This window comes from Podarcis bocagei, assembly GCF_964188305.1.
Source record: "Podarcis bocagei genome assembly, chromosome: 10".
NCBI lineage: Eukaryota > Metazoa > Chordata > Lepidosauria > Squamata > Lacertidae > Podarcis > Podarcis bocagei.
This window is the reverse complement of record NC_138135.1, coordinates 46,130,180-46,418,537: the sequence shown is the minus strand read 5'-3', so window position 1 is coordinate 46,418,537 and position 288,358 is coordinate 46,130,180. Positions and strand designations below refer to the sequence as shown.

The window sequence follows — 288,358 nt, the reverse complement described above, 5'->3', positions numbered from 1 at the left end:
TAGGTTTTTCCCTAAGACTTTAGTTTTTTGCTTATTCAACTTAAATCCAGCCACCTGGCCAAATTGTTGAATTATTTCTAAAACCCTTTTCGTACTAGTGTTTGGCTCTTGCAAAGTCAATACTAGGTCATCTGCATACGCTCTTAACTTGTAGTGTTTAGCTCCGACCTGCACACCTTTGACCTGCTGGTCATTTCTTATCATATTCAGCAGCACCTCCAGAACCGAAATGAAAAGTAATGGGGAAATTGGGCACCCCTGCCGAGTTCCTTTTTCTATCTTAAGTTCCTCAGTCACAACATTATTTACAATCAGCTTAGCTTTTTGTTCGGAATATATTGCAGCCATACCATTCTCAAAACCCTGGCCTACCCCCATCCCATGAAGATTCTTCCTCATAAAACTCCAAGAGATATTATCAAAGGCTTTCTCCGCGTCCACAAAGATCAATACTGCTTTAGTGTTTATATTCACCTCCAGCTTTTCCAAAATGTCTATTACATTCCTTACATTGTCCGCTAGGTGTCTTTTAGGGAGAAAGCCTGCTTGGTCTTTATGAATCTTCTCCATCAAAACTCTTTTAAATCTTTTTGCCAAAATGTCTGCAAAAATTTTGTAATCCACATTAAGGAGTGATATCGGGCGGTAGTTCTTGAGTTGGGTCTTTTCAGTCTCTGACTTTGGTATGAGTGAGATATATGCCTCTTTCCACGATTCAGGTGCCCTTTTTCCTTCAAGGATCTCATTACAAACTTCTCTTAATGGTTGAATCAACCATTCCTTCAACGATTTGTAGTATCTAGAAGTCAGTCCATCTGGTCCCGGAGATTTGCCCAATTGCATATTCTGAATGGCAGCCTCTATCTCTTGTTCTGAGATTCTCTGGTTCAAGTCCATCTTACTTTGCTGAGAGATATTTTGTAATCCATATCTTCCAAGGAATTTGTCTATATTTTCTTCATTTTGCGGGCCTTGGGTGTAAAGTTTTTTGAAGTAACTTAGAAAGCAATTTCTAATTTCATTAGGTTTAGATATACTCTTTCCATCAACCTCTAGGCTTGTAACTGTATTTAGTTTCTGCCTTTTCTTCAATTGCGATGCCAAAAGTTTACCGCATTTATTTGCTGATTCAAAAGTCTTTTGTTTCATTTGCTTTATCTTCCATTCAATCTCTTGGTTCATCAATTCCATATATTGAGTTTGATATAACTTAATCTCTCTTAAAATGTCCTGAGACTTTGGTTTTGTTCTTAGTTTCCTCTCTCCTTCCTTTATCATTTCCAAGATCTTCTCTTTTTTCTCATTTTGTTTTTTCCTCTTTATTGAATTTTGTTGAATCAAAAATCCTCTCATAACAGCTTTACTTGCGTCCCAGATCACTCTTTTCTCCACGTCAGTCCTCAAATTTATTTCAAAATAGTCTTTTAAAGTCTTTTGGGCCTTCGTGAGAATCTCCTTATCTCGAAAGAGGGTGTCATTCATTCTCCATCTAAATTGACCGGTTATTGTGAGTTTCATCTCCATCTTCACGGCGTTATGGTCGGAGCAAGTTTTTGGGCAGATTTCCACTTTCTTAATCTTTGGAGCCAATCCACTAGTAACCCAGATTTGGTCAATTCTGGTCCAGGTCATCATTGCTTGGGAGAAGAAGGTTCCCTCTCTCTCCAGAGGGTTCCTTGTTCTCCAAATGTCTATCAAGTCCATATTTTCTGTCATTTCGAAAAAAGTCTTGGGGAGTCTCCCTTCTTTAGTGACTGTTAGTCTTTGTGCCTTGTCCATATTAGTGGAGACCACGCCATTCATGTCTCCCATGATTATCATATTATAATCCAGATAGTCCGTCAAAGTTTCATGAAGTCCCTTAAAGAAGTCAGATTTGCCTTCATTTGGTGCATAAATTCCAACAACTAAAAGTTTTTCTCCTTGTACTTGTATCTCCACAGCCAGATATCTCCCTTGTTCATCTTTAAATATCATTTTTGGAGCCCATTTCTCCTTCACATATATTACCACTCCCCTCTTCTTAACTTTGTCTGATGAGACAAATTCTTGTCCTAACCTTTTATTTGTGAGTAATCTCCTGTGGGCTCTAGTTATGTGAGTTTCTTGTAAACATATCAAATCCAATTGTTCTCTGTTCAAAATATGAAATACTTGTCTTCTCTTCAAAGGCCCATTCAGTCCATTACAATTCCAACTAAGGAATTGCAGAGCCATCTTGTTATTTTCTTAAGGCTCCTCCAACAGCTCCAAGTTGTTGCTCTTCTTCTGACGGTGGTGGTTTTTGTCCAAACGAGAGATTCAGGATATCCAGTGCTCTCCTCTGTTCTGCAAGTACGTCCACAGTCCCCTTCTGTAGGTCCTCCTGATATCTTGCCAGAAATTTGTCTTTATCTTGAATTGTCTTTATTTTCACTTTCTTTGCCTTGTAGTCGAATGACAGTCCTTGTGGGAATTCCCACCTGAAGCGGATCTGATTTTTCTTTAACAAAAGCACCAAATCCTTGTAGAAGTTTCTTAAGTCCAAGATATATTTTGGTATGTCTTTAAAGATCTGTACTGCTGAATTTCCAATTTGGAGGGCTTTTCCAAAGTGTAGTCCTAAAATTTTATCTCTTTCCTCCTTAGATCTGAGTGTGATCAAACAATCTCTTGGTGTCTTTCTATCTTGCTTTTTGCCGAGTCTAAAGGCAGTTGTGATTTTGAAATCGTCTTCCTCCAGGTCCCAGCAATCCGCAAACTCCCGTGTCAAATATTCCACAAGGTTGTCACTTTCATTCTCCGGAATCAGTCTTAATTTTAAGTTTCTCTCTTTCCTCTGTAACTCCCACAAGGCCAAGGTTGCATCATGCTCATAGACCTTCTTGGCAAGTGGCTCTAATTTCTCCTGCGTCTCTCCAGCTGTGGCTTTGGCCTCTTCGGCAATTTGACGCGTGGTGGCATTTTCCTCGACCAATTTATTTATAGATTCTGTATTCTGGTTTAATCTTGTTGATATTTCTGTTAATTTTTGTGTGTTCTCTGAAGTCTGTTTTGTCAAAGACTCCAGAGTCTGGTTTATCTTAAGCAAAGCTTCTGTCACAGCTTCCATAGAAACGGCTGCTCCTTTGTCCTGTCCTGTTGTTCCAGCTAGTCCGGCTGTTACGCCTAAGATCGAACCTCTTCTCTTTGCTTGTTGCAGCTGCAGCTGTTGCTGTTGTTGTTGCTTGGTCTTGGCTCTTGTAGTTATCTCTTCTTGTGGCCCACTCATGTCAAGGTCAATTCCCACGGGATTTATTCTCCCTTGGAAAATTCCCCTGTCTTAGGCCGTGCTGGACTTCACTTTATCCTCCAGAGGGAGCAAATCAAAATGGCCATAGAAGGAAATTTCAAAATACATGAACAAAGGAGACCATCCAAGATGTAGAAAGAAAGGAGATTAACCCAGTCAAAATCAATGTTACTAAAGTCTGATTTTTGAGTCCTGCTAACTCCTCTTGCTATTGCAGTTCCATGATGCTGCCTCTGCTTATGTCTCCTGTGGGGAAATGAGTAGAGAGCGTTGTCTGTGAAGGTGCACAAGGACTCTGTTTGCTAATGAAATATGAACAATTCAGATGTTAACATCAAAATGTGCTCTTTCAGCTAGATATTTGCCCAGCTATCCCAAGATCTGGGGGGCTTTCTGAATGGGGGCACTGCTATAGGTGCAGAAACTTTATCACTAACGACTACTGGATTCTACATTAAACATTTACCATATTGTGTACTTGAAGTCACAGAGAAGCACTGTTTAGAACAGGGGTATCCAACATAGAATCATAGAATCATAGAGTTGGAAGAGACCACAAGGGCCATCGAGTCCAACCCCCTGCCAAGCGGGAAACACCATCAGAGCACTCCTGACATATGGTTGTCAAGCCTCTGCTTAAAGACCTCCAAAGAAGGAGACTCCACCACACTCCTTAACCACATGGTTCCCTCCAGATGTTCTTGGTCTCCAGCCAGTATGGATGATAGTCAGGGATGACAGGAGCTGTAGTCCAGCAGCAAATGAAGGGTACCACATTGGCCACCGCTGATTTACAACAGTTGCTTATGCTGCCTCCTATTCTCATAGGCAGAGTTGAGGAACCAGTGCACTCCAGATGTTGTAGGATTATGATTCCCATCTTTCCTGACCATTGGCTATGCTGGCTGCATCTAATGGAAGTTGGAGTTCAACATTTTGGAGAGCCACAGTTTTCCCATCCTTGTGCTAGGGCTAGAATGGGAACCTGTCACTCTCCAAATATTGTTGAACTCCAGCTCCTACCATCCAGTGGCCAGGAATGCTGGCAGTTGTTGTGCAATATCTGAGGTCCCATAGCCCTGTGCTAGGGCATTGGCAATATGCTTCCCAACCTTGAACAGAAAGACAAGTACCAGCTCAGAAAATTATGGAACATGGTGTATATCTCTAAGTAATCTCCAGTGATTAAGTTCTAACTCAAGTTAAAACGATGACTATATTTAGAGAACACTGGGAGAGGGGGCAGGAACAAAAAGTGTCCTAGATGTTTATTCTTCTAAAAATACCGTCAATGCTGTTAATTTGAAGTTATATCTTGCATAGCCCACTGAATCATATTGCTTGTAACATTTATGATTCTTGTTTCGTATTCATATGAATAAAGCTTGGCTATTTACCCCTCTGTTTTTAATTTAAATATATTGTTATATAGGAGATTTTTAACAATCAGCCCTAGCTGCCTCCCCCATCCTTAGTTGTGCAAATGAGATGTCGGTCAAGAATCTTATTTTTTATTGCCAGCTTGCCTTTTCTCTTCCTGATCTGTAAAATCTATAGCCAGTATCTCCTCTGCATACTTTTTAAATAGCAAAGTCGTGACAAACTCTGACTCATTATAGATATTGTTCTTTTGTGAATATGTAGCATGCAGCTGAATAATAAAATGCCACTAGTAAAATTAAATGTTTCCTTTGTTTTGCTCCTGTTTAGTGAAAAAGCTTCTTGAATTAAAAAGAAATACATGTTGATACACACACACACTCATACATGCACACATATATATTGAGTTAGATAGAAAAACTTTCAATTGATAGTAGAGTAGCAATAATATTTGAATTTCTCCCACTTTAGTTTGCAGTTCTTGTCCCCTTAGTGGATTATTGCCCTCATAAAAGTCCATTAAGTGGTATAAACACCGCTTTCCAATTACTTCATTTAACAGCCTAATCAAGTATATTTTAGCTAGAAAGGAACAGTGTTCAAAACTTAAATATGTAAAATATTTAAATATTGTTGTTTAGTCGTTTAGTCGTGTCCATGGACCAGAGCACGCCAGGCACTCCTGTCTTCCACTGCCTCCCGCAGTTTGGTCAGACTCATGTTTGTAGTTTCGAGAACACTGTCCAACCATCTGTCGTCCCCTTCTCCTTGTGCCCTCTATCTTTCCCAACATCAGGGTCTTTTCCAGGGAGTCTTCTCTTCTCATGAGGTGGCCAAAGTATTGGAGCCTCAGCTTCATGATCTGTCCTTCCAGTGAGCACTCAGGGCTGATTTCCTTAAGAATGGATACGTTTGATCTTCTTGCAGCCCATGGGACTCTGAAGAATCTCCTCCAACACCATAATTCAAAAGCATCAATTCTTCGGCGATCAGCCTTCTTTATGGTCCAGCTCGCACTTCCATACATCACTACTGGGAAGACCATGGCTTTAACTATACGGACCTTTGTTGGCAAGGTGATCTCTCTGCTTTTTAAGACACTGTCCAGGTTTGCCATTGCCTTTCTCCCAAGGAGCAGGCGTCTTTTAATTTCGTGACTGCTGTCACCATCTGCAGTGATCATGGAGCCCAAGAAAGTAAAATCTCTCACTGCCTCCATTTCTTCCCCTTCTATTTGCCAGGAGGTGATGGGCCCAGTGGCCATGATCTTCATTTTTTTGATGTTGAGCTTCAGACCATATTTTGCGCTCTCCTCTTTCACCCTCATTAAAAGGTTCTTTAATTCCTCCTCACTTCCTGCCATCAAGGTTGTGTCATCTGCATATCTGAGGTTATTGATATTTCTTCCGGCGATCTTAATTCCGGCTTGGGATTCATCCAGCCCAGCCTTTCATATGATGAATTCTGCATATAAGTTAAATAAGCAGGGAGACAATATACAGCCTTGCCGCACTCCTTTCCCAATTTTGAACCAATCAGTTGTTCCATATCCAGTTCTAACTGTAGCTTCTTGTCCCACATAGAGATTTCTCAGCAGACAGATGAGGTGATCAGGAACTCCCATTTCTTTAATAACTTGCCATAGTTTGCTGTGGTTGACACAGTCAAAGGTTTTTGGATAGTCAATGAAGCAGAAGTAGATGTCTTTCTGGAGCTCTCTAGCTTTCTCCATAATCCAGCGCATGTTTGCAATTTGGTCTCTGGTTCCTCTGCCCCTTCGAATCCAGCTTGCACTTCTGGGAGTTCTCGGTCCGGATACTGCTTAAGCCTGCCTTGTAGAATTTTAAGCATAACCTTGCTAGCATGTGAAATGAGTGCAATTGTGCGGTAGTTGGAGCATTCTTTGGCACTGCCCTTCTTTGGGATTGGGATGTAGACTGATCTCCAATCCCCTGGCCACTGCTGAGTTTTCCAAATTTGTTGGCATATTGAGTGTAGCACCTTAAATATACAGGATATCTAATCAATGGGTCTTGGGTGTCACAAACAGATGGATCTGTCTTGTAGCAAAACTTCAGTTATCCTTGGTATATTTGCATGATCACTTACTTTTTCCAACCATTCTCCAGTCTCTTTCTGAAAGTCCAGTTATTTTGTACATGTATTTCATCTGCTGAATCCTGAAGTTGCATTTCATCCGGTCTAAGGAATAAAGTTGTATTGCCTCTTCCTGGTTGGTGGCAGTAAGCTGAATTCACCCTTTCATTACTATGAGCCTAAAAGGGAAACCCCAGCGATATTTGATTTTCGCTTCCTGTTGTTTCAGGGTACAAGAATGTAGCTTCCTCCATATATATATATATTTTAAAGTTGCTTGTGAAAATCCTGCGTCACCTTAATATTGATGCCCTCATATTGTATAAAAGTGTGGTCCTTTATCCTGGACTATACTTCCTCTTTCTTTTTGTAGTGAGCAAAGTACACTACAGTGTTCTGAGGAGGGGTTCCAGGAAGCAATGCACTCCATGCACACACACCAAATCTGTTTTACAAATCCGTTAGTTCATTTCTCATTTTCAGCTGTCAGACGGGGAAGTTCTTCCTCACGTGCCTGGGTCTCTAAATTTGTCATTGTTGTAGATTCCGTCAGGGCTTCAAGCTTTGTATTACCGGTAAATCCCCAAAGTTGTTTCTCCATAGGGCACAGCGGGGTTTTAATTAAGTCCTTAAGAGTTTCCTGTTGAGTTGCTAATAGAGTTGTAAATTCTGCCTTTGTCATGTCCGCTACAGAGTCTCTTACTAATGTCTGCTATTGTCTTTCAATTGTCTCTGTATTCTGCGGAATCTCCATTTTAGGTTCCTCTCATCATGTTAGGCTTTGACTTTGTTACTGATTCTGAAAAAAGACTGTAAGATCATTTTGGGGATTATTATTTTTTTAAAATCCCTCATTAATTTGCAAATTTGGAGATGTTTTTGCTAGCCTGGGTTTATACCAAAGCCAGCCTTGCAGGTGACTATATTCCAAGCAGCCATCTTGAATCTATGGCCACGCTGTAAGGAATCCCATTGTTGTTGGATTCCAGCCCCCATCAGCCTCAGCTAGCATAGCCAATGGCTGGGAGTGATGGGAGCCTACAACATCTGGAAAGCTGCATGTTCCCCATTGCTGACCTGCAGTTGCTGGCCTAAATTTAACAAAGAGCTTAGACTTGTTTAAGCAATATTAAGTCTGCCTTGGGTTTAGGTCTTTAAAGACTACAATCTTTTATACTGAACTCAGTGATGTATACATGGATAAGACTGCTTTTCAAAATGGCTACAGTGGTACCTCGGGTTACATACGCTTCAGGTTACAGAGGCTTCAGGTTAGACTCCACTAACCCAGAAATAGTACCTCGGGTTAAGGACTTTGCTTCAGGATGAAAACAGAAATTGGGCAGCGGCGGCGTGGTGGCAGCGGGAGGCCCCATTCGCTAAAGTGATACCGCAGGCTAAGAACAGACCTCCGGAATGAATTAAGTTCTTAACCCGAGGTACCACTGTATTTACATCAGAACATAAGAAGAGCTTGCTTGATTAGGCCAATGGTCCATCTAGTCCAGCATCTTGTTTTCACGGATGCCTTTGAGGAGCCCGTATGCAGGACCTGAACACCAGAGCATTCTCTCCTCCAGCAGTTTCCATCAACTAGGATAGAATGTACAGAAGCATACTGCCTCCAGCAGATGGAAACATTGGCAGGATTTTGATTTCACTTGTAGTGTGCTAATTACTATGGATAATATGGTCTGATATAAAAATTGGAGTATGGAAGAATATGCAGTAGTAAATGTTTAAAATGGGATCCCATGGAGGCGATGGGGGGAGGGAGTCCTGAGATTTGGAAGAAATCTCTTTATAGGATATACTTTTTGATTCTCTGTTTATAACTTTGTATTTGTAAAACTAATAAGAATGATTTCAAAAAAGAAAGAAAGAAGCATACTACCTCCAAAAGTGGAGAAATAGTAGTTTGGAAGTAATGTATGTGTTCAAACAGACGAGTTGGGATTTTGTGGTACAAACAAGAGAATCTGAACCCAATTTGTAATGAAGTGAATGAATTTATTTTAAATGTCAAAGATGATCTCAACTTCTCCCACCCTGAATTGTCTATTGTCCATTGAAAGAAACTCATTGAAAGGTGTCTCCTTGAATTATTTTGAAACTGTCCAATGCCTTCCAAGTCTCCGGGTTATTGTGAGTCTCTTTTTTCATGAAGAATGCATTCTCTGCGAGAGATTCATTGTAGAAAAGCATTAGTAACCATATATTACAGAGTTAACAACATCTGATTGCACTGAGTTAGAAATCAGAGGGTATTATCAAAGACACTTCAAAAATATTAGCAATCAGTCAGTGTAAAGAAAAAAGACTTAAGATTATTCAGGTCCCATGCTTTAATTTTAGCCAGACTTCACCAGGGCTCCAGAACCTACTTCAGATATGGGGAACATGTGGTTCTCCTGATGTTGTGGGACTCCAGCTATCAACAGCACCAGCCAGCAATATCTGGAGCTATTTGAATGTCAGGTGCTTTAAGTACTTAAGCAAAGCATTACATTGACTTCATGTCATGAAGTCAAGGTAAAAAGGGAAATGCAACAGTGTTCAAAATATGAAAACCAACGCTGCTCATAATGGGAAGAGCATAATATAAATCCAGGCATACAACACTGAGCTTCTTCTGCTGTTGTTTATAAACCATATGACAAGAACAAGGCTTACACATCCTCCTCCTAGGAAGGACATCAACACACATGAATTGAGTCACCTGTTTTGTAGTAAAGTACATTTCATCATTGGTATTCAATACAGAGTAAATTGCAAATAATATAAATGCAAAAAATAATACACAGCACATTGCATGTAGAATATTTAAGAGGTTTAAGTGGGATAATTTATCTTTTCCTAATTACACAAGATTTTATAAGCAGATCTATGTCTCATCCTAGGGGAATATTAATGTGTTTTAGTGAAAGAAGTAGACAAATAAAAAAAGTAGACAGAGAAGTCTTTGAGAAGAATTGCTTTACTGTACTGCAATCATCAAAGCAATGGAAATGTTTTACAAAGTACTACAGTGGTACCTCGGGTTACATACGCTTCAGGTTACACACTCTGCTAACCTAGAAATAGTGCTTCAGGTTAAGAACTTTGCTTCAGGATAAGAACAGAAATTGGGCTCCGGCGGCGCGGTGGCAGCAGGAGGCCCCATTCACTAAAGTGGTGCTTCAGGTTAAGAACAGTTTCAGGTTAAGTATGGACCTCCAGAACGAATTAAGTACTTAACCCGAGGTACCACTGTATAGTAAATGTTCTTATTATGTGAACATTTCTGGTGCATAAAGGGGGCTTTGTGGAGAAGCCAAAGTGTTTCCTTAAGGGCTGAAAAACAAAAAAGGCTGTTATCAGTGCTTTGGGGGGGGGAGGTGTGGGAACTCATCATTGAAGTTTGTTTGTTTGTTTGTTTCTTACAGTTACTGTATTTTTTGCTCTATAAGACTCACTTTTTCCCTCCTAAAAAGTAAGGGGAAATGTGTGTGCGTCTTAGGGAGTGAATGCAGGCTGCGCAGCTATCCCAGAAGCCAGAACAGCAAGAGGAATTGCTGCTTTCACTGCGCAGCGATCCCTCTTGCTGTTCTGGCTTCTGAGATTCAGAATGTTTTTTTCTTGTTTTCCTCCTCCAAAAACTAGGTGCGTCTTGTGGTCTGGTGCGTCTTATAGAGCGAAAAATACGGTAGTTACAGTGCTACACACACACCCCAGGCAGTAGCTAAATGTAAGATGTGATTAATGAACTCAAGGAGGCAACGATCCGGATTAGAAATGGCCACAACTTTATTGATTACAGATATAGGCAGATTTTTAGCTCTGGCATTGGGTGTATATGCATTTCAGTTCCTTCAGAGAGAGAGAGAAACTATTTAATTTAAAACAATGTAAGGGAACTCAGTTCCCCTGAGTTCCTGCTAAAAAAAAACCCCAAACCCTGGCTTGTTATTGTTTACAAATTACTGTTGTTCACTGCTGGGCTGAGCAGGTGGTGCGTCTTTTTTAAAACTGGGACTTTGTCTTTTCCACAATATGACCCCAGCCAATTAGAGACTGTGTTGTGACCAAGCTGGCATCACAGTGCCAAATACCCAGTTTAACTTGGCATTGTGATAATGTCAGTAAGAACATATGAAGCCACTTCAGAGTGAGCTCAGTGCTTCCTATATATCACATAACCCTCATTCTGGACACCTAGGGAAAGACCCGCTTGCCCTGAATACATGCTTATTTGCGTTTGTTCGATATCTCCAAGTGGAGTACACCAAACTAAAACAGCCAAATGCATCCTAAGTTGCATCCTAAGATGATACAGTATCTACAGCTGCTGGGTGTTACAGAAATCTGGGTCCTGGCCCCAAACAAACAATCCCATCAATATATTTATTTAAGTCTCCCTGATGCATTGCTTTGATGTTATGTGATAAAGAAAGCGCCATAAAGTTCTTAGTGATGAGGGAATAGAGTAAATCCATTTTCAACTCAGATAATTGTTCTACAGCAGCAGCTTTCATCCCACTATATAAAATACATAGGCCAATAGCCTATTTGGTCCTGGAAAGAAAGGCTTATCTGAGTCCATATGTGTGCCTCAACCTCTTCCATATTTCATCTGGCCATGGTGGAGTCCTCTACATCTTAAGTCTTATGTTCTGCTGAATACACTTCAGCAAGATGCTAAATCCTGGTTTAACTTCCCAGATTACACAATATATATAGAATCCTGGACATTGCTGATCACATAAAACAGCCGACAAGATATTCAGATATCTAAATGTATCCCTGTGTGAATACTCACCCCTCCCATCAGATTCTTTCTAACTTATTTTTACATTCTGTGTTGAAATCCAAAGGCAAATGCTCAAGGTACTAGGTATATTTAAATAATCTTGCCCCAAGAGATGAAACACGTTTTCAACAGTAGTGCATGTTCCAGAACTACTTTGTTTGAATTTTATATACAGAAAATATCACTCAAGAAAATTACTTCAGGCTGAATAGATCTGCCAGTTATAATGTCACAATGTTTCTTCTACAAGACTCTTAAGATTAATTGAACTCTTCAAGTAAAGTTACTTTAACAGCTCTTATCATTAGAATTTTGTGTCAGTCTGACTTATGTAACTTGCTTCCATTTGATGGCCTACTTGAATTCTTGAATATCTTTCTCTCTCCTCAATAGAAGCTTCCATGTATCCACATAAAGCTAACAAGATGGCAGCATGGCCCTACAAAACAATGGAAAGGATTCCAAAGGATTTGCACATCACACTAAATCATGGTTTGGAGTGGCATGCGCAAGGTGCGATGAACCCGAATGAGCTCCAAACTTCTCTTTCCCCTATCCTCCTCCAGCAGAGGATAAGCACAACCAGGAGAATGGACCATGGGCTTGAAGAGGTTGGCAAACCTTATGTTCTAATGCTTTTAATCCTGTGGTAAGCAAGCACCTGAATCTGTGATACCTACTTGTATGAGCTTCACTAATCCAAATGAGAAAGGATTTTGATGTGTGACGCTATGGACAGCTGGTTCATTGAGTTATATATGGATGTCAAACTTTAGCACAGGTGCCAAATGGCTCGTATGTATCTATGCCAGCCATGCCTCAGATAAAGAGGTTTGCATCCAATGTGTTCCATTGTACCACAGAAAGGACCATTTTTCAGGGCATTTCACTTTGGAGCAAATAAGGATTTCCAAGATTCTGGTTGAGTCTTGTGCCAAAATGGAGTCAAAAGTGATCTTTGTGTCTGCCACTGTTATTGGCAGAAGGTCCAGACGTTTATTCACTCTCAGAACTTCATAAACCAGTCCAAAGTCACTTTTACTTGCAAAATATGACCTTCATGTCACAAATCTGGCTGTTTGTTGAAACGCCTGCCCCCCCCCTCTCTCTCTCTCTCTCTCTGAATTTATCCTGGGCCCTGCAAAAATAACACCTAGAAGAAGATAAGGAGTGCTTCACTGATGAGCTTTCTGCTAGCTCTGTAACCACTCCAAAATTCCTACCATGGGGAAGGCAGATTAGTGAGTCTGGAACAAACAGAGCAAATTAGTTGCCTTTCATCATGCTTTCAGAGCAGGAAGCATTTCCGTTCTATTGATTTTCATCCTTCATTCTGCCCAAGCCTTCATTTCAGGGAGAGAAAATGCTAAGCTGTTTGCGTGTTCCTTTCAAATTAGGTATGGAATTTGATTACAAACTATATCAAAGCTGCCCCAAGAATACAGTGTCTATCTAGGAGGACGGGAGAAAATGACAAATGCAGATTACAATCAATCTTTAACTGCTGCCTGCATTTAGTGGGAGGAGAAAGACTTGTGTTTTTGTGGGGGGTTTTTAAGCGGCAGCTGTGTCACAAGCATCAATGCAAGGAAAGTTCTGCACCAAGAAAGTGGTATGGTACCCCCAAGCAAGGGGATAGATTGTATCTTCAAAAAGGTTTTCATACAAAAAACCTCCCACCAATTATTGCAAACACTATACCCTCACCTGAGCAGCCTCCCTTCCACTGACACATACTCCTCTGCCTCTGATGCTTGGAAATTTCCCCAACACTGGGAGGGAAAAGTGGTTTCCATCTAAAGGAAGCTGCTTCCGGCTCCTTGAACAAGGTGGGAACACACCTTGTCCCAGCAAATAACAACTGGGAGCTCACTTTAAGATCTTAATTATTCATTTGAAGCCCCGCCCTTACCCAACCCACACTTCCTGTCATGCATGACAGCAGATATGGGGTGGGTGGGCATAGCTTCCCCAGAAAAGACTCGGGTGGCCTGACAACAAGCCATGTTTGCCCCCTTGGGATGGAGGTTCCTCACCCCTGCCTTTGGTAATAGAGTACCATATTTTTCGCCCTATAGGACGCACCGGCCCATAGGACGCACCTAGATTGGGGGGGGGTGGAAATAAAGGGAAAAAAATTATTCCCCCCCCCCCAGGCGCAGGGCTGGGGAAGCTCGGGCTTTGGCAGCTTTGGCATCGCTCTGGGATCTTGTGGGGCTGGGGGCGGGGAAAGCGGAGCTTCCCCCTCCCCCAGCCCCCAGAACAGGACCCAGAGCGATGCTGAAGCTGCGTGCAGTTTTGGCATCGCTCTGGGAGCTTGCGGGGCTGGAGCAGGCTCCCCCCCCCCCGCCAGCCTTCTAGCCAAGTCGGGGGACAGTGGGAAAGGCGCGCTGCACCTCTCCCGCTGTCCCCCGAGTTTGTGGGGCTGGCGACGGGGAGGAGCAGGCTTCTCCCCCCCGCCAGCCTTCTAGCCAAGTCGGGGGACAGTGGGAAAGGCGCGCTGCGCCTCTCCCGCTGTCCCCCGAGTTTGCGGGGCTGGCGGCGGGGCTCTCCTGAAGCCTGGAGAGCAAGAGGGGTCAGTGCGCACCGACCCCTCTTGCTCTCCAGGCTTCAGCGAAAGCCTGCATTCGCCCCATAGGACGCACACACATTTCCCCTTCATTTTTGGAGGGGAAAAAGTGCGTCCTATAGGGCGAAAAAAACGGTAATTGAATTTCAGGCAGTTTAGCCTCATTAATGTCAATGGTGAAAATCTTCTCTGGTTTGACAGATTTGGGGATCTGGCCAGTGTGGTTTAGCGGTTAAGAGTGGTGGACTCGTAATCTGGTGAATCGGGTTCGCTTTCCCGCTCCTTCACATGCAGCTGCTGGGTGACCTTGGGCCAGTCACACTTCTCTGAAGTCTCTCAGCTTCACTCACCTCACAGAGTGTTTGTTGTGGGGGAGGAAGGGAAAGGAGATTGTTAGCTGCTTTGAGACTCCTTCGGGTAGTGATAAAGTGGGATATCAAATCCAAACTACTACTCCTCTTCCCCTTCTCCTTCTCCTTCTTCTTTTTCAAGTGACTTCTGCAACAATAGATTTACAATAAATGTCAGGGATTAGGTTCATGTTTAAGCACTGAAGTGGTGCTAGACACAAAAATTGTTCCTACCCTTTACATTTTATTCTAGTTCTTTACAACTGCTAATCACAACTTAAAGCTCATGTTTAACATTTGCTTGAAAATGATGATACCTACCGTAGCCAGACTGTAGATATGCAAGCTTCAAAAGTATGATTTTCATTAGATAATTATGCTTTTAAATGTGTCCTGCAGAGAGTGAGAAAGCTCTAACAATATGTCTGAAGCTTAACAAATTTAATCTTATGGATGAAAATGCTCAGTTTATCAGTGGCAAATGAGAATCCTTTGGGCTCCTTTGGAAAGAAGGAAGGGATAATTCCAATAAAGAAACAGATAAATCAGACTCAGTGAAGTCTTTAAAATTATGACAATAACAACAACAACAACAACAACAACAACAACAACAACTATTTTCAAAGAGGATGTTTTAACTGTTTTTCAGAGGGGCATAGTCGTCATAACCTTGTGCATAGCTTGAATCAGCACAGGCTTAAATTGTTCACCACTGGAGTGTAAATGGAAACACGAGCATATTTTAGATGAATGCTTAAAACAGCAATTTTATTACTACCTCCCAACAGCATTATCAACTAAAGTGTGATAGAAAGCAGTACTCTATAATAAAAGGTAGCATGTGAGCTAGCAGACTTTATGTGGAGATTACTAACATCCAATACTTCTTTTTCTGGGGGTACTCAAGGGTCTGCAAGACCGGCACCCTTATTTCTAGAAGAAAAGTCCTGCTAACATCTGAGGTTCTGCTAGGCATTTTAGAGACAAAAGCAGAAACCTGAGGTCAAGGATATTTAACACAGGATGAGACAATGTCTTGAATCCCATTGTGAGAAAAGTAATTCTCTGGTGGACCATGTGAAAAGTTTATCGAATGTGGTCTTTAAAAACTGAAATGATATTTTCCTCATTTTAATGTCTTTCCTCTGCATTCTTACACAGCATGGGCATCGCCAGGGCAGCAGGTGTGGTGGTGGCTGCTCTCTCCCCCCCCCCCCATCAAGTAAATAAATAAGAACACTTAATTAAGAATAGAAATGATTGAAATATTTGAAACTGAAATGTTCGCTGAGGTCACCTGGATGATGTTGTGGCGCATTCTAGCGACGCAACTGGCAACCCGATGGAGACTTCTGTGGCTTCTGTGAACTGACGAAGTGTGTCACAGGTAGCTTGGACAGAGCCAGACAGAGGATGATGACGGGTGGGTGTCTTGCTCTCCCCCAAAAAACATATATCCTGTCTACGCCCATGTCACACAGGGATGCTTGCCTTCACCCAGCTGTCTGCCTTCACCCATTCACTGTCACGAGGATGTGAATCTGGGTATTAAAACCTTCTTCTTGGCTTCTTTTTTGGATAAATTGACATGAAAGAGGTCATTTATTTCCATACCAGTGGATGACAAAACAGAAGAAAGGCTCGTGCAACATAACAACAGGCCTCACCTTCTGAGTGTGCAGCTTGCTAGTGAAAGGGTCAGTATCCTCTGGCATGGCTATTGGCTCCTTCTAGGATCAGTGCCTGCAGGGACTGACTTTTTGAAATATGGTGCCCTGTGTGAGGCCAAAATTTGGTGCCTCCAAGTAGATCTTCTCAATTGTGGATCTTGTGAATTCTTCACTCCTTCAGCTCAGCTCCCTGTGTAGAGACTTGATCCATGAAGGCTCAGCAAGGCTTTATAAATCCTTGTGGTAATCAGTAGTCCACAGTCAAAGGTACATCACCAAGTTTTGGAGTGCTAGTTGTGGGATATAATGCCAGTGGGCCTACTCAGGCTGAGCCAGGAAGTGGGTCCATCTCCCACTGCTACTACTGCTGAAGGACCCAGGCACTTGACTGCAATGGTTCAACTTTTGCACCACTTGTTATCAGCCTTGCTACCAAATGAGTTTTACAGAAATTCCAAAAACGGTAGGGAAAAAACAGTTCCTGAACATGATAAATTACTCTCCCGAACTGGGTATGGTTATGTAAATTAACTTAGGCCAGAAAAAAAAAATGGAAAAGAACAATCACTTCTTTTCTGGCCTTTCCATTTTTGAAAGAGGTTGATTTATTTGCTACTCTAAATAAATAGAGAGCTATTAGCCCTGCATTATTTTTTTTATAAACTCAGCCAAAATAATCTAGACTATCAACTCTTGGGTGCATTGTGACTTATGATAAATGCTGTTATGCATTTGTCAGGTGATGCATTGGGGCAGCATTATCATACTGCAAATTCTCCTTCCACAGAAAACTCAAAACATAAGTTGTACTGAATTGCAGTTTAATTGTCCATGGTTTTTGACAGCAATTTAAATTAGGAAACACCAGAATCATACTGACTATCACTACTTATAAAATAGTATTTATTTCATAGCCTCAAGTAATGAGAAGGGCATCATTGCTGTACTTGGACCATTTACTATCTTTAACTATAAAATGTTAAAACTATGTAAAAACTAGAAAAATGAATCTGCCAAAACTAACCAGCCATGTTATTTATTACTTAAATATAATATAAAGTACTTCATCAATAAAATCTCTTTTGAATATTTAGGAGTTCAAAATTTGAAGTGAACTGCTTGTTTGAAATACAAAAAAAATTATTTGAGCATTTCATAGTGGATCTATTTCCCATTGATCTGCTGTTGTCAAGATCTCACTCCAAAGTCATGGGCTAAAGTTTCTGTTTCAAAAAATAAAAAAGTAATTATTTGACAATGGATTGAACTTAGAGCTTTCCTTCTGCTTGAGGAAGAAGTATTTCCATGACTAGGATGTTCCTTTCATAAAGTAGACTTGTTGGTATAACTGTTTTCTATCCTCATCAATCCTGGATTACAGAAATTCACTACATGGACTATTTTGTCAACACAAGCCATGAACAGCATATACCAGCACAAGCATTCTTACTAACATTGTTCCCTATCCTCCATCTTCCTTTTTTTGCTGGCCATTCTATAGCAAGATGCAATATTCCTGCTGCAAACCTGTGAATGGGGTTTAATTTGTTAAAATGATTTATAACTGAACTGAATAAATAGATGAGAGTGAGGCATCTGATCAAGATCTGTATTATGAGGCATCTGATCAAGATCTGCATTTTAAAATGAGCTTAAAAATATATATTTGTAAATGTTTTGTATCTCTCATGCCAGGCAGAAACCAGTTGGGTGCTTTGGCAGATGTTTATCTTCCTAAACAGGGCCCCACTGATCTATAAGCAGGAGACGAGCGCCTCAGGGTTGTAAAAGGAAATTACAGGCTGGGAGCAAAAGGTCACACTGACCATACAAATTACAGAATACAATCAAACTGCAAAAACCCAAATTAAGAGTTGGTAAATAGTAAGTTTTATTGTTTAACAGAAGACTCGAGTCATATTTTCATAAGGTTAAAAAGGGCAAGAGCTAATAGAAGCAGCAGCTGGCTAGGGAAAGAAGGTCTGTAAACCGAAAGTGTTTTTATTAAGTTCCTTTTCTTTTAAAAATCTATATATGTTGTGTATGAAATATATTGGCTTAAATGTAATTATGCAAAGGATTTAGAAAGTAAGAAATGTTAGATTCTTATGTTAGATTCTTATTTCATTGATGGTGTGTGAGAAGGTGAACCCAAGATCTTTGTTTAAGATAAAAATTAAAAACCATGCACCATCTGTTTTAGCCATCTGTTTTGCAGTGAATAGGGCAATAGGGCAAATATGATCTGATAATTAAGGTGCCTGGTCGAGGCAAATGTAAGATATATGGCTACTTGTCTGCCATTTATAGATAGAAGGAAATATAGCTCTTTGTCTCCCATAAAAGGTAATAGGAAATGGGTGTATCTTTTATGATTGGTTCTAGCAAACAGCCAATAGGAATTTCAACCAGGCTGATTGGACAGAGGCAGCCAAAGGAGGAGCAAGGGGGCTAGGCTGAGGAAATATAAGCGCTGGCCATCAGGGCTGGAGTGGGCAGAGCTTTGGTATCCATATACCACTGTGTCTCTCATTTATTTGTCTGACAAATAAATTATTATTTTAATTTCTCTATTGCTGCGTTGAATATTTCATTCCAGCTAAGCGTTAACCACAAGCAGGGTGCTACAAGAGTATTTCACCCCCATATAGAATTCTACTGCAAAAGCAGAGGGCATTGGGATATATGAATCATCTGCTATCTTCAGAATATCCCAGAGTGTAGAATTTATGAATACAGAGCCTTTTATTTATACTGTAGGTGCCTATTATAGATAGCAGCTTACAATGTACAAAAATAGGTAACCATCTGCAACAGGTTGCAATAATTAACGCTAGCTTTTTTATAGTTTATTTTGGAGAATATGATTGGACACCAAAGCACTCAAAAAGACCAAGGCATTGTAAATATGTGACATATGTTACCCAGCACAATTAATATCGTCTGGATTACTCTAATTTTCTAGTCCCTTGGCAAAATATGGTGTTTAGAATGGCTACTTTAGTTCAATAATGTGTAGTCACCTTGTTTACACCATGGTTTGGGGAAGGGCAAAACATTTTGCTGCCTGAGGCAGAACCACATTCACTTCTTTGTGTAGTGCCCATATGCTTCTTCCTTTGTTTTCACAGCACAGATGTGCTGAGGCTCTCCGGGCCCGACCATTTGACAATGCCTTTCTTATTGTGGCAAAGTATGCCAAGGGAAATAGGATGTCATTGTGAGCAAAGGGGTCCTGTTAGTCACCCACTGCCATTTATCGTTCTAGGAGCACCACTGCAACTTTGCTGCTGTAGTAAAGCAATTGGTGGTGTTCCTTGCTATCTCTCCAGCAACAGCAAGGCCAGGCCAGGCTCCAGGACCCAGAGACCCCTGGTGGCAGGCAGGGCAGGATGGGGGATTCCTGTGGGGGGGCACCTGGTTCACCCCCTCCACACACACACCTGCTTTCCAGTGGTGTCCACACTGGAATGAGTCACTCTGAGGACAGGCTTTTCCCCAGAGTGAGGCATTGTGGGTGAGATGGCTCCCAAGAGGACTGTGTTGCTTTCAGCCGGCTTCAGTATGTGCAAATACTATTTAAAGTTTAAGAGTAAAGATAAAGGTAAAGGTACCCCTGACTGTTAGGTCCAGTCGTGGGCGACTCTGGGGTTGCGCGCTCATCTCACTCTATAGGCTGAGGGAGCTGGCATTTGTCTGCAGACAACTTCCAGGTCACGTGGCCAGCATGACTAAGCCACTTCTGGTGAACCAGAGCAGCGCACAGAAACGCCGTTTTACCTTCCCGCCGGAGCGGTACCTATTTATCAACTTGCACTTGACGTGCTTTTGAACTGCTAGGTGGGCAGGAGCAGGGACCGAGCAACGGGAGCTCACCCCGTCGTGGGGATTCAAACCGCCAACCTTCTGATCAGCAAGTCCTAGGCTCTGTGGTTTAATCCACAGCACCACCCGTGTTTAAGAGTAGCAAGTTTAAACAGTTTACTACTGTTAAATGTAAACAGTAGTCGCTGTGGCAAAGCAGCAGCACAGGTGATCAACATGACCACCGTTCCCATAATGCCTCACTCCAAGGAAGGATGCTTCATCACAGTGAGGCGGTCTGCCATGAGCCCTGCTGGAGAGCCCTACAGGAGCTCAACTTTGGCTGCAACAACACTGTTCCTGGAGCAGTAAATGTTAGCAGGTGGGTGGCTGGGCAAGGGTGTGTAAACTCACTGCCCTCTCCCTTGTACCGCATAAGATGTGACTAAGAGGCACACCAGCCTTGCTCCTGCATCTTGAGCAGCAGCGTGACATGCAGAACATTAGTAGGTTTCACTTTTTGTACCACTTATGTTCCTGCTAGGATGTAGCTTCTTCTGCTACATTTCTGTGCGCAGAGCTGATTCTACAGGCAAAGGATCACGGTCAATGAAAAGGCAGCTACTCTAAAAGGGTGGTAAAGAAAGCTTATGATTATTAAAAACAAAGGCCACAGTCCAGCACTGACTAATGCATGTTTAAGCCTATTGATTTCAATTTACTTAAGTATGCTTAACTCTGAGCTATATGCGGCCAATGCATTTTGGATTTTGGCCAGAACTGAACGAAGACGCTTTTCAAACAAATACTTGAATATCCATTATATAAGAATAACACAGAAGGGACAATAGGTTTGTACTCCATTAAGTATTCTGAAGGCCACTTTACAATGGGCATTTGAGCCGATTAATCGCGTCACTAATTATTTGGATGAAAGCTGTTGCATACAAATATGAATACGCCTGATAGACCTCACTGTTGACTATGTGAACTGAAACGGCTTCCCAGAAGCATATGTGTAGATAAAAAGGTAAAGGGACCCCTGACCGTTAGGTCCAGTCGTGACCGACTCTGGGGTTGCGGCACTCATCTTGCTTTATTGGCCAAGGAGCCGGCGTACAGCTTCCGGGTCGTGTGGCCAGCATGACTAAGCTTCTGGCAAACCAGAGCAGCGCACGGAAATGCCGTTTACCTTCCCACTGGAGTGGTACCTATTTATCTACTTGCACTTTGGCGTGCTTTCAAACTGCTAGGTTGGCAGGAGGTGGGACTGAGCAATGGAAGCTCACCCCATTGCGGGGATTCGAACCACCGACCTTCTGATCGGCAAGTCCAAGGCTCAGTGGTTTAACCCACAGCGCCACCCACGTCCCTATATGTGTAGATAGGGCCATTATAATGTTTAGTCACCAGGTGGCATTTGAATTAATTGTATTTGGGTGGAGTCAGGTGTTACCAGTTGCTCCTCTGCTATTGCCCTTTGAGCTGCCCATAACAACTCCTCACTTTCCTTTGTAGCTGGAAGAAGACTGGGACTGTTGCCTATGCATTTTCTTCCATTTATGCCCAGACCTTCCCTTCAGCCTATGTCCACTCTTCCTCTTTATACAGAGTAATCTTGTAAAAAAAAAAAAACCCAACCCTGAACCTTTGGGGAAGTACAGATTTCAGAAGGCGCCATTTAGGTGCAGTTCAGCAGACATTTGGTGTGTGCATTCCAATATTTTCTCTAGAATCATGGTCAGAAACATTTTAAATACATATTAGGAGTAATAAAAAAGGCCCTCTCTTTTGATCAGCAGAAAGGCAGTTACTCAGCAGCATTTGATTTATACTACCAGCAATCACAGAACTTCACCATCTGCCTGTTTGTCATAACCCTTCACGGAGAATGATTTTGTCCATCTGAAAAAGGAGTAGGCTAATCTGGCCTAATCACCATCATCACTCACTGGCATTGTTACGTCATAAAGCAGCTGTAATCAATTTTCTTTATCTTCAACCCTGGAACTACAAAAAGGCTTTCAGCTACTGGAAACCTTTTTGTCTTATGCATTAAATGGAGGAAAAAATATAATGTTGTAATCTAGGGTGACCAGTTATGTATGTCCGGGAAAAAGAGGATTTGATTCACCAAAGAAGAGAGCCCCAGACTGCGTAAAATATGCTTACATATGCAGAGGCATGATTTTTTTAAAAATATTAGAATTTAAATGGAAATACAATAACCTCACCAGAGTGGAGAAGGCATCAGGTTACTTGCAGGGCTTTTTTCCAGCCAGAGCTCACCGGAGCTTAGGTCCATCATCTTTCAGGTGGTTGCCATTGCTTTTCTAAGAAAACAAGGTAGACGTTCATGGTGAACTCTGGCATCTCTTTTTCTAGAAAAATAGCATTGGTTATTGGGGTGACTACTCAGTCTGCTATGTGTAGAGGTTCCTGCCTGCATCTTTTGACTGCCATGAACGCATCTGGTGACAGACTAGCCCAGGCAGCCCCAACCTGTGACCCTCCAGATGTCTGGGCCTACAACTCCCATGATCCCTAGCTAACAGGACCAGTGGTCAGGGATGATGGGAATTTAGGTCCAAAAAATCTGGAGGGCTGAAGGTTGGATGCCTGGACTAGCCACTCTTTCCAATCTTAGACTTCCATCCTCAATATATAGATATAATCCATACATACATGAGAAGTGCTTTGAGCCCACTCAACTTCTAAGGGTAGGTGGTATGATTCATTTCATAATTTATTTTCATAGAATTTATATACTGCTTAATAAAATAGAAGTGATATGATGCTGTTATATTGTGAAATCTAATCAGGTTTGATAGCCTAGTTAGTCCCTGGCTTTAATAATAATAATAATAATAATAATAATAATAATAATAATTTATTATTTGTACCCCGCCCATCTGGCTGGGCCTCCCCAGCCACTCTGGGCGGCTTCCACAGAAACCAAAAAACACTAAAATATCATACATTAAAAGCTTCCCTGAATAGGGCCGCCTTAAGATGTTTTCTGAATGTCAGGTAGTTGTCCATCACCTTGACATCCGATGGGAGGGCATTCCACAGGGCGGGCGCCACCACCGAAAAGGCCCTCTGCCTGGTTCCCTGTAGCTTCGCTTCTCGCAATGAGGGAACCGCCAGAAGGCCCTCGGCGCTGGACCTCAGTGTCCGGGCAGAACGATGGGGGTGGAGACGCTCCTTCAGGTATACTGGGCCGAAGCCGTTTAAGATTGAGAACTTTTTGTAAGTTGCTCAGATCTTTCCCAAAGAAGAGTGGAACATAAGCATTTCTTCCCCTCCCAAGCCATGAAATGAGCAGCAAGTCATTTTACTGGCAGATTTCCGCCCAGCCTATCTTTAGACATTTACATATTTCAGTACCTTATCTCTCAATATTACTCACCCTGAGCCTTTTGGGATGGGGGAAAGGAAATGCACAGATAAAGGAGCCAACGAAAATGCAATGGGGAATTCATAGTTTGTGTTGTTGTGTGATATCTTTTCCCAGTGCTTTTTTTCTGGGGGTACACAGGGGTATGCATACCCCTAAACATTTTGTGAATCTAAGTTTGGCCTCATTGAGGGGCAGTGTTTCAATATAAGCAGGGAAATGTGAGTACCCCTAAACATTTTTTAAAGAAAAAAAGCACTGTATTTTCCCTACCAAAGGGCATATTATGTTATGTAACATAGAGCTCAATGTAGAACATAAAGCACATTTCATGAAAGCCTATTTAAAAATCTCTTACGACGTGTTTCTCTCCTAAAGCTTTACAGACCAAGAGTATCGTTTTAAAAGAAGAAGAAAAAGTCCATGCTCAATAACGCACCTTGTAAATTACCTATTTTGCAAATGCTAATATATAGCATTTCTCTAATGGTACCTCATTAGGCTAGGACTGATTAGGTCCAACAGTGACTCATCAGTGATTTAAAACACAAAGGTAAAGAAATGCAGTATAAGCACAGAGAACAAAACATATAAAACTGTGGATATGCAGGTATGTGTTCACTTTAAATAAAATAATGCCAGCAAGAAACAAATCAACTGTACTACTGGGGGAGCTGCACACTTGTAGCAAATAACACAAGTACTGTACTGGAGTCTTTTCAAGTAGAGAAAAGGTGAGTAAGAAGCAACATGACTGACATTTAATGACAGGACTCGGATGATGCTTTCGTAGAGCAGATGACTAAACATTCAAAAAGGAGAGATATTGCAGTCATGGGAGACTTCAGCTACCTTGATATCTGTTGGAACTCACTGTGCCACGAATGTAATGGCCTTTCTGACCATTTTGTTTCTCAGGTAGAAGCAGCAACAAGAGGGAATGTCTCTCTTGGACCTGGTTCTCACCAACAGGGAGGAACTGATCAATGAAGTGAACATACAAGGGACCTTGGGATGATGCGATCCTGTCCTCTTAGGTCCTCAGCTCAGGAACTCAATACATTAAGTACTGTCTCTTTCCATATGAACCAACCCAGACCCTGCACTTGTCATCCTAGGCCCTTCTCTAGGCCCCCCTCTCCCAGAGAGGTTCAGGGGGTGACAACATGAGAACGAGCCTTTTCTGTGGTGCTCCCTGTCTGTGGAATGTTCTCTCCTGGTGTCACTATTACACATCTTTAGGTTCTAGGAGAAAACATTTCTCTTTTCAAAGGCCTTCAGCCATTAAATAATCTATAGTCTGTTAAAGGGGATGGGCTGTTATTATGATTAGTGGTCCAGTTTTCCTAAGCTTACGTTATGCTGGGCTATTTGTTGTTTGTGTTTATTACAAGGTAGGTATTTTGAATTATTTTAGATTATTGTTTACGGGTTGTGTTTGATGTGTATTGTGCAAGTAATTTCATGGAGAAAGTCTCTTAACATTGCTCTCATTTTGAGAACTTGTTCAGCTTGGATAGAAAATAAAACTCGGGCACGTTACACAAAGGAAAGATAAAGCAGAAAAGTTTTCATTCAACCCTTGTGTTTCTCTCTATCAGAGCATCTTTGTCTTGGAAATCAGTTTTCTTACCCAGAGTGTGTGTGTGATCTTCTTCAGATCAAAACTTGAACTTTTAAGCCAATTCACTTTCACATAAGGCATAAACTCGCTGTGTGAACCACTGCATTGTGTACCGAGGAAAAAATGACTCTTCCTTCATTTTCCTTATGTTTAATTCAGCTGCTGGATCTAAACAGAAATTTAAGAATGTGATTATACTTATGATTGCTCCTTGAACAGATAAGATTTAATATTGCCTTTGATTATATAGTCTTAACTTAATCAATATTCATTTCATACATTCACTTTGGAAACTAAGGCTCATTTGTCATTCACCAAAATATTTAATTCATTCTTAACTGTGTGTCTTGTAGAATTAACACATGAACAGAAACTTATTTAAACTGATACTATCATATTTCAGTGTTTTGTCATTACGAAGGCTCTTTCTCTTTCATCACCCGTCTTACTTCTGATGGTAATTACAAGTTAATTAAAGTGAGGGACCATACCCAGGAGGACTGATTTTCAATAAATGTATCATATCTCCTATATTATCTTTGCCTAACACTTTTCCAATATGTGCCATGCAGGAGCATCCCTCTAGAGATTTGCAGAGGGCCAACAGCTATTACTTACATCACTACTGAGAAAATGTGGTCAGTGCCTTGCCAATACAGCCATACCTTGGTTGACAAATGCCTTGCAACTCGAACGTTTTGGCTCCTGAATGCCGCAAACCCGGAAGTGAGTGTTCCAGTTTGCGAACGTTCTTTGGAACCCGAACTCCAATGCAGCTTCCATGGCTTCCATTGGCTACAGGAGCTTCCTGCAGCCAATCGGAAGCCACGCCTTGGTTTCCGAATGTTTTGGAAGTCGAACAGACTTTCGGAATGGATTCCATTCGACTTCCAAGGTACTACTGTATAGGTCTACGATTACCAGGTTTTTCAGGTCAGTAGGCATAGCATCAAGACAGATTCGAACTGATATTTTTCCTTTCACAGGTTCACCTGAAAGAAGCTGAAACCTTCGTATATATACACATACTTCCTTGAGGTTATCTATATTGTGCACCATAATGAAGATAATGTTATTGAAGTCCTCCCCTTCTACCATAAGGACAACCAAGACATGGAAACTGCTTACACACTAATGTCCTCAGACTCGGTTGTGCATGAACTGAAAGTAGAAGTTTCCTAATTCTATGCAATTTCTGGGCTTGTCATGGTCACAATAGTTTTTTTTTGTTTTTAGACACCACAGTTGTAGAGGATGCACAGCATTCATATCGATTGAGTTTGTTCAATTCTTCCTTTGTACAAATGTAGTCCAAGACAAGTGCAACTCTAAGGAAGTCTTCAAGGAGGAAATTTGGCAGCACCTCTGCTACCCTGCCCTAGAACTTCAGTTAAAGCAAGGTTAATAGGTAGGATGGTTACATTAGTGTTCTGTCAACTGTGCAAATCAAGACCTACCTGTACTCAGTTGAGAGCGATCCAGCTCTGCAATGTGCTTGCAAAATTTTACTGATTACTGAGAGAAGAATTAGGGCTGTCCCAGCTCCTATAGCATCTGCAAAGATGATCAGATAAATTAAGCTTGTAACAGATGTATGTGTGTGATCAATAACCATAGGCTCAACTTGGCATGAGTGTTTCCCCTATACATCACATTCTTCTCCCAGCATTCACTAATATTTTAAATGACTGTGGCATTATTTCACGCTAGAAAGAAACCATTAATTTCCATACCATTTATGCTACCCTTTGCACCAGCAGCTAAGCTAATGAGCTCTGAGCTGATGTTAACCGTGGCTGTGCCCTATATTAAGATAGTAAGTAGCATTTCAGTTACTCCCAACCAAAAAGCACAGTAAACTGCCTGAACTTATTTCCAGTACAAATCACTGCCCTGAAAGACAAATTATTTGGCTATATAGTAAACGAGGGCCATATATCTTGTTTTGGATTTAACAACTAAAATATGTTGAAACAACACTGTAATAAGGAAAAATAGTAAAATATATTACAGTATTCCATAGGCATGTGTGTAAGTCCCAAGATTTACTTTCTATCTGGATCGGGGTGTGCGTGTTTGTTTTAATTTAAAAACCCAAAGCCTTTTAAAGCTTTTGAGCACATGACCATTTTTAGCCTACAGATGTAAAAGTATAGTTCTCTACACAAAAGGAATCCAAAAGCAACATATTTTCCTTTGTAGGAGGAACCTTTGGGAAGTGTAGGCAAGCTTTCTCCTGCATTTCTGAACAATAAGGTGATTCCTTAGATAACAAACTGATGTGCTCTGTTGTACAGTAATTTGGTATCAGAAGAACCCCAACAGCGAATATTAATAGCCTTGAAAAGTCTTCACTTTTTTGTGGCAAGACAGGTCTGAATTATCATGTCAAAGATTTAAAATAATGGCTGTCTAGAAAGTTAGGAATCATAGTAATTAACCACCTGCTAGTGCTGCCTTTTAGACTGTCATTTGAAATAGGCATGTATAGGAACTCCTAAGTTTTGCATTGTTGTTATTGTTTTTAAATAAAAAAACGACATCGAGTTTTGGAGCATCATTAATCCACAACATCTGTTCATCTCTGCCTAAATTTAGGGCATAATTAGGAATTATGTTCTGGGCAGAACTGTTCTAACCTAAAATGCCTTCCAGGTGGCCAAGCCATTCACATTACACTATATTATGCTACCAGGCCCCAATTTAAGGTTTCGTTATTTGTATCTAAAGTTCTCAACATGTTTGGATTGGATTACGTCCAGGAATACCTCACCTTGTATTCCCCTCTCTAGTCACTTCAATCCTCAGGAAAGACACTTTGAATGGTGTTCCATGCTGTTGAGGTTCGTCTTATGTTCCCTAGAATCAGGGCCTTTAGTATGGTGGCACCTGCCTGTTGGAATGCCCTGCGAATGAACCAAGCAGACACCTACAGCACTGGCACTTAAAACTTACCTTTTCCAGTTGTGTTTATGTATTAAGCTAATCTACTAATTTGTGGTGCATTTTGTGCTTATTTATGAATGTGTTTTTTATTGTTAATGTTAAGCTATTTACAATCATAGTACAAATGTAAATTTTTGCAAATAAGTAATATTAGGGACAAGGTAATCAATGAATTGGGTTGCATGGTATTTTTGTGAACACAGAATCTCCTTGGCCATCAAGTTTAACTGCTTCAGTTGGCTGTTGACTGTTTCCTAAAACAGGTTGTGTTGTTAGGGTCATCCCTGTCCAATACACATAATACTGCCTATTACTTTGCCCTCACGGTGAAAGAAAAGCAATGGCCTAAGTCCCATTCTATTTCAATAACTGTCTACAAAACAGGTCTTTTACCAAATATCTATTGAACTTCAACCACATGCAAGCACCAAACAAATGGATGGCCATGGTGTGGCCAACCCAAACAGGGGGGGGGGGGGAGCTATTTTACATACATCAATTTGAAGGTCAAAAGTGAAATATCAGAGTCCACCATGTTTATTTTTAGCTTTCCAGTACAGTTTGAATTAGTAAGACTTTTTTTACACAGATATTTCACAGAGCCCCAAAACTCACAATTAGCTCAGCTTGGTGGTTAATAGACTTCTAGTTTTGGGATTTTACTGCATTAACTAGAAATGAACATCAGATTTGAACGAATCCTAAATCCCAGGGTGAGGCGGGATGCCTCAGAGGTACTGAGGGATTATCAGAAGCAAAGCAGAATCCCTATCATGTGGTGAGAATCCAAGCAGAGACCCCTGAAGCTCTTCATGGCACTTTGGCAATCCAGACACTTAAGAAAAGCGGTAGACAAGTGTCTGCTGAAAGTGAAAGCAATGTCTCTCAGCCGAAGTTGGATGATCAGGGAAGGGAGAGCAATCATCAGGGTGGAGATAGGGCACAGAAGAAGACCTCTGTTGTAACTGGCAGGTCTAGCTTTTGGAATGAGTTTTTCAGCGCTCTTCAATCCCAGTGCTTCAGAGGAGGGAACAGCATGAAGGAAAAACTGTATGTCTCTAAGATGCCAACATGGATTGAGGGTGCTCCTTCATGACTGACAGATTTAGCTTGGAATTAGAGGGAATGGTTTCACCTAGGAAAATGAATCCCATGTAGTTCTTTCCATTCCAAAAGCAACTTCAGATGTGCCTAATAAAAAAAACCCTTGAACCTATTTGTCTGAATCCATAAAAGAGGCATCTGTTGACATGGGCCCTCAGTTTTCAGACCAATTGCCCACACCATACAAGCAGAAATTAAGTGATTCGTTTTTCATCCGCTCCAAAACTATAACTGCTGCCTTTAAAATGGCAGCTATACTTCTGAAATTCGGTGCAATTCATGAAATATAAGGGTGGCCTTACATTTAAATTTTCTCCAAAAGAATGTAACATATTATATGTGGTTCCTTTTAGAGGGGATCACATTTAAAAGTATCCCAGACATACTTGCCTACAATTTGGAAGTCTTTAGGCATTCTGGACTGTTATTCCCACTTCTGTCAAAAGGGGGAAGGATTATAGCCAGAGATGGGGGAAACAAAATGGGATTAGACCCCTGAGCTCTATTCATCAGCCTCCAAATTGGTCTGTGCCAAAATGGGCTGTTTTACAAAGTGGTGAATTGGGATGTGGTTCATCTCAACAAAATCTTATGGTCTTTTAACACATACCAGAGTAATGTTGTGACTATTACTACTGTTGACTTACCTTCAGGTATCTATCTAATTGCATAAATCATTGGATTGAGTAACAATTACATACAATTCAAGCAAAATTCAAGCAAACTGCATTCATAGAAGCAAACCAGTGCTTGAACCATTTTGCCAATAAATCCGCCTGTTATAGCAGATTTCATTCTAACGCACAGTTTAATATATAGCCCTTTATCTAGAAATGGTATACACTGTAATAATCTGTGGTTTGCCTGCCCCCCCCAAAAAAAAGCTTGTTTACTTTTGCTGCTTCATCCTTACAAGCTTTAAGCATTTCAGTATCAATTTGGAAATTGGCCATGTTACAGAGTCTCAACATGGGCTCAAACCCAAAGGGCAAAGGAAGAGAGGTTAAATTATGCTATCAGCACTGTCCAGTAGTATATTTCCCCTTATTATAAGCCATCCCACAGGATAGAACATTATGTCTCCAATTTATTTACAGTGTTTCCAAGGGAACTGCTGTGTATTTGATCTTCCAACAAATGTTCGTTCTGGACCAGAGTTTTTTTCTTTTGGGCAGCTGTGCAATACTGTAAATCATCTGCAGAAACAGATCAATTAGGGGCTTCAATTTTCAATTATAATACTGTTCTGAATTATGCCACATCAAACCCTGGGCTCTGTCCGGCAAAATGAAAAGGAACAATTGGAAATGGGAACAGTGAACAGGAACTGTCCCCCCCAAAATGCTTATTCCAGTCATTCGGCACTCCAGAACGTCAATCCAGGGTTATTATAAAATTGCAAATGTATATATCACTGAAAAATGAAGTTAGAATTCAGATAGCTGAAGCTTGGGCAGCCTGTTTTTAGGATCCCACTATGCCACCAGCAGCTATGCCACATCATGCCAGTGTTATGCCAGAGTAACACACTGTAGCTACAAATCTATGGTCGCTATAAGGGTTGCCACCACATAAAAGAGCACTTTAGTATTCTACATGGAGAAACAAGTGTTTACATTATCACTTATACTAAACATAGTATAAGCGTCTGATTCATCCATTATGAGCATATTTCTGTGTTTCCATAATGCATTGTGCAAAGTTTGTATTTCTGCTCCCGCAACATGGATATGCTATGCGCCAGTTTCCACCCTCCAAATCTGGAGAGTTCTCTGCTTGCATAGAATAAATATCTTACCAACTTTATACATATGACTCAGCAGCAAATGTTAGTCATGGATAATGCCTGGAAGTGGCGTTCGCTTTCATTTGTTTTACAAATCTTGTTTGAATTTCATCTCATTCTTGCCCTGCCATTGTGGTCAAAAATCCACTTCAATCAAAGCTTGCTGATGTTTACCCACATAGAATCGTAGAATTGCAGAGCTGGAAGGGATCCTGAGGATTATCTAGTCCAACTTCCTGCAATGCCTTCTCGGTAGTGGTGCCCACTCTGTGGAACGCCCTCCCATCAGATGTCAAGCATATAACTATATAACAGTTAGAAGACATCTGAAGGCAGCCCTGTATAGAGAAGCTTTTTAATGTTTTACTATGTTTTTATATATGTTGGAAGCTGCCCAGAGTGGCAATGCAGTGAGATGGGTGGGGCACAAATAAATTGTTGTTGTTGTTGTTGTTGTTCAGGAATATACAGGGATCAAACCTGCAACCTTAGCATTATCAGCACCATGCTCTAACACAGGGGTCAGCAAACCTTTTCAGCAGGGGCCGGTCCACTGTCCCTCAGACCTTGTGGAGGGCCAGACTATATTTTGGAAAAAAATAATAAACAAATTCCTATGTCCCACAAATAACCCAGAGATGCATTTTAATAAAAGCATACATTCTACTCCTGTAAAAACACCAGGCAGGCCCCACAAATAACCCAGAAATGCATTTTAAATAAAAGGACACATTCTACTCATGTGAAAACACACTGGTTCCCAGACTGTCCACAGGCCGGATTTAGAAGACGATTGGGCCAGATCCGGCCCCCGGGCCTTAGTTTGCCTACCCATGCTCTAACCAACTGAGCTATCCACACAGTTCATGATTTCACTTGTGCTTACCTGTGTAGTTTGTAGTTATTATCATGAACAGGTTATGTTGGTATGACAACACCAATAACATCTGGAGAGCCACAAAGCCACCTCTGGATTACAACTCAAGTCTGCTATCCCTGCTCCCTTTGCACACAGCGGGACTTAATTCTGAGTAAACATGCATAGGAAATATCTAGAAAATATTCAGAACTGGAACTTATGCTCATTAGTTGTTGCAGACCTCTTTGTTTCATTCCTAAAGATTTAAGAAGCATTCCTGACATCTTATTCCCCAGTCATCCATATTAATAGCATCATTATCTCCCGGAAACATTAGTGCTATATCCTGCATTGTGTCAGCCATAATGTCATGGTTTGCAACACTGAACCGGGGCAGGAATTGGCAGGCATCGTCTAAGCACTTTATTTGCTGCCAAAGCAAATCTCAGCCTCAGACTAAAGATGTTATAAACTGTGTAAAGATCTGCTAGTGCCGCTTGTGCATACGAAAACGGTAGAATAGCCGTCCTAGGAGACTTTGCAGGTGAAGGAAACCTACAAAAAGCTTTGCAATGCCATTACTTGAAATTGCCTCTCTTCCATATTCCATCATAGAATTAAGCAGGTGTTTGGTTTCCAACGTACCTGAGATGCTTTCTGCTGTCGTCGTCGTTCTTAACGTGGCAGCCTGTAGAGCTGAAGTGTTTCCAAGAGTTCATTTACATGCTCCTCTTTGAAAAGAGAAGTGGGATATTTCTGGTGCTTCGTTCTCTCTTCAGCATTGCATCACAAAGTGAGGAATGCCCATGCTGACATTTATTTGTCATGGCCTGAACAGATTTCCTTCCACTGCAGTTCAGCATCCAATGCTATTCATCTTGCTGTCCACTGTGGCAGAATTATTTGTATTTCTGGTCACTGTTCAGACATTTTAATGTGATTCACTCTATTTCAGTGCATTCATGTGTGTGTTTTTAATTGCAGTGGAATTATATGTAATTTTGTTGTACAGTAATTGCTGTTGTGGTCTACAGCTACACCCCTTTCTATGTGATTTTACAGTATTTCAGTGGATTCGTCTCCATGGACCCTTCCCCCATCCAAGTAACTAATTCCATTTAGGCTACTGCAATGCATTAAGGCCTCTGCTGTCTTTGGAAGTAATTTGTGCTTTTGGAAGTTGCTTTGTCAGTATGTGCGTGCGTGTTTAATTTGGATTAGAGCAACTCACAGTCTTACGTACAGTGAGGTCCAATTAACAACGGTGTTGCTAATAATGATTAAATGCAGGTGGCAATACACGAGTCGAAAAGCAAAAGGGTACTTGTTGTCATACTAGTCCAGGCTCAAAGGCCAGAGGATGGGGGAAATCACTGTAGTTCACAAAAGTTTTAAGCAGGCAAAACAGGTGAGAGAGGAGGACCTGAGACCCCCCTGGTGATCTCCAGCCAACCATTTAAGAAATATTGGTGAATACCAAAGTAGATAGACCAATGGTATGACTTGGTATAAAACAGCACCTTATGTTCCTGCAATATATTGTGTTCAATTACTCTTTATCTTTTGATATTCTTGTTAGAGATTCCCCCCCCCCCCCATTATTGTACTGGAGTAGCAGTAAACACACACCCCTAGCATCTTCTCTTGGACACAACCCAACTTTTCCAATAAAGAATTCCTATCAGATGCTGAAGGTGAATACGTAATTTATAAAGGCTTCTACATTCAGCTGTTGGAGAATGCAAATCCTCATCACCGGATGAAGATTTCCGAGTTAGGCCATAAAAATTGCCAAAGTGTTATCAAATAATGAAAATGCCAGAAATGAAGGATGTTTCGTGATTATAAACCAAAAATTTAATTAAGGAAACTCTGTTAGCATGCATGTTAACTCAATCAGACCAAAGGAAGTCATTGTAAAACGATTCCCATAAACAGATACATCTTACATCTGGCCTTTACAATGAATTTAAAGCATAGCATCTATTTGGAAAGACTATTTGTTTCTGTCATTGGCAAGAGATAGCACATTCTCTCTTGCCTCTGCTCACTTTATCCTTACTCAGATGATTTACAAGAGGAGCTCTTAGCCTCACTTGTATTATATCATATCTCTTTACAGAAAGATCTACAATTCCAAAAAAAAAATGCCTGCATACTCAAAACTTAACTGCTAGAGAGAGAGCTATTTTATTTCAGTAAATAGCTCAGCTTAAAAGGAACTACTCCATATAACTTGTTTTCTCTGTCACCTCTCTAGTATTCATTTGATAGAAAAACATCTTGATATACATTGGGGAGTGGGCCTGTAGCCAATCATGCTTACCTTTCAGGTCAGACACAATTTGCAGGATAGCAGCAATGCCAGCCCAGGATCCAGCAATCGCCCCAGAGGCAAGGAGTTTTTCTGGGCCTGGGTAAACCCTCTTTGGTTTCACCCAGGGACAAGAAGTGGATAGCAGCCTGCTTGCCCTATTGGCTAATGGCAGGCCAGCTACAGAGCGGGCCCCGCCCCAGGGATGGATCAGATCAGGCCAGCAGGCTTTGCTCTGGTCCGCCCCAAGGGGATTTAAAGCTGGGGTCTAGTCTACCTCTTCATCCAATTCTGGGGCACATATGGCTGATGTAATTTGTGTGGTTGGTTCTGTATCACATTCACTATTTACCAATCTTTCAAAACACATCTGTGTTACCAAAGAGCAAGTGTAATGCTTCATGGGTCAGGCAAGAAGATGTTCAGCAAAAACATTGATTCCAGGCTTTATAAATTCATTGCAGCTCCTTGGAAAGTCTTTACAGCCAAGCTTTTAGTATAGCAGCAGATTTGAATATCCAAAGATGAATGAAAACAAGGCACTGTGGTTGAGGAGTGTGAACAGTTCCAGGAATTTATTTTTTTAAAAAAAATGTTCTCTCATACACACTTCCATTGTTGCCTAGGATACATCATCCAAAGAGCAGCTTGTATGATTGACCCTATTTCTTCAAATACTTTTCTGAGAGGATTAATTTTTTTTTAAAAAAAAAGCAAATCTGTACTGCATTCATTCATATGACCCCTGGTATTCTTCCACAACAGCTGCAATGTGAATTGGTGGGTTGTACTATATCAAAAGAACGAGTCACAGGCTGTTGTAAGTTTCCATTACAGTGGTACCTCAGGTTAAGAACTTAATTCATTCTGGAGGTCTGTTCTTAACCTGAAACTGTTCTTAACCTGAGATACCACATTAGCTAATGAGGCCTCCCGCTGCTGCTGCTGCTGCCGCCGCCGCCACCGCGCCACACCACGGTGTCGCTGCCGCCACTGTGCAATTTCTGTTCTCATCCTGAAGTAAAGTTATTAACCCGAGGTACTATTTCTGGGTTAGCAGAGTCTGTAACCTGAAGCATCTGTGACCTGAAGCATCTGTAACCCAAGGTACCGCTGTATATTTTTCCTTAATTGCAAAAAAAAAAAATGTCCTTGCTGTCTGTTCAAGACTTTAACTTTCATAATCCTATCAAGCTGTTTTTGAAGTTCATAATTCTCTGGAGACTCCCCCCCCCCCCAAGTTTTATTATGACTGTTCGGCAGCTAATGGTTTCTCATCACTTTTGATGTTCCTGCGTTGGTTCACTGCACTCGGCACAATTGACCAAACGAAGCTTGTATACTGCTGGGCTGTATTTGCTGCCTGGAGATTCATGGTCGAATCTATGTTCCCTGCATGAGGCTAAAGTAAATATATATAGACTCTTTGAAGGTCAGATCTTTGTCATCAGGGAAGGGAAGGTAAACTTCTCAGAACAGCAGCTGGGAGCTAAAAACCTCTCTGCTTCTATCCTGGCAACTGATGCCCCAGCACTGCAGAAAACTTGCACTTCTTTACTATCAATGAAGCAGGCGTCCTTGACTGTGGGAGCAGCCCTCATCAAACTACTGCAAGCATAACTGACGGGCAGAAGCCCACAGCCAGCAGGCCCTCTGCCTCCATTCCACATGTATCCAAAACACCATACTATGTGCCTACTCTTTCTCATGGGTTAAAAAAAAGAACAATCCCCTAAATTTGGGGAAGGTAATGAGGTACAGTGGTACCTCAGGTTAAGTATTTAATTCGTTCCGGAGGTCCGTTCTTAACCTGAAACTGTTGTTAACCTGAAGCACCACTTTAGCTAATGGGGCCTCCTTCTGCCGCCACGCTGCCGGAGCACGATTTCTGTTCTTATCCTGAAGCAAAGTTCCTAACCTGAAGCACTATTACTGGGTTAGCGGAGTCTGTAACCTGAAGCGCATGTAACCTGAAGCGTATGTAATCCGAGGTACCACTGTACTTGGCTGGAGAGACCAGATTAAATGGAGGGGGGGATAGAGTCTTTTATTCTGGTGCCAATGACATAATGTGAAAAACATACATGCATAAGAAGCACCTATCCCACAATAGTCACTGGGAAGCACACCAGCTGCAACAAGAAAGCTTATTAATACCCAGTTGGTGAAGGTGAGGCAAGTTCTCTCATCACTCATAATGTGTAAATTGATGCAAAATAGATCCTGCTACCTTCAGAATCCTTTCTTTATCTTCCATTATGCTGTACACTTCTGTATCTCCCTGCCTGAGTTTTATCTCTTTCACTTCTGAGAGGATTATCATTTATCTCCTGAGTTAGGTAAAGCCTGACAGTTGTGTACTTAGGAAATGCCATCTTTGCAGATCCTTTGCAGATCTATTGCCCTGCTTCCATTTCCAACAAGCATGGCATGGCTATTCTTCTTCAGACAGAAGGACGCATTCAGACACAGCTGCACCCTTCTTTATAAATAAACCCTGATACCTCTTACAAGATCTAACCAATAAGGTGACAGTGTGTATAAAGAGGAGTGCTGGCAGGGTGATTTGTATTGAAAGAGGGGTTTATTTCATTATCAACAAGTCATCTGACTAAATATCAGCACAAAAGGAATGCAATGGGGATGAGGGACTTCAAGCCTGTGCACAAGATTTGGTAAAGGACCAAGGCAAATCAGGTCTATATGGAGGGCTTTAGGCCTAAGATGAGTGGGGTACCACAGCCCCCCCCATCACTGTGAACCAGGTTGGTTTGGCCCAGACCAATCCATGGCTGTTGGGGGGGGGGGAATCAGGCAGTGAGCAAAAAGGCTGAGACCTACCAGACAGGCAGCTACATCTTCCCAGGGGAAGGCAGACTCGAGCCAGGGCTCTCCTCTCTTCCTAACACCACACAGGATCAACACATGCACTCAACAGCTGTTAAGCAGAAGGATCTGGTCCCGTGCAGTGCTGCGCATGCCCCCCAACCTATTTAAAGGGTTCTTAAGGGTTTAAAAACACTTTTTAAAAAACCTTAGCTCCCTCCCCCCAATCTGCAAATTGTTTCAGAGATGGCTCTGAGGCTGAGCAGGTGGCCCTCTGGGCAAGATAGGTTGAATCACCCAGATGTGGGGGCCACAGATGTGGGGGCTATAGAGTAGATTAAGGGGTCCACGAATAGCCCCACCAAATATACCACTTCAGGCCTCTTGCTCCTAGGATTCCCCCAGGCCACACACCTCTCAAGCCATAGCTCTCACCAGCCCTGCTTTGTACCCTATTTGAATGTTCCTGCTGGGCTAGAATGTGTCCTTGAACTCTTGCTTGCCTGGACATAGAGATCGGTTTCTGCTAGCCTATCATACAAAGGTACAGTTCACATATTTCACCCACCAGTGACATGTGGCTCCCATAAGGTTGTTTCAAGAGAAATGTAGCCCTTGGGCCAGAAAACTTTCCCCACTCCTGAAATGAAACATTAGAATAGATGAGCATTTCCTCTCTGTGGCTGATTGCTTCTCAAAGGGTTCAAAGCAAGTCACATAGAACAGCAATTGCTAACCTAAAAGGACTGTTTATCTGGTGAATCAGGCCAAACCAATGGAGCAGGAAGAGCAGGTATGGATCATACTCATAAATAGTATTTACAAGATTTTTAGACCAAAAGTTTTACGAAGAATGATTGAGTTTGCTTAAGAACACCCATCTTTGGCCAAGTCACAGGCTTCCCATTGAGTGAAAAGTTATAAACAGCTGCATATGCCTGTGTAGTTGGTGTTTGGCTGCCTGACACAAATTCATTTGCTTAAGAATAGGGGTGAATGTTTGGTCTGTGTTGATGACATTCCCACAGTTATGAACCATTAGCAGATCAATGAACTTTGCTAGGAATGTCTTCCCCTTCTTGCCCCTAAGATGTAATCTCAAATGGCAACCTCTGCTTGGATTCCTAGACTTTGAGAGCACTGTGAAATATTAGCAAACAAGATGATTTCCAATTATTTTTGTGTTGCATTTCTATGACACATGAATGCACCACTAATTGTTTCTGGAGACTGGAGTAATGTTTCCTAGTTTAAATTTCATTTGAACAAAAGCAAATCTCTGGCTACGTACTTAATAGGTTACAGGGCCTCAAGTCATAATTTAGTTTGTTCCTGGTTTTTTAAAAAATTAGGTTAAAAATGAATTAGGGAGGCTAATTCAGTTAACAGCCTCCTGAGAAGTTACTTGTATTTTGACCTTTGTATAACAGACTGGTCATGGACTATTGACCTACAAGGGACTCCTTTTTCTTTGAAAAAATAGATTTCAACCAATGTTTGGACAATACTACATTTTTATATTGCCCCATAGACGACAGTCTGGTGGGTTTGTCTTTCAGTCTCATGAGGCTTTCAGGTTCAAGTATGCAATGGCTTGAGAAGGATGGGGGTGGGGGAGAGATTCTGGCAGGTCACCTTTAGATGCACAAGCCAAATGTACTTTATGTCTGTGTTGCTGCATTAATGCAGATGAAAGTCAGCATAAACTGTTACCAGAATCCATCCCTTTATCAGCAGAATAAACTGGTGCAACATATTCCATATGTGGTCATTTCAGAAGGAGTATAGTAAGAGAATACAATCTAAGGAAAAATATTATTGAATTTAGGCTTATTTTGCTAAACTCACAAGGTGGCAGCATTTCAGCACAGTCTTTGAAGCCTTATAGCCCGCCTTTAGTATTAGAAAACTAGCAGTGATAAGGCAAAAACAATTCCTTGCTCCAAAAAGTAAGGATCCTTTGGCTACTGAAATTGCTGCCTGTATTCCTAGCAAATTCCAAATTCCCCAAATATTCCTATTTAGAACCCAAGAATACTGTTGGGACCTGCCAACCTATTCCATCGCAAACGTAGGGAGCTTGTCAGGCACAGTCTCTCCACTATCTACAGATGCCACTGTAGAAACAGGAGAGCAACAATCACATACAATGTCATCAGCATCAATTGTTAGTAGTGCATACATTCTTCAGTTTCTTTGTGGGTTTTTCCAAGGAAGCACACAGAAAGAGTATTGAGAGAAGCATTATCAGGAACAGCTCGTTCTAGTCCTTCTTGAGGAGGAGAAGAAAAGCATACTAGCCTCACAACTGGTGGTGGAATCCATAGTCACCACACATTTAAATTGGCCTAAGAAGCCCAGCTTGCTAGATTGCTGCAGAGACCACAGTGGACTAGATGCCTTCAGAGAACTTGCCTCATTGTGCAGAAATGCTATCAAAAAGGGGGCAGGGAGTGCTGGCAATTATGTTCTCAGAAAAGTGTTGAGAATACTGAGCATCATCTGCTATGGACTAATTGGGTGTCTGTATGAAAGGAACAAGGGATGTGGGTGGTGCTGTGGGCTAAACCACAGAGCCTAGGACTTGCCGATCAGAAGGTCGGCGGTTTGAATCCCCGCAACGGGGTGAGCTCCCGTTGCTCGGTCCCTGCTCCTGCCAACCTAGCAGTTCAAAAGCACATCAAATGCAAGTAGATAAATAGGTACCGCTCCGGTGGGAAGGTAAACGGCATTTCCGTGCACTGCTCTGGTTTGCCAGAAGTGGCTTAGTCATGCTGGCCACATGACCCAGAAGCTGTATGCTGGCTCCCTTGGCCAGTAAAGCAAGATGAGTGCCACAACCCCAGAGTCGTTTGTGACTGGACCTACCTTGACCTTATGAAAGAAACATAGGATTCCTCCTAAAAATGTGCCATGTTGTGGCATTACCCAAGATTCACCCTGTGCGCACGTCTGCAAAAATATAGGAGGGTGCTTTCCTATGATGAAATCCCACATTGGTGGCAAGCATCTGTGAATGCGATGGACAAATGGCCTGATTGGGAGAACACTGTGATTGGCTCCCTGATGGATGTTCATGCTTCCTTCCATATAGTGCAGGATCATCCTGTAGGACTGAAGCCGAAAGAATTTGTAAATGTCATACTATAAAAAATACAACACTAAAATTAACTACAATACAATACAGTTGTACCTTGGTTGCCAAACGCCTTGGAACTCATACATTTCGGCTCCCAAACAATCAAAAACTGGAAGTGAGTGTCCCACTTTCTGAATGATTCTCAGAGGCCGAACGTCCAGCATGACTTCCGCGGCTTCTGATTGCAGTGTCTTGGTTTTTGAACAGTTCCGGAAGTCGAACGGACTCCCAGAACGCATTCTGTTCGAGAACCAAGGTATGACTGTACAATGCAATGCAATGCAATGCAATGCAATGCAATGCAATACTATAGGGCTGTGCCCCATCCAATCTGACCTAACCTGGATCCGGGCCCCAAATCAATTCAGAGACCAATCCTAATGTTTAATTAGGGTTTTAAATCCTAATTAAACTTGTAGTGAAGAAGGGGGAAGACGGAGACACTGCACTTCCTTTCCCCTCCTCCCAAATGCATGCTTAATAGGGGTTTTAAATCCTAATTAAATCTGCAGTCAGGAGCAGGAGGGGGAAGAAGTAAATGTTCCATCTCCCCACCCCCACCTTACATTTAATCAGGGTTTTAAAACTGTTTTAAACCACATGTTTAGACTCTCTTTAAAACTGCATGTTTAATCAGTGTTTGCAGCCGGGAGCAGGGGGAGGAGAAGGAAAGATGTTGCTTTTAGATCTTAGGCACTAATATAGAAACCCTTCTGGATCAAGTTGTGCATTGTTTCCCTTTGGATGTAGTGTAAACTTTTGAGTTCAGTACCATGGACAGCAGTGGTACACCCCTCACCCTCACCGTGTGTGATCAAACCTGCTTTGTATATAGTAAAAGTCCATGCCTTTGCAAGTTGTATTGCCATTTCCTTCCCTTTCAGTGTGCTTTGCCAATGCAAGAGGGTAGGATCTGAAAACTGAGGAGGAGATAATGAGCTATACTTAAGGAGTGTGTTGCAGTTCTCCTTGAAGAAAGCTTTCCCAATGCCCCTTTGCCTAGAAAATGCTTATGGGATAGCCAGATAGAATATGGGATATCTGTGGATTATCCCTATCCCTACGTAAAGGTGTAAGGAACTTTTTTTGGTAGGCTGATCAACAGTTGCAGTTGCTGCATATCATAGGGAGCAGTTCAGTCTTGTCCCCTCTGACTGGAAATAACTCTACAGTTTTCAGACTAGAATCTTTTGCCAGCTGAACCTGGAGATGTCAGAAACTGAACCCGGGACCTTCTGCATGTGAAGCATGTTCTCTACCATTGACACCACATGTCTTCCTTTCTTCTGTTGTATAGTAACCCTTGGACTGCTTTCACAGATTTGATCTTCACTTGACCTTGATTTTCTGCATATATGAGTTATGAGTTCAGGTGGCCAATTATGGCACACTTCCACATACTCATTTCCACAGCTGGTAGACCATTTGGTGACCATTCTGCTGCTTAAATACAATTTCATTGTTCAGCGTAAGCATCACTTCTATCTGAGAGGCATGCATCTTTTCATCACAGCGTAATATTATACAGGTAACAAAAATCTGAGTGGCATCCCACCATGTGTTTCTCCTAAATGCACCTTAATTTATATTTGTAACGTTCTTCATCTTGATCCTGCAAATGAAATGCTATATCTCATCCATTACCCCTGTTAAAGCCAACTCCAATGCCTTGCATAGTTCTACGATTTATGAAAGCCTCTTTGACAAATGGCTCTGCTTTGATAAACCTTGGGGAATGCTAATTAAAAAGCAATAACTTCTTACAGCTCTCAGCCAGCAGGGGTACGTACAGTAATAGCGAACTCCATGTTTGCTCAAATAATTGTAGCCATCTCATCTAGTAATTTTCCTAATCAAAGCACAATGTATGTTAAATAGTATGGAGTCTGCTTCCTGGGAAAGGGCACAGTGCTTCAGACACATCCATCATAAAAAACATTTTGATCTTCTTGAGCATAGTAAACAGCTTGAATTCAGCAGGAAGCTCAGTGTGCTCCTTTCCTTCCTTAAAAAATGCATGAAGTGCTTGATTAATGGTTCTGTTTCACAGATGAGCAGGAAGCAAGTTTTTCTTTGGGATCAATGTTGCAAAGATGTTGACAATCCTGTAACACTCTTAGCCCTGCTTACTAAAATATAACTGTATCAAATAGGCATTCTACAGTATAGTAACTACAGTGGAACCTCGGTTTTCGAACATAGTCCGTTCTGGAAGACCGTTCGACTTCCGAAATGCTTGAAAACCAAGGCGCAATGGGTGGTCAGCAAAATCAATTGAGAAAAATGAGAAGCTGTTTGACTTCTAAGGCACGTTTGAAAATGGAAGCATTTCCTTCTGGTTTTTCAGCATTCAGCTTCCGAAACATTCGGCAACCAAGATGTTTGAAAACCGAGGTTCTACTGTATTAACATTTGTACAACATTCTATGTATGAGAATTATAACTTACCTGGTTTAAGGCTGAAACAAGTTGAAAACATTATATCTGTCAGGGGTTCAGAAGCAGAGACGCAGAGAAGGGAGGAGACAGAGAGCGAGGGGGAGGAATACGAAGGAAAGATGAGTGGGGATGACGAACCGAGATCGCCGAGCTTATCCAGTGAGTCCGAGGATTCCCAGAAGGGAGCGCCAGCAGTCAGAGCAAGGGGGGAAAGCAGGGGGACACCCCAGGAAGAAGGGTCCAGAGAGGAATCAGAGAGCAGCAGTTGGAGATCGGGACCCACGTACCCAGACGGGAACAGCGGGGAGAAAGGGGACCAGATATCGGGTTCCGGAGGCTTTCAGAAGGAGGGAGGGCATGAGTCAGGAGTAGTCACGCCCACCTCGGGGAGCGACGAAACGATCAAGAGGAAGGTTGAGAGTTGGGCGCGCGCGCCAAGTTCAAATGTAGCGGAAGCTGGCGCAGTAAGCAGCCCAGAGAGTGAACCAGGTCCCAAAGCCCGCCGCAAGGAGGCGGAAGGGTCAGGGGGGTCCGCGTCAGAAGAGAGTAGGAAAAAGGAGACCCCGGGGGGCAGAAAGACCCAGAGACGGAGGGAAAGGCGCAGGAGGTGGAGCAAGGCTAGGGTATTAAGCTGGTGTGCTAGAGGCGGAGACTCAGACGGGTCTTCGCCGGTCTGACCTAGAAGAAGTAGGGCTGCATATTGCAGTTTGGAAATGGAAGCTGTAATCCAATAAAGACTCTTTTAACCTGAACGCTGGCTAACGTGGTCCTATGTGAGCTGGGACTGAGTGGCAGCCCTGACAGTAAGACCCGTCTCATTTAAGCTTCGGACACCTGATACCTCGCAGCGGAGGCAGAAGCAGCGAGAGGAGGAAATTGGTGTTTGGGAGCGAGCTCACAACGGTTGGCGGAGATGACGGAAGCAGAGAAAATTTCAGCGCTGCAACAGGCAGTGACCCAATTGAACGCGGAGGTACAGGCATCCAAGAAAAGGGAGGAGGATGCGGCAGCCGCCTACAGAGATCTCCACGCCAGGTTTGAAGCATTGGTTAAGCATGGGCAGCCAGGACCCAGACCGGAGGGGGTTGGGTTGGCACGGAGAGCAGGAGGGCTTGTGGCTCACTTCGATGGGAATTTACAACAGTACCCCAATTTTCGAGCAGACGTAATGTGCGCACTGCAACTGCTGGCGAAAGACTTTAGGGATGAGGAAGAGAAAGTGGGGTTTATACTATCCCATTTGCATGGGGATGCTAAAGCGTGGCTACGCAATTTGTGGAGGGATAAAGATCCGGCACTTCAGAATGCAGATGCCTTTATCAAAGCGATGGATGCGTGCTTTTTATCTACCATTGACGTGGATCTTGCCCGACGGGAGATTCATGGACTGAAACAAGGGAGGGCGAGCGTACGCCAGTATCACGCCCGCTTTTTTGCGCTGGTCAGTGCCTTGGAATGGGACCGGGATTCGCCCCCAGTCAGAGACCTATTCTGGGAGGGTTTAAGCAGTGCTGTTAAAGACGAAATTGCGAGGGGGGAGAGGCCCCAGAGCACGCAGGAGGTGGTCCAAAGGGCGCTGACTGTGGGGGTGAGGCTGGAAGAACGTCCGTGGTGCAGAGACGAAGGACGTGGAGGGCGCGAAGCAGCGAGAAGTTTCTCTTTCGTTCCCAGGGACGCTACGCGTGCGCAATCTACACCTCCGCCAGGAGGGGGAGTGGAACCTATGGAGGTGGGAGGAGCCAGGGCTCAGTCAGCTACCAGAGCCCCTGCACCGGCGGCAGTCAAGACTAAACCTCCTAGAGGGACCAGGAAGTGTTATATATGCGACAGCTCTCAACACTTGGCGAAAGAGTGTCCCCAGAGGAGCTCCAAGCACACTGCAGCCTCCGCAACGGTGAAAGCGGCCACGCAACACAGCGAACACCAGCAGGGAAACGACGATGTCTGGCTGGAGACAGAGGCACTGGGGCCCAGCCAGACGCATCACTGAAGCAGTCCCCAGCGATCTTGCAACCCACAGACCCCCTCCCACCCAAACCAGTAGTGCAACTCACAGCATCTCTCCAGCTGCCCGATGGCGTCACTATCGAAGTCCCGCTTTCTGTGGATTCTGGAAGCAACACAGACTTTATAGCACAGGATTTTGTGGAGCAGCACGCTATACAGCTATTACCGGCCACTCTGCCCCTGCAAGTCGTCACAGTGGATGGCAGAGAGTTGCTGGGGGGGCAGGTGGTGAAGCAAACGCCGCCAATGGTGATGCGCCTTGGCAACCACAGGGAAGTCATCAGTTTTAACGTCACACGACTGTCGGACACACCCATTGTGTTGGGCATGAGTTGGCTGGACAGGCACAGTCCGACACTGGCTTGGTACCAGCGACAGCTGATCTTCGGCTCCTCTTACTGCGCAGAACACTGCATCCTGCCCGGACAGGAGGGAGAGGAGGAGGAATCACAACTGCAGTTGGGAACGTTGCAAGCAGTCCCCCACAAATACGCAGACTTTCTGGAGGTCTTCTGCGAGAAGGAGGCAGACAAGTTACCACCGCACAGGCAATATGACTGCAAGATTGACCTCCTACCAGGGGCGACGCTACCGAAGGGGAAGCTGTATTCCATGTCTGAGGATGAACTACAGGAACTCAAACAGTTCATAGATCACAATTTGGAGCGCGGTTTCATCCGGGAGTCCAGGGCAGTAGGGGGCAGTCCTGTTTTCTTTGTGAAGAAGAAGGACACGCCCCAAAAGAGGCTGGTGGTGGATTTTCGCCTCTTGAACAAGATGACCAAGCCCTCTGATTTCCCCATGCCCAGGATTGACGACCTACTGGCGACGGTGCGCAAGGGACGCGTGTTTACCAAGTTGGACCTGCGAGGGGCGTACAATCTCATCCGCATGAGGGAGGGCGATGAGTGGAAGACAGCCATGTTCACGCCTCTGGGCACCTACGAGTACAGAGTGATGCCGTTTGGATTGCAAAACGGTTCTCACTGTTTTCAAGCTTTCATGCATCATGTGTTGGCGGGACTCCTCTACAAGAAGTGCGTCTGCTTTCTGGATGACATCCTGATATTCTCCGAGTCGCAGCAAGCGCATGACCAAGACGTTCGGGAGGTGCTGGAGAGGTTGCAGCAGCATAGACTGTACGCCAAACTGGAGAAGTGCCAGTTCGACACGACGGAGGTGGATTTCTTGGGTTACAAGTTGTCGGACAAGGGGCTAGCCATGGACAGCGCCAAGGTGCGAGCGGTGTTGGATTGGAAGAGCCCGCGCAACCGGAAGGAGGTCCAGCGGTTTGTCGGCTTCGCCAACTTCTATCGCAAGTTTATCAAAGGGTTCGCGATGCAGACGGCGGCTATTACGGACACGCTAAGCTCCAAGAAAAAGAAATTCATCTGGACGGAGCAGGCAGAGCAGTCCTTTCAGGCACTCAAGCGTCTCTTCGCGTCGGAAGAGCAACTGCTGCATATCGACCCCAGCAGACCGATGCGGGTAGAGACAGACGCGTCCGATAGAGCAGTGGGAGCTGTCCTGCTGCAGAGGGACCCACAGGGGGTCTGGAGACCGGGAGCGTTCTACTCCAGAAAGCTCAGCAAGTCGGAGCAGAACTACACCATCTGGGACAGGGAGTTGCTTGCCATTCATGCAGCATTCAAAGCATGGAGGCACTTCCTGATCGGCGCCAAGCACACGGTGCAGGTCTGCACGGACCACAAGAATCTGGAGCACTGGCGCACGGCGAAGTTCCTGAACCAGAGGCAGATACGTTGGGCGGAGTTCTTTGCTGACTTCGATTTCCGAATAGAGTACGTCCCAGGCGACACCAACATCATGGCGGATGCACTGTCCCGAAAACCGCAATACCTCGAAGAGGCGACGCCAGCGGCAGCCATGCACATCTTCGCGCCAACAGCGTGGGCGTGCGCTTCAGCCACAGTAGACCTGGATGCGGTGCGGCGGGCGTTGCAGGACGACTCATTCGCGCAGGCGAAGATGGCCGAGGTGCACAAGGGCACGGCGAAGAGCGACGAGTTCCAGATACGGGACGGCTTGCTCTTACGTAAAGGGGCCATCTACGTGCCGGGAGATGAACTTCGCGCCAAGGTACTGCAGCAGTTGCACGACGCACCCACGGCCGGGCACTTTGGCACGGAAAAAACGGTGGAATTAGTCGCAAGGGACTTTTGGTGGCCCAGACTGAGAGGGGAAGTCGCGGACTACGTCGCGAGGTGCGACACCTGCCAGAGGGCCAAGCCGGTGCACAAACCACCGGCGGGACTGCTCGAACCGCTGCAAACGCCGTTTGAACCGTGGGAGAGGGTGGCCCTGGACTTTGTCACGGATCTACCCAGCTCGAGAGGCAAGACGGCTGTACTAGTGGTGGTGGACTTGTTCACCAAGATGGCACACTTCATACCGTGTGCGAAGGTGGCCACGGCAGAACAAACAGCCAAACTGTTCATAGATCACGTGTTCAAAGTGCACGGGCTGCCGCGGTCTATACTGTCCGACCGCGGTCGCCAGTTCATCTCGAATTTCTGGCAGAAGCTGATGGGCTTCCTGAACGTCAAAATCAACCTGACATCAGCGAGACACCCGCAGACCAACGGGCAAGCGGAGAGGGTCAATGCCATCATGCAGCAGTACCTGAGATGCTATGCCAATCAACAGCCTGCGACGTGGGTGGATTACCTGCCGCTCGCCGAGTTCGCCTACAACAACACGAAGCACGTGTCCACAGGGGTGACACCGTTCTTCGCCAACAATGGGAGGAATCCCAGAACCTTCCCGGGACTGGACAGAGTGGGGGAAGGGGAACCGCAGACGGCGGACGCTTTCGCGTCTGAGTTGCAGGAGGTCCACGATCAACTCCGACGGCAGCTGGAGCTAGCGAAGCACGCATACAAGGTGCAAGCGGACAAGCACAGGCGGGTTGGCGAAGAGATCCAAGTGGGAGACTGGGTCTGGTTGGCAGCCCACGCAGTGCCGACCAGATCGTTAGCCAAAAAGAAGTTGGGGCACAAGCAACTCGGTCCATACCAAGTCGAAGCGCAGATCAACCCAGTAGCTTTCAGGCTGGTGCTCCCGGAGGGTTCCAGGATGCATCCGGTGTTCCACAGGTCGGTGCTCACTCCCTACAGGACACCTCACAGGTTCCAGGAACCAGGAACAGCACCGAGTCCGTCTCAGGAGCGGTCGGAGGCGGGAAGATTGCCACAGCAGGACCCCATCAACGAAGTCACGGAGATTTTGGACTCCAGATGGGGGGAAGACGGAGTGGAATACCTCCTAGCCAGAGAGGGCACCCGGGCTAGTGCTAATAGCTGGGTGCCAGACTACGCTTTGGAGGAACCCCTGCTCAAGGACGAGTTTCATGCCCTTTTCCCACACAGACCCATGCCAGCAGGCTTCTTCGACGACTGGTTGTTCACGCCCACACTTTCCTCCAGCACGTTCCATGGCTTCGACTCGGACGGGGAGCCCGCACAGCGCACACATTCCCCAGAGGGGTCACCGGAGGGTTCGGCGTCCGACACCTCGTATTGGTGGGACGATCGGCCAGAGGAGCAGTGGCGCCAGAGGTGGCTGGAGATGCCAGGTCAAGCGACCGACGCAGAGACTGACATGGACGTGTGCGGGGAGGATCTCGGTTTCGAGCACGGCGGCACTGAAATGGAGGCAGAGCAGCTCACCGTTGACGAACGCGAGGAGGAAGACTCGGAGGTCTTCAGTTGGCGGCCAGCAACGAGGAGCGAACTGTATCCGGCATTCACTCCTGTGATGATGGAGCACCCTGCAACCACCCTTGAAAGTGGGGAGGGGGGAAGGGGGGGCTTCGAGGGGGGGATGGATGTCAGGGGTTCAGAAGCAGAGACGCAGAGAAGGGAGGAGACAGAGAGCGAGGGGGAGGAATACGAAGGAAAGATGAGTGGGGATGACGAACCGAGATCGCCGAGCTTATCCAGTGAGTCCGAGGATTCCCAGAAGGGAGCGCCAGCAGTCAGAGCAAGGGGGGAAAGCAGGGGGACACCCCAGGAAGAAGGGTCCAGAGAGGAATCAGAGAGCAGCAGTTGGAGATCGGGACCCACGTACCCAGACGGGAACAGCGGGGAGAAAGGGGACCAGATATCGGGTTCCGGAGGCTTTCAGAAGGAGGGAGGGCATGAGTCAGGAGTAGTCACGCCCACCTCGGGGAGCGACGAAACGATCAAGAGGAAGGTTGAGAGTTGGGCGCGCGCGCCAAGTTCAAATGTAGCGGAAGCTGGCGCAGTAAGCAGCCCAGAGAGTGAACCAGGTCCCAAAGCCCGCCGCAAGGAGGCGGAAGGGTCAGGGGGGTCCGCGTCAGAAGAGAGTAGGAAAAAGGAGACCCCGGGGGGCAGAAGGACCCAGAGACGGAGGGAAAGGCGCAGGAGGTGGAGCAAGGCTAGGGTATTAAGCTGGTGTGCTAGAGGCGGAGACTCAGACGGGTCTTCGCCGGTCTGACCTAGAAGAAGTAGGGCTGCATATTGCAGTTTGGAAATGGAAGCTGTAATCCAATAAAGACTCTTTTAACCTGAACGCTGGCTAACGTGGTCCTATGTGAGCTGGGACTGAGTGGCAGCCCTGACAATATCGTACTGTATTACATCTATATTCTGAAAATATATTCTGCTGACTAAGATAAAATATAAAAACCCTCAAACTTAAGGCTGATTAAAGCATAGCTGCTGAGATGGTATAGTCCTCACACACAATTGTGCTAAGTTAAATGTTACCGATTGGGAGAATGCACAATTTTAATGTGAGCTTGAAAAAAAAGAAACTGGCCCACAAGAAATCTGACGTCGCAGAGCCATGTGCCAGAAGTGTATCACCTCAGAAGCTGCATGTTTGGCTTGGCCATCAGTTGGGAAGAAAGCCATTGTGTGGATTCAGAATTAATATATTAGTGAAAGCATCATATAAAACGTATGATATTAGGAACAACTGCAAAAAAAATGAGTACAATTCGTCAAACTGCCAACAAAAATACGTTCAGTAGAAGAAATTGGCACCCAAATGTCGGTGGATTTTCATGAGCTTTTAAAATATGCAAATTACTGTAGAAATCTGGAAAACTGAATTTAAGATTGGAAAAATGAAAAATTGAGAGAACCAAAATCACAGTTCCTGCCACCCCTATCACATGACAGCTTTCTCAGTTCAAATGCCCATGCCAGCAGATGGGCACCCAGAGGTGGAGGGTAGAGGTGGGGCCAGTAGCATGCCTGACACTCGGGGCAGAGACAGAAGCACAACTCACCTTTCCTGTGGCGCCTTTTTCATAAGAAGCTACTTTATATTGAGTCAGACCTTTGCTCCGTCTTGTTCAGTATTTTCTATGCTGCTTGGCAGTGGCCCCCCAGGGTTTCACACAGGGGAGATTCCCAGTCTTAGCTGGAGATTCTTGGGGACAGAACCTTGGACCTTCACATGCAAAGCAGATGCTCTACCATTGAACTACAACTCTTCCCCTTCATGCAGCTCGTATGTAAAAGGGGCACACGTGTCAGTACTCAGCAGGGTCTCTTCTAGGCAGCTAACTGGGGGAAGAGGGCAGAGAGAAGGGTGTGGTCCATTGCAGGTGAAGTGAAGAGTAAGTCCCAACGAGGCTGCAGGTCATGCTCCTAAGCAGGCAGACATCAGAAGGGTCAGAGGCAGGAGAAAAGTTTTACAGGAGTCATGATCTTCTAAACATCAAGAACCAAGAGCAGGTGTGTAAGCAGAGGCTTCATGTAATGACTATAGGGGTTGCTCGTGCGTAAGTTGCCGCCACTCCTGGCTATGTTGCCTTGTTAAACCTTTTCTGTCTGGACAGCCCTTCACTTCGTGGCTGCCTCAGTCGCTAGAAGAATCCGTCAGTGGGCGTTTCTTAAACCTTTTCCAGCACAAAAGCTGTTTGACGCCAAGTCTCCTCCTACTCTCCCTGCGTGGAAGTCTTCTGCGCAGGGAGGGTGTGGGTAGCAGAGGACCCGTGCTCTCCCCGCTGGTCTCCAGAGAAGAGTCCTGGAGCCCTCTCGCCGATTCCCCCATCTGCCCCCCTTTATCCTTGGTGTTACGCTGATTTCCTTCCCCAGGTGATGAGCTGCCTCTCTCCCTGCAGGGCCCCTCTCCAGGATCACGGCGGAGCCTTGCCTCCGCCTCTGGCTCCGATGTCAGTTCCCTGACACCTCATATTCAAACCACAGAGAGAAGAGGAAGCAATTAGGATCAGGAGCCCAATGTATAAGGTTTTAACCCTGCACCAAGGTAGCAACAAAAATTCCTTCCCAAAGCTGTGATTCCTCAAGAAGAGAAGCTCCCTTGATGACACTAGATACAGCAATTCTACTTCATGGCAGCATACAAATCATGATGTTGGGAGTGGCTGACGGGCACTGTTTCACCAGTTTTGGGTTTTTTAAGGTTTTCATGCATTTGCTTTTTGCTCGACATTTGACAAGTTGATTTTTTGAATATATAATACAATTGCTGACGACAGGCTACAGTGTTCTCATTGCAAATGATTTAAGCATCAGAGCTGTAAGTCTTGCCATATGCCACCAGGTAGCCTCAACAAGTTACACTACTTTATTCTTAGAGGTGATTACCGTGTCAACAACACAGCAGTTTGTATCAGCCCATGTGGCTGTGAACAATAGCCTCCTACTGCTCCCAGTAGGGAAGTCCTTGTAAGTTTCATAGCACTTAAACCATTCTGTACACATACAGTTGACTTCACTTGTCTCCATTTCCCTTTCATTTACTTCCCTTGTGTAGTTCCCACAGAGCTGGAAGGCTTTAACTATACTCAAATAGATTCATGAATGATCACTTACATTAGCTTACTGCCCATGAATGAATAGACTTACAGTGGAGATCCAAATCATAAAAACCAAGAAAGCCTGGAAATGTTTGTTACAAACTACTCTTTAAATGCAAAACAAACAATGGGTACTTAGCAATATGTTATATGGTATGGAAGAAGGATGGAAACTGTCCAAACTGTTCAGTTCTGAGCAGATAATGCTACAAGTTCAGCTGAAGTGAGAGAGTGCAAGACCAAGTAGGTCCAGAAACTGGGAGTGGTTCCACAATCACGGAAAGGGGATAGGAAGAAAGGGGGCAGGATATGACAAATATGGCTATTAAAAAAAAACTCCTAAAGAGTCAGAGGTAGAAGTACAGGAAAGGCCCCTCTTTCTAGGCAGGTGGCAAGCAAAACATATATGGATGTGTTTGAAGATCATGCTGCAGACTGTGGGTATAACACAGCCTGTGTTCTTCCCAAGGTCATGGAGCCTTCTTAAGCCAGCTAAGGAGGTTGAGGCCTTAGGACTTACAGGTGGCAAGAGGATACCACATATGGCATGGATACTTTACTGAAAAGAGAACAATCCACACTGAAATATATTTATTATTATAGGTTTGTGGGGTTGGGGTTCAGTGTGTGAGCCCGTTCCAAGCCTGTGATCCTGTAACTATGAGTTAGAATCATCAAATAGAAACCAGGGGAACTATTCATACTAGTTTTTTTAGTATGGCCTTGGTTTGCCAGTTAAGTACTGGCATTTACATTAGAAAGATGTTGTCCTGTTGCCATAGAGACAAATGGGAGTATCCCCTCCCTCGTATAGTTGGAAGCAACATCACTTTGTAAGGAAGAACAGTAGCCAGAGGTTTTTGTGTGTGTGAAGGTTTTTGGCTGATTCTGGAAGCTGGAGACACAGGGGCATGTCTTAGCATCAAAGAATTGTAGAATTGGGACCATAAGGGTCATCTAGTCCAAGTCCTCACAATACAGAATTTTTTTGCCCAGCGTGGGTCTCAAACCCCCAACCCTGAGATTAAAAGTCTCGTGCTCCACCCAACTGAGCTGTGGCTAGATCATTCCATTTGTTTTGTGTTTATGCTGTTGGGAGGGGAGCAAAATGTGTGGGTTCCGCATTTTACTAGGTTAGCCCAACTGTGATGTGAGCACAACTGACACACTGGGTCACTGCTTCTCTTCAAAAAGGACCAAAAAAATTGAAACCAGGACCTATTTAAGCCACCGTTCATTTTACCTTTCAAATATCCTCTTTTCCTGCCTGACATCTTCTCTGTATGAACGTAGCCTTTGGCCTAGTACCATCTGCAGGGAAGACTGATATTATTAGACAGCTCAGCAGGGGATGGCAACACTTTCTACAGGGGCATTTGCTGTGAAATTTGTTCCACCAACAAAATGATGCATTTATTTTCCCTGGCATCGGTCTTATTTTCTTTTGTGTTCTGGGGAATATTCCCAGGGAACGTTCCCTTTAAGGGAAGTCATTGACTTTTACTGAGAGGCCATACGTGTGATTGTGTTTAAGCATGCCAATTCTCCAATATCTGCCTTATGGTCTGGATTATCATTTATCTCTGCTTCCGCCCTCCAGCACAACGATCTCTCAAAATACCATAATGTTAAGGACAGCAGCAATGCCTGTGGTTTCAAATGGCTGACACATTCTCAAGATATTTGCAGGGTTAGCCAAAGTGGTACATTGCAAGTGTTTCCAGGCTCTCCGCAGCCCAACCAGCACAGCCAATGGTCAGGGATGATTGACATTATAGTCATGTAACATCTGAAGGGCCTTGTGCTAGATCTGCTTTTAGGGAATCCACTGGTGCCCTAATGAATTTTTCATCTACCCTAGAAGCATATAGTAGATGCTCTGAGCAGCTTTTCAGTGTTAAAGCAAGGAGTGGGAAGGGAGCTGTGTGCCTGTTTGCTTTTTGGTAACAGTTTTTTGGTGGATTTTGGTGGAGTCCTTTAAATACTGCACAAGAATGTGGCAGGACATAAAGAGCTGCAGATTGAAGCAGGATGGGGTGGAGTAGGGTAGATTCATTCATCCCTACCCACCACTGAAGTCCTGTGGAAAATCACTCTTCTGAAGCAGCTATTTGCATTGGTGCCAATGGAGGATGTCCTCCCCATACCTCAGGACCGCAGGTGGAGTTAAATCATATTCCATGACTGCTGAAGTAGCCATAATAATCAGCCCCCACTGCCAGTAGCTGGTGCTATTTGTCTTTGGAAAAACTGATATATTAAATGCAAAAAATAAGTTGACCCTGACTAAGTTGACCCTGAATTTGACTGCTTAATGATGCATCTTTGCACTTGCATTAAACAGATGTACAACAAATGGTGTCTGTTCAACTTCATCCCTGAGATATTAGATAATTTAAGTGTTGTTGTTGTTTAGTCGTTTAGTCGTGTCCAACTCTTCATGACCCCATGGACCAGAGCACGCCAGGTACTCCTGTTTTCCACTGCCTCCCGCAGTTTGGTGAAACTCATGCTGGTAGCTTCGAGAACACTGTCCAACCATCCTCTGTCTTCCCCTTCTCCTTGTGCCCTCCATCTTTCCCAACATCAGGGTCTTTTCCAGGGAGTCTTCTCTTCTCATGAGGTGGCCAAAGTATTGGAGCCCCAGCTTCAGGATTTGTCCTTTCAGTGAGCACTCAGGGCTGATTTCTAAAAGAATGTATCGGTTTGATCTTCTTGCAGTCGTAATTTAAGTATGGGGCCTAAATTAATGCAATGGCTCTTTAATGAATGATACAGTGACGGGCTAATCTAAAGATGATATTGCAGGATCAGGCCTAGAGCTATGACTATCCATATTAGAACTCTAGTATCAAAACAGAATTACCTTTCTAATTCAAGCTAGTAAACTCTTTTAAATGGAAAGATCACGGCGCTAAAGTTTGCTAATGATAACGTCTTTCATTTATCGTATATCATCTGCCCTTTGGTTTAACAAGCCTAGATGGTATCTGTCAGTCACAAGCATGACCTCAGTAAGGACAGGTTTCTAAATCTAGTAATGTCAGATAGCGATGGCAGTTAGCTAGAGGCGCTTCACTCTGAAGAAGCAAATGCACTTTCTCCACATCAGGGACTTCTAAAGCTGTCTCTGTATAATTAATTTTAAAAGCAATGCCAGTCATCAGCAAAGCTGTAACAATATTTTTAAAGGCCTAGTTTCTGGTTGACAAGAAGAAATTAAATGAAATCACCGTCTTGCCGCAGCTGCACTAATTTGGTCGCAGTGGCTACATATGCACCTTACAAACACACTAATTTGGAAACAGAATTATTGCGAGGTAATACTTGAGCTAGAGTCATTGAAATCAATGAACTTAAGTTAGCACATGATATCATCTGCTACAAAATGTTTTACTTCTTACATTTTTTCAATCAAGCCACAAACCAGCAAAAGACCTAAAATTATGACACCACTGAAACCCCAAAGTAGACACTGTTTTAAAATTTTCTTACTCGCTTTTCAAGACAGTAAGCATTATCAGTTATGAATTCCCTGAAATTAAATAAAATTATATATTTATCTACAAAGGCAGCCACACTTCAGTATGCATTTTTGATAAATACATTCATTTGGATTGGATTGCATCGAGACTGTTGTGTAAACCATCTCAGGAGAGCTTTATTGAAGGGTGGAATATAAATCAAATAGACAGAAGCCAAAAATAAAAACCCCAAAGTTCAAATCGGTTATTTAATGTAGGAACCTTTCAGTGAATAAGAGATAAATCTACCTGTGGCAGCAGGTAGGTCACCAGGACTTTAGGTCACCAGGACTACAGCTCTCATCCTCCCTATTCATTGGCCATGCTGGTTGGGGCTGATAGAAATTCAACACTATCCAGAGGGACACAGGTTAGACACTCCTGGTCTATGAGATATGGGCCAAGTGTTAAGGCTGTAATTCTATACCTAGTAACCTGGGAGAATCTCACTGAAACTCATGTGAGAAGACCTGCACAGGATCAGTGGCAGCTTCACCTGCGCTAGGTGTCCTCACCAGGCAGTCTTCTGTGGCTGCTGGCCAACCCACATGCCCAGAGGTAAGGTAAGTTTGGATAACTGCTCATTTCCCTTGTTCCCAACACTGCTTACTTGGAGACAAACAAGCAAAACTTAGGAGGTTGGCAGTGGGGACCCTGCTAATACTTGAGTCTTGAGGCTTGTCATTGCAGTCTTTGAATTGCAATTGAATGTGATGGATTTCATTTTACATTATTGCCAGCTGATGAAGAATTATCATTGAAACAGTTCATTATGCTGGAAGAACCGTTCTGATGGCTGCTGTGCTTGGAGCACCCTATTGCTACATTTGGAGCACTCATCATCTCATGTTTGCAGGATATTGACTCTGGAAAGGCTCCATTTCAGTGATCTTTAACAGTGACTTACCATTCTTACTATCTCTGTTCATGGAACATTTATTTGTTGTTTATTAGGTTGTGACTCCATGCACATATTGTATACCTTCTGTTTATGATTTTTGACACAATATAGTGTTATAAAAATATTGTGAGTATATTATTAGCCGACGTGTTGCTTCTTGTTGTTTAGAATGTTCTGTTTTGCAACACAGGGGGTTTCCTTGTTGTGTAATACTTGAGTCTTCGCAAGTACCTGGTGATACCAACCCATGGTGCCAGCACTGGATTGTGCTGTGAATGGACTAACGTCTAAATGCAGTTTTTAATGTCACTGAGGCAACTGACACATTGTGGGAAATCATTGTAAAGGGTTAAAGAAGAAAATGTTTGTGAAGTACAAACATATACTCTATTGGCCCGAATATAAGCCGCACCCGCAAATAAGCCACACCTTTAAAATTCAAGGAGGTGGGGGAGACAATACCCAAATAGAAGCCACTTCCTTAAAATTGGGTTACAGGCTGAAAATCGCTGCAGTTGGTAGACTTTTAACTCTGAGCCATTTTAAGCCTTTGATCTTGCAAGCCCGCAAAAGTTACCATACATTTGCTAAAATCGCAAATCACCATTCAATTGCTACAATTCCGCAGGCACTCAAGCTCGCAAATCAGCAATAAAACATTTTTTTGTTCTGTATGTAAAAGTGTGGCTTTTATTCGGGCCAATGTGGTACTTCCTACACTAAACTAGCCAATGACCACAGTAAATTGCCATATTTTTCCGTCTATAAGATGCCCCCATGTATAAGACACCCCTATTTTGGGAGACTCAGATTTAAGAAAATGGGGGATGTATCCATGTAGCCCACCAATTTTTGACATTATTTTTAGGGGGGAAACCTAGTCTTATACACGGAAAAATACGGTAATTAATTCCTTCGTTTGTTAGTTCACTCATCCTACCTGCAGTTCCTACAATGAGAATTTAACTGTTCATTCTTTGAATGCTTTGATTCCCTTGCCTTTCCCTTCCACCTCTGTCTTGTCCTTGCTCAATGATCTGTCAAAATCTAGAAATTGTAGGGATCTATATTTGTTCTACTCAGTCAAGTGTCACATACAATGATGGCACTGTATTAAAAATATATTATTCTATTTGTGTTTACTCAGTACTGTGGAATGGCTTATTTAGGTGACTCTGGAATGATCAGAAACCACAAGTGACAACCTACCAAGAGAAAAGTAATAATCATAAATATGCATGTGTATCACTGAATTTGCCTCCGACTAAAGAATACATATGTTTGCTCTCCAAATTACTCAGCAAAATAGTCAGCCATTTGGGGATTTTGCAAGGTAAGAGAAAAAATATATTGTCCTTTTAAAATAAAATAAAAAGTCCCTAGTGCCTCAAAGCAATAACTTGTTTGAGCCAAAATATAAGAAGAATGTTTTAGAATGTGACTATAGACCCCATGCATAGCAGGCAGATTGAAATGACAGATTAGAGTAGCTCCGAAGGGTTATTATTGCACATAATCTCAGTGATCCATGAAATGAAAGGCATTTATACAAAAAGACCCATCAATCCCATAGGAAATAATGTAGCTCCGTAGCAGGTCAGTTATCAGCTACACAGAAAAGGCTAGAAAACCCTAATTAACTGAAGGTCAGAGGGGATATTCCAAATCTTATTGATAAGATGGGGTTGTGGAGGAACTGCACATTATACACTGATGTGTATAACCTTCTCCCCCATTTGTACTAAGGAGAGTCAACTTTGAGAGATGCCAATTTGGGGGAGAAAAGCAATGAGCTGCTTCATCCTTTCCTGGAATGACAATCTTCCCCTGTAATTTTGTCCCCCTGTAGCTTTCCTTCTGTGGGGTTCTAGATACATGTTTATCCTTGGTAGCACACAATGGAAAATTTTTGAAAGGGTAGTTGCCAAAAAATGGCAAGTAGGGAAAGGGTTAAGCAGCCCTTGGTCAACCATTGCCACCTCTATTGCAAATTCCCCTCCCCAAAATACTTTTGCCATAGGTCAATGATGGAGAACCTCAGGTCCTCCAGATGCTGTTGTTCTCCAGTTCCCACCAACCCCAGATTGCAAGGCCAGGGGTGACAGAAACAACATCTGGAAGGCCACAGGTACCCCACCCCTGCCAGAGGAGGAGCAGTCTTGAGGGAGTTTGGCCCACACATACAACCCATACTCACTTACTTTCTCTCACACACTTCAGGCATTCAGCATTAGGTTAAGGCAGGAATGTGGAACTAGTGGAATCCTCCAAATGCTGGACTACAACTCCCTTAGTCCATGACCACTGGCTATGCTAACTGGGGGTGATGGGAGTTGTAGTCCAACATCATCTGGAGGGCCGTGGGTCCCTCATCCTTGGGTTAAAATATGCAGGCAAGGGACAGCAGTGATGATATGCAAGCTAGCTGTAAATTCCCACTATTTTACATACTTCTTTTCAGTTAACAGCTTTCACCCTTTGGCCCAAAGTATGAAGTTTGAAGGTACTGTTAGGTAAGAACACTCTGCTGTTGGAGACATGTGGTGATATTATCCTCTAGGGGAAGAACTAGGGCTATTCCAAGACTCATGGTAACATCTCAGCTGTCAAATAAACAAGCTACTCAGGCTTCTTCTACCATGAAGTTCCATCTTATTTTGTGGCACTGATAACTATTTGGCTAAGGAATTTATATTAATGGTCCACATGTTGCCTTTGCCTTTCCTATTCTAGGGTGACTTTTTAAAACCTGCAGACTTGACCAGCCTGATTAGTTGCTGGAACATAACTCTAGCTCAGAGCTTTCCCAACTGTGTGTCATGACACGTTAGTGTGTCAGCTGCAGTGTGTAGGTGTGTCACGCAAATGCTCCCCACACTCCTCCTGGGGCTAGAAACCTAACCTCTGGTTTGCTAGTAAAACTGAATTACTGTGTCACGAAATCATGCATGTCTAAAAAGTGTGTCACCAGCATCGGAAGTTTGGAAAGCTCTGCTCTAGCTCCTACCACAACCCCACCCTTAGCATACCATAAGCCCATTTACACATTTGTACATGTGCTCCAAGGGACACGGGTGGTGCTGTGGTCTAAACCACTGAGCCTAGGGCTTGCCAATTGGAAGGTCGGCAGTTCGAATCCCCGCAATGGGGGTGAGCTCCCGTTGTTCAGTCCTAGCTCCTGCCCACCTAGCAGTTCAAAAGCACGCCAAAAAGTGCAAGTAGTTAAATAGGTACCGCTCTGGTGGGAAGGTAAACAGCGTTTCCGTGAGCTGCTCTGGTTCACCAGAAGCGGCTTAGTCATGCTGGCCACATGACCCAGAAGCTATCTGCGGACAAATGCTGGCTCCCTTGGCCTATAGAGCGAGATGAGTGCGCAACCCCAGAGTTGTTCGGGACTGGACCTAATAGTCAGGGATAACTTTGCCTTTACATGTGCTCCAGGTTCTCCAATTTGCCCTCTGTTTGATATGATGGGTGGGGTGTTCGTTTTCTCAATATCCACTCCCTCTCTCTCATACACACCAAAAATCAGAGAGATGTAATTAACATGGCTCCTTTTATACATGTTCTGAGAGGTATGCTTCTGTGGTGGGTATGGATGGGCTCACAGTTTTAAAATGTAAGGAAGAAGGGATTTGTGAAGCAGCTCAGCTATTGATGCAGTGTGCACATAGCATTTGCAAATGTGTCACCCCTCCACCTTAATGGAAGTATTCATCAGATGACAACTTTCATGTCTGAGTGGATGTGCTCAGCCTCTAAAGATCGAAAGATTTAGAAACCTGAAGGTACCGAAAATGTTGCAAATCATGAACGATCCCTCTTCACAGAAGCATGTGGCTGTCATCTGTAACATGCCTCGTTAATCATTTTTCAGAAGGGAATCACTAGCTGGGAGGAAAGAAGAAGATCCTTATGTTTTCCCAGACACCAAACATTGCTGTTTCGCTAGAGAAAGGGGTTGCCCCTCACCCACTCAATATAATAGGAGTTCTACCTTCAAGGAAGGTATCTAGAGAGATCCCTTCTCAAGTTATCGCCTGTTCTCTTGGAATACGTGGGTGAATGTCCCTATTTCCAGTGCCCAGGTAAGTTATATAATGCTTAAAGAAAAACAAGCTCTCCTGTCATTCGCTGTGCTACTTCAAGCACACTAGATATCTCAGCTTTGCCTCTAGTTTATCACTCCATTTCCAAGAAAAGGAATTTTGACTTATTTCTTTGTTCTTTCATTTCAGGGGCATTAATTAAAAATGATTGATTGATTTGTTTACCATTCTTTGAAGTTTTTACTTTAGTCGGGCCTAATCCATTAGCATTTTCATACTTTGTACTTTAACTTCTTTCTTTTTTATTATCTATTTATCACAATGCATAACTTTAAAGGTGTCCCCCCCCCCAAGCCTCATTGCAGCTTTATCAATTTATTATTAAGCATCACAAGATCACCACAGTTCTTCAGGTATGTTTTATATTGTTCCAGAAGCTTCCTGGAGGATTCCACTGAACCTTAAGGCTGGGCATGCATATTTTGTTGTTGTTGGCCTGAGGGTGGCATGGCCTCATTGTGGATGCACGCCAGTGCTGGGCATGTCATCCAAGTGGGCATGAACTCCCACCCATGCATGCACATCATTTTTTTAAAAAAAGATATTTATTAAAAGTTTAATAATTACAGAAAAAAGAAGAAAGAAACAATAAACAGTTCACAATACATCAAAAATAAAGAGAAAAAACAAAAACAAAACAACAAAACAACAACAACAAAAAACATTTTAAAAACACATCCAATATCTCTATATCTCTACCTTTCATTTACTTGTATCATCGACCACCTCACACCTCTCTTTTTTGTATTCTTGTTCAATTAGTAATCCTTTCCATCTTTCTTAATTTTTGTTCTATAATTTATCTTAACACAATCTAACCTTAAATTTCCACTTTAACCCATTAACAATCTATTTTTACATATTCCTTTATAACATTTCTGCTAAGGCCATATAACTTCATTCCAGCATCCTTCTAACATTCATTAATTTTACAATATTTCTGTAAATAAACTTTAAATTTTTTCCAATCTTCTTCCACCGACTCTTCTCCCTGGTCTCGGATTCTGCCAGTCATTTCCGCCAACTCCATGTAGTCCATCATCTTCATCTGCCATTCTTCCCGGGTGGGTAGATCTTGTGTCTTCCAGTACTTTGCAATGAGTATTCTTGCTGCTGTTGTAGCATACATAAAGAAAGTTCTATCCTTCTTTGGCACCAATTGGCCAACCATGCCCAGGAGAAAGGCCTCTGGTTTCTTCAGGAAGGTATATTTAAATACCTTTTTCATTTCATTATATATCATCTCCCAGAATGTCTTAATCCTTGGGCGCGTCCACCAAAGGTGAAAGAATGTACCTTCAGTCTCATTACATTTCCAGCATTTATTATCAGGCAAATGATAGATTTTTGCAAGCTTGACTGGTGTTATGTACCACCTATAAATCATTTTCATTAAATTCTCTCTTAAGGCATTGCATGCCGTAAACTTAATGCCTGTGGTCCATAACTGTTCCCAGTCAGCCATCATAATGTTATGTCCAACATCTTGTGCCCATTTAATCACAGCAGATTTCACCGTTTCATCCTGAGTATTCCATTTCAACAGCAAGTTATACATTCTTGACAGATTCTTAACTTTAGAATCTAGCAATTCTGTTTCCACTTTTGATTTTTCCACCTGGAAGCCTAGTTTTTTATCCAAATTATATGCCTCCATTATTTGATAATAGTGGAGCCAATCTCGCACTCTGTTTTTTAAATTTTCGAAACTCTGCAGTTTTAATCTATCTCCCTCTTGTTCCAAAATTTCCCAATACTTCGGCCATTTGGCCTCCATATTGAGTTTTTTCTGAGCCTTTGCTTCCATTGGTGACAGCCATCTCAGGGTTTTATTTTCTAACAAGTCTTTATATCTTATCCAGACATTAAACAGTGCTTTCCTGACAATATGGTTTTTAAACGCTTTGTGTGCTTTAACCTTATCATACCACAGATATGCATGCCAACCAAATACATTGTTAAAACCTTCTAAATCCAACACATCAGTATTTTCCAGAAGCATCCATTCTCTCAGCCAACAAAAAGCGGCTGATTCATAATAAAGTTTGAGGTCTGGCAGGGCAAATCCACCTCTTTCTTTAGCATCAGTTAGTATCTTAAATTTTATACGAGGCTTCTTGCCCTGCCAGACAAATCTAGAGATATCTCTCTGCCACTTCTTGAAGCATTCCATTTTGTCCAAAATTTGCAATGTTTGAAACAAAAACAGCATTCTTGGCAATACATTCATTTTTATCACAGCAATTCGGCCTAACAACGATAACTTCAAATTTGACCATATTTCTAAGTCCTTTTTCACTTCAGTCCAACATTTTTCATAGTTATCCTTAAATAAATTCACGTTCTTAGCAGTCATGTTAATCCCTAAATATTTCACTTTCTTAACCAGTGTTAATCCTGTCTCCTTCTGAAACTTATCTCTCTCAATCTCAGTTAGATTTTTCTCTGAAACCTTAGTTTTCGTCTTGTTCAACTTGAAACCTGCTACCTGACCAAATTCTTGAATCAGTTCCAGTACTCTTTTAGTTCTAGATTCTGGCTCCTGTTGAGTCAATACCAAATCGTCAGCAAATGCTTTCAATTTATACTGTTTGGCTCCCACTTGTATATCTTTTACCAATTGGTCCCTTCTAATCATATTTAACAAAACCTCCAGGACCGATATAAAAAGCAATGGAGAGATTGGGCAACCTTGTCATGTTCCTTTCTCAATCTTAAATTCTTCCGTCACTACGTTATTCACAATTAATTTAGCCTTCTGTTCTGAATAAATTGCACCTATACCATTTCCAAAACCTTGACCAACCCCCATCCCCAGTAAATTCTTCTTCATAAAACTCCAGGAAATGTTGTCAAAGGCTTTCTCTGCGTCCACAAATATCAAAACTGCTTTAGTATTGATCTTCACTTGTAGTTTTTCTAAGATATTAATTATATTCCTCGTATTGTCAGACAAGTGTCTGATGCATGCACATCAGAGCATACACAAACAATCTCTCACACAGTGCAGAGCCACCCTGCTCCTCAGCTGATCCACACACATCACAAGAAGAACAGGAAGGGCATTTTCCTCTCTATCATAGCATTGGACAGGGCACCTGAACTCAGAGGAAGCCAATGAAACTGAAAAACTTCACACAGACCCTCCAAGTGTCCCTATTTTCCAGGGGCAGTCCCGGATTTACAAAAGCCCTCCCAGTTTCTTATTTGATCCCAAAATGTCCCGCTTTTCCTTAGCACCTTCCTATTTTCATCGGAGAAATGTTGGAGGGTTGGGAGCTTTGTGACACCCCGAGCCAAGGAGATAAGTAACTATACAACTTTGGAAGATATCTGAAGGTAGTCCTGTACAGGGAAGTTTTTTTAAAAAATAATAATACGTTTTTATATATGTTGGAAGCTGCCCAGAATGGCTGGGGCAACCCAGTCAGATGGACAAGGTATTATTATTATTATTATTATTATTATTATTATTATTATTATTAAGGACATCCCTATTTTCATCGGTGAAATGTCGGAGGGTGTGAAGTTATGGAATTCACTCCCACAAGAGGCAGTGATTGCCACCATCTTGGATGGCTTTAAAGGAGGATTAGACAAATTCATGGAGGAAAGGGCTATCAGTGGCTACTAACTCTGATGACGATGCTGTGCCTCCGCTGTCAGAGGCAGCATGCTTCTGAATGCCAGTTGCCAGGATGCTACAGGAGAGGAGAGCTGTTGGATTCAGGTCCTGCTTGTGGGCTTCACCCATAACCTACGGCTTGGTTGCTGTGAGAACAGGATGCTGGACTCGATGGGCCACTGGCTTGATCCATCTTGATCTGGGGGTGGGGGTGTTGCCATTTACTGTTCCACCTCTGCGAAATGTCTTGGGTCATCCTCGACACAAGGAGTGTTTTAGCGATGGCCTACTTTATTATCTCAGCCTTGGTCATCAAGCCAGTCACATGGATTCTTTCTACTTTTTTCTTTCTTTCATCCAGCAGCCCTTTCATTTGCTTATTATACAAACAGCATTGTTCATTTGTACCCTGAACTTGCCTGATAAGCTATTTTAAGGAGCCCAATCTGTTAGGGTATCTGCTGGCCTCCATATGTGAATAGCTGAATGGATTATATCCAAGATAAGCGGGAGAAATACACAAAGCTGCAATCACGACATAATTATATTTAATCAGCTTAAACAGCAGGCTAGAGGGGATTCTCGGAGTTGGAAACCATTGCTTATTGGCACAGAAGGTGCCTGGCCAAGAAAGTGTTTGAAGGGCAGTGAATCTTTGTGATCACAGTGTCTGTGCTTTGAAGCTGTTGCCATGGTACATCTTACCTACGTGGAAAAGCATCAGTCCTCAAGATAGTCAGTCACAAATGATGATGCTGTGTCCTGTGCTTCACCTGGAAATTAGATAAAGCAACTGAAGGAAGAATTTCCAGATATAGTTTCATATAGTGCTTCTGGCAGGCTGCCTAGTTCAACCACAAAACCTTTCCACTGCCATTTTTGCCAGTATTCTGAGCAAGGGGGCTGGAGAGGCAGCAATAGGTGCTTCCCAACGCTATCTGACCACCCTCAAGCCTCACATCACACATGAATGTCTCAAAGGTGAGATAAAGGGGGGGAGTGCACAAACATTTTCAGAAGATGGGATACTGCTTTCCTTTTAAGGGTAAGATTTATTGACCGAAATCACTTTATTGACCCACACTCACCCCAAAATAGGCACCAATGGAGGGTAGTGGTTAAAAGTGTCAAATGAGAAGCTCCTCCTTCAGACCACACCTAGTTAGGAATGTTATGCTTGTATTTATTTATTTTCATATGATACATTTAGTTCTTCCATTGTGGAACTCAAGGAGGCATGCACAGGGTACTCATGTGGTCTCCCATCCCATACCCAGACTGACCATACCCAGACTTGCTTAGCAAGGTGACCGGCCTCATCTGTCTTCAAAGGCCATGGCCTGCAACCTTTTTTCATGCAGTGCAGTTTGGGACTGATTTTTCCACAGTGCAACAATAAGGCTTGGGGCTGGGATACTTCTTACTGCTTAATAGCATTCTGCCTTAGGTTAGATCTAAGTGGCAAATCTGAAGCATGAGAACTGGTCTTGCTTTGCAGTTAAAAGTATAAGCTCTGAGCTGGAAAGTTACTGATTTAAATTTCCTAACAGGTCAGGCTTTAGAAATCATGTTCTAAGGGAAGAGGCTCTGCTTGGCAGGAACATCTCACTCCCAAACTGTTGTAAAAACACCCTATTTTGCTGAACTACCCATGACCTGGCAGAGGAGAAGCCTTTCCTCTGTGTAACTAATATCCCAAGGAAGAAGATTACTACTGTAGGTCCTTGCCTCTATATATGGATGGACTGCAACTGCCATCATTCATGACCATCGGCCATGCTGGCTGGGGCTGATGGGAGCCGGAGTTCAACATCATCTGGAAGGCCTCTGAGGCCTCTGGCTCTCTATATCCCAGCAGAGGAATCCTGTCATCTAAGTCTCCTCTGGGCTATCTCCTCTACCTCTAGCCTAGCCTCCCCACACCATGATAAAGGGGCTCTTCTTCCCTTCATTCAGAGTAGATAGGGGTCACATGAAGGACTTCTAACATGCATGTATTCTTGACAATCTGCTTGTCTGAAAAAAAAGCTCACCTACTTAAGCCAATTCAGGAATAGATGAGGTAGCCATGCTACCTAACCTGAGAAGGGGTTAGTGGACCACTTAACAGAATCTCATAGGTATCAATTTCATGCCTGTTTGCCTATTCTCCATCCTAAAAAAAGAGAGATCCCTATCAGAGTTTACTCTCCTTGCAGATGTAAGTAGCAGCTTCAAGAGAGCAATTTTCATCAGGACAAAATCAGAGCAAAAAGGCGTAAACTGCCCCTTTCGAGATGCTGTGATTCTGATAGTTATCAGCCAGCCTCCATAGTGGCTACTAACATCTTTTTAAAATGTACATTAAATGCAAAGATGCATTTAAAATCCCACCTTGTTTGGCCCTTTGACTATAGTTCAGGCATTTTGTAACACTGAAAGTTGCCTGGTAGTTTCCAGTTTCAACAACCACATCCCTTGGACCTAAATGCAAATAGCTACATGTGATGCCTGGACCAATTCCAAGGATCCATTCCAATTCAGCTCCATCTCCACTTAATTATCTGAGTTGCTTTAACAATAATATATCTTGGCCAGGAGAACACAAGAGGAATTGAAAACCAGAGTTTTGATGCTTCTCAGAAAATATTATAAGACCTTGGGAATTGCAGCTACTGCAGAAGACCCCTTACCGGGTAAATGGGGGGAGGGGGGAACCAGCACAATTCTTCAGAAATAAAGGGGGTGCTGGTGGAGCTGAGAAGAAAGTATTCAACTCCCCAAACCCCATTTTTGATTGGCAAAAGAAATGTCCAGGTACCAGTTGAAGATTCTACAGTGGTACCTCGGGTAACATATGCTTCAGGTTACATACGCTTCAGGTTATGGACTCCACTAACCCAGAAATAGTACCTCGGGTTAAGAACTTTGCTTCAGGATAAGAACAGAAATCGTGCTCCGGCAGCGCAGCAGCAGCAGGAGGCCCCATTAGCTAAAGTGGTGCTTCAGGTTAAGAACAGTTTCAGGTGAAGAACAGACCTCTGGAAAGAATTAAATACTTAACCCGAGGTACCACTGTATATGTAAAGACTTAGCAGCGGAGCTGGTGTTTGCTGAACAGAAACTTCCCTCAGAATGAGGGCAGCCAGCTGTAGATGATAAAATTAAGAAAACCAAACAATTAAATGATGCAATCCTTAGGGATCTCCATGGTTGCTTTTCTGAGGAAGAAAAAGACAATGGGCACTCCAAAGACTGAACTTCCACATCACATCCACTTTGACCCTCAGAAAGAAGAGGCTTGAACATGCAAATGAGAGCTATGTATGCTTGAGAGTGTTTGTGGGCAAAAATGAGCAACAAGGCGCCCAGCTAGGCCAGCCAAGCTATAGGGATGGCCACACTGATTGGGAATGATGGGAGCTGGAGTCCAGGAGCACCTGAAGGACTGCATTCCTACTGCAGCATGTGAATGATAGTGGAATTGCCTTCTCGAGAGCTTTAACCCTCAAATGTGTTGCTTCAGGAAAAATGGACTAAACTATGGATATATTGTGACCTGTTCAGTGTTTTCTTTTCCTTTTTCCCCTTCACTGGTGACAAACCAGGAAACAAAAAGCAAATCTGGCAGAGTGACCAAAGGCAGGAGAGGTCCAAGCTTTCATCTTTATCAGCTGTATAGAAGACATTTAGATGCTCCTCTTCCTCTGGCACTAAAACACAGTAAATGGCACTTACTGCAATTGCAGGATACACAGACCCCTAATGTGCCGTGGTGACATCTAGCATCAACAGCTGAGGTCAGTGGAGGAGCAATGGCTTTTCCTTCAGAAGAGTGGGCTCTGATTGTGCTCTATAAAGGAACAATACCCTTAAAATGTTCTACCCATTCTAAAAATAGCAATGCTTTTATCTCAGAGTTGCTATCTAATATACACTGAACGCTCACTGCTCCTTCTTGAATCAGCCAGACAACGCCCTATGTTCCCCAGTGAGATCTCAGGCTTTCTCACATCCAGTAAGGGACTGGCCATTTTTCTTTCTTCACGCATTGTGCCCTTCTGATTATTATTTTTCTGGAAACTGATTGCCAGCTATTCTCTGAGTATGGATGAGTGAGGGCTGTTCCAGACTTTTGGAAAAGGTATCTGTACTTTCTGTTCACATGAATCCACCCACATATCATTTAAAAGCAGGAATTCCCGTTGGGTGGGGGATATGAATATGCTTGCATTTGGCATTCTTTCAAGGAGAACAACAGCAAGAAAACCTTGCTATTACATCAGTGACACACACACACCTGCCCCAAATCTCCACTTTGTGACTTGGGCAACAATGGCAATAAACAATGTTACAAAGAAGCATTCTCGAGGGTTTTCCCCTTTGTGTTTTCACTTTACATTTAGTGTAAGGGAGAGAGTCCACGAGCCATTACTTAACTTATTCAGAAACTACTGATATGAATTCTAAGTACAATTAAAATCCAGTCCCCTGCTTTTCATAGAGCGGCCGCTGCCACCCACCAAGGAGGGAGGGAGGAAGAGGAAGGTGGGAAAGCACCGCCAGAGCCATGTGCATTGTCCAGAGTGCCTCACTGCAAGGACAGGAGGGCGAGGTGACACAGCGGAGTTTCCGAAGGAAAGGTGGCCGCAATGTTGGTAATTACGGTAAGGGCAGTGGGACGACCTCCCATTCATGAAAAACTGTGGTTGAAATGTCACAAATGTGCAAATGTCAAAATGGCTTTGCTGGGAGATTATCTTCTCTTGCTTGTCTTTCCCAGAAATCGTGTCCTCCATCATGGAGGGCACGTGTTGCGGTGAGATCACCATAAACTGCCTCCCTGTGGTGGGGTGGGACTGTTTGGATGGCCACAACACCCTATTGGTTGCCCCTCAGTTGCTAGGGCAGAGATTTGGCTAATTGGGATGGCTATTGGCTGCTGAGGGGCTATATGTTGCTGAAGAGTTTCACTTTCTTGCGACGTGCAGCGGATCACCCACCCTCCCCTCCCTTTAGTTAGGTTTGTTCTTTGGACCTTGCTATGCCTGTCTAGGGGTCATCTGTTTTTGGAGCAGGGTCCCGGTAGGAATTTTGCCATTTGGCCAATTGGCTGGTGCTGCTTGGTTTTTGCCTACTATGCAGCAAATCATCACAACTTTGTAATGTTGGTGGTTAGGCATTGGTTCAATGTTGTTCGGAGGGGACGAGGTTGGCTGTGCCTGCCCCTCCATTGCTGCTGCTAAGGAATTCTGTTAAAGGAATCCAGGGGCTCATCTTGCTTTTGTCCGAACCCTATCAAAGGGCTAGGGCCACGCCAGAGCCCCTGGGAACATGTGGGGTGAGCTGTGAGATCGAAGGAGTTCTCACTCCCCCAGGATGCTTTCCCTTACTGACATACTGTGGTGCCCAGTGTCAGTCCTGTTCCTGCCACCGTGCAGGTTCAAGTAGTCTGGAACCAATGCCTAAGCAACCACTCACATGCTGTAATCAATAAAGTTGTGGCCTAAATTAATGCCAAAAACCTTAAAACTAAATTCTGTGTCTATTGTCTTTAGTGGGGGGTTGGGGGGTCTTCACACACAACAATTTCTTTCTGTGCAAAACCTGGACAGTTTCTTGCAAACAGCCCCTGCAGCTGCAAATCCTTCCAGGCTCAATTCCTTCCTTCCTTCCTTCCTTCCTTCCTTCCTTCCTTCCTTCCTTCCTTCCTTCCCCCTGCCTTGAATGCCCTTTCCCCTTCTCTGCCTTATCTCTGCTCCCAGGTTTGGGCTAGTTTGCAAGGAGGAACTCCCTTGATTTAGATGCTGACTGGTGAAGGGACTGACCACTGCCCAGTCTACTAGGGCAGCACAACACTTGCCTCACTGGGCACCGGAAACCCATGCTACGTCCCGGCTTAGTAGTATTGCATTCAAAATCTGTCCAAATTCTTGTAATCAAATTATATCTTAATGAAGTTTTTATCTAAATTAAGAACCCATAAATAGGTAGATACTAAACAGTCCCTGAACTAGAGCACCTGTAAGTAATATAGATGTCACTGTTCGGTTGTTTTGTACTTTTGAACTACCCCTTACATACTTGTACCAACCCCCGACTAGCTTGACTCTAAATTGCCTGGGATAGAGGCAGCCAATGGGAATATGCAGCCACATTTGCCTCAGACAGTGCTTTATAGACTGCCAGAAAAGATACATGGTCATCTCTCGACACATAGTAAGTGTTCTCCTTCATCACTGTCACCATGGTATTTTCAAGCCATGGACAAAACAATGTAAGAGGCAGAAACAACACAGTTCATTTTGAAGGCACCAGTTTTAAGTACTGCATTCCAAATCCAGTGCTTATAACATATGCAAGAAGGTTACAATGCATTCACAGATCCTCATAAAAGCAAAGGTTGCCCACTGACATCAATGACAATGCTAAGCTTTTCCTTGTTTCATGTTACCTGGGTAACTTGCAAAGCAGATCACACATTTCCCTCCTAAATCAATGGATAACTTTCACACAAATATGATATGTTCACATCTCTCTGCAAGGCCGATGCATGAGTCTCCATTTTGTATGTTGCGCAAGGAGTGTTTGTGATTCAAGGACCCGCCACCCGCTTAAGGATAAGAAAGACACATGGACACGGTATATTAGGTTAATGGGCTAAAAAAGGTCACAACTTTATTGATTACAGCATGTGAGAGGTATTGGCTTAGGCACTGGATAAAACAACAGAGCGTGACTCCACCCCCTCAGGGACAGGTGAGTCTAACAAGGGTTAACCACCAGTGGGAGGAGCCTGTAGATGCAAATACAACTGAAAGCTCCCCCTGATGTCAGCGGGGGTCGTGCCATGGCCCTAGCCACCAGTAAGGGTGTTAGACAGGATCCACAACAGTCGGATTCCTTTACTGGAATACCCATAAAATGGAGGGGTAGGCAAAAACCAGCAGCACAATAAAAGGGAAGCACTGCCGCGGCCGCATTTGAGCAGCTAAACCCCGCCCCCAAGCCTCCACCTGATTAGTTGGCTCCCTGGGGGCGCAGCGTGGCAGCCAGGACAGCTGGGCTGGGGCCGGAATGCCACCTGCCAACGCGGGAAATGGCTCCCGCTCACAACTCCTCCGCTCTGTAAGGAGGAGAGGCTTTGTCGCATACATTTTCTAAGCCACTGTTTTTGCGTACTCTATGAAGCAGCCCTGCAGAAATCCCCCCAAACACCGTATATATTCTCTAGTCAAGAACAACTCAGCCCTGAGAGTTGGATATTCACAGTATAGGATGTCACCTACAGCTGAGTTGAAATCTTAACCTCAGTGTAGTTTTGTATAAACCAAATAAATGGCATGGGAATTTTACCACTCCAACCAAGGACAAAGCATAGTCCTTGAACTGCACCTTATGTAAAACTGGAAGCAGGGGGCATGCTAATAGAAAACGTTGAGTCTAAAATGCTGCCAATTTTTTTAAAAAAGAGCAGCTCAGGAAGCCCAGGGCTAGATCTGATTTCTACCAACAGGGAAAAACAACAACTATATTTTATTCTGGTTCATACTACTTAACTTTCCTTTTGGAGGAAGCAGGTGAGGTCCAAGGGAAAACCAACCCGGATTTCATTTTCATTTCATCTTTACATTTTGCCAGCATGTGCTGAATAGTTTCTAAGCTCTTGAGAGCAAAGGGAAAACATCACCACAGATCACTGATATATTTTTGCATGAATGATTTATCAACCCTGAAATTAAAACAACCTTTAATTCAAAGGAACACGTCAGGCAGCAGAATGGGGCGTATGGTTCGTGTAAAGTTTTATTTATTGTGAGAAGCCATAAATGAATTCAAAGCTTGGTGCCCTACTTATTTTCTAAGAGACATGGTATGCAGGAGCCCAGAATGGTTATTATTCAGCAACTTACCTTGGTAAGCTATGGGTATTGATTGCACTGTGTTCTGTATTGATCCTAACCATTGCAGAGGGTTGCTTTAGATGACCCTCAGGGTTCCTATGATTCTACAATTTACTTTTGGTCTGAGCTGAAACTGGAAGTCTGAAAACAGTGGCCATTTGTTTCACGTAGCTGTTAAATATGAGTGTTTTTATGATGGCACTGTTAGGATTCTCCTACTCATGTGTAGGACCCTGGCAGAGACACATGCCCAACTGGCATGTTCTCTCCCTCCTGGTCGATCGTTTGGGAGCTTCAAAAGCTTTCTCCAGCCCGAACATCACAGCGACTGATACCAAGTGGCGTTAGCACGCTTAGGATCCTGCAGAGTGTTAGCAGTTTGCGTAACAGAACTCAGTAGCACAGCATTTTGGCTAATCTACTTTATTTACATATAATACACTCGGAGCATTTTGAATTAGCTCTTTCCTCTTTCTCATCAGACAGCAAAGAGAAAGGACAAAGGACAATAGTCCCACAGCACAGAGCAAGAATCCTAGCAGGCACTAGTCCAATCCTATCCATGCTTACTTGACATTAGGTCCAGCTGAGTTCAAGGCAACCTTGAGTCCTTGTGCTTCAAATTGTAAGGCTCGGCCACTTAAAGTTACATAGCCTCAATTCATATATTCAGGGAGGGAGGGGTGCTGAAATGCTTGGGAAGTCGTTCAGAAAAGGAAGCAACAAACTGCTGTAACTCATATGTTTGTCAGAGGTCGGGAGCAGAAATCATGCAAGCAGTATTTTCTACCATTTCCCCCCCTCTTTAGTTTGAAAAAGCTGTGTAAATCACTACATTGCTTTCTGCACTTGACACTTGAATTCCGCAGATAGCAAGACAAACAGCATAGGTCTTAGTGGGAGCTGAAATGTAGTGTAATGGAAACAGTGTTGATTGTGATAAAAACAGGATGGAAGAGATATTGCTGCTTCTTTACATCCCAAGCAAGGACAGAGATCTAAAGCATCCAGCAAGTATATTAGTGACCTCAGATTTCAGCTAGGAACAAATTAGTTGCCATGTGTCTAAGTTAAGTCAGTAAGAATGCAATCCTTATGTAAATAATAATATTGTGGGGGTTATTGCATCTCTTTGCTACTATATTCTGTGTTTTGTGTTTTTATATTGTAAACTGCCATGTGATCCTTGGATTATGGGTGGTGGTAATAATAATAATAATAATAATAATAATAATAATAATAATAATAATAATTGCTTACCTGGGAGTAAGCTCCACTGAACCCAGTGGGGCTAACTTCTCAGGAGACATGTATACAGCTCATGGGGAATGAATTGTGAAAGCACACACCATTCTTCCAGTAAGCACAGAGTTTCTCCCTCAAACCACATGGTTCTCTTTGATCTTCCTCAGTGATTTCTCACTGCAAGAGCAAAACAGTCTGCAGTGGAGGACAGTCTTTCAGCTTTCAGTAGGGTGTAATTATTTTTGAAGTCATGGACAGCATTATGTTCTGCAGGGCTGAGATTATATGGCTAGCAATTCTGTTTCTCTTCCTGCTGCTAAAGACTAACGTGGCTATTCTTCTGGAAACACATGATTATTCTTCTGGAAAGAATTCAATAAACTGTGAATTCAGTGTGTGTGTGTGTGTGTGTGTGTGTGTGTGTGTGTGTGTGTGTAGTTGAAGCATCTCCTAAGTAGCTTTGAGAGGTGACAGAATCTATTTCCCCCCAGCACCTCCCAATATATTGAATCTTATGACCATGTGCTGTACAATATGTACACTGGCGTTATAAATTGAGAGGTAGCTTCTGAACATTGGGTTCTTTCAACTTATGCAATCGAATAGCATCAGGCACACAAGCAATCTGTATATAGCCCAATATCTAAAAAAAGAAAAATGAAAAAGGACCATGTTTCCATCTGAATGATTGATTTGCTCACCAAGAGGTGAGGCCAGCATAATGTCATACCTTAACATCTATAGGGAAATATGCTACAGTGATTTGTTTCTCTCTTTTTTTATCATGGAGAATTTAAGAAGGCTAGATCTGATGATGGCATCACAAAAAATGCTAGCTGTGTAAGAAGCTGTAATTCTCCCTTCTCATTCTCTGTTGGCTTCAATGAATTCATTTCAGATGATTGCAAAGGAAGCATTTTGCAGTATAATCCTATACATGTCTATTTAGAAGTTAGTCCCACTGCTAATTTTAAAAGTCTTCATAATTCAATATAAGAATACTGTACACGTAAAAAAACCCAAAACCAAAACCAGACCTATGACTCCAGTGAGTTTTCTGCATGTAAGGGAATCTGACCATTAATTAGAACAAAGTCCCATAAATTCCAATTTCAAGAGATAGTGAACATCCACTCATTTGATGACGTGACCACATTTTACTCTGTATCTTCTGCCTTACTGAGAATTGTTTGCTTTTGTTTGTATGTAAACAAGGTGTCAAGGTGCCAGAATCAAGCTGTTCATCATATCAGTACGATACTAAGAGTGGGATGTACAGAGAAGAACTTCAGAAATCGAAAGTGGAGATGCCACCAAGACCTCCATGTTCAAGCTCAAATCAAGTATGAGATGAGTATTACAGCTCCCAAATCCCTCTCTTCAGATGCTGGAATTCTAGAACAGCAGTGGGAAGCCTCCATTCCATGGGCCTATGGGGCCCACTAGGCCTCCAAGTTTGGCACATGAGGCTGTTTTGGCAAATCCGCAGCCTGCTTTGTGTGGCAGGTAAAGATGGGGCTTCACCAAAGATGACGCTTTCAGGCACCAACAACTAGGTGGCTGTCAGTAAAGTTCCTTTGCCAGCACAGTATGAAATTCAACTGTGATAGCAAAGGAAAAGCCTGTCAAAGTTGATCCATGAGATCAGGCCCACTGGAATGATCCAGTTCCCCACCATTGTGCTAAAAGATAACTAATGTTTGCCTAATGATATTGTTGCTGCTGTTAATAGTCAAAAAAATTCAATAATTGTATCCATATCTAACTTGACCACCCAGTATATCCAGATATAGGACCTAATGTCGACTTAAAAGAGAGCCCCCATTTTATTTTTTATTTTATATCAAAATGCTTTTAATAATGGGCACTTCCACCAGCTATGGAGGAAAGAAACAGAAGTTAATTTCAGATAATCCATCCCAGCTTTTAACTGCATGCTGGGGCGGAGAAATAAACACAGGGGACAATGCTATGCAACTCAAAATATAAAGCTATTCGAGATTTGCTATTGTCTATCTAAAGCCACTCATTTATTTTACATTAAAATTTAAAATTGTAATTAAGCCAGTTCCTTCTTGGCCATTGCTGCCAAACCCGCAGGGTTCATTTCTTATCTCACCTACAGAATATGGAATTCGTTTTTTCAATATAATTAAGTCTTTGGAACTGGCTTTTAGAGTGCACACTGATGCCGTTTCACATGGGCTTGAAAAGATCTCCTCAAATTATACATGACAGCTCAGTTGCATTCCCATCAAAATGTTCCAATCTTATGGATTAATTCAAAGAGAGGCATTGCTCAATCTTTCAACTGTTGGCTCCGGGCAGGTGTTTCTGTTCCTTCCAGCTGAAGCACAGATGAATGGAGTTTGACAGGGTTTCCCCTTCAGTGACATTCTAAGGAAAATGAGTTAGACTTGTCTTTTGGCTAAAGCAGAGGTGAGTGACAAACAACTGTCAGTCAACGGCTTCCCTCCACCTGCAACTCTATGGCACTTTCTTAGACAAGCCAGGTGATGAAGAAATAAGCTCTTCTTGGAGCATTATTATTTTAAAATCTGAATTTTTAATCTTAGTTCTTTTATAACTAGTTGGAAAAGTTTTCAGCACTATTGGTACCCAAGGAGATTGTAATAATGGGAAACTTCACAGGATCTTTCCAGAAGATTGTTTTTTATACTTTTCCAATGCTCAAAGTGGACATTGGGGGGAATCAGTTGCAGTTACATTAGTGACATTTTCACAAGGGTATAGCATTATGATGAACTGGAGTTACTAGTAAAAGCTCTTGGCATTCCTATGAAGCTTGCCAGAGTTAGGCCTAGAAATGAATTTCAGGATCTCTACAAGTCTTTTTTGTTGTTGTTGTTGTCTGTGTAAAACTGTTAGAACACTAATAATAATAATAATAATAATAATAATAATAATAATAATATTTATACCCCGCCCATCTGGCTGGGTTTCCGCAGCCACTCTGGGCGGCTTCCAACCGAATATTAAAAACAATACAGCGTCAGACAAAGAACAGGCAGGTATAATTTCTTCATGTCACATCTTATATTGCCTAATAAGTTTATAATCTGTGGTGGCAGGGTTTCCCAAGCTTGGGTCTCCAGCTGTTTTTGGACTACAACTCCCATCATCTCTAGCTAGCAGGACCAGTGGTCAGAGATGATGGGAACTGAAGTCCAAAAACAGGTGGAGACCCAAACTTGGGAAACACTGATCTAGGGTTACCTAACTACTGAGAGGATGAAACTCTCCTAAGAAGGGCAGAAACATGGCAAAATCTTCACTATTTTATGCCATTTTATTTGGTTCTAATTGTTGGGAAAGGCTGAGGGCACAAGGAGACGGGGACGACAGAGGACGGGATGGTTGGACAGTGTTCTCGAAGCTACTACGAACATGAGTTTGACCAAACTGCGGGAGGCAGTGGAAGACAAGCGTGCCTGGCGTGCTCTGGTCCATGGGGTCACGAAGAGTTGGACACGACTAAACCACTAAACAACAACAACAACAAAAAGGGCTACAACATTTAATTGATCGTTCAGTTACAATTATCAAATTAAAAACATTTTATTGACTAAAAAGGGCTTATTGATTCATCAGGCAACAGTTTAATGAATGAGTATATGAACACTGTTTTTAATATAAATACTTGGGGGGGGGATGCAGGTGGCATGCATAAACTTAGAAAAGGCATTCTCTCCTGTGAGCAGAGATAGAGTGCAACGGTGAACCTACCTTATTCATCCTTTCCAATACAATATGAGAACTAAAACACAGCTATCTGTTGAAATTTGCACCCATCCCACTTTTGCAATGCAATTCTCCAGCCAAGTAATGGGTACAAAATGCATATGCTGTGGTTAAGTCTGCACAATAATAAGTATATTAGTAAAAAAATAACACACCAAGGTGCATTATATTAGGGAAACTTGCTTTGCAAAATAATAATAATTGTTTTTTAAGGCAGAATTCAATACAGCAATGTGTGTATTTTGAGAAATTTGCACTTAACTGCTGGTGAATTTTCATAAGGACTTTCTTTTTTTCTTTTTTAATTGCAACCTGATGTGGAAATCTGGAGAAGTGAACTTAAGACTGGAAAAATGGGAAACAGAGAAAAACCAACATTTACAGATTCACCCATCCCTACCTGTAAGAGAGAGGGAGAGGGAGACTGACTCTTTTAATCTTATGCCAGATGCAACACACATGCATCAGTTAAAAGGCATCAAATAAAAAGTATGCTCTTTGCTTTGGAATTACTGCTTTTGCTCATGCGCAAACTAATAAATTAATTAATCAGATAAAATTAAATAGACAAATCAACTGAAAAAAATAATTGACTACAAACCTCTATTCTAAATAAAGGTGTTATGCTACTTTCTCCTCTGGGCTTTCTTTTTTAGTCTGACCAACACAGAGCTGCCTGCTATTTTTGTCTATATTACAAATGTGAATTTACTGCAAGAATGACTAACTTTCGCAGCACATGAAGGCCCAGGAATGCCTCAGGAATATTTCCTCCTACACTGATTCATCTGCTGGGGAAAAAATATCCTTCAGTAGAAAAGTATATTTTGCAGAAAATACTAAACTGAAATCAAATGCCAACCAGATTGAAAGCTGACCAGGTAAGAATATATATTTTTCTATTAGCAATAACATGCTCTGTGGTTTATCAGATAAATGCATAGAACCATGAGACACTTTTCCAAAGCCACATTAATTTACTTCCATTAGAAGTTCTGTCTTAGAAACAGGCATGTGCCTCTTTACATATGATACCAATGAGAAAAGGAATGACAGTCTTTCCCCTCAATGCGCTGAGCTGGAGTTTGTAATTGATATCAGTGGGTCCAAAACTGGCTTACATTCAACCAAAAAAGTAAAGGACCCCTGACAGTTAAGTCCAGGCACAGATGACTCTGGGGTTGCAGCGCTCATCTTGCTTTACAGGCCAAGGGAGCCGGCATTTGTCCACAGACAGTTTTTCCGGGTCATGTGGCCAGCATCACTAAGCCGCTTCTGGCGAAACTAGAGCAGCACACAGAAATGCTGTTTACCTTCCCGCCGGAGTGGTACCTATTTATCTACTTGCACTTTTTTGGCGTGCTTTTGAACTGCTAGGTTGACAGGAGCTGGGACAGAGCAACAGGAGCTCACTCCATCGTGTGGATTCAAACCTCCGACCTTCTGATCGGCAAGCCCAAGGCTCAGTGGTTTAGACCACAGTGCCACCCGCGTCCCTACATTCAACACTTCTAACTAATTTTGTATTCAGAGCAGGGCCAGCTCCAGTTTTAGGAGGTCCTTGGGCAAGATGCTCTCTATGCCCCTCCTCTGAGTGTCACATTTCACTTACACCTCTCTCTGGGCCCATTCTACACAACTACTCAGGGGGGGGGGAGATAAGGCAAGTGGAGAGGCCTGCTGCACCTTCTCACCCAGAGCTTGTCTGCTCCAAGAGCACAGGTGGCTATGCAGCAACAGCAAAGAGAAAGACGGGGAGCCCCCTTCCCTCACATCACTATCTCTCTCCAGAGATAGATGGTTCTGGAGATCAGTAGTGGTCCCAATGCAGTGTGAGAGCCCTGGCAAATGGCCAGCAATGCCAACCTCTGATACCAAACCTGCCTAGAGGGATCAAGGGTACCGAAATTAAGTTCACTGGAATAAGCAGTTAAAAACTGCTGAACTAGATAGAGACCTAGATAACCTTGTTTTCTAGGCAGGAAGATACAGTCAACCAACACAGCATTCCTGGCATCTCCAGAACAGGTGGATATTACATAGAATCATAGCGTTGGAAGGAACCCCAAGGGCAACCCCCTGCAGTGCAGGAATCCTGCCCACAACCGCCCCTGGATGGGCTCAAACCACCAATCTTCTGGTTAACAGCCAGACACACTGACCGATGGTGCAGTTCAGCCGGGCTTGTTCACAGTAGGTGGAGCTAGGGTTGCAGCCTTAATCATGCTTTGGATTGGAAAGCAGTCTGGAAGTTTGGGCAGCTTGTAAATTAAGATGGTTTCTTTCATTAGTGTGGTTCTGGACAACAGAAGCAGTTGCCAAATGCCCTAAGATGTGAGACACAATAAAAGAAGCATAATTTATTTACTGTATTTTTTTGCTCTATAAGACTCATTTTTTCCCTCCTAAAAAGTAAGGGGAAATGTGTGTGCGTCTTATGGAGCGAATGCAGGCTGCGCAGCTATTCCAGAAGCCAGAACAGCAAGAGGAATTGCTGCTTTCACTGCGCAGCGATCCCTCTTGCTGTTCTGGCTTCTGAGATTCAGAATATTTTTTTTCTTGTTTTCCTCCTCCAAAAACTAGGTGTGTCTTGTGGTCTGGTGTGTCTTATAGATGTTATAGATGTGGTCTGGTGCGTCTTATAGATGTTTGATCTGCAACACCCTTAGCTACTTAACTGCCACATCTCTCTAGTTCAGCACAGGTAGGCTTGCTGCCCAGATAATAGCAAATAACCATACTTTTCTGCCACCCACTGTGTTAAGACAACCCCACCCTACCCCCATGCATTGGATCAGTAACATAATTGTCTTTCCCTTCAGCACCTTACAAAGCATTGAAAGGCATTGGAAGTGACATTGGCCTCCCACTCAATGATCCTCTCTGCGGTTTGTTGCAAACAATGGTATTACCCTGCGTTCCAAACTGCTGGACGCTTTTATTCTGCTCAAAGAGCCGATCGTTACTGAAAGCGAAATGAGTCTTAGGGGTAGGTAAGTTCAAAATACGTTGTCATAGCTTGCAAAAATTGTCCTAGCGTGAGAGCCCAGATGCTGACGACGTGATGTATCAGAGCTGACATTTGCCAGGGCCACCCTTGCTGGGAAATTCCAGACTCTGCCCACACACTGTTCACACTTTTCTCCACAGCCATAAGGGCTAAAAAATCAGGCTGTCACATTTTGTAAGGAAGGCTGAGATTTCAGAGGACTCTTTCCGTGCCAGGTGCTGTGCCTATATAGGAAGCTCACAGCCACGTGCAATACACACTGGTGTCTGGCGAGGGTGATTGTGGGCTTGGAGACACCATCTCAGCACTCACCACTGTTCTGCTTTCATTAAGATACGACCACACAGCAGTTTTCCAATGCAGTAGCAGTTTAGGAATGCTTCTTAGGAAATAGGAAGCTGCCTTGTAACAAGTCAACTTAGCATTGTGGGTGCTGAATGACAGGCATGAGTTTTCTCCAGCACCACTTGGAAATGCCAGGGATTGAACCTTGTTGGGAAACTGTGTACATGCAGCTACTCACACAGAGTCAATTAAGGTTTGGCAGACAACCAGAAGGCAATCTGAAAAAGTAAGACTGCCTGGTGATAACAGAGACATGGAGACCGCTCCCTGATTGGTCAAGCTCTCTCAAGGGAGAGAGCCTACTAACTGGAATGTGTTAGTTCAGAGTTTGGGAGGTTCAGAGTTCTGTGTCAGTGTAGGAGTTGTGAGTCGTGTATGAGAGAGCTAGCTAAAGATCCGTGTTCTGTTCCTGTAAATAGTCCACTGTATATAATAAACACCTAACTACAAGTTCCTGGTTCCTGATTCGTCCATCCTGTCTGCAGCCAAGTTGCCAATTGCTTCCGTGGATTCTGCGTGTACTCTGCTAGGTCTGGCTAACGTCCTGCAACTAGTCAGAAGGTTGTGAAACACCAAATAGGTTTTACCAATAAACCTGGGACATTTTGCACGCAAACCGTGTGTTCTGCAACGGAGTTACAGTCCTTTCCCAAACTTCCAGATCTCTTGCAGTGCAGTAAATTCCAGTACATAAATAATACTGGCTGAGATTACCAGTGGCAACAGCATTTACTTTGAGGCTTCAGTCTATAACGCTGAAAGTTGGATTGCGACCCAGAGACCACATTCAGGGATCTCGCTGGTTGGTGGTAGTCTTGTTGTTAGCAGATTTTTGGCTTTATTTCAGAATTCTGCTCCTGCAGAGGCACCTGACTTTACGCTATATAAATCAGTGTTTCCCAACCACTGTTCCGCGGCACACTAGTGTGCCGCGAGATGTTGCCTGGTGTGCCGCGGGAAAAATTAAAAAATTCGATTTTTTTTTTAAAGTCAAATTTTCGATTGGGGCGCCGTCACTAGATGACCCCTGGGGTTCCCTCCCTCCCTCCCTGCGCCTCCCTCCTCCTCCTCCTCCTCCTCCGGGGAGGCCCTTCCTGGCTCTCGGCCAAGGCTTCGCGGCTGCCACTCACTCACTCGCTCGCCCACCCGTCCCTCCATCCCTGCACCCGGCCTCTCCCCCTCCGTCCCCGGCGCGGGGGCTGCCGGGATCCGTAGTCCCCTCGCCCGCGCGGGGTGCGCAAACTACGTTTCCCAGCGTGGCCTGGCGGGCCAGGCGTTTTGTTTGAAGCGCTCTTCTCCCGGCCATGGAATGAGCGCAGCGGCAGCGGCCGGGCGGGCAGGGGCTCTTCCGCGCAGACCCCGCGCAGCCTGCCTGCGCCCCCGCGGAGATCGGGCGGCAGGATGGAGCCCAGGGATCCCCGCGGAGGCGGAGCGGCGGAGGCGGAGGCTGCCCCCCAGGTAGGGCTGCGTCGGGGTTTTTTTATTTTTGCAATGCTGCATCCGCGCCGGAGGGGACGCATCGGACCGCGGGGAGACCCCTTGGCGGGCGTGCAAGGCAATGCATGCGTGCAGGCGTTGCATGGAGTGCAGTGCAATGCAATGGCAACGCGGCGCCCTGCATGCATGCATGCAACTTCCACCGGCGCTCCAGACTTGGCAGGTGAGGGGGGTCCCCAGTGGGCGGCAGAGAGAGCCGGGAGGGCGAAGGGGAGCCGGGGGGGAGCAGCGCTGCTCCCCGAGCCGAGCCCGGGGGGAAACTTCAGCGTCGTTGCGCCGGGTGTTGGAAGCGGAGGCTGGCGGGGGCCCCTCACCTGCAAAACCTGGTCGCCTCTCATATATTTCGTGCATTGCATTCATCGCCCGCTTTCTCCTCCAAGGAGCTCCCGGGGGCGCGCGTGGTTCTCCCCGTGTTATCCTCGCAACAACAGCCCTGCGAGGTGGGTCAGGCGAGTGGCCCAAGGGAGCACCCAGGGATTGTCCTGGCCAGGTGGGGTGATTTGAACCCTGCTCTCTGCCCGGTCTTCGTCCTCATTTAGCCCCCACATGTGCATGACTGTGCATGACTGAGGTTTTCCCCCCTCATCTTGGCTATGGTGTGAGTCTGTGCTATTAATTAATGGGGTTCTGCCTTCGGAGAAGATGAGCCAGCCCTCAAGGAGGTGATTATGTAATTTGCTAGCAATTCATGTCCCTCCCGGCGTGACGCTGCGCGCTGACGTCACGGGGCTGTAATGGTGGTGTGCCTCGAGATTTTTTTCATGAAACAAGTGTGCCTTTGCCCAAAAAAGGTTGGGAAACACTGATATAAATTATTTATTCTTATTTGCTCTTCAGCCCTTGTTTCACATCCATCTCTTCTCCTCTCCTCTCCCGGTTCCCAGGATTTAACTGATCTTTAAAATCATGTCTCTGTGAAAAGGTATTAGGAAGACCTTTGAAATCAGCCAGGAAGCTTTGTGGTGTTCACAAAAAGACAGATGGAAAGGTAGGCAACATCCTTCACTTCGCAGTTTTTGATGTTTGTGTCTTACCAGAAGCACAAAGCTAATGTAGTCATTGTCAATCTGCCAGGATGTGGCGGGGGGGCACTCTTCTGTTCTAAACATAATAATAAATAAAAATACTTGGGTTCTCTTCTGTGGGACTTATTAAAACAAAAATATTCAACTTTAAATGATTATTTAAATGTATTGGGCGTTTATTCCTCCCAGTCCCCCACCGAGGATCTGGGGAACATCAGGGTTTTCCAGAGTGGTGGGGTGGGGTGGGGATGGGCTGGCTCTGGAGAACATATGTTCAAGCAGAGAGTCCGCCCCCATTACACCGCCATCGCAGGGGAGAGCAATGACAACCGCTCGGCGTACAGCCAAAGCCTCCCCTCAAAACAACCCCTTTAACAGGGAACCCTGGTATCACCGCCGCAAAGAGAAGGGTGCGTCACCGCTACACACCCTCCCCCAATTTAGGGAAGATAGACTAAAGGATTCTGCCTAAGGCCTGATACCACCAAAGTTGTGACATTTTGCTACAGGGAAGGCAAACCTGCCAATGCAGGATAATTCCTTTCCGGCCCTTCAACAGTGACCTTGACATAGCAGCGCCTGCATACCTGTGAAGAAAAAGGTTAACCTGCAAAAGAAGTCTTAACTGAGAGTGGGTAGGGTGGGAGAAACTCTGGAGCCAACTGACGATTCCCAGGTAAGATCCTCCCCCTATTGTGTGGGCAGGGTGGTCCCTTCCCCTACCTGGCCTGATCACTTTGGCAACGCCTCCCCAGGTGGGATTGGCTGAGGTAGGCAGAGACCTCCAGGTATCCCACCTCGGGAAGGTGAAGCCAAGCCTGTGCTAATGGTGCTGCATAGGGTCCAGGGGGCTGCATGCAACCACATAAAGGGCCACCCCCCATTTCATGTGGGGAGCAGTCATTGCGTGTGGAGAAGATAGAACAGTGTTGGTTTCTTCACAGTGCTTCCATAAAGCTTGAAGTTATACAGAACAGGGTTGGTGTTGCTTCTTCAAATTTAGACATTCAGAGAAAAGGCCCCCTCCTAAGCCTACGTTGCAATGGCCGGCTTTTACGTTTACCTAATCTAATGCTTTGTTGCAATATTTCTGGAAGTGACTCCAAAAATACAATATTATCTTGCATTCTAGGCAAACAGCTGTGCTGTAAGTTTTTAAAAAAGCACACACCTAAACTGAAGAGGGAATATCAGATTATTCCATCATCATCTTTTTGACATAAACAACGGATCCATCTGTAAAAGTCCCCTTCTGGCTGTATCCCCTTTAGTATGTTCTGCATGATATGATTAGCTCGCACAGGAGACCAAGGAGATACCTTATGCTCTTTCCTCCTTTGAAGTAATATGGAAAGAAGGTTTAATCTAGGTTTAATTAACTACCATGAACAATGGGTACATTTCCTTTTAACCTACTGTAACAAGCTTTGAAGAAAAGTCCCTTTTTTAAAGAGCACTTTTTATTTGCACTCCCTCAATTTTCCACTAAAAAAAAGATGGCTATTTTTACCTGTCCTGTCTCGACCTTCCGTAGGAGCTCATTGGCACACCAGGTCACCTGAGGGCAATATACACAAGCAGGTAAGCTTGCTTGGCATGTTGCACATAGCTCTCCTCAATATGCCAGTTGTGGTTTGTCCCCCAGAGTAGCTCTGTGTGATGTGTCGCTTCCAGTTGTAAGAACACTACAGTGGTACCTCGGGTTAAGAACTTAATTTGTTCTGGAGGTCCGTTCTTTATCTGAAACTGTTCTTAACCTGAGGTACCACTTTAGCTAATGGGACCTCCCGCTGCTGCCGCGCCGCCACTGTGCGATTTCTGTTCTCATCCTGAAGCAAAGTTCTTAACCCAAGCTACTATTTCTGGGTTAGCGGAGTCTGTAACCTGAAGCGTCTGTAACCCAAGGTACCACTGTACCTTACTCTGTTGCTTGGTATCACAGAGTGCTTCCTAACCCTAGCTAAAGACAAATTACTGAATCAGCGCCGGACGTGTAAATGCTGGTGTAGCAGTTCACAGAATCAGTCTGTAAGTCGCATCAGCTGTACATACCTTCACCATTTTGTCCTCAGAATGAAGGAGGCTAGGGGAGAAATTTACTGGCCTAACGCTGCATGGTGAACTACATGGCTAGTAGAAAGGGGAGATTAAAAAGTATGAAATTAAAGAAATATGTAATGCCTGATTGTGCTTAGATATGCATTTTTAACATGATAGACACATTTTTTTTGCTATTTGTATCTAACTTTCTTATAAAATTCCTTTCTTGTTTTGTTTTAGTGACTTCTCTGCCTCTGTTTTGACAATGATCCTTATAGGACTTTTCCCTTCTTCAGAGGACAAGGTATGAAGTACAGTGGTGCCCCGCAAGACGAATGCCTCGCAAGACAGAAAACTCGCTAGACGAAAGGGTTTTCCGTTTTTTGAGCTGCTTCGCAAGACGAATTTCCCTATGGGCTTGCTTCGCAAGACGAAAAACGAAAACATCTTGCAAGTTTGTTTCCTTTTTCTTAACCCCGTTAATACAGTTGCGACTTGACTTCGAGGAGCAACTCATAGAACGCGGTGTGGTAGCCTTTTTTGAGGTTTTTGGTGATTTTTGAAGCTTTTCCAAAACTTCTTTTAAACTTTTAAAACTTTTTGGGGGGGTTGGGTTTTGGGTTGGGGTGTTTGGAATTCAAGGACTTGGTGTTGGGGAGGGGTTTGCAAGAATCTGGAAGCTTGTGTGTTTTTTTCTGCATTTTTATGATTTTCTGTGACCATTGGGCCACTCTGCTGTTTTTTTAAAAAAATTCTGGATTTGAATTTCTGTGTGGTGGGTGGCTGGGGGAACAGTTGAGGAGGGGTTTGCAAGAATCTGGAAGCTTGTGGTTGGGGGGGGGTTGATTTTTTATGATTTTCTGACTATTGGGCCATTCTGCTGTTTTTTAAAAAAAATTCTGGATTTGAATTTCTGTGTGGTGGGTGGCTGGGGGAACAGTTGAGGAGGGGTTTGCAAGAATCTGGGAGCTTGTGTGGGGTTTTTTGAATTTTTATGATTTTCTGTGACCATTGGGCCATGTTGTTGTTTTTTTAAAAAAAAAATCTGTCATGTTTAGAAACTTAATTTATTGTTCCTTCAGTTTTTGAAATGCTCTTTACAGTATGTGTGACTTTAAAGAGCACTTAATAAACTCTTGTTGTACCAAATCTGGCTTTGTTTGGACTTTTTTTGACCATAGGAATGCATTAATTGAATTTCAATGCATTCCTATGGGATTTCGTGCTTCGCAAGACGAAAAATTCGCTAGACGAAAAAACTCGCGGAACGAATTAATTTCATCTTGCGAGGCACCACTGTAGACATTTTTTGTTGGGGATGCTTATCATAAAGCTCGGGAGCCCGTGGCCCTCCAGATATTGCTGAGCTCCATTTCCCACCACCCCTGCCAGCATGGCCCATTGATATAAGAAGGTATAATCAGAATTGTGTTCCAACAACATCCAGAGGGCACCAGGCTTTCTGTCCCTGCTCTGTATGTTCTGATATGCACACCGAGCTTTGGACAAGTTGGGACAGTTCTGTGTTGTATAGTACCAGGGATTGCCCTGCATGCACTAGTGATTCAGATTTCCATGCACACTGAAGCCACCAGATCAAATGAGATATGCTTCATGTAGCCAACTAAGTCCCTGTTTAATTGGGTAATGGGTTCTTCCTAGCTCAGGTAGCTCAACTATGAATTATTTAGAAACAAAAAGCTCCCTCGTGCTCTTGTTTTTCTTACTTTACGAAGCAGTCTGCCGAATAAGTACCTCAGTAACTGAACTGCTTCTTCCCTTCCCTTCGCATAATCCTAAACCCAACAGGCTCATGTGATTAAAATTAAATGGAGCAAGAGACTCCTAAAATAGCAGCAGGAACAAGAAGCAATAATCTTAACAGTTTGCAGTGATCACTCAAAATCATTGTAGTGGCTAATGCGGCTGATTCTTCTGTAAAATAAAAGCAATGGAATTTGTTCACTTGAACTGATAAGACACCCAAAATACTATATCTGTTTTGCTCACCTACATGAAAGTGCCTTTCATTTAAAATCTGGCCAGTAATGTGGATCAGTTTCAAAACGAAGGAGGAACGCAGTAACTAATGCTGATGAAGAAACTAGGAAGCAAAGAAAGAACCACTTTCTCAGAGCTTAATTTCTGAAAATAGCCAACAAAATACACACAGTGTAGCATAGTGTAGTGGTTAGGGAGCTGCACTAAGAACAAAAGGGTTCAAATCCTCACTCAGCCATCAAGCTCAATGGGTGACCTTTGGCCAGTCACTGTCTCTCAAACTTACCAGTACCTAATTTGCAGGGTTGTTGTGAGGATAAAATGGAGGAAGGGAGAACGATGTAGGGGTTCCAGTAACATACCTTGATGTTCACTAATCTGAATCTGACTTCTGAGCAGAGATGTTGTTACCTGTTTTTTTCTCCTCTCCCTCTGGTATAGCTTTCACAGATCACAGAATGAAGGACTGAAATCCATCCATCTCTCTCTCTCTCTCTCTCTCTCTCTCTCTCTCTCTCTCTCTCTCTCTCTCTCTCTCTCTCTGCCTGAGGCTGGAGGATGAGATGCAATCCAAAGAGCCGTATTTTCAAGGCTGAGATGTGCTGGGCCTATTTCAAAGCCCCCCCAGATGTGTGGGATTTACCAGTTACTCAGCAGGAGGGAAATGTCACTCTGATACATGCTTCAAAACTTTTTGATTTATTTTTTTTTGTTAAATGTTCTGGTAAGCCAGATTCTGACAGCAAATAATGCTATATCCTGCCTTAAATTAATTTCAGGTATGTAAGTTTTACTGGTTAGTAAGCAGCGGGGCAGGGAATACTCTGCATATGCCTGAAAGGTCTTTTTTTTTTTGCCCTTTATTATTGCTCTGAATGTTCTAGTAAACATGTGCCATTGAAACCACATTCTTATAATAAATTAAGCTCTTTCTCAGACCAGCAAGGATTCTAATGAGAGGCTAGTCTGGTACGTAATGGGTGGAGAGAAAGGGAGTTCAATTTCTCCCAAACCTTTCTCTCATGGACTCAAGCAATGGATTGAACACTGCCTAAAGATGGCGTTATATTGCAGGAAGAGGTTTCGGATTTGGAACTCAAGTATGGAGACAGCTCTTCAAACAAGATTGCAAGGGAATGTCAGTTCTTTCTTTGATCTCAACTTTAACAAGCAATCTAAACACACACCACTTTGTTTTTCTTACAAGAAAGCTTTCAAAAGTTTGCATTCTCAAAAATATCAGTAAGTTGAAGACATACTTTTCCTTCTTTATTGTTTCTGAAATACACGTGCTCCTTTTTCTATAATGAACATGGCTGCACTTCTAAACACATCTGGGAATTAGTCCCATGGAACTAAATGAGGTTTACTTCCAAGTAGACATGTAGTGAACCATGCTGTAAATGTTCTATACTTGAAAATGCAAGCCTTACCATTCCATAAAAGCTATTCTCATCACAGTGGAAGGAAGAGGGTTTCCAGATTCATATCTATATTCATATGCTGTGCACCGGAACACTACAGCATTTCTCAAATGCCTCTAACAATCCATCTGTTTGCTCAGGGCTTCTGATCTGAGAGGCAATACAGAGATACAGAGCACTTAAAGAGATAGAAACCACAGATTGAGCCTCTTGTCCTCATTCTGTCCATGCACTTCAAAGAGAGTGAATTCTGAGGTGTCAAATTTAAACAGACTTTCATGTGAATTAGAGGTCATCAAAAGTTCTCCTTTGAGCCTCCCGAGTTTGCACATATTGTTTTATTGCTAGATTAAAGAATCCTGAAGCTGGGACCAGGACTCATTCTGAACTACTTCACTTCATGACTTGTTTTTCATTCCCCCTCACCAAATAATTAGGCCTATAAAAAGATGCCAGCAAAGGGGAACGTGTGATCAGCCCCAGCCAGCATAATAAGGGCTAATGTGAGTTGTAGGCCAGCAAAATCTGGAAAGTCACACCTTCCTCACCTCTTCTCCAAGCCTTCTTAGCTCCACAGAGAGCTATGCTGAATAAAGTTAGGAGAGCAGCCCAGTAGGAAAGTTTCCCAGTAGGAAAGCAACCAAAAGTCTGTGATAAGGACCACAAGGAATTCAAAACATTGACAAGCCAAAGTGATGTACATTGCTCTGCCTCAAGAGGTTGCTGTGCCGTGAAGATGGGAGTGTGGTTAAGAATTTATGAAGCCTGGATGCTCAATAGATGGGAAACCAAAGATATAAACAATGGTTTGCCTATTGTATGTTTGGCAATTTCAAAAGCGTTGTGCTAGAGTTTTCACTATACTTAGCACAGATCATGTTTTGGTATGATGTTCTGTGAGGTTCAATGTTCTGCATTGAGTTCATAACTTGTTACCTGTGCATAATGTACAATGCTCTCAAGTTAATAATAGATAGAAAGAGATGGGTCCTTTAAGAATTGAGTTTTTCCATTCAGCACTAGAACAAAAGTTATATGTATTGCAGCAAATGCTGCTTCAGAGGCTCAGGTTGAAGAGAGCTACCAGGCCCTGGTGTTCACTGTTCCCTCAGGTTTAGCCAAGGATGATGATGTAGATGATGATTTAAATTTGTATGCCGCCCTTCATCTGAAGATCATCCATGAAGTTATGCTAGCTGGGGCTGATGGGAGTTGAAGTCCACAACATCTGGAGGTCAGCATTAGCTACCCTTGAAACAGACTATGAGGACCTGTTCACTGAGACTCTGCAAGGGATAGCTTTCTTGATGCTATATCACACCTGATTTCCACAAGAGAGGGGACAACTTAAAAACATGCCTTCTACTGGAAGCCCTTGTCCTCTGTCCTCAGATGTGTAGCTTGAATTGTTGTTGATCACATGATCTGAGGCACTCTCTGTGTTATTCTTCCACAGCTCCATCAAGGAATAAGCCATCGGGTCATATATTAGGCTGTGATTGAGTCTACTGTCTCCAACAACCTATGTATAACAAGGCATGCTTAACTCGCATTGAAATCAGTGCTATTAGGGCCTGTCAGGATTGTGTACATATGGCACCCAAGCCTATGGCAGCACTGTTGTTTATCGATTTGAAATGTCTTGTTTTGCATGGTTTCTTCCAGTTCTATTAGCAAATTCCCTGTTGTTCTAAAACTGATTTGAGATGGCAATGCCTAGGCCATAAGAGATCTAGATGAAAGCATCACCTTTCACGCTTTAAACTATGGAGAAGGAAATTTAGCTATTGGTGTTGATTAAGCTTTTATCTGTCACCATGATGTTACTTTTCTATGAAAGAGAAATGTTTTTATGCTCCATCGGAGCACGTCAATGGAGCCTTCAACCACAATGCAGAATGCCCAGTCTGTTCAGAATGCAGCAATAGGAGAGAGAACACAAGCCTAGCCTCTAGCCACTGAAAAGGCAAAGTTCATGATGAAGCAGTTTCCAGAGGGGAGGCCATGTTTGATGTTTTTGTGGCAAGTCTAAGAGTCAGTGGCACCTTAAAGACTAAAGGAGTTGATCTGAAAAGTGCCACAAGATTCTTGGTTGTTTTTCTATTAAACAGGTTAGGCTAGACTCCTGCAGCAGATGTACTTGCTATCAGTATGTTGACATGTGGTGAGGATTCATTCATTACTGATATCATTATTATTAGTAGTAGTAGTAGTAGTAGTAGTAATTCAATTTCTTACCTATCCTTCAGCATAAGGTCCGATAGTGGGTTACAGAAATTTAAAAATACAATATTAAAAACAGTTCAGTACAAATCACAGTCACGTGGTTATAGTGTGGCTTAAAAATATACATCTCAAGAGGTGTGTCTTCAGCATATAATGGAAACTATATAATGAAGGTGTTCCATCTTATCAATGCATGAGCCATGCCTTTGCCCATGCAAACAAAGTTATATTATTTTCAAGTATTTCCTTAGTTGTGCATCACAATTGTTGTGGTCATTGACCATAAGCAGTGACTGGGCATTTCTAAACCTCATTTCCACGCTGTACATGCTAAGAATGGAATAGACATGTTGCAATCCTTATTGCATTCAAACAGTTTAAAAGCAATCCTGAAAATGACATGAAATTTTAAAGTTTTCCTGCCTACTAAGATATTAAGGGAAAGACAGCTAATGTATTACTGAAACATAATGGAAAAATCAAGCCACCACTGCTCATTTAATCTGAGTGATCAAAAGACTTGCACCTTGCCTTCAGTCTAATCAGTCCTCCTTGATTCCAGTTATTTTAAAACACTATTTACAAAAATAGCACCATAATTGAGTCTAATTATGGTTTTTAAGAATCTAGGCTTAGGATGATGTTCCCAAAGCTCTTTAGGTTTACTCTTGTTTGCCTTTTTTATTTCCTTCCCAAACTTCTAGAGTTAGCATGGGGTAACTGGAAAACTCATCTGATTCTTTTCACAGTATTTGCTTCTACACAAGGCAATAGACTGACTATTTAGCACAGATAAGATGATCTCAGAGAACTGAAAGTGTAGACAGGGCAATCTCAGAGAAGTGGACAAAGTGGAAAGGCAAATGCCAGGCAATTGAAAAATGGCAGTTTAAGTATCAGCAGACTAGGGAGAGAAAAAAGGTGTGATGAGACCTAAAAAGGCTTTTGCAATAGGTATAGAACATCACAAGCAAATTCCAGGAAGTGGTATGAAATGTGATGGGAGAAGCATGTTTCCTACTTCTGTGCTGTTGCCAAAGAAAAATCCAAGGGTCATAGCCAGTGTTGGTGCTATTCAAAATAAACCCATTGAAATTAATGGACATGACTAACTCAGGTCCATTAATTGCAATGGGTGTACTCTGAGTTGTTGACAACAACCCCAAATTCATCAGAAGAAGTTGTGGTCGTGTGTGTGTGTGTGTGTGTGTGTGTGTAATTTTCCATTTTTTTCCTTCAAAATTACATTATAACAGATATCAAAATTCACCAATCTCAATTATCCCCCCCCCCCGACTTCCCTCAACTTCATTTTGTGGTTTATTTTAACACAACGTCAATTCCTGCTTATTTCCTTTCCATTCATTTTTTCTATTCAATCTTATAAATTATATAAATTTTATTATTTGTAAATGTTTCCTCAAAACCTGCTAATGAGTCCAATTCCTTGCATTGTTTCTGTAAATAAGACGTAAATGGTTCCCAGTCTTCTTTAAAGGATTTTTTGTCCTTATTTCGTAATCTGTCAGTTAGTTTTGCCATTTCAGCATATTCTGTAAGTTTTTCTTGCCATTCTTCTTTCGTTGGTATTTTATCGATTTTCCATCTTTGTGCCAACAACATCATTACCGCCCTTGTAGAATACATAAAAAGTCTGTGTTTTCCCCTTAGTAAATCTTGACCTAATATTCCTAACAAAAAGGCTTCTGGGGTTTTTTACAAAAGTTATCTTAAACATTTTTTTCATTTCATTATATATCTTTTCCCAATAATTTTAACTACTTTACAATTCCACCATAAATGATCTCTTTACATTTCCAACACTTATTGGAGCTTGATCTGTACATTTTTGCTATTTTCACTGGTGTGATATACCACCAGTACATCATTTTCATATAATTCTCTTTTAATAGTATACAATCAGTAAATTTCAAATTTGCTCTCCATAATTTCATCCATAAGGTGTGGTCTTCATCAGCTTGAATAGCTTTAAAAGATATAAGGACAAATTCATGGAGGATCAGGCTGCCAGTGGCTCCTGGCCAAAATGGGTATGTTCACCTTCCACTGTGAGAGGCAAGTGCCCCACCAGTTGCACGGAATTGCAGATGGAGAGATCAAGAGGTCTTGCTTGTGGGTTTTCCATAAGCATCTGACTGGCAACTGTGGTAACTGGATTAGTTGGGGCTTTAGGCTGACCCAGCAAGACTCTTTCAAAGGACTATTTCCAAGAGTATTGCATGAGATTGTTGTTGTTGTCGTTCAGTCGTTTAGTCGTGTCCGACTCTTCATGACCCCATGGACCAGAGCACGCCAGGCACTCCTGTCTTCCACTGCCTCCCACAACTTGATCAAACTCATATTCGTAGCTTCAAGAACACTGTCCAACCATCTCGTCCTCTGTCGTCCCCTTCTCCTTGTGCCCTCCATCTTTCCCAACATCAGGGTCTTTTCCAGGGAGTCTTCTCTTCTCATGAGGTGGCCAAAGTATTGGAGCCTCAGCTTCAGGATCTGTCCTTCCAGTGAGCACTCAGGGCTGATTTCCGTAAGAATGGATAGGTTTGATCATCTTGCAGTCCATGGGACTCTCAAGAGTCTCTTATGCATGAGATAAGTGACCCCAAATCTAGGGAGGCCCCCCAATACATCATTGTTGTGCTGCAAAAATTTTCCACTAACACCTGCACAATAGTTAATGGAATAGCCTTAATGTGTTTTCTTCTCCCAGTCACAATTCTTTGGCTCTGAGCCAAAGTTTTGATTGTCTGCACCAAAGAATGATAGGGGGTGGGATATTCCTTAATTTTCACCACTTCAAACCAATTTTAATTGCATGGCTCTTATCTAATACCTGAGAGTCCTATAATCAAATTTTACAGAGTTATCTTTAGAACACATTTTTGCAACTTGGGCATTTGAACAAGTTTTCAAGTGCATAGATTCAGTACTAGAGGGACACACCATCTTGATTACTGACACGTCGGTATAAGCTTATCACCAAAAGCCTTTATGAATAATATGCAGCATTTCTACAAGATTTTGGAGTGTTTATTTTCTCAGTAATTGTGACAACAAACCTGTAGGGTGGGGCAGCACTACAGTGGTACCTCTGGTTACGTACTTAATTCGTTCCGGAGGTCCATTCTTAACCTGAAACTGTTCTTAACCTGAAGCACCGTTTTAGCTAATGGGGCCTCCCACTGCTGCCGCGCCGCCACCGTGCGATTTCTATTCTCATCCTGAAGCAAAGTTCTTAACCCGAGGTACTATTTCTGGGTTAGCGGAGTCTGTAACCTGAAGCGTATGTAACCTGAAGCGTATGTAACCCAAGGTACCACTGTATTATATCCAGATTGCAAACAGGGAGAGAGCTGAGAGAACAGTGACTTGCTTGATGATGAGACTGAACCCAGATTTTGGTTTACAGCTGAGAATGTCATCCACAATTTTATCGAAGCTCACATAACCTTATTGCATTACTATAAATCATAATGATGCAATTTTCTTGTCAGTAACACAATTTTTTTTAAAAAAAAATGTTTTCATTCCAGAGCATTCCTACCCATTGGAGAGTTCTAAGAGGTTTGTTGGGTTATGATGTTATAAGTAGACATGATTACTTATAATATGAAAGTCAGTCAAATGAAAAATGTGAGATTGAACACCACCATTTGTGGCGGGGGAGGAATCTCAGTCATCCAATGAAGCCAAATGGTGGGAAATTCAGGACAGACGAAAAGAAGTTCTTCTTCACATAGAACATGCTTCAACTATGGAACTCACTTGCACAAGATATGTTGGTAGTCACCAACTGCAACAGATAAAAAGGGGGCTTAGGCAAATTAATGACAGAGAAAGCTATCAATGGCTACTAGTCATGATATGTATATACTGCTTCCAGGATCAGAGGCAACATATTATTGGGGAACAGCAGCAGAAGATTACTATAGCCCTCAAGTTCTGCTTGAGGACTTATCACAGGCATCTTGCTGACCACTGTGGAAAAGAGGATGCTGAACTAGATAAGCCTTTGATCCAGCAGGGCTCTTGTTATGTTCTTACCGCCATCTCATTTATGTGCTGGTTGCCCATGACCCTTGCCCTCCTCTACTCCCACACAGACGCTAACTCATATTCATTCCTTCTCTTTGCCATGGTAACCATCTTCTTTCTGCAGGCTGTCATACACTCCGGTGATAGCTCGAAACAGCCCAAACTTTCCTTTCATGTCACCAAATATCATTTTGCCCGTGCTGCACTCTTGCTTTAATCATGTTATCTCTCTTCTAGTCTGCTCGGTGTGATGTCATTTCAAACGATTCTGCTCCTTTTCTCCTGTTTTGATGTGTGTGTGTGTGTGTTTTTCTGGTACAACCTTTAAAGCTATAAATAGGCCAACGTAACTCTTTCTTGGGGACTGATATTGGTCTTACTTGATGGGTGTTTTATATAGAAGGCAAAATATTCTTATGAACATTTTACCTGGGGAGACCTTTTCATTTAGTGGTAATGACCGCTCCCCACTTAAAACGGGGGGTGCCCTTTGCGTGGGCGCGTGCAGTCCCTAGATCTGGAGCGGCCCCATCAGCATAGGCTTGGCTTTGCCTTCCCTCAGGTGGGATACCTGGAGGTCTCCGCCTACCTCAGTCAGTTGTCCAATCCCACCTGGGGGAAGCGTTGCCAAGGAGACCAGGCCAGGTAGGGGAGGGATTACCTGCCCACACAATAGAGGGAGGATCTTACCTAGGAATCCTCACTTGGCTCCAGAGCTTCTCCCACCCTACCCACCCTCAGTTAAAGTCTTATTTTGCAGGTTAACTTTTCTTCACAGGTTTTGCAGGTTAACTTTTCTTCACAGGTATGCGGGCGCTGCTACGTTAAGGTCGCTGTTAAAGGGCCGGAAAGGAATTTCCCTGCATTGGCAGGTTTCGCCTTTCCCGTAGCAAAACGTCACAACTTTGGCGGTATCAGGCCTTGGGCGGAATCCTTTTGTCCATCTTCCTCTTGCGGCAGCAATACCAGGGTTCCCCGTTAAAGGGGTTTTCTGAAGGGAGGCTTTGGCCGTACACCGAAAGGTCGTCATTGTTCTCCCCTGCGGCGGCAGTGTTATGGGGGCGGCCATCTCTGCTTGAACATATGTTCTCCAGAGCCGGCCCATCCCCCCCACACACACTGGATAACCCTGATGCTCCATAGGTCCCCGGCTGGGGACCGGGGAGGGAGAACGGCCAATGCCTGAGCCAAGGTCTACCCACATTTGAAATTTAATAAAGTTGTGGCCAATTTAATCCCATAGCACATTGTCTTGAGTCGTTATTCCACATGACGGGGGGACCGTGCAGGATCTGGGGACTCCGCCTGTCCACGCAATAAAGCATTGCCAGGTTCTTTAGGGCACCATTCCTGCTATTGGCCTGAATAATGTGCAGGTCTATTAGAATACATGTAGAAGAAAAAAAAAGAGATCCCACTTCAACAGAGCTGAAATTTGGGAGGTAGCTATCCATCACAGACAACACTGATTTTTTAATTTTTCTAAAGACACTTTAGGGAAACTACTGAAGGGAAATACTTGAGCTCTCATTAAAGAAAGACAAATATCAGATTCACACAAAGGGTAGCACAGGTGGCTGGTTGCAATTGTAGCCAAATTGCCGTGTATGGAACAGTGTCATAATTCCCCAACCTAATGCCCTCCATATTGTGCTGGACACACACACACACCCAATCATTCCTTACCTTGGGCCTTGGTGGCTGCAGCTGAGGGGATTTGGAGTCCAACAACACCTGGAAGGCATCAGTCTGGGAAGGCTGTCATAAAACTTTTTTTAAAAAAAAAAAGAGTTGACATATTTGACAAGAACTGAATGTCACAGGAACCTACTTCTCATGTGATGCAGACCCCCCTCATGGATGTGCTAGAAGCAGCCGTGCATATGGGTCACTGTTGTTGTGACTCAGGCCACACAGCACGCATGAGGATGCCTTCAGAATGAAGATTTCTGGAGTGTCAGATTTGTTGTTGTAATAAATGCATACATATTTAATGAATAGTCATTGTTATGAGCAATGTATGTAATCCTGGAAATCATGGAATTGTAGAGTTGCAAGGGACCTCAAGAGTCATTAAAAAAACTTTATTGAATAAAACAATATATATATAATTACAAAGTTTCTTTAAAAAAAAATCTGCAGAGGGGTCAGTACTTCCCCTCTGTCACAATAAGAGAAGAGAAGAAACTACCCCAGGTTAGCTTACTTCACAACCCACAGCTACTATTCTGTCATTTGTGGAAATTTTCAAATCTAAATGAGTTGTTTGGGTTAGTTTTTAGGCCAGGGCTGACTAACCACTGGTCTAGAAGACTGGAATAGGCCCCAAGCGATTTCTGCACCCTCCTGTAACCCCAGGCAGGGTGGCAAAAGTAGATTGAAGGGCTGTAGGAGAAGCAACAGTCTTTCCCAATGTGAAATGACATATTTTGACAGTACACCAGTTCAGATCATCCAATGAAACATTTTTAAATTATAGTAGGTTTCTCTGGGGCACGCTCTTTTAAGACTCCACTTACATAAACTACTGTGCTCAATCAAAAATGATTTCTTTATTCCTAAACTTCAAGGCAAGGAGGATTTCTATATGTGCTGTCTCTGACCTGATTTTAGCTCTTCGTCTCCAGTTCCTTGCTCTTTCTTCCTCTGTCTCCTCCTGCATTATTCTGTCTGATTTTCCTCTGTGTCGCTTCCTAATTGTAAGACGCTTCGGGGTTTGCAATAGCACTTTTGTTTAGCACATGGAAGGCACTGACCTTTCTGCCTAGTGGTTTTTTTTGTGGGAAATCTCCACATGCATTTGCCACAAAAGCTTTAAAAGGGCAGAGACTCATTCACACGTTCAGTTTTCGTTTGTTGAAAAGCTGCAATCCACGACTTACATTTATCCACTACAGAGACCCATATAATATGAAAAGTTCTTATTCGTTGAGAATTTTCAGGGGTTAAGGGTTTGTCAAGAAGAAGAAGAAGAGTTTGGATTTGATATCCCGCCTTTCACTCCCCTTCAGGAGTCTCAAAGCGGCTAACAATCTCCTTTCCCTTCCTCCCCCACAACAAACACTCTGTGAGGTGAGTGAGGCTGAGAGACTTCAAAGAAGAGTGACTGGCCCAAGGTCACCCAGCAGCTGCATGTGGAGGAGCGGAGACGTGAACCCGGTTACCCAGATTACGTGACTACCACTCTTAACCACTACACCACACTGGTAGCAGACTTATTGTAGCAGACTTATTGAGGTGGGTTTAGCATTCCTTTCTAGAGACCTGGCGGAGGGGAGCTATGGAGGATGAAGAAAACCGTGCTTGAATGCCTTCCTCTCACTTTCACATTGAGCCTATGAAGCTGCTCTGTACTGAGTCAAATTATGGATCCATCTAGCAAAGCATTGTCTACAGAGCTGGCTCAATCATGATTCACACTGAGCCAGGTGGCTGAGGTGGTGGATTAGAGCTGGGGTGGACTTTTGGAGACACAAAATCTGTTCAACAAACTTCTTTGCAAATGAATTCAAGATATTGTGATTAATAGTTCCCCCCTCCACCCCCCAAAAACCCCCTATTTTCATTACACAATGTGTACTTAGCTCAATGTGTTAAAATACGCTTGGATTTCTTTCCTATATATTGCCTGTGTCTTGTTTTATTAGGCAACAGCTGCAAAGAGAAGGAAAGGTCTGTGGAAAGAGCCCTCCAACTCCCTGTCAATCTTTCCTCCCTGGAATGGAAAGCACCAACCACAGCTTGCTGACGAGCCAAATAACTGCTACATTAGAGACTGCCTTGCATCCTTGCAATTAGATTGATTGTGCGAAGTAGCAAGCATCTGAGCGCAATCCCAGGAAGGGAGATGAAACTAAAATCCGTTAATGTGAAGTTTTCTGATGTTGAAAACAGCAGCAGCTGCAAGAGTCTGGAGATAGTCGTGTCTGTATGAACCTTTATTCTCCCCCTTCCAACATTTGAAAGGAAGTCTAATGATGAATCATACACTGCTCTATAAATAAAACATGACGATGGATTGCCAGACTCAGAAACATTCTCATTAAAGCCTGTTGTTTTTAAATCCAAAGAGCCTCATTTATTATTTTAATCTCTGAATCATTTGGGGACAATTGCACCATAATGTCAAATACACTTCAGTTGTGCAGTGAAATTTAACTATGTTACATGCAATAGAAATTCATGTCCAGTTTAGAATTCTGTATAAGTAGCTGCCACTGTAGGATGACTCACTGATATGATATATATCCACAAATTTCCATCTACAGAGTCAGGAGCAAGAAGAAGGACCTGCCAGATTTCCATCTTCATTCCAAAAAAGCACTTGCTAAGTGGCTATTGAGTTTCCAATACTACTCTTAAAAGAGATCGCATTGCTCATTTTCTTCTTGAATTAAAAACAAAAACTAGCACATGGTGACGAGTGGGAAGCTCACAGTTAAGAAAATATTCTCTTCACTGTTAATGAGTTAGAATAGTCCACAGTGTCTCTCTAGATACATAAATAATAGAAAGCTGCATAAATTGTTAAGAGACACTTGGCCCCAGTAGTGATCATTCTTCTTCTTCTAAATAGGACCTGATTAATACTACGTACAAGCACCTGTGATTACCACTGAAGCAGTTCAGCAGATTGCAGTTGTTACATCATTGCCTCCAGAGCAGCTCTTCAGAACTCAGAGAGGATTATTCCAGCGTCAGAAGAGCAGAGCCTAAAAGGAAGATCCACAAATAATTTAAATGAGAGTGCTTCTTTGTATGTACAGACAACCCACAAAGAAGCCAATTCAGTCTTGAGTGTAAGCCTGAGGGTCCATGATGCATTGTCTCAATATTCATAAAATATATTTCTGTCAAGCGATATCTTGGCGAATAAAGAAAATAAAAAACCCAACAAAACATAGGTGTAAAGGTCAGGTCTTCAGCAACCTTGTACTCACTCAAATCTCCATTACCACCTTCAGCTAATGGGCTGTCAGTGGGATTGTTCCAACATAGGTATTAAATAGGTCTCTGTTTTATTCTCTATTACAAGTTTCCATTAGTTATTTTGGCATTAATTCCCTTGTTTTATTCATCCTGTTCAACTGATTCTACATTGGTTGCTTTGTCCATCATCCTTTCTCTTAAGTACAGAGTAACTCGAGCTGTTATTTCTTTATTTGCTTATTCATTTGTTGCCTTCTTTTTATGCTATCTTGCCTTCATTTTATGTAATGGGTCTGGTGCCAGAATAAAGTCTTAAATTCATTTCGGTTACATAACTGGTTCTGTGGTCACTTTTGTTGCTTAAGCTTTGTCCATGGAAGATTGATTATAGTTCACCCCCCCCCCCCCGGTGGAAATATGTGAGTTGCAATATGGCCACAACATTTATCCTTAGCCCCATTTATCACTGGGATCAAACCAGCCCAAGTGCATGTCTGCCAATAAGAATATGTTCCCAGGCACTGGTATATCTATTCCCACCAGAAATTTCCACCAGTGTGTATAATGTGTGGAGCTCCACCTTCCAACTAATTGCAGTCACTGTTCCTTGTAAGTATGAAGCATCTCTTCTCTCTCTTTTTCTTTATTCAGGCAGCTTTATATACAGTGGTGCCCCGCAAGACGAATGCCTCGCAAGACGGAAAACCCGCTAGACGAAAGGGTTTTCCGTTTTTGAGCTGCTTCGCAAGACGATTTTCCCTATGGGCTTGCTTTGCAAGACGAAAACGTCTTGCGAGTGTTCCGATTTTTTTTCGCTTTCCCCCCCTTTTTCTAAGCCACTAATAGCCTTTTAGCCGCTAAGCCTTTAATAGCCGCTAAGCCTTTAATAGCCGCTAAACCGCTAATAGCGCTAATCCGCTAATCCGCTAATAGGGTTGCTTCGCAAGATGAAAAAACCGCTAGACGAAGAGACTCGCGGAACGGATTAATTTCGTCTTGCGAGGCACCACTGTATTCATGTTTCATTACTTCTCTTCATTATGCTTTTTGAGTTGTCTTCTTGCTCAGTATTTGTATCAAATACTTATACCATTACCTCAAAGGACAAATAAATACCTTTTGAACTATGTGTTTGCAGTATGAGTTAAATTGTTCTGGTTTTCCTTTACTGGGAGCTCATATAGCATCCAGAAGTTTATCTAGTTGCTTGCCATATGGGTAACCCTGCTTAAAGAAGGGCCATCTGCCTTGCAGTTCCCTAACATGTGTTCCTATTTTCTATTTTGAGCAGTGTCTCCGGTTTATGAATGTTGTGTCTGTTTAGCTCTTTGGCTGGTCACCTGACATTACTATATTTATGAATTAGTCTCGCTCTCACATACACACACTACCAATTTTTCTGGTTTCGGATAATGGTGGAAATTCAGTCTTTATGGCATTGACCCTCTCTTTACAACAAGTGCTCATGAACATTCCAATTATTCTATGCTATGTGCATCCATGTGAAATCCTGGCAACTTTCTGCTTAAAAAAAGAATACTGTTGCTGAGTTTGCTGAGAGCTCGCAACTTCAAGTCACAACTATCTCCATTAAGATTTGACATCTTTTAGGCAGCAACCAGTGCTATTGTTCTCTTATAATGGCAATAGTATCCACCTTGGAGGTGCTGGAACTGAGTTCAGGTGACTTCCGGCTGAATAAAAGCCCTGGCAATAATACTCAGTCTTCCTATTAATGTATTTATTAAATGCATATTCTGCCATTCATCTGAGGATCATAGGGTAGTTTACAGTACAGGAATACTTCCATGAACGTCCGCCTTGTCTAGCGCCCATTCCGGCGAACATCCGTGGCAAACCCAGAAGTACTGGAACGGGTTACTTCCATGTTTGCCGCTCGTGCATGCGCAGAAGTGCAAACCACTCCATGCGCATGTGCAGATGCGGCGCTTTGCGCTACGTCCTTTTCGGCTAGCGGCCGGGGCTCCAGAACGTATCCCAGCTGCAAAATGAGGTACGACTGTATAAAAACAGAAACATGCAAAACAATACCACCACCACCCAGCTTAGAAGGGCAAAGATTGTTTAATTGAATTAAGGCCTAGGAAAAGAGGAATGTTTTAGAATGGCACCTAAAGATCTGTAACTAAGGCACCAGGCGGGCCTCCCTAGGAAGAATATTCCGCAAGTTCCACTGCAGAAAAGGTCCATTCTCATGAGCTTTCATGGAGGGGGCACATGAAGAAGGTCCTCAGATGATGATTTCAGGGTCTGTGGACCTGAGCCATTTAAGGCTTTATAGGTCAAAACTAGCACTTTGAATTGGGCCCAGAAACTAATTGGCAGCCAGTGCAGTCAGACCGGGATCAGTGTAACATGCTCAAAGCATCTTGCCCTGGCAAGCAACCTGGCTACGGAATTCTGCACCAGCTGAAGTTTCAGAACCGTCTTCAGAGACAGCCCCGTGTATAACGGGTTGCAGCAATCTAACCCAGAGGTTAGCACAGCATAGACAGCCCTCTGTCCTACTAGTGATTTCAGTTGTCAAAAAGCTTCTAAGGGCCAAACTGTATTCTATGCTTAAGGTGTAGCATGCAGCTACATCTCCACCCAAGTTCAAGAAATGTAGGAGGGAAGAGAGAAAGGGGAGGGGAGGGGATTGAGGAAACTCGAGTCACCTTACAGATAAAAACAAAAACCATTAAAAGCATAGGGGGGAGTAGCTGGTAGAATTAAACTATATGAAATTGATTAAAACCATACAAATAATGGCAATAAAAACAGCATGGGATTTAAGGCATCTTCTTTAAAAAAAATATAAAAATAATGAGTTGCAGTAGTTACGTACATAAATGTCTAAAAATGGGAGAAATACATGCAGAGTTTAAAGGTCCGCAAAGTTATTCTGGAAGTTACTTTGTCTCATCTCTGAGGCCTTTATATAATATTGATTTAAAATAGGGTTAGGGTTCTCATTGCAATATTACCCCAAATCATAGCCCCACGAACCGAACAAGCAGTTCCAAGATGTATGTGCATGACTGCTTCGCCTGCTTGAGTTCTTTGCCATTTCCATAGCAGTTTGGATTTCACGCATCAGTGATAACAAATCTCTTTAAAAACAACAGCATACAATCCCCTTATCCTGGATGAAGCAGAGGTGAATCAAGGCCTGATGTTCTTTCCCAGAGGTTATTCCCTGCCTTCCCGTCTGTGCTTCAACCCTGAAACTAACTCAGGGAAGATAATGAATCGAGGCGGATGTTATTCTGGAAGAACTGTGTGTAATTTATCCTGCTGGAAGATAGACACGTATCCTCTTCTCCATATTACATTTTAATGCGGCTTAAGTTATGGGCATGATTTCCAAGAGCACATCAGGGCCTTCTTACAATGACACCAATATGACTCTCTTTTTCTAACTTGGTAGTCTTTGCCTTTCATTAATACCCAGCATTGATTCCAGCAGCTGCATAAGAACAGGTCGCAACAACAGAATCCAGTATGTGCTTCATCTTTCTGAAGCAGAATGTAAAGTGCCCAAGTTCCTGATGAATGTATTACACAACTTCTTTGATATATGAATCAGCTAGATGTTATGCTCTCAAAATTCATTAAAAGTCCTCAGGCAGTTAAGCTTCACGCTTATTATAAATTATTCTGCCCAGCTGGGCTAATCATAACTTTTTACCCAGCCAAGTCATAATGTAATCAGTTACCTTTCTGAAATGTAACCGGCAGCACACAGTCTTCCGGATGTTCAGAATCTCCAGGTTAGCTAGGTGATAATCTTTCCTGGTATGTTCAAAAATGATACAGAAGGGGACTCCTAATAAATTATAAGCTTCAATACAAACAGTAAGATGACAATAACAGCATAATTCATATGCCTTACATCAAGCCTAACCTAATTCTCACCAATTCAGTTCTGTCCTAATCTGTCCCACATAACTTTTCTAAAGGCAGGGAATTCTTTCTCCAAACTGCAGTACACACACATGCACAAAGTTGTTTCCGTTTTCCCAGGTTAAACTTCATTGTGGGACTTGGTATCAAAACAAGGGACTTGTTAGTTTAAGTAACATATATTGTCATATCGTAAAAAGAAAGGGACTTTCTGTTTTTCCACAATTAAAGTCAATATTATTTAGTTTTTAAAGTGAGCTTAACGTTTGTGTATCCCGATATAATTTTAATTTTCATCAGGCTATTGTTTTAAAGAAAAACACTTTAAAATGATTAAATCAGATTTTTAGAAATCCAGTTGATAAAAAAATCTGCTATTTATTTAATCTACCCTGAATGCCATATTAAAACCAATGCTCACAATCATATATGAATGCAATGCAGTACATTAATATGCACTGATTCATGCATGTCCCACCCACTTGTCCACATACAGTATGTGTACATCTGCAATGGCTGTGAAGTATACATCTTGTTGGATCCTAAGCAGAGTGTGGAATGAAAGTGAAATGTATTTCTGGAGCTGAATTGGTCAGCCACAGTACTGATACGCTTTGGCTTGAAGTACTCATATAATTATTACATGTGTACATCAAGATGTCAAATCTACTGCGATACCTCAAGGACCTTCTTCATCACATATGAACCGACCTGGACCCTGTGATCATCACCTGAGGCCCTTCTTGTGCCTCCTCAAGAGGTCTGGAGGGTGGCAACACAAGAACCGGTCTTTTCTCTGGAGGCTTCTCCCTTGTGGAATGGGGAGACCCAATGAGCCTCATTTGGTGTCTTCATTACATACGTACCTTTAGGCACCAGGCAGAACCTTCCTCTTCTCCCAGACATTTGGCTAATTAAACAGTCCTGTTTAATTAACAATTAACAAACCTGTTGGGGTGCATTGGTTTTATTTGTTATTATGGTATGTATTTTGGTGTTTTTATATTGTAAACTGCCCTGTGATCTTCAGATGAAGGACTGTATAGAAGTTTTGATCATCATACATTCAACAGATTGAACAGTTGTGAACTTACCAGAACTTCACACCAAGAGCATCTATTTCTGTGGGTCTTGTCTGCTGAGAAGTCAAGACTGCTTAGACTTAGAATATGAGCTATTCACATTGATTCAAAGATGAATATTCTAATGACAGAGATAACCTCCTATCATGAAGGAGATGGAGATTAAGAAAGTGTTGACAGAGGCAATATCCTCTCTCTAGCTCCCTTGCATAGGATCCTATAAGCTTCTTTGGTCTTCTACTCTGTGGGTGGCAGTACAATTTGGCACACTCTCAATCAGAAACCAACACATATACAGAATGAATGTTCTATCACTTCCTGGATGTCTGAATGAGAAAAGCTTCCAGTAATCCTCAGCCAATATGCACCATTGCTGCCCAAAGTAGCTGAGCATGAGGGACGCACTCGGACAGGAACTATAGAATTTGCTGCCATGAGAAGATGGTGGGCCACCAGCTCAGATGATTTTAAAAGGGGATGAGACAGATTTCTGGAGAATAAAGTTGTCAATGGCTACTAATTGTGGTGGCTATATATCTCCAGGGTCAGAGGCAGCAAGTTTCTGAATATTTGTTGCTGAGGAACAACAGCAGGAGTGTCCTCTGGCACTCATGGGCTGCATGTGAGCTTCTCATAGGCATCCAGTTGGGGAAAAGGATGCTGGATGAGACAGGTGTTTTTTTAAATCTGAGCCAGCAGGACTCGCCTTATGTTTAGATAGATTAGATAGATAGATAGATAGATAGATAGATAGATAGATAGATGATAGCAATTGAAACTGTAAGTGCAGAATGTTTGGTGGTGGTGGCAGCAACCATGGAAGCAACCCAAACTGGATTTGTTCATAAATTTGGTGGAAAGGTTCCCCTTTAATAAAGCTAAGGAAGTTAGCCCTGCCACCCCAAAACTTTACCTACTGTTATGCATAAATATATACATTACGGTTACATCATTTTTTGAACAAAACCCATGATACGATACATCACCCCTTGGCATACTGGAGAAACTCATGTCATGTAGCATCGGAACCCCTGTCATAAACAGTCATGCTTCAGGGCTTTGTCAGACTTATTTGGTAGAATAGGCACCTTCTAAGTGACAGCTCTTAAAAAGACAGAACTTTGCTGATGCTTTTCGCATTAAAGCATCTGTAATGAATTGCAACATGTCTGCTTGTCAACAGGCTGGCTCCATTTTTGTGATAGCCAGGAGACTCCTATAACAAACACAGGCAGGGTGGAAAGTGTCTCTAACGTGTTTGTGTGTGTGTGTATAGATGATAGATAGATAGATAGATAGATAGATGATAGATAGATAGATAGATAGATAGATATAGATAGATGATAGATAGATAGATAGATAGATAGATAGATAGATAGATAGATGATAGATAGATAGATAGATAGATAGATAGATAGATAGATAGATAGATAGATGATAGATAGATAGATGATAGATGATAGATAGATAGATAGATAGATGATAGAGATAGATAGATAGATAGATAGATAGATAGATAGATAGATAGATGATAGATAGATAGATAGATAGATAGATAGATAGATAGATAGATAGATAGATGATAGATAGATAGAAACTGGGTATTGAATAATGCAACTGAGCATAATTTTGTTATGCAATTTAAACGGCATCTTTCAGAAGTCCTTTGGTATTGCCAAGGAGAGATTAATCAGCTTTAATCAGACTTAGTCTACCTATCTTCCACCCCAGAGTTCCACTTCAGATCATGCTCCTCCTGTGCCTGCAGTTTAATTTAATAGTCCATTCAGGCAATTGCTAATTGTGGAAATGGTGTCCTAGGTCAGGATATTTTCACAGGTATGATATAATGAAATTACAAAACATCAGACTGTAATGATGAGGGTTTTATTATTTTCTCCGATTCAAAGAATACCATTTCTTGTTTCTGAATTTAAACCATCTTCATGACCTGGCAATAAAGGGTACGTAGCCCCTCCCACCCAAAGAAAACCTCATCAACAAATGGTAGATATGTATATAGAAGGGAGCATTGCTGTTCACAAGAGGCTGGTTAAAGCAGGATACTTTCATTTCAACAAGTCACTGCAAGTTTAGGATTCCTTCAATATCTAGGTGTTTTTGTATTGTTTTGTTTTCTTACATGTAGGATCCTCCTAAATTGAGGGTCCTGCTTGCACTCAAGCCCCTTAAGCCACCCCCACAGGGTGAGTTGTTAATAGGCATGGCCCAAGCCTTGTCAGTTGGGCCCTGGGATCGTGCCTGGCTGTTTGGGCCAGTTGGGGCAGGTGGCATGATCCTGGGGTCCTTTAAGTGCGGCAGCATGACGTGGGTGGGGCACTTGCTTCGCAGTACCGAACACCTGCCCTCCCTCTCCCCCCCCCCCAATTTGGTGCTGCTGCTTTGGCCTTGCTTTGGATTGGGTCACCTGCTTTGGAGCAGGGGCTGGGTAGGAATTTTTTCCATTTGGCAGATTGGCTTTGGCCACTTGGTTTTCGCCTACCCCCTTAGCAATCCTCACAACTTTGTAAGGTTTGGCGGTTAGGCATTGGTTTATAGAAATGTGTGGGAGGGGAGGTGTGGCCATCACCTGCCCCTCCAGAATTAGGGTATTCCGGTAAAGTAATCTGGGGGTTCTGGATCTCGTCCGAAGTCCACTTGAGGGGCTAGGGCTATGCCAGGACCACAGGAACCCCGGGGTAAGCGTCAATCAATCTTCACCGATGTAGCTCCCTCGTTTGTTGTTTACCCTTTCAGACTGCCAGCCAGAGAGGCTGGAGTCAGTTATAGTCTCTGACCAATGCCTAGGCCAATTTGTTTTGTAATCAATAAAGTTGTGGCCAAATGTTGCCCAAAAACTTAAACTAAAATTATGTGTCTGTTTGAATTTATTTACTGTGGAAGGGCTTGGGGGCCTTGGGGCGCAAACTGCTAATGGTTTCAACATTTTACAAGTCAGCAATTGGCCATCCTTGGACAGTCTGGGGCAAAGCCTTTTCAAAAATGGAAAGTGGTTCAATATTAACAAACAGTATCACTCCTAAATAAATTTCTAGAATTACTTGAGAATAATATTAGAATTTCTAAGGGCTTTCTGTTCTCACTTCTAAGTCTGTCCAGAAGCAATGACCTCTTACATGTCCCAGTCAATATGTTGGAGAGCCACTGGTCTCCACAAAATCTTGCTGGAAAAGTTGATAGAACCTTTTCTCATTTTGTAGAATCCCCGGCCTCCAAACCGTTATCCTGTAATTGATCTGAGGGCTCTCAATTGCTTCCCTGCAGCTTGCCATACATTTACCACCCCTGAAAGCTTTTCCATGTTAAAAGTCTTACGCTGGTGTCTGAGTTTACAAGTTAAATTTAAGAAAAATGAAAAATGGTGTTCCAATTGCATAATGGGTGGTGAGAAGTATGAATGTACATAATATTAAACTCTATGCAGGGCATTCAGTTGCACTTTATGTTCCACTAGCTGACATAATGAGTGCATGTCCAATCTAATTTCTCTTAGTTGTAAAATACAAAGAGCTGTTATTTGAAACTAGGGTAAGATAGCAGGAGGTTTAATTTATACCAGGGCTGCTAGTATTATTCAATTTAATCATGAGCTTATTTAACTAAAGCTTTAGTTGCCGATTAAAATTTGCTCCAATTTTGTTAATTACTGAAATTTAAGGGCACAGAGCCACAAAGGCTACACCACCTCCCTTGCTCTGACAAACTTGTGAGAAAGAGATCTAAATATGGATTTTCCTTCTGTTTATTAATAAAATTGTAAAGTCATCAGGCAGACTCCAGTTTTTTAATGTGTTTAGTGCAAGATCTAGGCTTTTTCAGCTGTTTGCAAATAAATAAGTATTGCATATTATCAGATGTTTTTGCATTTCAGGGGGAAACCAATAGGAGTCTTCTTCTAGAACCGGGGTGAGAACCCATTTCAACCAAAATGGCCACGTGATGGTGGAGGGGAGGCCAGAGACAAAAATAGATGGAACAATGAATCCCAATTTTACCTTTCTACAGTAGTCTAGTTTCTATACCTGCAGGCCCCTCCTCTAGGAAAGCAAGAGGTATTATCGAGAACACATTCCTACTAGGCCAAAGCACTCAAGAAGGGTGGCTTGTCTGGAAACCATTGTTTAAGTAAGCATGGTTACCTCAGTTTGGCCATCACATGGAACTGTGGATTGTTTAAGACTGGATGTGTTCGGCACCAAAGTGAAAGCTTTCAATCTCCTAAATGATGCATATTCTGAAGTGGTTCAATTACTGTTACAGCAGGGAATGACTTTTATGTGTGTCGGTGATCACTGAGTGGTATCCATGCATTTGTGAACCAACCACTCACCAAACAAATCTTTCTGCCTTCTCCCCTTGTATTCTTCAACAATAAGATTCCATTTTATGACCACATTACCTGCATCATTTTCAGGTAACAAATGGTTACATTTTGCAATGGATACACAGAAAGAAGCTGCCCAGTTTCACAACTAGCTTCCATTGTAGAGAGACAAAGAACACCACATTCATTCCAGCCTACACTTAAATATTATTGAACTAAATCTGGTCATTGCTATTCTACATGAAATCTGAATGAAATATTTAAAAGTCCATTTTATAGAGGTCATGTTTTACTGAGAAGGCCATTGTTCAATGCCTCGTGCAAAAACTGCATAATTTGTGGTTACTGTGGAGATTTTTGAGGTGTAAAATATGGACTTCATTAGGAGAAGAAAAGTGAGCAAAGCTGAACTATTTTAACTTGTTTATTTTGAAGGTCAAATTTTGCACTGCATATCAAATCAAAACAAATGTGCTGAATTTAAAAGATTACACACATTTTTGTACTACAACAATAAAAATGGCTCCTCTTCTCTACCAAACTACTATGATTGTCAGGAGGTAATTATAACGGGAATAAAACTCATTAATGGATAAGTACCAATGGTACCAATGGTACTGTACCATTCCTTTCTAACAATCTGGATGGAAAACTCCACAAAAGTCCTGTTGATTGTGGTTGAAAAGTAGCAGTGTCTGGAAGATTGTGCTCAATATAAACTACTCACATTGCAATAGTTTTCTGAAAATTTTATCTTCTCCCAACAAATCAATCATCAGTAATTACTTTTTTTGTTTCTATCTCTTATGTGCTTTTGTTTTCCCTGTCTCTCTCTTTTTTTTCTTCTTCTTTTTTTTGGGAACAAGAAATGAAAAGGTCACAGAACTGACTGAATGGCAAGAACAATAAAACAAAAGGGCAACTTCTAAATATTGACTTGATTCTTCAAAATAGCAACCTGAATTCAACTGACAGCTTAAGGGGAAAATATGCTTGGCTAAATTTACTGTTTCACTTAAAAGTCTCTCTCATATTGTGTTTGTACAATTTCCCAAAACAACTTTGGTAAAAATGAAATTGACTTTTATTTTAAACTTTAACATAAATACAGTTCCCCAAAATTTGTTTAGATTTATGTTGATTAACTGCATAGAGATTTTACCAATGGAATCGGATTTTTTGACATTACTTTCAGGCCTGCTACTTTTAAGAAAACAATGCTAAGAACAGAAAAGTACTGCTGCTCTATTTTCTACTGCTCTGCTCTGCTTTCCTGAATTTTTCTCTCTTTGATTTCCTCGGCTCTCTTTGAAATTTTTTAGTTTGATCTCTGACTGTTCTTTTGATCTTTCATATTGATCGCCATAGCCTAGATCCTGTTTCTTCAGCTGAGAATGGAAATTTTGCTGTTATCTCAGTGAGTTCAAATTCAGGCTCATCTCTGTTTGAATATTTCCCCCTGTTTATCTCTTCCTTTTGTTTTTCCTCTGTGGCACAATTCAGCTCTGCTTCTGTTGGGGGAAGCCTTGTGCAATCAAAAGGACCTTACTGGTTTAGCAACTATTGGCACCTTTGGCATTGGGGGTGGGTTGGGAGGACTTTGGCTCAATTGTAATTCCCAGACTGGAGTACTTGGGAGTAAAAAGATTATAGAAATGTGATCACCTAAGCCTAAGGCCAGGAAGGTGCTGAAGATGAACTCTTCATGCACTGTGGCTTCTGTGGAAGTGGTTTCACTTGCAGTTGGGCTCCACACTCCTTATCACCAAATGACTGGGGCTTACTGTTAGTAGTTATCTATAACAGGCATGTCCAACTCCCAAGAGACTGTGAGCTACTCACAGAATAAAAAACTGGCAGTGTTGAGCTTTTTTAAGGAAGGAAAGTCAAAGTTGCTGACCTTTTTTTAGAGGGGCAGATCAAAAACGTCAAGCTTTCTTAAGGGGGAAAAGGAAAAACAAAGGAAACAAACAGCTTCACAGCAAAAACTCCGCCTTCCGTTCTAGTGATCATGCGCGAATGGAAGACAGGGCATGGGGCGGTTCCTCTTTTTTCCACACAAAGGAAAAAGAGCCCATGATCGACCCAAATCTCCTGGGGATCGATCGCGGTTGACAGGTTGGACACCCCGATCTATAGGATCTTTGTGGGATTCACCAATGCCTTCGGGGAACTGCAGAGCAGGACATGAAAGCAGCAGCCCTCCCCTTCTGTCCATCCACTGGTATCACTGGTCTTTTCATGTTCCTTATCAAGAGCAGTTGGTACCACTGAAGAACAAAATTCCCATCCATGTTCTCAGCTAATTCATGAACAATCAACACCATCAAAGACTGTTGGAAGGTCTTTGGGGGCGAATAAGTGACAGAACTGTTGGGGGGTTTTTAAGCCGCAGTTGAACTACAGTAGATCTGAAGCTATTCTGCACTCTGGTTTCCCTAATAGAAACATTTGTTGATCCATTCAGAAAAGGAGACTTAGGCTGCATTAGGATTACTGCATTATGTCTTCCTGGTTATGATGATAGCACTGCTGTCCTGGATTCTAACATTCCCCTTTACATGGCATTGGCTGCTACACTGTGGAACTGTAGCCTTCTGAGTGATATACCACCCCATGTCACACTAAATTTTATTTACACCAGTGGGTGTTGTGTGACATCATTGGAACATGCCACCACCCTTTACGCACGTGTTTCTGTTTCCCCATGATAACCAATGAAAATGGAAGGAAAGAACTGTACCCCCAAAATTTCATCACACACCATCATTCATGAAAACGGCAGGAAAATTGCGGTGCAAAACTCTTGTAATTGTCTAGGTTAAGAGTGTTGCAAACAGTTGTGTGTTGTTTTTTTCTGGAAGCAATTGACATGGAAATGAGTGCAAAACATCTGCTAGATTTGCAAAAGTGGCATTTACACCATGTGAAAGATTCCATAAAATGTGGAAATTATCAGGTAAGCAAACACTGGGGAAACAGAATAAAAGGGGGTCTGAATGCACCCTCAACTTCTCCCAGCTGGTATGTGACCAACAAGGCTTGACGCAAAAGCAGAGGACTGCTAGCAATAAATTGAATGGGTAATAATAATAATAATAATAATAATAATAATAATAATAATAATTTATTATTTATACCCCGCCCATCTGGCTGGGCTTCCCCAGCCACTCTGGACGGCTTCCAAAAAATATATTAAAATACTGTAATACATCAAACATTAAAAGCTTCCCTAAACAGGGCTGCCTTCAGATGTCTTCTAAAAGTCTGGTAATCTTTACCAAGGAAACAGCATGTGGAAGGATGGTCAAACACCCTATATTAAAATAACCACTCACTTTCCAATCAATAGTTCCAACTGGAATTTTATGGTGCGACATTTTTATTTCACTCTGAGGTAAGCATACACAATAATACAGTAGTGAACGGTAATGGATCACTTCAAATACTTAAAAGTGGACCAGGGAATTCAACATTGTGCTATGATAGTTTTATCAGAACAAGCATTTCTGCTTGCCAGATGGAACGATCTCCCTTCTTGGCCCCCCACCCCACCATTCTGGAGTGTCTCCCAAACCTCTAAAGTGGATTTAGGGGAGGCACAAGGGGGAGAGAAGAGGGAAAGCCAATTGCACTAGAGGGAGTCATTACTCTGGCTTATGCTAGCACACCGGGTTAGTTGAATCTGGCTGAAGGAGGCAGTAGTTCTCTCAAAATTGTAACAAACATTTGTACTTCATTTCTGGGTTGTACACAGCAAGCACTAACCTATCGGTTTTAGATCAAAAGTCTTCAGCAAGAATGTTTCAGCTAATTGCTATTCATTAATTTTGATACTGGCTGCTGATTAAAAACACGTCTTTTTAAGTGGTTGAACAATTCGAACTTAATTAAAGCAAAATAAGCTCATTAAATAGCGAGACTTTTGTAGAGAAATAATGCAAATTGTGCAATATCAAAGAAATGTAATGTGAATTTAAGTCTCTCTGTTCAACCACCAAGGGAAATATCAAAATACCTTAAGTATTTACACTCTCCTTTTAAATCATTGCTCTGATTTGAGATACAAAACCATTAGAGATTGCTGACTAAAGAACATTCATAGCTGCAAGAGGATTATTGATGCCCTCCACCCTGCTTTATTTATGGCACACTTCATGCTTATCCACTAATACTAAACAAAGAAGTAACAAGTCATGGAATCAGCGATTTGCTTCCTTTCTGCCTTTAATTCAAAGAGTGAATGGAGACTGCCAAGTAATTTTGCAATGGAAATCCAGTTGGAGTCCTGCTTTCAGTTATCTCCTTTTGTATCTTCTTTTAAAAATGCCCTAAAAGTTGATCTGCCCACGTAGCTAAATCACATGAGGCAGGTTTTTATGCCTATATGTATTTTATGTCTATATCTGAAGGCAGCCCTGTTTAGGGAAGTTTAATGACTGATGTTTTAATGTATTTTTAATCTCTTGTTGGAAGCCACCCAGAGTGGCTGGTGAAACCCAGCCGGATGGGCACGGTACAGTGGTACCTCGGGTTAAATACATAATTCGTTCCGGAGGTCCGTTCTTAACCTGAAACTGTTCTTAACCTGAAGCACCACTTTAGCTAATGGGGCCTCCTGCTGCCACCGCGCCGCCGGAGCCCGATTTCTGTTCTTATCCTGAAGCAAAGTTCTTAACCTGAAGTACTATTTCTGGGTTAGCGGAGTCTGTAACCTGAAGCGTACGTAACCTGAAGTGTATGTAGCCCGAGGTACCACTGTATACGTAAATAATAATAATAATAATAATAATAATAATAATAATAATAATAATAATAATAATATTGATTGTATGGATTTATTGAGTGAATGAGTCCACCATTAAAACAATTCCCTGCAAAATCGTATTTAATATTGAAATAAGGGTGTAGTATATCTTCTCATTAGTGTGCTAGTTTCCTGTGCCCTGGAGGTGTTTTTTTTGGGGGGGGCATTCAAACATTATACCCATCTACAGTAGAAAGTGAAACTGTCCAGGGAACATTATGCTATTAAGATGTTTGTGTTTATCACTGGTGGTCTAAAACATGATTCAATGGAAGTTGAAGCAACTGCAAGATAATAATAGGTGTGCCTAATAGGAGAGGATGTTTAGGTAACGGGATTACATAGTGGTCTCTGTAGAACCCTGATTTATTCCCATATTATTGTACAAGGCAATATCCTAGCTTCAAAACATCCTCGTTCTCACATCTTGAAAAGTTCTTGATAACATAGATTCTCTGTCCAACATGGACCTACTCACCAAACCATGGCTTCATGCCAACTGCATAAATTATACTACACCAAGGAAAATGATGGGTATATCAGGCACCATCATCCTAATCTGAGCACATGTGATGCAACTTGAACTCTCTTCTGCTTAACAATGAAATCAAGTACTAACCTTAGGAGGAAATCTTGAAAGGTCAAATGGCTGGAACATAAACATCAAAAGATTATTTCAGATAAATACTCCAAGCAGAAATAACTGCCGTGGAAAATTATTCCCACAGCTTCAAGCTTCAACCTCTAGGACAGTCAGGAGGGGAAAAAGCAGCATCTCTCAGACACTTGAAAATAATGGCCTCAGGCTTACACAAATGACTAGAAAATGTAAATGGAGATCTTTAAAGGACACCAGTGCCTGATGGGCATTTAACCTAACAAAACTGAATATTTCAGTGATAAAGACTGCCAGCAAATGAGAAATATTTATAGACCAGTCACATGAAATCCTGTCTGCTTTCTGAAGGGAACCCCCTTTCACATTCATCGTGCATAATAAGGAGTTTCCTGCAGAGAAACTGAAATGAAAATGCTGTATTCTAAACAAAAAATTGTGACAACAGTTTTATTAGTCTTAAACACCACTCATTAAGTGTTTCACATAGGTTTGATGTAAGAATATAATAGTGTAATGCTGAATTATGCCACTGACCAAAACATCTCGCTCTAAGGATGTCTAGGAAGCCTTATTCAGAATGCTATCTTTAGAATTGTAGGGATTGAAGAGATGGGCATTTTCAATAGACATCCCCACATCATAGAAATTGTCCCTCCGGGAAGCTTAAGGTTGTGGTTTTTAGTAACAGACTTTGGGGGGGGGGGACTTATGATAATTTTTAAATTGCTTTAATGGAATTTTTATACCTTTATGCTTTGTGCTGCTTTGTTGCTTTAAGGATGTGTGTATATGCATCTTCCTATATACATAAAATGTAATGCTGCCATCGCATAGCCCTCTTTCGAGGATTTGTCGTGCTACATCACTATCCTAGATTTGCATGAAGTCAAGGGAAATGAGAAAAAGAGAAGGATGGTTTTAAAATGCCACTTTTAAGCAACAAAAGTCTGTACAAAGAGGGGTGGGGGAACAGATGAGCTGTGAGAATATGAGGGATTAGAAGGAGCTATGGAGAGCCGAGGGGCTTAAAGGAGCTGAATGGGGCTTGGTTGAGGTATAAAGGGAGGGGGTAAGCAAGGGGGCAGGAGGCACGTTCGGTTGACAAGCAATGCAACAGGCATGGCAGCCCCTAATATATATACATTTTCATGTGATTGCTATTTTTAGTATATTCTATGTCATGGTGTGGGGACGCGGGTGGCGCTGTGGTCTAAACCACAGAGCCCAGGGCTTGCCGATCAGAAGGTCGGCTGTTCGAATCCCTGCGATGGGGTGAGCTCCTGTTGCTCGGTCCGTGCTCCTGCCCACCTAGCAGTTCGAAAGTACGTCAAGTGCAAGTAGATACATAGGTACCGCTCCGGCGGGAAGGTAAACAGCATTTACATGTGCTGCTCTGGTTCACCAGAAGTGGCTTAGTCATGCTGGCCACACGACCCGGAAGCTGTACGCCGGCACCCTCAGCCAGTAAAGCGAGATGAGCGCCGCAACCCCAGAGTCGGCCACGACTGGACCTAATGGTCAGGGGTACCTTTACCTTTACCTATGCCATGGTGTAGGCCTGTGGCAGGGTATAAATATTAAAATAAAGGAATAACAAATAAAGTAGTGGTCCTATGAAAACATTCTCTAGCAGGGATGTCCAACCGGTCGATTGTGGGGCGTTCCTGGTCTATCTCGCGATCCTGATTGATCGCCCCCCCAAAAAAGTGCTCAACAACTTTGCTGAAGCTCCCCCGAAGTAGATCAACAACTGTGACTGTTCCTCCCCAAAAGAAGCTCAACAACTTTGGTCTATCCAATGGGTAGATCACTGCCAGTTTTTATAGTGGGAGTAGATCGCAGTCTCTTGGAAGTTGGACATCCCTGTTCTCTAGCAATCTTAGGGGTGAATGACATGCATGAATTCTTACACTTTGGAAAATCAAACACTGCCAGCAGGAAGGCAGCATCAACAACACCATATGAGATTGTTTAGAGCTATGACAATCAAGCTCTGGAATCGCCCAATGGCAGAAGTCATAGGCAACTTCTGCTGGTGTTGTGCTACATTTCAAAAAATTATCAATTTAGCTTACCTTTTTCTCCCCTCCTTTTTTCTGCAAAGATGTTCTCGCTTCCAGTTTCCTTTTCCAGCAGAGCTGATGCCTTCTTCCAAATGTGTGTAACAAAGGAGACTAGCCCTCAGCGAGCATGAACATGTAGCTTGCTGCAATCATTTTAAACCTTTGGGAATGTCACTATTTTCTGAAGGCTCAAGAGAACTTGATGAATTATATTCCCGGCCTGATGATATTTCTAAAGCTCAATTTTAAGGACTGTTAGCTCTTCCAAATGTGTTTTATACTGCTCCATTCAGAGCTGCAGTTCAGTTCCAGCGTGTTCAAATGCATTAGTCTCCTTCATTTCACATTTTCCCATCTCTTAGCTTTATGAGACTTGGAGGTTTGATGCAATTTACACTCCAAGAGGGCAAGAAAGAAGGTGCTGATACACCATTTCCTAGAGGAACCAGGAAACCTAGGTAGAGAAATAGGGAAACGTCTCTTGGATACACAATGCTTCCAAAGCAGTGTGGCCTCCTTTCTTGTAATGTGTATAAAAATATACTGTATAGAGCATGAGACACAGAAACAGGCACATCACTAGTGAAGGAATAGGTAATGCGGTGACTTGAGAACCACAGAGGTAATTGGTGGTAGAGTTGACAGAAATAGGAACTGTTATTTGTCCCATGACAAATACTCCAAAACATTAAGTCCTAAATATTAGTTTTAAGTTTTCATATGGAATTCAATTATCTCCAAAACAACAAGGCTTCTCAAGGGTTTCTGTGCATAGCTGTCAACTTTTCCCTTTTCTTGCGAGGAATCCTATTCAGAATAATGGAATTTCCCTTAAAAAAAGGAAAACATTGACAGCTATGTTTCTGTGGCTTGTCTAGGCCAGTATGGTCAAAGGGGACACAAGCTTTTATTTCCATCCTCAAACTGCCCCCATGTGTTTCTAATATTTCCTAATTTTCATTTAGAAATCCTTGATGTTCTTCCCTTGGGGTCTGTTAGTATTAATGAAATCACTTGCACTACTGCTTTGTATTCAAGCATATTAAGCAACCCATTTTTCCTTCCCTAGTTTCCGTATTCTTTTTCTATTTTCATTATTGGAATCATTATTGAAAATAGGTGCTGCATGATTTATTTAGATAATAACATGCTTTCTCAATCTAATCCATTTGAGACTTGTAAATTCACATCTCTGCATTACAAAACAAAGCCAATTATTTTCAAATCTAATTGTTTTACCCAGCTTTCACTTTTAAAACCTCAGGAATATTATTTTATTTTTTAAAAAAACTTTAAAATAATATTTTTAAAAATATAATTTTAATTCCACCCATCTATTTTTGAACCTAAATTGATAGCTATACAATTAGAGTCCATTTTCACACTTGGAAAGGCACCTGCAGTTCAGCTGGACATTATTCTACAGTGTTTCTTGGTTATACCAGCTCTCCTACTTTTAGCCTAAGGCTTTTTAATTATATAGAAAATAAAAGTATTTTCTCCTCATTTTTCTTCCCTCCAAAGCCACCATTGTGTGTCAGGCCACTGGGCTTGTAGGATGTCTTTTGAAAGTCATCATAGGATCTCATAACTTTGGGGAAAATTATTTCAGGATTAATGATGTACATGACTTTTTCATGTTAAGATCCCTTAAGCAAGGCTTATGCAGAGTTCAAATTTCTCATAGGTTCAGCAGAGTGACATTTCACCAGAAGTAGAATACCAGCACTAGAGTAAAGGGATGAAACAGGCTTACGCAGCCAAGGGCCCAGTAGGTATGAGGAAGGAAATGATGGGAGCAATCAAGGACGTAAGGCTGAGGTTTGGAAGTGGCGGAACCATGTCTGAGAATGGCCAGCAAGAATTTGCTGAGGACTCTGAAACAGGAATGAGGCCGACCGAAATAGAATGTGAAGTGAGGAAATCAGTGATCTATAGAAAGGTTCTGCATCTTCCTTGCTCACTATGACTGCAGACGAGGTCAAAATGAGCCAGGCTACTACAACCTGGCATTAAAAGTGTACACAGCATTTATGTGGAGTTCCTCTTGCTTTTCTGTAAAACTGCTGCCACACGTCCATCTATTCAAAGTCCAAAAGCATATTTGTGGGAAAGTGAGCCTTAGGCTTTGGCCAGCTACAAATGAAGCCAAATCATTTCCACTGCAGTGGTAGTCCATGTCCCCATGCTTCACATAGACTTTAATCTAACATCCCAATCCTAAACACACTTCTATATGTTCTATGCGGACACCATGTTTGCATACAGATGCATGCATAGTGGTGGGCTATTCCTGGTCCCTCTGTCTCATCACACCTGAGTTTAAAGGAAAGTCCAAAGGGGCTTATTTTCAGGCAAGTGTGTACAAAATTTAGTCTGAGGAACACAGTTTGGGGAACAGAAGGTGAGACAGCTTCCAGAAGAATCATTTGCAAAGGCAGAATAGCTCAAAACTGAGTAGGAAAGGATATATGTTGTGAAACAGCATTCTGTTATAAAAATATAGTGTTCTCTTGTGGACATTTCAAAGTTTCAGTAAGAAGGCACTGTTCCCCCCCCCAAAAAAAGGATGTAATATAGCTTGGAACAAACTTTTTATCTTATGTTGTGACAGCAAGGGCATGCACAGAGATATCCTTGGTGTGAATGTGAGCGGTCCTACAAGAGTAAATGCTTATCACATGTCCACCTCCTGCTTAACAGCAGATGGGAAGCTCATTCTGCTTGATATGTTGCTACTTTATGCAGCTACTTGGAAAAGGGAATGTGGGAACCCATCCAAAAAAATTATGTGGGCCCAAAGAGTGTTGTCTAGAATGGGTAAGATTTGCTGTTGCATAAAGGGGGAGGTGTCTATGTATAATAGATGGTTGTAAGTAACTTCTAGACGTCTATGAATAACTTGAGTAACATCTTGGTTAATGTGTGGCAACTAATTACTAAACTGTTCAAGTAGGAAAAATGAATTATATTCCTTGCTTTTAAAGCATGAAAAATGCTGTCAAAAATGTACAGAACTTCTCACTAGCACTAACCTCCTAACCCCTCGCTTGTTTGACATCCAGTTTCAAATAACTGAGGAAGCCTTCAAGGTCCCATTCTGAAGAGCTGGGCTGCCTTGGACTTCCACAGCTAAGAATCTGAAAATGCTACATACAGTCGTACCTTGGAAGTTGAACAGAATCCGTTCCGGAAGTCCGTTTGACTTCCAAAATGTTCGGAAACCCAAGTGCAGCTTCTGATTGGCTGCAGGAAGCTCCTGCAGCCAAGCAGAAGCCGCAGAAACCCCATCAGATGTTCTTCTTCCAAACAGTCACTTCCAGGTTTGTGGCATTCAGGAGCTAAAATGTTTGAGAACTAAGCTGTTCAAAAACCAAGTATGATTGTATATATGGGAATTATACGTGAACAGTATAAAACAGGGCTAAAAGTTAGAGGTGGGCATTAATTTGTTTAAGGGGTAACAATTAGGAGAGGGATGAGCTTCACCCCTCTTCCCCCTTCCATCCGTCTCTCCCCTTTCATTAAACCAAGGGACATTGGTTTACTCCCAAAATAATTTGTGAGAAAGATGCAAGCAACAGTTAGAATGGCCAAGCACTCTTGAACTAGATAGAAGGAATGAGAAAACAGGAAACTAAAGAAAGATAATAAGCCACATTGTAAGGTATGTTCCAACCTCCTCCCTGGATCTTTTGAATTTTATTCTCCATTTCTGTTAGTTACATGACCATTGGCTTCTACCAGGCTTGTGCATGCACCTTGACATGTTCACAAAAATGTCTACAATACAGAATTTCAGAGGTGGGAAAGGTCCTTACATTCAAAATACCAGGGTGACACACAGTTTCTGGAGAAGGTCTTATTGAACAGGATGGAGAGAATGTAATTTATTACACAGTACCTGGCTACAAAGTATCATAGACATAGAATAGACTTGAACAATTTACCACAAAAATCACAAAAAGGTAAAGAATATCTCTCTTATGCAAAATATACATTTTTAGGATCTATTTTATATTTTATATTTACTGATGTTGTTTCTGTGATAGTTTCAATAAAAAACCTATAATATTTTTACTGCCAGTATTTTATTTCTCTCAATACCTAAAGTCTGAGGTAACAATGAACTAAAAAAACACACACGCTTCTATAGAACTCTAGACAAAGACTGTAGTCTCTCTCTCTCTCTCTCTCTCTCTCTCTCTCTTTCTCTATTTTTACTGTTTATGTCTGCAGTCACATATTTCTTATCCATTTCAAAAGTAAACCAAAACGTTGGCATGTTCACTAGTATTCATAAAAATATAGATATGGCGAACCGAGAGCATAAAGACTTGTAGCAAAATCCCATGCCAGTAACGTTCATGAGTTACAAACTTTGCAAAAATACAGTTGTTATGAGGAAACCTATGACAGACAGCGTTTACATCACTATTGTTAAACATGTGTGCCTCTGTATGATCCACAGCATAACCTACTGTAGGGACCAGGAAGAATACACAAAGAGGTGTGTCGGCCTTTTTATTTTTCCCGTGGAGTCTCAGAGATGATGTCTTTGAATTCAGCATCTCTTGGCATAGATGACTAAAGCTGATATTCCATGCACACACAACCTATGTACAGCTGATTCATCAATAGTGACTAATAATTGTGTCTGCTGGCGGCAGCAGCAGCAGTTGGAATTGGTCCTTAATCCCCATAACAAGCTCCACTTCCATAGGAAATTGGAAGGATCTCTTCAAGGCGGCAGGTGATTATCAGGACCCATTCAGGAGGAGCAGTCTCTTTCCAGTACAGTCCTTGGTATGGCTAAATTCCATTGTCCCTTTTTCAGCAGTCAAAAATCCATGATAAATTCTGTATAACACTGTAGCCAATAACAGCAGCACCAGATATTAATTCCTTTGCTAGAAGCTGTTTGCATATTAAGTATATACATTGCATTAATCTATATCTGCCAGCGCTCTTTACCAAAACTAAATCAATGTACATCTCTATGTATCAGAAAGGTAAGTACTGATAAATACATTCTTGTACAAGAAATTTTCACATGCAGTTCATGCTAGGCTATATACAGAATATTATGTTACATGGTCAAATAGACTTCTTTTCCTAACAAAAATAAACATACAAAAATCAGGGATTTTTCAACAATCTCAAGGATTTCTTATGACACTGTTTGATTTTCTTTCTCCCCCCCCCCCTTATATTTCTAAGGCTTTTACGTTGCTGGGTGTTTTCCTCACCAGCCCAAAACGTCGTAGTTGCGACTGCATTCATGATGCTGCATAAACAAGGCTGTCTTGTTTTATTGTAAAGAAAAAGCTGATGTAGGGGATAAAGTCTCAACACAAGAATGAATGCAGATTGCTAAGGGTGTGGGATTGAAGCAGGAACCCTATTGAAATGGCAGAACCGTTGCTAAATCCCACACTGGGGGGGAAATGTCAAAGAAGTGCTCACTGAAAGGATATCAGCTTACACTTGAGATATGCATAGATACATATATCAAAAAGTGGGGGGAAGAAGGAAATGCATTTAGCAGCTAATCTTATATGAAGGGAGCATTTTTGGAAAAGGCAACTGTGCTTTATGGAGACAGATGAAAAATACAGTCAGACAGTCAGCCAGACAGACAAACAGAAACAACATATAAGACAAAGCATCTTTAAAAAAATATATGACAGAAACAAAATTGTGAAAGCTTGGGAGTTAGAGGTTTAAGGCTGGTCAAAAAACCCTTTTGAAAACTATTGCCCTCCTAATACCTATAGCAAAAAAATTTAAAACTCCAGTATACTTCTTGCTTTTACATGGCACTCAGCCTCTGAAAATGTTGAAGAACCCTGCAGAAGAGAAATCACTATAGGGCCAAGCAGAACTTGCTATCTTAAAATTGCAAGTCTGGGTGGTGTTTACCTTTCTTTCATGTTTTGTGCCTTCCCCAAGCCATTAAGAAAGAGATCTGGCTTCTGCTTGCGTGTAACCAGTAATGACAACCTCTTTGCAGTTATCTGTGTGCAAACAACCGAAAACATTCAGAACTCTGATACATCAGTCCAGTACCAAAATCAATCAATCAAGAAATAGACATTATTGGGGGGGGAGTTATAAATAAATAAAAAGAACTAAAAAGCAGCACAATAAAAACAGCCCAATCCCACATGCGGACCTGTTGGTCGTGGTGTTTTTTTTTCTGATTTCAGCAAGATGGTACAATGAATAAAACAACAAACCCACACAACCCAGAGCCATCTGTGGTCTTGGTTAGTCTGCAAGACGGATTTCAAGTGATGGAGACAGTATGGTCCATGCAAATGATCAGACTGAAGTCACATTCTATGCAATCAAGACAAGATTCCAGACATCTTCGAGATGGGTTAGAGTCACAAGAAATGGTCCAATGGAATGGTTATCAATTGGAAGCACATTGGTTTTACTGTATCTCCCTGAAAATATGCTTATTTATTTGTACTGGCCAGTGAAGTCCACTAACTGTCCTTTTATTGCTGTGGTAAGATAGGACAAAATCAGGTACAAGGTGAGGGGGGAATCTACTTTAGAGGATCTTATAAGTAAAATTGGGGTCTTCAGCAACCCAAGTGGCATTGCTTGCTGCTGACAGTTATATCGCACAAGATTTATACTTGTATTAGTGGAAACCACAGCTAATGCTACACTTATTTCCATTGGGTGATAAACAGCACTTCAGTTAAAGCTATGTAGCCAGCTGATGCCATCTGGTTTACAAAATAGATGGGATGGGAGACCGAGAGCGTCTCAGAGGACAAGGTGAGCTGTAGGGTGATGTTACTGGAGACAGTCTCAGGGCAGTGCCTGCCATGCCAGCTATGTTGTTTAAACTTCGGGATTTTTCGTAGCCTTTCACGAGAAAATGCACAGAAATCAGTTGAGTTCAGCCAGAAAGTAGACAAACAATACAATGCAATGCAATGTAATCATTCTTGCTCATTGGGTTCTAAGAGAGTAGGGTGCTAAGACTGTTTACAACAACAGAGAAAAACATAAAATGGTGCTATTCTTACTAATGACATTAAATGAATTCAGACCAACTACATACTTAATTTTGTTAAGGCCAATGAACTGGGGGTGTATACTTAGTACAAGCCCAGTGGTTTCAGTAGAACTGCAGTGATAGCACATAGAGAATGTTGTAGTACAATTCAGGGTGATAAGCAAGACAGATGAAGAAAGCATTTGATATATACAGGTATATAGATATTTGGTGTCAATGCCAGTTCTTAATATTTTAAACCACAATCATTTCTTACCTAATTTTATGAAGTTATTTTGCAATCATAAATGCAGAGGAATAAATTATGTATTGTTAAAAAAGCTCCATCTCCAGAAGCACTTTGATTTAGCATCTGACGCTCTGTCTAATACTATTTAAAGTGTGTCTTGTTTGCAATATTTAACTGATTTGCAATTCATTAAAATGTGTTATTTATATGTAGGTTTTTAGTGATCTGTGCAGTACATACTATTTGCAATCCAACCGATATTATAGGAACAAAGCATTACTTCTTTTAAGCCTAAAATAACCAGAATTTACATATTATAGAACAACATTCACCACTAGCGTAGAATTCTGCACCCCAAGACATTTTCATTTCACAGATACTGTACTGTAAAAGCGTTTACTTTTAAAGCAAGATATGGGTGCTTTATTTAAGCAACAGAACGGCATTACTATTTAATGTCACAGAGTGTTGTGCATGGAAAGAGAACCACTGTTCTTACAGCACACTGAAAAACCAAAATTATGTATTGGCCTTAATCTAAACAAGTTTACCTGAGAGTGAAGTCCCATTTATCTTCATGGGGCTTCCCCATACACACAAATCTCTGCTTGACAGAAAAGAGATAGAAGCACATCTTGTTTAGGCTAGTCGTTCTCAAATGGGGGAGCCAACCCCATGTGGAAAGACATCCACAATTTAAGCACACAATTGCTGCAACCACCACCAGTGTTTCCCAAAACAAATACAAGAAAGATGACTGATAAAGCTATATTTTTAAAAACTCATGTATACACAGCTAGCCTGATTGGACTGAAACTCAATAATGCATGTATGCCATTGTTTCAATAGGCAAATATGCCATTGACCTTTCCATAGCTTGCCATGGGAAACAATTATTTAACACTGGCCTACCTGCAGCAATATTGTGCTGGGTAATTGGGTTCACCTTTAGCCTATTAGCCTTTGGCATCAAAGCCTCACATTTCTATGTCAATGTTTTCCAAAATACTAAGTGTATTGCACATCAGGGCTCTGGCATTTAGAACTACAGTGGTATCTTGGTTCTCAAACTTAATCCATTCCAGGAGTCTGTTCGACTCCCCAAACCGTTCAAAAACTAAGGCGCAGCTTCCAATTGGCTGCAGGAGTTTCCTGCATTCAAGCGGAAGCTGCGTCAGAAGTTTGGCTTCCGAAAAACGTTTGCAATCTGGTTTTAGAGGCCATGTTAAGGACTCCCAGACTTCTGGTTTTGGGGGATTTCAACATCCAAGCCAAGGCGACTGACTCTGGGGTAGATCGGGACTTCCAGGTTTGCAGCATTCGGGAGCCAATTTGTTCAGGAACCAAGCAATTAGAGTACTAAGGTACCACTGTACAATACATTCTTAACTGAACCAACCTTCTAAAATATTACTAAATTAAACTAGTAAGTCCTTAACTGGAATTTAAAATATCCCAAAGCAATTTCTAAAGAACTGTTATGAAAGTGATTTAATGAACATGACCTAAATTACATTTATCTATGCACAGGACAGACAAATGAAACCATGAATGATACACCTATCAGAAACAACACGGACATATCTTTGGATGGATTGATGAGCCAAGACCGTTATTTAAGAGGAAGCAAGAAAGGGACAACTGAAGAAGAAGTAGAAGAAGAAGAAATGCATTAGTCTGCATACAATGTTTCCTATATAGCATTTGTTCGCATCTCCTTCATTCCAGGTTTGCTTACTCAGAAGAACAGTGCTGGATGAACTTTTATAGTCTAATGAAAGAGTCCATACCTTTCCTGATCCCTCCATCAGTAGCACACGCGTAATCACCTGCTGTCAGTAGGAAACATGTTCCCCCTCTTCTGTTTTTGTCTCTGGTACTAGAGCGTCTGATTGGTGGGAGCCTTTCCACAGGTGACAGTGGCTGCTCACTTTCTGTACTGTCTTCACCTGATAACACTGGTTAAAGCACCATGCCCATTTACATATTATAGCCAGAGAGGAAACGAAACATCACAAACAACTTGCCTGACAACCTGTTACTTAAGTTATTATTATTATTATTTATTTATTTATTTATTTATTTATTTATTTATTTAAAAACTACTATTTCTTGAATTGGGGGATGGGGAGAGATGGCCCTTCATGGTCATTCATTAATATAGAAATAGAACAAAGTTGCACATCTGTATTATTTGGTTAAGGAAAAAAATATTTTGATGTTGATTTTTGGCTTTTTAAATGGTTGCCATCTTCAACATTATACTCATTGCTTCAGTGTCTTCAGTACTTAAAAACAAGTCAGATTTTGCTGCCAAATAATAATAGTAAGTACTAAATCTTGAAATACAGATGGCACACTCATATCCACTACTAAAATAAATTCACATATAACCATAGAATAGCTTATTCGGATCTATTGCTAACTAATATATTGGGCACTTACACAAGAGTAAGAGACCGTGCTTGAGTCATGACTTCACATTAGGCAAGCCCAACTTGAACGCAGTTGACAAACCATGTCCTATGGCCTGCTAAAAGCTCAATAAACCTCTTTTCTTCTGTCTTCCTGGGACTGTTTTGCAAACCATAGTACGCAGCTTGCTGGGTCACAAGTCATGCAGGTTTGCTGAACATTATTATATGAGTATCACATGACTACTGGGACGCGGGTGGCACTGTGGGTAAAACCTCAGCGCCTAGGGCTTGCCGATCGCATGGTCGGCGGTTCAAATCCCCACGGCGGGGTGAGCTCCCATCTTTCGGTCCCAGCTCCTGCCCACCTAGCAGTTCAATAGCACTCCTAAGTGCAAGTAGATAAATAGGTACCGCTTTCTAGCGGGAAGGTAAACGGCATTTCCGTGTGCTGCGCTGGTGCTGGCTCGCCAGAGCAGCTTCGTCACGCTGGCCACGTGACCCGGAAGTGTCTTCAGACAGCGCTGGCCCCCCGGCCTCTTAAGTGAGATGGGCGCACAACCCTAGAGTCGGACACGACTGGCCCGTACGGGCAGGGGTACCTTTACCTTTATCACATGACTAAGTGGTCCTTCACTAAGAAGCACACAGGGTGCCATGTTGAGTTAAGGGTAAAGACAAGGGCTCTCCCTTCCACATGGCACCAAGTTTAGGGAGGAATCTTCTTGCTTCTCTAATAGTGCGCGCACACACAGAGGTAGGCATGGATCAGTCTGTCAATTGTGGGTTCTCTCGGTTTCTCCTTTTTCCCGTTTTAAAGTTCTCCACATTTCTGCAGCCATTTGCATTTTTAAAAAACAAAATCCTCATGGAAATTCATCAGCATTTTAGCACACATTTCTACTAAAATGCACAAAATACTGCTTTGACCAAAGTGCAAATTTTTTGCAAGCAGATTCCCCTTATATAATCCTTTTAGGTATGCTGTTTTATGTGTGCAATTTTATGCACAATTACCCCTAATAAAAGCATGCTTGTACATTGTTTGGTAGGAGAACTGAGCTGCAAAGGTGGGAGAGGTGTGAGTGAGTCAGTGATTGATTGATTGATTGATTGATTGATTGATTGACTGACTGACTGACTGACTGACTGATTGATTGATTGATTGATTGACTGACTGACTGATTGATTGATTGATTGATTGATTGATTGATTGTCTGACTACTAAATTTATATCCCACTTTTCCTTCAAGGAGCTCAATATGGCATACATGCTTCCCACCCACCCCTCTGTTTTACCCTCATAATAGCCCTGTGAAGCAGAGAGGCAGTGACTGGCCCAAGGTCACCCAGCGAGCTTCATGGCTGAGTGGGGATTTTAACCCTGGCCTCTTCCAGGTCTTAGCCCACCACTACACCACACTGAATCTTTGGACGGGTAATTGTGCTTTGGGCTCTGTATTGGTTTGAGGGCGTATTGGTTTGAAGGTGATCTGAACAGCCCTAATCCCTTCATGTGGTCTGGCTGGCTGCAGCCTAGGCAAGGATTAGCAAACCAAACATGGTGTGTTTTACTTTCCCTTCAGTTACACTCATGGTGCTTAGGCACATCCCTGTGTCTGTCTTAAAAGCTAACTGTGGCAATACCTAATAAAGCTTGGGGAAAGGGAAGTAAAAGTCCCTGCTGTAGAGCAGTTAATAGTTATTAAAATGCCTAATCCCTCTTTAAACATCTGCAGTTTTTGATTAATAGGCTCTTTTATCATTATAATAGGGCTTTTAATATTTAAGAACAGTGATCTATTTTATTACTTTGAAAATGCTAACCATAATGATTCTAGAATTTAAAATGGGGATGGGAAACCTGTGGCCCTCCAGACACTTCTGTCATCTGTGGCCATTAGTTATGCAAACTGGGGCTGCTGGGAATTGGTCTGTCAACATCTGGAGAGCCAGATGTTAAAGGCACTGGAAAGGGAAAAGACACATTTTATTATCTTATTGTATATATATTTTTTCCTTCTCAAGATTTCTCTTTTTATAACCTTTCCCTACTACTGCCATGTAATTGAACACTGTGGACTTCATCTTGACCTGTAAACAGGGTGGCCCTTATCACTTTGGGGGTTGTTATGGTAAGTACCAATCAAGCACAGCATATTCCAACCACTGTATCTAATCTCTTCCAACATTTTTCCATACTTTCCCAAATGTTCAAATTTAGTATCCCCACCCCAAACCCCAGGGAAACCCCCAGTATAAACACTTTTGATTCATGATCTCCAAGGGAGCTTGAAATTAGCTGTGATAGCTGTGGAGTCATAAAAGCACCTATTTTCATCGATCCTTAAAAGACAAATCACTGGGACCATAAATCCAGAAAGCAGCAGTTTTCTCTCTCTCTACATCTCCATTATTACTTTGATTTATTTATTTTTAGGTGGGGGGAGAAGCATTGTGAATCATTATAGTAATTGATAATTTAAACGGCTGGCAACCAAAATGATCAAGGAGGCTGATGTAACTCTTCTATGGAGGGTTACAATATTTGAGGATCCTTAGTTTGGAAAAAATGCAGGTAAAAAAGGGGGAAACCACAGAGATATATACAATTATGCATCCTACAGAGAAAGTGGGAGAAGATGGATTTTTCTCTGTTTCATAATACTAGAATGTGGGGCCATCTAATGAGGCTGAATGCTGAAAGATTCGGGACAGAAAAAATGCATTTCTTCACAATGTGCATAGTTAAATTCTGGGATTCACTACCACAACCTGTAGTAATGGCTTTACAAGGAATTAAAACAGATTAATGGAAGGTACGTCTATCAATGGCAACCAACCATGATGGTAACATACTATGTCCAGGGTTGGAGGCAGTATACATCTCAACACTAGTTACAGTCGTACCTTGGAAGTTGAACGGAATCCGTTCCGGAAGTCCATTCGACATCCAAAACATTTGAAAACCAAATAGCAGCTTCTGATTGGCTGCAGGAAGCTCCTGCAGCCAATCAGAAGCCACGGTAGCCCCATCGGCCATTCGGGTTCCAAAAGATCATTCATAAACTGGAACAATCACTTCTGGGTTTGCGGCATTCAGGAGCCAAAACATCCGAGTTCCAGGGCGTTCAGGATCGAAGGTACGACCGTACTGGGAATCACAAGGGGAACGTTTCTGCTGTGTTCATGCCCTGCTTGCGGAAATCCCATTTGCATCTGGCTGAACAGGACACTGGATTAGAAGGGCCTTTGGTCTGATCCAGGAGAAATTTTATGCTTCTATATATTAAATATAATTATGAAAAGTCTCTAAGATTACAGCACCATGGCTGCAATGCTATACGTACTTACCTGGGAATAAGCTCCACTGAACTCAGTGGGACTTACTTCTTAGTAGGCATTTATAGAATTGCACGGTTAGTTAAAATCTTGTCCATGTTGTAACCTCTGCCTACAAGATGTGAGGTTCTAAGCATCCTAACGGGGGAAAGCTTCAAATGAAATTTAATGGACCTCTTGCTTCTAAGTAAGAAAATTTGAGTCTAAGCTTAAATGTAATTTCATGAGCATCACCTGTTCCCTTAGGTCGGGGGGGGGGTGTCATTCCAATCTATGAAAAAAGAAATGCTCTCCTTGAAATCTAGAGAACCCCTTCTGTGTTACTTGTTGCACTGAATGTAGGCCCAGATTAATCATCCATGTCTAAATGAATGTTTCTTTATACCACTTCTAGTATTTCATGCCACCAGTGTGGCACAGGCAAAGCAAACAAAAGAGACAAGCAGACAGAAGAGACAAACACCACGCAAAACGCCATGAAGTTCAACAAAATGGAGGCAGGAATAGGCATGCAGGAAACAAAACAAAACATTGTACAGTGCAACAGGCAAAAGAAACAGTAGATGCCGCCAGTAAAACAAAAGAATTATGAAGAAATAAGGAAAATTAAAGGTAGCTCAGCATTCACAATCAGTGCTTTTTTTTGAAATAAATAAATAAATAAAAATGAGGTGTTGGTACTTCTATCTTGATAAAAGTGCTGTGGGTGCCAGCACAAAATGGCTGCTATGGGCAGCAAAAAAAAGAGGTGATTGTACTCGGTACCATTGAGTACTGTCACAAAAAAGCACTGTTCACGAAACACCTAGCGAACACTACAGATCAGCAATGCACAGATCTGGGAACATCATTCTTATGCTGTAACTATTTTGCCACCTACAAGACTGACATATACAAACAGTGAGTGAAGGGAGAGGTGTGTCAACTACCTCCTCTAGCTGCAGAAAGATTCGATGCTTTCTGACGCCTTGTACTGCCAAACATACCAGACATGCGTTTCGGACGGTGTCCTACCTGATTTATTGTGTTCCATCAGCCGGTTGTCTCTGCCCAGACAGACTTCCCCCTGTGTGCTATTGCAGGCTGTGTTCAAGTCTGTCTTGCAAAATGTAGGGGAGCTTGCCTGAGGAGCAGGTGGGATGTGCTTCTTTCTCTTTCTCGGAAGCTTCTGTTTCGCCATGGCCAGAGAATAGTACATTCCAAAGTTGTTGACAATAACAGGCACAGGCATGGCTATGGTCAGCACCCCAGCTAAAGCACACAGAGCACCCACTAACATCCCTGACCATGTCTTTGGATACATGTCTCCATACCCAAGAGTGGTCATGGTGACCACAGCCCACCAGAAGCCAATGGGGATGTTTTTGAACTCTGTGTGTTCGCTAGCAGAAGGGTCATTGGGCCTGGCTCCTATTCGCTCAGCATAGTAGATCATGGTGGCAAATATCAATACTCCTAATGCCAAAAATATTATCAGCAGCAAAAACTCGTTGGTGCTTGCTCGGAGCGTGTGACCCAGCACCCTGAGGCCCACGAAATGTCGGGTGAGCTTGAAGATTCGCAGGATTCTCACAAACCTCACTACCCTGAGGAAACCAAGCACATCCTTAGCAGCTTTGGAGGACAGCCCACTGAGGCCCACCTCAAGATAGAAGGGCAAAATTGCCACAAAGTCAATGATATTCAAGAGGTTTTTGATGAATTCAAGTTTGTTGGGTGAAAAAACAACGCGGACTAAAAATTCAAATGTAAACCACACCACGCATACTCCTTCAACATACGTCAGAGCAGGGTCCGTCTCTATTTCATACTGCAGAACCACCTCGGAGCCATTGATGGTTGGCTCTGTTTTGTTTTTGATGGTGTTGAATGCTTCATGGGTTTCCAGGCAAAAGGTTGTGATTGAAAGTAGGATGAAGAATAAAGAGGCAAACGCAATGAACTGCGAAGAAAAATAAATTAGACACTTATCAGAATCAGAGAGTTAAAAAAAACACCAACATAATGAGAAGTATCATATAGCTTAACTTATAGCATGCTTGAGTGCAAAGACTCCCCATGGGGTTGCTTCCAATAAGATTGATATCAAGAAGTCACCTGCTGATCTCCCCAGCTGGAACTACAAAACAAGCATTGTGGGTAATGATCTGGACAAAAAGACTTTTTGGAAGTAGCTTTTATTGAGTAACTATAGTCAAGGCTTAAATTAAGCCAGAAGTACCGACTCCATTCATAAACTCACTAGGAAATAACTGAAAATTATTGCCAATGTCAAGGCTCGTCCATATTATGTCTAGTTTGCACAGTGTCCCCACACACACCCTCCATATATGGGATTAGAAGAAATAACTTCTGGGACAGAGGATGTGACAACTATTAGTCATAATTGATAAGCAAAATGAAGGTTCCTGAATAAAATGTAATATTGTTTATGCAAATCCTCTGGATTGTGTTCATTTTGGCTCTTGTGTATGCAGTATAGAGTCCTTATAAGGTTTCCAGAATGGTCTAATGAAGCATCAGTAAGGAAAGTTGCTGTTTTGGCTTCATCTTCTCATAAAAAAATATATTAAAACCTTTTTAGTGAACTAAAACATTTCCTTATTAAGTACACATCTAGCATTCCTGCAACAGAGATGGCAGCTAAGAAACATGTTGTAATACCACTGATGAATATCATGTGCTCAGCTTCTACCACATACCTTAGCCAGCATTGATTTTATGAACTTCAGGATGCTATGAACTGCCTGAAGGGCTTAATTACAGATGGCAATTAGACCAAAGGCCTATCTAGTCCAGCATATAGCTGCCACAGCTGCCAAGCAGATGTCAATACACAGGATGTCAGCAATCAAATATTATTTCTAAAGTATCCTGAAGGCTCATGTTTCTTTATAATATGCATATAACACTCTGGAGAACTCTAGTAAATGTAGAGATGTCCTGAATTTGAATGATGCATGTTGGTGAGAATTCTCAGCAGACTTCAGGTACGATGCTAAGCCTTTCATTCCTTACTACTTTTTCACTGAAGCTGTGTATTTCTTCACACACTGCACATCTGCAGTGACAGTGGGTGGCAGTGCTCACTTGGCCTCCTACATCACCTCAGGGCATGAAAATGTCCTTAATCCCTAATTAAATAAAGATGTGTAGGGCAATATCCAGTGAAATAATGCCAGAACAAGGATTTCCACTGTACAAAGGAACATCCCTTCCCTTCCCTTCCCTTCCCTTCCCCTGTGCATCTGCTCCAGAGGTTTGGGAGAAAACCCATCACAGATTTAGTGGTGTACAGGGAATGAAGAGCAAGAGGAAGTTGGGTTGGTTGACCCAAAGTCCTTATGCTAGTGGAACAAGTTCATAGGATACCACCCATAGACTATGTTGGGAGAGCAGAAAGTTAATTCTCCAGTGAACCCATTTGCATTGTTACCCCTCCAGGTAATATAAAAAGGAAGCACCTTGGAAGAGGCAGCTGTGTGAAGAATATTGACCTGGTTATTTATTGTAGGTTATTCCACCTTTCAGAGGGACGCGGGTGGCGCTGTGGTCTAAATCACTGAGCCTCTTGGGTTTGCCAATCAGAAGGTCAGCAGTTCGTATCTGCACAATGGGGTGAGCTCCTGTTGCTCTGTCCCAGCTCCTGCCAACCTAGGAGTTTGAAAGCATGCCAGTGCAAGTAGATAAATAGGTACCGCTGTGGCAGGAAAGTAAACAGCATGTCCGTGCACTCTGGTTTATGTCATGGTGTTCTGTTACGCCAGTTTAGTCATGCTGGCCACATGACCTGGAAAGCTGTCTGTGAACAAATGCCGGCTCCCTCGGCCTGAAAGCGAGATGAGCGCCATAAACCCATAGTCACCTTTGACTGGACTTAACCATCCAGGAGTCATTTCCTTTTCCTTTTTACCTATTCCACCCTTATATAGACAAAGTCCTAGGCTGTAAAATGTTTCCCAGAACAAGCTTCACAGAACAGATTGACGTAAACCCTTCAAAGCTCAACTGTCACCTGTACCTGGACTAAACCTCAACCTGGAAGTCAGAGACAACTATGACTTGTTCTTAATTTCAAAGACTTGGCAGATAAAGAACTATAACAATGACAGACTATAAACTTTGTATATAATTAGATTGCACAAGAAGAAAAATAGTAATATTACTATTTCTGTACAACATCTTAAAGGATGCATTTATCTCTGTTTCTTTAAATACATTTTTGACATTTCATTTTAATTATTGCAGAATGCAGACCTAAAATTAGCTTGCTTAAGCTGTTATCACAAAGGGCACAGAGTAATAGATAATCACTATAAAATCCACAGAGCATTATTAGTAATTACATTAAAAACCCTCCCCAAAATCTGCTTAGAGCACTCCTAATTTTAACACAATCAAGTAATCACAACCATAAATCCAGGCCACACTTCGTAAATGCTTAAAATTAAAATAAAACTCAAGAGCATTTCTTTATTCCTAATTTTCACCTCAGGGTGTTTTAAAATTCAAAGTGTCTCTTAGTGCCTGCTGAACTGGGAAGTGCTGCAAAATACTGAACTGGTCAATGCAGGAAGCTCATAAAGATCAAGTCACAATTAAGTTGCAGGAAATTAGAGCCTCGCTGCTTATTAGGAAAGTCTTTTCTGTATAGTTAGCTGCTTTCTTGAAAAAGACTCTCCTCCCTGAAAGAGAGTAGAGCCAACACAGGGGAATGCGCCTCCTTGCTTGAGGCCTTCTCAGCTCTGGCCGGGGACCTGGGGGTCCCTCTTGCTGCTGAAAAAACAGAGGGACCAGCCACGCGCCTAACTTACCTGGGCATCGAGCTGGATACAGTGGCCCAGTCATCCCGTTTACCTGCGGAAAAGATTGAAGCCCTTAAGGAACTAATTCAGGACACTCTTAGGCTTAGGAAGATCACCCTCAGGCAAATTCAATCTTTATTGGGCCACTTTAACTTCGCGTGCAGGGTGGTGTCCCCTGGACGCCCCTTTTGTGCCCGCCTCGCCTGATTGTCAGTTGGTCTGAAACACCCCCTCCACAGGGTTCGCCTCTCCAGGTCAGTCAAGGCGGATCTCGAGGTGTGGACAGCCTTTCTGGGAAAATACAACGGGGTTTCTCTTTGGCAGGATGTTTTGAATCTGTCTTCAGACTTTCAGGTTCAATCGGATGCAGCTGGGTCTTTAGGTTTCGGCTTGTACTTCAAAGGGCGCTGGTGCGCGCAACGTTGGCCGCCTGCATGGCAGGGTCAGGCCATCACGCGGGATCTCACCTTTCTTGAGTTCTTTCCAATAGTGGTGGCCGTTCACATCTGGACGGAAGAGTTTCGAGATCACCGAGTGTGCTTCAGGACCGACAACTTGGCGGTGGTGAACATTCTTGCCAGGCAGTCATCTCGGTCTGCGAGGGTCTCCTCCCTTCTGCGGGCGTTCGTCCTTCGTTGCCTTGAGTACAATATTGTATTTTCAGCCAAATTCGTACCCGGAGCCAATAATGATATAGCCGACGCCTTGTCTCGATTCCAGATACCTCGCTTCCAGTCGCTCGCACCTGGAGCACAACTGTTGCCCGAACCCTTTCCGGAGTACCTGTGGAACGTTGGAGACGCAAAGTGATACAGGGAGTATTAGCGTCCGTGGCACCTTCTACGCTTAGGTCCTATAAGAAGGCCTGGAGCGATTTCCTGGGTTTCAGGTTTGGGTTATCTGGGCGGTCACATAACTTACCTCCCACTACTGACGACGTCCTGCAGTACCTATCCCATCTGGATGATCTCGGACGGGCTACAAAAACTTTCACGTAGCAGCCATCAGTTTCTTTTCGAAGGCGACTTTCGCGCAAGACCCATGTAGCGATTTTTTGATTCGTAGAGCCATTGAGGGTGGGGGCAGGTTGCAACCGCCTAGGGCTGTTGGCCATAAGCCGATCTCTTATGGTTTGCTATCCCAGATACGTGTAAAACTCAGGGCAATTTGCTGGTCCAGGTTTGAGGCGTGGCTCTTCTCTGCAGCTTACGCTATAGCCTTCTTTGGTGCGCTCAGAGTTGGTGAGGTGGTGTGTGAAGTTAGTGCGCGGGGTTTAACTCGTGGCCTCCTGTGCGAGGATGTACAGCTGTCCGAATCTTCTGTGTCGGTACTTGTGCGTCAGTCCAAGACTGATCAGGCTGGCAAGGGTGTCCTGCTCAAGCTCTCGGCGTCGGGTCAACAGGGCCCATGCCCGGTAAAGGACACCAGGCGGTACCTCTGCCTTAGACCAGCTGTCCCGGGACCGTTCCTGATCCACGAGGATGGGTCGCCCCTGTTGAGGTATCAATTCACCAGAGTATTGCGCAAGGCTATTGAGGCTTGTGGCCTTTCCTCCCAAGAGTACGCTGCGCATTCGTTTAGGATCGGTGCCGCTACCACGGCCGCGCACCTGGGGTTGCCGGCAGAGAGGATAAAAGAGTTGGGCCGGTGGAAATCCAATGTGTATAAGTCTTATATTCGCTAGTTCGTGCCTACCACTTAGCCTACTTACCCTTCCTTTTGTTTCTATCTTTACCCCCAGCTATGCCCGGAAGAAGCGTGTGGATTTGCGGCCACAGTATAGTTCATTGGGCCCGTGTACGAGCGGCGAGCTGCGGCCTGGCACCCAATCTTGGTCTGCCACGTGATGTTCGAGTTTCCTGGTTTTCGAGAAGAGGCATGCGTTGGGAAGAACTGATGCCATTGCTGCGGGAGAAAGTAGCCAAGCTCGGCCCTCCCGGCGTCCTGGTGATTCATTTGGGCGAGAATGACCTCGTCAACAAAAGGAGTGTGGACTTGTTGTCGAGCATAAAAAGAGACTTGAATGCATTCGCAGCCTTGTGTCCCAGAACAAAGGTGTTCTGGTCCTCCTTCCTGAAAAGAACTGTGTGGCGCGGCGCGCAAAGCTGTATGGCCATTGAAAGAACCAGGAAACTCGTAAATTGGGCGGCAGCCCGTTGGGTGCGCTTTATGGATGGCCGAGTGATTTATCATGACCGTATCCGGATTAGCGATCAAGCTTTATACCGGGATGACAGTGTCCACCTATCGGATCTGGGGAATGACTTTTGGTTAGCTAGTGTCATCAAAAACATCTGGGATTGGTTGCAGCTTTGAGGGTATTGGCGGCGAGCCTTTGGCTCGGGTGGCAGTTAGGCATTGGAATAATGTGTTGCAGTGTGTGGAAGTGCTAGGTGTGGCCATCGCCTACGCCTTCAATTTTTAGGGGTATTCCGTTAAAGGAATCTGGGGGTCGTGTATTCCGTCCGATGCCTGCTTGGCGGGAGGCCTTGGCACGACCCTCGGTGACAGCAGGGGTGAGCCTATAGTTGGATTAGCATCAACAGGCTCCACCTACTGGTGAATAACCCACTTGTTTCGATCCAATGCCTAAGCCAATACCTTTCAATTGCTGTAACCAATAAAGTTGTGGCCTTTTCTAGCCCATTAACCTTACATCACGTGTCCTTGTGTCTTTATTTCACCCCGCCGGGTCGGGTCCTCGAACCACAATATACTGCTGTAATCTTGACAGAACAACAGACTATAAAAGTGCATATGGAAGCAACAATGCAACTCTTTGTAATATTGAAAGGACATCAGTGTAATCAACATTCCACATATTTTGCTGAACTAAAATGGAATCCAATGTGTATTTTAGTTCACCCAGGTGAAACTGGGATATTAGGGGCAAAGGGGGGGAAATATGGAAGCTTCCACAAATTGTAGGCTGATCCTATGGTTCAGCTAGATTCTTCTGGCATAATGCCAATGTCACCACAATCCTGTTCACTCCTGACAGCAAAGCCAAACAACACCAAAAGAAGCGAGAGAAAATGTAAATCATCAACAGACTGTTTTTAGGGCAGAAGGTCGGCAGTTCAAATTCCTGCGACGGGGTGAGCTCCCGTTGCTCAGTCCCTGCTCCTGCAACCTAGCATTTTGAAAGCACGTCAAAGTACAAGTAGATAAATAGGTACCAATGGTTCGCCAGAAGCGGCTTAGTCATGCTGGCCATATGACCCGAAAACTGTATGCCGGCTCCCTCGGCCAGTAAAGCGAGATGAGCGCCGCACCCCCAGAGTTGGTCATAACTGGACCTAATGGTCGGGGTCCCTTTCCCTTTACCTATTCCCCACACCGAGCCACAGGGGCCTCCTAACAACTCTCAGCACCCTTAATGAGCTACAGTTCGCAGTTCCCATGGCCTAAGCCATGAATTTAGCATCATATGATACTCCTTTAAGAGTACAGAACAAACGAGGCATATATCTGTTGCCCTTGCAAAAGAAATTCAAAGGAGCCCAGTATATCACTATCACCATCACCATCAAAGTGACTGCACTTCCTGTTCCACAGCCTACCAAGTGACATCCTGAGAACAGAAGGAAGAAAGGAAGGCCATAGGGATGAGATGTTCCTAATTTTGGTAACAGAACGGTCGATAACCTTGCAATCTTATCCAAACCAAGCTACATTCTTGGCATGCATATATGGGATAGGAAGGGAGGAAGGACAACACAGTTTCTTACTAGAAGCAAATATACACATTATGTTTGTAAGCCCTTCATTCTGGCATCACAAAAGCGCTAATATTTTATTGGACTTTCCTAATTTATTGTTTTTCTGTTTATTGTAGTTTTTTATTGTACTGTGAACTGCTTTGGTATCCTCTGAATGAAACCTGGTATACAAATGATTTCAATAAATAAGCAATCACAATTATGTGCTGTTGTTTAAGGACGTTACATGTGTCTTTTTCCTGGTTCCCTCCCACCCCCTTATGGAAAAGCAATTTTGGAGGCTGATATCAGGAGTGGAAGTACAGCAGGAAAAACTGCATCCTCAGCCCCCCCCACCCCCCAAAAAAACCTAACCAAAGGTGTTTTTCTCCTGTGGGTGGAAAAGTGATGGCAATTCCATTTCTCTTCCCCATGGGTGTGAAAGCAGCTTTGGGTACGTGCTAATGAACACAAAAGGGCAGAAAAGAAAGGTGTAAGGGTTAAGCAAGCCCATCCCTCTTGCACACTTAATTGTAGCCTCTGAGAATGCTTTTCAGCTATTTAAAAACACACACACACACACACAAGGGGAAAGAGGCATGAGTGGCTTTTGAAGTAAGCATAGCCAGCTTGGGGGGGGGGAGGTGACAGCTCAATTTTAAACTGCTCCTGGAAGTCAACATAAAGGTAAAGGTAAAGGGACCCCTGACCATTAGGTCCAGTCGTGACCGACTCTGAGGTTGCGGCGCTCATCTCGCTTTATTGGCCGAGGGAGCCGGCATACAGCTTCCGGGTCATGTGGCCAGCATGACTAAGCCGCTTCTGGCGAACCAGAGCAGTGCACTGAAACGCCGTTTACCTTCCCGCCGGAGCGGTACCTATTTATCTACTTGCACTTTGACATGCTTTTCAACTACTAGGTTGGCAGGAGCAGGGACCAAGCAACAGGAGCTCACCCCGTCACGGGGATTCAAACTGCCAACCTTCTGATTGGCAAGTCCTAGGCTCTGCGGTTTAACCCACAGCGTCACCTGCGTCCCTAGAAAGTCAGCATAGATGGACTAAAAACTAAAACGGCCACATGCTGAGAAAGTAGTAAGAATGTGGCCACATGTGCACTCGAGCGGCTTCCGTTGTGGTAATACTGGGATGGAATCTACACACATATATAAAAACGCTGTGAAAATGCTTTTAAAAAAACCGTTTTGAAAAATACATTGAAATTTCCATAGCTCACTGTCGCCATCCAGTGTCACGTTTGTACATTGCACTTCACAACACACTTAAAATGTTACGATATTGAAGCAATGCAGCCGCGAGCTACTGCTAGCTTGAAAGCAAAACATAATGGGAATGTTGGGACTGTTCCGTGGGAAACAGAGGGACAGTCAATTCACAGTGCAGAGGGCACCGGAATTAGCTCAGAGTGTAATATGAGCTGTACAGGAAGTACAGGAGGAGTTTGTCTCTCGGCTGTTGGAGTTTGAAGAGAGCAGTCATGTTTTCTGTAATGCTGCAAAGACAGAAATAAAGGCATGTAAATACGTTTCTGTCTATCTCTTTCCCCTGCCTGGGGGGGGCAGGAAAGAGTGGTGTGTTCTTCTCACGCTGAGAAGGATCGCCTATCGCGACCTCTGCCTGGATCTTGCCGGGAAAGCAGACAGGGAGGTCAACAGGAGACCAAGCCGGGTGCCTGGGAGAGTTGCCAGTTTCTCCTGATAAAGGCTTGATTTCCGACACTATTTGCAGCTGTATAGCTGAGTCTTGGGTCAAAGCAAAGTCGCTTTAACTGGGATGTGTGTCCCACGACATTGCAACCATCACCTTCCATCACCTTTTCGTTTTGAAATGTGTGCCACTTCAATCGACTCAATAAGATGTTTTTTATTAAGGATGATGATTTAGGATGGATGACACATCGTCTTTCATTTGGGTCATTCACCCAGTGTGATGCTGCTTACCCATCTATTCCCATCTGTGCCTGTTCTGAAGGCAATGAACCTTGAACATGAGTCATCCATGTTTGTTTGCATCATTCAGCAATAAGGCACAGGTGGAGTTGGTGCAGCTGCTTGCCCATTGTTCACAGATACTCACAAATTATCCTCTTGTTTCAGGCTACAAATGATAGCGCTCCCCAACAATAGTAATGGTAGCAGAAATAACTACTTGGGATTTATTTATACTCCTACGTAGGATCTCCATGAACCCTAGAACAACCTTGCAAGGTTGTATTGTAACCCTGAATGCAGATGCAGGGCTTACGCAAAGGCCATCCATGAAGGTTATGGCTCCAGTGAAATCTGAACAAGAGACTACTGGAATCGTGCCTCATAGCCTTGCACAGCCTTGCCTCCCAGAAGAACTCCCAACAAAAACTGGAATGCTATTTCCAAGAAACACTTAAATGCTAGACAAAAACTTATTTTTAGTTACAAGCAGATATATTTTAACTGACGTACAATGTCCCTATGCAATTTACCCTGACCATTTATGACGACATTGGCAGAAACCCAAACTGCTCTATGGAAATCAATATAGCTAGCTTTTACAGCAGAGGTCTGACTGGTGGGATATAGAATCCAACAGCATTCTTAATACAGGAACAAAAGTCATGTAAATTCCAGTGGCAGAAATCATTCTACCATTATGGGGGGTGGGACTTGAGAACAGCATGAGAGGAAACTGACAGCATGAGAGCAAAAACTGACTCCTTTTCCTTCCACTGGTGGGATCCTGCACTGAATCAGGATCCCTTCTATCAACAGGTAAGAGTTTTTCTGCTTGCAGATGCTTAGCTATAAGCAACCCTGTATAAATAATGTATAAACTCTGAAGTGCAAAAGCCTTGTGGGCTACATGACAATTGCTATTCGATTATTCTCCTGCATGACCACTGGTTTTAGATTATTATATAGCAATTAGAAAGCAGACTTTTTCAATAAATATGAGAATTACAAAAATTAGAGCATTGATTTAAACCTGTAAAGTATAAACCGTATGAGATCCATTGATGAATTAAGTGCATTTTAACAGATCTGCAAATTGACCTGTTGACACCTTTCTGTAATACCAGTAGTAACATTGCCTTAGACTGCTTACCATTTTCGGCAGCAGCAGTGTGTTGGATCCCTTACAAGGCAATGGTAATGATGAACTAACTGCTCATCTAAACTCCTTGTCTCCTTACCTACTATGAATATTCTGTTTAGTATCCTACCCAAAAAAAGCAAAGCTGAATTATCATAGGGTATACAAGTGTAGAGTCTCAGAATCACATATTTTGTTCTACATATGATGGGGATGTGTCAGCAAGGCTCAAAACACAAACCTCAAAAAGTGTTCCAAGAAAATTGCTTCATTTATTTGCAAAGCACCCCAGCTTCTCACCATGCCTCACACATTTTTAGTCCCTGCACGGCAAATAGCCCAAAATGCTATCCTTCATCTCACCATTTATGGGCCATCTGTGAACTGCTCCCAATTCCCTCAACTACTTGGATTCACTGACTGCAGTGTTGAAAAATCCCTGGTCACCGAGAAATGTGATGCTGACAATCAGAAGTGTGATATATTCTTCTGGCCCTCATTCACTATTTCCCACATATCCCCATCCCAACCAAATCTAGGTAAATCTTCCCTGTTTGTATCTGATTACTCATTCATTTTAGCTACCCCAGAGTATTAAGAAAACTTCACTGCTTGTTCAAGAAATTATCAGTTTTAATATTCTGAAGGGACACAGTGGAGCTAGCAAAAGTTTACTCCTATTTGTTTCATGCTGCTATAAAAATGTCTTCTTTACCTTGTCAGCAACCTTTGAAAAATATGCTGCTTTTTATTCTCATCACCTACTTTACCACTTCCCCTTGCTATGTAATATAATGCTATGTAAAGTACAGCATCTAACCAGAGGGTTCAATAGCAGATTTTAAGGTTCAGTTAGCTTATTTGCATTGATTTCAGGACTTACAAGACTGCCCTTGATAGAGTGACTACAGAAAAAGGCTTAAATATTTAATAGGCTCTTGAAAATACAACATTTAATATTCTCTGATAAGAGGCCCAAGATGGAAATAAAAAGAAAACAGAAGCATCTCTTAAAAAACAAAACAAAACTGGAGGCGCATTGTTTGCAAGGACACCGAAAACTGGTGTCATAGGTAAGCAGTTCACTGTCTCAAGTTCAGTCAAATGCAGATTGTTGTTGTTTAGTCGTTTAGTCGTGTCCGACTCTTCGTGACCCCATGGACCAGAGCATGCCAGGCACTCCTGTCTTCCACTGCCTCCCGCAGTTTGGTCAAACTCATGCTGGTAGCTTCGAAAACACTGTCCAACCATCTCATCCTCTGTCGTCCCCTTCTCCTTGTGCCCTCCATCTTTCCCAACATCAGGGTCTTTTCCAGGGAGTCTTCTCTTCTCATGAGGTGGCCAAAGTATTGGAGCCTCAGCTTCAGAATCTGTCCTTCCAGTGAGCACTCAGGGCTGATTTCCGTAAGAATGGAGAGGTTTGATGTTCTTGCAGTCCATGGGACTCTCAAGAGTCTCCTCCAGCACCATAATTCAAAAGCATCAATTCTTCGGCGATCGACCTTCTTTATGGTCCAGCTCTCACTTCCTTACATCACTACTGGGAAATCCATAGCTTTAACTCTACGGACCTTTGTCGGCAAGGTGATGTCTTCTTTTTAAGATGCTGTCTAGGTTTGTCATTGCTTTTCTCCTAAGAAGCAGGCGTCTTTTAATTTCATGACTGCTGTCACCATCTGCAGTGATCATGGAACCCAAAAAAGTAAAATCTCTCACTGCCTCCATTTCTTCCCCTTCTATTTGCCAGGAGGTGATGGGACCAGTGGCCATGATCTTCATTTTTTTGATGTTGAGCTTCAGACCATATTTTGCGCTCTCCTCTTTCACCCTCATTAAAAGGTTCTTTAATTCCTCCTCACTTTCTGCCATCAAGGTTGTGTCATCTGCATATCTGAGGTTGTTGATATTTCTTCCGGCAATCTTAACTCCGGTTTGGGATTCATCCAGCCCAGCTTTTCGCATGATGAATTCGGCATATAAGTTAAATAAGCAGGGGGACAATATACAGCCTTGCCGTACTCCTTTCCCAATTTTGAACCAATCAGTTGTTCCATATCCAGTTCTAACTGTAGCTTCTTGTCCCACATAGATTTCTCAGGAGACAGATGAGGTGATCAGGCACTCCCATTTCTTTAAGAACTTGCCATAGTTTGCTGTGGTCGACACAGTCAAAGGTTTTGCATAGTCAATGAAGCAGAAGTAGATGTATTTCTGGAACTCTCTAGCTTTCTCCATAATCCAGCGCATGTTTGCAATTTGGTCTCTGGTTCCTCTGCTCCTTCAAAATCCAGCTTGCACTTCTGAGAGTTCTTGGTCCACATACTGCTTTAGCCTGCCTTGTAGAATTTTGAGCATAACCTTGCTAGCGTGTGAAATGAGCGCAATTGTGCAGTAGTTGGCGCATTCTTTCGTACTGCCCTTCTTTGGTATTGGGATGTAGACTGATCTTCTCCAGTCCTCTGGCCACTGCTGAGTTTTCCAAACTTGCTGGCATATTGAGTGGCATATTGCATATTCAAACCCCTTCGCCACGACAAGGCAGTGATCCATGAAGGAGCAAATGCAGCCTAGCGGACATAAATTGTGGCCTGCCAGTTGCTTGACAATCACCATACAGGTATTTGCAATCTCAGGAAGGCAACAAAGCCAAGACAATGAGACACTGATGGGCAACCACTTGTGGCTTATGACTATGTCATGGCAAAGGATGCAACTTGGGTAGATCCGCTCACCAAGCACATTCAATCTGCAGGTTACTCTAAAAAGTGATAGGAACTGTTTGTAACCAATGAAAGGCCAAAGGGGAAAGCAACTCTGGACAGATCCGCACCAGGATTCTTCGGGTGGGTGGGTGGGTGGGTGTGCTCTAAGTGTGTGTTGGATGCACTTATTTAATATGGTGTGGCTCTGCCCCCAATCTCACCTAGCTTCAACCCCACCAGGACCATCCACTGTTCCCACATCAGTCTCAGATCCTCAGACTATACTTGCCTCCACTACTGAGCCACAAGACAATGCACACAGACTCGGTTGTTTCAAGCAAGCCAAGCTTCTGGCATCCCTGAGACAAAACCATTAGCAGGAATCAGGGGAACAAGCAGCATTGACCCTCACATTTCCTAGGAGATTCCTAAGGTCTTCTGTGATTGTTTGGCAGTCCATAGTTATAGCACCACACATTGTTTATATTTTTAAACATTTTTTGGAATGAGTTTGTTGGAAGCATCCTTCCATTATCAGAATGTAGCTTAAGGTATTGTTTTAATTATCTTATTTTTACCTAAACTAGTATTTTAACAAGAAAACAAGTTCTGGATAGAACTAAAAACCTAAAAGCTGAGTTTCTTTTTGTTTTTGAAACAGACCAGATTACTATAGTTTATGCATCCCTAGATCAAAGATGGTCTAGACAGTAATTGATCCTTTTCCCCAAGGTAACATTTAATGAGTGCAGAGTTGCTCTTATTAAACAGAGCCAGGACAAATTTATGTAACCTTATTTAAATGCATAATGATTATCCTTTTAAATCGAAATTCTGAAACACAGTCATATAGCTCTCAACTTCAGTTACAGAGTAATCAGTGTCTTCTAACCAACCAATTGGTTTAAAACTCTTTTTTTCTGGAATCAGATAAATTAAACAAGTATTTTTAATAATAATAATAATAATAATAATAATAATAATAATAATAATAATAATAATAATAATAATAATAATAGGTGTCTCCTATGGATGAACACCTGTTCTGCAACTGTAAAGGGGATCTTTACTGTATCTACTGAACTTCAGCAAAACAAAAAGGGTAAGGAGGGCAAAGTTTCTAACTTTTAGAAGTGAATCTCCCATACTGAATTTCTGGTAACTGAGATTACTTTTGATGTCCCTCTGACAGAGAAGTCAGTTTCACTCAGTAGTTTTGTCAGGTATTTTGGTCAGGGAAAGTTTGACAAAGTGACTACCTAGAGCACAACAAGCTAAATAAATTCTCTGCTGCATGACAACAGACAAGGCTGGAAAGAAACAAAACATATATTCAATCATATGCATAAATAGCACTTTTGGGGTGGACATCACAAAGCACTTCTGCAGTAGCCTCAGGTATCAAGGAGAGTATTTCATAAAGATTAACTCCCTCAAAAAAGAAGAGAAAAATTAAAACTGAACTACAGGAATCTACACATTTGGCCCATGACTTCAGCAGTCACATGCTATTGTGATAGAGATTTCCTTATTGTTCATCCCATCCTTTACTTTCCATTGGGCACCCAAACTATGTGATCTAAAAGTGAAATTGGTGACCATGCTTATAAGTAGGGCAGCTAAACAGAGCCACCCAGTCAAAAATGGAATTTCTACACACTTGGGGGACTCCTCAGATGGCCCAAAAATATGTTGTTGTTGTTGCTGTTCATCATCATCATCATCATCATCATCATCATCATCATCATCATCATTTATTATTTCTACCCTATCCATTTGGCTAGGTTTCCCCAGCCACTCTTGGTGGCTTCCAACAAAATCTTTAAAATACATTAAAACATCACTCATTAAAAACTTCCCTAAGCAGGGCTGCCTTCAGATGTCTTCTAAATGTCATATAGTTGTTTATTTCCATGCCATCTGATGGAGGGGCGTTCCACAGGGTGGGCGCCATTACCAAGAATGCCCTCCGCCTGGTTCCCTGTAACGTGGCTTCTCGCAGTGAGGGAACCACCAGAAGGTCGTCGGAGCTGGACCTCAGTGTCCAGGCTGAACGATGGGGGTGGAGACGCTCCTTCAGGTCTACTGGGCCGAGGCAGTCAATCACTGCGTTCATATGGAATGTATGAAGTGCCCCCTCATAAGTCTTTCGTTTGACTGTATGATTGTGTGGTGACAGTACTGTATAGTTCTCTAACACAGACTCCTGTGTTCTAGGCTTGCTGTTTCTCCTTTTTCTCCAAACTCAGTGCTGCTGGTGGGACACCTCTTGTGGTTTCAATAAACCACACCTCAGTGGAGGGACTCAAGTCCACATATTCTACTTCCCATTGCCTTGCACCTTTCCTCTGAGAAACCAGACACCTTACAAGGTTACATCCTATGAGCTCACTGTTGCAATTGCTATTCTTCCTTGCCTTTAGATTCATGAAACAAACATTGACATTTCAACTGACATCTCTAGTTACGAGTATCATTATTTGTGGAAGTGACTGGATAGTTTCCATCTTTAAAAAAATGTATTTTCAGACTGCTTGTGGGCCAAGAAAAGTGTTGTTGTTAAAGTTCTTCAAGATGCAGAGGTCAGAAACATTTCTTTCATGAAAACTTTAGAGTATGGACTATAATTATCCCAGCTGTAAATGCTGTGAAAAATCCAGCCGTTGCATAATTGGTTGATAAATATGAGCAAAGAGTGCTGCTGTTTATTATGCAAAGCCATGCAGAGAACCTTTGGAGTATGATATTATAATCAACCCCAGAAACAGCCATATTGTACACATCAAAGATGCATCATCAGCTTACCCTTCAAAGGCAGAAATGTGCGATATTGTGCAAAGTACTAAAGAAATTACAACATTTCATTTCATTTCTGAGTACTGTATGCTGAAATTGTTGGGCTGTATACAAAAGAGTCGTCCCACTTGCACAAGGACTTCCATTTGTGCAACAGAACCTCCCTTCCTCTCAACTCCCTATACTCTCCCAAGTCTGTTTTGGGGTTCCCCAACTTTCCAGAGCATTTTGTGGGGAGGTGGGGGGACTTCTGTTGTGCCACCATAAGTCCTTGCACAGACAGAACAACTTCAGAGGGCATAGCTCACTGTATTCAGAAATAGAGTGCATGTTCATGTTTAACCCTGTATGTAGAGAAGGACTAATATGTTAGCATTATTGTACCTGCAATGTGAATGGCACAGACCAAAAAAGGCAAAAATAGGTTTCTAGATGTGGTTGTCCTCCCTACCGTATAAAAAGAAGCAACTGTTCTATGTGGGAGAAAAAATAATTTCCCAGAACAAGACTCTGGGGTTATATAGGTGTTTTTTTTAAAAAAGCACATATGTTTTCTGTGAACTCCCCTGAGACTCCAGGTACAGGATGGTATATAAATTCTATAAAAAACATACATACATACATACATACATACATACATACATACATACATACATACATTTTTCTACTACTAAACTGTGAATGGACAAGTAGTTTGTTTTAGTCGCAGGTTTATTTGGGAATTATACTGTGTAGAATGAACATGCATGGGGAGGTGTTGTCCAGTGCTGGACTTAGGCCCAAGCTAAGTAAGCTTATAATGAAATAATGAATTTCAAGACTTTAGTCTCAGATAATAATGCAAGTGTTTTGCATGTTATGTTATGGCTCTCTCTCACACACACAGTGCATGTTGCATTGCTTCTTCCATTTAGTAAGTGCTGAACTGTACATACTCCTTTGCTGCTAGACATTAAGTTTTCTTACATCCTAAGAAATCATACAGTATTTTCATTTAAAGGTATTTCACATGCAAACAGACATATTGCTATATTTATTGCTATATATGAAGCTAAGACCAGACCATGTCATTACCGAGGAGGCAGGTTTAGTCGTTCTTTGAGGACTATCCCTGCCTCCGGGTCTGGCCTTGACCAGATGGATACTGGAATCAACAGGGGAAACCCACATGACCTGAAGGTGTTGCTGTGTAATGCCAGGTCAATGATGAATAAGACCGCTGCCATCCACGACCTGATTGTGGATGGAGGATTTGACCTGGCATGTGTGACAGAGACCTGGTTGGAGGAAGCAGATGGGCCTGTCCTTGCCGCTGCTTGCCCACCAGGTTTCTCTTACGCACAGCAACCCAGGTCATGTGGGCGGGGAGGGGGGGGTTGCAGTGATTTTTAGGAAGTCATTAGCTTGCATCAGGCGTCCTACTGGGAAGACCCAGTTTTCTGAGTGCATGTTCTGGAATTTGGGCGATAGGGGCAGAACAGGATTCCTTTTGGTGTACCGACCTCCCCGCTGCACCAAGGATTCCCTGTCCGAGCTGCTTCAGGAGACACCTAGTTTGGTTGTCCTAGGGGATTTTAACATCCATGCTGACACGACCTTACAAGGGGCCGCTCGGGACTTCATGGAAAGCATGGCCTCCATGGGGCTGTCCCTGAATAAGTTTGGCCCAACTCATAGTCATGGGCATGCCTTAGACCTGGTGTTCACCTCTAGTGATGTGGGTGATCTGACACTAAGTAAAAGTGAAACAAAAGAAGTGCCATGGTCAGATCACTTCCTGGTGCAACTGGACTTCTCCGCGACCCTTCCCCTCTGCAGGGAGGTGGGACCAATTCGGATGGTCCGCCCCCACCACTTAATGGATCCAAATGGTTTCCAGAGAGTGGTAGGGGATACTTTATCCCATGTTGATGGCCTTTCAGCTGATTCCCTGGTGGCCCGCTGGAATGCGGAGTTAACCAGGGCTATCGACTGTCTGGCTCCGAAGCGCCCTCTCCAATTGCATGGAGCCCGGACAGCCCCGTGGTTTTCTTCGGAGCTGAGGGCGATGAAACAATCGCTGAGACGGCTAGAGTGTCAGTGGCAGAAAACTCACTCCGAATCTGACCGGACACAGGTTAGAGCTCAACGTCAAGCCTACCAAGTGGCGATAGCGACGGCAAAGAAGACTTTCTTCACCGCCTCTATTGCATCTGCAGAAAATAGTAGCAGGAGACTCTTTCAGGTGGTCCGCAATTTAACGGAACCACCTTTACCACCGGGGCCTTGTAAAGACCCCAAGATCTCCTGCAACAATTTTGCAAAGTTTTTTGCAGATAAAATCACTCATATTCGTGGGAGCAGGGCTGGGGCGGGAGAGTGCTAGAGCTCTGTCTGGTCAAGTTGCATGGAATCAATTTCAATCTGTTACCCCCGAGGATGTGGACAGGCTGCTTGGACGAGTGAAACCAACCACCTGTCTCCTTGATCCTTGCCCATCCTGGCTAATAAAAGCAAGCCGGGAAGGGCTGGGCGATGGGCTCTGCGGGGTGGTGAATGCTTCCCTCTGTGAGGGAACATTCCCAGATCCGCTGAAAGAGGCAGTCCTTAAACCGCTTCTTAAAAAAACATTTTTAGACCCGGCCAGTATGGCCAACTATCGCCCAGTCTCAAATCTTCCATTCTTGGGCAAGGTGATTGAGCGCGTGGTTGCTGAACAACTCCAGGCACGCCTGGAGGATGTGGACCATTTGGATTCCTTCCAATTGGGATTCAGGCCTCATCATGGGACTGAAACTGCCTTGGTCGTGCTGGTTGATGATCTCCGGCGAGCTACGGACAAAGGTGAGAGTTGTTTCCTAGTTCTGCTGAACCTCTCAGCGGCCTTTGATACAATCAACCATAACATCCTTCTGGACCGTCTAGAGGGGCTGGGAGCTGGGGGCACTGTCATACAGTGGTTTCACTCCTTCCTCCTGGGCCGTGTTCAGAAAGTGGGGGGGGATGAGTGTTCAGACCCCTGGGCCCTCACTTGTGGGGTGCCTCAGGGTTCCGTCCTCTCCCCCATGCTTTTTAACATCTATATGAAGCCACTGGGAGAGATCATCAGGGGGTTTGGACTGGGTTTCCAGCAATATGCAGATGACACCCAGCTCTACCTCTCTTTTAAATCAGAACCAGTGAAGGTCCTGTGTGAGTGCCTGGAGGCAGTTGGAGGATGGATGGCAGCTAACAGATTGAGGTTGAATCCTGACAAGACAGAAGTACTGTTTTTGGGGGACAGGGGGCGGGCTGGTGTGGAGGACTCCCTGGTCCTGAATAGGGTAACTGTGCCCCTGAAGGACCAGGTGCGCAGCCTGGGAGTCATTTTGGACTCACAGCTGTCCACGGAGGCGCAGGTCAATTCTGTATCCAGGGCAGCTGTCTACCAACTCCACCTGGTACGCAGGCTGAGACCCTATCTGCCTGCGGACTGTCTCGCCAGAGTGGTGCATGCTCTGGTTATCTCCCACTTGGACTACTGCAATGCGCTCTACGTGGGGCTACCTTTGAAGGTGACTCGGAAACTACAACTAATCCAGAATGCGGCAGCTAGACTAGTGACTGGGGGCGGCCGCCGAGACCACATAACACCTGTCTTGAAAGACCTACATTGGCTCCCAGTACGTTTCCGAGCACAATTCAAAGTGCTGGTGTTGACCTTTAAAGCCCTAAATGGCCTCGGCCCAGTATACCTGAAGGAGCGTCTCCACCCCCATCATTCTGACCGGACGCTGAGGTCCAGCGCCGAGGGCCTTTTGGCGGTTCCCTCATTGCGAGAAGCAAAGCTACAGGGAACCAGGCAGAGGGCCTTCTCGGTAGTGGTGCCCACCCTGTGGAACGCCCTCCCATCAGATGTCAAAGTGATAAACAGCTACCTGATATTCAGAAGACATCTTAAGGCAGCCCTGTTCAGGGAAGTTTTTAACGTGTGATATTTTAGTGTATTTTTGGTTTCTATGGAAGCCGCCCAGAGTGGCTGGGGAAACCCAGCCAGATGGGCGGGGTACAAATAATAAATTATTATTATATTATTATTATAGTTAGATTGTTAGCCTTTAGTTGCATCCTTGCCTATGTACCAGTATATAAGCAAATATAAAACTTTATTAGCTCTCTTTTTTAGAATACGACACTTTTTTTTTGTAATGCTTTGGGGGCCTCTAAAACCTGACATAGTTTAGGGCCTCAGCATGTCTTAATCTGGCCCTGGAGGTGGCGTAGGGGAAGCAGGCTCCATCCCCAGAAACCAGCTGAGAGATTAAAAATACAAAACATGTACCTGAGAAGCACACCTTGAAGCTTGGTCAAGTCTCAGCATCCATCTCTTTACTTCATCAGCACAATGGGAATGTGAGTAATGAGTACATGCAAAAAAAAATGCTGCCAGACAGTTTGCATACTTTTAAGAAACATATGAAATGATTAATAACACCAGACTTGCAGCCAAATGTTCTACTTCACACTACTGTGTTGGCTCTAATGACCACTCTGGCTCCTTGCCTTACTGTTTCTGAGACCCCAAAGCTCTTAAGTCTACAACAACCCAATGCCTGGGTTTATATTTTTGTCTAAATCCTCTTTTTCCTTGGCTCTCTTTTCCTCTTCTCATCAACCCATTCCTTCCCGCAGGTTTCTGGTTCTAGTTGTCCAGTGCCTACTCTATCCTTTCTGACTTCTTGTCTCTGCCCTTCCTTATAGTACATGCTTCCTCTTATTCTTCCTCTGGAGAAGTATTCAGCTAAGTTTTGATCAGAGGAGATCCACTGAAATTAATGCACATTACAAAGTTACTAACATTACCGCCCACCCCACCCCCCCCTTGGTTCCCAAGCCAATATGTCTCTCTATCCCTACAAAAGCTGCTGTTTTTCAACATTGCGCTCCTGATATTTTCACCCTGGGCATTAAGAACGTTTATGAGCATTCCATATATCACCGTAGTCAAGTCAATAGCTGGAACAGGAAATAGGCAAGTGGCAAATACAATTTAACTCAGTGGTTTGGAGGAATTCTACGGAGACATTGGCATATTCTATCTTCCTCTGGCAATTACTCATTTCAGGTTTCATATTGCATTCAGTATCAGACTATTCATCAGTGAACCAATTATATGCACATGATTTTCCTCTCAATACCTTGTTGACCTTGGTGAAATTCTCAACTACAGTCTCCTCTCCTCAATAAACTTGCTTATTTCTCGATCACGTCATGCTGGGCAATATGCCACCCTTGGTGTCTCTAAGTGTGTGCTTTCCAGACTACACTTAAAGGTCCTCATGCTCACTGTATCTTTGCAGAAGGGATACTGACAAGCTGAAAGCATCCAAAATATGGCAGAAGCCCTTCCAGTGTAGGACGTTCATCCTTGAGCTACAGTAGGTTTGCTCGGGAAGAAGAGGCATGGAAGATGAGGCATGAAGCATATTCTGAGAATTCTATGCAAAAAGCTGGCAGAGTTTGCCCATCATTAATGGCACAGCTCATCAGCATAGAGAGAAAGTTAATGTTGATATCAGTGTATGTTTGAAAGGGATTGTATGCAATGCAATGAATGAGTCCTGCTCTTAAAACTCAGCTGGGGGAGAAAGTGACTGTGTAACTCAACCCCTGTGCTCTACCAAGGATAGGCTTAAGCAGTAGCAATAACTGCACAAACATTTCATGTTTGGCAATCAGGAACCATCTCCATATTAGCAATAGTCCTAAAGGGGCACAGGTGGCGCTGTGGTCTAAACCACTGAGCCTCTTGGGCTTGCCCATCAGAAGGTGGGTGGTTCGAATCCCTGTGACGGGGTGAGCTCCCGTTGCTCTGTCTCAGCTCCTGCCAACCTAGCAGTTTGAAAGCATGCCAGTGCAAGTAGTTAAATAGGTACCGCTGTGGCAGGAAGGTAAATGGCGTTTCCGTGCGCTCTGGCACTCGTCACAGACCTCCGTGCACCAGTAGCGGTTTAGTCATGCTGGCCACATGACCCGCAAAAATGTCTGTGGACCAAGTGCTAGCTCCCTCGGTCTGAAAGCCAAATGACTGCCACAACCCCATAGTCACCTTTGACTGGACTTAAGCATCCAGGGGTCCTTTACCTTTACCTTTTACCTTTAATATTCATAAAGAGAAAGTGCAGCAAAGTTAACATCATGTTAGGAAAATAGGAAATATGGACCTAAAGAAAAGTGCAATCAATAAGAACAGGCATCAAGTCTGCCTTGATAGATTAACCTAATCACATTCTGAAATAAGAAAATAGCTTTGGTTGGGTTCCTAGCATTTAAAAAATGCAACAAGAGGAAGGATGAAAAAATTAAATAAGTCAATGGAACTTTAGAGCAGATGCCACAAATGTGCATAACATTTCTTAAACAATAACTGCCCAGAAAAATATCTGTACAGAAGGTATTTTATTTGAAGTTAAGCATCTGGGAAAGTCATGTATTAAGACAGGCAAGAAAGTGGCTGCTTTAATGTGCTGCACTGGATAGCAAGAGTCTTGATATTTAAGACCAGATGGGTATAATTTCAAGCAAAATTTCAGTCTGCTTCATCATTAAATTTAAATAGCATTCACAGCAGTACAAAAAGCAAGGTATGGTCTCCAATTTCATAGCTGACATTCTCACCCAGAAAGCACATTTTTCAAATTAGGTCACCTTAAAATCAACAATACTTAAACGTGTGATTAAGCTAGATTCTATAAGCTTCACTCAAAAGTTTCTAACTAGCCTATTATGTCAAAACGCCAGAATCGCTTAAGCTTTTAAAATTTCCATAACAGCAAGGCGCCCTCTTGATCTCACCATAATTTTCAAATGTCTTGCACCGTAGGATATATTGGAACAATTCTGCATTTTCAGTATAAAACCGAGTTATTATTACACATATGCAAAGGTGACACAGAATATACTGTAACTGATTTTTTAATAGGGATGAGGTTTCTTGGTACCTGCTCATTTAGTGATCATGGCACTTGTAGCTCAAGCTCAAATCATACCAGTTCACAGTTGATAACATCTGTATGGACCCAAGACGCAAAAATATCATAACTGATCTTGACTGACCTGCCCCAAGCCTGTCTATTTAGAAGAAAACTCCATTTAATTAAATGCAGCTGACTCCCAGGCAAGTGGTATAAAACAAATAGGCATATTTGTTTAATAACAGAGATACTCTGAGTCTTGACCAAGCAGCCAGATAAAAGTGAGCAGATTTTTAAATTTGAAGGTTTGGGATTCTTTTCTTTTCTTGTTTTGGAACAGCAAAACGTGCTCTAAACAGTCGCCCACCCCCCATATGATACTACTGGGTTGCACTCCTAGACAAAATGAATCCATTGGGTTTTACTTCTGAATAGACATGTATAGGAATGCGCTGCGCCGTAATATGAGAAAAGGGACTTCATATCATCAATCCAACCATGCAATGAAGCTTTTCTTCCTAAAACTTTGGCTGAAAATTGTAATCCTTACTGTTTTATTCAAAATTAGTACAGAGTATGATTAGAGATGAGTAATTTTTCCCCTGCCCACACACCAGAACCACAGACTAACACAAATATAGCCAGCTGCCAGCTACCTTTGGTGCTTGGATCCTTGAAGTTCATCCCAGTTCACATAGCTTTTTATCATTCCAATCTTAAATTCAGTTTTCCTAGCTCAACAATTTTGGGGTCTTCCTAAATAAGCTCGACCCTAGTTTTCCACATTTTGCTGCAAATTGCATTCTGGGGGGGGGGCATCAATAATTTAGTATGAATTTCTCATAATAAACACTTTTTAATATGACGTTTTGACTAACGTATACATTTTAGCAAGCAATGTCCTCTAGTAGAATGCATATTTGAGTGTTATTTCACCAATATATTATATATTCATTTTTGTGCACACTTTCCCCTAATATATGCATTTTGTAAACATTGGCAAGTGAATCGCCTGGCAATAAAATTCAGTTGTGCAAATTTAGAAAGATAACTGTGTTTCGGTTGGCATATTGATTCAAAAAGTGCAAATTTTGATAGATTTGGCTTCAAATAAGATTTGAACTGAATATCTCCTCCACCCTTACCTAAAAGACCTGTCCCAGAATTGCTTAATAATTCGGGTCATTTTGTCCATTATCACCAAAGGAACAAAAACAATTTTATCGGGTCAAGAAAAAACTAAGCAGTAGAATTCTGACCATATTCTCTAGAATAATTGGGCACATCTGTGTCCTTGTCAATACAGATGAAAAGAGCTTCAGAACACAAAAAGAGCAGAGCAAAATGGTATAACAATACATTAAAAAGAAGATCCTCCGGTGGGGCGGGAAGTCTAACACCACTGTCGTCATTATCGAACATTGCAAAAGCAGTACTATTCTTGCTGAAAACTTGAGGAACACTGGAGGGGAAATAAGAGAATTCACCCTTAAAAATCTAAGTATAGAGTTTCTTTAAGATTCATGGCATATGACTCTTGCCAAAGCTGCCAGCTTTCTTTTTATAGCACTTGGCTTGAAATCATTTTATAGATCGTCTCACGGAAGTCTAAAACATGGCAGATGATTACTTCATTCAGGGGTGGATGTGGCTTGGCTGCATATAGGCCACAAACATCCTTCAGGCATCATTATTGATCCCATTAGAATCTGCCCATGGAATGAGAAAAAAAGTAAGAACCACCTTCTCAACATAGGCTAAAGCTTTCTGTACTCCTCAGTCACATGGAAAGCGGTCATGTTCAGGATGTGATACTCAGATTGGGTCAAATCCTGTTTCATGTTCATTACATGAATAACTATTGGATCAACACTCATTTAACAATTGTACATGGCTGAATATAAAATAAAAGGGTTGAATCCAGATTGGTTTAATTAGTGGCACTTAATAAACCAATGGGTTGCATTCAATGTTAGTCATACCCACTGCAGATTCATTTAAATCACTGTAATTAAGTCTAATGGTTTCAGTATGTCTAGTCTGACTAAAATTGTACACACCAATGGGATTTAAGTTAGGATTAATTTGTCCCACTGATGTAAATGCAATTTAAGTTAGTATGGATATACCCCATCACCAACTTATGTGCCACGCCCCCCCAAATATAATGGATTTTTTTCATTCATTTTGCACAGCGTGGGATTTAAAAACATACGGGGGAGGGGTAGGAATAAATCAAGGATGTTTCAGAAAGTAAAGATTTCACTTCTATAAAAACTGGATTACTCCAGTAATAAATAAGATGTGGAATTCTAAATGACTTATTTATGTAGGGGTTCTGCAACACACTGCATTACAATGTTCTCCAGAATGCAAAAAAATAATAATTGACTATTATTGTAAGGCAGCTTCCTGCCTACAACTGCAAAATAGAGGAGGCTGTCAAGTATCTGGCAGACCAGAAATAATGTCTGGTAAGCAGAGTTCATCTTAGAAGGTCACAATTTGTGGAGGTCTGGTTTTCATTGTTCTGAAAATGCAAAGAGTAATGTGGCACTATTCCTGCTGAACATTTTGGAAAAAACACGACCACCCGATACATTTTAAAAACATAAATAGTCACAAATTATTACACAGCCAAATAACAACTTCATTAAATTGATGTACAAAGAATAATGGCAAATCTTTCAAAATAGATTGTCTGGTAAAGTGACAGGAAGAGTGATATGTCTAATAAGTCAAACTAACCTTAAAATGGACTTTTATTGTGGTTTATTCTTACAAGGCATACTGTTAATTTAATTATGCTAATATAATTCATTTCAATTAGGTGAGATGACAGTCCATTTGTTAAAAGGATGATCTATAGCACCAATGTATATTCAAGAAAGAAGTCATTTGGCTGAATTCACAATTATAATAGCCAATTATACCCATTCTAGAAAGCAGGCATATTTCAGTGCTGTTTAATTTTCCTTTGAATGGTCAAAGCATTTTAGAGGTCAGATTTACTGACAGGTTCTGATTTGACTCAGCTAACCCAGAAGAGGCCTTCATATCTATTGCCTCAAAATGTCATATGGAAATACTTCTGACACCGGTCACAGAAGTTACATCTGGAGCACCTCACATTTACGAGGCTGCAACCTAGTGGAATGCTTTTATGGGTATGCAGTTTATGTATCTGTCGCTCTTCTTTCCATTCAGACAGGTGCTAAAGATGGGCACTATTGATGCAAATATCTAACATCAAACTCAACTCTATAAGCAGCCCCGTCATTTTTATAATGCTGTCTCAATAGAGTAATTGAACATTATTATGAAGTACTGTAAAAAAAGCATGTGCTTCCATTCTACTCTGAAGTTTCATTCAGAGGGGATGCCCTTCCTTTTAAAGCTTTTAAAGGCTTGCAAGGTCCCAGGATAAAAACCATAGCTTTCCTCTGCTATTTCGTCTCATTATGTTCTGCCAACATACCCCCCTCTCTGCCTCATCTATTTCAATGATACAAAGAGAGCAAAGAATGCTAGGTAGATTCGCTCTTACATCAATGCCTTCTTAGTTACAGCTAGGCCATCTTTTTTAATTTATTCATTTATTAAATTTATATCCTGCCACTCTTCACAAAGGACATCAGAATAATGTGAGGAGGAGGTATGGTAGAATGGTTTAAGGTAACCATCCCCTCACCACCAACACATATGGCTCACAGATACAGTCAGGATTACGTTATATGCCAAATGGTGAGAGACTACACCCAACTCCAGCTTCTGAGCATATGCCTCTGTATAATATACAATTTTGCAATCATTCGCTTTTTCTAGATACATGTGAAAACGTTAATGTGTCAAATGTCTAGAAAAATGCCGCAATTCACAGAGAAAAGAATCTGCAGAAAGACTTCAAATCCTTCAAGAGAAAAAATTAAATTGCTCATCTCCATGTGCTAATATACACTAAAACTACCCATTGCGGAAGCTGAACAACAAAACGACAGCTATCAAGGTGATATGATGGCACAACCCCTCCCCTTCCTACTTCCAATTGAACTGCTGAGGTGATAATACCCTATAAGAGGCCATAAGGACCATCTGGGGCCATCTGGCAATGCAGATGGTTCTACCTAGCATCAATGAGCCGCATGCGCCTTCAAATGATGTGGAATCCTCGTGACAAAACTCTTTAAACAGGAGCTACTGATGGCAAGGTGAGTTTCCCCAGCTAGACGTAGGAGTGGCTCCAAGTCGAAAGAGTAACATTAAAATATTTCTAACCCAGGAAAACAGAAAATGAAACTTTTTTGCAACTCGGTACAGTGGTACCTCAGGTTACAGATGCTTCAGGTTACAGACGCTTCAGGTTACAGACTCTGCTAACCCAGAAATAGTACCTTGGGTTAAGAACATTGCTTCAGGATGAGAACAGAAATCACACGGCAGCAGTGGGAGGCCCCATTAGCTAAAGTGGTCTTCAGGTTAAGAACAGTTTCAGGTTAAGAACAGACCTCCGGAACGAATTAAGTATGTAACCAGAGGTACCACTGTATTTTGACAGCTTATTATGTACCCAACGAATGACTTTCATCAGCCCTCTTCATGGGTTCCTTGTGTTTAGAAAGAAAGTGGAAGGTATTTGGAGGCTGCACATTTAACCATCACCACCACCCCCCAAGTTGCTGACATTTTCCCCACTGAGGACTTAGAATCCTGGTTGCCCAGGACAGGATTCTGAATCATCCAGGGTTCTGCAAGGTGAGGTATTTTGGGCATTCTTGTAGAAAAAAACCTCAACAACGTTCGGGGTGTCCTGGTTTTTACTTTTTGAAATATGGCAACCCTAGTATGTCCCTGCAGGGGACAATAGTTTCAACACAACAATGGCAAGAAGTGTCAGGTGGGAGTAGGGCTAAACATACAACCCCAGGCTCATTTAGACACACTTTTCCTCTACATGTAAGTAATGTGTAAAGAGGGAAACTGACACCAAGAGTCTATCAATTTAATGTATGCATGGTCCTAGCCACTGTGCATCTAAATATATAGGTAGCTTGTAATTTACATGCATTTAACATCCATGCAGGGACGCGGGTTGCGCTGTGGTCTAAACTACAGAGCCTAGGGCTTGCCAATCAGAAGGTTGGCGGTTTGAATCCCCACGACGGGGTGAGCCCCCTTGCTCGGTCCTTACTCCTGTAAACCTAGCAGTTCGAAAGCACGTCAAAGTGCAAGTAGATAAATAGGTACCACTCTGGCGGGAAGGTAAATGGTGTTTCCATGCGCTGCTCTGGTTTCACCAGAAGCGGCTTAGTCATGCTGGCCACATGACCCGGAAGCTGTACGCCTGCTCCCTCGGCCTATAAAGCGAGATGAGCATGCAACCCCAGAGTCATCCACGACTGGACCTAATGGTCAGGGGTACCTATACCTTTACCTTTTTAACATCCATGCATTAAACAGTTGAAGACCAATCAGTTGAATTTTTTAAAAAAAATGAAATGCACAGAAGTCAAAGAGATTAAAAGCTCTTTTTGTCAAGGGTGTTCCCAGCACGGAAAGAGCTTTTAAGCTCTCATGTTTGCTTACTGGGCTCTGGAAGGCTCTTGCAAAATCTCATGGGAACTCGGAAGGCCCTGTGAGACCCTAATAAAATAACCACTAACTCTTCAGTAGCCCTCCAGACCCATTCAGAACAACTATGGGCTACCATCGCTCCTCCTCAGAGGGCAGTAGACATAGAAGACCCCAGGTGATAGCATGTTGTGCAATAAAACAGAGAGAAATAGCACACAGATGCTGAAATGTTACAAGTTTAAAAATACACAAACCAATAGCTGCAACAGAACAAACCATTCATGCCTAGGGCTACCTGACTCTCTAAAAGCATCCAAGAAATCTACAAGGCATAAACTGTCATACATGAATGCACATGCAAATAACAGGGCATTCTGTGAAAAAGTTTATTATTATTTCCTCTAGTAATGTTGTTTCTTTAGATCTCTTGGTAGATTCATGATCACCTTTCATTCCATTCAGGGGTATACATGTTAACATTGATGAAAAGGTTGTACAACAAGTTTATCGCACATCTGTTCCTGAGGGAAACCTGGTGCAGGCTCCCATAAGTTGCTCTATTGATCAGGCTTCTTGTCCAAAGAACAAACGTTTCTCACGTTTTTAACCAGCATTCTGCTTCCTGGGCCCCAGTGATAAGCATAGCTAATAGCTATACATGCAAAGGCAATCAAACAATGATTGTGCATTTTCTTTTGAAAGAACACTGAAAAGCTGGTTGATTTAAAAAGAAACCCAAATAACTCTACCAAATCATCCTGCACTGCAGCCTAATATTATGCTACTAACACTCCTACTATTTCCATAACCACTACTACACTGCTCCTCATATCATCCATTTTACTTAGTGCTAACATGTGAAATATTCTAGGAACAAACCACTACAATACGTTTCTCTGTTCTAGACGTCTACACCATTTTTTTTAATTTGCTCTAATAGCAGTGGTCTGGTAGTGATATACTTCAAAGCAGGTACCCCCCAAAATAGGTAGCCACGACAATGGAACTGCAATTGTCTCCATTAATATAACTTTTGCCATGGGCTGTAAAATATTTATTCATGTATTTAGTATATTCATATTGGGCTGGATCCGGACAGACAGGGCAGTCCTAAACCGTATACAACATGCATGTCTATTCAGAAGTAGCCCTGTTGCATTTAATGCAATTTACTCTCAGGTAAGTGGGTATAGGGTTGCATCCTAAGTTAAATCATTTAAATCAACAGGACTTAAGTCATGACTAACTTATCTCATTGCATGCTCTGGTTATCTCCCGCTTGGACTACTGCAATGCACTCTACGTGGGGCTACCTTTGAAGGTGACTCGGAAACTACAACTAATCCAGAATGCGGATTAAGCTCTACCTCTCTTTTAAATCAGAACCAGTGAAGGCGGTGAAGGTCCTTTGTGAGTGTCTGGACGCGGTTGGAGGATGGATGGCGGCTAACAGATTGAGGTTGAATCCTGACAAGACAGAAGTACTGTTTTTGGGGGACAGGAGGCGGGCAGGTGTGGAGGATTCCCTGGTCCTGAATGGGGTAACTGTGCCCCTGAAGGACCAGGTGCGCAGCCTGGGAGTCATTTTGGACTCACAGCTGTCCATGGAGGCACAGGTCAAATCTGTGTCCAGGGCAGCTGTTTACCAGCTCCATCTGGTACGTAGGCTGAGACCCTATCTGCCTGCGGACTGTCTCGCCAGAGTGGTGCATGCTCTGGTTATCTCCCGCTTGGACTACTGCAATGCACTCTACGTGGGGCTACCTTTGAAGGTGACTCGGAAACTACAACTAATCCAGAATGCGGCAGCTAGACTGGTGACTGGGAGCGGCCGCCGAGACCATATAACACCGGTCTTGAAAGACCTGCATTGGCTCCCAGTACGTTTCCGAGCACAATTCAAAGTGTTGGTGCTGACCTTTAAAGCCCTAAACGGCCTCGGTCCAGTATACCTGAAGGAGCGTCTCCACCCCCATCATTCTGCCCGGACGCTGAGGTCCAGCGCCAAGGGCCTTCTGGCGGTTCCCTCATTGCGAGAAGCAAAGCTACAGGGAACCAGGCAGAGGGCCTTCTCGGTAGTGGCCCCCGCCCTGTGGAACGCCCTTCCAGCAGATGTCAAAGCGATAAACAACTACCTGACATTCAGGAGACATCTTAAGGCAGCCCTGTTCAGGGAAGTTTTTAACGTGTGATATTTTATTGTATTTTTGGTTTTTATGGAAGCCGCCCAGAGTGGCTGGGGAGGCCCAGCCAGATGGGCGGGGTATAAATAATAAATTATTATTATTATTATTATTTATTATTAAATGGGAATTGAGTTCAGTTTCAAAGGCAAACAATATAGAAATGCAACTCAGTTTTCAAACAAGTGCTTTCAGCGCCATCTTGAACCTCCTTTTGACCACCACATAACTTATGAAGTGGCCTTGAGTAATATTTGGTTCCTTCTGCTTTGTTTTAAACTTTGGATAGTGCTTTCTAATACTGTTTGAAGAAACTGAAGGAGTTGGCTTGAATTTTAGATGTTAACCAGACTGGACAGCCAAAGACTCAAAATTGCCCTTTCGTCCACATTCACTATGTCCAAGAAACACAGCCAGGTCCCACTGTGAACTCCTCCATCCTTACCCGCCAATCTTTAGTTCCAGTGCTGGAGACAGGTGAGGGGAAAGCTGAAAATTGCTTTCATTTGCCGCTCAAATTCAATAAGCTTTGAAACCACACTAGTACAACATTTCACTTTGGAAGAAATAAGGCAATATTTCTAAAGAAAAATAATCGAGTTCAAATTGCTCATTCCTACAATGGAAAGTGACAGCATATGCACACACATAATCACATGGGAAGTAATAATAGTACATTCCAATACACTGCAGAGCCCCAGAAATCCTGCTGCCCAAGGGATGTGTCGAGAGTGATTTATTTGTATACAGTTTTCTTTCCCCCGTGTGTCACTAGCTGATTTCATCAATAGAAATCTCTACAGCCTCTGCTGAAACAGAGCTATATTTTGCACCTCTGCCTTTCAGTTGACCCTGTTACTCAGCAACTGAGTGAATTTCCTCTGGAAATCGGTTCCTTTCCCTAATAGCATTTCAGAAAATTATCAGGGCTAAAATTCCTACAGAGCTCCTATTTCAGCAGCTAAAGGATTCAGAATCAAACAGAAGCTTCAGAAGATGTTAATACATCAAGATATGCTAGACACAAACAAAGTAAGTTGTCCTAAGGAAAGTCTTGCTAAGGAGGCAATCCATTCTGCCCTTGGGCAGAGAGTTGAACCACAGCACCATTTTTCTTCCAAGTTCTCTAATTTTATGATCAAATTATCTGTGTGGGAACAGCTAAATCCTAAATATATTAATCCCTTGTTGTTGAACGACAGTGTGCTGAATTATAAACTTATAAAAGGTACGGTACTTTGAACTCTCCAGCAATGTCCAGTATGTGACACTAAAAAAACAACAACGAAGTGTCCTAGATCTTATCAGCTGAATGAAATTACCTTGAGATGAACTGAATTCTTCGCAAGAACTGGGTTCTTATTGCTGCAGAAGCTTTGTGACTGTGTCATCATGTTTTAAATGCAAAAATCTTAGAACTAGTTATTCACACACACAACATTTTGTGGTTCACTAAACAGGGCATGGAAATCACAGCTTCTTTGTTTAGCTCCAAGACTCAGCCTCCGGGCAGATTTCCAGAAATAAATATCATTGTTCTGCCAATCCTTGTTTCCTCTTCAGCAAGGCGATTTTCTATTTTTTTTTTTTTTTTTTAAAGATTTTTTATTGCGTTTCTTTTCATAGATTTACAAATTTGTTTACATGGCAAGATACAAGAAACATTTTTTGTATATATGTATAAGAAAAAATAAAAACAAGAAAAAATGTTATGAAACTTTCCTTAACATCCTTCAGCATTTCACTTTTGGACCTCCTCACATCCTCTCAGCATTGCGTTCATTATTCTAACCAGTTCAGCAATTTGTTATCTTGTTTCCCATCTTATTGTACCTTTAAATATATTATGTTACCAATTTCAAAAAGTTGTAATTTAGTTTTGACGTTGTTAATAAACATAATAATTTGTTTCAAATATTTCTCGTTTTTTCTATCAATACTTACTTTATCATTTCTTAAAATAAATTACGGAAACATAGCGTTTCTTAATCGTGCGCTATCTTAACATTCAAACAACTTATAATGTTTTTGCAAATAGTCCTTAAATTTTTTCCAGTCCTCCTCCATAGTTTCTTCGCTCAGATCTCGGATTCTGCCAGTCATTTCTGCCAACTCCATGTAGTCCATCAACTGCGTCTGCCAGTCCTCCAGTGTGGGTAAATCTGGTGTTTTCCAGAACTTAGCGATGAGAATCCTAGCTGCTGTGGTTGCATACATAAACAAGGTTCTATCCTTCTTTGGCACCTTCCGGTCCACCATGCCCAAGAGAAAGGCCTCTGGTTTCTTAGGGAAGGTATATCTAAATACCTTTTTCAGCTCATTATGTATGATTTCCCAAAAGGCCTTTACTTTCGGGCAGGTCCACCAGAGGTGAAAGAATGTCCCTTCTGCCTCCTTGCATTTCCAACACTTATTATCAGAAAGATGATATATTTTAGCCAACTTGACTGGAGTCATGTACCACCGGTATACCATTTTCATAATGTTCTCTTTCAGGGCACTACATGCCGTGAATTTCATACCGGTGTTCCATAACCTTTCCCAGTCTTCAGACATAATGTTGTGTCCCACATCCTGTGCCCATTTTATCATAGCAGATTTAACTGTCTCATCCTGTGTGTTCCATTTAAGCAGCAAGTCATACATTCTCGAAAGTACCTTAATCTTTGGTTCTAGCAACTCCGTCTCCAGTTTCGATTTTTCCAACTGGAAACCCACTTTTCTGTCCATTTTGAATACCTCTTGAATTTGAGCATAATGTAGCCAGTCTCGCACCTTACCTTTTAATTTGTCCTGGCTTTGGAGCTTCCAATTATCTCCAACTCTTTCAATCAGTTCCCAATACTTTGGCCAGTAGGCCTCCATATTGGGCTTTTTTTTTGAAATCTTGGCTTCCACAGGTGATAGCCACCTCGGGGTCTTGCTTTCTAATAAGTCCGTCTATTGTTCCATGGGAAAGACGAATTCAGGAGTAAACAGCCAGTGAGATGGAATTCAAAACAAAAGTCAGTTCCCAGGATTTTATAATCCGAAAGCCCTGTAGGGGGAGTGCCACCCGGTTTCAAAGACAAAGAAGGAAGTAGTCCGCCATTAAAGTTCCAAATTGTTTCAGAACAGTAAATTCGTTAATCCAAAAGTCCCTTCATAAATTCAAGATCTCCCAAAGCACCTTTTATAAATCGACAGAGTTTCACGAAAGGTGCTTGTAACAGTATCCCAATCAGACTTTTCTGCTCAAATGTAACAATTACTTTCTAGCACAGTTTGCAACTGTTTCCGCAGTTTGACACAGTCTCTCTCTCTGGCAGCCCGACAATCTGGCTCTTTAAAAATACAGCCCAAAGAAGAAAAAAGATAGGAGGAAAGTCACCATCTGCTGCTTCTTTTAGTCAATGTCCATTTCCACCTTCAGCTCAATAAAATAGGCAGATTTTATAGCACGAAAAAGTTTAAACTTCCCAAAGTCCCGTTTCAAATGCTTCCGTTTCTATAAGCTTTGCTTTGATCTTGTCAGCAATGTCGGAAGACGGACTTCCCTTTTCTCGTCTCCCGCTTTCAGCCAAATTAGCCGAATTTCTTTTGCCAAATTTTAAACCCCTTTACTCACGGGTATGTTGCTTGCAGTTTAGCGTTGATTTTAGGAAGAAGGATCAGCGCTCATCTGTAACAGCCGCGCGGCTTCGCTTCCGCGGAAAGAGCGATGAACTCACAGCACCGCTACCCCTCCTTCACTCCGGGTCTCCTTACGGGGTCCCTTCTGTGCTTTCGGAGCAGCTTCTGGTGCCCGCCGAGTCCCACGGCCACGGGCTCACTCTACCCGTGGTTTATCTTAATGGGTCGTCGCTATGCCGCAGCGAACGACCCTTTTCCGCGGAGCCCCTCTTCAGAGCCCGAAGAGGACCGCCATTACAGTTTCGCGCCGCCCCCGGAAGTCAGCAAGGCGATTTTCTAGCTTGCTACAATAGAGGACACTTAAATGAAATGCTTTTGCATAAGCCCAGATGTTCACATGTGCTGTGCGGCTTTCTTCAGCCAAGAGTTAGGTTCTGTGCCAGTCTTCCACTTCACAGCAGTAGTGCCACTGACAACTGGTTCCCTTCAGGTTATTTTTCTCATCAAAAATGGACAGTTGGGTCACTGCTTCAGGGTATTTTAGCAAAGGCATGTTTGGCTGCCCTGCTTCTTAACTGGTCGTCTTGCGTGAATCATTACTATCTAACAGAAAAATATAGGCATCCTCTTTCTTTCTCTAGTTAGGAGTTGAAGGTTATTATCTGCAGGTGTGCATTAGGGGCCCATACTGGAAACTGAAGGTGTTCACATTTGCCATTAATGTTTAAAGAAACAATAGCAGGCTTCCCAGTGCTCCATTTCCAGGACTAAGTCTGGAAGGTGAAGGTGCTTAGGACCAAGATATCTGACAGGCTATCCCCTTCTAAATGAACCTGCCCATAGGTTAAGATGATCTTTCAAGGCACAGTTGCATGCCATACCATGAAAAGAGATATATCTGATGGAGACATGAGACAGGGCCTTTTCTGTGGCAGCCCTTCTTATGGAATTTTCTCTCCTGGGAGCTTAGATTGGCATGTCCTGATAACCTTTAGGTAGGCAGTAAAAACATTTTTATTTTGCTTGGTTTCTAGTGATTGTTATGCAAGATTAAGATCAGAGGTTTTAACTGCTCTTTTTGGTCCTGTTCAGTGTGTGTGTGTGTGTGTGTGTGTGTGTGTGTGTAAAAACCACTTTTTAGTTTTTATAAGGGCTGAAAGGTGGTACAACAATCTTTTTAATACACAAAATGCATAAATAAAATTTAGCTCCACTTCTAGTTTGGCAGTTGGAAAGCAGAGAGATGCCTGGTTTCTTTCTCAGATCTCAAAAACTCAGCACAGGCTTCATTAATTAAAAATGCATTTAATTAAAAATGCATTGGCCAGCAACAAGCTGGCAAACACATTTGTGGACTCCAGCATAAGAAGAAGAAAAATTTCTACACATTTTCAGTAGTATATCCATAAAAGCACCTAAACAGACTTTTGGCAGACATCCCATCTGGAGGTTATCCTGAGAGGATTTGCATCTGAAACTGAATGTGGTAATTGAAGAAGACTTTGTATATACAAAATATGAACAAATATGTATGTTTTTATTTGAGTAACTCAAATATGTATGTGGCACTTCAGCTGAGCTTCCAGGGCACTAAATACATATGTATTTACATTCATAGCGGAACAGAGTAATTCTTTTTTTTAATTTTTTTTATTCAAAGTTATAACAAAACATATTTTTCAAAAACATATCCTTATTCCCTCCCCATTTTTCCTCCCCCCTCCCCCCACAAAACCCATCCCCCCCACCCCACCCCCCGAACAGAGTAATTCAATCCGATATGGTGATGATGACAACATGTTTATTTATATATATTTACTTGGCATACAACACAACACATTTTCTTATCATAACTCGAATAATGTACCATAATCAAATATCAACGTGGCACATAAATTGATAAATGTTGGAATAATTGCTTGAGAGCTTGGCGTTTGTGCAGTGGGTGGGAGAAATGGAGCAGGGCAGAATGGTGTCTGCAGGGTCAGGCCCTTCCCGAGGGCCCAAAAGTTCAGAAGGACCCATTGCCACCTTTCTACCATCTGGCTCCCCACCATCTGCCATCCTGGTGACCCCACTGCCACACGTCACTGCACTGCTGCTGCTTGTCACTGCCAGTCACTCACCTTACCGCCCGCTCCTCGCAGGAGATGGAATTCCCTATGAGAGACAGCAGCTGTCCCATAGTGTCATGAACTGACAGGACGATGGGGAGGAGGAAGAGGAGGATATCCACCACACCCTGTATTCACCCAAACTGGTGGAGCAGTTATAAAATCATGTTTTTCAACTAAAATCATGTTCTTCCACAAATTGCTTGTATTTATCATATTGCCATCTTTTTTTATCTTTCATCATTCTAAGAGAAATCCCCCAGTGTGCTGTTAAGTGTTGCAAAGTAAGGGGCTGCAAAACACTGTGAATGCTTTGTGAATTATGAAATAACTCAAGAGGCATCCTGCTTCCACACAGATTTCAACATTGTATAAAAAGTGTGGCATGGCCCAGGAAACAGATTATTAAATGGTTTTAATTTAGCACCTAAAAAGCAGATTAGGTGCTAAACAAATGAATTGGAGAAGACTTTTCATAGTCAAGAGTGCCACCTCAGTAATCACCTGCCTCCCCACTGAAGATGGGGGTCCCAGGAGCACGGCCTCAGGTAATTACCTCAAAGAACACACAGTTCGTAAGTAAAGCAGTATTTCAGATTTCCTCAGCTTTCTGAGTCCCAGCTATTTAGACCATTTTAGGTCAAGACCAGTTCTTTGCAAGCAAGTTCAGATCTTTAAGTGATGACACTTTAAACCAACCCTAGTTCACAACCTAGCACCGCACTTTGAGCTAGTTGAAGTTTCCAAATGCTCCTCAAACATAATCCCACATATAATTTTATACATTTATTTATTATTAAATGTATATAGTGCCCTTCATCCGAAGATCGCAGAGTGGTTCACAACATACTACAGTGGTACCTCGGGTTACGTACGCTTCAGGTTACATACGCTTCAGGTTACAGACTCTACTAACCCAGAAATAGTACCTCGGGTTAAGAACTTTGCTTCAGGATGAAAACAGAAATTGTGCTCCGGCAGCACAGCAGCAGCGGGAGGCCCCATTAGCTAAAGTGGTGCTTCAGGTTAAGAACAGTTTCAGATTAAGAACGGACCTCCAGAATGAATTAAGTTCTTAACCCGAGGTACCACTGTACTGCATTGCATTCATCCAACCTGGCTGTCACCCAAAGCATGGATAATGACCGCTCCCCGCATAAAACGGGGGGCAACCTTTGCATGGACGTGCGCAGCCCCTGGATCTGGAGCGGCTCCATCAGCAAAGGCTTGGCTTTGCCTTCCCTCAGGTGGGATACCTGGAGGTCTCCGCCTATCCCAGTCAGTTATCCAATCCCACCTGGGGGAAGCGTTGCCAAGGAGATCAGGCCAGGTAGGGGAGGGATTACAGTGGTGCCTCACAAGATGAAATTAATCCGTTCTGCGAGTCTCTTCGTCTTGCGGTTTTTTCGTCTTGCGAAGCACGGCTATTAGCGGCTTGACGGCTATTAGCGGCTTAGGAGCTATTAACGGCTTAGCGGCTTTAAGAAAAAGGAAACAAACTTGCAAGAACTCGCAAGACGTTTCGTCTTGCAAAGCAAGCCCATAGGGAAATTCGTCTTGCGGAACGACTCAAAAAACGGAAAACTCTTTTGTCTTGCGCGTTTTTCGTCTTGTGAGGCATTCGTCTTGCGAGGTACCACTGTACCTGCCCACACAATATCTTACCTTGGAATCCTCACTTGGCTCTAGAGCTTCTCCCACCCTACCCACCCTCAGTTAATGCCTTATTTTGCAGGTTAACTTTTCTTCACAAGTTTTGCAGGTTAACTTTTCTTACAGGTATGCGGGCGCTGCTACGTTAAGGTCTCTGTCAAAGGGCCGGAAAGGAATTTCCCTGCATTGGCAGGTTTTGCCTTTCCCGTAGCAAAACGTCACAACTTTGGCGGTATCAGGCCTTGGGCGAAATCCTTTAGTCCATCTTCCTCTTTGCGGCGGCGATACCAGGGCTCCCCGTTAAAGGGGTTTCTGAAGGGAGGCTTTGACCGTATGCCGAGAGGTTGTCATTGCTCTCTCCTGCGGCAGTGGTGGCGTAACGGGGGCGGCTATCTCTGCTTGAACATATGTTCTCCAGAGCCGGCCCATCACCCCCCACACACTGGATAACCCTGATGCTCCCTAGGTCCCCGGCTGGGGGCTGGGGAGGGAGAACGCCCAATGCCTGAGCCAAGGTCTACCCACATTTGAAATTTAATAAAGTTGTGGCCAATTTAATCCCATAGCATGTTGTCTTGAGTCGTTATTCCACATGACGGGGGGGCGCTCGGGATCTGGGGACTCCACCTGTCCACGCAATGAAAAAAGCTATCCCTTTCCAAGGAGCATGCACTTGAAGCACCAATCACAGTTGGTGAATGACTCTCCATGTCAAAGATGCCACAGGTGCCCATATGCAGGGACAGATCGAAACCATGGGGTTGATTCCTAATGGGAAATGCAACCTCCATCCCTTAATAGGTGGAGCTATGCCTCAGCTGTGCCACCTATCAACAAAGCCTACCATCTTCATCTGATATGGACACCCATTGAGCGCACCCACTGCTCCATCTAGATAGTTTGTCTGTTTCTCATTTGGGCTAGACCTCTGCAAGTGACCATCCAAAATGATAAGCCAAACTTTTAACTGCAGAGACAGCAGATACATATTATTTGGCTATTACCAATAAAAGCTACTGATAACGATCGATGCACAGAGCCTAGTGTGGTCTGGTCTTCATTCAGAAAGCACAGCACATGTATTAAAAGCCAACACCTAATATATCTAAAAATATTTTTTGACACATGCATCTTCTTCATACACTGACAACAGCCAGAAATGCGGAAATTTATGGGGCCTCAGAAAGACAAATTGGCTGTTTAACAGAGGAAAATGGAACACTATGCCTGGAATGTAAGGCTGAAGGATCAGAAAATAAACAAAGGCCAGGGAAAGTGAGAGGATAAATGATAAGACTGAAATCAACTAGATGAATATCTAGATGAATTGTATTTTAATATTCTGCTGGAAGCTGCCCAGAGTGGCTGGGGAAACCCAGCCAGATGGGCGGGGTATAAATAAAAAAAATATTATTATAAATTATTCTTATAATATATGGGGGGTGCGTTCTACTTGCCTGTTGAAACAACCAACATGACTTACAGTGAAAATATATTTAAAAAAAAAACATTAAAACCAATACTTCCATTAATACAATAAAACAATTGCAGCTGAAACATTAAAATACAGCAGGGCTAAAACTTCCAGGAAATAACCGATTTAAAATAATAAAACAGCAGACTATACATTAAAAGTAATCTGGAATAACTCTTAATGCCAACGCTCTGAATACTGAAAGACAGGTTCCTGAGATTCTCGCCAGAAGGGAGTTTCATTATGTCAGCAGCACCAGCCATCTCTCATACCCACCCACCTGATCTCGTAGATGGGTGGGACAGAAAACAATGACTCCAGAATGGAAGTTTAAAGGCTGCACAAGTCCCTATGCGTTCTGGCACTTTCTGAGGTCATCTGGTGCTAAGCAGTTTGGGGCTTTAGAATTAAAGGCACAGCCTGATTTACAACAGTGGCCGGCTTTTAAATCCATAAACGTGTGTTTTCATTCCCACCATCATTTACAACATTATTATTCACTGTGGCAAAGTTAAGCACACATACTGTATTAGTGTTTAGAGGATCTGGCCCATAAAAACCTGGTACAGTGGTACCTCAGGTTAAGTACTTAATTCATTCCAGAGGTCCGTACTTAACCTGAAACTGTTCTTAACCTGAAGCACCACTTTAGCTAATGGGGCCTCCTCCTGCTGCTGCGCCGCCGGAGCCCGATTTCTGTTCTCATCCTGAAGCAAAGTTCTTAACCTGAAGCACTATTTCTGGGTTAGCAGAGTCTGTAACCTGAAGCGTATGTAACCTGAAGTGTATGTAACCCGAGGTACCACTGTAATTCTCTAGAGAACACTGAAATGTCTGCTTCAGCCTGTAGATAACATTATGTTTCCCAATACTGCTTCATAATTGATTAAGTCAATTGCATATGACAAATAGATGTTAAATTCCTAAGGTACCCTATGAAGGACACACTGACTGATAGTTTTACATAACACATCATAATGAATTCCACTAGACAGATACATGCAATTTTTTCTATTCATGTTTCAGGGGAGACTTTTTTCTAAAGATGTCTGCTGATGCAGGAAGCTCATTTGGGTCGTTTACTACAGTCCCAATACACCAACTGATATTGACACACATACATTTTTACTAATCAGATACCTGCCGACACAATTATCCTTACTATTGTAGGACGATTATATCATGCACTGAAAATCAAATTTAGAAAGCTGAACTGATTGGAATTCAGGATGGGTAAGAAGATACATAATTTGGAGCAAACTATGTAAGTACATATAACTGTTCCCTTGTTTTCAAATAAAGAGATTAAGCCCAATAGTTGCCTAATTTAACTTCCGTAAGTCATTATTTTAAATGTGTTCAGAACTTAGCACAGATGGTTGGTGTTTTACACAGGACTGTTCCACTGTTAAGTTTCTTCCTGACAGACTGTATTTTACATAATGATGACAAATGCAAGTAAGCAGATGTCAGCAGTGTTCAATACGACAATATCGTTCAATCTGGTAGTAACATATTTGCCCTTACAGGGGACAAAATGTTTTCAAACCACCACCATCAGTGTCTTAAACAAACATCCAGCACCAGTTAATGGCTACAGCTAGACATTAGGCAGCATTAATATCTGAGAGCAAGGTTTGCTTGTGAATTATCTGTTGGGAAACCAAAATCTACTGTCCATGGAAAGACAGCACAGCTGCCCTGTAGTAATATTAACAGCAAAATCCTAAACACAATCACTTAGAATGTCCTAACTTTCATGATAAGTGTGCACAGAATTGCAGCATTATAGCCTTAGTCATACCATAGGCTCAAAGCAAAAGGGTAGGAAGAGGAATATAAAAAAAATCAGAAACCTTCATTGAGCCATAACCAAATTAAGCCACTGAAGAATTCTCTAAATTCTGATATGTATTCCCAAATTCCTTGATTGCTCTATAAATAACTGTTTTTGCTGTGGTCGCGGGTTGCACTATGGGTTAAACCACAGAGCCTAGGACTTGCCGATCAGAAGGTCGGCAGTTCGAATCCCTGCAATGGGGTGAGCTCCCGTTGCTCAGTCCCTGTTCCTGCCCACCTAGCAGTTCGAAAGCACGTCAAAGTGCAAGTAGATAAATAGGTATCACTCCGGCGGGAAAGTAAACGGTGTTTCCATGCGCCGCTCTGGTTCGCCAGAAGCCGCTTAGTCATGCTGGCCACATGACCCGGAAGCTGTACACCAGCTCCCTCGGCCAATAAAGCGAGATGAGCACCGCAACTCCAGAATCGGCCACGACTGGACCTAATGGTCAGGGGTCCGTATGAAATAATAGGTTCTGTTTTTTAAAAAAACCAAAGGCTTTAAAGACAAAACACCAACGGATGTGTTCCTCTTGTCAGAAGCAACTAATTTCAGTGATCTTTCTCCAAGTATTTAATGGAAAGGTCAATATGTAAATGAATGACAGGTTGACTGTAAGTTCTTGGTTTTGCCTTACATTCTGCTTACTTTCTCTGAAAGTTGGTTAAATGTCCATTTTGACAGATTCAGAAAAACCAGTTGGTATGGGAGCTGATTATAAAAGCAAAGAAAAATAACAGGAGCCCACTCCAACCATTGAAACTTGAACAGGCACAGCAAACAAGAGGACTGGGCAAATAGGCATTAGGCTACAGGTAGCAAGGAGATTTAACATGACTACAGGCATGACATTTCCACAACCTATAATTCAATTAGTTAGTAGATTTGTATCAATCTTCTGCAGAACTTGATGAGTTTCTAAACCATTGCACCGCCTGTGTCCCTATCACAAAAACAGTTGAGACATCAGATGATTTGGACAGCTCTGAGAGTTAGAAAGCACAGCTCAAGAGATGCACACCAAGGATGGGGAGAAAGTAGATAGGAATCTACTAGTAGATCTGTAAATCATCAAAAGTTCACTCCCAGTTCTTTAGGAATAGCAACGTCAAACACCTGTCACGCATAGGAATACGGAGGGGCTACTCTATGAAAATGAATTCCTAGTCTCCGAATATATAGCTCGCTACTATTTAATTCTAAGTATAGATATTTTGCTGATTGGTGGGTCTTGAGATTCTCGTAAAATAATTAGGAGTAACAAGCATGAACTCTGCCCGCTCCTGACGCAAAGTTTTCTGAAATGATAAAGTCGAACTGTGCCTGGTTCTAAAGAGAGTGAGATGGTTAACTGGCAGTGCACTGCAGAGCTCTGTTCAGTGACAAAAATAGTGAACATCAATAAAAAATCAACACTGGATTCAAGCCATAACTATTCAGTCTTAACACTGGGTGGATGATGTAACAATTATCCTCTTTCTGTACTTCTGGAAGGAAACCTACAAGTCACTCCTTCCTGTATTACTGTGGAACTGAACAAATTATAATCAATGAGTGAAAAAGGAAAAGGAAACCTAATATTTTGAACTACAGGGAGTCAACAAGTGTGAAAGAAAGAATGTAAGAGCCACAGACTTTACAGCAACCCAAACTGGGAGTCTTTATTAATATGTTCTTTATCAATTTAGCACAATTTGCATACATTATCACCATGCACCATTATTCTAGTGCCAGTTCTTATGCACTGTCAATGCAGAACTTTGATACCAGGCACACATTAGAGATGCCTGAAATCAGCCCAGATCTTTGGAAAACTACTATTTCAGGCAAGATCTTCCCAGGAAGTCACCAGCCGCACTATTTTCAACGGAACAGCTATTACAAAATGATGACAATCATTTAAGGATCAGAGTCAAGCATTCTGTGATATGCCACCTAACAAATGTGGGCTCGTCTGTTTCTTATTTCAAAAGGCAGATACCCAACCCAACATTTTGCTAATGGCCAGGCTGGTGGTGAGTTTAACAATGCCTGTTCCATGCAGATGTGGGACTGTTTGAACCGCTTTTTCCTGGGCTAAGTAGGAAGTAAACACATTAGCATGACCAGCATCCAATGAAGTACAATACAGCTGTAGTTTTCCAAATTGATATTGCATACCACATGCTACTGAGATTTTTATGCTCTCTTATGCCATCCAACACAATAGGAGGCCCCAACATGTGGATGCATGTGGAATCATAGAATTGCAGAGATGGAAGGTATCTGGTGGGTCATCTAGTCCAAGCCCCCAAAATGCAGGAATCTCAATTCTGCAATGTCCATGTTACTAACAGATGGTTTGTGCTGTGTCTACTTTTTGCATAAAGAGGAACAGGTAAGCCAAAATAGATATTGTCAGGTGGTATGTACTGCCATCCACTGGTTCATTCCTTGGTTCTTTAGCATCTTACCATCTTTTTTCTGCAATGTTCCTCTCTTTTGGCCCTCAGTTTAAAAGCTGGGAGAGGGAAGAGAGGGTTAGCTGAGAAGCTATCAGAAAATTCAACTTAAAGCATTTAGCCGACGCACTTATTTTCAGCCATATGAAATTAGAATGCTCTTATTTGTCTGCTGATTTTTCTTTCTAAGCAAAGTTTTTTGTCATTTGATTCCTTGCAGAAACAGACTAGTCCTTCATTAGCTGAAAAAGCCTATTTTAACCTAAATTTAAATCCATTCATTTCCCCCCCACCCCCCATTTCAAAGGGCTCGTGCCAATCCAGATGGTAGCTTCTCCAGCTGAAAATCACAGATGGAGACCAGGTGTACATTAAAGCAGAGATAAAGAATCAAAGCAATCACAGCCCATCTTTAGCATACAGCCTACACACATGGCTATTAGCTCAATTGCAAATCAAAACGAAGAAACATAATAAGTTATCAATCTGTGTAATAAGCATACAAGTAAATTCCGTGCCTTTAACATTGCAATTTAGTATTGATTAGAGGGGCACAAAAGCAAAATGCAAACCATATTCTGTGGTATTGTATTAGTATAAGCAAGTGGGGAAGACCATCAGGAACATTAAGAGCTGTTTTAAAGATTACAGTTAAATCCTAATAGATAACAGGTGTTAAATAGTAACAAGCCAAAGACTAAATGTAAGACAGGGCAGAGGTCTTGTACCTTAAAATTTTGATTTTGTTCAAAGGTTTTGCATGGTTGCAATGCAGCCGTTGTTGAGGTCAGAAATGCATTCCAATCAGATTCACCTGTTCTTCAAAATTGGGGTGCTCGTTAGGAAATGAGGATCTCGGATCACAGAGAATCTAAAGGCGATTTTAGTACTTTGGTTGCATTTTTACTGTTGTATTCCAATATCCAAAAATTTTAGAGGCTTTCCTATACACTGCTGCCAATTTAAACCAAGGGCCAAGCTGGTAAGTTTTCTGGAGATACTGTTGGGTGATTAAGCTGAGCATCCTGGTCTTGGAAAAGTGAGCGGTAGTACTGTGTCCATTCTTGGGGTCCGACAGTACAAATTGGCCCACTACGCTCATGCTCCAGTAGGCCTGATATGGTATGCCAGAAACAGGATGTGTCCTTGTTGTGTGAGGCCTTTATTAGGCTGTACCAGGCGTTTCTTTCAGCTCTCTGTCTTTTCCATTTAAGGGAATAATTTCCTCCCCATTTAGCTATGTAAAATCCCATTTAAATTAACTTTTCTCACCTCTATAGATAGTGAGCAGACTCCTTCAATCATACAGGAAATGAAAAACAAAACAAAAAATCCAGACGTTAAAAGAAAGTTTGTGAGATTTAGGAAGGGAATGAATTTTATTCTTGGTTAGCTCTAGTAATGTTTTGAATGGCAGATACTTTTAAAAAAGCTAAGTGAAATTACAAATTGTTCTTAACCTAAGAATTCACTTCCTAGGTCAGGCAAGAGGCACGTTATGTATCCTCTCAGCAGTCTGGCTCCAGCAATGACCAGAAACCTCCGAAAAGCTCACAAGCCAGGCATGATGCATAAAGACAATCCAAGGCTTGGCTTGTTTGTTTTTTTTGCCAGCATTTGATAATCTGTAGGTATGAAGGTTACATTGTCAGTGGAAAGCCAGTAGAGAAAAAACAATAATATTTAGGCACAGAAATATTTTGTTCACAAAAAAATGATGCTGGGTGACCTTACAGGCCAGTTATACAAAAGTTTGAAGGTCATAGTTTTGTTGTGTTCATAGTTTACTTGTCTTTTTCGTATAGCCCTTCCCATGGAATACACCTTGCTCATTCTTGTTCCTTTGTGATCACTTGCAATATGGTAAATTCCTCTACTCACATCCCTTTGTAAAGAAATACTTGACTACAGGGGCTCTCCTCCCATTACAAACACAGTGGAACCTCGGTTTTCGAACTTAATCCATTCTGGAAGACCGTTTGGCTTCTGAAAAGTTCGAAAACCGAAAATCAATGGGTTGCTGGCAAAGTCAATGGGGAAAAAATGAAAAACGCAGCTTGGAAGTTGTTTGGCTTCCAAAAATCATTTGAAAACCAGAGCAGTTACTTCTGGGTTTTCAGCGTTTGGGAGCCAAAACGTTCCAAAACTGAGGCATTCGGGAACTGAGGTTTGACTGTAGCAAGTATGTGGGTGGAATTCCCATAATGTCACAGGGCTAAAACCCCTCTTCTCCCTTTTCACGGCATTGTCCTGATCCAGGTTTTCCACCCCCACTTTCTTTTTAACAGCTTCACAGGACCAAATCATGTGACAACCATTGTGTCAGGTTTGACCAACAGGTTATCACTGGAAGATCCTAATGTCACTGTGCTCTACCCTTGGCAGAAGTGTTAGCGATAGCTTGATCTGATGCAGAGTTAGGCATACAAATGGGCTCGGTGAAGCCTAAATCTGCATTCGACTCAGCTGCAAATCAATGATAATAATTTCAGAAAGTTCAAAGGAAATAAACAGCTGATTCATCTAGACAAAAACTGAAAAGCAAAAAAAAAAAGTGGGGGTAGAATAAGCAAAATAAAAAATGCAGGAGGTTGTATTTTTGCCACACGGTTACTTTTCATATCCACTAATGAAATATTCATGATTTTTGCAGCTTGGAACTGTTCGGTGACTTAAAAAAAAACGGTGAACTCTGTAGCAGGATGATGTGCTGTGTGGGTTTTATACATTTGGAGATTCAATTTTTCATGTGGCACTTTGAGGATTTTAATGTATTTCACAGTTTTATGAATTCAACAGTTCACCGCAAAAGCCTTTCTCGAAAGGCTCGGCATCACAAGGGAACAGGCCAAACAGATCTGGAGAGTATTCTTCTGTGTCAACCCACTCGGAGCCAAACTGCATGCTATGCTGGCAGGTGCAGGACTGATTTCCAGTGTTTGTTACCAAAGCCAGGGCTCAGGCTCCTAAGCTGAAACAATGCCGGTGGTGGGAGATCCCTTTCTCTCAATCTAAACTGTTCCTCACAAGCTGCTATATATTTTAAAAACAAAACGCGATTTTTTTTTTGTAAACTGCTTTCAGTTTCTTTTTTCTACAACCAAGCGGTATATAATTTTTATAAGATATTACACTGCAACAAATAGTTTGGCCTGCCAAAGAACTACTAGAAAGTTTGATCTGGCATGTTGTCCAAATCCAAGGTCATGGGTTTGGCTCTCTCTCCAGACTAATCACAATCTGTAACCATGGTTTGTTCTTGGTTTGCGGCTAGTGGTTAGTCTGGAGAGAGTTAAACTACAACCCTGGGTTTGGATGGCATGCTAAGCAAAACTTTGACTTAGGTGCAGCCTATGTTTCAGTCTAAACATTGTGTTATAAGAAATGCTGTTGTAATGAAACAAATAAAGAAATAGGGCTCAACATTTTTACTACAAGCTACATGTCCATAGAGTAGGGGTCTCAAAACAGGAAAATGAGAATTCATTTGCAAGAGAGAGGGCAAATCCCCCTAACTCTATTCATGTGCATACCTAATGTCACTTTCTAGGCCATTTTTCTGACCTTCCACACTGTATCGCTGAAAATCTAGAACTATCTTTGAGCACTGAACAGAGAAGAAGGCACATCAGGAATGGGTGGGTGGTACTTGCATATGCTCCTCAACCGCAACCTACCTTTCCCCTTCACACACAGTTCTCAAAATCACAATTTCCTAGTTACCATGGCTCAAGAGAAAGTCTCATGGCAATTGATATGCTTTTTGGCTTCTGTAATGTCACCAGTATATAAAGCATCAATCTTTAGCCTACCTGTCCTGTCTGGCAGCTCCACAATGTCTGCAGGCTTTGAATGGAATGAGGAAGCTACAGTACTACTTCATGGGGAAATCTCCTTACTTGAGCTTAGAATATGTTAGAGCAGGGTGTGCCACTGTCGAACTGGCAGACACACATATGCTCACAAAGGCCTTCCCTGGTGGCCACAGACTCACCCTCCACTGAAATTAGACATGGAAGAGGGATTCTCTTGTAGCCAATGGAATAGGTTGGGGGTGCTTGATAGTGGGGTGGGGTGCCCATGACAGTTTTCCCCATTTGCAGGTGGGCCCATGGGCCCCAAAGGGTGGTAGCCTGTGTGGGAAACTGCCTAGTAGGATTTCAGTTGAGATACAGACAGATGGGCAGGGCTTCAATTCCTGGCTGTGATGGAAGGAATGGTCTCAATCACCTTTCCCTATCATGTTTGAACTCTACTGAAGGCCCACCATGGAAGAAAAAAGAACTGCAATTCCCACAGCCTTTTCAACATAATGGGGATGAAGTCTTGTTTATCTTATTAGATTTTTAATGTGAAATATGTACTCAAGCAACATTTAAAACATCAGAGGGTACATAGTAGAATTAAGAAACAGAATTCCATTGTTATGCTTCTCTGAAATCTACTGTGTTCTGCATAATTCAAAACACCACTGACATTTTCTCTGGGTTAAGAAAATTGCCTTAAGATTCAAGGAACTGGAAATAAAAGCTCCAGATCAATGTATACTGGATTCCTCTCACCTGTAAGCAGGTTGATTCATGCATTTTAACACACAGAGAAATGTATTGACATTTCAGGTCCATTTCACACACAAAAATTGAAGCAATTATGCAGGAATAAGAGTTGCATACACATTAACTTGAATTTTGTTCCACTGGAGCACCATACGAATCTGTCTTTTATGGCATGGGAAACATCAGAATATTTTCTAGGATAAAAATTCTTCCTGCCTGAGAAGTGAAAAATCCAAAACAAAAACAATTCATTGATGGAGAACTGGAGCCATGTCCCTGTCTTGGAAGACCCATGAGTTATAATTATTAGCTAATGGCTGAAATGCACACTTATCACAATGTACACTGCCAAATCCTGACTTTTTCATCAACATACAGCAGTGGCTAGTGGAGTGCCACTACAGGATCCTACATTAATGATGCCTCTGTCGTTTATAAATTAAAGAGGTCTGTTATTCAGCTACAGAGAAGTTAAGCTCCATCAGATTTTGCTTGTCTGTTCACTTAAATATATTCACTTTAAGCAGATTTATTGTCTATTATTCAACAGAAACTAATGAAGCACCTCTTAGATCTCTGCACTTTCCTCCTGTTGGGATCTACTTCCCTGACACAAAGAATGTTGGCTGAAGTGCAAGTATGTCAGAGATAGGCACACACCCATTTAACAAACTGAGTCTTAGAGTGAACTGCTCAAAAATACATTTCCCTGTGTGAAATACTCACACAAGAACTGCATTACAAGCTCCAGGGATCCTTCGTTCCAGCTGGCATTTTCCATGGATGAGAAGGCCCAACAAGGGAGGGGAGAGGGGTCCATTAGGGCAAGTGGAGCACTGCCCCCAACCAGCCCCCAGCTGCCTACCTCCCTAATTACAACTAGTCCAAGGGATAGCACTATTTGTCTGCTTCATCCCCTCCTTGGTCTCAGTGTTGCCCTTGTAGAATTCAGCAGGAAGGTGGATGGGGACAAAACTAGATATTAGTTGGCTCTGCCTGACAGTGCCTCTGGCCTCGCATACTGTTGGGCTTCCTGCCTTCTCCCCTACCAGTCACAATGGGCACAACTGGGCAAACACCATCATAACAAGGACGCTGAGGTGTTTTACAAATGCCAGAACATATTTCAGTAAATAGATCATAGGAAACAGTTCAAAAGCACATTCCTTACGTAACTGACACACAAAATGCCATATTTCCAGCTATAAACACAAATCAGGTAGCCAGGTTTGCAAGAAGCTTAGATGAAAGCAAGCAAAAACAAAAACTGAAGAATTACCCATCAATGGACCAATTTTTCAAAACTGTCTAGGCAATCTGTGCAGGGTGTGTGTGCATCTTTGTGACAGATCTGAGCGGGGCCCAGAAAGAGTATGCTTCTGCCCCGTAAGGGCAGCTGTTGCCAACAGGAAGATTATATCTAAACATCTTCCAAAATGAAGCACAAGATTCAAATTTTGCTTAGGTCTGAAATGCCACTTTTAAGAAGCTACATAAATCTGCTGCTTTCACAGACAGTAACATGACATCATTCTTTTAGTCGTACCTTGGTTCTCGAACAGAATGCATTCTGCGAGTCCATTCAATTCTGGGCATAAACTATAGCATACACTTTTTCCATTTCCATCTACTGTCATTGCAGAAAAACACTGCATCAGCTGTACTAAAGGAAACACCATAGACTGGATGAAGCTCAGCTGTCCTACTTACAATGGGAGTGCCCTCTTGGAAGAACGTAAGAATTTCCCAGTGGCTAGAAATTGCAGAGAAAGTCTAGTAGAAGTGAGCTATCCACCATGACTTACCTTCTTACTGAGTAACCCCTGAAACATTTCCATTGAAACCCCAAGATTCCCCAGAACCACTAGCTCATTCTCTCTACAGGGTTCCAAAAGGCAAATCTCTGTTCTGGATCAGTTTTCAATACTACCTGCCCTAACGTCAGCTGTCATTAAAAAGAATGTTCCAGCCAAAATGATCAGTCCATATCTAAGCCATAGAAGCCATCATGTGAGAAATGGGGCATCACATTGAAGTATTAATTGGGATGATAAAGCACAAGTCCAAAAATACAGCACATACTCTAGCAGCAGAATTCAAACAAGAGGCATCAAGCCAGCAAGAAGCTTACATAATTGGAAACCTAATCAGGTCAAGGGAATGTTTTCATCATGTATTGAACTGACCTTTGATGGAAGCTCTACATGCAGCTTACAGTATCGTTCACAGTTGTGCTGAATATGCTTGCACATCCACAGTCATTCCAAACTAAATTAATTTTGCAGGTTTCACAAACCTACTAATCCATTCTTATTGCCAAACTATCAAGCACTTTCCTGTAATTGAGAATGATAGAACTGTGGTAGAGTAATCTGAAATAGTTTAAGAAATGACACGTCTAAATTTGCCAGCTAGTACACAACTTCTACCACTTATTCCTCAGGGATGTACTGTAAAATGTTCTCTACTGCCAAGACAAAACATAAAACAGATATGGAAATTTTCCACTGAAAGGTTGGGAGGAAGCAATTACCTGCAATACTCTGATTCATGCTTAAGGAAATGAATGAGATAATAAAATGGGGTAAATTTTTTTGAAAAGAATAGCAGGATTTCCTTCTCAATGTAGGCACGGCCATGGAAAACAAACTGAACCACTGCATTGTGTACAACTTCCCCTTTAATTAGGCAGGTTTGATCCAGATTGATCAATTTCTGTCTTCCCTGTTTACCCCTAGAGCCGCTTCAGTTGATGGGCTGTTGGCCATGGTCACCCAAAAGTGTAGATCATACCATTCCCATTCATGTAACATGAATTCCAGTTAAGCTTGGCCCCTTCAAACCTCCCACTCACCCCATCAACATTCAACTTTGCTATCAGGATAGAAAGATGTGAATATAAAACCTGGAACATTAAAAGGCCAGCAATAAACAAATGGAGTAGAAGGAATGTACTCAACCGCCACATGAGCACCCTAATGCTGGTGACAGGTTTTCAGAAACCCATTTATGAATTAATGTTATAAATATCAACATGTGAAGCTCAGGAATTTTTCCGTCCAACCAACCCTTTGTCCACCTTTTATTCCACTGAGGGTGATATCCAGGCTTGAGGGGATTCCAGTATCTTTGTATAATACATAAGCAGGAGGTTTTGTTAAATGGGCCTTTCAGAGAATGAAACACTCAAAGAAGATGCATTCAACTTACTTTTCCCTTCTCTGCATTCTAAAAGATATATGACTTCTTCTATAGACTGAATTTGGAAACCCAATCCCTAAACCCATTTGACTCACAGAGCCAGTGTTAGAAATGGAAATATGAAAGCTAGGAGCTAAATGGCACCTTAATCCGAGGTTATGGGCACAACAACAGAATGTCTAGGCACAATTTTTTAATAACAAGAATACAAAGCTAAAAATGAATAAACTGCAGCTAAAATACTATGTTCATTTTTCACATGGTCTACTCCTTTCCCTGCCCACCCCCCTAATATTCTTAAGAGGGTCTCATAAGTCAGTAGCTGGAAGTGGGGAGGCAGAAAAAGGTCCTCCTTTCCTTCCACTCTGTAGTTTTAATCTGAAATCTTAGGCGCAGTACTGTGCCCAGAGCTCAGAAGCCACTCGTGCTAATGAAATTCCCTGTCGCAAAATGCGCCTAGAACAATGGGAGTTTCGAACACTGCACAGAGCAACTCAGATTTCAGAAGTTCCTTTTGCTTGCTCGCTCCTTTCCTTTCAACCATTTCAGCTCTGTTTTTCCCCCTAGGCTTTCCCCATCAAAAGCATATAGTATTTGTCCCTGCCCATATGCCAACCATTTTAAAGCATTGACACGAAGAGTAAATGTTTATCTTACTGAGATCTGTGTGACTATGGTGAAGTCTTTCTTCAGGTACAGGCAATGCTGGCACACCAGCGTAATTAAAAGTGTTGCTGGATACAATTGCTATCTGGACATCCATTTCACACAGTGCACCTGATTTTTCAAGTGGAGTGCAACTAACAACAGCTAGCATAAAATGCAGCAACTACTTATCAGTCTTGACTGGATCTGGTTACTTGTAGCATATGACTTCAGTATTGTACAAGCCTGCTTTCAATGCCCAATTCAGAGTGCTGGTTATTATCTATAAAGCCCAATAAGGCCCCAAAGGACCATAATATTACATCCTTGACATCTTATTTAATTTTAAATTTTCTAAAATGCCCTTCACCCAAATGGATTCTGGGGCAGGGTACAATACTAAATATGCAAGATAACAGCATAATAGCATTTATGCAAGCAATAAAACAGAACTGCAGAACTATTGAGCAAGCAAAGCTGTTATCAGCCATGGGCATCTAAGATACGGGATGGAAATCAGGACATAAATAAAGACATTTTAAATAAGAGATTTATCTATGTAGGATAGATGTATACATGTCCACCCATTGTAGTATACCCAGTGTAATGTAAGAACGTTGCTCTACTAGAAAATCACATGACTGCCACTATTTTACTAATCTGGGAAGAAATGAAGAGGGTGACTGTGCACACAATCTGCCCTAATAGCGAACTCTTTTATTATTATTCTCAAATAGTTAACATTATCTAGTTCAACTTTCCTTTAAAACAAAGCCATCTGGAAAATCTTAACAAATCTCTGTTGTGATAGAAGATTAATAGAAAACTAATGTGAAAATGGGAGAAAAATCTTTCTATAGTTCATTTAGATATAATCCATCTAATGAACAAAATGGCAAATTAAGTGATGCAATTATCACTGGAGAATTTTTTTTACTGCAATTCATAAAGACGTGTACTGACAACGCATTAATAACTATAATAGTTATCGGTCTGGTATATGTTAAGATTGCAGATAAAGCTGTGATAGCATAAAATAAGAGAACCTTATAGATATAAAAGCCACAGGAACCAATTACAATTGCTCTTTGGGCATTGCAGTTCTTCTTATCGGTCATCAGTTTGCTTTCATGCCAACCAGCCCTGCAAAAAAAAAAAAAAACTAAAAAGGAAAGAGAAAAGCAGCACAATGTTGTCCTTCTCAGGACCATAGAATACTAACTAAGCTACCTGGACTGCTAAATTTGAAGGTATTCCTACGTCAGAAACTCCACACCAGTGTAACACCAGAGTTACACCAGCATAACAAATGCCAGAATCTGCTAACTCAGGGTGCAGAAATGGGCAGCACTGAGGCAAATCAGTAGAGGAGAAGGATTTAGCTGAGATCCTAAGCTCCTTCAGACCTGAGTTTCACCTCCCGCGGCAGCATAAGGAAATTAGGGGTTAAGCAGGATAAAAAGGGAGTTCTGGTGCTGAAAAGGCAGTTTACGCTCTTGTAGAAACAATCGCACCCATTATACCCTGAATTAAGAGAGTATCCGTGATCTGAGGAGTTTCTGGGGTTTGGCAGCTGGTAGATAAACACAGAGTAAATATAAAATACTGTTATATAAAATCCTGATGAATGTGCAGATCAAAAGGTAAGTAAGGACAAATCTAGCAACGAAGTTAGACAGTAGAAAGTTAGGGTATGGCTTTTTATTTGCTGGAGAGAAAAACTAGGTAATGGGAAGGAAAACTAGGGGAGGAGAATCAAAGTGACCGGCTTGGGGGCGGGGAATGCTGTACAGCACAATGGAAGGGACTCTACTGCCCAAGTGATGATTGAAGCAAAGATGGCAGCAGCATCCAAAACAGTGCTACAGTGACCTGCCTCCTAAACATGTGGAATGCCTCTCCCAATAGGAACATACCCAGACCATTAGCTCTTCTTCTGAGGCACTTCTCCAGGCCCTCCCTCTGAGAGAGGCAAGAATGAAAGCCTTTCCAGTTGTGGCTCCCCATCTGTGGGATGCTCTCCCCAGCCAGGTCCACCTGACACTGTCATTGACATCTTTTCGGTGCTGCCAAAGCTTTTCTGTAGCTGCTTTCATTCTGTTTTTATGGTACAATGTATTTTTATTTAACATGTGTTGTGAGTCACTTGGAAACCTTTGGGTAACAAGCTAACAGGTCTAATAAATCATCATTATCACCTATCCCATTCTCTGTACGGAGAGTGCCTTGTACCGAAGGGATTCTTTTTCAAAACAGGGTGTCCTGAATAGACCATATACCAAAGTCATCTTCCATGTTACTCCTATTCTTCCAAGACCTTTGCATTGCTCTCGCCAGCTTCTTACCTACCAACCTGTAACTTTCAGCTTTAGCCATGTAATTTTCCTATTAGGTTGTCCTATCTCAGCTTCCTAAATACAGGAAATATATGCAAATATGAGTGTGAGTTTTAATCATGCATATTAAGTAAACTAAAATTAGAACACCTCACGTGTATGACTTTCAGCATGTGCTGCATCGAAAATATCAGTGTGTGGAAACTGCCAAGGACGCACCTCTTTCACATTAAAGATTTGGTTTCCAGAACCTGTCTTGAGACAGGTTTTTGTTTCCTTATTTCTAACCAGTGCTGGTTTTCCTGGGGGGGGGGGTGCCAGTACTCACTGTAAAGTTGTTACAGTGAGTGCCATACTTTTAACATTTTTGTGGGGTGCCAGTACTGCGTACTCTCGAGTACCCCCAGAAAAAAGCACTGTTTCTAACCTAAGAGAACAGCAGCATCTGTGGTTCCTTGAATAGAATGTTGATGGAAGAAATATTTAGTCACATTCTCCTGAACAGCAGTATAGAAAAGAGGCAAATGGTTTCTTTTTGGGAGCTGAGTGACAATCATCTTAGAGAAACCACATCCATCTCTAATTCCTAAATATACAGGCATTTCATTGCAGGCTTACAGTTGGCTTGGTGGTCCACTGCTGCAGCTAGAATTATCACCTGACCTGGGTCAGGGAAAATAAATCTGGACGGCTCCTTCTCACAGAGTTATACAAAAACTTGGTCACGCAAAGTACAGGGTGTGCTTTACCTGATTGCATCAGAGAACTGCAGGAACACCACTTTTAACCTGCACTTCATTACAGAGGTATGAATGGGGCAGGTGGAAGGAACGGAACATAGCAAAAAGAGTGCGATGGACTGTTTAAATGTGCGGAAGTTAGCTGATCACATTGATGTGAAAACACCAGCTTTCAGTATAACAGGCTATAATAAAATTGGCAGTTCTAAAAATAAGGAAATTGTGAGAAACTCTAATGAGTGGTTTCTATGTTCAACCGATCCTTTCCTTGCAAAATGACATTCATGTGTGCTTTTCAGTTTCTCAGCACAAGTCACTTCAGTTCACAACCCTCAGCCTTCAAGATTATATGCTTTCATTATTTCGTCATTTTCTGTCCATTTATAGCAAGGTCACTTATTTGTTCTAAGTGGGGAAAGTGTCCTGTGACATTTGGAATGCCAGGGAAAAATGCGCAGTGGCAAGCTGCAAGATCAAGCTTTCACTCATCAGGAATTTAACACTCCTGCTGAAATATCTGCTACAGCCAGTTAACCTTGACAGTGCTCTGGGCAAGACTTTAATAAGAAAACAACCCCTACACGACGGGCAGATGACTTCCCTGATTGTTCCTTTCCAAAAGGCTCTCACCTGTCTCTTTCAATATTCATTTACTTTTTCAGTATCGAGCAGGCAACCAAAATGAGTCAGCAAAATTTTAGCTCTTTATTTGAGCACTCTGAGGACGGTAATAATAGTGCAGCTGCCATTTCAGATGAATATTCATCTGGTATTTTGATAACATCAGAGGGAGATTGCACTCTACCCACACCCACAAAATGTGTCAAGGTTGAAAAGACAAGTTTTCTGTAGGGAAATAACAGGTCTTGAGAGTTTACTTTGCTCAACATGCACGCCAGGAAGTTCCCAAGTGAAATAGCAGACAGCTTCACCACCATTGCTGAGCTGTGTTGGGAAGCCCACAAATCCTAAAACCTCCTCATTCTGCAATCACCTCCTCAAAAAAACCCTATTTGACTCAGTGGGAAGAGGTAAAGACTAAATGAAGGCGGAAACCCCATCCCATCTTCCAACCAGGTCAGAGCAAGTTGGCAGAATTTAAGAAATGGCGGCTTCTCCAGTCACAGATTTTCAATGCCTTAGGAATGCTCAGTTAGTCTCAAAGGGCCATAGACATAACTTTTGCGGCTGGAAAAAAAACCCGAATTCAAATTGTAAAATTACACTCCATTACTTCTTCCTAATTTTGAGACATAATAATAGCTGCAGAAAAAAAGGGCTTTTGGAAATTATCTAAAAGATGAAAAAGAGATGTTATCTATGGCTTATTTGAACTGAGAAATGCTAGCCATAAGCCTATATATAAGGCAAACTAGACGGTGTGCTTGTGCTGTCAGGTTGGATAAATTGATTTTGACATAATACATTTAATTCTAGGTTTTAAAGTGTACCGATCACTTCAAGGAAGGGTCAGTATGTACTTTGGGGCCAAAAATAGGAGACTGAAAATAACTCTTCTTCACGCCTGTTTATTTGGTCGAAATGGCAAACAAAGGTCAGCTGCTCACAAGACAGTAGACAGGTCAAAGCAGGTTGCACTTATTTTTATCTCTCCTTGCTCTATTGTCTCTCTGTATATGAAGGTCCTATAACAGGCTGGTCCTTTTGCAGAACCAGGGTGCTGCGATAGATCATCTAGGGATGCTGGCATAGGCAAACCCCTCTGTTCTGAAACCTGTCTGTGCACCTGCCTGAACACCAAACAAGACACAAAGGCAGAGAAAGCAACATTGGGATTGCTGTCAGGTTGCAGCATCCAATGTTTGCTTTAACTTGGCCTGGCCCAAGGGAAGCTTTTGGTAACTGCTTTCCAAATGAAATAGTGTCCAGTGCTCCTCCCCATCTAGTCTTTCAAAAGGAAAAGGCTGAGTGGAGGAGAGCATGCACTTTTGGACTGCTGGACACCACTTACTAAAGTGGTGGAGCTCCCAGAGCCGGCTGATGTCACAGGCTGGGTGATATTCAGGCATGCGCTGAATGTAGACCAACCCTGGTCTACATCGATTGCCAGCAGTTCTTCAGGGCTTTAGTCTTTTCCAGACCTATCTGGAAATGGCAGAGAGTAAACCTGAAGCTTTGGCAAGCGAAGTATGTGCTCTGTCAGTGAACTAATATCCTGTCTTCCAAGGCGGCTTAATTGTCTCCCTGCTTGAGGAAACTGGGGTTGTCTGAGGTGCAGTGTTAAAGTCCACCAGCCTAATTGTTCTGGGTGGCTTAAACATTTGTGCTGTGGCCCCCACATGTGATGCAGCTCAGGATCTGATGGCCTTCACGATAACCATGGATTTATCTCAATTTATATCAAGGCCCACTCATTTGACAGATCACGTGCTCAAGATAGTGTTTCGTAGCGGCAAGAAAAGCTAGGAGCCAAATGGCTCCTGGGACCTGGGCGCCAAAACAGAATGCCTAGTTGTCATTTGGAGAGGGGGTCGGCAACACTTTTTAATTATTATTTTGAACTAATACGCAATTCACATAAGTGACACACTGTTAAGATTACATTTTTAGCAGAAATTGTTAATACATGTTTAATTTGGTGCTTGCAATAAAAATATTGGTAACAACCATACTTCAGTTTTCAAAACGCGCTACTCTTGACTTAAACTCCTTAACATATTGTCTACCTTTAACATTTACTTTGAGACTTCAGAGCACATACATTTCAGTAATCCTTGAGTGTCAGCCAGGTGCAAAAAATGGCACCCAGGTTTTTGGAGGTGCTCGCAAATGGAGAATCTTTAGGCGTGAAATGCACCTGGCGCCCTGCTAATTTCAAACCCTGGCAGCAAGATGGTAGTAGTCTGAAGGTGGTCTTATGAGTTTGGGGTAGTACCTTTGTAATCATGTTGTTAAAAGGTTGAGGCTTATGGGAATCTCTAAGCTCTGCTGGGCTGGAAGGATATATCAGAATATCCCATTCATAATATTTAAAACCTTTGTGTGCTTACAGTCTGAAAAGTAAGCTGATACCACTTTATCCAAGTGACAACAAACTTTCAAGAAGTAGGTCTGAAGACAATTTAATGAGAATAAACAACAAACCTTGTGTTCTGAACCTGAACACTTTTCATCTGTAGGTAGTATATATCACTCTCTCTGTATGCCTTATGCAACTAAGAAATCAAACTACACAATTCTTTTTATATTCCCTGTTGAAGAGCGTTTGGACTTGAAATGTGCCAGGACTTGGCTTTTTTTTAACTCTCATTAAATTTCTTTCATATCCACTTCTAGAATGTCTGCTGTGTGATAAAAGAATAAATATTTAATAACAAGTCAGTACATATTTGCTTTAGTAAGATGGCTGAAGCAGTACTATTAATAAAATTTATAGCCTGCCGTTCCTCCAAAAGGAGTCCAAGGTAACAAACAAGTGATAAAACAATAAAAACATCTCAAAACAATTCCAGTACAGATGCACACTGGGAAAGATGCCTACTTAAAAGCCACCGAAAAGACAAGTTGGATCCTCCTAACAGAGGGTCTATGTTGCGCGCAGCCCTGGGACTCCCCCCAACCGGCTTGGAGGTGGGGCTTTGCCCCACTCCAGCCGGTGGTGCCATAATCATGCCACTGGCCTTTAGCCAATTGGTGACTTGGCAGGGGACATGGGGTACTTAATCGGCAGCGCAACGTGGGGACCTCCTCTTGCTTTGCGTTGCCGAACACACACACACCCGTTGGTTAGGTCATGTCTGATCTTGCTTTGGACTTCTGTTGGTCGCCTGTTTTGGAACGGGGGCCGGGTAGGAATTTTTCCCAATGTGGCAAATTGGCAGTGGCCACTTGATTTTTGCCTACCTTTTAGCAATGGTCACAACTTTGTAAGGTTTGGCGGTTGTTGTTGTTGTTATTTAGTCGTTTAGTCGTGTCCGACTCTTTGTGACCCCATGGACCAGAGCACGCCAGGCACTCCTGTCTTCCACTGCCTCCCACAGTTTGGTCAGACTCATGTTTGTAGCTTCGAGAACACTGTCCAACCATCTCGTCCTCTGTCATCCCCTCCTCCTTGTGCCCTCCATCTTTCCCAGCATCAGGGTCTTTTCCAGGGAGTCTTCTCTTCTCATGAGATGGCGAAAGTATTGGAGCCTCAGCTTCACGATTTATCCTTCCAGTAAGCACTCAGGGCTGATTTCCTTAAGAATGGATACGTTTGATCTTCTTGCAGTCCATGGGACTCTCAAGAGTCTCCTCCAGCCCCATAACTCAAAAGCATCAATTCTTCAGCGATCAGCCTTCTTTATGGTCCAGCTCTCACTTCCATACATCACTACTGGGAATACCATGGCTTTAACTATACGGACCTTTGTTGGTAAGGTGATATCTCTGCTTTTTAAGATGCTGTCTAGGTTTGCCATTGCCTTTCTCCCAAGGAGCAGGCGTCTTTTAATGTTGTGACTGCTGTCACCATCTGCAGTGATCATGGAGCCCAAGAAAGTAAAATCTCTCACTGCCTCCATTTCTTCCCCTTCTATTTGCCAGGAGGTGATGGGCCCAGTGGCCATGATCTTTGTTTTTTTGATGTTGAGCTTCAGACCATATTTTGCGCTCTCCTCTTTCACCCTCATTAAAAGGTTATTTAATTCCTCCTCACTTTCTGCCATCAAGGTTGTGTCATCTGCATATCTGAGGTTGTTGATATTTCTTCCAGCGATCTTAATTCCGGCTTGGGATTCATCCAGCCCAGCCTTTCGCATGATGAATTCGGCATATAAGTTAAATAAGCAGGGGGACAATATACAGCCTTGCTGTACTCCTTTCCCAATTTTGAACCAATCAGTTGTTCCATATCCAGTTCTAACTGTAGCTTCTTGTCCCACATAGAGATTTCTCAGGAGACAGATGAGGTGATCAGGCACTCCCATTTCTTTAAGAACTTGCCGTAGTTTGCTGTGGTCAACACAGTCAAAGGCTTTTGCATAGTCAATGAAGCAGAAGTAGATGTCTTTCTGGAACTCTCTAGCTTTCTCCATAATCCAGCGCATGTTTGCAATCTGGTCTCTGGTTCCTCTGCCTCTTCTAAATCCAGCTTGCACTTCTGGGAGTTCTCGGTCTACATACTGCTTAAGCCTGCCTTGTAGAATTTTAAGCATAACCTTGCTAGCGTATGAAATGAGTGCAATTGTGCGGTAGTTGGAGCATTCTTTGGCACTTCCCTTCTTTGGGATTGGGATGTAGACTGATCTTCTCCAATCCTCTGGCCACTGCTGAGTTTTCCAAATTTGCTGGCATATTGAGTGTAGCACCTTAACAGCATCATCTTTTAAAATTTTAAATAGTTCAGCTGGAATATCATCACTTCCACTGGCCTTGTTATTAGCAATGCTTTCTAAGGCCCATTTGACTTCACTCTCCAGGATGTCTGGCTCAAGGTCAGCAACCACACTACCTGGGGTATACGAGACATCCATTTCTTTCTGGTATAGTTCCTCTGTGTATTCTTGCCACCTCTTCTTGATGTCTTCTGCTTCTGTTAGGTCCTTTCCACTTTTGTCTTTTATTATGGAAATCTTTGTACGAAATGTTCCTTTCATATCTCCAATTTTCTTGAACAGATCTCTGGTTTTTCCCATTCTATTGTTTTCCTCTATTTCTTTGCATTGCTCGTTTAAGAAGGCCTCCTTGTCTCTCCTTGCTATTCTTTGGAAATCTGCATTCAGTTTCCTGTATCTTTCACTATCTCCCTCGCATTTTGCTTGCCTTCTCTCCCCCGCTATTTGTAAGGCCTCGTTGGACAGCCACTTTGCTTTCTTGCATTTCCTTTTCACTGGGATGGTTTTAGTTGCTGCCTCTTGTATAATGTTACGAGCCTCCATCCATAGTTCTTCAGGCACTCTGTCCAGCAAATCTAAATCCTTAAACCTGTTCCTCACTTCCACTGTGTATTCATAAGGGATTTGACTTAGATTGTATCTTGCCGGCCCAGTGATTTTTCCTACTTTCTTCAGTTTAAGCTTGAATTTTGCTATAAGAAGCTGATGATCTGAGCCACAGTCAGCTCCAGGTCTTGTTTTTGCTGACTGTATAGAGCTTCTCCATCTTTGGCTGCAGAGAATATAATCAATCTGATTTCGATGCTGCCCATCTGGTGATGTCCATGTGTAGAGTCGTCTCTTGTGTTGTTGGAAAAGGGTGTTTGTGATGACCAGCTTGTTCTCTTGGCAGAACTCTATTAGCCTTTGCCCTGCTTCATTTTGAACTCCAAGGCCAAACTTGCCAGTTGTTCCTTTTATCTCTTGACTCCCTACTTTAGCATTCCAATCCCCTATAATGAGAAGAATATCCTTCTTTGGTGTCATTTCTATAAGGTGTTGTAAGTCTTCATAGAAATGGTCAATTTCACTTTCTTTAGCACCAGTGGTTGGTACATAAACTTGGATTACTGTGATGTTAAAAGGTCTGCCTTGGATTCGTATCGAGATCATTCTATCATTTTTTGAGATTGCATCCCAGTACAGCTCTCACCACTCTTTTGTTGACTATGAGGCCCACTCCATTTCTTTTACGGGATTCTTGCCCACAGTAGTAGATGTGATGGTCATCCGAACTGAATTCGCCCATTCCCGTCCATTTTAGTTCACTGATGCCCAGGATGTCAATATTTATTCTTGCCATCTCATTTTTGACCACATCCAACTTACCAAAGTTCATGGTTCTTACATTCCAGGTTCCTATGCAATATTTTTCTTTACAGCATTGGACTTCCCTTTCGCTTGGTTTGGCGGTTAGGCATTGGTTTTAGGGGGATGCAGGGAGGGGAGGTGCGGCCATCACCTGCCCCTCCATTTGATAGGGTATTCCGTTAAAGGAATCTGGGGGTCTGGATCTCATCCGAAGCCCAGGGAGGGGCTTAGGGCCATGCCAGGACCCAGGGGTGAGCTCCAGTCAATATGCATTGATGGAGCTCCCTCTGCTGGTAGTTTACCCTTGCAGGCTCCCTGCTGGGTGGGCAGGAGCCAGTATAGTCATTAGATACCAATGCCTAAGCCAATACCAGTCACACTTGTGTATTCAATAGAGTTGTGGCCTAAATTTGCCCATTAACCTTTAAACTAAAATTCTGTCTCCACTGTGTCTTATTTCCATAGGGTGGGTTTCAGGGCTTGACGTGCAACTGAGACGGCATCTACCTATTATCGAAGGGGAGGGAATTAAAAAAGGGAGGTGCCATCACACTGAAAGCCCGATTTCTATACGGGGCAGAACACACCTCCTGAAAAGATGGTATTTGCCAGACGTCATCATGTACACAATGCAGTGACAAACTGGGTATATAAGAGATGAGACAATCTTTCATGTGTCCTGGTCACCAGCTGTATAGAACTTTAGAAACCAAAACTAGCACCTTGAGTTTAGCCCAGTACCAAGTGTATTTGCACACTGGCACTTAACACATTTGCAAATATACCATACTTCTTCGTCAACATCCCCTTAAGATTAATGGGAAAGTTCCTGACACTGTTTTCTATCCCTTTGGATTCAAGTTCCATGATATCACCTTATTGTGTCTGTGGTCCTTACTCACTTGGGAAAAGATCAGTCTTTCATACCACCCAACATTTTGGAAGGGCAAAGCAAGACCCACCCACCATCCTGCACGGCTGCTGCATTGTTTGAGAGATGTTCAGTTATTTTCTCTTTTGTTTTGTTAGGAATGACTCAATAAAACCTCAACAAAATCTACTTCTTCAGTTTCCTGTATATCCTTCTCTGAGGCTAAAAAAACAAAGATCCTGAAGAGACATAAATATTTAAAAATGTTTGATAATATTGATAGACTGATAACCAATTAAATGTAAAGAGCTACTGAATATAAGAAAACCTATCCAATTAGGATGCACGTCTGTGATTGACGGAGAAGATATAACCTTCATGCTATTTCTTATCTGACAATGAATATTGTTATAGGTCAAAATTAAATAACTCCACATTTATCAACATCTCTACATGATGTGTCCTTGGATAGATTCTTCACTAGCATGACCGGCTGCTTTGAAATCTAAATCAAGTTATTTTCAACTTTATGACATTTCCTGCGGCATTTAGTCAACCAATCAATCTGGTTCTGAAGCTCTGGAAACAGTATCCATAAACAGAGGGAGCTGTTATGTTCAGTCAAGCAAGCAGAGTTAGCTTATGGCTTCAATGAAGGTCTTTAGGGGTGGTAGAGTAAATAGGGGCAGCTTCTCTCACGAAGCAAAAGGACGCTGTGCTTCATTTTCCTTTTCCTCCCCCTCCTCCCCATGATGTCTTTGTGAAGGAGTGTGGCTAACAATGCACATAAATTTTATCTGTTCTCCTTGGCAGCTCACTGTATATCACTGCTCATTTTAGTGCACCGCCCAAGCATGTGCAACAGGAAAACCATGTGCTAAAATTCCTATATCCAAGAAAGCAGAACAGGATTCAAGGTAGCAAAATATTATTGAAACAATGAAGCACCACACACCCAAGTAAAACCATGGTGAGTCTTAACTATGGTTTATTAGTACAAGTGACCTCCCAACTTGTGGTTCGCAAAGTTTATTTTACTAAACTGCAGATAAGTTCAGATTTCAGATGTAACTCTAAACTGTGATTAATCAAATACAGAAGCTTCCAATCTGTTCCTTGTTGCCGTACTGGAGAAAAGACTGGGGGGTGGGTATGCAAGCCTGAACTTTGCACAAGCTCATCCTTACAGTGCTAAATAAAGGATGGAAATCTATGGCCCTCCAAAGGGTGTTGGATTCCAACTCCAATCAGCCCTAGTCAGCATGGGCAATGCAAAATCTGGAAGACCACAGGTTCCCTATCCCTGTGCTAAACTATGGTTTAGCACTGTGTTTGGACACAGCCCATCACTTTTGCTTTTAGCCTCTCCTACCTTTATTCCTTTTGTACTATTTTTCCTATTGCTACCGTTATTATTTAGAAGATTTATAAACTGCATTAAGCATGCTAGCTAGCAAAGCAGCATACACAAAAACTAAAGAGGGCAGTGTGGAGACATGAGGCTCCAACTTCAGCATTGCACCAGGCACTGACATTATCATCCAGCAGTTATATTATTGTTGTTAGCATCTTAGGGGGGTTGAGATGGTGGCCCTGAAAAACAGCACAACTGAACTCAACTTAGAAATACATAAAAGCAAAATGACAGATGAAATATGACATCCCAAAAGATTGGCTGGAAAGATCAGGAACATACAACTAGGGGAAAGAAAAGCAATATGTGACCAGACTGAGGATGACAAGGAAATGAGAAGTTCACAAAATGTCACATAAACAAATGAGGGAAGAACAATAAATGGTAAACTAAAATTGATCTAACTAGAATCAGTTAAAGAATTAATTTTTGTATAGCCAGACAGATTTACATTTTTTTAAAATAAACAGCAAAGTCTCTCCAGAACATCTCAAGATAAAGGTGCTATTAAATCACCATCACGTAAGACCTCAGGCTTTTATCTTTGCACCTCTTCAGTTTTCAAAAGACTTCCATTTTTACAATATGGTTTAACAGTGAGTGAGAGAGAGACATTTTAAATTGTGTATGACAGTTTTAATATAGATCACTAAGATTATTAGAATGTAAAGGGGTATTTTAAAACTCAGGCATCGGTTCCAATGGTGACTTTTCTCTGTATTACATTTTGTATTTTCAGATGTGTCTTCTCAGTTGGAACCAAATCACACAACCTAATATGAAAAATAATCTATAGAGCAGCTAGTCAACATGATATGTCCATTACTTCAGCCAATCATTCTTTTCCCAATTCTGTGTATCTGCTTCTATAACAAATTCAGTTACTGCTGAAGCTGTGCTCTTTGAAGAAGAATGAAGGCTCCTTTAAGAGGGCAAAAATCCTGCTTTCGCTTTATACTTGTATTTCATAACAGAAATAATTCTCTGTGGAATTCCCTTTTTTAAAATCAAGGAGTCCACAGGTAAAACTACTCAGCTCACATATGGATATGACTCATTCAAACAGCCATTTGATTTATGGAGAGTTAAATGGCCCTGTGGTTAAAACAAGGCTGCTATTTTAAGGGAGATTTTTCTTTTCACATTGCTAGATTTCACAAGACTTTATTTGCAGTTCTTAACTTTAGCACACTAAACTCAGGACACTCTGGCTCAGGCGGTATAGAAAAGGAAAGTTTTCTTGTTTTCAGATGGTTCAGTTGTTCTTAAGTTGCCATTTTTTAAATTAAAAAAAAAACAGTGATCAAGAGACTGGACTGTATTTCTGGAATCTATGGTTTCAGGTCCCAGTTTTTAAAAAGTAGAAGAAATTGAAATGAAATTGTGGTACTCTTGAAGTAATCTTTTCCACGTTAAGACATTTATAGCTTTTTAGTGCTTTTCTTCTAAGAAGTTATTTTCTGTCCCTTACTAAATCTCAATCCCTTATTTACAGTTTGTGGAAGTGATTTGTCTAGACTGGGATCTCTAGCAGATAGCCTGCATTACTGGAGTCAACAGAGTCTACAGGTGAGGATAAATTGAGGAAACTTCTTGTGAACTGAATGGGTTTCTCCCCTGAATTTAGGAGTTCTTGCACTAAACTCTACAGTCCCACCACTCAGTTATGATGAGTCCATAGTGACATGAGTTCTGGCTGTTCTCTGAAATGAGGAAATGGGCCAGACAGTTGACACTATCACTCCCAAGTACCCTCTATCAATCAGTGTACCTCAGGCTCCTAGGTTTTCTGAGGTGATTTGAGGTGATGAAACAAGTGGATAGACAGCTAAAGTGATGGTGGAGACAGACTCAGGATGAAGCCACCTAAGCACACACCAACCTGGGTGCCACTGAAATTTGAAAGGCCAAAGTCCACCACTGCGTCCCGAACACTGTTTGATGAGACATAGGGGCTGCTGCTGGAAGGGTGAAACTTCTGAAAATCAGTCTGATTTTGGGTGATTCCTTCCTCTCCCAGAAACCTCCTCACCCCATTCCATTTTGTTCAGGGAGGGTCACAGTCCTCCAAGATGCTTTTCAGTGGGTGTTGTTGTCTACAGTGAGGTACACTAGACTTTCCTTTCATTAACTTCTTTCCACTCAATTACCACAGGATCCAAACCATTATCTTAAAATGTTTTTAAATACAGTGGTACCTCGGCTTAAGAACTTAATTTGTTCTGGAGGTCCATTCTTAACCTGAGGTACCACTTTAGCTAATGGGACCTCCCACTGCCGCCACACTGCTGCCGTGCAATTTCTGTTCTCATCCTGAAGCAAAGTTCTTAACCCGAGGTAATATTTGTGGATTAGCGGAGTCTGTAACCTGAAGCGTCTGTAACCTAAAGCGTCTGTAACCCGAGGTACCACTGAACTGTAAACAGAAAAAAAGACGAATATAATTGGCTAACTCGTTCAGTTCAGCACCACAGTTATTAAATGAATAAAAGATTTTTGTGGGGTTTTTGCCTGTTCTTTTTATAGTTCATTTAGTTGTCAGAGACATGGCCCACAGAGAGGAATCAGCAGAGGGGGAGGAAGAGGCAGAGGAAAACAGAAGGCTGCCTATCACTTCTCAAAGCAGCCCCGAGATGCAGGAGCAGGAGGCAGGTGGTAGTAGCGGGTTGGATTCAACTCTGGAGGAGGAGGAATTGGCTGACCTGAGTCTCCAAGAAGTAGGAGGTGAAGCAAGTGATTACAGCAAAGGAAGACCAGCTGGAAGTGAGGGTGGGGTCGGCATATATCTGGCCTTAGAAGGGGCTGGAGGCCAGTCGAGTCAACTGACTCTGATAGTGAAGAATGAGCTGTGGGAGGCTCTGTTTGCTCTAAGCCTGTAATTGCCAAATAAAGCTAAAGGAGTTAAACTGCCAGCTTGCTGTGCCATGTGTGAGAGATGTGCTAAACCTAACAGGCTAATATTTTGATCCACTTCCCCCACAACGTGCATAATTTTCTACATATCTATCATGTCTACTCTTCCTCAACACTGAATGGAATAGGTAAGCTCACTAGTTAGTATGCGTATTAGAGGCGCTATGTACACCAGTACATAAGGGCTGTTTTATATGTCACAAGAACAAGACTGTTCTAAAGATTCTCTAAGTCATTCCTCCATTTTGGGAAACGATTGACTCTTTTGAGGAGGGTAGGGTCTGGTTTACATAGCAGGCTATAAATTAAATGTACAAGCACATATACATATGCATACATATACCTAACGTTCTGCAAAATTCTATCCTTGTGGTCTTCTTTAGGGATCATGCATTAGATTAGGACCTCCATACACAGTGCCCAGGTTTGTGCCCCAAGGAGATCACTTTGGTGCTGCTAACACAGGAATTTGACTTCACCTCCAGAGGTGCACTCTGTAGTCCCTTGAGACAGATGAACGCCAAAAACCAAACATTTGATGTAGCAGATTGTCAGATATTGTGGTCTAGGGTCAGACAGGCGGCCACGAATGGACAATCTAAACAACACCTCAGGTGAAGGAACAAGCCAGATTTGGCAGCTTTATAGGGCCAGGTAGAATCTATTGACCAATTGATTAACTGCTGGCTGGAAGCAGGTAGTTATCGCTCTCAACCCTTTGTAGTAGTAACATTTCAGCGCAAAGATGCCAAGGCAGCAGCTCCTTCTTCTTTCAAGCTGTCTTAGTGGCATGCAAAGAAAGGGAAGAAATTAAGATTTCTGCTTAATGTAAAACTCCACTAACAAAGCAATTTGGAAAGTCCATTGCAGGCAGCGGGATCCTCTTTACTGAATCACAAGCCTACAAAGGATAAAAAGCACAAAGCCCCTCTCTCTCTCTTTCCATGTACATAATTATGTCCAAGAACACTTTACGGATCTAAGATCAGTATGAATTAAATATCCACCCCCCTTATTGCCGCACAATAATCAGTTCAAGAATTCCCAAGGTCTGTGATAAATGCAAATAATTGTACTCTACAAAATTGTTAACATGCATTTTCTCTTCCCCAGGCAGCAAAATAAAAGGGCTCAAGAAGACACTACAACCAAATGCAGCCTGTATTTCAAGGCAATGGCATTATCTAGTTCTCCCAGTCTGCCTCCTGCCTTTCTGTCTTCCAAAGCTTTTGCCCACAATCTTTTCCAGCGGTTTTATTTCCTGGCCTTTCATCCTAATTAACTGTCATTTCATGGGCATCAGCTTTTTTCAGGCAGCTCCCGGGTTATCCATCCACAAGGTCTTAATATGTTTTTCACATTGATATCCTAACTGTAGCTATTTATAGACACTTTAGAAGCTCTAGCGTGCCAGTCCGTCAGTAAGTGTGTCAGCTCACTTGCCTTGGATTCCCTGCATGTTACAATAAATCCACAGCCAATTTAGAAAACCCTCAGAACCATGCAGGAAGCAGGAAAGAGGGAGATACCAGGGAGTTTCCCAAGACACACATATTCAATTAATTTTACCAACACAGTGATTTTTGAAAATACCCTTAGGATCCCATGTTCAGATCCATTGCTAATCCTTGATATGGGAATGAGGGTGCATGGACCTTGGGTTCATGTCCTCTTTTCTCTTCATTTCAATGTATGAGATCTACCCACAATTCCCTCATGACATAAAACTCTAAAACTCTGGTTTGTTCTAACTACGGCTACTTAAAACAAACCAGAGTTTGATATCCTTGTTTGTTACTTAATTATAATTAGGGTGGGGAAAATATGCCAGTCTAGACTTGTGCAAGCTCATTCCTACAATTCTAAACAATGTTTTATAGTATTATTTATTTATAAAAGTATTTATAAACTGCAATATCAGGGCAGTACACAGCAATAACACATCGTTTAAAACAGGGGGTTGTGTTCAACTAAGTGCAATGTAGACCCATTGAAATTAATTAACCTAAGGTAATTAACCTAAGGTAATAATAATAATAATAATAATAATAATAATAATAATAATAATAATAATTTTTTATTTATACCCCGCCCTCCCCAGCCAAGGCCGGGCTCAGGTAGTCATGGCAATAGGTCTATTCTGAATAGGACAAATGTTGAAAACCACCCAACACAATCAATAAAATGACTGGCCAGCATAGGTGCTGGTTCCAGGGGGCCAAGGCACTGTGGGTCCCTCAATATATTTTTTTAGGGATCTGGGACTCCCTATTGTTGGAGCTGGGCACAGAGGGACACTGCGCAACATCACATGTGTGTGGTGTCAGGACATCACATTGGGGCCCCTCAATGTGCTTCAGAAGATGGTGCCTCTGTTGACCAGTCAAAAAAAGTTTCAAACAGCTACGCAGACCTGTCAGCATAAAAAAATAAATAAATCCTGAAGAGATTCCTGAATATAAAAAGCAATTACAGTGGTACCTCAGGTTACATACGCTTCAGGTTACATACGCTTCAGGTTACAGACTCCGCTAACCCAGAAATAGTACCTCAGGTTAAGAACTTTGCTTCAGGATGAGAACAGAAATCGTGCTCCGGCGGCGCAGCGACAGCAGGAGGCCCCATTAGCTAAAGTAGTGCATCAGGTTAAGAACAGTTTCAAGTTAAAAACAGACCTCTGGAACGAATTAAGTACTTAACCCGAGGTACCACTGTATGACTTCCGAATCACTGCTAGAAGTGTGTTCTGTAACATGGGACCAATGGCAATAAATGCCCAACTACTAGTGGATGCCTGTTGGGCTTCTGTAACACTAGTTGGGAGACAGCTAACACTGTTCCTTTGCTTGGTCTCAGTGAACAAGCTGGGATATAAAGGCTTCTGTGGGCTTTAAGGCATCCTGAGCCCATGTTGTTCAGGGCTTTGTATATCAGCCTTAAGCCTAGCTAAGTAGCATATGGGCACCCAATGTTTTAGCTGATGTGTTGCATTGGCCATCTGCTCCAATTAGCCATTTAGCACTGCATTCCGCTGTTGGTGCCAAAGGACAGCATCAAGAGGCGTATCGTCAGTCAAAAGCTGTATAGTGAAGAAACCTCTGTGGGGAGGGAATTCCACAACTTAGGGGCTTCCATAGAGAATGCCTTGAGATGGCAACCACCACCCAAATTTCTGAGATGGAACTATCAAGAGAACCGCCTTTGCTGATCTTAACACCTAGGAGAGTTGGTAGAGAAGGATATTTTTCAGATATTTGGGGCCTCCTAAGTCGTTTGGGGCTTCAAACATTACCATGAGCGTCTTGACTTGGGCCCAGAAATGAACTGGAAGCCAACACAGTTGGGTTTAAAGCAGGTTATACAAGTTCTAAAGTCAACCCAAGACAGTAATAGAGACCAGTTGAAGTTCCCAAGTTGGCTTCAAGGCCAGCCTCATGCAGTTTACATTGCAGTAATCCAATCTGGAAGTCACCAGAGCATGGAGTACTATGCCAAGTCATCTCTGTCCAAAAAGGGCCATACGAGCTGGTAAATAAGCCATAGCTAGAAACAGACACACCTGGCCACCAAGGCAACCTGGGCTTCAAGTGACAGTGTTGGACCCCGGAGTACCTGAAAGCTATGAGCCTGCTCCAACTGTGGTGAGCAGGGATCAAGAGGGCACACTGTCAGACTCACTGCCACAAGCTTCCTGTCTACATTTGTAGGCTGCAACAACCAAAAGTGATCTTACAAGGTGTAATTCAATGGTGTTCAAGGAGCCTCCAATGGATCAGAACCAATTGTAGCATCAACAATATATGGCACTTTGAAGACAATACCCTGGTCAGCAGCTTTAAAAATACAGTGGTCCTGCAATTTATGTGTAATTTACTTAGACGACTGCAGCTTGAGGTTGATGGTAGGTGTCAGGGAACTGACATCGGAGCTAGAGGCGGAGGGAAGGCTCTCAAATGATGCTGGAGAAGGGCCCAGCAGGGAGAGAGGCAGCTCCACAGATGGGGAAGCAAATCAGCGCAACACCAGGGATATAGAGGGGCTGATGGGGGAATCGGCGAGAGGGCTCCAGGACTCTTCACCGGACACCAGCGGGGAGAGCATGGGTCCTCCGCTACCCACGCCCACCCTGCGCAGAAGACTTCCACGCAGAGAGAGTAGGAGGAGACTGGGTGTCAAACAACTTTTATGTTGGAAAAGATTTAAGAAACGCCCACTGACGGATTCTGCTAGCGACTGAGGCAGCCACGAAGTGAAGGGCTGCCCAGACTGAAAGGTTTAGCAAGGCAACAAAGCCTGGAGAGGCGGCAACTTACGCACGAGCAACCCATACACATTACAGTAGGGAAATGGAGAATGAGAGGGGAGCCAGAAGGGGCTGTCTGAGATCTCTTGCGACCTTCCCAGAGCCCAGTAAACAAGGCAGAGGGCTTAAAATCTCTTTCTGTGGCAGTTTGTGCTTTCTGAGGCCCCCGCCTTGCTTACTAGGCTCTGGGAAAGGCATGCAAGGAGCCCTGGGAGCATCTCAGGACCTTCGCACAACCTTTCCATTAAGCAAGCAGAGGCCAAGGCCCACTCCAGACAGGAGTTGCATGGAGGGGCAGCTTCAAAGGTTTTCTGGCTTTACTTGATTTTGCTTTGTGCATGAACCCCCAGAACTGAACCTTCACGTGGGTTGGGGACCCACTGTACACACAAACTGGAAGTATTCACAACAGCAGAAGAATAAGGATAATTTCTAGAGAGCTGTATCCACCCCCACCCCACCATTTTTATAATTACAGTCAACTTGATTATTAGCGTACATTCAAAAGGAAAGATGTGAATGACATACATACTGTTTTTGTAGAACCATGTATGCTTCATTTCAACTACTTGGAGGAAAGGCAGGAAGGTATGATAAATTTTAAAAAAACACATTTTCACTTCTGGTATACGAGGTTTTGCAGAAGTGGTAGAAAAAGCAATGAATCATAATGAAAAGCTGTTTCTTTCCCCCAATTCAAATGACAACAGTTTAATGCATGTAATATCTGCCTTATACACAAAAACAAGTCAGAGTGTTATTATTTATTATTAGAATTCTAGCAGTAACTGACTCTTTCAATTATATTTTTACTCAGCACATCATTTCATATGAATCCTATTCTTAAAATGCTTAACGAAAACCAAAGCAAACCAAGTGACAAAAGCAAGTGTTTCTGTGGCAATCACCTAGTTTGATCTTGGACACAGATCTTATTGTGCTGGTTCAGGCAACTATATAAGACTACCTGCTTCTGCCCAATTTAAAAAGAATATAGATATATATATTGGCAGCTAGATGTGCCAGCTCCTTTCCATGCTGCTCAGGGGAAAGAAATATTGGGCAGATAGCTGTGCAGCATATTGTACAAACATGAAAGTAATATGTACAAAGTCTGCACAGTAAAATGGTGACACTGCCAGCTTCTTCCCAACCCCACCCCTCCTTAGACAAGTCTGGAGACACTGATTCACTGTAGTAGTCACTGCCAAGGAGTTTTAAACTGTTCTTCTGAATCTACCCAGGAGCCCACAACCATAGGCATTCTGAGGGAGATGGCGAATCAACGCCCTTGAAAGCAAAAACGTAGAACAAGGATCCCTGGATTTGACCAAGTGCAAGGTTTTCAGTGGAAGGAACAAAGAAAAACCCAAGCCCTGCCATCCATCCATCTACTGTGATTAGTCTGGCTACATAAATAATCAAACATGCCTGAAGACAACTGTTCCCAGCTGTCTAAGATCATGACTTGTCTCACATGGACTGTAATGCGAGGTAGGAAGAACTTCCACTCCACAGCCAATTCTGCATGTGTGTGTTGAACTTCTACAGGCGCCCACATCCTTACAGCTTCCCTAGCCTTTTGCTTCTGCTGGCTCTTGGCATCTGCTTTTTCTTCATCTGTGGAGCTCTTAGGACAGCCATTTGTTAGAAATGAGTATCTTAGCCTTTCTGCCATGCAGATATGGAGCCCTATGAATTTCAGCATGGAAAAGAGATACCCTTCGCCAATTAGCATTACAACATGGTGGACACATTTTTTATAGCACCGACCACCATGGTTGTGAGGGCAGAATTATAATGGCTGCAGAGGACTGTAGAATACATCAGACGAAACACCAGAAAACAGGAAAGAAGAAATTGAAAGATAAACATTTGTCCATTGCTTGAAATCAGTGGCCTTCATGGTCTCCCATGAATAAGCTTATGAGAACTGTAGGAATTACCGTAAAGCAGGCGATATTATAAAAATGACTCCATATTTTCCCAGTTCCTTTGGGTCAATTTTTTGTTTTGTGTAAACACCGTTTACTGTGTTCAGCAACACAGACACATAGCCTTCCATGCTGAAAGCTAGATATGATCCTGCTGCTTTGAAAGCCCCAAGGATGATTGCAAACAGGCTAATTAGAATGCTCAAAGGATAGTGCTTCCCAAGAATAATGACTTCCAGCAGTAATGTAAAAGGAATGATAAACTTCCTAAGGACTGTAAACATTGGCAAACTTATCCTTGCTTGTGCTTGATAATCCACTTAAATGATTTCCAACCTAAATCAGAGGAAGTAGAAACAGCTTCATGGGGGTAACCTTACCAAAATCAGGGAAGTGAATGATTTTATTTTTTACATTAGAATAGTGCTGTCCTGCTCCAAGTCACACTGGAGATGGGAATCTGCAATCAATCAGCCCCACCTTGTTTACCAGAAGGATGAAGAAAGGGCAGATTCCAAAGAAGAGGGCAGAAAGTAGCTTGAACAGAGAGGAAGGGGTGGCAGTGGCAGCAGAAGTGAGTGACTCCTCTTCCTCTTGTCTGCCTTTCATTTCTTGGCATGTGTGGCAACATGCCCCAATCTGTTGGCCATACCAGATGGCATCCCCGCCACTCTGGCAAGCCACCACAGCCCCTCCTCACTGAAGGGGCTGATTAACATTTCTGCTTAACAGAGAAAATTCTCAAAACCTGAGGCATTTCACCTGAAGATCTACAAGAGGGGTTGTAGGAGAATAAAAACCAAGACCGAGAATCAAAAACAACATGAAATCAAGGGAGCATGACTTCCATGGAATTCCATTTAATACGGAACCAACAAAATACTTCAGATCCTTGAATGGGCTGGACTCATCATACAACCTGTTTCCAGCAGATGTGTAGTCCCCCTTGAAGTACCAGGCAGGGTCGCATCCTGCGTTTACTGATCGATTCAGCTTTGTTCCTGGATCTTCCAGTGGTGGTTGTCACTAGGGACACTTTTGCATGCACCAGCTGAACCTTTTCCTGGTAAAGGACACTACACATGCCTGGTTAACATCCTGGTTGGAATGCTACAGTATGCTCTACATTGGGCTGCCACAAGCTGGTACACAGTGCCTCAGCAAGAATTTTGACTGGTACATGCACATGCAACTCCAATATTACAGAATCTTCACTGACACCCTGGCTGTTTCCAAACCCAGTCCAAATGGCCTAAGAGGAACATGATATTTCAAGGAGCATCTTCTCCCACAACATCCTGACTGCCTAGTCAGGTCTTCTAAACTTTCTCGCCTCATGCAGAAATAAGGAGAAAAGGGGAGAGCTCAAGGTTTGATGCAGCACATCCTTGGTTTGTTGTGACAGCTGGACCAGACTAAATAGTTGAGTGTGTGGTCATCATGTTATGCATCCTTTGATATTTGTTGCTTAAATGGCTTACAAATTGGCTCATCTTGCAATTAGTGTTCATTAAGGAACAAAATGAGGTTAATAGTCAGATCCTGTCCTCTGCTGTATTTGTATTTGAGCAAAAAGGCATGTAGCATTTGGAAATGTTCAGCAGAATTTAACTGAATCAATGCACAAGCAGTACGACTTCCACTTGCACAACATACTTTTTCACCCTCTCCTTTCCCTGTACACACATCCCACAGTGCCCAAAATTGCTCCAGAGGATTGGAAGGAAACCCAGCATGGATTTTGGGGGGTCGCAGTGGGGGAACAATAGCAGAGCACATTGGCTGAGCACACAGGAGGTCCCAGATTCCATTTGAAGGAATGGGTTTCCCAAACCCAAAACTGACTGTGCAGGCAGTTTGAAAACTGCACCAAAATCCTGGGAGCAATGCCAGAAGCGTGTTCCCGGAGATGATGACCTCTGGCTCCAAGATAGGAGTAGGAACAGGAATATCCTTTTATGGTCAGGAGTGCAGGAAGGAAATCCCTTTTATGGTTAAGAGTGCCGGAGCAGGAACATCTGTGATGTCAACCTGCGTATACAAGCTGATGTGGCTGGGGAAGGGGGAGAGGGTGTTGGGAGGATATATATACTGCATGAAACTTGTCATTTCTTTGGACTTGCTGGGGACTAATCACGCAAGTGCCTTCTGCTATCCGGAGAGCAGAATAAACTCTTTCTTTGAAACAACCACGGTGTCATTTTGACTTACTTCCTCCTGTCCCGGAGCAACGCAGACCCAATCGGTGAACTCCAATAAGGCTACACATTCACTGCCACTCAAAGCAGGCAATACTTGGCTAGATGGATAAATAGTCTGATCTAGTAAAATGCAGTTTCCCATGAAGCTGCTATTTGTCCCGCTGGAAAAAACAGATAGGTACCAATACTGTCCTCATCTCTCCCCCCTGCACCTAATAGAAACTTGAGGTAGGGGAATGTCATCTGGGGAAAGAGCAAAGAGGTGAAAATGACACACCTTCTCCCCCAAGGTTACTTACCTTAATCCAATATTCTTCCTTCCCTTCCACCCCTGACTCCCAGCTGCTTAGTTTTTTTAAAAAAAATGTTGAGATTCAAGTGTTGGGTACACCATGTTGAAAATTCTGTAGCTTTATGCTCTCCTCAATGCATACGTGTAGTCAGCAGAAACCCTACATTGCCTGATCTCAACAAGACATGGGAGTGAAAGGAATCGTAACCATACACATGTGCCCAAGCCTATAAAAAGTAGTATCTTTTTAAACAGAATTGCTGGCTAAAGCCACCCCCTTCAGCCAAAGTCACTTGCATGTGTTTCAGTCATAAAATTGAGAATTTGGCCATTCACCTCATCTGGTATGTCCACCTTCCAACTGGAAAATGGTTCTCTCGGGGCAGCTTTCCTCAGAGAACATCCTAGGTATCTCTTGGTGGGCAAATCTATCTTATAAAGAAGTTGAGGTGACTCCACTCTAGACATGGCCAGTAGCAGCACTGGTTTAAAGAGCAGTTCCCACTCCTGGCTAGCCCTGGGAACAGATTGTAGGTAAGGCAGTAATTATAACATGCCCTATAGTTTCCAGAATCATTCCCCAAAAACTAAACAGTAGACTTATATGATTGGAGAGGAATCCCTGTTGAGAGCATGCAGAAGTTTCTGTCAGTGAAAAGACAAGGCAGTGAATTAACCTGTCAATCTGAAAACTAAATGCAGAGAGATACTGTGGAGTACTTCAGACAGAAAAGGGGGAAGCATGCAGTAATAGTGTCTAGGTTGAGAATCTGGTTACCACACAGAATGCACAATCATGTTTTTATTTTACATGACTATAGCTTTTGTCAAAAGTAGCTCACCAAAACAAGAAGTAAATAACTTCACCATTGTTGTTGTTGTTGTTGTTTAGTCGTGTCCAACTCTTTATGACCCCATGGACCAGAGCACGCCAGGCACTCCTGTCTTCCACTGCCTCCCACAGTTTGGTCAAACTCATGCTGGTAGCTTCGAGAACACTGTCCAACCATCTCGCCCTCTGTCGTCTCCTTCTCCTTGTGCCCTCCATCTTTCCCAACATCAGGGTCTTTTCTGAGGAGTCTTCTCTTCTCATGAGGTGGCCAACGTATTGGAGCCTCAGCTTCAGGATCTGTCCTTCCAGTGAACACTCAGGGCTGATTTCCTTCACCATAGAAGTATTCTATTCTGGATTGTTGAGAAACCTGAGGATGGTAGCTTACCATCTAAACATAGCTTTCAATATGCTGGTTATAAAAGCTGGAAAAATATTTAGAATTCTAGGTCCCAGAATTACCCTTCTACACACCTGAGCAATGAAGCAGGTAGAATTTTTCCAGCCCCCACCCATCATCTCCTCTTTGCTGTATGTATCCCAATATTCCAAGTCAGTGCAATATCAAGATGTTTTGCAACAGACTGTAATTTCTCCAAGCAATCTTTGTAGCCATCCATTTCAGAGACCCCATTCCCAGATATGCTTACTTATTTATTTTTTTAATTTAAAAATATTTAAGTATAAACAAGTGTTGAAACATGAACAGTAAAAGTATAAACAGTGTTGAAACATTAAAAAAAAACATAATGTTGTCAGTGAAGCTTTCCAAACGAAAAGGAAGCCCGCACTTTATTTATCAGTTGCTGCATATGTGAGCATTACAATTTGGAGCCAACTTCCGCTCGCAGCTACACTAATGCAGATTATGACTGAATAGTGACTTTGAAGGTGTTCTCTGGGTTATTCCACCACGGCAGAATGTGCACATATGTACATGCATTTACACGCAACCATCATCTGAAATGGCAGCACACATCATCTATGTGATGTTTATGTCAGAACAATGCGGAAATGTTTAAATAAATGGCAGAGGGATGCTGTTTTCAATTAAAAAGAAGAAGCCAGAAGCTGACCTGTTTCCATGGAAACAAGAGGAGGACTAGACAGTGCTGCTCTAGAAGGGAGAATTGCAGATGCTGGGCAGGGGGGAGGGACTGAAATATCTCTCATGTTACCTTTTTCACATATCTTTTTCACACAGTTACCATCAAAATATTAGGCCGACTGACTCCATTTTTCTTGCATTTCTAAACTTATTAAGCAACAGGTGTCAGCCAGTCCTCCAGCTGCCATCCTCTCACACTACTGCCGGATTGTTCCAAAAGGCAACTATTACAGTCCTCTCACAATGATTCGTACCACCTTTGGAAAATGGATAAAACAGAATAGAAATGTCAGCAAAAGAGCTTTATTGCCATGCTTGATGTTTAATCAAAAACCTTTTCACTTCTCTTTCATGTAGCAAACTGTCCCTAAAGAGCCATTATTTTCAAATAGCGTAGCTGGAACTTGATAGCTTATGCTAATATATTGTTTTCTAAATAAGTAGAGCGAGCTTCTCTTACCATAGCGACAAAGTAGTTCTCCATATTTATTTACTAGAGGCAGTTTAGTAATAAGTTCCTGATAGAAGACATCTGTATCATCAATAGCTGAGGACACACTGAGCACAATGCACTCACACTGAGGACTCTGCATCCCAGTAGCAAACATAGCATGGTTTATTTCCATCCATCCATCCATGTGTGCAGACAGGCAAACATAGAGGTCACACAACAGGATGTTAGAGGGAAAGGGAGGTCTGTGTGTGCTGTCCGTAGCCTCATGCAGTTGGAGCATTTACAAGGCACAGAGAGAGATGGCCAGATGGGAACACAAGAGGCACATATGTGTCTCCTACTCAGCCTAACATCCTGTTGCACTTGTGAACATAAGTAGTGGTGGGAGGGGAACTGGGTCCTATTGAGTCCTATCAAGTACTCTGAGCATGGGCACTGTACTCATGGTGCAAGAAAGTGGATCGTGCTTCTTGTACAGGTGAAATAAAGTAACTAAATAGTAATATGCTGAGGGATCTGCTTTTAAAAAAACTTAAGAGGTGGGTGGGTGTTACCAATGCAACCAACTATGTCCTGGCCAAATGAAACCAGTAGTATTGTGCTTGCTGCCATAGGAGGAAGTGATTCTGAAAGTCCTGCTTTCAACAGCGGTTCTCTTTTACTTATTTCCATCTATAAAAGGCACACAGTCACATAGTATGGGTTGCCAGAGCCCGGGACCGCATGGAGGGAGGAGTGGGAGGGAAACAGAGTACATATGTGCATTCAACTGCCTAATGGCATCAGTGTCACCCAGGAAATCACAACCACAGTGATAGGCAAAGAAGAGTTGTTCCGTTGTCTGGAGAGATCACTTCCTGGTTCAAATGGAGAAACCATTTTCAACCAAGCCTAGCAACGGAAGCATGCAACTGTATTGAGGCACCACTAGGTGTGGAAATTTTGTGTCCCTAACAAATTTTTGCCTGCGACAACCACCCCGTGCCCCCCCCCCACAATGTTATGTCACTGTAGGCCCATAACCATCTTTATAGGATGCCCCTAAAAAGCTACTGTAAGCCAAACACAGCACTGGGACTTTGTGCTGTCATTTTGCTGCTACTTTTATCTTCCTGTAGCAACTGTCCACAATTCACCAACATCCATTCAAACAGCTGATCCATTTGAGGTCCAGCTGCCTGCATATATTGATCTTTGGAAACCTTATGTATTATAAAAAAGGACTATTTTTGTTGTTGTTGTTGTTATGTTTCCTACCCAGTAAACCTACAGGTAAGGAGGCAGTAACTGAAGCCATGTGAAAAACCAGCAATGATGAAGCGCTAAAAGACTTTAGACCTAGATAATTCTATCAGGTTATCCATGGACTAAAACAACACAGATTGTGTAACACAGTATGCAGTTCTGAGTTTACTCTACTAACCTACTTTCTCATACTTCTAGACTTCTCATACTGCCAAGCACCATACTGACAGCTCTTTAGGACAACCATCTCAGGATAAGAACCTCCTCCTAAAGTACTTGAGCTTTTCTCCTGAAAATCCCACTATTGATGCATTTCACAGCTTACGATGCGGGCAATACCCAGTACAAAAGCAATACTCTCCAAATGTTGTTGGATTCCAGTTCTGACCAGGCTCAGCCAGCATGGCCAATGGTCACAGATTATGGGAGTTGTATTCCAACATCTGGAAAGCACCATAAGAAAAGCAGTGTTGCTATACATGTTTACTCAGAAATAAGTCACACTGTGTTCAACATGGTTTCTTTTCAGGTAAGAGGTACAAGACTTTTAACCTAAATCTGGTTTAGGGAATGGGACCTTAACGTGAAAAGTCCTTCACAGTTCTTATTTCTAACAGTTCTCTGAATATTTTTAATACTCTGCTTTTTCCTTGGTTGGTGCTCCAGGTAACTATCAATAAAATAGTAATGCAATACAAAAAGAAATGTGATAAATATCAGATAAGTGTATCCTGTCTCTCCTCCAAGGGCCTCAGATACACTTTCTACGATTGCAACAACTCTCTGAGAAAGGTCAGGCAAAGAGACTGCAGCAAGGTCACCCACAGAACTTTGTGTCTGCGGAGATATTACAGCCTTCATCTCAGCAGCCCAAATCCAATGCTACCCATTCCTTTATGCCACCACATCATTTTAAAGATGGAAAATAAGCTTTTTGATACACAGTTCAATGCAGTATAAATGGACAAACCCTGCATTTCAATATGAGGTACTATAAACTGAGTTAACATTCAAGCAAACAACCGTACAGCAGGATGAAGAGCATGATTTCAAAGATACATGCTGATCAAGTGAAGAACAAGTCAATATATATAGTCTCAGTCTGAAGGGCTGCATGCATTCCTTTTCTTCTTTAGCCATGATCACTGCTCACGTCATCAAATAACAACATATGTATTCCCCACTAGACAAAGATGTCCAAGCATCTATTCTTTAACAGAAATATGTTTGTTATACTCTATATATACACTACACTGTGTGATTATACTGGGTGGTATTCAGCTAAGTTTAATAAAAAAAAAAACCATGGCTAGGTTAGGTCCATTAATTTCTGTAGATCAACTCTTGAGTAAAACTTCATTGAATACCACCCACTATATCCTCCTTGTACATGTGGACAAGGATATATAAAATATCATTTTCCTCCACAGAAGGAAGAGCAGCATAGATGGGGAAACATCCATTTTGCGTAGATTTTGAGTGAAATTTTTGAGTGGGAAAACAGCCTGAAGAGAAAGGGTTAAGCAGCTCTTCTTCCATCCCCTGCTGTTTGCCCACTAAAATGGGCTGCTTTTGGTTTAACAAATGTGTTTTTGAAAATTGGGAAATGTACTTTGACCCTTATACAGACAAGGGAAGTTATGGACAATGGCCTCATTCACAAAGCACGGTAAGCCATGCTATGGTTTACTGGGAACGCATATAGGTGCTGGCTGCTGGAGAGTAGCTTGTAGCTGCTTGACTCCCTCCTGGTCCTTTTTGCTTCTTGGTTACAGTGCATGGCTATTGAGGAGGAATTAACCACAAGTCCTCCTAGTTCAGATGACATGCTAAGACCAACCTTGGGTTAACTCACTGTGATGCAACAGTAAACAGGACCAGAGAGGAGGAAAGCAGCTGCAAGCTCATCTTCAGGAGCCCTCATGGTCCCAGTAAGCCATACTTTGCTTGACTGTGTCAGATGAACCAGGCCATTGAGCAGCGGAGCATGTATCCTGCTGTAAAAATTCCAGCTCCGTACAGGTGCCACTGTTTTTCACTACCTATCAGCCTCAGTTTCTTATCTACAAAACAGACAAACTAAGACACAGGAGCTGTAAAATAAGTTTGCAGTTAAAAATCTAAAAAATGACACAAGCATTGAATAAAACTAATGAAAGCCTACTCGTATTGCAGAGAAGCTATGCAAATGTAACCTCAGACATTTATTCTACATTCATTCAAATAAGGCCAGATCCAAAACAGATTTTTTTAGATGGACCCCAAAGATGTGACAGGTATACATATACTTTGTCCCCAAGGCACACCCTGACAGCCTTAGTTTTAGGAACTGAGAGCACTGTTTCAGTATTTCCAGTCCTTGCTGTTCAGTGGTTTAGTGTACTTCATTCTGCCTTGAGCTCAAGTGATCCAAACAGCAGACAATGACCAAGCCAAGACCAATGTAGAAGAAGAAGAGTTTGGATTTGATATCCCGCCTTTCACTCCCTTTAAGGAGTCTCAAAGCGGCTAACATTCTCCTTTCCCTTCCTCCCCCACAACAAACACTCTGTGAGGTGAGTGGGGCTGAGAGACTTCAAAGAAGTGTGACTAGCCCAAGGTCATCCAGCAGCCGCATGTGGAGGAGCGGAGACGCGAACCCAGTTCACCAGATTACGAGTCTACCGCTCTTAACCACTACACCACACTGGCTCTCTGGTTGTAGGCAACCCTGTCTCTCTGTACCGAAATCAGGAGTTGGCATCTGCTTTTTCAGGAGACTTTCCCCAAGCAAACCCTATAAGCTAAAGTGTCCTGCTTCATTGATATGGCTTATTGGATCACAGAAACATAAGGCAACTTCAGACATGCACATAGCATCCTGTTGCTTCCATACAGCTGCTCTTAAATGGTGTACGATCTTTATAATGGGCATTTCAAGAGTGTGCTCATGCATAATAGAAAGAATCACACAATAGGGGGGAGGCAGATTTAGCATTAAGCTGGCAATTATATTCAACCGAGGTTAGTTTTTATGAGAAAGTTGGATAGAAACTTTATTCTGATTAAACTTCTCTCACAGGTGTATCAGAGCCATTCAGGAAACCATCTTATAGATGACAAATCTACAGTTACGAACAGAAAACTGGGGAGAACTGACCCTCGTTTTCATGCCTCTCCCTTTGAGGCTGCTAAGGCCTGCTAGTATTGGAGACAGTAGCGGCTGCATGCTCTCAGTTTGCGTGGAAGACTTGCCTTCCAGGCTCCCTTCCTGCTTTGTCAGTTACTACAAGACATTCTTCCATCCAATATCACCATCAAGCCCATTCAGCTGGTGAGCCATGAGCAGGCCTTCCATGTGGAAGACTTGGGTTCACATCTCATGGTACTGACAGAACCCCAGGGCCTTCAATAAGTAAAGGAGTGGGGGAAGATGTGACACACTCTATGAATAAAGCATTCATGCACCAGCCCTTTCCATATAGTGTTAACAGGGCAACTGATGCCATTCACCACTAGCATGCTAACACTCCATACTAATACACCGCTGCCCATGGCAAGTACATCTATTCATGTCACTTATTGCTCTCCACGGACCAATTCCCCCCCCCCCAATATGAGGGAGTTCACCTAAAACACATGCTTGAGAAGACCCCTTACCTGTGGCCTGTGACCCGCCTCATTTCAGCCCCCTTAATGCCACTGTGTGAAATAGGAACAATAAGGCATCTCACATGGTTAAGAGCACTAAGAAAGGTGGCAGTCTCACACACACCTGGGAATGTGTGAGAACCCAGTGGGACCCACCTACACATAACTGCTCTTAAGAAAATAATAATGAAGAAGTTACAAGAATAGTAGCAACAACAAGTATTCGATCCTATGCATGTTTACCCTGAAGGAAGCTCTCCCTGGGTTACTGCTAGGAAGAGGAGCCAACTTCTAGGGGCCAAGGTCCCCATTAAAATATATGAGCGGATGGGGCACCCCAAAGTTGATGGACATTGCCATTAAAATGGTGCGATTGCACCCCATCACGTGATTATGTGGGGCGGGACTTACCCCCCCCCCAATATTTTATTCAAGTTGGCAACCCTGTTCCCAGGTCACTGGTTGCAGGTTGGAACTGCCTTGGTTTCTGTCACCCTCTCACAGCAGCCTCCTTCGAAGGGTTGGTGGGTGAGTTTTTAAGGTGGGGCACCAGGGGGCAGAGAGGTTGGACCTTCCCCTCCCCCCACCTCACCCCCTGCCTCGGCCTCGCTCTCCTTACCCTGGCGGCGCGGGAAGAGTAGGGGTCCTCGAAGAGCGCCCACATGCGCGGCTGGAGCCTCTTCCAGCGGCCGCCCTTGCCGTCGAGCGGGGCTCCGAGGGCGGCGGCAGCGGCGGCGGCGGCGCCCACGTCGTCGATGCCCAGTCGCTTGGCGGCCAGCTCGTCGTCGTCGGGCTCGGCGGGCGGCTCTCCGGTGATGAGGTCGGGAGCCTCGAAGATGTCGAGCGCCTCCTCGGCGTCGCGGTGCTGCCGGTAGGTCATCCAGCAGCAGGGCTCCACGTCCGTCTCGTCGATGCCCCAGAAGGCCAGCTCCTCCTCGAACAGCGGCCCGCACACGTCGGCGGGGCAGTGCAGCTTGCCCGTGCGGTAGTAGTTGAGCACGTAGGCGAAGACGCCCGGGTGCCGGTCGAAGAAGAACTCGCAGCACGTGGCGCCATTGCTGCGCGGGCTCCAGGCACTGCCGCCCGCGCCGTCCAGGGGGCCGCCCGCGCCGCCGCCGCTGCCTCCGCCCGGGTTGGGTCCCGGGTTGGGGGCGGGCAGGGGCGGCGGGGGAGCCGGCAGGGGCGGCGCTTGGTGCTCTTCCCCGCCGCCGGGGGACTCGCAGGCCAGCAGAGCCAGGCGGGTGCCCGGCAGCGTCTTGAGGGTGCTCCGGTAGGTCTCGTGCCTCGTGCCCCCGACGTTGAGGATCACCCTCTCGTGGTCCTCGAGCTTCCCCATCTCTGTGGCTCAGACATGACTGCGGGAGAGAAAAGAAGAAGAAGCAGGAGAGAGGCGCCCAGAGGCAACAGAGCCGGGTGGCTATTTTTAGGCCGCCTGGGGAAAGGAAGACGTCGATTGCCACGGGAGAGTGGGGGAGGGGCCACGGCCACCACCACGTGATAATTGCCCCCAAATATGAATGGGAGGTAGCAGGGAGGGGGGAGCAGCTTCCTAGAGGTTGCACCTTGCATGGAAGGGAAGGGTAGCTACTCGCATCTTCAGGGGAAGGGGAGAAGCCCTTCGAGAAGGGACGTACAACCAGGCGTCGCGTACCCGCCCTGAGCCTACAGCCCCCTGCTGGTCTTGTCCAAAAGAGGGAGCTTTTCCCACCTACACCGTTTCCTGCTGGAACCCAGAGCCAGGTCACCAGAGGGACTTCCCCATGTTGTTGTCTCCGTTTCCCTTGTCCCGCGTTTGCCTCCCCCACTCCCAATATCCGCCGTTCTCCTTAACAAAACCCAACCTCATGTCCCATCCCTTTTGGCCGCCCTAGACTCTGAACCCTCAAGTTTCCCGTCTAAGTTCCTCGCAAGCAGTGGCAAAGAACGCAGCTCAAGGGAAAAGTTGCTCCGCCAACGACCCTGGAACCAACCTGGCGCTCCTTCCAGCTCTTCCCTGGGCACAATCCGGAGCAGCCCCCTTGCCCCACACTCCTTCCGCCGTCGCCTCTCCTGCTTTCAGATGGCTGCTCTTCCTCATCCTTCCATCTCCTCGCCCTCCCTCCGCTTCAGATGATCCGGACTCTGCCTCAAAGCGCCCCCTCCCTCCACACACATACACAAACACCCCAATACAGCCAAGGCTCACACCGGAATAGAGCCGCTTCTCCTTGCTAGCAATCAGTAGTCACCTTCGTCAACCCTCTTCATCCCTCCTCTCTGAATTCTTTCGTTCAAGTTGTCTGGACAAACATGAGGAATTAAAACGAGGTGCTCTTTGTCCATCTTCTGTCTATTAGGAGAGAAATCTACAGGAGACATCTGGGGTTGACTAGTGATAACCAAACACACTTTGCGCCCCCCCCTTCCCCAAATCCAGCAGCGGGCACACCCTATAGGATCTGTTGTCGTGTAACCTTAGCAGCAGATTTCTACGTTCCTCATCCTCGCCAGATTATACGTGCAGGTTAATTTCAGGACCGAGAAGCAGATGTAATCAGAAATGCGCTGCTATGGTTATCCCCCTCCCCATGCCATCCTTCCCCATACCTTGGTGACACGAGAGAAAGAGGCTGCTCTTCACATTGCAAACGCTCTTTCCTTCGCAGCTGCCTCCAGACTCGGTTGTGTTGGTGTCAAACGAAGAACTACTTGTTGTAGCCAGGAAGAGGGGGCGCTCCTCCCATCTTCAGGTGGCCATGCCAGCGCCCTTGACTGCCAACCCCGAAAGCAAGGGAAGCAGCCCCCACCTGCTGCTAGGAAACCTCTCTTCAGTCATTGTGCCAGATCGAGGAGACGCTTTAGCTTCGCGGAGGAGAAAAAAGAATCACAAAAACATGGGGGGGTAGGCGAGGGTGTCCTCCGCAGGGTGGGCTCAAAGCGTCTGAAGGAGTCGGCGCTGCTCCATCCAAGCGCCTCTCCACTCGCTCCAGCTCCAAGGTGAAAGGAGCGCTGCTGCCAAGGCTTCCCCTGCTTTTCAAGAGAGACGAGGTGGGAGCTGTCCCTTCAGCACCATTCTCCAGCAATTACGTGACAGGCGACCCCATTAGCCTTGTTTTCTCGGGTTGCGCGATTGCTTCGATCGCCGAAAGCAGACCAAACGCGACGCAAAAGCCATCTCTGAGGAATGCACCTCCGCTCCTTTCACACGCTGATTTCACTTCGGGGGAAACAGAGCATCCGGTTGGGGAAGAGTTGTTTACCTGACAGGAGCAGTGAGGATGGCACCCAGCTACAGGTGAAAGTGAGACGGAGTAGGCTTTAGAAGAATTCTGGATGTAGGAGGTGCAACGGCAGTCAACAGCAAGGATAAGGGGAAAGACACAAGGATGTGGCTGAACGTTGTTGTTTCGTGTCTATGGACCTCTGTTTCTAGTCCTGCCTCCTTATTCACTGCACTCACAGGAGCATTTTTAAGGTTTGCTGTGTGTGTCACGTCACTACTATATCCCATCTCCACAGAATGTTCCTTCACAACCTCACCACAACCTCTGGGAGCTCAGCATCAACAGAATGGTTCCAAAATCTTTCTTTATAAAACAGCAACAACACATTGAAAAGTATCTGGAACAGAAAGATATAGTGGCTAGCTCTGCTTCCCATTAGGTAGCCATTGTGTCACCATGATCCACGAAAAGAATGAAACGGTTCAAGGGTTATGAGACTGCTTTCAGATGTAATCATAAATACACTTGCACACACCTCATCCGACTGATCCTGTAGTCCTTTCCTTGGTGGTAGAAAAGCTCACCTAGATCATCTGACATCAGGAAGAGCCACTATCCAGAAAGCAGAGGACCAACCCCACATTACCTAATATGATGTTTTGCCCTAAGGGTTCAAGGAGGCTGAAGGACAACAATGAGGTTTGATTTTTCATTCAGCGTAAAAATAGGTAGAGATCACTTGATAATAACAGTCAGAATCAAGTAGGGAATCTGAAGTCCCTTCTCAGTGCAAGTAAGCCTGAAAATCTTTAAATCCACCGTTACAAATGCATACACAAGATTTCAAAAGCAAATGCAATTTTTCACTGGATTGCTCTACATACAATTGTAGGCAGACTACATCCCAAGAGAAGCAGCCACATATTCCTGACATCTATAAAGAATGCTAGCCCTCAACAAGACCTAAGACCATAACTGCATTGCAGGTTACAGCTTATCTGCATGTTTTTGTATTTCTGTGCATCTTCACTCCTCCCAATTTGCTAGTATTAGAAACAACTCCTGTATCTGTGTAACGAAGTTTTAAGCTTTTGGGGTGCAACCAATCTGCTCCTAGAAATATATAGTTATAGTTTTATTTCTATGATCTTGCAGGTCCTTGTCTTTTAAAAATCTCCCTTATGAAGAAGAAGAAGAAGAAGAGTTTGGATTTGATATCCCGCCTTTCACTCCCCTTCAGGAGTCTCAAAGCGGCTAACAGTCTCCTTTCCCTTCCTCCCCCACAACAAACACTCTGTGAGGTGAGTGGGGCTGAGAGACTTCAGAGAAGTGTGACTGGCCCAAGGTCACCCAGCAGCTGCATGTGGAGGAGCGGAGACGCGAACCCGGTTTCCCAGATTACGTGACTACCGCTCTTAACCACTACACCTTATGCTTATACACTATAATCACACTTACTGGTAAAGTATCTTTGTCTTATTATGGCCTGGATAGGGAAGATGCTGATTGTTCACCAAGAAACAAAAGAAATCTCAGTGATCAGCTTGAACTATCCTTGAAGAGTAACCAAACAAAGAAGTTCAACAAGACAAAACATAAGAAGCTCCATTGACAGATAACGGGGGGGGGGATCAATGATTAAATGTCTGCCTACATTTCTTGCAGCAAGGAAACTGAAATATGGAGACTAGCAGCTCCTAAAAGTTTTTAGATGATGGTGAGCTGCTTCTACATGAAACCAATATTGACCGGGTTAACTGTTACGTATATTCATACTCAGTCCATCTTCCTTCACAGGACAATCTACATGCTAAGGAATGAATGCAGGCAAGAGAAGATAGTTTAGTAGAAAAGAAGTCAAAAGGCAATGTGTGCAAATACCACGGGCATGCCCTAAGATGTTACACAGCCTGAACTTCACATTATTTCTTGAGCTCTGTTTTGTACATTTGAAGGAGATCATCTGCTAGGGATAAAGTGTCAGCATGCAGAGGGTCGAAAGGCCAGCTGGCTAGCCCCAGCCGGGTCGTTTCCTTCCAGCCGTCCCACTTCAAAGACCCATCGGCCTCTGCTCCGACATAAATCAGCGACCCGGGCTTCAAAGCCAGGGCACACTATATCAGCAGAGCAAACTGAGCACACAGAATAGGTGTGAGGCTTGTGGAAGCATACTACAACTACGGATTTATTAATCATAAATCAGGACAAAAAACCATGTCGTCTCTCTCTTTGTCTTCTCGGCGAGAGAGGCAAAAGCAAAAGCAATAACACAGCGGAAGTTCCGCTAACACAAGCAAAACAGTGCTGGAATGTAAACAGACATGTGACACGTAACACAGTTCCATGTCTGCTCCTTAAGGTGTAATGGAAATTTCCCAACATAAAGAACCGCTCCCCCCCCCCCATAGAACGCCACTGACACATTGCAAAAGCCAACCAGGGGGCTCAGTCAATGGTGGGAGAATTAAGATCCAAAAGCTGGCAGAGATTGTAGCATTACCTAGCTATTCCTCTGTGCCACTGTCTCTTTTCTCTACCTCACATATACACATGGGGCATAAGAGGAATCAATTGCAATTTGGTAAGCAAGAACAGGCCTGCAGCACCTGCAGAGTTGGATGGTGGTTCAAGCTGTGTGTCATCAGGCCAATAGCCACAAGTTTCCCATTTCAGTGCAGGAACATCAAAGATTCAAGAATACCTTGGATATTAGGTCTCCTTGTGATCAATGCTGGTAATTGTCTGTAAGAAGGGGCTGTCTTTCTCAATGCCTTCTAGTGTCTGTGCCACAGCTGCTGAATCCATAAAAAACTATCTGCAACATCTGAAGCATGGCACAAGGTATTATTTTGTACCATTGCTCAAATGGTGTGCTCATAGCAAAAAGAAAAGTTGCTTATCTAAAAGCTGTATTTGTTTTGTATCTTTGTGCAAGAACACAATAACATATAGAGTGACCTTTAAATGGGTCACCATTCCCCTAATTAATTTCGTTAGTGTCTACATCTTTCTTTTTTTGGTTCCCGCTTTTGGGAGAAACTCTGGTTTTTTGTAGGCCTTTGACTTCGTTATATCCCTCTTCTAGGGACATTTTAACATATTTTTGGTCCATTTGGCCTCATTCTTTCCTTCCTTTTTGTTGTGATTTGCTTCTCTCCAAGCTAAGGGATTCACTTGTATATTTAATTTAGGCTAGATTGAACAGCATTTGACCTCAGAGGTCATCTATGCCTATTATCAAAATCCTACACACATCCAACATAGTCAAGGAGTCAAAATCATTTAGATTCGCCGCCACCCCCTCCCAATCCTGCAGATCTCTCTAAATCATCTAATCTGTTTTTTCCACTTTTGTTTTCTTAAGTGGCTTTAAGGACATTTATAACTTTTCCCTCTGGCAACAATTTTAAGTTACTTAAGTATTAGAAGAATGGCAACATATATGCTTTTCTGCTAAAAGAAAAACAGAAAAATTATATTTCCCCTTGTTTTTAGAAGTATTTGCACATTTATTGTGTCCAAATTTGTTTCTGTGTAGAAGAATGCAATATAGATTGCATAAATATTATAACATCTCCTTAAATCAGTCCCAACTGAATTTCACATACAGTGTGATAGCATCTTAAATTCATTTAACTTGTGTGATTTCAAACTTACATGGTTGAAGACTGACGGGTTGAAAACACACAAATTAAATGCATGGAAGGTGGAGAGCTTAAAAGCTCTTTGCCTTGCTTGGGGGACAAGGCCTGCACAGTGCACCGTCTAGAAAAGTAAGAATGTGTGCACAGGAGCTGTTCCAAGCAGGTGGTTCAAGTATACACATTTCTGTGTCTATGTGCCATCCCCATGCATGATGTGATCATACTGCATATTGTTCAGTGGAAACTGGTTTATAGTTGAGGTTTTGTTGAAGCAGACATCCTCAGCTTTAAACAAAAGAAATCTTCTTTTGAAAGGAATTATAAAAGATTCATCTTAAATCAGCAGAAAGTAACTTCCTTGAAGAGAGATCTTACTAGAAGACAACACTTCCTTGCAAGCTCTCTTAAATATGTAACACTTTAATGAAAAGATTTTTGACATGATGTGAAACCAATGATACTGGGAACTGCAAACAAACAGAAAAAAGGAGAAACACGACCAATGAGTGACATGAGAAGGAAGCATAGTCTGAGGGAAGTCCAAAGGGGCAGATAGAGAGACCTAGAGGGCCACATTCAGCCTCTAGAACTGAGGTTCTCCACTCCCATATTAAACCAATTTGTATTTTTGAAAGAGCATAAAAGTGCTTAAGGGGAACAGGGTTTTTTATTAAATTTTTTGCACTGGGCTAAACAGAAAAAAGCTATTCTCAAGGAAACATGAAACCAACTTATTTACTAGTGCAAATAGCTTTAATCATCTCAGAGATATAGTGATCCATATAAGCAGCCGGGGAGGAGATCACAACTGCAGCAACATGCTGAGCTAGGAAGCCATAGCTTGGTGTGGTGTCTGAACCTGGGTCTATGGTTTAGCTCTGTCCAGGCTAACCATGAGTTGTAGACCAATAACAAACCTTAGTAACAACTTGTGGTGAGACTCTGGAGCGTTAACCTCGAGTCTTGTGTTTGGATGACACACTAAACCAAGGATAGGGAACCCATGGTATCCAGATGGTACTGGTCTGTAACTCCCATCATCTCTGACCTTGGCTATGCTGGCTGAAGCTGATGGGATTGTAGTCCAACACATCTGGAGGATTACAGGTTCCCCATCCCTGCACTAAGCCAAGCCAGGCTTCGCTGAGCATAGCAAAGATGCAAAACAACTAGAGATGCAAATCAGCTGCAATCTACTCTCTGGGATATCACACACCCATGTTAGCATGATGTGTGAAAGGGCCAAAGAGAATAGAAAGTATAAAACAGGTTAAACCACAGACCTTTTGAGAAGGTTGTTAGAAATTTCTTCCTGCCTCTCATTTATATGAGTTTCAAGTGGATTGAACTGGGCTTTCATTCTCGCCCACAAGTAAGAACACCTACTGATGCAGTGAGCAAGATACTGGTGTGTTGAAACAGCTAAGTGATGCTGCTAGTGTGGATCCCTGTGTGGCAGTGAAAGCTTCTCTCTCTTTTCAAGAATCATGGGGCAGGGAAAGGGATCAGCAAGTCCTGGAAGTAGCTGCTGCTGGAGACACCCTATTGCTTTCTTCTAGATTCCAAGGCAGGCAGAGGGATACCATAATAAACATATTTCTTTTAAGAGGCTAATGTGTAAATCAACTACAATGGATGTCATTCTCAAAGTTGCAGCCACATATGTGGAGGCAGGAAAAACTTTCTTATTCCCATTTCAGAATTTACAAAAGATCACAATAGAAGTGATATCCTTACTTGTAGATCAGATGCTTTCCACCTTCATTTGGGTTGCGTTTTCCCCTCCCCCATGTAACTTTTGCAGAGAAAACTGCTTCTGTTTGGATGGAGCTGTCTACTGCCATGGAAACAGAACAATCTTCTGCAAAGGACCAATGCTGAGATTGCTCTGCCTATTTTCCGGCAGCATTTCCCACTAAAGTCTCTAGGAAGAGCTTCAGTGGCTTCCTGTTATAGCTTGTAAATTGAATGTGTTGCTTCCCTACATAGAAAGGGGTAATGGTCAAGTACTATTATTAATTGTTTCTATCTATATAGTAAAAAAATGGGAATGTCACTGTGCAGCCTCCATTCAGGAGTCATAGTGCCACATCATATTCCTGGATTTGTACATGAAACCAGTCCCTCAAACCAATATTTGCTTCCTGGATCAAATTGTATGATGGATAGTAAGACTACTCCAAGTCAAGTATGCTTTAAATCAGGCATAGGCAAACTCGGCCCTCCGGATGTTTTGGGACTACAACTCCCATCATCCCTAGCTAAGAGGACAAGTGGTCAGGGATGATGGGAGTTGTAGTCCCAAAACATCTGGAGTTTGTCTATGCCTGCTTTAAATGCTTCTGGTCTTCTTCCTCGTTGCCTTGTAGCTTTGAAGCACAGAAGCTCAATAGTTCGGGCTCTCACTTCTGCTGTCTGTTGTTTCTCTTTTCAATCTACAAAGATAAATGACACTCTAAAATAACTAACACAGGGTGACACTGAGCCATAATAAATATAAGGACTAGCCATTCTAGCAGAGTAGACCCAAAGGCACATGAAGCCACTATGCTGTAGTAGATTACAAAATTGTTTTTAGGTTATGGAATAATTTGCATATTTCTGACTTAGTGTGCTAATTAAAAAGAAGCCAATAGTTTGTCCCTGTAGCAATTCTAAACCTTTTAACTCCAAGATTCATTTGTAAACCTTGATTAACCAGCCAAATAGCTTTAGTGCAAAAGACATCTGGCTTGGTAGCCCTTTAATGCTTTCCTTTAATCCTATTTAGAGTACCTTTAATTTATACCATGAAAAATAAGTATTATATTTTGTCTCCATTGTAAGGTTATGCTACAACTGTCCATATCCTTGCTTCTTTGCGACTGAATGTCATCCTAAGTGACTGAAAAGTCTAAAGCTTATGCAGAATGCCATGCTTTGCAGATTAATTAGAGCACCAGTTCAGGAGCATGTTGCAGGATCTGAATTAGCTTCTGATAAGTTTCCAGCTGGAATTCAAAGTGGTGGTTTTATAGCTTTCTCAGTTGTAACTGACATGGGATTAGTCAGATGGAAAGCCACCTCAATCTTATTTTCCTATCTGGGTGCAGCTGCAGTAGGGCTAGATTTGCAGTTGATACAAACTGAAAGGGGCTGTTTTGTGTCACAAGGCTTTTTCCTCCTGAAAGAAGAGTCATTAGTTTCCTTTTAAAACAACTGCAAATATATGTTAAGACAGGCTTTACAACACAATCACATGTCCCTCCCCCCTCCCCCATCTCTAGAGTTGTATAGGTTGAAAGCTTTCAGGCCATTCCAAAATGTTATTTTTAAAAGAGTGAAATTGGAGCACTGGCTTGACATTCAAGCACCTTAAATCCTCTTATCCTTAGAACACTACGTGAAGTCAGCCATTTAAGCTTCAAGTTTCCAAATCACAGGTACTTTTTTCTGGTTTCTGAAACACTGTGGGAAGGGGTAGGGATTAATTGAACCCCAGTGCGGGCATGTTTACTGGATTCACATATACCACATGCAGTTGTCTCTAGTGCTCCTATGTAAACACGGTCACAAAACAAAAATAATTCAGTAGCAAAAACCTTTGTATCAGCTTGATTACAGGATTTAATTTGTGTCGAGGAAAATAGCAGGATCTCAGAATTAGATTGAGCTCTAAAGAGTATTAAGGATTCACTTAATAAAGTTTGAAACAGAATAAAATATCGCTGCCTCAGCCAATTAAGTACAGCTATTTAACTCACACTTTACTACAATGGAATCTTCTCCTCACATCACAATGGATCTTTGTTGAAAAGTGACCAAGCTGTGCCATGTGATGGGGTCCTTCCGATAGTCCTTATCCCTCTCTGTACCGTTCCACACCCTATGGGTCACAAGGTAAGAAAACTAGCACATGTCTTCACCATTTTCACTGGAATTAAACTAAACATGGGTTGGCAGCTGCCATCACCCACTGATTTCTGAGTAGCAAGACCGTCCAATATTGCTGGGAGGAAAGAAAACATCTGAATAGAAAACAGAGTCACAGAATCATAGAATCTTAGGAGTTGGAAGGGACCACGAAAGTCATCTAGTCCAACCCCTGCAATGCAGGAATCTCAACGAAAGCATCCATGACAGATGGCCATTCAACCTCTGCTTAAGAATCTCCAAGGAAGGACAGTCCACAACCTCGGTTCCACTGTCAAACAGCTCTTACTGTCAGAAAGCTCTTCCTGATGTTTAGTCGGAATCTCATTTCTTGCAACTCGAATCCATTGCTTTGAGCCATACTCCACAGAGCAGGAGAAAACAGGCTTGCTCCATCTTCTATGTGCCAGCCCTTTAGATATTTGAAGGTTGCTATCATAGCTCCTCTCATCAGTCTCCTCTTTTCCAGCTAAACTTACCCAGCTCTCTCAACTGTTCCTTATAAGGCTTGGTTTCCAGACCCTTTATCATCTTGGTTGCTCTCCTCTGCAAAATGCTGGAGGGGCTGCACTTCAATCGGAACATATTTCCACATGTGGCGGGACTGTAAGGAACCAGAGGATTTCTGGAACATAACTTTCTTGGAAATTGAAAAAAACTAAATTTGTTTATGGACTAAAATGTGGATTTAATGAATGAGGACCTAATGGTAATATATTTTATCACTGCAGTTGGGGTAATCATAGCCAGGACCTGGAAAGAGCTATCAGGAGGCACATTAGAGGCATGGTACCACCAAGTGTGGCATATAGTGTTTAGGAAAATAGTTCCCAGATCTCCTGAATTTAATATCCTGCTTTCATTTTAGTTTTAATGGTTTTTAACTGTTTTAACTGTTATGCTGTTTTAATGAGCTTCTGTATTTTATATTTTAATTATGGATATTTTAATGTTGTTGTATTTTAATTACAGGTAACTGTATTCTTGGTTTTATTCTTATTATTTTGTTCTGTGGTCAGTGTGGTGTAGTGGTTAAGAGCGGTAGTCACGTAATCTGGGAAACCGGGTTCATGTCTCCGCTCCTCCACATGCAGCTGCTGGGTGACCTTGGGCCAGTCACACTTCTGTGAAGTCTCTCAGCCCCACTCACCTCACAGAGTGTTTGTTGTGGGGGAGGAAGGGAAAGGAGAATGTTAGCCGCTTTGAGACTCCTGAAGGGGAGTGAAAGGCAGGATATCAAATCCAAACTCTTCTTCTTCTTCTTCTTCTTTGTGAACCGCCTTGATATTTGTTCTTGAAATGAAAGGTGGGATAACATAATAAAACAGGCCAACACTTGCATGCATAGTAAACATCCATAGTTTAATGCTATAGTTTAATATATAATAGTTTAATACTACATAATTAAAAATGAAATTTGGTTATGAAAAGTCCCTAACATTAAATTGCATATTTCATATAACAAGCTTACCAAGGTTTTTTACTGCATAAAAATAATAAATCTCTTCAGCATCAATATAATCTGTATTTCAAATGCACAATTTAAAGACATAATATTAGTGGGATGATTAAAAAAATGTGCGCATTAAGATCAAATAAGCTGTTCTCTACCTTTTTAGTAAAAGCAAACCAACACCCAACCAAAATAATGGCAGATCATAACAATGGAATATATGAAAACCATATACCCATCAACCAAGGCATTTATTTATTTATTTTAAAGCATTTTTATAACCTTTTTCTTTCTTTCTTTCTCTCTCTCTCTCTATATATATATAAAATCTCAAAGTGGTATACAACTCAGTTAAAACATAACAGATGAGATCATATAAAATTACAACAATTTCCAGTAATCACATAAAACAAATCTTCAGTAGGTTTGTCATGTGCTGTCAATGTAACAACCACTACCACAATCAGGAAAGCACATGGGTGAAGAAGTAAAATATACAATGACTTCTAGAAATAGCTAAGAAATCGATGTGTTTTCAAAACGTCATTTTATAAAAGTACAATGCTTCAATTAGAACTCACTTTTCAGATAAAATTTGCAGTTAACAAGAAATGTAGCTGCTGCTATGAGATGCATGTCAGTCTTACCATGGGCAACTTCTAAAATGTTGTGAGAGCACATCTGCATATAACTTTCCATGCTATTGGGTTTGTACTTAAGGGAAAACATAGGAAACACCTGGGAAAACCACTGAAAGAGTTGTTGATACATTTTGTAGTGTGATCTGTCAGAAACTGGTAGGGAATTGCAACAGTATCAGCCTTTCTGGTACCAGCCTTTCTGGTAATAAGCCTTTAAAAGCACTTCTAAATCTATAGAGACTTACTAGAAGCAGTCATTGTATAGTGGTTGCATACAATCACTTAAAAAAATTAACTATATTGATCAAACCTGTAACTTCCTCTCTCATATCTCCTTTTACTCAGTTCCGATTTAACAAAACACACAGTTTCCTTATCTAGGATGTAGTCTTAATAAGAGTTTTCAGAGGCAGGAAAATATTCTGAATTTGTACCAAAACACAGCTTTCATATTAAGAATATTCAGAGTGTAAAAGTGTAAAGTTCAAAAGAGATGAACAAACAACATTCTAAAAAATTACCGATATATCTTCAGACTATTCAGGCTAATTTGAGACACTTTCATGCAAGACGTTAACATGTTTCAAATTCTGGTAGTGCTTCCCACCTAGACGTTTACACTAAATACCCCAGGGGTTCCTTAATGTGTTAACAAAATCTTCATCATCCAAAATTCCAATACTTAATCCTTCATAATAGTCCTCAAACTCACAGAATGACACTTCATTAGCATTGCTGCAGGCATCCTCCAGAGTTTCTAGAAATGAAGATCTAATTTCTTCTTCTGTTGCATCACCTGTTAAAATATTGCTTATTATTAAAAACATTAGCAGGGATGCCAAGAGAACAGAAAAATAGACAAAATCGAAATCCATGTGTCATTGTTATTAAAAGTACGATAAGAATTTAACATAAAGGGATTTCTTAAGTGAAAATTGCAGGAGGCAAACCAAGGCAGGAGAAGGTCAAAGGGAATTTTATCTCAGATTTTTTAGTCTTTCATTATCCCAATCTGTAGATATGAATGAGGAAATTAACCAAAGCAATCTTGTTCTATAGTATGGATTTGAACAATTATAAATAAATATACACAGAATAGTGGCTTGGAAGTTACCAGCCATCATTGCTATGTCCATGATATAACCATTTTTCAAACCCATTTTACACCATATTTTTATAAATTAAATAAACCAAGAAAGTAAGAAAGAATTACTACCCTGCTTTCAATATCACAATGATTATAATCAATACTCATATTCATATTTCAGACAATATTTTCAAGTTCAATTAACACAAATTAAACCTTAGTTGTTGTTAAAAGCACTGGAGAAGGATAGTCCATTTTTGAGTCAGTTGGTAACTTTATTATCAAAACGTAATGCAAGACATTCAAATAAGATGTGAATTGTTGACAAGAAGATGCTAGCTCCCCTCTTTCCCACATTCCCAAAGTGTGACTAAAATGGGTCAGAAACCAATGTGCAAGGCATCTACTCCTTTCAATCACTATCAACCCAAAGCAAAAAGCTTTGAGCCCTTCTGAGTTGCTACATCAGTATCGAGGGGGCTGGAAATTCGATCACAGAGTTTCTGTATACTTTGTGAGCCTTCTTCATACCTTTTCAGACTATACAATGGACACAGCATTGACCACTCGCATTGGGATGAATGAGCACATGTTAATTTTTTGTCACGTGTTCAGCAGAGTTCATTACAGATTATTGTGGTACCAAAAGGTTGTAATGGTATCTGTTCAAAGATATGTACGTTGAAATCTGGTACTTAATCAAAACAATTTTTTCCCCTAATGGACAGACTTAGGCATCCACAAATAGCCTTTGTGACCAGTCATTAATTGTTGTAACCTCAGTCCCTCCCATCCTGTGGCACATCTTAGAAGTCCTAAGGGAGCACCAGCCTCTTATTCCAGTTAGGCCAAGAGAATGCAGTTGAGGCCATTTACACCAAAACAGGGCACACAATATGAGTGGCTCGCCCTGCCTTCCCGACAAGTTCAGAGAAGTCAGAATAGACATCGTCCTTTCACTTTGTGTTGTTGGGCTAGTCAGAAGAAGTGGGATAGATAATACGATGTTGATAACAAGACAGATCAACAATTACTTTCTTGTACATTAATTACCTGCTATGACTTGAGGATGTTTTATAGCACAATAACATTTCTTGATATCTGTCATAGGAACACTGCCAGTTTTGTTATAATCCAGCTTCATATAAGCCTGAAATGAAGACAACGGTCAGAAAAGAGCAAGGAAGAGAAACACAAATTATGCTCATACACACCTGGCATCTTGAATGATAAGAATTAATTGGTTGGTCTGACCTTAAAAAGACAGAATGTGCATTTTTTTAAAAAAACAAAACCCGTAAGTAAAGAAATCATCTTAGTTGTGAACCTGCACCCCCATGTTGGGTTTGGAGAAAGATAAAAAATGGAATAGTAAAGTAAATAGCTGGGTGTGCTTAACTACACACACTTCACTGGAAGCAAGCATTTTATTTTATTTATTTATTAAAATATTTATATACCACTTTTTAAAAAAATGTATTGAAGTGGCATACAATTTAAAACAGTAACTTTTGTAACTGGTATCAGGAAAGCAGGCTGTTTAATGACCTTTACGTCAAAATATAAATTATTGTCTCCAATGTTATTCCTACTCAAAGACTAAGCCCATTGAAATTAATAGACCTGACTAACTTAAGTACATCAGTTTCATACTGTGAGTGTAACTTACTTGGATCCAAGTCAGGTATTTCACGCCCACAAGTCTGTTTAGGGTGAAGGGTTTTGTTTTGTTTTTTAGATTTCTTTTGGTCAACACCGGCAATTCATTAACACTTTTTTCTGCCTGATGCATAAAGCATTTTCTCACTGACTCACTCATTTTCTCACCAACTGACAAATTTTATTCAAATGACCTAGAAAGAAAATTCCTCTCTCTTTCTGCACATCCGTTGCCAAAGGGGAAAAAAAAGATTGGTACTGTTCAAAACAGGAGTTATATTTTCACAAAGTGAAATGGGATCATAGGATTAAATACCAGGAATGATACCTTTATTGTAGCATGCAAAACAGACCTGCAGGTGAAAGACTATTTTGCAGTGCATGCCTTTAATCTGTTTTGATATTTGCAGTGCATTATTGTGGCACGCATATCGTGGCCTTAAGGAGTCACATTTTGTGGGGTTATGCATGCAAAAAGTGCAAAAGAGAGGAAGAGGGACTGAAAGAGAGCGAAGACAGAGAAACAAATTACAAACTGAAATGCTTATAATAAATATTAAGAAGGGTGGTATAGAAATGCTTTAAGTAAATGAAATCATGGTTAGTTTTTTAATAATGACACAATCTGGAAATATTTATCAGAAAACTTATACAGTATTCCTCTTTTACAGATGGTAAGAAACAAATTTTAGTAACTTGTCCAGGCTCAATCCCCCATCCCTGCCCCCAAAAGGAGTACAGAATAAAATCATGAGTAAAATTTGTATCAACACTTGCAGAATTCTGGTCGCAGTTTCAAAGGTACGGTGGTACCTCAGGTTAAGTACTTAATTCGTTCTGGAGGTCTGTACTTAACCTGAAACTGTTCTTAACCTGAAGACCACTTTAGCTAATGGGGCCTCCTGCTGCTGCCGCGCCGCCGGAGCACAATTTCTGTTCTCATCCTGAAGCAAAGTTCTTAACCTGAAGCACTATTTCTGGGTTAGCGGAGTCTGTAACCTGAAGCGTATGTAACCCGAGGTACCACTGTATTGATTTGTTGTTCCAGAAAAGTCAACGGGGCAAGTCAATTATTATATAGGCAACAAGAACTGTTAAATGACAAACCAGAGGAAGCAAACTTTTCTTCAAAACATATAGTGATTAATGATCTTAAAGTATAAATATTGGATACTAGATCGCATTTAACAATAAAGCATTAAGCAGATCAGTACTTCTTAGTTATTGGTAGATAAACTTGCTGTTGTTTAGTTGTGTCCAACTCTTCATGACCCCATGGACCAGAGCATGCCAGGCACTCCTGTCTTCCACTGCCTCCTGCAGTTTGGTCAAACTCATGCTGGTAGCATCAAGAACACTATCCAACCATCTCGTCCTCTGTCGTCCCCTTCTCCTTGTGCCCTCCATCTTTCCCAACATCAGGGTCTTTTCCAGGGAGTCCTCTCTTTTCATGAGGTGGCCAAAGTACTGGAGCCTCAGCTTCAGGATCTGTCCTTCCAGTGAGCACTCAGGGCTGATTTCCTTCAGGATGGATAGGTTTGATCTTCTTGCAGTCCATGGGACTCTCAAGAGTCTCCGCCAGCACCACAATTCAAAAGCATCAATTCTTCGGCGATCAGCCTTTTTTATAGTCCAGCTCTCACTTCCATATGTAACTACTAGGAAAACCATAGCTTTAACTATACAGACCTTTGTCACAAGGTGATGTCTCTCCTTTTTAGCTGTCTAGGTTTGTCATCGCTTTTCTCCCAAGAAGCAGGCATCTTTTAATTTCGTGGCTGCTGTCACCAACTGCAATGATCATGGAACCCAAGAAGGTAAAATCTCTCACTACTTCCATTTCTTCCCCTTCTATTTGCCAGGAGGTGATGGGACCAGTGGCCATGATCTTCGTTTTTTTTGATGTTGAGCTTCAGACCATATTTTGCACTCTCCTCTTTCACTCTCATTAAGAGGTTCTTTAATTCCTCCTCACTTTCTGCCATCAAAGTTGTGTCATCTGCATATCTGAGGTTGTTGATATTTCTTCCAGCAATCTTAATTCCGGCTTGGGATTCATCCAGTCCAGCCTTTCACATGATGTATTCTGCATATAAGTTAAATTAGCAGGGAGACAATATACAGCCTTGTCATACCCCATTCCCAATTTTGAACCAAACAGTTGTTCCATATCCAGTTCTAACTGTAGCTTCTTGTCCCACATAGAGATTTCTCAGGAGACAGATAAGGTGGTCAGGCATTCCCATTTCTTTAAGAACCCCCCATAGTCTGCTGTGATCCACACAGATATGTAGATAAACTACATATATGTATATATTTAAAACCCACTTACTTTTCTCACAAATGCTTTCCTATATTCATTCATTTCACCAAGGATGGCACGAGTAAACTCAGCATAATCAACTTCATCATTTCTGTTGTCATTAAGCATTAACCACAAAGATTCAAACTCCTAAAATTAAAGAATTTTGTGTCAAATAAGTTGCAATTCAGCACATAGCCTAACACTACCATATAACGCAACAATGGCAGAGGCCAAGTTTTTATTTATTAAACTTCTATCCTACCCCTCATCCCAAAGAAGTACAGGGCAGCAAACAGGTGACAAAACAATAAAAAACATATTTAAAACAATTTCAATATAGATGCAGACTTCAAGATTAAGTGTTTTAATTTTAACATGGCACAGTAGAAGCAAATTGTATTTTCCAAGTAAACCAGATGTAAGGTGCAGACTATTTGTCCTAGGTTATAATGGAAGATATATTTTCACCTTAACATGCATGATGAAAAAGCCCTTTTGGCTGCAGTTTTGTTAACCTAATGGTATTTAAATTAAAATCTGACCCCAAGTTTGCCATGAGAGCAAGCTAACATAATCTCGTGTCAGGAAATAGTAAATGGTATTTTAGGAAGAGCTCTCACAACTATTGCCTCTGACATCCCTTGGGAATGTCCTTCTCAAGTGACAGCCACTTTCCTAAAAAAAATAGGTCTTTCATTAAGTACCACAACCTCTAGATAATGATAATATTCATTTCTAAATCGCATCTGCTTTCAGCCAGTATCTCCACCATGGAAGGTACACATCAGAATACTATTTTCCCATTGTCTGGTCAAGTCCAAATTTACAAGTGGCAACTAATGACCTACAGCAATGTTCCAGGTATCAGTGACCTGGAGAAATGTAGTTTCCCCACTGTGCTTATGTCTTTCTTAGTATGGCTATCAGGCCCTTGGAAACTAAAATGTTCAAAGTTCCTGGCACCAGAAGCTCTGAAACATGTGTTTTCCTTGGAATCTGGCATCCACATTAATGATGTCAAGCATATTAGTGATGTCCAGGCAACAGCGCTGTTGGGGTGGGAGAGAGAAGAGACCAACCAGTTTCTCTGTCACCTTAGAAGCCTCTACAGTAGCAATGAGGGAAGTGAGTGGGAGGGAGATTGTCTCTGACTTGTCTTGAGCTAGATAAACTATGAAGTTTGGAATAGATTACTACTGACAACCAGCCTGACCTCTCATACTTGCTTGAAACAAGAACTCTGCCTCCCAGAAGTAAAATTTTGAAAAGGAGGGTGTGTATGTCAGCATAAAAATCAAAGTCCATGTTCCATAAAAATATGTTAAATGTTGATTCCAAGCAACTTATTTTATACAGAGCTAGAGAAGGCAAGCTTTTATATTTTCCTTTTGCTGTTACCTGTTCTGCTGATGCCAACTCCATGTTCTCTAAATAAAAATACATTTAACTGTTCTAGACTGGTACAGGGAAGCTGCTTTCTACCCTGGGAAAGAAACAATCCATAGAGGGTTGGTGGCAGCAATGTACCTCTGCGATATACCCAGGATAGTTTTTTAGATGGAACATACTAGGCTGTTTGCAGATGGGGATCAGTAGATTCCCTCAGAAGAGTGGGTTCATGACAGCATACCTTTTCAGAAATGTCTAAATGAAACACTTTCAGTGCTTGTTTGAAGTCTGCTTTTGTAAGAATTCCATGTTGTTTCTTTTCTAGCTCCCGGAAGTACTTTCCTAATCTTGTAATTGTACGAACTCCTCTTTTACTTAGCTTTTCTCTTAGCCCATCTGGAAAAAAAGGTAAAGGCAGGGAACATTTTAATATTGTCTATTCTGACTTATAATTATTTTCCAAGGTCTTAGGCAGAGGACTTTGAAAGTCCTGCTACATGAGATATTTTTCACTGAAGTTGCTGCGTATTTAACCCCAGACCTTGTGCATGCAAAAATATTTTCTTCCACTGTGCTAAGAGATAACCTTAAATAAAGTAAAGAAATAAATGGATACATAACGGTTTTGCTTTGCATCAGTAAATAACTATATTTCTTAGTAACAACCTAAAGTCCATTTCTTCTGGATTTGTAATAATGTTAATAAAATATTAACATTATTACATCTCGCAGAATAAAAGGACTTTAGGTTGTAACTAATAATTATAGTTATTCACTGACACAAATGGAATAAAATGAAACAAATATCACTAGAAACATTTTTTTTTAAATCCAAGAACATGGAGAACATTATGAAATGAAAGTTACATAAGTTAATGTCGTTACATTATAAAAACTGTTTGAATTGTAAATAGTTTGCTGAATGTGATGGTCAATTTACTTCTAACAGAGGCCTGGCAGATATAATGTATACAAAACCAATAGACAGCTATGTTTGTATAGTTACTAAAGAGGTGATTGTGTCTTGTGAAATTTTCCATTATGTCTTCTAGCACCAGAGACTGTTACATTTACATGGGTCAACAGAATCAAAAAGGCCAAGCTGTAACAGACCATTTAATGGACGTTCCATTTGAACTCACTGGTCCTTAATAAAAGGCCAATGGCATGTCAGAGAGACCCTTTTGATTGGTTAAAGGAGTCTGACAGGAAAGAATAAAAGGGCAGACACAGCACTACTGTGGGAGAGTCTGGAATCAAAGTCTGAGAGAAGACAAAAAAGAGAGTATGAAAAGAATGGGAGCTGAAGAAGCCCCTGCTGTCAAGAGGAAGCAGCTGGAGGCGTGAGAAGTCCTAGTGGCAGCCAGGGAGAAGCAGCCAGGACACCATGGCTGAAATTCTTAGAAAGTCTGCAGAGAAAGAAAGAGTAAACAGCAGCTCTAAAATAACAGAACCCAGATTTGTCAGCTGTGGACAATTGTCTGTGTTGGATACACTGGGTTTCCACAGCTTCACTTGTATATAAACACAGAGGTTTAGCTATCAACGCCTTTAAAAACTGAATGCCACCCATTCAGTCAGAATGCATTCAAAATCTTCTAAGAGCATGTACTGTAGGCTTAGGCATGAGAAGGGACAGCGCCACTAGATGAACTTTAAACTAAGATTGTTGGTTTATTCAAGGGATGCTATTTACAGAAAGGGATACACTGGGGTCTTAATGGCATTTGTTAACAGTTTCTGAAGACTCAAGAGACGCCGTTGTTGACAACAACCTCCAAGCGCCTTTCACTGGAGACAAAATTCCTTAAGATTCCACCCCAATCAAATACGCACACAACCCAGTCCAGGTATTGGGAACAATCTACCGTATTTTTCGCCCTATAGGACGCACCGTCCCATAAGACGCACCTAGTTTTTTGGGGGGGAAATAAAGGGAAACAAATTATTTTCCCCCCAGGCGCGGGACTGGGGCAGCCCGAGCTTCCCCCGACCCCAGCCCCCAAACAGGCAGCTCTCTGCAAGCCGTGGGAGCCCAGCGGTGGCTCCCGCTGCTTGAGAAGAGGTCCGCGAAGCCTGGACGCGCTGAGATCAGCGCGCACAGGCTTCGGGATGCCGGCAACTCTCCCCAAGCAGCGGGAGCGTTCCCGCTGCTTGAGGAGAGATCCGCGAAGCCTGGACACGCTGAGATCAGCGCGCGCAGGCTTCGGGATGCCGGCAACTCTCCCCAAGCAGCGGGAGCGTTCCCGCTGCTTGTGGAGAGATCCGCGAAGCCTGGACGCGCTGAGATCAGCGCGCGCAGGCTTCGGGATGCCGGCAACTCTCCCCAAGCAGCGGGAGCGTTCCCGCTGCTTGAGGAGAGATCCGCGAAGCCTGGACGCGCTGAGATCAGCGCGCGCAGGCTTCGGGATGCCGGCAACTCTCCCCAAGCAGCGGGAGCGTTCCCGCTGCTTGTGGAGAGATCCGCGAAGCCTAGACGCGCTGAGATCAGCGCACGCAGGCTTCGGGATGCCGGCAACTCTCCCCAAGCAGCAGGAACGTTCCCGCTGCTTGTGGAGAGATCCGCGAAGCCTGGACGCGCTGAGATCAGCGCGCACAGGCTTCGGGATGCCGGCAACTCTCCCCAAGCAGCGGGAACGTTCCCGCTGCTTGAGGAGAGGTCCGCGAAGCCTGGAGAGCGAGAGGGGTCGGTGCGCACCTACCGCTCTCGCTCTCCAGGCTTCAGCAAAAGCCTGCATTCGCCCCATAAGACGCACCCACATTTCCCCTTCATTTTTGGAGGGGGGAAAGTGCGTCTTATAGGGCGAAAAATACGGTACATCTACAACCAAAAGCTCCTCTGGTTGTACAATCAACTAGCAATTTACACACATTTAACTTGTGCAAATTCATCTTTATGTGCTTGGCTGAAAAAAAATTAAACGGTATGGACATCTGGGTGGAGAAAAACATTGGCAATTGTACCTACCATTGCACTCACCTTGGGAGAGCATTTGGCGGTGTAGAGAGAGGGTGTTTTGACTAAACATGATTTTGGCTTTATGCACCAACCCCAGAATATAACCCCAGCACAAATTGAGAGTCAGTTGTATTTCTAGCTGTTTGGACAGTTTGGCCAACTTTACAAATTCACCTGGTGCAACCTTCCTCTGGTAAAATCTATATACAGGACAGCATCTTAGAACTCCTCCGCACCTAGCTTACTACTGCTGATCTTTATTGGATAAGCAGAACAACACACTTGAGTATTACATTATGAGCTTCAGTTTCCTCTCTGTCATTTCTTGTCTGGTCTTATACCTCACACTGCCCTCATCAAATCACTATCGCCCCACTCCTCAACTGTCAAAACCTAGTTAAAACCCATATAAATGGAACCTCAATCATTCTGCTGTCACCTAGATCAATCAGACTGGATTTACCTGATCCTGGCCCCACTTAATAAAATCTTGGAAGCAATAGGTCTCTTATCTCCTCTGCTAGAATCTGTCACCAAGATCTACTGTTACACAGGCTTACAACATCGTAACAGTACAAGGCCTCAAATCAGTTACAAACTATTTTCATTTCAAAACATGAACATAAACAAACATATATACAGCTTTTCTCCACATTGCTCAAGACACAGTGATTCCTGACCAGGTTGAATCCTTTATAAAGCCCATGAGTTAACTAAGGAAAAGAACCTTGACCAAAGAGAAGACTTCAGGCGAAGTCCTCTGTAAAGCCTGAGTTAGCTAGAGAGAAAAGAAGATAAGGGTAATTGGCCACTGGCTTAGAATACAGAAGAGAACCAGGACAAGAAAAGAGATACCTCTTTAAAGCTAATATCTTTTAAATCTAGCATCTGACCTACAAATAAGTTATATAATACTATATAATATAATACTATAAACAAGTTTTAATAAGTAATTGCTTGACTTTTAAAATTAAGTCTCCGGCCTTTTCATCCCATGACTAAATCCAGTATTGTGTGTTATATGAATAGGAACTTTTTAATAATTTAATGGTGGCAGCCAGTGCTTTTTTTTTCAGGGGGTACTCAAGGGTATGTAGTACCAGCACCTCTTTTGTTGTTGTTGTTAAAAAGTGTGGCACTTACTATAACAACTTCACGCTGAGTACCAGCACGTTTTTCTAGAAAAAAATCAGTGGTGGCAGCATAAATAAAAGAGATAAGATAAGCAGGTACATTCAGTTTATATGTAAAAGCAGTAGCGATTCAAGCTGGCATGCTGCTCTTAATTGCTGTTTCCACTTTAGTTGGGTGGGGTAGAAAGTATCCTTTTTATGTTATTGCAGGATGAGAACTTTAAGTCAATAACTTTTTGATATATTTTAATTTGGAATTATATGCTTTTTGAAAGAAATTGTAAGTTGCTATGAGACAAGTTTTTTTTAGCAAGCAGCAAATAAATATTAATAATCAGGGCTTTTTATGTGAAAACACTCACTGGTACAAAGTACCAGCACCTCCTTTTTTAATGGAAAACATAATAATAGTAATAATAATAATAACAGTAATAAAGGTGGGATTTTACGCTTATATATTTTAATATAGTTAAAAAGCAAAAACCATCCTTCCATGAAGGCACATGGTATGGGATATACAAACCTTGAACATTCCGTAAAATAATATTGTCTTCACCTTCTTGTTTGATAGCATGTTCCTCATTTTCCACATTAAAATTCCTATAATATATTAATTCATTAGAACCACGTTACACATAACAGAAGTTAACTTTCATAGATCTATTCAAATTATCACCTGCTAGGAAAAGGCAGTTATTTGTAATTTATAAAATGCTTTATAGTAACTGATCAAAATTCAGTATTCTTTGAAACCAATTTATTTAAATGCCATAAAGCACCATTTCTTAGGTTGGCAAACCAGCCAAAGCTAGTATAAGTGCTCTTAAGTTACCTACACAACCTGGTCAACCAGAGCTTGATTCTTCAGAGGGAGTTCAACCCAATTCAAAATAAGTTGCATATTTCTACCCAGTTTAGAAGATTATCCAACAACCACCCAACTTGTCATTTTAGCATCTTTACAATCCTTGCTTCTAATTACTACCTCTCTTCTAATTTGTCTTGCTAAAGAGTTCTTTCCCTCACTCACCTTCAAAAAACCCCACTATGATTTTACTGATGATCTCTAAACCTTAGGCCTGCTATGCTATCAGGGAAGTCCTAGAAGTACAGATCAAGGATTATAGGAATGCAAGTGGCATTTGTGGCAGCAGAAACCCTGGGTGGATCTACACTTGTGGTTTATAACATTAATAATGTGTTATTAAAATGTGACGCCAGAGGGCACTGCAGAGCAACGAGCCACCAGCCATAGGGAAACAGTATGTTAAAGGTAAAGTGATGTTTTATAACAATGTATCTACTATTGTTACAGTAATGTTTAAAAGATCAATGTAGACCCAGCCCCTAATATTTTCTCCGTTCTTGTTCTGCTCCCTACTTCAGGGTTCCCTTTATCTTCAACAGAATAACTGCTGATTAATTCCCACCTTTTGAGGATATAATGCATTGCTTTTTTTTTTTTTACAGTAAGTGTTTTGTTTTTAAAAATGGATATGCTACAGATGCAGTTTGAAGAGAAATTTGTGCTGTTTCCTTTCTCTTGCAGGGTCCAAGCAGCTAAAGGAGGGAAATGGCCTGAGGAGAAAGTATTAAGGAGCCCCTCACCACCCACCCACAACACTAGATTCCCCCTTCAGATAAAATTTCACAGTTGCATTTTCTGAAAGAAAACATAATAATGTATAATGTAATATAGTGCTGCCTGTATGTTTCCTCCATTTATCTGGAGCTTCATAAAGGGAAGGATTATGACCCTCCCACTTCCCCATCTTAGTAATTTCAGCTTCACAGTATCTGTCTAATCAGATATAACACTTATGCCCATTGAGATCCAGCAAAAACCCCAAATCTCCCAAGTCAACATAAACCTTTGTTTGTTAACATATTTTCAAAACAAGAAATAAAATCTGACCCCTGAGGCTAAATTCACTTACTTTAGAAAAGCTCTAGCAGTTTCGTCAATATTTGTGACACGGATTGTAAATACTGGTTTCTGTTTCATACTTTCTGGAAGGGCAGGGTGTTGCACACTCAAAAAAGTTAGGTCTGCTCCCTGTCGGCAATAAAAGTGATTTACAAGCATGCCCTATTATTTTTTCCTTACAATATTCCATAAAATATATCTCACTCATCACTACTATCTTCATAAAGATGAACAATTTCACATATGTTTGTCTTATGCAAGCACAGACACCATTTGGTTCCTATACTCAATCTTCTCCTTTCTTCTAAGCAGTTTATCTAATGTTCTCTAGCAATACTAGCAACAATAGCTACTATTCAGTTAGAACTCTCAATCTTAAGCTGTCCTTGCTCATTCTGCCAACCAGCCACCCACAAGCTCCATTCCACCCAAATACCTTGTCTATTCCCACAATGCCCCAAGTGCCTGCAGTAAGTTAGCTCTATTTCCTAACAATGCCCTCATTTAGTAACATGATTTTATCTGCTCCCTGCCTTTGTTGATTGCTCCCATTGTCATAGAACCTCTCTACTTGCATAGCCTGGAAAGGTTCTAGTCACTAGAACAATTACAAGTACAGTGACATGAACAAATGCATTCAAAGTGGTGCACTCAATTAAAGACATGTCTAGTTATGGGAATTGGATGGGGGAAGAGAAAAGCAGTATTTAGTGATTCATAGCAATATGAATTAAGAGTGTTCACCTGTTCAAGGTGATGTTACCCCCGTAATGTGACATCTTTAACAATGAGTAGTTATGAAGAATATATCTAAACTTAAGAGCTTCAATTGTTTATTTCCAAAATGTAATACTACAGAAGTCTCGTTCAATACATGTACTGAGGAACAGAGGAGCAGCTAACAAAACTATCCTGACTGCTGTGATAGCCCAATGACCACAGAGGAAATACAGAGAGCTTGCAATACCCTTTTATCCAGCTAGAAACTTGTTACTAGAGACTCAATTGTGGCAGAATCAAAGACTGCTCCAAATAATATGGGTCACAGATTCTCAAAAGCCCAAGTTTGCTTTATCCCTCTGTTCATAGAATGAGTGCAAAAACCTCACAATAGGAGTATTCTCTTTGTATTAACTGCCCGGTATAATTTGGCACCTCTTCAAATTAATTTACATATTTAGTTCACACCCAAGGTTCTGGACCATATAATAAAAAGTGAACACAATTCTTCTGTCACCTATTATTCAGCAATTTGTTGTTTTCCTTGAATGCTAAAAAGAATAGCAATATCTAAAACAATACACCTAAAAATGACAGCTGTGGTGTCTTAAAATTTTGCAGTAAATCCTTTTAGATTCTAATAAATTATGATCAATATGCAAAAAGCGTGCCATTGCATTTTGCAGTTAGTCAATAAAAGGAAATGCCCATTAAGAAACAAAGCTGTTGTAATTTGATTATAAAAGTTAGCAATTAATAACCCCTTCCTGACTGCTACTGATTGCCCTCTTGTGGGAAAAGTAAGACATGCAGTCTTATTCCACTAATACAGTACTATTGACAATTGATATACTGTATTCAACAGAACAATTCATAAAACCAAGATTTAGGCACAGAATGCAAATCCACTGACATGTGACAAGTGGAGGGTCACACTCCCAAGTCCGTACTCTGGAAAGTGCCTACACAAATGCCTTTGTTAAAACTATCTTTATTATTAATGAGGGAAGGAATAGCTTTACCTTTCTTGTATGATGAACAGACACTGCACCACTTTTCCCCAGTCAAGTCCCTTATGGTAGCGTGGTGTTCCTGAGAAGGGACACTCATACTTTGCTCCAGACTGCCATGGATAACCAGTCCTTTTCTCCAACACTGCTTCGTTCTGTCTCAATCCCCACAGCTGCTTTCAGCACTTGATCATTCTCCCCCCCCCCCACCAGATGCTCACAACACTTTTTCCTTCCTCACTAGCCCTCCATTCCTTCTCTTCCTCTCCCTGGTCTAACAGTTCAAACAGTTACTTTCCCAATATTCTGATTCCTTTAGCAGCAGCTGCGAAGCTGGCCCAGGCTGCCGCAGCATCCCCCATTTCTCACATTAGTACTTATCCCTGTTTTTCCTAGGCAACAGACCTTATGAAATATATTGAAACCAAAATAGGAACATTAAACTAACATCTCATCACAAAACTACACAAATATACATATATCATCTGCCACATTACATACCCTTAATCTCCTGATTAAGTAGATTTTTACTGTTTACTTACATTTTTGCACTGAGGTGTTATGGAAGCCCCCACCTCCACCCATGAATTCAACAACAGACTTCAGATTATTCAGTTTGCAAATGTATGTCTCCTTTCCATAATACTCCCAGATTAACATTCTTCAAACCACCTTTGTAGTGACACAGCTTTGTTCCAACTTAAGAGAAATCTACTGTGCTTGTGGAACCAATATTTCATCCAACCAACTTTGGATAAAATTCAATTCAATTCATAGGGCTGCTGAGCAGTCTTTGTCCCTGCTTGCCAACTTGTGCCGCTATCTTCCAACCTCTGAGCCCAATCTTGCAAAACTTCCTGTGGTGCACATTCAGTCTTTCTCCAAAATGTCAAAACACCTCCCTGCAAATTTGGCAGATCCCATTGTGCCCACTAAATAACACACACCCCAAGCCGCCCCAATTTTGAGATGTTGTTCCTGGCTCATTTTTCCTTGGCCACAGAAATCAAGATAACTTAATTTGTCTAGTTTAGTACTGAGGAACTAGAGTAAAATATTATAGAAAGATCAAATCACCACGCCTAACAAATGCAGATCCACAAGCCCTTGGGTAAGCATTGTCATAGAGGTTCATCATACTTACAACATAGACATCACTTAGACAGTATTGCTTTCCTTTTCTCTGTCCACGCTGATGAGTATAAACTCCCTTCTGAATGAAAGGTAGAGCATTTGTTCTGTGCGAAATTAAAAAGCAAAACCAAACCTTTAAGTTCATTTCCTGAGCAGTAATGATTTGATAAAATTCTGAAGTTATTCCTTGTTCTACATACCTATTTTTACCAAACTGCCGATATTCGTATACAGTTAGAGATTTGTCATATGCAAAGAAAAATCCAATCAGTTCTCGACAAGCATCGCGACCATTTCTATAATGGTAACAGAAGCTATCGTAAGTTTTTTTAAAAAATAGTGGAAACCCTATCAACCGAACACACAAGCACTTGGCACGTTAGGTACATCAACATCTACCATACGAATAATTTTCTAGATACAAAGTAAATGAACAAATGAATTACTTCCTATGCTTGCAGGCATACCCCTACCTCTTACCTCCTCTAAGCAAATGAAAGAGTTTTGTCAACAATTTGGGGCTACATTCACAAAACTCTTATTTATTAATTTATTTCAGTCCATTCAAATGTGCAAACAGCAGCCCACTGTTTTGTTCATGTAATGTTAGATTAAGGCCACAGTACACAGGTTGTGCAATATTTTACACGAGGCTTTTTTAGTTTCTTATTATCCTGTCCTTCCTCCGAACTGCAGCTCAGGGTGGTTAACAACCAACAGATAAACAATCATACAAAGTAACACATAAGTCATCAGCAGCAATTCAACAGTGAATAACCTCAATAAAAGAACATCTAAAGATAATTACCCCATTATGCCAACACCAGGGCAGTGTGATATATATATATAGCCTCCTTGCAAAAAATAGTATTCCGTGCCTCCTCTCCTCTATCTACCACTGCCCAGATGCATATTGTCTCAAGTAAACAATTGAAACCTTGCAAAGCACAATACTTAATACGTCAAACAATAATTTTTAACCAATCAGTAATGGTCTAGCTAGCTAGCTGGATCCTCAGACAATAACAAAGCAGTAAAATAATCATCAATAGCAGCAGCAGTTTGATTTTACACAGAGAGCGCGCGCAAAGGAGCTAAACTATCACCATTTCCACAGTGGCTTACGGTGACTCCAATCTTACCCACTGTATCTCAGTGATCAGATAATCTTCCAGTGACACCAGGGGCTGCCCTTCCTTCCATCCCTCCCAGCTCTTATACAGAAGGATTCCTCACCTAGTCTGCCACCCTGGGTTGCCTTTCTTCCAAGACTTCCTCAGGGAGAAACATGCAATATTCTTTCATTATCTTATTAGAAACTATTGGAGTAAGATATAGACATGAAAGGAGCATCCTCAGTTAAAACATACTTGCGTTACAAAATACTTTAAAAGTTTTAGACATACCTTGACAGTATTCTACCATCAAAGCGTAATTTGTTGGAAAGCACATTTTCAGTTAATGCTGACCTTGTCCTTATTCTGTAAAAATAATTCACAGTATTAATTAAACATTCCTCATGCAAGCTACTTTTGAACCTAAAAACGCTCATGAATTGCGAGGAGAACAAATCATGAAAGCAGTGGGCAAAGTCAACATGTGAATTCCAATTGCTAACAAACCAACAACAAATACAACAGGAAATATGTTCTCACTATTTATGCTATCAACCACATTCCTTTTTCACAGCTCTCTAGTGGAGATCAACACTGTGAAGAAATTCCTTAATGATCTAAACTGCCCACTTCAGTTCAGCGTTACAATGATGTAGGTAACACTATTTATTTATCAAAATATTTATATCCCATTGTTCTGCAAAACACTTAAGGCAGCTTACAATTATGTAAATGGAAACTATGTAATAAATAAAAAAACCAATTGTAACATTGATTGATGTTCAATCAAGTCATACACAGGGTAGGCCCAATGAGTAGAGAGTGGAGCTGCACTGCTGGCCCTGGCATCAGGCACACAGCTGGCTCACCCCAAATGTTCAAGAGTTGGCATGGATGTCTGCACTAAAAAAGCCTAGGGATGAATAGCTGCTGCTTGTGCACAGGCTTCAATGCATTAGGCTTCCACATGGTTAGTAATCCCTATGTGTGAGCACACATACAGACTTCTTAAGTGCAGATAGGGCCCACAGTCACTGGCAGAGGAAGGGGGGTGTGGTGGGTGCGGTCCGTCCCAGGTGTCATCCCTGAGGGGGGGTGACATCGCCACACCCCCGCCTGCGGGACACTCACCCCGCCCCCTTGCAGCTAGCCTGACCCCCAGGTGCACAGCATGTACACCGCTCTAGGTATTGGAGCAGCTAGCTCCACCTCTGCCCACTGCATGTAAGACACTGGTCGTTCCATGATGCCTCCATGAGATTGACACATGAAAGGGGCTACAATTTCCATTTTATCTAGATTATTGACATACGGTAAGACACACTAAGCACTAGATAGGACAACTCCGGGGATGTTACCAAACTGGCTGACGGTTATGAAACTGTAGTAAAATGTTATTATGCACCCTTCACTCTAAGGCCCCAGTATGGTTTTCATACTGAAACACAATTTAAAGCAGTTTTTAAAAACTTAAAATAAAAAATACAATTAAAAATAAGGTGGGTCCTAAAAATATATATCTCATTTGCCAACGGGCAGGTCAAAGAGGCACATCTTCAGCATTCATCAAGGACTGTATAATGAGGTTGCCAGATGCGCCTCTGTGGAGCAGGAGTTCCACACAATTTAGGGACTGCCATAGAGCATGCCCTCTCCTGGGCTGCCACTCCTTAGCTTCTGAACAACCAAGAGGGCCCCCTCTGCTGATCTTAGCATCCTAGAGGGTCTGTAGGGAAAGAGGCGGTCTTTCAGATATTTGGGGGCTAAGTGATTTATGGCTTTAAACACTAAAGTGAACACCTTGAATTGGACCTGCAGGTAAATTAGCAACTAATGCAGATATTTTAAAACTGGAGTTATATGTGATCCAAAGGGAACCACAGTTAGTAATCTTACTACTGTATACTGGACCAATTGAAGTTTCCAAGTCATCTTCAAGGGCAACCCCACATTGCAATAATCCCAGGAAAGACCCAGGGAAGAACAGCTGCTACGTGAGGTCCAACAAGCTGTGCTCCAATTCAACAGCTTTGTTTACTAGAATGAAATCAACCAGAATACTGCTGTCTGGTTGGACACCTAATAATGAACAATATGTTTATGTTCATTAATTTCAATGGGTCTAGTCTTAGGAAAATTTAGTTGAATATCACCCTTAGTCTCAATCTGTAGTAAAGATTGTTGGATTAGTCCCATTAAAATATATGGGCATATAATATGTTCCTGTCAAAATATACTGATGAAATCTTTTAGGGTCCTGTCTCCAAAGCAGAGTTTTTGTAAGAAGCATAGTACAACTGATCAGTGATCTGTTTTGAATAATCTTATTTAAAAGTGTAATTAGAAATGATCATCCAAGGGTGTATATTGCATTTGTTGATCTTTCATCTGCTTAATTCCATTTGTGGAAAAAAGCTAGCTGTTACTTTGTTACAAAAAATAACTCATGTTTCTTATACCTGGGCTCTTCATCTTTTAGATGAAACAAAGAAATGCAGATACACTGTCTTAGATCAACCAAAGCTTCATCTTAAAATAATTTTAAGGCTATATTCAGTAAGACAAGCAAACACAACAGCATATACTTACCTTGTTTCATGTAATGTTCTTTTTCTAAAGCGCAGAGGTGCTGTCCTTAATCCTGGAAGCATAAGATCCTTCTCATAAGTATCAGCATTCCCATTTTGTTCTGGATCACTTATCACAGCTCTAACATACATACAAACAAACAAAAAAACCCAAACCCCACATGATTTCATGGAACTAGTTTTATAGAATTAAAATATAAAGTCAAATTCTTACACTGGAACTAGCTATAGCTACTACATAGAAGACATCAAGAGACAGCTGCAGAATCTATGGATTCAAATCTATGGATACAATTTTAAAATAATGAATGTTTTATCTAAATTACACAGTATAACTAAGTTAGCAATGCTTTCACCATTTAACCCTATTCACAACAAAAGATTTGGTCACAATTCTGTCAGGATGCACTGGAAACAAGCACAGGGACTGATGAGCGGAGGGGGAAGTGGGAGAGAAAAAGGACAGGCACACCTGGTGTAGTCTACCTCCTCCCTAAACTCTTTCGCCCATCCTTCTTGCCACTCAGCTCACAGTGCCTCACAACATGATTCTCTTCTGGGTTCTTTTAAATACATGCAACTCCCCATTTACACAGGGACTACGTTCAGAGGCACCTTGTGTTAAGTGAAATCGCATGTATTGGGAACACCATTGCAAAACCCCCTAAACCTCTGGCAACCCTTGAAAAACACTTTTTTAAAAAACAAAAATCCACCAAACTCCACCACAATTCTTCCCTCCAACTTAAACTCCAATTCTTCCCTTGCTTAAACTCCTACTCTTCACAGGCCTCAAAGGATTCTGGGATTTCACTTGCAAAGCTTCATGGAATTGCTAGACACTATTTTCACACCATTTTTGCCATTTACGCACTCTTTTAGGGCTGGTTTTGCACTGTTTTGTGCCACTTACGGGTTTGTAGAAGTGTGTGTGTGTGTGTGTGTGTGTGTGTGTGTGTGTGTGTGTGTGATTGCACATGCCTAGAATATGTGTAAATGGGGAGTTGCCTGTCCTCCTTCCCTAACACCAGAAATAGGAATACTGTAGCTCCATGTGCAGGCCTGAGATGATGGATGTGAACAAGAAAGGAGTATTCTGTCAGCCACAAAGAGGAAAAGTAAGGTGGCAGTCCTATCTTGTTCCACATTAGACCTTGCTTGCCAGATTCTTTTATATTTGTTCTACATCCTGTTCAGAGGTAATAAATAATGACCATTGCATATTTACAAAATCAATTTCGATAGATCTTATGCACAAATCAGTATGCCTAACATAATAATCTTATGGCGTAATCTTATATTTACTCAGCATTATGCCACTGAACATAAGGAGACCTAAGTATGCATGCTTAATAAGAGTAGGTTAAGTTTATCATTATCAATATCTTTTTTGTTTTCATGTTTTATGATGCAAATTACTATGTGGATATAGGAAAGTTGGGTTATAGAATCAATAATAAACAGTGACATAATCCAATTGAATTTAGAAATTTCGGCTGCAATCCTGATCCCATTTACTTGGGAATAACTTCATTGAATTCAATAGGACTTAATTCACAGTAGACATGGTTAGCATTGGAACCTTAGGCACTTTGAATTAATTTGCATCCATTTTTCTGGAAAAAATACATATATCTACATTGTATTTATTATCTTTTATATAGGTCAACATTTATATATCAACATTTGTATTTATTATCTTACCTAGATAACTGATCTATCATTACTTGTTCCACTACAGTTTGTTTTTTTCTTTCTGCTGCTACATCCTCCTGCAAGCAAACATTAAAGAGAAAAATATATAATTACAGCAGTTACGAAAATATTGTTAAAATGTTAGGATCATTTGGATCTCTTAAAAATTAACAGTGAATTTGGGTTGTAAAACTAGGACACACATAAAATGTCACCCACTAAAAAGCTTACGCAGATGATTCATAAACTCAGTTATGGTTATTAGAGACACATTTTTATTCAACTAGAGAAGAAAAGATAATTTGAGTGTCTGTCATATGTGCAAATTTCATTCTAACAGAAAGAAAAACTGTTTCCATTACTTCTGCTTCCATTCAGAGCATCACAGCATAATAGACTAGTTGAAGCTATGTGACTACAGTGATACGAATTAATTTTAATACGTTTTGTACGCTGCTCAGAAATGAAACACAGTCAATCATATGAATCTTGGATCCTATGTCACTGAGATAAAGCTAAACCCAAGTAAGTAGGAAAGCCTCCTTATTTAAAAATGCTTGGAACAGAAACTAGTATATAGAGAATTTTATAACAAGTTTACATTTCCCAGAAGACTTACAGCTTCCAATTTTCTTATGCTGTGCTGTATTGTGTAGGGTTTGCTTGTATAGCATTGCTGCAGAAGGGCCTTTTCATCAAAAACTGTCAATTCATCATATGTTTTGTTTTCAGGCTGTAAATCCTATGTGGGAATAAAACATGTTATCTAGATATTATCACTGATAATCAGTGGCCAAGACCAGCACTTGTTGCATTTGATTTGTGTTCCTCACCATCCAGAATGTGCAAGAAATATTTGTAGGTTCTAACCTATGCTAGTGTCCTGCACATAACTCTTTTTTTTTAACTTCCCAGAATTATGAGCTGGTTTAAACTTGCACTGTTCACCTATATATATGCTGATAAATTGAAATGATGTAGACTTTGAGCACCTGGTGATCCACCTATGAGAACTTATTTCCTCAGTGCTAATTCTGTTCTCTGAATCAAGGCAGTATGCAACTTATAAAAATAGTATGTTAAATTCTATATACCACCACTTGTCTGAACACAGTACTTTCACATAAAGGTTAGTAGAGTTCCCAGTGTCAAATGAAGTATGAATGTTACCTTTTCCTCAGCCATTCTTTCTGCAGGTTTGTGTTGTTGGTTATTCTTTGCTTTTTTTTCTGCAACTCTTTGAGAATACTGTTTATATCCCTCTTTCATTTCTGCTTCATACTGCTGATACTTGAGTTTGTATTTATCTGTTGGGGGTGGCAAATTTTCTGGTACTGTCTTTTGCTCCCACAAAGAAAGCTGAGAATGAATCATTGGGAGCAGTCAAAACAGCAACTGCAATTGTGAAAGTTTAATAGCGAACACTTCGTTTTTTAAAAATTGCCAAAAACTATCATGGTACAATTGTAAAATGAAAGTCGAGTTATTTGTCAATAGGGCAGTTTATTATTATACCAATTAACTACACAAGGGTGTAATGGACAAATATTTCTACAAACTTCCATTATTATATTGAATATAGCAATCCACATTTCACATGCAAATCATAAATGGGAAATATGAAACTATAAACTGGCAAACTTTTTCGAAAATAGTTTTCAGCATCTGGATGATTTATTTTTCTATTATTGGACCAAAGCAGAAATATTAATGATTTCATTATTATTTTGAAACACACACACAGTTTTGTTTAATATGTTTCTTTAACTATATTACCTCAGCTTTCTCCAGCTCTGTTTTTCTTGCTGTCTGGGTAAGAGAAAGAGCAGAAACATAAATAAAATATTTTTAAAAAAGATTTATAGTTAATATAATTCAAACAGAAATTAATTTCAGATATGACTTAAGGGGGAAAATAAATTAGTTATAAATATTTAAGTGCAACACAATGCTTAATCAGAAGTTGCCTCTAATGAACTCTGTAAGTCTTACTCCCATCTACACCAACAGTCCTTATACATAACCCAGAGGCACACATGCATATTCTATACACTTTGGTGTTATCAGACAGGACATGCATGAAACTGTCTTCTACAGACCCTTTAATCATGGCCATTCAGTTGAATGTTCCACTGAAACAACTGACTGCCGTAATTAGTAATGTCATGCAAATGGCTGATGCAGCTACATAAATGAATAAGACTCTTTTCCTCTATAAATGGGTATGGTAGAGCCATACTGAATACAATCATGACCAGTGTATTTAGGGCGGTGATGCATGTTAATCAGTGAACAAGATCACAACATAAAAATATAATATGTACTTAAAAGTAGAAGTCAAACCGTTACCCTTTTGCACTTTTCCAGCACATTTTACGTGCTATAAAATATTTAATTTCTTTTGAGAAATATGGGCATTTACTAAAGTACAAATAACATTTTTCCAAAATTAGGACATTGAAATATCTGCTATTAATACCCTAAAAATAAACATTATTTCATCAAAATGTTAGACACCAGCAAGGTTGTACTGTACCTAACAGCGGCGTAGCGTGAGTTCTCAGCACCCGGGGCAACGCAAGTAATTTGCGCCCCCTAACCCGGGGCAAGGCAAGTAATTTGCGCCCCCCCTAACCCGCGAGTTGCCGCTGGCGCTGCCGCCCAAACGACGCCGCTTGCCCGGAGGAGGAGGGGGGCAGAGAGGCGAGGAAAATACAACTGCCCAGCAGCTGCAGCAGCACCGGCGGAGGCGGGGCTGTGAGGAGGGGCTGCCTGGCGCGTCCTCCGCGGCGAGCGCTGAGAGCCGCTGCCTGCCGGGCGCCTTCAGCCTGGACGCGCGCACAGCTCGGCGGTTCCGCGAGACATGCGGCTCCGCTACAGCCTGCGCCCGAAGATCTTCGGCGACTCCGGAGGCAGCGAGCGCGCCCCCCCCAGATGTTGCGCCCGGTGCGGCCGGCACCCCTGGCACCCCCCACGCTACGCCACTGGTACCTAATGACCAGAGTAATCCTACTGGGGGCGGGAAAAGAGGTGTGTCCATGATAAATGAACTGCCGCATCCAATCCATCCTGAGCTTGCACCAGTTGGGACAGAAGCTGGGTAGGAGCAGCTCTTTTCCTGGTAATTCTGGTGCTTTTCCACCCCTCCAGTTTCCCTCCCATTGGTTCCCATGGAAGGGTAATTCACTAAAACAGCTTCAGGACTGGCATAGTTTTATTTCTGGTTTGGGGGTTTAACAAGAGAAAAATTTGGATCATGGGGATTCAATGCCTCCCTCTGTCTGCTCTGGCACTCCCTGCTGCAGCACTCACCTATACAATGCATCTCTGAATTCAGTTGCGGTACATTGGCCCTCATTCAGTCCACCACTTGGTCATGCACCGCTTATGAATGATCATGCCATGGATGAGTGATGTTTTATTAATAATAATAACAACAACAACAACAATAATAATAATAAATTTTATTTATATCCCGCCCTCCCCAGCCGAAGCTGGGCTCAGGGCGGCTAACAACAATCAAAATAGTCCAACATTCTAAAACATTCATTATAAAATTAATTAAATCAAATTAAAATCAAATTAATGGCAACCATCAAGCAAAATTTTGTGCAGATTATGGACTGCCATGGCATTCACCAGAAGCAGCAGGTGAGTAGGTCCACATAGCCACCCTAGCCTTGCTGGATGAGAAGAGCAGGCTTTGCTTATACTTTATGTTCTTCCTTCCAAGATAGTACACCCCACTCCTTGTGCCTCATCTCCTATAACCCTGAAGATGATATAGCTTGAAAATACTCCTGTTAACAAACTAACCTGTTGAATATCATAATGTTGTGCATAAGGGCTCTGTAATGGAGTACCCCAGCTGATATTCGAAGATGAAAGTAGTAGACCAGTATGAGGCTGTCCACCACTGTATGGAGTGTAGGGATCACCATCCTAAAATAAAAGGACTTTTTAAAAAGGCAAAGTGTTATGCTTTGTTAAACTGTTGCAGAATACCAATTGCCCAAGAATTCAGGAAGCAAATTCATAAAATTTATGGACACTGGAACTACACAAGGATGAGCTATCTGACCACATTAGTCAGCCACAAGTATCATGTGTGTTGTGGCAAGAGTTTTATCACACACAAGTAACAATACGAATTTCAGAGAGAAGTGTTGTTTTTTACATAAACCTAATCCAAATAATGCCAATTAGGAGCTGCAAAACAGTTTTCTATCCTGAAATATCACACACGGCTGCATATTCTACCCAACTTATTAAAAGAATGTTCTAATGAATTCAGAAAATTAGTTAAGATGACTGGTGACAACTAGGGCAGCATATTCAAGCTACCACTATGAGATCTAGATATTATATTGTTTTTTACTTCCAGCAACTGCCACATCTAAAAGTTGGTTAATTTTCTGGAATTAATAGATAATTGTTACCTCATCCTCTGAATCTCCCAGCTTTCCCAAATCAAGGCATGGAACTCTGTAGAAAATCAGAAATTAGAAAATGTAGCAAGCTTTCAAAACTTCCTTTGGTTTTCAGATGCCACAATGTTTTCTTTTCAAGAAGTTTCATTGATTTCTAAAGGGGTCTAATTAAAAAGTTCCAACCCTCCTTTTCCTTATGGAATCAGGTAAAAGAAGAAAATAAAGAAAATAAATGCACTTCAGACTATTTCCATCCCCATTTGCAAAGGACCCTTGAAGTTCTGTGAGGAAGTTCTGGAAGGCAATTTGTTGTTACCATCTCATAAAGCTTGAGCCAGTGAAGATTAATTCTTTTTCACTCTTCACTCAGATAAGTAGCAATTCAACATTGCATTTCTATTACCTTTCTTAATAAATTTATTGTTATTATTTCTCTTATAACCATCCAGTAATCAAGTGAATCGTAGTGAAAGTGGGTGATGCATTTGTGAATATTTATGATTTAGAAAGAGGCATTTGGTCTGCTATTAATATTTAGCATCTGAGACCACTCTAGTTCTCAGTGAAATAATTGAAATGTTGAAATGTGTAAAGATTTGCAAGAAGAAAACAGTGCTCAGCAAGGCTCCACTGCCACTAAATGTTATCTATAATAACACTTCTACTTACTTCACCCAGTGTACATAGATGCATGCTCAGCAGCAATCCCTATCTTTCTGCCTTCATAGTCTTCCTAAATCCTCTCTAGCTCACAAAGTCTTGATGTCCCCAAACATTGCTTTCACATCAGTCGGCTAGTTTTTCTCCTTTGTCTACATCTTTCATTCCTGAACCCAACAGCCCTCTGTACCTAGATAACTGTAATCCCTATGTAAAAAATAATTTTCAAGTACAAAACTTGTTTGAAAAGCACATGAAACTCTGGAATAATTGTAGTAAAAAGAATGATACATTTCTCTCTACATAGTTTTCTTCAACATATGAACTTGTTCATTGAGAAATATGTGAAAGCAAAGTAACAAAGTAACATATAAAAACAAGAACACGGACCCTATAGATACACACACACACACACACACACACACACACAAATTCATGAGAATTACTATTTCTCTTTGTAGAATTATGTAAGAAAAGTCTGGTACTAAGCAATTCTTATTTTCAGAGAGTTAGAGCTAGAGATCCTAAGGCTGAAGATCTACTCACGAAAGCAGAAGGTAGGATTTTTGGGGGATTCCCCCTTCCCCTGCAAATCTGCTCTGGAGGACTGGAATGCCCTCAAGAGCAATGTGGGAGGTGGGGAAGGAAGAGACAGGAGGAATCTGAGAAAATAGCCATTCTCCTTCCAAGAGGAACAGCATCCACTGGACCAGCTGAACTTCCATTAACAGAAGGAAGGGCTGCTTTGGATTCATATGAAATGAAAAATGTGACAGTGCTGTGAAGGGGTGGGAGGGGGGGAGACAGTAAACAAAACATAGACAGTAAAAAAAATATGGAAACATTGACTTACTCAGCTGGTCGAGGGCCATGTTTCGTTTTTGTATGTGGCCTCCATCCCTAAGGGAAGAAAAAAATAGAACCATGTTTAATTCCAGGGTTTTTTTCCATATTTCTAAACTCTTAAGATTTGAAATCTTTCAAATCAGGGTCGAAACACATTTAAATGATGGGCACAGTAGGGGAGAAACCAAGGTTTGTTCTTGGGTTTACAGCATGTGATTTGTCTGGAGGAGACAAACCATAGCCCCAGGATTGGATGACACTTTAAACCTTGCAGCAGCACAGCAGCAGGAAGACCAGGGTTGCAGTGCAGCAACTGAAATCTCCTCTCCGAGAACCCTCGTGTTTCCACAATGGCTAAACAATGATTTGACTTAGTGTTACACACTAAGCAGCTCTTACAGTATTTAGTGACATTTCATTTTAGTGACATGGTATTTTTCATACCACAACAGGATAGGACAGATGTGGTGTCTGATAGTATGTTGTAACAAGGGATTGTTTTGAAAAATTATAACATGAGCAATGAGAGGAAAATATGAAAGAGGATCCAGTACTGAACTTCACCTACCGTATGTACCAAGGACTTTCCAGAGAATGCTTAATGAGATATATATATATATATATCTTTAATATGCTCAACTTACTTGAGCAAGTTTGTAGTTCCTTGAGGACAGAGCTACTTGCTTTCTTGGAGATGCAGCAACTCCTTTAATCTCTAAATCCATTTGAATTCAGGTATTAACTACCTGTAGAAAAAGGGGGGAGGAAAAAAAAGGTTATTCTCACAGGATGGGAGAAAGAATGACTTGTGCTAAGAAGGATATTAACAAAACAGTATTTCCCATAATAATTAATTCCCTCCTGAACTGCAGTTCTCTCCATAAGCATTCAATTCAGTTACTGCAGGTCTCAATTTATTGTTTAAAATGAGAGCATCTATCAGCCTTAAAAAATGTCATACTTCAGGCTCAACCAGATGCAGCTTAAAACCAGAGTTTCAAAGTCCAACCTTGGATACTGTAAGTTCTAAATTTTCATTCAGTACAAGCACAAATTAGTCATTACACTAAGGTTACCATATTGTTTTCAATGAATCCGGGGACAATTTTCAACTTCAATGGATTTTGTATGGGGACTGGTTTGTAAATCCAGGGACTGACCCAGGGAAACGGGGACTTCTGGTAACCTTACATTACACTATGAAGGACTTTTCTGTAGTTTTATTCAATTTTGTCATATTCATACAACAAATAAATTAACTCAGGGATACATGATCAATACATAGAACAAACCAGTTAAATGTACTAAAAATAATGGAACCTCCAGCTACCCAGATTTCCCCTGATGAATGGATTGCCTATTATTTAACCAGTTTCACTTCTCCAAATCATCTTACAGATCTCCTTCAGTCCCCGTCGGACCTCGGTTTCTGTTCGCTTAGTTCCACTTCCTCAATAAACTTTACCTCAACCCGCATTTTCAACATCATAATGTCAATGCGAAGAAATAAGGCCCCCGGCCCAGACATGGTCCCGTTGGACCTTTTCCTGACTGATCCTCTTTGGTGGAGCAAACACCTGACTCCTGTATTCACCGCTATCTCCTCTGCCCTAGACATCCCCGACTCCTGGAGAGAAGCTATAATAGTCCCGATCTTCAAAGGCGGCCAGCCAAACATCCCAAGGAACTATCGCCCCATCAGTTTATTATCCATCCCGGGGAAAATATTTGCCGCTGTTTTACTGGGGGAACTTCTCTCATGGGTCCAGGAGAGGAACATTCTACCGCTAGAACAGATCGGTTTCCGAAAGTCAGCGTCAACCATGGACCACTGTCTAACTCTCTATCACCTTGCCAGTAAATACACTGCTCCAAGGCAAGGCCACCTATTTGCCGCTTTCATGGATCTGGAGGCCGCCTTTGATTCCATTCCTAGGCAGAGATTATGGTCCAAACTTGCCCACCTGGGAATTGATCCGCACCTCCTCTCCCTAATTATTTCTCTTTATTCAAACACCACAGCTCGCGTCCGAAGTGGTCCCAACGGCTCCCTCACTACTCTCCAAAAAAGAGAGCCAGTGTGGTGTAGTGGTTAAGAGCGGTAGTCACGTAATCTGGGGAACCGGGTTCGTGTCTCCGCTCCTCCACATGCAGCTGCTGGGTGACCTTGGGCCAGTCACACTTCTTTGAAGTCTCTCAGCCCCACTCACCTCACAGAGTGTTTGTTGTGGGGGAGGAAGGGAAAGGAGATTGTTAGCCGCTTTGAGACTCCTGAAGGGGAGTGAAAGGCGGGATATCAAATCCAAACTCTTCTTCTTCTTCTTCCATTTCCAACGGCCAGGGGCGTCCGACAAGGTTGTCTCTTGGCCCCTTTACTATTTAATCTTTATCTTCATGATGCAATTTTCACTCTGAAGCTAGCATCTAAGTATCCTCCTCATTTAGCAGGCCACCCCGTTGCCTCCCTTTTCTATGCTGATGATGCCGTCATCTTATCCAGAACAGCTGCGGACCTAGCAAATGCAGTTAATGCATTTATCGCCTATTGTAAGGCGGAAGCTCTCAATATTAATTATAAAAAATCGAAAGTCCTCCACTTCACTCGTTCCCGCAAACTCAAGTTGGAGCCGCTTAAGATCACAGGTGGCTATTTAGAAAAGGTAAAAGCCTTCAAATATCTAGGCCTAATATTCACTTATAATCTCTCCTGGTCCACCCATCTACAATCTGCCTTTCTCGCTGCAACCACGACCTCTAACGCCATTGTCCGATTTTACCACCAGAAGGGCGGCAAACACCTTCCAGCAGCAATTCAAATATTTAATGCCAAAGTTGTCCCTAAATTACTATACGGATGCGAAGTATGGACTACAGCAATATCAGGTAACTTGGATCGCCCACTTCATATGTTTCTGAGATCTCTTTCCGGCATCCCGAGATGTGTCTCAGGTGCAGCCTTACGACTCGAGTTCGCCCAGCCCTCAATTGTTAAACGAGCATGGAGTTGAGCCATTTCCTACAGCCTCCACCTATTAGCATCGGATGCCCGAATTAGAGGTGGTTTTTCCAATCTGATCCTAGGAGATATTCATAACTCCCCTTGGAAAACTACAATTAACCTCAAATTCCGCTCTCTTCTCAATCTGAATTGTAAAACTGTTCTTAACTTAGAGTGTATCAGCCCGGCGGCCCTACCTCTAATTAAAAAGAAACTACAGCAACTTGACTTCTCTAACACAGCTTCCTATGCAAGAGGACCGTGTTCAGGCCTAGCCCTAGCTATTCCACCCCCTGAAGGGATCCCTCTATACTGCTTCACAATTTCTTCGGAGGCTAAGCGAAGGGCCTTTACCTGTGCCCGTCTCAACTGTTTTCCTACAGCAGTTCTCTCGGGTCGTTATTCCAGAGTTCCCATCGCAAATAGAACATGCACCTGTAATGACACGTCCCTGGAGACTATGGAACATGTAATGCTCTTCTGTCCCAACTGGACAGATGAAAGATCTCGGTTTTTAACTCCCCTCGTGAATAAGTTCCATCTCCCAATCCAGCCTTGGATAGTGTCCCTCTTTTTGCAGGATTCTGATTGTTGGATTACCGAGATGACAGCTAACTTCCTGCTTAGTGTGATGAAGAGGAAAGCAGCACTAACTTCTTCCTTAACACCACAGTTGCAGTCGACACGCCGCACAATCGAACGAAACTCCAAGTAGCCTTATTGTACAAGGACAATCAAGTTAGGACAAATCTGAGGAGCTGAAGGACCCTTTAACGGTCCTCCTCCAGCCTCAGCAGTTTTTTTGTTTGTTTGTTTGTTTTTGTTGTTTGTTTTTGTTGTTGTTTTCTTTCTTTCTCTAACTAATCGCCCAGGACGATACCTACCTTTACCTCCCCACCCCCATTTTATGTTGTTATTTTAATGTATATCATGCTATGGCCACATGGCTAATGCAATATATAAATAAATTGAAATTGAAATAATGGAACCTCTATTTATATGGGTACCAGTGCAAAGTAGGCACCCAGTCAGAAGGGTAGAAATATATTTTTAAAAATTAAAAAATTGTCCAGTAGCACCATAGAGACCAACTAAGTTTGTTCTTGGTATGAGCTTTCGTGTGCATGCACACTTCTTCAGATACGAAAGCTCATACCAAGAACAAACTTAGTTGGTCTCTAAGGTACTACTGGACAATTTTTTTATTTTTATATATATTTTTCTACTGTGTCAGACCAACACGGCTACCAACCTGAGCCAGAAGGGTGACTTGTTTCAACTAAGATGTAGTACGCTTGCAAGCATGCATATAACAGAAGACAAGAGGGAGTATGACATTTGAAAATAAGAAATATTGTATGGGGAGGTGCCAAATATTGTCCTCTCTCAGGGCACCATACTATATTACCAAAGTCCACCCTGAGCATAGTTTCCATGATGGCCAATAGCCACTGATTCACTTGGAAGACTCAGTTAGGGTCAAGGTTTGCTGTCCTTTGAGGGCAATGATTCTTCTCTCATTACTGGTGGCAGAGCCAGTAACTATGGGAGGGCTAGCCAGGCTTTTTGTCCCGAGGTTAAGTTTCCCGAGGGGCGCCATTGAGGCTCCTAGCCTCTGTGTGTGTGTGTGTACATGTGTACGCAAAACAGCATTTGGGGTTTTTTTTGCCAAACTGGGTGTTTGACTGGGGTGAAATAAAGCCTATTTTGCCCCTGCTGGTGAGAAACACTGTAACCCTGCCTGAGTCCATAGAACAGGGCGGGTAATAAAATATATTGACTAAATCGTCGATTTAAACCAGCAGACCTGTTTACAAAACCACAGAATGGCAGAGTTGGAAGGGACCCTCCTCTAATAATCTACTTCCCTCCCGCAGCAACATTAATATCTGCAAATAAATGTGGGGGGGGGGCTGCCCTGCAGGACAGTTTTTAAAGTAACTTGGGGGTTAAAAGTGACCTAAAGCTATGGTTTTCCCAGTAGTGATGTATGGAAATGAGAGCTGGACCATAAAGAAGGCTGATCGCCGAAGAATTGATGCTTTTGAATTATGGTGCTGGAGGAGACTCTTGAGAGTCCCATGGACGGCAAGAAGATCAAACCTATTCATTCTTAAGGAAATCAGCCCTGAGTGCTCACTGGAAGGACAGATTGTGAAGCTGAGGCTCCAAGACTTTGGCCACCTCATGAGAAGAGAAGACTCCCTGGAAAAGACCCTGATGTTGGGAAAGATTGAGGGCACCAGGAGAAGGGGACGACAGAGGACGAGATGGCTGGACAGTGTTCTCGAAGCTACCAGCATGAGTCTGACCAAACTGCGGGAGGCAGTGGAAGACAGAAGTGCCTGGCGTGCTCTGGTCCATGGGGTCACGAAGAGTCCGGCACGACTAAACGACTAAACAACAACAACAAAGGCAGGGGGCCCCCTGGGACTTCCTTTGGGCTCTACTACATATTTAGCTAGCCTAGGTGGCGGCGCCTTCGGGCACGCAAGGGATCCCTCGGGACTCCTTCGCGCACGGTCCCGTTTCCTCGCCCCCAGAAGCGCGCGCGGCCGCGGAGCTCTCACCGCCGCCTGTCGCCGGGCTGGGGATCCGCGGCCAAGCGTGGCGGCCGCCTCTCGGTTAACGCGGCTCCGTCCATGGCTCCTCGCCCTCCCTGTTGGGGCGGCGAAGGCGGCCCGCCAACAAATCTTTTTCTCTCACACACGCGCGCGCGAACTCTGTGGAGGTCCGACTTTGAAGCTAAGCGCGGCGGAGAAACGGCGGTTGGAATTTGAAAGGCCCCGCTAGTTTCTCCGTTAACGGCTCCCGGGAAGGGTTGCGTTGGGCGCGCGCGGTTGCCTAGGCGACCGGTAAACAAGACGGAACGCCTCCCGCTCCCTTCAACCGCCACTTGGGCGCGTTAAGTTCAAAAGACGCCCCGAGAGGCGAACGGGGAGGCCGGGCGAGCGCCCCGATGGTCTGCGGCTCTCACCTCAGCGACGACGTCCCTTCCTTCCTCGGCCTATTCCCGCCTGGGCGCTTCCTTGTCCAGCCTCCTTCCCAGCCCCACCTCTGCTCTGTCTTCTGGGCTTGTTCCGAGGGAACAGTCCGCGAGCTCCTCCCTAGGAAGCGAGCCTAGAGCTGCTGGTGCTGCCCTAGGAGGGGCGCATAGAGACGGGGGGGGGGATGTAGGGAAGCGGGCACCCACCCACCCACCGACCCATCTACCTTCCCCTGAAATCGCAGAGACAGCGTTGCATTTGTCAAAATGCGGCAGCTCCTCACCTGGAGCTTGCGCTCTTTTTTTTTACCAGGCATACCTACAAGCGGGAAGGAGGGGCGACTACTAAAGGCCACCGTTGCAACAACCTCTCTACTCCATACGCTGCTGCCATAACAACATCGCGGTGCTCAGGACAAGTTCCGGGGGGCAATTCCACAAATCGGATTACGAGGTAAATATGAGCCAACTTTTGCTACTATGTTTGCCGTCAGCTGCCCACCTGTTTCAGCGAGCGGCCCTGGTTTGTGTGTTTTTATAAAGTTCCTGCACCGGCCAGCTTTCTCGTAATGCAAGAAGCCACTATTTCGCTCATGATCCCATGCAAGCGTTATGTTGTAAGATGGAACCATGTTGCTGTTTTTCCCCATACCCAGGCTGCAGGGCAATCCGTGTCAGGTTTTTCTATCCTGACAAAAGTTCCCCCCCTCATAATGTATTTTATGCTGCTCTTGGTAATGGATACAGTAATTTGAAATTAAGTTTACTGTATGTAGAATACACAAGTGTGAATTCAAAGATAGCTTTATTTCTGTTAAATAAATCATGACACAGTGTAATATGTCATGTTTGGTTGCTCATCTGAGGATGCATTTACCTGATTTTAAGACCTGCTAAGGAAAAGATTATTATTATTATGTCCTCATATGTAAAACCACCTATGATTAATACTTCTTCAATCCTACTGAAGCCTTATTTAAAAAAAAATTCATAGAATTCTGTCTTCATAGTATTGGCAGGGATCAAATAAGTAAGAAATATTTGTCCTCAAATTTCAAACTTAGGGAACATTTTTCATCTGTTTTTGTCCACTTACACCTAAATATGGGTTATATGACACCCCATCAGGTAAGTTACTACATTTCACTGTTGTTAGCTAGTCAGTTTTTCAATACTTCTGCTGCTCTACACAATTTTCAGGAAGGCTGGCAAAAATTATTAAGATTGAGGTAACAGAATCATAGAATTGTACAGTTGGAAGGGACCAGGAATCTTTCACCCAACATGAGGCTCATGCTCTACCAACTAAGCTATCCCAGTACAGTACCTTTCCACAGTGAATTGTATAAACTTTCCAGAGTATTTCAATTGTTTCAGAACAAAAGTAAAAAATAAAAAAAAACCAGGACTCACTGCTTGTCAGTACACAGTATTTGCTCCAAATCCTTTCTGTGGAGACATTCATGTGAAACATGTAGACTTTAAAAGTAAGAAATTAGAAAAAAATGTATACAACATAATCTGTTACCATTCCTTGACTTTAATAGTTGTAAAAAATACATTGCATCTTTACAGTGTAGTGGAATACTATATAGAGCTTTTAGGGTAATATATTCAGAAATACCTTTATGTAGAATAAATAGAAAAGTTTCATAAATATATTGTTTCAATGCATATTGCAGGAAATGTGAACCTGTTCCATAATAATTTAAAAGTGCATTATAGTATGTGCAATAATTCATCTTGTTTTTAAATATAACTTATCTTATCTACCTAATTCATTTTTAATACGTCGTCTTAACCCAGTCTCTGGTTCTGCTGTTTCTTGATCAATTACTTCATCATCTTCCATCTTCTTTGGGTCTTCCGTTGGACTAAGCAAGAACTCATGATCATAGTGCTTATGCACCTCTTCATCACAGTGTTCCTCAATATCTGCAAACAGCTCTTTATGCCCACAGTTTTCATTATCACCCTCACCCATCTCTGCCTCAGGATGTGAACTGAATGACTGAATAAGATCTTCAAGCCTCTCTTGGCACGTGTGGCTAACATCTGAATTTCAAAAAAAAAAAAAAAAGAGGGGAGGGAAGAAAATGGGAGATTTAAAATTATAATTAAGTCCACTGTCTGTATAATAATTAAAACAAAGCTGCTATCAGAAAATTGCAAATGAGCAACCAGCTTTATTAGAGATGGCAGTATACACTACATTAAAGTATACAGTTCTGTAACTTGTCTATTAAATCATAAGTAATGTTTCTTTTGTTCTGTAGCTTAAACAAATATATAGATAATTCACAGGCCCACCTTCCTCTATAAAAATGAGTGAAGAACACCATAGAAGCCACAGATTTGCATCCACTAATAATGTAATGAAAGGGTGGGCAATCTTTGGTCTGTTCTCCCCTGTTTTCTCCAAACTACACCTATCTCCCCTGCACCTTATGTCAGAGCTTTCCAAACTTTTCATGCTGGTGACACACTTTTTAGACATGCATCATTTCATGACAGTAATTCAGTTTTACTAGCAAACCAGAGGTTAAACTAACCTCTTTCCAGTGCTGAGAGGAGCGCAGGGAGTGTTCATGCAATACCCCTACACATGACAGCTGACACACATGTCGCAACACAATTTGGAAAGTTCTGCCTTATGTCATATATGGTCAGGTAGCGGTGCAGCTGGTTCAGCTGCATGCCTAAGTATTCCATGGCAAACTCAATAGCACCACTGATTCATGCACAAAGCAGGTTTGAAGTCACAGCCTATCAGCCAATGGGCAGTGAGTTCAAGCCTGTTAGATTAGCTATGACTGTGCTCCCAGCCCTATGCTCAGCACTGTGGTTCCCAAGTGTCCAACAAACAGCTGAGTGTTAAGACACTTGGAAACTACTGGACAAGGACTTGGGACAGGTTGGCAGGATCACCTGCAAAACACAGAACCAACATAGGTGGAGACAAATAGCAATTTGACCCGCTGGGCTAAAAAAATTTCCCACCCCTGATCTAATGGGAAGGTATGCTGTGCCCTCTAATTGCTTAGAAAGAACAATACTACACTATACCACCAAGTCATACAAATATGTCAAGACCCGCAAAATCGTATGCAAAACCTTCAGCCAGAGTCTCAAGCAGGGTTATTACAGTGTGATTTTAACATACTAAAGATGTAAGTACCTTCTGGTTTCATTGTCGATTTGTCCAATCCACTTTCTTTCATCAGCTTCCTAATGGACTCAAGCTGTACCATAATTTCATCTTTCTGTTCCGAAGCCAAGGCATTAATGCTGACATGAAATTAATTGAAAAGTCAGCAGGTAGTAATAGAGAGCAACTGTTAATGTGCCACCAAAATACTTTTCCTAGCCCTCTTATAAGAAAACTCTCAGTGATATATTCTTATGTAAGAATTATTCACTTAAGAATCAGACAGGCTGTGGAACCATCTTTCAACTATGCCAGTCACTAGGGACCACCTTTCATCACATCAAAGAAGCAATAGGAATTCTCCTGCTGTCAGGATTCTGCAATCCAGATTAAAACTACAGGACACAAACTGGCAAGTGCAAAGAAGCAAACAACACTGTATTGATAATACAGGCACAAAACTTAACTGCATCTGCCATGATGTGTGCAGAAGCCGATAAATGGATCTATGTAATATTGCTCAAGACACATGCAAAAGAAGAGATCCAAGATATACTCAAACTCTCATCTACCTATCTACCACTATTAGTCTAATAAATGTTTAAATGGGTCATTCAAGTGATACTGGTGTAATTTATTTTTCAATCGTAAAATATTCAGACCTATAAATACTCCAAATGGATGAAAAGCCTGTATGAAGAAAACTTAATACTGGCACCTTGAAATCTGAATTACTCATCCAGTCTTGTGTAGCCTACATTACCAAAATGCTATTTAGGGTCTAGGAAGGGAGTGTAAAGATTGTTCCAGTAATTTTTTAATATATTGTCAATTATTGTTAATGCAGAAAATATGGAGACAGCAAAACAAATCACATGCTAATATTCTTGTGATGTTTAATCACATTTACCAACTCACAATTGTCTCAAGAGCTGAAATATTACAAAATCAAATCCCCACCAAAATACTCACCAGCTTGAAAGTGGATCTAACTGATTCAATAAAGAATTTAACATTTTCTCTGTCTGTGCTAGATGCTGCTCCAACTCCATAAGCTGGCGTTCTACAAGTGAGAACAAATACTTTTAAAGCAGTGTTAATAGGTATTTAAAAACCAATAATCTATTTTTCTACTTTTCCAGAGGAGCTATGGAACTGGACTAAAGCATTCAAGGGCTATAATCCTAAACCTATTTTTATATTAAAAAAACCAAGTTTCACTGAATTTACTTCAGGATAAACATGATTGGGATTGCATTATAAATAATACAATGCAGAGAAAATTTGAAAATGTCATTTTACCAGCAAAATTGGCTAGGAAAAAACAGCTTCACTTATTTGATAAAATGAGCAGCATTTGATCTGACAGACATTTTTTCCTAAAAACCAAATACATACTTTATCAATACTTGCAAGAATTCTGTTCTCCAAAGTAGATTGCTGTAGTCTGTGCTAAGGAATAATGATACAAAGTAGCTTTGCCATAACTATCAGTAAGCAGTGAGTGGAATGCATTTTCATGAATGCACTTGACTCATAAAACAGCAGCCCAAAAAGCAATTAAGATTATACAATTCCACCAATTTGATTGCTGCTCACACAAACAGGGGAACAGAAGGGCTGTAGAAAAAATATATCAAGCTTCTTAAGCTGAGGTGTGATTGCCTGAACTACTATGTGCAAACTGTATGATAAAGATTTCTAGGCCAGAGATTTCTGAATCGACTTTTACCTGTTTCTTTCGTCTTAACTTCTGTAGTTTTTTCTTGCTTGGATAAGCTTTCCTCTTGAGATTTCATCTATGAAAGAGTAAACAAAATTTACCACAAAAGCTTTTAATATTGAAAATAACTAAACCTTAAGAAAATGTTTAGATTAATGTGAAGACACGAGGCAGATAATAATACTTTATCTTGGAAATATAGTGTAATCCAAAACATATTTCCCCATCTGCTTAATTTATGTTTCAGCCTCTTTATTCTCACTGACTTCACAATGACAAAACCAGCATCAATCCAAAATTTCCTGTTGAACTAGGCTGAAAACTAGCCCCTTCCTAGTCATAATGCTTTAACTTACAATTCAGTTTTCCTGATTTAGTCATACCGATTTTAGTATAATTTATTTCAGATACAATCCTAAGAACGATTAAAATTCCCACTACTGCCTTTTGTCATCTGAATTCTGTATACAACACAGATATTTCTGTAATATCACAAAAGCCTTTCTAATAGAAGAACCTTTGGGAGACACAATTGTTGCTTATACTCCTAACCACATTTATTGGACTGTAAAAGCATTTACAAGTCCAGCCTAAGGCATTTATATTTCATTCTTTCCTGAGAAAGCAAAGGGCTTCAATACTGGAAATACATATATTTATGACCAGGTTGCAAACTTGCTGTGGAGAACCTAGTATGCCAGTGCATATTTCAAGTGTTGCTGGAGAAATACACTTCTCCACTTGGTTATCATTTCTACTTCCACTATCAGACTAGGTGACTGCCTATCTGTAAACACCCTTTCCTGTGATGCAGGCCCAACCACCTCCAACTCCAATTGGCTTTGCTGTTGACTTCTCCTCTCCTTTTGGAGTCAATCATTTGTCTAGGCAGGGGTTGTGTTTGTTGCTATGTTTGTTTTGCTGCCTGCTGGAGCATAGAGCAGGAAGCTACTTGAGGGTCTCAGCTGAATATGATGGTGAGGGGAGCATGTGTCATCCTAATAATAATAATAATAATAATAATAATAATAATAATTTATTTCTACCCTGCCCATCTGGCTGGGATTCCCCAGCCACTCTGGGTGGCTTTCCAACAAAAGATTAAAAATACATTAAAACATCAGTCATTAAAAACTTCCTTAAACAGGGCTGCCTTCAGATGTCTTCTAAACGTCAGATAGTTGTTAATTCCTTTGACATCTGATGGGAGGATGTTCCACAGGGCGGACGCCACTACCGAGAGGGCCCTCTGTCTTGTTCCCTGTAACTTCACCTCTCGCAGTGAGCGAATCTTGTCTTGTTTCTGCTTTGAGTCAGAACAGAGACTGTTCTAAAAGCTATGTGCAGAGGCATCATTATCATTACCTTTTCCTGCATTGTTCTAGTTGTTTGGGAGTGCGGCATGGTAGTGGCATTATCATTACACACATGACTGAACAAATCCCAGTTCTGTACAACTATGTGGATCATAAATTATCTTGCTTACTAATAGTTACCTTTAAGAACTTGTATAAAGCAAATACACCCACACCAACAGCATACAAGGGCATGAGTGTTAAAGCAAAGTCTTTGCCATTCCCTCTAGTCCGCTCAGTCTTCATCTCCTTCTCCATTGCATTTCTCATTTGTTGGATGCTTTGGTATGTTTTGCTTTCAGAACCCTCTGAATTCATCTGTGACTGCAAGATTCTCTCAGATCCACCTGAAAAACAAATAATACATACATGTAATACATACATGTGTAATGCATACATGCACATACAAACAGACTGAAATAAAAAAAGAGAAGCACTCAAGTCTGTGAAGAAGAGAATTGTTCTGCAGCATGGAGAAATCAGCTTCACTGTGGAAAGCAATTCTAGGTACAGTCTCAGTGCGATAGTGTGAAATTGGCTGATGCTAATGAACATGACAAGAGGCTTCTCCACTCCACACTTAAAATTAGCCCCTCTTAAAAACTCTTAAGCGTCTCCTCTTTGCAGATGGAGCTCTGCGGTCAAAGTCACATCAGACACAGGAATTGGCTGGGAATGTTTTAATTTTATTTTGTGCTATATGTTGACATTTTGTTTGATTTTATGTTGTGCTGGAGCTTGAAAGACTGCTATACTTTAGCCATCTTACAATGGAAAAGCAACATTGAAGTATAAACAAATAAAGCAAGTTATGAGCAACATACAGTTAAAGCACAAAACACATTTCCCATTCCCCACAGCTTTGACACACTGGCAGAGTAACAAGAGAAGTATGGAGCCTACTAGTATATTGCCTACTAGTATATTAAAGGGATGCGGGTGGCGCTGTGGGTAAAACCTCAGCGCCTAGGGTTTGCCGATCGCATGGTCGGTGGTTCGAATTCCCGCGGTGGGGTGAGCTCCCGTCTTCGGTCCCAGCTCCTGCCCACCTAGCAGTTCGAAAGCACTCCTAAGTGCAAGTAGATAAATAGGTACCGCTTTATAGCGGGAAGGTAAACGGCGTTTCCGTGTGCTGCGCTGGTGCTGGCTCGCCAGAGCAGCTTCGTCGCCAGTTTTTCACCTTCCTTGGGACTAATTCAGTACTACAACTCAAAATATTATTATTCCAAAAAGAAAAAGAATGAGTTAAAGGGGGAAGGCAACATTCAAAAGTTGGAACTGTTTCGTAGCACACTAATAACATGTGACACTGATGACGGTTAATGCCCAGCATCACCTTTCTCCTCCAGTATCACCCATACCTTTGCGGCAAAAAAAATATTTTAAAATGGGGGCGGGGCTTAAGGAAGATTGCTTGGAAAAAGGATCTTCCTGAAGGAAAAACACAGTTCGCTAACTAGTCTAATGAAGCTCCCTCGTTTCCCTCTATAACCGGACTGCAGGGATGGGAAGGGGAAGGTGGCCGACACCATATACCGTGACGCTGCTGGTGGGGATCGTGGCGACCAGGGGAGGCCTTGGCCCCCCGCGGGGACCTGCCGCTTCCGCCGAACATCCTCGGTATCACCACGAAAACGCAGAGCACCAGCAAGACGGAGATGAACACCTGCTGCACCGACGACAGCACCATGACGGCAGCGGGGAAAGGAACAGCAAGACCAAAAGGAGAAGCGGAGGGCGGCAAACGGTCCTCGGCCAGCCGGGAATCGACGAGCGGCTCGTGTCGGCTTCGTCCACTGGCAATACGCCTGGGGAGAGCGAGAGTCAGTAGCGAAAGAGCGAAGGAAGTTGGGAGAGGAAACCATTAACGTGGGAAGGGCGACTTCCGGCCCCGCGACGCCTCCGCTTTTCTTTCTGGCGCCCCCTGCCGGGCTCCAGGCGACACGAGAAACCGAAGCGCCTTTTGCCTTCGTGACGCTCTTCATAGGAAATTAGAGAGCTACGTTAGCTAGTTCAACTCGGGGTAGACCCATTGACGCGAATGAGCAGAATCGGCTCTCTGAGGAAAACATAGCGGAGGGAAAACTGCCGGTTGCCTATATAGAAACGGCGCCCCGAAGTGGCCGGAGCCTCCGCCTCCTGAGGCGGGAATACATCATCCCGAGGCGGCTTGGGGGGCGGGGCCAGGAGGCGGAGACCGTTAGGGCAACGGTCGCTGCGCGCTCTGTCCGGCCCGCGCGTTCCTGTCAGGGCGCGGCGGCCATGAGGCGGTTGTGGCCGTGGCTCGTCTTGGGGCTGGTCGTCCCCGAGGAGGCGCCCGACAAACAGAACTTCCAAGCCTACCCCCAGATTACTAACAAGAATTTTATCCGTCAGTACGTGGACGCCCACAACAACTTCCGCACCAAAGTCCAGCCCACCGCTTCCAACATGCTGTACATGGTGTGTCCCCGGCGTGGGGTGGAAGGAGGAAAGGGAGCCGTGGGCCTAGCTGGGGTGTGGGTGTGCAGGGAGCGGGCAGTGCCGGATCTACCTATAAGCTAAACAAGCTATAGCAAGCATAGGCAAACTCGGCCCTCCGGATGCTTTGGGACTACAACTCCCATCATCCCTAGCTAACAGGAGCAGTGGCCAGGGATGATGGGAGTTGTAGTCCCAAAAAACCATCTGGAGGGCCAAGTTTGCCTATGCCTGAGCTATAGCTTAGGGCCCTGCTCTCTTGGGGGCCCCCCAAAAAATTAAAGGGGGATAAACATTTCCAAAATATATGATAAAAAACAAAATAAAACCTACATCCAGCAACAGTGTTTTGTGTTGTGTAGGCTCCTATGATGTAAGTAATGCACCTGCTAGCCTGCTCCCTAAAATATCACTGGTTTTAGAAACTTATTAGGTCCATAAATTACCGTATAGCATCAAAAAAAACAGCGACAATTTGCTGTTGACAAAGAACAGCTGGACATATAAACGGCCCCATTACCTTCAGTAGCTGAGTGCCTCATCACACCTAAATCCAGCCCTGGGGAACTGTGAATACTTCACTCTGACCAATTGTGCCGCAAATAGCTCGGTTCTGTTCCACACCACCCCAAAAAATAAAGCCTGCCCCTCCCAAAAATTAATTCCTGGCTACACCCATGAAGGGAGCTGAGACAATTTGCGGTGCTGCTGGAGAGGCGAACCCCTCCCCCTGGCTTCTCCTTGGGCCCTAAAAGGGAGAAACTCCCACTGTCATCCACTACATCTTAAGGACAGTCAATGAACATTGGACGTTTTTGAGAAGCAAACCATGGCTGCCCTACAAGAGGGGTAGTGGGGGTGCCTGCCTTGGGCAGCCAGTGTTGGCTGTATTGAGGGCGGTGAGAGAGTAGCAGAGATGGGTAGAACACAGAGGTGAATAATATCACTGTACTCAAACCTTGGTTTCAACTGCTAATTTCCCACCTGGGCAGGGTCATTGTTTAAAACTGCCATTTTCCTTTGTGCCCCTCCATCCCTGCTTTATTCAAACCTCTGTCGTTTTTCAAACTATTTTCCTCTCAGCTCTCTTCATCTCCACTTCACTTTTAACTTCTGCTATTTTAAACCACCAGTTTTCCCATGCCAGGTCATTCATTGGTGATGTGCTCCAACTACCTCACTTTCATTCCAGGATTGTGCTAAGGCACTACAAATCCACTAATGAGGGCTGTGCCATATGTCTTTTTTTATGTGTAAAGGAAGACATTGTTTGAGAGCTGGGTGGAAAAGGTATTGAAAGTGAAATATACTCGGAGTCGAGCGTGAATTTTATGCTCTTTATTCAGCTCGTAGTAGCAATGAATGAAAATTTCCCCCAAACGTCTAGCTATATACAGTATACATTATTTACACAATGGCCCCATGTGATTGGCTAATTCTGGGCTGCTCCTGTAGGCCAATCAGGTCGCAGATTCACTTCCACCTGGAGCTGGATTGGGTGGCTCCTGCAGACCAATCAGACTGCTACATTCTGGATCCTATTGTTCTAGGATTCAGCTCAGTACATAACAGAAAGAAAGACTTGTAATCTGAATTTTGACTGAACTGAAAATGTGACATCGTTACATTTACTAGAGCTGTATAACAAAAATAATTAATAGCTGTGTGTAATACTTTTGTATTTTGCAGACATTTGATCTCGCCTTAGCTAAAATAGCCAGAGAATGGGGAAAGAAATGCATATTTGAATATAACCCAGTTAAGAATATTCACCCTGAATATGCATTTAGGCCATTTGGAGAAAATATGTACAGGACACCTGCCAGAAGTAAACCATTTGATCCTGCTATTCCTATTTCAGTATTTCATGATGAAGTAATATACTACAACTACAGCAGCAACACATGTGAAATGATATGTAGACATTATCTTCAGGTAAGTTGTATTTTTCACTGGTCAGATTGTCAACCATTTTTGTATCTTCAGAAACAGAAGCACCTTAAGGTTAGACATTTTCCTGGCACATGCAAATAATGAATACAGCTCTTAATCAGACACCAAAGATTTAACACTTATCATCCCCAAATTAACAGAAATAGTATTCCATTTACCTGTCAACCAGGATGATGGAATACTAACATAAAACATAAAGGTACCTTTAGCCAAATGACAATAAAGAGAGGAGGAGTCTGAATATTACAGACTGAATATTATAACTGAATAATATAACTGAATATTACATAACGTAGTTTATATTATATAATCTACTTTTTTCCAGGTTGTTTGGGCTAACACTTATAAAGTTGGCTGTGCTGTTATCCTCTGTCATCAATCACAAGATGGAAGGAGGAATAGTGCGACATTTGTATGCAATTATGGTCCATCGTAAGTTAACGAATGTTAAAGAGATCCAAACTTGTGTTTACACAAAGTGTTCTAACTTGCAGAATTGCATGAGTATTCACAGTTGAATTAAGGAGCAATCTTAACTGCTCTTTACAGAGCTATAGAACCATTGGTGCATCTGCAGTTCTGCCATGCCCAATGATTGGGACAGAAAGTACAGGACAGGCATATCACTGTGCCAGCCTCTGCCAGCGTGTAGGTGGCAGCTCAGTCCCTCCCCACCCATTTAAAATTGCTATCAGTGGGAACCCCACTGGCATCACCCCACTGGCAGCAACCAGAAGGAAGCTGACAGGCCTGTAGGGCTGGGCAAAGGTACACCCTTGCCTAATCCAAACCTCCCTAGCCTGGTGTAAAGGAGGTTGGATTGCTTTCTTACTGTATGTATGTATTGCATCTTTTACTGTTGATTGCAAAGCAAACAGAATACTCAACTGCTGTTTTCCAGCCATTTCTATGATTAACAATTATTTCTGTTATCCAAATTGTTAGACATACAAAATGTGATTAATAAGATTTTCACAATTTTAGTTCTGTTACAACTGTAGTTTAAAATTTTATTGTACAGTGGTGCCTCGCAAGACGAAAATAATTCGTTCCGCGAGTCTTTTCATCTTGCGATGTTTTTCGTCTTGTGAAGCACGGTCCGTCGCAACTGCGCCTCTTCAAGTGGCTTTAAGAAAAAAGTGCAAGACGTTTTCGTCTTGCGAAGCAAGCCCATAGGGAAATTCGTCTAGCGAAGCAACGCAAAACTGAAAAACCCTTTCGTCTAGCGAGTTTTTCGTCTTGCGAGGCATTCGTCTTGCGGGGCACCACTGTATTCTAAGTACCGTACTCTTCCATGTATAAGACGAAGGTTTTTTACTCTAAAGTTATGTTCAAAAACTTGCCTCGTCTTATAGAAGGATAGTGAATGGGGTGGACGGGTGATTGGCTGCAGCTGCAAGCAGGAGCATGTCAGCCACAATTGTTGGCTGCTAGAAAGGCTGCTTTGGATTGGCTGCTGCTTCTCTAATTGGGTTGGTGATTGGCTTCTGCAACAAACACTGCTGTTGATTGGCTGTAGCTGCCACGATTGGTGGCTGCTGTTCTGGAACGCACGTGATTGCCAGTGGACAGCTTTTCTCAGTTGGGTATGATTTTTTTTGCTGGGGAAGGGTCTGTTTGCGATTGGCTGTCGCTGTGGCAAGTGGGCGATTGTCTGCTGCCGGCAATTGTCAGTATCGATGCTGCATGTGAGCGATTTTTGGCACCCCCCCCCAAGCTGTAAAACTCTGGGCAATCCTTTGCAAAAAACTCAACAACTCTGAGCCATCTCCCCTCCCCCTCCCATTTTCTTAAATTTGAGTCCCCCAAAATAGGGGGCATCTTATAGATGGAGGAGTCTTATAGACGGAAAAGTACAGTGTGTTGTCTCCCTAGCAGGGAGGAGCCATCGGTCATAGAATGCATCCTTCCATGAAGAAGCTTCTTGGTTCAGTCCTCAGTATCTCTGCTTAAATAATCACGTACCAGGTGCTGAGGAAATACCTGACATTCCAGGAGAATCACCAAATCAGCTTCATGCACCCAAGAAAGTGGGCTCTGGTCCATGAAAACTTAGACTAAAATAATTTTTTGACAATGGCACTTTTTGTAGTTTTGACTACTACAGGAGACCATTTTTTGTGTTTTTAACAGTGTTGTAAGTCATTTGGAGACCTTTAGGTAACAAGAGACTAAAGTTAATAAATAATAATACCACAGATACCCTTTTGCAACTTTACTGCACAAACCTTGTAGGTCACCAATCCAACCCCCTACATGAGGGCTGCACTCGCTCACAGGTGAACTTCTGGGGCATTATACCTACAGTGAGTGGGGCCAGAGGCAAAAGAGGGCATGGCAGTAGATGAAACATTTATCTTTGCACAGTAGGCCATGTTCCAGTGACCAAGAGAGACCCAAGCAAATAGATCAGTAGATGAAACATTTATCTTTGCACAGTAGGCCATGTTCCAGTGACCAAGAGAGACCCAAGCAAATAGATCAGTGTTACAGAGCCAATACTGGTGACACTGGCACTTTGACAGGGCAGCAGCAAGATTTTGGTTAAATGGGTGCACCAGCAAAAACACCGGATTTACTCCACTGCTGTTCCCTCACAACCCAATCTTGCCTTTGCTTCATCCTCTTAAGCGGCAGTGATGTCAGTACTGTATCAGAAGGGTAGGTCTGCAGCACCATACTGGTCACTCCTGCCAGCCATGAAAAGCCAGAGGTCTCTATAACCTGTTCATATCCACATTTCTTAGTCTTTCAGCCAGTGCAAAGCTGGGAGTGTGGCCCAGGCAGAATTGTAAAAGCCAGGAAAGGATTAGAGGGATGCATTCAGCACCCAGGACTGAGGTTGTCCACTCTTCACAATTTGTTAGCATCTTTAACTTTTATTATATTTATCATTGCCTTCGTTTTAATTTTCAGTAATTTTGTGTACTTAATTTGTTATTACTGTACTTTAATAAACTTTTGTTCTTCAGGATGGAAGTTGGAATTCAACCATATAAACCAGGAAGGCCATGTAGTAACTGCCCAGGAGACAGGTGTCAAAATAGACTCTGTAGTAAGTATAGTGAATGATGCAAATGTTCATGAAAAGGATTATTTAAACCATCAAATATGTTGGTTTTTGAGCTCCATTTGTATCACCTCTAGTAGGACATTCTAATGTGCTTAAGGCATGGAACGCAGGAAAGGCGAGTAGTGTTCTGGTATTCACCTCTTTGCTTTGTCCCATGTCAGTCAATCCTTTGGGAAAAGGGGAATAATTGTGCTTTGGTGCACTGTTGCAGTAGAGAGACAACAGTTGCTTCCTTCCTTAATCTAGGTGACCTAGGTTCTTTTGAGAGGGCTCTCATAGGAGGTCAGTGTCTCTGAGTGCTATAGAGTACAAAGCTGCATTTTCAGTCATTCCTGAAAAGTGGGTCCTTAAAATATTGTTGTCAATACTAGTACTGGGCTAGTGCAGAGAAACAAAAGGGAACATTCCATTATACCTATTAGTAGTTCTGTTCATGATTCAAGAAATCACATTCAGATATTTTACTGATTAATTGGTGTTCAGGTTTAAAGCTTTACACATGACTATATCTTATAAAAGTATGTGATTGCAAGGATACATAGAGTGCCTTTTGATTAGAGCAAAAGATAAGTGAGAAAACACAGTGCTCCCTGTTGCTAGCTCATCAAAAATTATTACGTATCTGTTGGTTACTGCATATTGCCTGTTATTACCTGTACTTTGCCCATGTCTCTGTGGTTTTGAAAGGTGTCTAATGACCTTTCACCACTGTATACCTCTGGACAAGGTATTACTGAAAACCAAATAAAATACAGTGGTACCTCGGGATGCGAACGGGATCCGTTCCAGAGCCCCGTTTGCATCCCGAATGGAACGCAAGATGCAACGGCGCGCGTGCGCGGGTTGCATTTTGCCGCTACCGCACATGCGTGTGACGTCATTTTGAGCGTCTGCACATGCGTGAGCGGTGAAACCCAGAAATAACGCACTCTGTTACTTCCGGGTTGCCGTGGAGCGCAACTCGAACGGGCTCAACCAGAAGCACATTTAACTCGAGGTATGACTGTACCTTCTTCCTTTCAGCTTCCAGATTATAGAAAAAAGGTTATAGGCAGGACAGCAGATAGACTACAGTCTGAGCCTTCAAGTCATCAGTATTGGCGGGCAGTGGTGGTGGCAGAATTTCACTGTAATTTTATTATTAAAATTGGTTACTCACCTTACTCTTCACTTAAAACCTAATAGACTTGGGGTAAGGAGGGGGGCTTTCAACTTACCAGGTATTTATCAAATAAATCACTGTACATTTTGGATGCTGAAATTTAATGGAAATGCTTTCACGTTTCCTGTCATATGGCTGAAAATAAAAACTCATAGCAAAATGCTAACATTTTTAAAGCCTTTTTTCACTTGTTACAACTATTTCCCTTTTGCAGGAAATTCTGAACGCGAAAAAGTAAACAACCGTATGTATTACATTTGTTTTATACTTTAATTTACTTAAAGAACAAAATTCAAATTCAGTGAAACTTTTTTATTTTTTTAAAAATAGGCTATTCACGATGGCATCCAACCTCTAAATTCAAGTTTATATGTGATGACTTCTGCATCACTGTTGCAGTTTTAAGGCCATTATTAATGTTTGTAGCATTTGTAGCTGTTTACATCTTAAAACTCCATTATCCAGGTTTAGTTTTTAACACTAGGGTAGGTTACTGAGCATATTTACATGAATGATAAAGATTATATTCCTGCATTTTATATTAAAGTAGATTTGCTTCGTTGCATTGTTTCACGTTATTTTGTGTTTTCTCAAACTGTATAAATTTACCTGTTACATATTAATGTAATATTAAATATTTTTAAACTGGAAAGATAAATTTAAAATAAAATATATGGTTATCTTGAATATTTTGTACAAATAAAAATTAAGCGTATTAAATTGGTTGGCATCTGTCTGTTTCAGGAGACAATGAAGCAGTGTGCCTTTGGGGGTGAGGTCAAGCTGTTGGAAGGTTGCATCACTTGCTGTGGCTGTAGAGACCTAAGTGGGAAAGACCAATTTTGTTGCAGCTGGGGCAAATTAAGGTGTTCAGTTGTGCTGCTGCAGATGCACATACATTTCTCCACTCACTCTTACCTCCAGTTCTATTCAATATGTATTACACTATATGAGGGAGTATTCTGTGGTGGCTTCCCATCTTTGGAATGTTGTCCCCAAGGAAGCCTGCCTGGAAATTGCATTTAATACCATTTCAGCAACAGGGAAAATATTTGTTTTCCCAGGCTTTCAAAAACTGCTAGTATAAACATTTTAACTTAAAAGAGTTTGATTTTACTGTCTATTTGAATGGGCTGTGGCTGCTTTAGTTGTTTTAACTTTATTATTATCAGTTGTTAAATTGAAGGGTTTTTAAAAATAGTTTAGTACTGTTAGCCGCCCTGGGGCCATGAATTTATGTTGAAAGTGCAGGATATAAATTATGTAAAAAAATTATTCTGTATATAATATCCATAACAAGATGTAAACTCCTTCCACTTAGATCTCCTTATAACAGCACAATTTTGGATGTATATTAAGGTAGATCAAAAATGCTTTCTCTCTTTTAGCAATGTCTCTTTTCAAAGTCTAGTTTTAAACTTTTAATTTATTTGAATGTGCTTCTCTTGGGGAGGAGTGGAGAGAGAGTGGAGCACTTGCTATCTTCTAGTCCAGGGTTTCCCAAACTTGGGTCCCCAGCTGTTGTTGGATTACAACTCCCATCATCCTTCCCTACCAGGACCTGTGCTCAGGGGTAATGGGAGTTGTACATGTTGACTGAACAACAAATGCTCATAGGCGCCGACTCCATGGGGCCTAAGGGGGCCCGAGCCCCCTCAAAAATTCGTTTGGGGGGGCTCCGCCCCCCCAATAATCTCGGGCGCCCCTCCAGCAGAGCGCCGCCGCTGATCGCGCGGCTCTGCTCCTCGGCTCAGCCTCCCTCTCGCCTTGACGTCACGGCGCCCAGCTACGGTCTGTCCGCCCCCCTCCACCGACACCACCCCCAAACACACACACAACCTGCCCAGCATGCTCCTAACGAGCGCCCACCTGCCAGCCTCAGTGTGGCTTCTCTGGTTCCTATTATGAATGTGATTTCTGCCTCTCTGTGTATAGAAGGCATTGACAAGGGTGTGTGCCCCCCTTTCTTTCTCCCTCTCCCCCCTTTCTCTCTCTCTCACACACACACACCACAGGGAAAGGCGAGTGCTGGGAGGTGGGCGGGGGGGGAGCGGGGGGGGTGAGGGGAGAGGCGGCAGCAGCAGCGGGGAGTAAGGGAGAATAGCGATATAAAATCAATTGCGGCTGGAGGGTGAGCAAGAGTTTCAGCTGGGCTGTAGGGCGGGCGGTGAGGGGGGGGAGTGTGAATCTGTGGGGAAGGCAAGAAGGAAGGAGGGAGGGATAGGGGTGAGATTGAGAGAGGGGGAGGGAGGAGGGGTGGGGGAAGGAAGGAAAGAAGGGTTGGAGGAAAGGAAAGAAATGAATGAAACAGGAAGCAACGAGAAGAAGGAAGGATGGAAAGGGTTGGAGGAAAGGAAGGAAGGAAGGAAGGAAGGAAGGAAGGAAGGAAGGAAGGAAGGAAGGAAGAGAGAGAGGGGGGGTGAGATTGAGGGAGGGGGTGGAAAAGGAAGGAAGGAGGGAGGGAAAGAGAGAGGGAAGGAAGAAGGGAAAGAAAGAAAGAGCAGGGAAGGGTTGGAGGAAAGGAAAGGAATGAATGAAACAGGAAGCAATGAGAAGAAAGGAAGGAAGGAAAGGGTTGGAGCAAAGAAAGGAAGAAAGGAAGGAAAAAGGAAGGGAAGGTGAGATTGAGGGAGGGGGTGGAAAAGGAAGGAAGGAAGGAAGGAAGGAAAGAGGGGGAAAGGAAGGAAATAAGAAGCAATGAGACGAAGGAAGGAAGGAAAGAAAATGAATGAAATAAGAAGCAATTAGACGAAGGAAGGAAGGAAGGAAGGAAAGAAAAAGCAGGGAAGGGTTGCAGGAAAGGAAAGAAAGGAATGAAATAGGAAGGGAGGAAGGAAGGAGCATCGAAGGGTTGGAGGAAAGGAAGAAAATGAATGAAATAAGAAGGAATGAGACGAAGGAAGGAAGGAAGGAAGGAAGGAAGGAAGGAAAGAAAGAAAGAAAGAAAGAAAGAAAGAAAGAAAGAAAGAAAGAAAGAAAGAAAAAGGGGAGCAGTGGAAAGAGGGAGGAAAAAAAACAGGAAGGAAGGAAGGAAGGAGTACTTAGGCTATGTCTCTTGGGACAGGTTAGCTGAGCTCCTGAGCAAGTGCCCCATGCCCCGCCTGCCCTCTTTGCCCCTCGGCCCCGTCTGCCTCCGCCCCCGACTGTATCCAGACCCCTGCCTCCTCCCCACCTGCTCCCTCGCCAGCCAGCCAGCCGCACGCCCTAGCCGGAGAGCCCCGGCCGTCCCCGTCGCGCAATCGGCTGGATCTCCCTTCAGCAGGCCGTGCTCACAACTCAGCCCAGGGACCCCCCAGCAGCAGATCTCCGGCCCAGCTGAAGAATCCGGCAACAAGCCCCCTCCTCCCCAATCGCTCCGCCGAAATACGCTCCAAAACCCCCCAGATAGGCCGCCGGCCGCCAAGTCTCGTGGCGCCCTGAGCGAGGGTCTCTCCCCAACACCGCCACCTCGAACTGCGTTCTCCCGGCTACCCGAGCGAACCAGCGGCAGGACCCCAGTATGGGCCCCCCCAATATTTTTTATAAGTCGGCACCCCTGCAAATGCTCCCCACACCAAGAGCTTACAAGAGCATGAGTATTAAAGCAAAGGATTTGCCATTCCACTGCGCTGAGTCTTCAAGTTTAATTCCTCCATTGCAATCCTTTTTTTTTTGGATGTTTTGGCAGGTTTTGCTGTCCGAACTCTCTGAATTCATCTGCGACTGCAGCCTTCTGTCATAGCCACCTGAAAAACACTTTTTTAAAAAAAATATTAAGACCTGATAAGAGTCCAGCTGATGAAGACCAGCACTGAAAGCATGACTTAGGCTCAAGTAGCTTCTGAATGGAATTGCTTGGGATTCTCCAGTCAAGAGTATCCACTTCCCCCGCAGCATTTCAGCTAAACCACAGTTCAGATGGATTTAACACAACCACAGTAGCCAATCGCATATGTATGGACTGCAATGGCGGGGGAGACAGAGAGGAGAGATAGAAAAGGACCCGCAAATGTCCCCTTTAAAAAGAGAGGAGGGCGGGAAGAGAGGGGTCCACCCAGTGCACAAACCGGGAAAGAGAATCGTTCCGGAGATGGAGGTACAGCCTCGAGACTTGTTTAAAACAACAAGAGGTTTCTGATCTCCGCACTTAACATCTCGTGCGAGTCTCGTCCGTGCAGCCGGTGGGGTCACACCAAGCAAAGGAACGGCGTGGAAGCGTTCTAAGTGGAGAGCGGGAGTTCGGCGCGGGGGCGGGAGGTAGTAGCGACGCCTGAGGCCGTTGGGGAGCAACGGTCTCTCCGCGGGCGTCCCTAACTCGCCGCCGCAGCCATGAGGCGCTTCTGGCCGTGCGCCGTCGTGCTGGGGCTGCTGGCCGTCGAGGGCGTGGGCGGCGCGCAGAAATTCGCAGTCTATCCCAAAATTACCAACAAGACCTTCATCGACGAGTATATCAACGCGCACAACCAGCACCGCAGCGAAGTGCAGCCCCCCGCTTCCAACATGCTGTTCATGGTGGGTATCCCGGGCGCGGGGTGGGAGGAGGAAAGGGGAGCCCTCGCTTCCAGCTGGGCGCTTAGGAGAAGGAGCTTCCCATTGAACCCGCCGCCACCTTTTCTTTCGGAGGGCTCCTTGCCTGCGGTTTAAAAAGGCAGATCCTTCAGGTCACGCCTTGGGGCATTGTAAGATGACGGTCTCAGGCAGAACAAAACAAAACAAAAAATCCTTCCAGTAGAACCTTAAAAGATAAAGGGACCCCTGACCATTAGGTCCAGTCATGGCCGACTCTGGGATTGCAGCGCTCATCTCGCTTTATTGGCCAAGGGAGCCAGTGTACAGCTTCTGGGTCATGTGGCCAGCATGACTAAGCCACTTCTGGCGAACCAGAGCAGCGCATGGAAACGCCGTTTACTTTCCCGCCGGAGTGATACCTATTTATCTACTTGCACTCTGACGTGCTTTCAAACTGCTAGGTTGGCAGGAGCAGGGACCGAGCAACGGGAGCTCACCCCGTTGCGGGGATTCGAACCACCGACCTTCTGATCGGCAAGTCCTAGGCTCTGTGGTTTAGCCCACAGCGCCACCCGCCAGCTAAGTTTGTTCTTACTATGAGCTTTCGTGTGCATGCACACCTCTTCAGTAACTAAGTCTCAGGCAGCTCATTGTGGTGGTTATATCTGGGAAGGGATGAAGGAGGTTTTCTGCCTCAGATTGCGAAGTAACCGCAGCAGCTCGAGGCTGAAAATAGTCACTGGTGATTTTCTTTTATTTTGGCGTTAATGCCCTTTGACCCGCCTCTGAAAGCTGTATGCGTAATTCACATGGTAGAATGAGCATAGATAGCTGGTTCTTTAAAAGCCCGGCAGGTATTATACTTACTGGTGCCAGTGAGTAATATTTAAGTAAAGGATCTACAAGTGTGAGAGACAAGATCATAAAGGGAAGGCAAAGTGACTAACATTAAAACCAATTAAGCACATTCAATAAAACCATCTAAAAACATAACTAAACAATTAAAAGGGGGCAGAACTTATTTTTTTTAGTGAGACTGAAGACGTGTTATCCATTGGAAGTGGGAAATGTTATTAAAAGCTCTGTGTGTGATACTTTTCTGTTTTGCAGAGTTTTGATCTAGGTTTAGCTAAAATAGCGAGAGCATGGGGACGGAAATGTATTTTTGGACATAATCCAAACAGAAACGTCCACCCTGAAATTAAATATCGGCCATTTGGAGAAAATATCTGGCGGGGATCTGCCTCCAGCCAACCATTTAATGCTGCTGCTGCCATTAATGCATTTAACAGTGAAGTAAAATACTATACCTATGATGACCACACATGTTCCAAAGTATGTGGTCATTATACTCAGGTAAGTTTCATCCTCATCTGCTTAGAAAATTTTAATCAAAACTTAAAGAACTTGAATAATTTGAGACTCTGGGTGCTTCCAGACTGTCATATTTTGATGTGATTCAGTCACATCCTGGCAAATTCAAGCTGTGCAATTAAAGTTAATTTGGAGCTCTTCCAAAACAAACCTGCTTCCCCAAAAGATTGGACTTTTTGCAATCAGAAAAGTGATGGGGAAATGACCTGGAAAGTGAGGCATAACATTTGCTTCACACAATGCTGTCTAATAATCTCTCCACAAATAAATCAGGATGAATGCTAATTAAATAGCCAACACTATCAAATCTTCAAACAAATCAGGTTGAATATTCATTAAACAGGCCGTCTGGAAGGGACCTCTGTAATCATACTTTGTGAAATAATCATATTCCTACCATCACAATAGAAACTGCTTACTTATAAAATGCATGGAATGCTTGAAATTAATTAATTGACAACTTTCAGAAAAAGGTCCCCACTTCAGTTTCAGTTCTGTAGGGTTTTTTGAATTGCTAGAAGTTCTAACATCTATAAAAACTCTGAGTTACTAGCAATGGGCCAGCACTAAGTGTTGCAGGGCTTATGCATGGCAAGTTCTTACCATGAGAATTAAAGGCAAATTGTCTTAAGACAGCCCTTCTTTTAATGTCCTGTTCTCCTCTTTGCAGGTGTGTAGTTTACCCATGCAAAAAGCAACAGAGGTATAATTTACAAAGAAATGACCCCCTTGGTCATGACACACAGCAGACAAACAACTCCAAAAGACATATTAAACGTTTGTTTGTAGTACTTTTGTACCCCTTGTTTGTTAAAGTTGCACAAAGCAGTTTGCTAATACTGATTAACAAATGTAACAACCGAAATTCAGTAGAAATAACTGCTAGGCTGTCAGCACAAATTACTGACAAATAGGCCAGGAAGCCCAAAGGTGTTTTATTCAATAGCCATGCTATTATTCTAAAACAAAGCATTAAAAGTTAGTGTGTGGATCTGTTGAAGTTTGGTAGGCCATGATATTTCCTAACAAATGTCTCTTTGTAACACAACATAATGAGTTTGTAGCATCCTTCTCTATCAATTGCATCAAAATCAATAATAATTAAATATTTAATTGGGGGTAGTGTTCTGTTGCTTTATATTGAACAACCATTGTTTTATCCTCACAGATATTTTGGTTACGTATTTCCCTGGCACAAGCAATGATCAACACAGTTGCTCACCTTGAGCAATGAATGAGCAATGAATACTTAATTTTAGATATTATACTGTGTTTCCATTGCTCAAGATGAGCAGAAATCATACACCATTTTACATATATATTTTAAGAACATAAGACAAACACCCGTGGTCCATCTAGTTAAGCATTTTCACAGTGACCAACCAGATTAGGATACTTGAATATAAGCTTTGAATTCTTATATAATATAAAGGTGCCTGTAGCCAAATGCCAAGTGAGGGCAGGAATGTGGAGAGAAGCTGATTGTTAGAAATGGTAACTATTAACACAACTTGTACCTTTATCTTATATAATAAAACATATCCTTTCCAGGTTGTTTGGGCTGATTCTTACAAGGTTGGCTGTGCTATTGTTTACTGCTCTCGAGCGACAGATGGAGAGAGAAATGTTTTGCATTTCGTGTGCAATTATGCTCCAGCGTAAGTTAACAAATGCTAAAGAGATTGTGTTGACACTTAGCAGTCTAAAATTCATGTGATGGGCAGCTACAGGTGATTTGGAGGAAATCAGGCCTGTTAGGTGGAGGTTCCCCTCCGCTGCCATCACAGGACAGTACATATGACATCAAACGTCTTTATAAGCTTTTTTTTGGACACCTTTTCACCAGGGGTTTCAAATCTTCTCCGAACAACAAATGGGGCCTGCAGGTGAAAAGAAGGCAGGAGTAGCACTGCTACCGCACATAGGAGGTTGAGACATAAAATTCAGCAGGCGTCATTGTGCGGGACATCAGCTAGATTGTGCTGACAGCTTTCTGAAATCAGAGCCTTCCAGCATATACATACTTTATACATGGTGTCTCTCTCCAAATGTCTTTGGCATCAGCATTTTGCCCTAATGTTCTTTGGCCTCTGAATTGCTGTCATGTTCCCCTGAACTTCCCAAGTACATTTCCTAGCTCTAGTCCATCTCCATTTGGACATTCATAAACTTTTTCACCCTCATTCCTGGGAGGTGAGCTGTCCTGAACTGGATATTCCTTATAAAAACTGATCAGTCAGCCTTTTGATTTTAAATGCCAACTGCCTGCTTCCATTCTGGTTAGAGTGGTCCCTTTTTAAGCATGTCTGGCTTGTCCTGAAACATTAACAAATCCACCACTGCAAATCCACCTGTCTAGCTGGCCCTGTGCAAGAAATAGGAAGCATTTCAAAGAAATCTATCTTGAAGGGCTTGGTTTTCCCACCTAGCAATAAAAATTTTGCTGCCGGGACCCCATGACTACATTTTGCCACATCATTTGTGCCAACGTGCACCACACACTCCTTTCCAGCACTATCTTATCAGGATATCTAAATGGTGTTTGCCACCCACAACCTTTCCACCATTGTTTACAGATGTATATGTCTTGCTTTTATTTATTCCTGCTGTTGATTTCTATAACACACAAAAGTACAGTTTAGAGACATGTCTGTTTGTCAGGACATTTACAGCGTCGAACACAAGTCATTTGTATCTCTGATTAAATGCAAGAATTGATCCCTTACATCTGTTTCCTTAAGATTATTTCGGAAAGCTTTAACCTTTGTTCAAGCATAGGTGTTTCTATAGCTGGCTGACCCTTGCAAGAGTGTTTAAGTGAATAGTGTGAAAGGTGATAAGGTAACTTAAATAACTTCACAATGTAAGACCACTCATTTCTATAGCTATAGTTTCTATAGCTGGCTGACCCTTGCAAGAGGGTTAAAGTGAATAGTGTGAACGGTGATAAGGTAACTTAAATAACTTCACAATGTAAGACCACTCATTTGAGCATTGGTACCAGGGTGACTTGGACCACTTCAGTATTCTCTGTATGAGATCCAAATTGTAGTGACCAAAAGCAATGGTGTGTCTGAACTAGGCATAATACCTAAATATATTTGGCAGCTCTATTCTGTGTAAGTCGGTTTTTATATCCATTCCTTCACATTCAAAGACTAGTCACCTCTTCCAGCTCAATATACTCCACTGTGATATTTAGCCTTGTGTGTTGATGCCTTTATACCTAGGACTGCATTCCCTCTCAGACAATTTTACAGGAACTGCATGACAGTGATGGGTAGGTTTTGTTTCTGCTAAAATAGGTTAATGATAAAATTACACAATGGAATGGGTGCGCCAGAGACAAAAATAGGAAGAATAATGGATGTGACTTTTACCTTTGTACAGTAGGCTTCCATCCAGACAAAAGCCAAACAAACACCCATCACCATAAGTAAGAGGCATGATCACAGTTCAAGGACCCATTACAGCCAGAAAAATCATTCAAGAGTGCAGAGGTAGGGCTGATGAGGCCCTTGGAAAATTTCAAGGACCAGATGGAGGCCTAGAAGGCTGCATTTGGCCCCCAGACCTAGACAACTTATTCGTTAAATCTAAAATCTTTAATTATATGACCAGTAGCTTGCATTTTAATTTTCAATTAATTTTCAACATTTGTGTACTGAATACATAATGTTACATAATATTTTGTTCTTTAGGGGCAATTACCGGGGCGTTCGTCCTTATAAAAAAGGATCTTCATGTAGCAAGTGCCCAGAAGGAGACACTTGTCCAAATCAACTCTGTAGTAAGTGTGATGATAAACTATCATATTTTTTAAAAATGTATTTATTTAGATAATTTCTAAATAAATACATTTATACATTTACGTTCGTTCTTAACCTGAAACTGTTCTTAAGCTGAAACACCACTTTAGCTAATGGGGCCTCCTGCTGCCGCCGCGCCGCCACTGCATGATTTCTGTTCTCACCCTGAAGCAAGTTCATAACCCGAGGTACTATTTCTGGGTTAGCGGAGTCTGTAGCCTGAAGCATATGTAACCCGAGGAAATACTCTTCCATTATATGACAGAAAATAAAATAAACCCAAGGTAAAATAGTAACGTTTTTAAAGCTTTCTTTTGCTTGTTATATGTATTTTCTCTCTTTTCCAGGAAATTCTGAACGTGATAAAGAAAGGAGTGAGAGTATGTATTACATTTTTATTTTGTTGTTTAAATTTAGAGCAAAATTCACATTCAGTAAAAATTACCTTCTTTTTTTAAAATATAGATTATAAACGATGGAATCCACCGTATGATTTCCACATTACCTGTGATGAATCCTGTATTGCTGTTGCAGTTTTAAGGCCATTATTGATGTTTGTAGCATTTGCAGTTGTTTACTACTTAAAATTACGTTATCCGGGTTTAAATTTAAAACATTAATCTCCAATATGCACATAAAACACACAACCATTTTCTTTGAGTATCTTAGCTAACAGAGCACATTAACACAAATGCTAATATTATTTTATTGTGTTTTATATTGTAAAACTAAATTTGGCTTGTTTTATTGCTTCATATCATATTTTGTTTTTTTCCAAAATTGTAAAAAGTTCTGTTTCATATTGATTCATTGTGAACATTTTAAAATCTGTAAGATATTAATATAATATAAAATATATGGTCATATCTTGTATGTTAAATACCATGTAAAAAATAAAGATCAAGCATATTAAAATAAGCTTAATTATTTTACATCATTAAGCTATACACGAGTCCTTTTTTCTTCTTCCAAAATCACGAACCGACAATTTTTAGTGTTCTACTTTAGTTTTATACATGCTTTTATAAATTTAATATGATTTTTTAAAAATGCTGTGGAATAGAAGCTTGAGGCAGTTATTATTGCTAAGTAGCTGAGTCCTGTGATTGTTAGCTAGCCAGGTTTTGTTTCTGCTAAAATAAGTTAATGATAAAATTACACAATGGAATGGGTGCGCAATAAGATAAAGTTTGTTTGATTTTTAAGCTATTAATTCTTTTTAAGAAAGGTATTTATTATTGAAGAGATTTATACAAAAAAAGAAAAATTAAGTGGTTCTAACAACAAAATATGAAACTTTCACAAACTTTCGCAATAAGGCTTACATGGTTCCATGGATCTCTTTGGCTTTAGTATTATGATTCTGCATCCAGACTGCTGGCTGTCTTAGGTTAGGGTTACCAGACGTCCCCGGATTTGCAAATCTGTCCTGGACAGATTCCGTCCCTGGAATGTCCCCAGATTTGCACATCTGTCCCTGGGAAACGTGGCAGCAGCAGCCTGGAGCCAGTCTGGTAGCTCAGTTGGCTCTGGCTGGCTTCAGGAGCTGCTCGCTACTGCCGCCACTGCCAAAGGTGAACCGGGGACGTCTGGTGGTACAGATCTCCTGCCCCCTGGGGAGGCTCAGGAGTCGCGGGCAGACCGCCGTTGCCCAGGAGGGGTACAAGGCGCACGGTTTCTCTGCCAGGCAAAGTGCAAAGCCCTTCTTTTGCACCCTGCGAAACATAAATGCGCAGTTTTTTAAAAACTGGGCAACAGCCCTCTGCCCACAACTCCTGAGCCTCCCCTGATCTGTCAAAACAAAGGGGGAAGGGGGCAGGAGATCAGGGAAGGCTTGGGAGTCATGGGCAGGCGGCATGCCATTGCCCCACTACTTCCCTGTTGCTACTCAGCTTCAAAAAAAAAAAAAAAAGGGTCCCTGGATTCATTGAAAGAAATCTGGTAACCATATCTTAGGTTGTAATTCTTAAATTCTTTTTATGAGAATATGAGAATAGCAATCCTTTTTAGGTCAGTGGAACTGAGTATATAGTAGTTTCAGAACTGCAGGTATGTTTTGAAAGAGCTATACAAAATCAGGCATGTATAAAAAGTGAAGTGAAAGCGTGAAAGATCTTTGAACTGTTCCATGTTGTCCTTCCTCTTTAAAAATATTTATTATGCATTTCCCTGGTGGAGAAAACAGTTCACCAACAGACACTGAACAAGTGGCTGGATGCTCAGACTCTAGAGACTGAGTAAGCAGCTTTAAAAAGAAGGCTGTGCACATAAATTTGCAGAAAGTTTTCTGCATGGAAATGTTCATGAGGTTCTGTGTGATACTGATTACTAGATATGGTCTTTCCCTCCCATCCAGTAAGATTTTGAAAATCTGGTATAGTTGATCCACCTATGGGAATCTGTCTCTACTGTGTTGATTTTGTTCTTTGAATCAAGGCAGTATGCTATTTATGAAAGCAGTATACAGTCCAGATAGTGCTGCTTTCTATATATCTTGCTTTCCCCAGTAGGCCTTGTCTTAGCATAGTACTTTGTTTCCAGTTCGTTATCTTTTCCTTAGCCATTTTTCCTGGACACTTGTGAGGTTAACTGCTGTTTGCTATCTTTTCCGCTGCTTTTTGAGAATCCTTGCATAACCCTCTTTCATTTCTACTTCATACTGCTAGTACTGTAGTTTGTATCTGTTGGGGTAGCACATTTTCTGGTACTGTCTTTTGTTGATAATCCAGAGCTATCAAGGTATCACCTATTGCAAAAGAGAATTTTAGATTTGATAAAAAATGTATACTTGAACAGTTTTAAAGTTAATATTTTGATACAGTTATAAAAATTACCTGGCACGTTTGAAATATTTGTAAATAGGCAAGTGCAGTTTGCTGTACCAATTAACCAGATTTTAGAAGTCTGTTTCATCCATCTTGAATTAAAACAATCTACACTTCAATTGCAAATGAGAAAGAGTAAATATGAAAAGGCAAGTTGCTATAGATTTTGTAAAACCATAGGCTTTGGGTTGGGAGACTATTTTCTGTTATTGGAGAGAAATAGAAACATTTATTATTTCATTTTTTTCAAGCTCATTTTGGTGCACAAAAACACACAAAACCTATTTTTTCAGCTACTTTGCTTCAGCTTTTTGCAAACCAGTTTTAATGTTATAATTTATAAATTTTTTTAATCATTGTTTTACTCTTCAGCCAAAAAGACTCCCAGAATGGCTTACATATGTCAATAAGACAGTCCCTGCCCTCAGACTTACAATCTAAAATACATGTCACAAAAGGAATAGATACAGGAAATCAGGAAAAAACAGAAATAGTAAGAAAATTCGGCCTGGAAATAGTAAAAAAAGTCAAATGCTTGGGAATAGAGATTACAATGAAAAATATAAATCTATTTGAGGATAATTACAAAAAAAAATGGACTGCAGTAAAAAGTGATTTGGAAATTTGTACAAAACTGAAATTACAGTGGTGCCCCGCAAGACGAATGCCTCGCAAGACGGAAAACCCGCTAGACGAAAGAGTTTTCCGTTTTGGAGGTGCTTCGCAAAACGAATTTCCTATGGGCTTGCTTTGCAAAACGACAATGTCTTGCGAGTTCCTGCTGTTTTTCCCCTCCCCCCTTTTTCTAAGCCGCTAAACCGCTTATCAGCTGATCCAATAGCGCTAATCCGTCAATGGGCTTGCTTCGCAAGACGAAAAAACCGCTAGACGAAGAGAATCACAGAACAGATTCTTTTCGTCTTGCGAGGCACCACTGTAACATAATGGGGCAGAATATCAGTAATATAAATGAATCTCTTACCAAAATTACTGTTTCGGTTTCAAATGATTCCCATAATAGGCAAAGTAGAAAGCTTCAACAAATGGAAATCGGACTTGACGAAATTTATATGGTAAGGCAGAAAGCCACTTATTAAATACAAATTATTAACAGATAAGAAACAGATAAGAAAGAAAGAGGTAAGTTTGGGGTCCCTGATTTGAGAACTTATTATGAAGCTGCATGTTTGTGCTGGATCCGAGAATGGATTGTAGCCTTATGAGGCTTTGCCCTCGGGTGGGAAAAAGTAATGCACCCGGGAGAGGGAAATGGGAGTCAACAGACACTCAAGAAATAGTTTCGGAGAAAAAGCTTTATTTCTACCATCCGCGCTGGTAGAAGGAGCAAGTGGGATAACTCACAAACAAGCACGAGTTCACAGCCATTTGCACAGAGCATATATTCCCCTTCCAGTTCCCTCCCCTTTCTCCTCCTCTTCAAGAGTCCTGTCCCATGAGTTCCCCTGAGCATGAACTTGGGACTCTTTTGGAAGAAGAAGAAGAAGAAGAAGAAGAGTAGTTTGGATTTGATATCCCGCCTTTCACTCCCTTTAAGGAGTCTCTTCCTCCCCCACAACAAACACTCTGTGAGGTGAGTGGGGCTGAGAGACTTCAAAGAAGTGTGACAAGCCCAAGGTCACCCAGCAGCTGCATGAGCAGGAGCGGAGATGCGAACCCGGTTCCCCAGATTACGAGACTACTGCTCTTAACCACCACACCACACTGGACTCTTCCCAAGAAAGGGGGATGAGAAGCCTTGCGTGTCCAAGATAAGTTTCTTTTCTCTTGCTCTAGTGGCACAGTCCCTGGAAAGAAAGTTGCAATCTGGTTAGCAAGGCCAACTAGCCTGGGAAACATACATGCAGAGCAAGATAGCAAGATGCTTAGCTAAATGCTTTTTAGCCTTAGAGAAAAAGTGCAATTTGAAAAGTGCTTGAGGCTTTGAGGCCTGGTTGGGGGGTGTGACTTACACAGGTTTTAGGGTATCCTAACCTGTGCTCTCCTTCATTTCCCCCCTCTTAATTTGGACAGCCTTTCCAGGCTCATCCCAAATGGGCCACTATCCTTTCTTGAGGCCACTGATGCTTGCTCCAATTTGGGGAGCTGCCTCCTGCAATTGTTGCTAGGTCAGCCAAATGCCTGTTCTTGAGCCGATACAGCTAAAGGATCATGCTAGAAAACATCGATGTTTTGGATCTCGAGGGATGGAACAATAGCTTCGGCTGGCATGCCTATTTAGCGTACCATAAAGTAGCTGTACATAAAGAATTTTTAAATCATGTTATCAGAAGGTCGTTATACAAAGTCTGGGGAAGACATCGGAAATTGTTAGAGCCCAAAACACCATGGTGGATATCACCATTAGAGGTATTATCTGTTAAAAAGAAAAATACATTTTCAGAGATCCTCTCCAGTTTGGTATCATTTCATAGCCCAAAGTTGGATTCTGACTCAAATGAAGCCTTCGCTGTCTTGACCTGTCTCCCGGCTTTGGTTTAACAATAATAATAAATAATAGCAGCAGCAGCAGCACTGAGGAGATGTCCAACTGCGCTTTTCCCAACGGTAAGGATTTTATAAAAA

General features: G+C 42.4%; 5 protein-coding genes, 2 long non-coding RNA genes and 1 pseudogene across 17 annotated transcripts; 2 read left to right on the top strand and 6 right to left on the bottom strand.

Moving 5' to 3' along the window:
- Nucleotides 1–119,272: 119,272 nt before the first annotated feature.
- Nucleotides 119,273–216,682, bottom strand: KCNC2 (potassium voltage-gated channel subfamily C member 2). Of its 8 annotated transcripts, XM_081211950.1 has the most exons (6): nt 215,498–216,669; nt 213,531–214,266; nt 129,651–130,578; nt 124,671–124,838; nt 121,535–121,629; nt 119,273–120,482 (listed from the first exon to the last, which is right to left on the bottom strand). In XM_081211950.1, exons 2-5 carry the CDS (start codon nt 214,245–214,247, stop codon nt 121,568–121,570), a joined length of 1,875 nt encoding a protein of 624 aa, XP_081068076.1. In that variant the 5' UTR covers nt 214,248–214,266; nt 215,498–216,669; the 3' UTR covers nt 119,273–120,482; nt 121,535–121,567. The 8 variants fall into 8 exon arrangements, with proteins under 8 accessions (XP_081068076.1, XP_081068079.1, XP_081068075.1 ...); XM_081211953.1 differs by lacking the exon at nt 124,671–124,838 and having other exon boundaries at nt 215,498–216,675; XM_081211949.1 differs by lacking the exon at nt 121,535–121,629 and having other exon boundaries at nt 215,498–216,670.
- Nucleotides 199,920–208,220, bottom strand: LOC308596862 (nucleotide sugar transporter SLC35D2-like; annotated as a pseudogene). Its single transcript has 4 exons — nt 208,043–208,220; nt 202,783–203,580; nt 200,472–200,620; nt 199,920–200,010 (listed from the first exon to the last, which is right to left on the bottom strand). The product of its transcript is annotated as a nucleotide sugar transporter SLC35D2-like (transcript).
- Nucleotides 216,683–225,013: 8,331 nt separating the features above from the next.
- On the bottom strand, nt 225,014–258,497 carry CAPS2 (calcyphosine 2). 2 transcript variants are annotated; one of them, XM_081211957.1, is made up of 19 exons: nt 258,397–258,497; nt 253,066–253,167; nt 252,429–252,475; nt 250,925–250,970; nt 250,302–250,427; nt 248,262–248,294; nt 247,656–247,844; nt 247,105–247,227; nt 246,495–246,562; nt 244,792–244,911; nt 242,494–242,568; nt 241,288–241,383; nt 241,098–241,191; nt 238,234–238,352; nt 236,820–236,896; nt 232,446–232,600; nt 230,843–230,962; nt 227,905–228,001; nt 225,014–226,560 (listed from the first exon to the last, which is right to left on the bottom strand). In XM_081211957.1, the coding sequence occupies exons 2-19, from the start codon at nt 253,144–253,146 to the stop codon at nt 226,385–226,387; spliced, it is 1,842 nt and encodes a 613-aa protein (XP_081068083.1). In that variant the 5' UTR covers nt 253,147–253,167; nt 258,397–258,497; the 3' UTR covers nt 225,014–226,384. The 2 variants fall into 2 exon arrangements, with proteins under 2 accessions (XP_081068083.1, XP_081068082.1); XM_081211956.1 differs by lacking the exon at nt 258,397–258,497 and adding an exon at nt 257,990–258,247.
- Nucleotides 258,498–259,927: 1,430 nt separating this feature from the next.
- On the bottom strand, nt 259,928–266,734 carry CCDC107 (coiled-coil domain containing 107). Its single transcript, XM_081211975.1, has 6 exons — nt 266,168–266,734; nt 264,773–264,978; nt 263,286–263,352; nt 262,526–262,616; nt 261,584–261,693; nt 259,928–260,460 (listed from the first exon to the last, which is right to left on the bottom strand). Exons 1-6 carry the CDS (start codon nt 266,319–266,321, stop codon nt 260,171–260,173), a joined length of 918 nt encoding a protein of 305 aa, XP_081068101.1. The 5' UTR covers nt 266,322–266,734; the 3' UTR covers nt 259,928–260,170.
- Nucleotides 266,735–266,787: 53 nt separating this feature from the next.
- LOC308596758 (GLIPR1-like protein 1) lies at nt 266,788–277,268 on the top strand. 2 transcript variants are annotated; one of them, XM_081211978.1, is made up of 6 exons: nt 266,788–267,073; nt 268,781–269,026; nt 269,370–269,476; nt 272,017–272,099; nt 273,494–273,523; nt 277,153–277,268. In XM_081211978.1, exons 1-6 carry the CDS (start codon nt 266,894–266,896, stop codon nt 277,251–277,253), a joined length of 747 nt encoding a protein of 248 aa, XP_081068104.1. In that variant the 5' UTR covers nt 266,788–266,893; the 3' UTR covers nt 277,254–277,268. The 2 variants fall into 2 exon arrangements, with proteins under 2 accessions (XP_081068104.1, XP_081068103.1); XM_081211977.1 differs by lacking the exon at nt 277,153–277,268 and adding an exon at nt 273,610–273,966 and having other exon boundaries at nt 266,791–267,073.
- LOC308596768 lies at nt 274,688–277,424 on the bottom strand. Its single transcript, XR_014012699.1, has 3 exons — nt 277,326–277,424; nt 276,834–277,014; nt 274,688–274,889 (listed from the first exon to the last, which is right to left on the bottom strand). It is a non-coding gene; the product is annotated as an uncharacterized lncRNA (long non-coding RNA).
- A 93-nt stretch (nt 277,425–277,517) lies between these two features.
- On the top strand, nt 277,518–283,717 carry LOC308596760 (GLIPR1-like protein 1). The gene is made up of 6 exons (XM_081211980.1): nt 277,518–277,770; nt 278,878–279,123; nt 280,693–280,799; nt 282,843–282,931; nt 283,298–283,330; nt 283,416–283,717. The coding sequence occupies exons 1-6, from the start codon at nt 277,588–277,590 to the stop codon at nt 283,568–283,570; spliced, it is 813 nt and encodes a 270-aa protein (XP_081068106.1). The 5' UTR covers nt 277,518–277,587; the 3' UTR covers nt 283,571–283,717.
- Nucleotides 283,718–285,510: 1,793 nt separating this feature from the next.
- On the bottom strand, nt 285,511–286,385 carry LOC308596767. Its single transcript, XR_014012698.1, has 2 exons — nt 285,785–286,385; nt 285,511–285,696 (listed from the first exon to the last, which is right to left on the bottom strand). It is a non-coding gene; the product is annotated as an uncharacterized lncRNA (long non-coding RNA).
- Between the last annotated feature and the right edge of the window lie 1,973 nt (nt 286,386–288,358).

Excerpts from the sequence above, each read along its gene's own strand:
- KCNC2 (XM_081211947.1), bottom strand. The coding sequence starts at position 214,247 with ATGGGGAAGCTCGAGGACCACGAGAGGGTGATCCTCAACGTCGGGGGC. Across the intron at positions 130,579-213,530 it reads ACTCTTCCCGCGCCGCCAGG|TTCATTGCGTTTGCCTCTTT; the intron begins GTAAGGAGAGCG and ends TTTTCTTCGCAG. Across the intron at positions 124,839-129,650 it reads GATGGAACACAATAAATCAG|TGTTATCAGGTGAAGACAGT; the intron begins GTAGGACACCGT and ends TGCTTTAACCAG.
- CAPS2 (XM_081211957.1), bottom strand. The coding sequence starts at position 253,146 with ATGGATTTAGAGATTAAAGGAGTTGCTGCATCTCCAAGAAAGCAAGTA. Across the intron at positions 246,563-247,104 it reads GCATAAGAAAATTGGAAGCT|GAGGATGTAGCAGCAGAAAG; the intron begins GTAAGTCTTCTG and ends GTTTGCTTGCAG. Across the intron at positions 236,897-238,233 it reads ACTGCTAGAGCTTTTCTAAA|GAATTTTAATGTGGAAAATG; the intron begins GTAAGTGAATTT and ends AATATATTATAG.
- CCDC107 (XM_081211975.1), bottom strand. The coding sequence starts at position 266,321 with ATGGTGCTGTCGTCGGTGCAGCAGGTGTTCATCTCCGTCTTGCTGGTG. Across the intron at positions 263,353-264,772 it reads CTTTATACAAGTTCTTAAAG|ATGAAATCTCAAGAGGAAAG; the intron begins GTAACTATTAGT and ends ACTCTTTCATAG. Across the intron at positions 261,694-262,525 it reads TTAGATCCACTTTCAAGCTG|CATTAATGCCTTGGCTTCGG; the intron begins GTGAGTATTTTG and ends ATTTCATGTCAG.
- LOC308596758 (XM_081211977.1), top strand. The coding sequence starts at position 266,894 with ATGAGGCGGTTGTGGCCGTGGCTCGTCTTGGGGCTGGTCGTCCCCGAG. Across the intron at positions 269,477-272,016 it reads GTATGCAATTATGGTCCATC|GATGGAAGTTGGAATTCAAC; the intron begins GTAAGTTAACGA and ends TTTGTTCTTCAG. Across the intron at positions 272,100-273,493 it reads GTGTCAAAATAGACTCTGTA|GAAATTCTGAACGCGAAAAA; the intron begins GTAAGTATAGTG and ends TCCCTTTTGCAG.
- LOC308596760 (XM_081211980.1), top strand. The coding sequence starts at position 277,588 with ATGAGGCGCTTCTGGCCGTGCGCCGTCGTGCTGGGGCTGCTGGCCGTC. Across the intron at positions 280,800-282,842 it reads GTGTGCAATTATGCTCCAGC|GGGCAATTACCGGGGCGTTC; the intron begins GTAAGTTAACAA and ends TTTGTTCTTTAG. Across the intron at positions 282,932-283,297 it reads TTGTCCAAATCAACTCTGTA|GAAATTCTGAACGTGATAAA; the intron begins GTAAGTGTGATG and ends TCTCTTTTCCAG.